Here is a 288,358-nt window from a genome sequence, read left to right as displayed (position 1 = left end):
CCATTCGTGGTGTGGCAAGATGAGAGCGGCAACCGTAGTACGGATCCAGTTATAAACCAAGAATCTGAACACAATTCCGATATCATCGGGGGCTCAGCCACCGAAACAACACCATCAGCCCACCTAATAATGGAAGTAGTTGCCCCATGGAACGAACCCTTCTTGGCCTACCTTAATAGGCGAGAGCTCCCTGAGGACCAGAATGAGGCTCGATGCATCGTTCGGCGCTTGAAAGCCTACAAGGTTCATGAAGGAGAGCTCTACTAGAAGAGTGCTACCGGAATACTCCAAAGATGTATCTCCGAAGAAGAAGGACGACAGCTCCTGGCCAAAATCCATGCTGGTCTTGGCGGTCACCACGCTGCAGCCCGGGCTCTTGTAAGCAAGGCCTTCCATACCAGTTTCTTCTGGCCGACGGCCTGAGCAGATGCACATGACCTTGTCCAACATTGTGTGGGATGCCAACTTGTCGCCAATCAAAGCCATATGTGGCATACGGCCTTACAGACAATCCCCATTACTTGGCCTTTTGCGGTCTAGGGTCTTGATATGGTCGGACCCCTCAAAGGGGGAAGCCATAAGAGACAAATATCTGCTGGTCATGGTAGAGAAATTCACTAAGAGGATAGAGGTTAAGCCAAATGGCCGAAGCCGGACTAGTGATAGACTTTATATCCGGCGTCGTACACCATTATGGTGTCCCACACGGCATCATCACCGATAACGGCTCCAATTTTACAATCGACGAAGTGAAAAAATGGTGTGCTAACTTGGGCATCAAGCTCGATTATGCCTCTGTCTATCACCCCCAAACAAATGGTCAAGTCGAATGAGCTAATGGTCTTATCATGAGCGGCATTAAGCCTAGACTAGTACAATCTTTAAGAGAGACAGACAAACACTGGGTTGAGGAGCTCGACTCTGTACTGTAAGTGCATCTAGTGCCACCCCTAGTTGGTTTTGGAGTATTGACGACAAACCTGGTTGAGGGACTAATGTGTTTGTGAGAATTACAGGATAACACAGGTAGAAGTCCCTCATTGATTCGGTTTTCCTACCAGAGATGACCCCTAAAAATGTATGAAGACATTGAAGTCAAAGGTGGTATGTGAAGACATTCACACTGAAGACTATGACAAGAGAAGACATCGTGTGAAGACTATGGAGTGCAAAGACTTAGTTGTTTCGTCGTTCTTTTTCTTCTTTCTTGAGTCATAGGAACCACCGTACTGTTAAGTGGGGTCCAAGTGAACCAGTCAGAATGACTGAAGTGATGCTTAACCAAAATCCTATGTCTTCAAGCGAAGACAATGAGAGCTAATCTTATCCAGAGCTGGGTAAGCCAGCTTTGCTTGTAGCTCGAGTAAAGTTGCCGTGTGTGTTTCAAATCTGACTGTTGGAACACATGCCAGTTCCTTAGTGACCCAGGGTCATTTCGGACAAATCAGGTCGGGTTGCCTAGTGGCTATAAATAGCCCCCCCCTACAACCATAAACGGTTGGCTGCTCAGAGTTAGTGTACGGCTTTTGTCGTTTGAGAGCAACCCACCTCGAAGCCTTTGAGGGAGAATTCCTTGCGAGGACAAAGCCCTAAACACCCAGAGCCAAAGAGTGTTAGGCATCACTGAAGTCTTCCTGTCTGTGTGATCTGAAGACTTATTACACTTGAGGACTGTGAATCCTTCAGCCGGTTAGGCGTCGCGTTCTGGGCATCCAAGAGTCATTGTGGATTGCCGGTGAACGAAGTCTGTGAAGGTTTGGAAGTCTACCTTGAAGACTTACCAGAGTGATTGGGTGAGCACTGGGTGTCCTTAGCTCAAGGGGAATAAGGTGAATACGTGGTCTTCTGAGTTAAATCTCAGCCTCCCTAACCAGACGTGCAGTTGTCACAGCAACTGGAACTGGTCCAACAAATCATTGTCTTCAACAAGTCACTAGTTTCATCCTTCCCATCCCTTTACTTACTGTTGGTCCTGGTGAAGTCATTGTATGATTGCATTATCTTTTGTCTTCACTTAGTGATTGCTTGTTCTGATTGGCTTCACACTATCTTCCTACCTGATCTATACTGCCTAGTTGCTATTAGTCATTGTGCTTTCACTTCATTGAATACATGACTATGGCTTGCTTAGTGTAGTCTACCTTCCGCTGCATGGTAATAGGTTTATTTCTATCATTTGTCTTTGAAACTTCCATGTTTTGAAGACTTACATAAAAATCGCCTATTCACCCCCCTCTAGTCGATCACTAGCACTTTCAATTGGTATCAGAGCAAGGTACTCCCTTGTTCTATGTGATTCGGTTTAACCACCTGGAGTTTTAGCTATGTCGACTGCAGGGATAATCAAAGTCTCCCATGCGTGCCCAGTCTTCGATGGAACTGAATATCCCTACTGGAAGAATAAGATGCGCATGCATCTTGAAGCCATTGATGTCGACCTATGGTATGTCATCAAGAATGGCGTTCCCAAGGCTGTTGAAGGTGTCACCGCTTCTGATGTCAAGAAGTTCGTTCAACTGGACTCCACTGCCAAGAACATCATCTGTGGTCATCTGACCAAAGGACAGTATGGCCGTGTGAGTGCTTTGGAAACATCTAAGCTAGTCTGGGACTGTCTCTCCAAGGTCAACGAAGGCGTCTCAACCCAGAGAGATCAGAGAATCAGTGTCCTTCGCAACCTCTTCAACCGCTTCAAGAGAAATGACAATGAGAATGTCCAGCTCACGTTTGATCGACTCAATGACATCACAAATGAGCTTCAAGCCCTCGGCGCTACTGAGATCACCAAGCATGAAGTCGTCAAGACCCTCTTGAGATCACTTGACAGCTTGTTTGACACCCTAGCCCTGATGATTCAAGAACGTCCTGACTTCAAGACACTCGATCCGTCTGACATACTTGAGAGGCTCAACACACATGAGTTTCGTCTTTCTGAGAAAAGAGACATCTACGGTCCCAACTATGGGCGAACTCGTGCCTTGAAGGCAAAAGCTGTCTCCTCATGTAAAGAAGAATCCGACATCAGTTCTGATGATCCTGAAGACATTGGAAAGGAGCTTGTTATGCTTGTGAAGAAGTTCCAAAAATTCACCAAGAAGAAAGGCTTCAGAAAGTCTTCATGATCAAGCTCAAGGAATGATGAAGCTTCTGCTCATGAATACAAGAAGAGAACATGCCACAAGTGCAAGAAACGTGACCACTACATCTCTGAGTGTCCGCAGTGGGACAATGAGAACAAGAAGAAAAAGAAGAGAAAGGAGTATGATTCTAACGACAAGAAGAAGAAGAAATACTCAAATTCTTCTTCCAAGTCTTCCTCAAAGTTTTCATCACACAAGAAGAGCTCATTTGGCAAGGCTCGTGCGTCTATTGGCAAGGAAATGCATTCAGAGGAGGAGTCCGCTTCTGAGGAGGCGGAGGTGGAGTCTGAGGAGGAGTCCGATTCTGGGGTTGCGAGTCTGGCTACAGCACGTTGCCAAGTCCATCTTCAACACTGAAGACAATGACTTCATCACCAACACCGATGCAAATGACAAGGACTACTCCGCTCCCACCTACTTCTTCATGGCACGCGGTGCCAAGGTAAACACATGCACTACTCACTATCAAACATCCAGTGAAGATGACTCTAATTGTGGTTCCAAAACCAGCTACAAAACACTTGCTAAAATTGCAACTAAACAACAGAAAGCTATGGAACATATTCAAAAATATTATACAAAAGTGATGACCTGTTAGATGCTGAAATGACTCGATCTCAGTCCTTAAATGAAGACATAAAAAAATCTTCATGTTAAGTATGAGGAACTTGAAAGTCATCATGAAACGCTCTCAACAACTCATGAAAAGCTTTCCTATGATTATCTTCAAAGGAAGCATGATCTTGAGAAATTGAGAGCGGCTCATGAAGATCTTCAAAAGGAAAACGAGTCACTTCGCGCCAAACAGATCAGTATCGCTCAGGAAGGATTTGAACCACCATTTCTTAAATGCATTGAGTGTGACAACGCTACTTCTGTTCCTGGATGTTCTGCTGCTGCTACTATTGCAATATCTTCGACTATTGATGTGGTAACTAACCCCTCTGCTGAGGATACCACTGAAATTGCTGATGAAAATGCTAGGTTGAAGACATTGCTTGAAACAGGGATGTACAAAAGTCTCAAAGGGCATCAGACACTATGTGATGTCCTCAAAAGGCAGATCCTGAACCGAAACCCTAGAAAAGAGGGTCTTGGGTTCGAAAGGAAAATGAATGCTGATGGCTCTTACTGGAAACCTGAGCAGTACCCCAAAACCACATGGGTTTCTGCAAAGGAACACTCAGTGGATCCATCCACCCTGTCAGGCTTCAATTGTGCTAATCCCATTGTTCTTGATGAATCCTTTGATGCAAACTATAAACTGTTTAAGAATCAAAATGGTGAAGTGTTTGCCAGGTATATTGGTATTAACTGCAGGAATGGGCCACCTATGAAGAAGGTCTGGGTGCCGAAAAGGTTGCTGGAGAATCTTCCTGTGAATGTCATCATGACACCACAAGTGAAGAACACAAACCCCAGACCACATGCTTCATATGGTCCAAAGGCTTCATACAGGCAAAGGACTCACCCGACTCGCACTAATGCAAATGTTTTGCAGGGAAGCCATACTCAGGTCTATGAATATGAGCGTGTTTCATCAAACCACCATGTTCATAAGACCAAGAACTACTCTGCTTATTCTTATGAGTACTATTGTCCACCTGCAAGACTTTTTGCTAGGGCTCCAAAGCCAAAATTCTCAGATGCTGCACTTAGACTCATTGCTTCGAAGCCACCCTTGAATATGTGGGTGGCTAAGAAAGCTTATCTCTTTTGCAGGGAAAGGTCTCCAGCCGACAATCAAATTCGTCTGAAGCTATTGCTAGGGACCTTAAACATCTTGTAGGGTGCAAGATCAAATGCCCAAATGGTCTTATTATGTATTTTGTTCCTGAGTCGCTTGCTACTTGCCCTATTAGTCCTAACCTTGATCTAAGCTTTCATAATGCACTTGCTTGTCAAATGTTTATGCTTCACAATTCTCTTCGTGAAGCCTATCCCCCTAACTGCACTGTAGGGTACGACACCAGCTGCTTCAGAGTGGAATATTGATAGTGGGTGTACTAATCACATGACTGGCAAGCGAAGTCTTCTCATGGACTCAACCTTACGTCCATCTGACAAAATTCACATCACATTTGCTGACACTGGTAAAAGCAAGGTATTGGGTCTAGGTAGAGTTGCAATCTCAAGGGATCAACACATGGATAAAGTCATGCTTGTTGAATCCCTTGGTTTCAACTTAATGTCTGTCTCAATGCTTTGTGATTTGAACATGATTGTGATGTTTGGAAAATATCGTTGCCTTGTTCTAATGGAATCTGACAAGTCTCTAGTCTTTGAATGGTATCAGAAAGATGATTTGTATGTGGTAGATTTCTCAGCAGGACCCCAACTTGCCGTAAGTCTTCTAGCAAAAGCTTCTGAATGCTGGCTCTGGCATCGGAGGCTAGGGCATGCTGGCATCAGGAACCTGCACACCCTTGCAAAGAAGAAGCATGGCATAGGCATCGAGGGCGTCAAGTTCAAGAAGGATCACTTATGTGGTGCCTGTGTAGCAGGAAAGATGATGAGGGCCAAGCATCCCTCGAAGACAATCATGACAACGACTCAACCCTTCGAACTGCTCCACATGGACCTTTTCGGTCCCACTCATTACTCAACTCTTACTACTACTTCTTGTGGCTTTGTCATTGTTGATGATTATTCAAGATACACTTGGGTGCATATAATCCTCTACAATACTGAAGTGCAGGATGTCTTTAGACGCTTCGCCAATCGAGCCATGAACAACTATGGCGTCAAGATCAAGCACATCAGAAGTGACAATGGCACTGAATTCAAGAACACTGGCCTAGATACTTATCTTGATACTTTGGGCATCACACATGAATTCTCAGCTCCGTACACGCCATAGCAGAATGGCGTCGTGGAACGCAAGAACAGAACACTTATTGAGATGGCCCGGACGATGCTTGATGAATACAAGACTCCAAGAAAGTTCTGGCCTGAAGCCATTGATACTGCATGCCATATCATCAACCGTGTTTATCTTCACAAGCTTCTGAACAAGACATCCTATGAGCTCAAGAAGCCAAATGTCAGTTACTTCAGAGTATTTGGCGCCAGGTGCTGTATCAAGGATCCACATCACACTTCAAAATTTGCACCGAAAGCACATGAAGGTTTTATGCTTGGATGTGGAAAGGATTCGTACTCCTACAGAGTCTTCAACCTCTTTCACTATAAAGTGGTTGAAACTTTGGATGTGCGGTTCGATGAGACCAACGGCTCGCAAAGAGAGCACCTGCCAAATGTGCTAGATGAAGTTCCATCCAGTGAATCAATCAAACTTATGGGAACTGGAGAAATGATACCATCTGAAGCTCAGCCTGAAGAGGAACTTATCATCTCTACACCTGATTAACCTGAAGACAATGCTCAACCTGAAGACAATCCTTCTAATGATGACAATGATCAGCAAGAGCAAAATCTTCGTCCTGTCCATCCTCATGTTGCAAATGAAGTACAAATTGAAAGGATAATTGATAGCATCAATGCACCAGGTCCACTCACTCGTTCAAGGGCAACACAACTAGCTAACTTCTGTGGGCAGTTCGCATTCGTCTCAATATCTGAACCCAAGAAAGTTGATGAAGCCTTCATGGAACCTGAATGGATTCAAGCCATGCAAGAAGAGCTTCAGTAGTTTGAGCTAAATAACGTTTGGGAACTAGTTAAGCGTCTTGATCCTCGTAAGCACAATATAATAGGCACTAAATGGATATTTCGCAACAAGCAAGATGAGCATGGTCAAGTTGTCAGAAACAAAGCTCGTCTCGTTGCTCAAGGATACACTCAAGTTGAAGGGATTGACTTCGATGAAACATTTGCTCATGTGGCTAGGATTGAAGCCATACGCATACTGCTGGCCTATGCAAATCATCATAACATTCTTCTGTATCAAATGGATGTCAAGAGCGCTTTTCTCAATGGCAAGATTGAAGAAGAAGTGTATGTTGCACAACCGCCTGGCTTTGAAGATCCAAAACATCCTGACATGGTGTACAAGCTCAACAAGGCACTGTATGGCCTCAAACAAGCCCCTCAGGCTTGGTATGACACACTCAAGGACTTCCTGAAGAGCAAAGGCTTCAAACCTGGTTCTCTTGATCCCACTCTCTTCACGAAGACATATGATGGTGAACTGTTTGTGTGCCAAATATATGTGGATGACATTATCTTCGGCTGCACTAATTAGAAATGCAGTGAAGAGTTTGGATATATGATGCAAGAGCAATATCAGATGTCCATGATGGGTGAGCTGAAGTTCTTCCTTGGTCTTCAAATACGTCAGCAACGCAACGACATCTTTATGTCCCAAGAGAAATACCTCAAAGATTGCCTGAAGAAATTTGGAATGCAAGACTACAAAGGCTACACGACGCCAATGCCAACCAAACACCATCTGGGTCCCGACGACAATGGTAAAGAGTTCGATCAAAAGGTATACCACTCCATGATTGGTTCCTTCTTTATTTATGTGCATCTAGGCCAGATATCATGCTTAGTGTTTGCATGTGTGCCCGGTTCCAAGCGGCACCAAAGGAATCGCATCACTTAGCTGTGAAGCGAATTCTCAGATATTTGGCTCACACCCCAACACTAAGATTATGGTATCCAAAGGGCTCAGAGTTTGATCTAGTTGGATTCTCGGATGTTGATTATGCTGGTGACACGGTGGATTGCAAGTCTACATCAGGCACATGTCATTTTCTGGGACAATCACTGGTATGTTGGTCATCAAAGAAGCAGAACTGTGTATCTCTCTCCACTGCTGAATCTGAATACATTGCTGCTGGATCTTGCTGTGCTCAGATTCTCTAGATGAAGCAAACACTCAAAGACTATGGCATTCATCTGAAACAAGTGCCACTCTACTGCAACAATGAAAGCACCATCAAGATTGCCAACAACCCAGTTCAGCACTCGAAGACAAAGCACATTGAAACTCATCATCACTTTCTCAGAGATCATGTTATGAAGGAATATATTGATATCATACACGTCAACACTGAAGAGCAATTGGCAGATATCTTCACCAAGCCCTTGGATGAGAAGAGGTTCTGCAAGTTACGGTGTGAGCTAAATATCTTGGAATCCTCAAATGTCCTATGATCAGGCACACATCCTAACACTTAAGCATGTTGATGACTTAGATGTGCAACACACGAAGTAAAGTATATCTTCAATCAATGAAGACTTACATTCTGAGTGTGAATATATTAACGTGGAATTTGACTTCGGAGCGCCACGATAATTGTGCGTCGTGTCTGGGTCTAATATTTCCTATACGGTGGGTAACGCCACCACCAATTTTTTTCCCTTTGAAGTGTTTTTCTCATGGCATTACATTTGCAAAGTTTCGCATTTTGTTTGTCTTCAATGTTAAAATGTCCTCATAATTATCTTCAACTACTGATTTGGTTTCCATCCTCTACAACATTCACTTATAGCTATGGCTTACTGAATCTTTTGAACTAAGTGAATGTGATCGGACCCTAACCCCTCTATGCTTCTTTCCTAAGTCTATCTATCCAGATCATATGCATTCTATTGACACTGTCAAAATGTCTTCTCTGCATCCTGGTCAGCAGAAGACACAGAGACGAACATTAATCCATTTTCAATGCTAAATCCTTTCACCTGAAACCCGGAGAAGTGGGAACGACCACCCGATAATCCAGGCGTGCATGGGAACGTGGAACAACCTCCGATGTGTTGCATGATAGCCACATGTCCTTTATATGTGCATCGCCAGGGGCATCTGTGTAATAACACTGTGCCGTCCCTATCCCTATATATACACGCCTCACCACAGTCATTATCTTTTCTTCCACTCTCGCACAAACCCTAGCGCCACTGCTAGCCCTCGACGACGCCGACGACGAAGCGCTTCGCTGCCGCGACCTCACCGACGCCGTCTTCATGCCTACCGCGGACATCATCTTATCTGCCGTCGCTGTAGGTGTCCTCCCTCGCCAAGTTAGGGCATGGAAGATTCGAACTGCTCGGCATCCTGTTCCACTCCGTCTAGCAGTTCTTCGTGTGGTAAATAAAACCTCCTTTTTACAGCCCCTTTGATCCTATAGATTCATCATTTTCTACCACAAGCAGTTTCTATTCACACAAGTTGAATCTATTTCATACTGCATCTCATAATCTGCCAAGTATGTTCACTTATGCTTCACAAAGTAGTTAGATTCCTCACTTGTACTTATTCGTGGATTCGTACAAATCTGGAACCAACCCTCTATCTATGAGTGTATGTCTTCGCACTATGAGATCAATGTCTTCTAAACTGATTTATCTTCAAAATCTTCTGAGAATGCATATGACCTATTCCCCTTCCCCCGCACCTTAATGCTATCGCAGGTACATGTTCGTGGGAGAATCCTTGGTTGTCATAGTCTGCATTCATTTGTACAATTCTTACAACATCATATAAATTCTCCTGAAGCCAGTTCTTGTCTGACCACTAGACGGAAGACTTTGACAGCTTTGAAGCCTTTCAGTTTAAACTTCATGGCACCAGAGAAATCTACAAGGAAGGGTGGCAGACAGTGTCGTGGCAATACCTCAAGAGATTTGCCTCCTGACCTCTATGAGCTGTACAAGACGGATCCAGAGGAGGACTACAATCAGCGAAAAACTCGAATCCAAAGGATTCGAAGATATTGGGCAGAACAGTGGTTCAAGTACAGGTTCGTGACCCAGGAGTATGCTGAGAAGAATGCCATCAAACGACCATGTGGAGACATTCTATACAGAAACCTTCAACACAGGTCCAGAGATGAAGCCATTGAACAAGGCTTCTATCCGTGCATGGTCCGTGGACCACAGCCTGCAGATGCAGACCCATCTTCATTATTGTGGTGCCGCGATGATAATCTGTTCAAGCGCAACTTCCAATTTGCCAAGAATTCTGCCAAAGAAAACAAGAAGTCACGGGGATTAGACTTCAATCCAGCCCCCTCTGCTCCTCATGCCGATGGCACACGCGAAGCTGAACCCAATCTTGTTGGGCCCTTCTACAACCTAGAAGGTCTCATCACTCATATCATGGTTCAAGGGACAGCCGTGGATGAGCCTGCAGACGACGCTGACATTGACGAAGCACCTGCACCACCGAAGCCAAAGAAGCTGAAGAAACCTCAAGCTTCGAAGCCTTCCCCAGCACCAAAGGCCTCACGAGCGAAGCCTCTGGCCACTGCACCTCCTGAACTCAGTGTGCAGTCTGAAGATTTGTCACGCATCTCCAAGCCCTCCAAAGTGAAGATGCCCTTGCAACCCACTAGCCAAGCACTGACCGCCACTGCTATTCTGCGCAATGACGCCATTGATCTGTCCAGCGACGACAATCTTGGGGATGATGCTCTTGAGCAGCTGATCAAGAGCAAGCAAGAGGCAAAAATCTTCAATGACCTTCCTCTCTTTGATGTTGAAATCATCAACACATTCATTGATGAGTGGTTTGACAGCCCAAATGTCAGCTTTGATGATCTTCAGCTTCCGATTGGCCTAAGAGTCGCCTTTCATGGAGCCATTGCTGCTGAGCTGGTTCTAGCTCAGAAGATTGTTGAACTGAAGCATAAGATCGATTATGAAAAGGCTCAGTTCAAGAAGCACATGGCCAAGCTCAACATTGAAGACATTCAGAACTTCCAGACTATGATGCATGAGCTTAAGGAAGCTTTCCGAACCAAACGCGAAGAAGCCAAGGTTTCTCGTGAGCGCATGAAGGATCTTGCTACTAAATGTGTCCAAGGATATAATGAGGCTGAAAAGCGCAAGGCTTTGGGGCGACCAGGAATCGACCCCCGAATGGCGGCCAAGAATAAGAAGAAGCCAGCTGTGGCAGAACCTGATGCACCAAGGCAGGAAGTACATCCAATTGTCTTCCCAGCTAGTATGACAGGCTCGAAGCCTAAGGTCCCCACAGTGGTTTCTGAACTGAAGAAAACACAGGCTGCTGAAGCTGAAGCCAGAAAATGCAAAACCAAGGGCACTACTGATGATGCTCCTCCAACCAAGAAACGTAAAACCAAGAAGAGAGATCGGGCTACTCCCACAGAGCCACTTGAGGCCGAGCCAATCTCAGTGGCTCGTCCTGCATCTGAAAATCAAGAACGCCAAGTGGTAATTCATGAGCCTGCTTCTCCAGAGGCTCCTGAAGCTGAAGACAATCCAGCTGTTGACCCCACCGCAGCTGAAGACATTGGTCCTCACGACAATGTTGAAGATGATGAAGTCCTTCCTCAGATCGAGCACCAATTGGTATCATCGCTTGTGCTCACGCACAACGAACTCATCAGCATTGGTCGTCCTCTAACGCCAACTGCTCAGGATGCATCGTGGGCTGATCACCCACAACGACAAGACACTCCATGCTCTGCCCAACCGCAAGCTACCCCACCAATGCAAGAAGACGATGACTTTGAGGCCCAGCACACTCCATCTCCACAAGCGTCGCCAACATTACGCAGGCTTCGCTAAGGACCAAGGCCCGAAGTCACTCCCACCATGCACGTGTCTGAGTCCGAAGCCAAAATGGCTGAAGATATTCCGGCTGCATCAGCCGATGAAGAAGAAGCACCAAGAGTTAAAAGAGTTGCTACACCCCCGTCCCACCAAGATGTTGTTCTCGAGGAGAACGTGTCTGACCCTCCAGCTCCTGAAGTGGAGGTTAACAACCCTGAGGCGGCCACCAACATCACCGCTAAAGCCAATGACATCGTCATGGCTGAAGCTAATACGGTGCCTGAAGCTACTGCAGTGCTAGAAGTCCAAGCATCTGAAGCCACTGCAGCACCCGAAGTTAATGCTGAAGCACCTGAGGTACAAGCACCTGAAACCAATGTGGCCCCTGAAGCCCATGAAGACAATGCCAATGCTCCTGTTCCCCCTCCAAGACCTCATAAAATTGAGCTGGCATTTGATCGGGGCCAGCCTGTTATGGTCCGCTGGCCCGTTCTGGTTCCTCCACCTATCGCGGGTCCACAATTTGAGTATCATGTCGAGCACAGACCTCAAGTTCAAGAGCCCAAGCCAAGACTTCCACGATTCCCAGGCACTGCCACTTCTCCTGGGGTCTTCAATGTGAATGGCTTCGTGGCACATAACACCTTCTTCAACATCTCCAAGAACCCTTATACCAGACCTCATATTTCATCAGATCGGTTCTGGAGCTATCAGCAGCACAACTACTATTCATGCGTCCTATACAATCAAGAGCGCATATTTCCACATATGCGCCTAGACTCTAAAGCTATAGCTAGCCTGCCCTGCCTTGAAGAAGCGTTAGATTGCTTCAGAGATGCTGGTTTGTTGCAGTTTGTCACAAATAAGGAGCACTGGAATGAAGAGATTCTGCTACAGTTCTATGCAACTCTCCACATTCGAGGCTACAACAGGGATCCAAAGACTTGGGTCCTTGAGTGGATGACAAGCAATGTCCATCATGAAGCTAAAGCTCTTGATATCATTGAGCTCACAGGCCTTCCCACTCCTGGTGAATACTATGAACCAGGTTGTCAACAACACCAAAATGCCTTGGACAACATATTTCAGAAGCCAGAACCCAACATGAGTCAAATGCTGAGCATGATGAAGCCTTTGCCTCACGACACTGAATACCCATCCGAGTTCTTTGTTGAAGACCTAGAGTACCTGCCTCGCACCATTTACCATATCATGAGGAAGACTCTATGGCCTGTCAAAGGACATTCATCTGCAGCAAAGCTTGAACGAGAAATGAAGACTTTGGTTTTCTATATCTTCAATGGCATCAGCTTCAATGCTCAAGACTTCTTCATCAGGCAGTTGGCTGCATCTGGCTCCGACATTTTTGGGTTGAAATTCTATGCTCTATGGGTCATGCGTCTTATCAAGCGTCACTCCGCCTTCAACTATCAGCCGTCTGCGCACAATCATCTCATATTCTTGCCAGAGGTTGATCTGTCAGTTGAAGCTATTTACCCACAGCCTGCAAAGGATCCCCTTTATCTTCACAATGTTGATCACCAAAGCTTCACCCAGCCTATTGAAGGAGTTCCAGCAGTTTCTCGTGTTTATCCTCTTGCTGGTAACACACGTGCCCCTCGCGCTCAGGCTGATGCCACTGGTAGCACCATTGCGCAAAGGCCTCGAAGGCGATCTCGCTTCCTAAATGACCGAGAGCTTCTCGTCATGCTGCATCAGAAATAGGACAAACCTCACGACTGGCTTAAGCGTCAGATGCAAACCCTCTTGGTGGATGTCAACCGCATTCGCAATCTTGCCACCGAGAATGCCTTTGTCACTCATGAAACGTGTCGGAGGTCATGGAAGAGTTTGACCCTACTCAGTGCTGAAGCTGATCTGCAAGACGATGGCTTCACCGAACGGTTCAAGTTTGACTCAACTCCTCCCAGAAATGCTCACTTGCGTCGGACTCCCTCACTTGAAGACTCTGACTACTCGTCCTCAGCTGCGACCGTAAATGCCAGAGTCATCGACGACCAAGATGATGCAACTTCACCTTCTCCAACTTCAGCGCGTGTCGACACTACACCGAGTTCCTATGCACCACCGGATCTCAAGGACGACCCTGCTGCCTCGCCTGCACCTCATGGGAACGAGTAGGCGCTCTATGTCTTCAAACCTGTTTGGTCCTCACTGACAAAAGGGGGAGAAGCATATGAGTTGATAGTCTTCAAGCGGGTCAATATGGGTGGTTGCTTTACTTTTTGCTACTTTTGCCAAGTGCTTACAACTCTCGTTTTCGATACATTTGGTTCTTTGAGTTGTAACACTTAAACTCGATGGTCGTCTGCTACTTATTTGCTATTCTGTGATGCGATGATAAATTCCGCATGTGCGATGATAAATTCCGCACTTAGATCATTTTGCAGACGTCCATTTTCCATTATGCATGTCATTATCTTCCTTACATCATATCATGCATGATGAATTGTCATCATAGGTTGAAGAGGATCTCCACAAGTACAACCTGCCATGTGCATTTGCATTCCAAAAGCAAATTACTTATATGCACATCTTCAGGGGGAGCCCTTGCAACTTATGAAGACAATACCCTATCCTTTACAATTTCACATATTTTATTCCCCGTTGAAAACTTCAACCAGTTTGTCATCAATCACCAAAAAGGGGGAGATTGTAAGTGCATCTAGTGCCACCCCTAGTTGGTTTTGGAGTATTGACGACAAACCTGGTTGAGGGACTAATGTGTTTGTGAGAATTGCAGGATAACACAGGTAGAAGTCCCTCATTGATTCGGTTTTCCTACCAGAGATGACCCCTAAAAATGTATGAAGACATTGAAGTCAAAGGTGGTATGTGAAGACATTCACATTGAAGACTATGACAAGAGAAGACATCACGTGAAGACTATGGAGCGCGAAGACTTAGTTGTTTCGTCGTTCTTTTTCTTCTTTGTTGAGTCATAGGAACCACCGTACTGTTAAGTGGGGTCCAAGAGAACCAGTCAGAATGACTGAAGTGATGCTTAACCAAAATCCTATGTCTTCGAGCGAAGACAATGAGAGCAAATCTTATCCAGAGCTGGATAAGTCAGCTTTGCTTGTAGCCCAAGTAAAGTTGCCGTGTGTGTTTGAAATCTGACCGTTGGAACACGTGTCAGTTCCTTAGTGACCCAGGGTCATTTCGGACAAATCAGGTCGGGTTGCCTAGTGGCTATAAATAGCCCACCCCCTACAACCATAAACGGTTGGCTACTCAGAGTTAGTGTACGGCTTTTGTCGTTTGAGAGCAACCCACCTCGAAGCCTTTGAGAGAGAATTCCTTGCGAGGATAAAGCCCTAAACACCCAGAGCCAAAGAGTGTTAGGAATCACTTAAGTCTTCCTGTCTGTGTGATCTGAAGACTTATTACACTTGAGGACTGTGAATCCTCCAGCCGGTTAGGCGTCGCGTTCTGAGCATCCAAGAGTCATTGTGGATCGCCGGTGAACGAAGTCTGTGAAGGTTTGGAAGTCTACCTTGAAGACTTACCAGAGTGATTGGGCGAGGACTGGGTGTCCTTAGCTCAAGGGGAATAAGGTGAAGACGCGGTCTTCTGAGTTGAATCTCAGCCTCCCTAACCAGACATACAGTTGTCACAACAACTGGAACTGGTCCAACAAATCATTGTCTTCAACGAGTTACTGGTTTCATCCTTCCCATTAATTTACTTACTGTTGGCCCTGGTGAAGTCATTGTATGATTGCATTATCTTTTGTCTTCACTGAGTGACTGCTTGTTCTGATTGGCTTCACACTATCTTCCTACCTGATCTATACTGCCTAGTTGCTATTAGTCATTGTGCTTTCACTTCATTGGATACATGACTATGGCTTGCCTAGTGTAGTCTACCTTCCGCTGCATGGTAATAGGTTTATTTCTATCGTTTGTCTTCGAAACTTCCATGTTTTTAAGACTTTCACCAAAATCGCCTATTCACCCCCCCTCTAGTCGATCACTAGCACTTTCACGTACTCTGGGGGCTGCGGACCACGCCCAACCGCACTACCAGTTACACACCATTTTTCATGGTGTACGACACGGAAGCTATCTTGCCCTGCGACATTATTCATGATTCACCTCGAGTGCGCATGTACGAAGAGAGAGAAGCTAAGTTAGATTGGCAGGACATTCTAGATGCCTTGGAGGAGGAGCCCGATGTTGCAAAAGCCCATTCCGCATTCTATCAACAACAAGCTCGCAAATACCAAAGCAGAGGGGTGCGGGCCAAGACCTACAATGTTGGTGAACTTGTTCTACGCTTGCCAGAAAAGAAAAAGGACAAACTTAAGCCCAAGTGGGAAGGTCCCTTCATTATAGATGTTCTCACTGGAGGTGTGTACCGTCTGCATGACGCATCGGATAATCGCTTAGAGCCGAACCCGTGGAATACCGCCAGACTCCAAAGATTCTACGCCTAGAGTCAGACTTGTTGTTCGTTTTCTTTTTCTGCTCTTTTCATTTTCTGTCTCTTTACATGTTTTTCTTTAGCTTTATAGCTCTTGTGCGGCTAGACCGCACACTTATGAGGTACATATCCTTAAATGTATACGCCCATAACACATGGGGGCTTCTTTTACAGAAGCTTACTATCATTTTCTGAGCATCAAGCTCGCCACATATATGTCCTTTTCTCATATGTACCTCTTCTTCGCCATGATATGCACCTTTATGACTTAAGTTTTTGCCAAGCTAGGTTGCCTGGCTCCTATGCTTATGCCCTACATTGCCATTAGTTCGGCTAGGGCATAAAGGGAGAACCTCTGCGATTGTTACAGTCGGGTCATCCGGACTTGTACCTCAGACTGGGTGAAGCTGAAAGCTAGCGTTCTTAAGGGAATAATCGGTCGACGGACTAAATATGTTTTACCCCCCTTGCACTATGAATCCCCAGATATTATGTATACTGCGATTTTTCGAATCACAGTTCGGGCATGCATACTAACGCATGTTCAACCAAGGAAAGGAGCCCTTAATCTCTCTGGAAGATGTTTCTTACCATCAATAAGTAATATAACATAGCTAGCCGAATACAACTTGTCTGTTCAAGCAACTATGACCCATACACCTGGTTTCCACGCATGCCCCAGTATTTATTGCCGGTCCGGTATTCGGAAACACTCTACACCTTCCGGTCCGGAGGTCGAAGCGAAAATGTCTGCTATGACAATCGTTTTACAATTCAGCTAGGGAAAAAATTGTCAATTGAAGTACATAGTCACTTGGACTCAAAAACTTCTTCCTCTATATCGTCTAATAGACTGTCTAGCTTATAGTCCTATTGTGAAAACTTTGCGGATATCTTTACTTGGTCATATACCAAGCTCACCAGAATCTCTTGTCCATCTGACCCCCGAGGTCTGACCCGGGCCATATGATTCAGATCGAGTCTGGTATTACCGTGTTTTCACCATGGCCTAGGCCTCTCATGCGCCTTCCCGGCAAGCAGATATCTTCCATAATCTAAAGCGGCATCAAGCTCCCTTGAACAACTTCACAAGCTCCTCCATACTTCCTAGAGGGGATGCGGATGGCCATAAAGCCTTGGCAACGCTCCGCATCGCTTTCCGAGCTTGCTCATACACTTCGGATGGCTCTTGTAACAGATCGCCTTGGAAGCCGGATGCCTCTTCTTCGGGCCGCCCAGTCAAAATACCTACAGGAATAAACTTATCAGAAGCTGCCTCAGCGAACTGTACGACAATAAGTTGAAAGGCATACTGAATATGCCGCCTCGCAGCTTTTTGTTCTCCTTTATAGCGTCCGCTAGTTGGGCCCGCACATCCTTCAGCTCTTCGCCGAGCTGGGTATTGGCATCCTGCAGCTCGTTCTTTTCATCCCTGATCCGTGTCAGTACACGTTGACCAGCGGCCTCTTGCCTTTCAGCATGTTCCTTCTCCGCTTGTGCGGCCTTTAGCTTCTCTTCCAGCTGAGCCAACGAGCCTGCCATCGTACAATGCAGCAATGTTTCTTCATATAAACACGACTGGCACATGATTACGTTTTATGGATAGAAGGGAACCTTACAATTCGGTGCCTCCTTGGACTTCCCCAGTTCGACGGTAATAGCAGTTAGCTGGGTCCGGCACTGTTCCAGCTCCTGAGATAGCATGTTGTTCTTCTCTGTGAGTGCCTGATTATACAATGATCCTTAAGTCAGTTGTTTCAACTGCTTCAAATCTCGGGGGCTACTAGTATATAGTTACCAAATCTATACAATGCATACTTACCTGTATATCTTTCAAATACTGGTTAGTGGCTCTAGCAAGCCCATCCCGAGCAGCTCGGATGTATGCATCAGCCGAGCTGAAGGCATTGAACGCATCTTTAGTAAAGCTGGGGTCGTGAAGAGCGGCCCTCCATCACCGATGATTCATGGTGCTCTCTACTTCAGAGTTCGTGATGGACACATCATCTGAATCCTCTAAAGGAGGACAATCCGGTATCACTCCCGTATCAGCCCTCTCCTCAGAGGCAGGGTCTGGAACCTAATCGACAGAGGCATGACCGGCAGGATCCCCGGACATAGTCTGGCGAACACTCACCTTGATAAAACACAGCGGACAATGTCACAGTTTGATGTGAATGCCAGGGGGCATATTCGAATCCATACCTATTTGATGAAGGCTCGGCCGTGTTGTCATCTGCCTTCCTCTTCGAAGACCTACCCGGTGCAGGCGCCGCTCTCTTATGAGATGCCTCTGATGCAGCCTGGCGCGCCGAGCGCCTCCCCTTTGGAGCATGAGACAGTGCGGTGGGTGAGGCATAACGAGGAAGCTCTTTTTGAGGATATGCTCCCTGGGCACTTACGTGGGAAGATGGCAGGAGACTGGGGTAATCGACTACAATGGCCACTTCTGAGCCATCATAGCTCGCCTGATAGAAGACCCCCTCCTTAAGCTCTACAAATATATCCGTATCCTCCTCAAATCCGGGATCCAGGTCCTGAATATGATTCTCTGGCTATGGAGCGGGGATATAGATCCCCGTGGTAGCCTTCCGCCGTTCCTGTTAAAGATGGTCGGTTTGAGTCCAACTAGTTGTGGCTTAAGATAAGGATTGAATAAGATTCTGGATTGAAAGCTTACCTAGCTAGGGGGTTGTACATGGAGAATCCGTCCCGACACTTAAGGTAAGTGAATCTTCTTTCTCCCCTTTATAAGGATCCTCCAGCATGGCGGCTAAGGCGGCAAACTCATCCGGACCCTTACGCCCGTAGCGAGATGTATCATCCTCCATGTTGTAGTTCCACATGTGGAGTCCTCTGGATTGGAGTGGCTGGATGCCTCGCGTTATGGAAATTGCCATGACCTCGATCATGGATAGTCTGGATTTGGCGAGTATTTTTATCTTGTCCATTAGCATCTTGACTTCCGCGCTATCTTCCTCCCTGAGGCTCCGAGGGTGCCAGCTATGGCGTTTCTTTAGTGGAGCGCTGGAAAATTCGGGAAGGCCCCTTCGGACTGGGTCGGGGAGGGCGACGTCTTCAATATAAAACCACTCTGAGGGCCACTCCTCGGACGCCTTCTTCGGCATGCCGGACAGGTATCCGGTTCCGGTTATGCGCCATATCTCGGCGCCGCCCACCTCGAATATGGATCCCTTTTGGAAGCGAGGGACGAGGCAGAATAGTTTTCTCCATAACTCAAAGTGGGCCTCGCAGCCTAGGAACAGCTCGCAAAGAGCGACGAAGCCCGCGATGTGCAGAATGGAGCCCGACGTAAGATTGTGCACTTGGAGGCCAATACTCCACGAGACCTTGGAGGAAAGGATGGATTGGAAATCCAACGCCCCTCATGAGAAAGGAAACGAAGCACACACGCTCCCCTTCCGAAGGATTCAAGAAACTTTCCGCCAGGGCTTCGCCCGTAAAAGAAGTTAATCCCGCCCGCACCGGGACTAGATCCGCAGGGGGAAGGTAGCCATTCGCCTGGAGCTTGGTCAGCTGGGCGTGAGATATTGAGCATCTCTCCCAATCGCCTTTTTCGGAGCCATGAGGGCGGGAGGAAGAACTGGGAGCGCTAGCCTTGTTTGAGTGGTCTCTCCTAGCGAGCTCTAAGGATTTTCCGCCTGGTCTGGAATGGCATCTGAGATCCAATCCCTTTAAATAGACGCCTTTTTATGGCCAGGGTGTTATGTGCAAAAAATACTCTGACCTTTTGTGTTCGTTCGACATGTGGAAGCAGAAGAGACGGAGGCACGGGAGCCAAAGGGTATGCCATTAAATGAAAAGCCGAACATAACAATCATATATGCTAGACGATTAGGGTTTAGTCTGTAGAGGCAATCATAATCATATAGGCTAGACGATTAGGGTTTAGCCATTACGATCTCGTGGTAGATCAACTCTTGTAACCCCTGTACTCATCAAAGTCAATCAAGCAGGACATAGGGTATTACCTCCATCAAGAGGGCCCGAACCTGGGTAAAACATCGTGTCCCTTGTCTCTTGTTACCATCAATCCTTAGACGCACAGTTCGGGATCCCCTACCCAAGATCTGCCGGTTTTGACACCGACACTTGGTCTTTGGGAGGTGGTGTAGAGAGAACTCCAAGGACGAATGCATCAGTGGATGATGTAGGAGCTGGTGGAGCAGGTGCTGGAGGTGGTACTGAAGCTGTCGCTGGTGCAGATGAAGTAGCTCTTGTGTCTGATACTAGCACTGCAGCTGACCTCTGACTCCTTGGCACATGCTGAAAAGCATCCATAGTTGTCTTTCCTCTCATCTCCTCAGCTTCCTCCTGGAGCTGCTCGACTGCAGTCTGTATCTCAGTCACCTTGAGGTCAAGATCATAGAACTTGGTCTCTACGATCCTCTCCAAGCTCTCCTGATTCTGAGTCAGGGTGGCCAAGCCCTTCTCAATCCTCAATGTAGCTTGAATTAGATAACCCAATTGATATTGTTTGCTCTTCAGGAACACGTGAGATGTTTCCTCAACAGTTGGCATCCTAGCTGCCTTTTCTGCCTTTGCCTTAGCTCTCTTCTCTTGTGCTTGTGCTGATGAAGGTTCATTTTCATTCATTATGACTTCATTATCTTCAAAATCTAGGTACAAGGGTAAATTCTCCTTGTCCAACAAGTAAGTACCCGTGCCCATCTTTGAGTTGATGAGCACCTGAATGTGTTGAGCATACCCACAAGATCTCTTCTGGTCAACAACTATCCTCTTGACTATCTCAACAATCATACTCATGACCTTGCATTTTTGTGGTACATCAAAGATTTGTAGCAAGTTGATGGAATGTCCCCTTATCATCTTGTGATCTCCAGATTTGGGTAACAGAGTATGCCTTAAAGATGGTGTTGATAGTAGGCAGACCAGACAACATAGTGCACAGATTCAAGCTTGTGTGTCTCCAACGCTTTATCGGGGATCTCCTTGTACATATCTGCCATTGAGTTTTTGTGCTTTTTCTTCTTGGCATACACATCCAAATCGTCCTCATGTTCCTCTGGGGCATTGATCAACTTAGCCCATTCATCAACAGTTGATTGGTACCCTGTACCTTCAGACATCTACACCGTCCTCCCATCTGGATAGAAATGAGCAGTGGAGTAAAATTGCATGATTAGCTCATCATTCCATTTTGTGAGCTTCTGTTCAACAAACTTGTCAACTCCACAAGCTTTGAAGCTTTCATGTACACCTGGGAAGTGATGTTCATTCTCATCAATAAATTCCCAATCGACCCATCTCATATCACTGACAATTGGCTTCTTGTCAAGAAGAATGGTCTCATAGAATCCTTGTTGTTCTTTGGTGTGGAACCTATAGTCCGCTGCAGTTCTCCTTCTTATAGCATATGGACCAGACTGCCTCCAAAGTCTCAATCCTGCATCCTTTCTGATGTTCATTGATACGTCTCCGTCGTATCTACTTTTCCAAACACTCTTGCCCTTTTTTTGGACTCTAACTTGCATGATATGAACGGAACTAACCCGGACTGACGCTGTTTTCATCAGAATTACCATGGTGTTATTTATGTGCAGAAACAAAAGTTATTGGAATGACCTGAAACTTCACGGAACAACTTTTCGGAAATAATAAAAAATCCTTGCGAAAGATGAAGGCCAGGGGGCCCACCACCTGTCCACGAGGGTGGGGGGCGCGCCTGCCCCCCTAGGGCGTGCCCCCTACCTCGTGGGCCCCCTGGAGCTCCTCCGACCTCAACTCCAACTCTATATATTTGGTTTCGGGGAGAAAAAAATCAGAGAGAAGGATTCATCACGTTTTACGATATGAAGCCGCCGCCAAGCCCTAAAACCTCTCGGGAGGGCTGATCTGGAGTCTGTTCGGGGCTCCGGAGAGGGGAATCCGTCGCCATCGTCATCATCAACCATCCTCCATCACCAATTTCATGATGCTCACCCCCGTGCGTGAGTAATTCCATCATAGGCTTGATGAACGGTGATGGGTTGGATGAGATCTATCATGTAATCGAGTAAGTTTTGTTAGGGTTTGATCCCTAGTATCCACTATGTTCTGAGATTGATGTTGCTATGACTTTGCTATGCTTAATGCTTGTCACTAGGGCCTGCGTGCCATGATTTCAAATCTGAACCTATTATGTTTTCATCAATATATGAGAGTTCTTGATCATATCTTGCAAGTCTATAGTCACCTATTATGTGTTATGATCCGTTAACCCCGAAGTGACAAGAATCGGGATACTTACCGGTGATGACCGTAGTTTGAGGAGTTCATTTATTGAGTATGTGTTAATGCTTTGGTCCGGTACTCTATTAAAAGGAGGCCTTAATATCCCTTAGTTTCCATTAGGACCCCACTGCCACGGGAGGGTAGGACAAAAGATGTCATGCAAGTTCTTTTCCATAAGCACGTATGACTATATTCAGAATACATGCCTACATTACATTGATGAACTGAAGCTAGTTCTGTGTCACCCTAGGTTATGATTGTTACATGATGAACTGCATCCGGCATAATTCTCCATCACTGACCCATTGCCTACGAGCTTTCCATATATTGTTCTTTGCTTATTTACTTTTCCGTTGCTATTGCTATCATCACTACAAAATACCAAAAACATTACTTTTGCTACCATTACCACTACTATCATATTACTTTGCTACTAAATACTTTGCTGCAGATATTAAGTTTCCAGGTGTGGTTGAATTGACAACTCAGCTGCTAATACTTGAGAATATTCTTTGGCTCCCCTTGTGTCGAATCAATAAATTTGGGTTGAATACTCTACCCTCGAAAATTGTTGCGATCCCCTATACTTATGGGTTATCAAGACTATTTTCTGGCGCCGTTGCCGGGGAGCATAGCTCTTTTCTTTTAGTCACTTGGGATTTATATTTGCTTATCATTATGAGGGGAGGTAAGGAACTGCCATCTAGCTTTGCACTTGATTCACCTTCTGTTTATAGTAAGCTTGCAACACCTAAACCTGCTTCTGCTATTCGTTCTGATATGTTGCATGTTATTGATGATGCCACTTCTGCTATACATGATACTTATGATGAAACTACTTCTATGCTTGATACTACTGTGCCACTTGGTGAATTTCTTGATGAACAACTTGCTAGGGTTAGAGAGAATGAAAATATTGAATCTGATAATATTGATGAAAGTGATGATGAAGACTCACCTGTTATTCCTGAGGGTTATGTTTTTGACAAAGAAGCTTCTTTAGCTATTTTAGCTTGCAAAGATAGATAGAGCTCAAGAGGTTATTAGCTAAATGGAAGCAACAAACTCTTAATGCTAGAATGAAACCTGACCCTGCTTTTGCTACTTCACCTATATTTGTTACTGATAAGGATTATGAATTCTCTGTTGATCCTGATATAATTACTTTGGTTGAATCTGATCCTTTTCATGGCTATGAATCTGAAACCGTTGTGGCACATCTTACTAAATTAAATGATATAGCCACCCTGTTCACTACTGATGAGAGAACTCATTACTTTTATATCCTTAAAATATTTCCGTTCTCACTAAAGGGTGATGCTAAGATATGGTTTAATTCTCTTGATCCTGGTTGTGTGCATAGTCCCCAGGATATGATTTATTACTTCTCTGCTAAATATTTCCCTGCTCATAAGAAACAAGCTGATTTAAGGGATATTTATAATTTTGTGAAATTTGAAGAAGAGAGTCTCCCACAAGCTTGGGGGAGGCTTCTCAAGTTACTTAATGCTTTGCCTGATCATCATCTTAAGAAAAATGAAATACTTGATATCTTTTATAATGGACTAACCGATGCCTCCAGAGATTACCTGGATAGTTGTGCTGGTTCTGTTTTCAGGGAAAGAACGCCGGATGAAGATGAAATTCTATTGAATAATATGTTGACAAATGAAAATAATTGGACAACTCCTGAGCCTATTCCTAAACCAACTCCGAAGAAGAGGGGTATTCTATTTCTCAGTCCTGAAGATATGCAAGAGGCAAAGAAATCTATGAAAGAAAAAGGTATTAAAGCTGAAGATGTTAAGAATTTACCTCCTATTGAAGAAATACACGGTCTTAATTTACCGCCTGTTGAAGAAACATATGATCTTAATCCTTCACCTATTAAAGAAGTACATGGTCTTGATAACCCGACATAGGTAGTAAAGGTAAATTCTCTCTATAGATATGATAAAGCTGATATCGCATTTACTAAGTTTGCTAGCCCATGCTTAGATGAGTTTGATAAATTTATGGTTAAGCAAGAAGACTTCAATGCTTATTTTGGTAGACAATTGAAATACAATTCAAATATGATTGAACACTTGGGTGATTATATGGCTAATGTCAAAGGTGAACTTAAACTTATTAGTAAACATGCTTCTATGGTTACCACTCAAGTAGAACAAGTACTTAAGGCTCAAAATGATTTGCTCAATGAATTGAATAGTAAGAATAATGATAATGCTATTAGAGTTATGACTAGAGGTGGTAGAATGACTCAGGAACCTTTGTATCCTAAAGGCCAACCTAAGAGAATTGAGCAAGATTCTCAGAGAAATAATGTGGATGCACCTAGTCCTTCTAATAGGAAAAAAATGATAGGACTTTGCATGCTTATAGTGATCCTATGGTTGAAACACCTGAGAATCCAAATGACATCTCTATTTCTGATGCTGAAACACAATCTGGTAATGAACCTGAAACTAGTGATAATGTTAATGATAATGTTCATGATGATGCTCAACCTAGTAATGATAATGATATAGAAATTGAACCTGCTGTTGATCTTGATAACCCATAATCAAAGAATCAACATTATGATAAGAAAGACTTTGTTGCTAGGAAACACGGTAAAGAAATAGAACCATGGGTTCAGAAACCTATGCCTTTTCCTCCCAAACCATCCAAGAAAAAGGATGATGAGGATTTTGAGCGCTTTACTGAAATGATTAGACCTATCTTTTTGCGTATGCGATTAACTGATATGCTCAAAATGAATCCTTATGCTAAGTATATGAAAGATATTGTTACAAATAAAAGAAATATACCGGAAGCTGAAATTTCCACCATGCTTGCTAATTATACTTTTAAGGGTGGAATACCAAAGGAACTTGGAGATCCAGGAGTACCCACTATACCATGCTCCATTAAAAGAAACTATGTTAAAACTGCTTTATGTGATCTTGGAGCCGGTGTTAGTGTTATGCCTCTCTCTTTATATCGTAGACTTGATTTGAATAAGTTGACACCTACTGAAATATCTTTGCAAACGGCTGATAAATCAATTGCTATACCTGTCGATATTTGTGAGGATGCGCCTGTTGTAGTTGCAAACGTTACTATTTTAACGGACTTTGTTATTCTTGATATTCCCGAGGACGATAGTATGTCTATTATTCTTGGAAGACCTTTTTGAATACCGTAGGGGCTGTTATTGATTGCACTAAAGGCAATGTCACTTTTCATGTTAATGGTAATGAGCATACGGTACACTTTCTGAGGAAACAACCTCAAGTTCATAGTATCAACTCTATTGGAAAAATCCGTCGATTATATTTGGAGGTTTTGAATTTCCTCTTCCTACTGTCAATAAGAAATATGATATTCTTATTATTGGGGATGTGCATATCCCCATTGAGGTAACATAGTGTTATTCGAAATTTCTTCGGTTCCATGTTATTCGGAATGAGTTCGTTAACAAGACTTGATCAACCTTGTTAGTGGATTCCTTTTGATGATCATGAGATGGATGAAACTAGAAGGCACAACCTTCTGTACCCTCCTTTTATTTTCTGTTATTTATATTAAATAAATAAAAATAGTATTTTTTGTCTGTTATCTGATTTATCCATGCAATATAAAAATACCCCAAAAATAAAAGTTCTCCAAATGCCCTGAAATTTAAATATGATTTTTTCTGGAATATTTGAGAATATTTGGCACTGAGAACACAACAAGAGGAGCTGGCACCTGGCCACGAGGGTCAGGGGCACGCCCTACCCCCTGGGCACGCCCCCTGCCTCGTGGGCCTACGGTGGCCCTCCTCCACTTATCTCTTGCACCCACACACTCCTTCTTCCTCCCACAAACACGAATATCCAGCTCAAACCTGAGTCCAAGCTCATTTTGCTACCATTTTCGATCTCCTTGCTCAAAGCACCTCTCACAAAACTGCTTGGGGAGATTGTTCCTTGGTATGTGACTCCTCCATTAGTCCAATTAGTTTTTGTTCTAGTGCTTTATTCATTGCAAATTTTTGCTGCTTAGGTGACCCTGTTCTTGAGCTTGCATGTCAAATTTATATGGTCAAAAGTAGTTTTGATGCATGATATAGGCTCTAGGCACTTGTAGGAGTAGTTGCTATCAAAATTATTGAGCTTTCTTTACTTTTATTTTGAAGTTACTAAAAACTTCAGAATTTTTCAGAAAACAATGAAGAGATGTTTGAGGGGTTCATCGAGCCGAAGCTCGAAGGAAAAGGCACAGAAGCCCAAGTATAATCTGCCTCGCACCGCGGAGTTTGGGCCGTGTGAATGGCCTTCCGATGATTTCTTGAGAGCAGCCGGGATTTATGAAGATTTTTATGAATTGGTTGAGAACGTAGGCCTCACCGCCTTCCTCCACGACCAACGCGACCAGTATCTCTTACTCACAAATATCTTTGTGCAAAACTTTCATTTCCATTCTAGGAGCTCACCACCTACGATGGAGTTTTATTTATATGATGAGCATAAGGAGATCTCACTTTATGATTTTTGTCGGGTTTGTTTGGTCCCTTTCGAGGGCACGACAGAGGAACCACACCGTAGCGATGTGGATGAGTTTATTGATACCATCACTGTAGGGGAAACGAGGAAGGTTTCCCATGCACGAATCACTAGCATACATTTTCTTGTTTTACGCTACTTTGCAATATTTGCTAGTCGTTGCTTAATTGGTCGCGGAAACTGTGGAAACCTTAGTGTTCCTGATATTATTATTTTGTTCCATGGTTTATTCAGTGATAACTCTGTTAGTATGGGCGGTATTATTGCTAAACGGTTAAGTCTGAATCGTACAAAGGGCCCCATCTTTGGAGGCATCTATGCTTCACGCCTAGCTGCACATTTTAACATACCAATTAGGCATTATGAGAAGGAAGAAAAATTGCTGCCTCGTGTTTATTCAGATTATAAGAGTATGGTAGCACACGATTTTATTGTTAAGAATAGGGAAGGGGGGCTTAAATACAAATCGTTCTTTGATAAACATCATCCTGAGACTATTACCCTGCCTGCTCCTTCCTTATTTGATTTATCTGCAGGCCAGTACCTTGTTCCGTTAGAGGTTATTCATGCCTATCGGAACCCTACACCAGCCACAGAGCCAGAGCCGGAACCACAAGTTGATCCTCCACGACAGTCTAATTACCATTGGGATCCGGAAATGATTGCCAACCAGTGGCAGTCAGAGTCTTCTTCTTTGCAGTACGACCCCAACTATTACTATGGATATCCGCCAGGCCAATCGTGGCCATAGACCAACTTAGGCCAAAATCCTAAGCTTGGGGGAGTACGTATTTCTCACCGACATTACATTCATGTTCACACACTTATTGCTAGATGTCGGTGCTCATACGTTTTCATTGTATCGTCCATGCTAGTTTATTTTCCTTTTTATGCTTTCTTCTTGTGTGTTTGATAAACCTTAAGAAAAACCAAAAAAAATAGTTGTAGCTTTTAATCAGTTTACTTTCCATGCCTGTAGTAGTAATTAAAAAGAAAACCCAAAAAGATTTCATGTTCTTCTTTTACTTGTTGGGAGCTTTCCCGTGTAAATAGTTTCATTTATTTTCTTTTCTTTGGGGGTCGATAGGAGAAGACCATAATTAAATTGTTGAAGTAGCTCTTATATGCATTATTGTTGATCTGACAAAAGAGCCCATATTGCCTTGTCTTCTCCTATTTATTGAATGCTTGCAGATTCCATCTTAGTCCAATGCACGTGCACTATTATTATTATTATTATTATTCACATCGTTCGGTCGTGCAAGTGAAAGGCAATTATGACGATATATGATGGACTGACTGAGATGAGAAAAGCTGGTATGAACTCGACCTCTTTTGTTTTTGTAAATATGATTAGTTCATCATTCCTGATTCAGCCTATTATGAATAAACATGTTTGCAATGACAACTAGAGATCATAGTTTCTTATGCCATGCTTGATTATCTAGGAGCTTATAATGGTTTACCTTGCGTGCCAACATGCTATTAAAATGGTTGTGATGTGGTATGATAGGGTGGTATCCTCCTCTAAATGATTTAAGTGACTTGACTTGACGCATGTTCACGCATGTAGTTGAAACAAAATCAACATAGCCTTCACGATATTTATGTTCATGGTGGATTGTATCCTACCCATGCTTGCATTCGGTGTTGATTATCTTTAATGCATGTTCATGACTGTTGTCGCTCTCTAGCTGGTCGCTTCCCAGTATTTTTCTAGCCTTCACCTGTACTAAGCAGGAATACTGCTTGTGCATCCAACTCCATAAACCCCAAAGTTATTCCATATGAGTCCACCATACCTACCTATATACGGTATCTACCTGCCGTTCCAAGTAATTTTGTATGTGCCAAACTCTAAACCTTCAAATAAATATCCTGTTTTGTATGCTCGAATAGCTCATGTATCAACTAGGGTTGTCCGTATCTTCCATGTTAGGTGGGTTATTCTCAAGAGGAGTGGACTCCGCTCCTCACTCACAAGAAAGTGGCTGGTCACCGGGATGCCCAGTCGCATGCTTTATGCAAATCAAATCAAAATAATTACAAACAAAACTCCCCCTGGGACTCTTGTTAGTTGGAGGCACTGTTGTTTCGAGCAAGCCATGGATTGATGCTTGTTGGTGGAGGGGGAGTATAAACTTTACCATTCTGTTTGGGAACCACCTATAATGTGTGTAGCATGGAAGATATTGCCATCTCTTGGTTGTTATGTTGACAATGAAAGTATACCGCTCAAAATATTATTCATCTCTATTTCAAAACCAAGCTCTGGCACCTATACAAATCCCTGCTTCCCTCTGCGAAGGGCCTATCTATTTACTTTCATGTTGAGTCATCATCTTCTTATTAAAAAGCACCAGTTGGAGAGCACCGCTGTCATTTGCATTCATTACTGTTAGTTTACATTGAGTATGACTTTGATGGATCTCTTTTACCATGAATTACAATGTCTAGTCAGTCCTTGATCTTTAAAGGTGCTCTGCATTTATGTTTTGCGGTCTCAGAAAGGGCTAGCGAGATACCATCTTGTTATATCATATTATGATTGTTTTGAGAAAGTGTTGTCATCCGAGATTTATTATTATTGCTCGCTAGTTGATTATGCCATTGATATGAGTAAACTTGAGACCTAAGCGTTATTGTGAATGTGTTTAGTCATAATCTTTGCTGAAAACTTGAATGCTGGCTTTACATATTTACAACAACAAGAGCAAACAGAGTTTGTAAAAGTTTTTCTTTATCAATTTCAGTTTATCAACTGAATTGCTTGAGGACAAGCAAGGGTTTAAGCTTGGGGGAGTTGATACGTCTCCGTCGTATCTACTTTTCCAAACACTTTTGCCCTTGTTTTGGACTCTAACTTGCATGATTTGAATGGAACTAACCTGGACTGACGCTGTTTTCAGCAGAATTACCATGGTGTTATTTATGTGCAGAAACAAAAGTTCTCGGAACAAATTTTCGGAAATAATAAAAAATCCTTGCAAAAGATGAAGGCCAGGGGCCCACCACCTGTCCACGAGCGTGGGGGGCGCGCCTGCCCCCATAGGGCGCCCCCTACCTCATGGGCCCCCTGGAGCTCCTCCGACCTCAACTCCAACTCTATATATTTGGGTTCAGGGAGAAAAAAAATCAGAGAGAAGGATTCATCGCGTTTTACGATACGGAGCCGCCGCCAAGCCCTAAAACCTCTCGGGAGGGCTGATATGGAGTCCGTTCGGGGCTCCGGAGAGGGGAACCCGTCACCATCGTCATCATCAACCATCCTCCATCACCAATTTCATGATGCTTATCGCCGTGCATGAGTAATTCCATCGTAGGCTTGCTGGACGGTGATGGGTTGGATGAGATCTATCATGTAATCAAGTTAGTTTTGTTAGGGTTTGATCCCTAGTATCCGCTATGTTTTGAGATTGATGTTGCTATGACTCTGCTATGCTTAATGCTGGTCACTAGGGCCTGAGTGCCATGATTTCAGATCTGAACCTATTATGTGTTCATCAATATATGAGAGTTCTTTATCCTATCTTGCAAGTCTATAGTCACCTATTATGTGTTATGTTCCATTAACCCCGTAGTGACAATAATCGGGATACTTACCGGTGATGACCGTAGTTTGAGGAGTTCATGTATTCACTATGTGTTAATGCTTTGGTCCGGTACTCTATTAAAAGGAGGCCTTAATATCCCTTAGTTTCCATTAGGACCCCGCTGCCACAGGAGGGTAGGACAAAAGATGTCATGCAAGTTCTTTTCCATAAGCACGTATGACTATATTCGGAATACATGCCTACATTATATTGATGGAGCTAGTTCTGTGTCACCCTAGGTTATGATTGTTACATGATGAACCGCATCCGGCATAATTCTCCATCTCCGATCCATTGCCTACGAGCTTTCCATATATTGTTCTTCGCTTATTTACTTTTCCATTGCTATTGCTATCATCACTACAAAATACCAAAAACATTACTTTTTCTACCATTACCACTACTATCAAATTACTTTGCTACTAAATACTTTGCTACAGATATTAAGTTTCGAGGTGTGGTTGAATTGACAACTTAGCTGCTAATACTTGAGAATTTTCTTTGGCTCCCCTTGTGTCGAATCAATAAATTTGGCTTGAATACTCTACCCTCGAAAATTGTTGCAATCCCCTATACTTGTGGGTTATCATTCATGTCCTCAGCCACTAGATGAGCGTCATTGTGATCTGGAATCTTGGGTTTCAGTTTTCTCAGCACTTGGGCTTCATCTTCTTCTTCTTCAGCTTCAGGCACTGGGGCCTTGTTCATCTCTTCAGCACAAATGTTTTTGGTGCTTCTCTTGGGCTTAGAAGGCTTCTGAGCTTGAGCTGTTGCTTTGGGAGCAGTTTTGGGCTTTGATGTTGCAGCCCCTGACTAGATTGCATCTCCCATGAGCTTCTGAGACTTGGGAGTTGGAGCATCATCCTCTTCCTCATCATCTTCTTCTAGCTCTCTCATTATGGAGGATCTACCAAGCACTCTGGCAGTGGTCTTCTTGACCCTCTCCTTCCTCTTCTTTCCATCTCCAGCAGCCTCTGCAGTTGGCTTAGAGATCTCAACAGATGAGGCCCTGGCCTTAGACATTGGAACTCTTTTTGTAGGTGCCTTCTTATGCAACCTTGGCTTTGTAGTTGCAGCAGTACCATACTCTTTCTTCAGCACCTTCTTCTTGGAGCTGACTTCCTCTTCAGTGGCCACATAGTCCTCATCTTTAGAATCTGAGGTTTTCTTCTTCCTTGACCTGGTGGCTGCCTTTGGCAAATTACTGGGAGTGCTCCTGCTACCATCATCTGAGGTACTTGAAGGACTAGTGCCCTCACTCAATTGCACTGGCTCTTCAGATTCGTTTTGGCTATCAGTTTGGTCAGACATCTTGGCAATCACACTAACAACAAACCTTGTGAATAGATGTAGATGAGGTAGAATGGATGAGCATCACAAAGTGTAGTGTTTTTGCAAAATAAATGAGTCAAAAACTTAGTTTTAGTTCTCCACAGAAAGCATTTTGGAGCTACCAATTTGTTAAACTCGGTGATACCGAAGCAACTTTTGGAACCTAAACTAGTGAACTCAGTCAGACCGAGTCATAGTTCGATGGCACCAAGATTGCTAGGGTTTCACAGAGCGTCCAACTCAGTCGCACTGATTTTCAATTTTCGGTCAGACCGAAAACGCATGTGCAATGGCCTAAGCCAAATCGGTGAGATCGATTTCTACAACTCGGTCGGTCCGAGATGAGTTCGGCGGAGACCTAACCCTAAATTTTCCAATCGAATCTAGCCTAAAGGATGTTTTCCCTTGATAGATTGTTTTCATACGTGGAAAAGATCATGTCGAAGCAATGTGCTACGAATCGGAGTAAGGACAGAGCACAAAGTATCGAACCCATACCCTAGTTCAGCGGGAGTTTGCTACGGCGACAACGGCGGAGCAGAATTCTGTTGACGACGGTGGAAACCAGTGGCGGGAGGTCGCTGGCAGTGACGAGATGATCCGGAGACCCGAGGCGTCAGAGCAGGACACGCGCGGGGTGAAGGGTTTTGGAGGAATTTCCAAAATTCAACCCATCGGTATATATATCCTGACCCTGTCGGTGTGACCAAGTGGAACAACTCGGTGGCACCGAGATGCAGAATCGCAAGAAGTTACTGCAACTCCGTGTGACCAAAAAGTTCAAATCGGTTGCAGCAGGATGGAAAACCTAGATCAACTTGGTGAACTCGGTGTGACCGAAGTGGATGACTCGGTCATACCGAAATGCACAAAGAGGTTTTGGAAATTTAAGCCTTCGACGAAACAGAAACTCTGAGTGCTCCTCACACAGAGTGGTTCGAATCTGACTTGATCAAACTTTGTGATGTAGCATGAATAGAGTTTGAGACGAGAAAAGCATAGATATCTAGAGGAGGTTCTTAGGCACTCTCGTCCATCCATTTGGCAAAAGGGAAAAAGCCAAACAATCAAAGCAACAAATGGATGTCCTCGAATGAGTAAAATATGCAATCAACATGCTCCCTCAATAAATTGGCAAATGAAATATGTGGCAAAGCATGCACAAATATTCTAGCATCTATCAAGCAATTGGCGATGACTAGGTCATCTATATATGAGTATATTGACTTAGGAGTCAAATGAGAACATATGATCGTAGGTCATTGCTACCTCTTGAGCTTGCGTTGGTTTTCCCTTGAAGAGGAAAGGGTGATGCAGCACAGTAGCATAAGTATTTCCCTCAATTTTTGAGAACCAAGGTATCAATCCAGTAGGAGACTACACGCAAGTCCCTCATACCTGCACAAACAAACAAGAACCTCACAACCAATGCGATAAAGGGGTTGTCAATCCCTTCATGGTCACTTACGAAAGTGAGATCTGATAAAGATAATAAGATAAATATTTTTGGTATTTTTGTTGTATAGATTGGAAAATAAAGATTGCAAAATAAACGGTGACATAAATAGCTTGTTGACACGAGAATAATATAATGGAGAATAGACCCGGGGGCCATAGGTTTCACTAGTGGCTTCTCTCAAGATAGCAAATTCCACGGTGGGTGAACAAATTACTGTCGAGCAATTGATAGAAAAGCGCATAGTTATGAGAATATCTAGGCATGATCATGTATATAGGCATCTCGTCCGCGACAAGTAGACGAAACGATTATGCATCTACTACTACTCCTCCACACATCGACCGCTATCCAGCATGCATCTGAAGTATTAAGTTCATAAGAACAGAGTAACGCATTAGGCAAGATGACATGATGTAGAGGGATAAACTCAAGCAATATGATATAAACCCCATCTTTTTATCCTTGATGGCAACAATACAATATGTGCCTTGCTGCTCCTGCTGTCACTAGGAAAGGACACCGCAAGATTGAACCCAAAGCTAAGCGCTTCTCCCATTGCAAGAAAGATCAATCTAGTAGGCCAAACCAAACTGATAATTCGAAGAGACTTGCAAAGATATTTAAATCATGCATACAAGATTTCAGAGAAGAATCAAATATTGTTCATAGATAATCTTGATCATAAACCCACAATTCATCGGATCTTGACAAACACACCACAAAGAGAATCGAGGAGAACTTTGTATTGAGATCCAAAGAGAGAGAAGAAGCCATCTAGCTAATAACTATGGACCTGAAGGTCTGTGGTAAACTACTCACACATCATCAGAGAGGCTATGGTGTGATGTAGAAGCCCTCCGTGATCGACTCCCCTCCGGCAGAGCGTCGAAAAAGGCCCCAAGATGGGATCTCACGGGTACAGAAGGTTGCGGCGGTGGAAATAGGGTTTCATGGTGCTCCTGGATGTTTTCAGGGTATATGGGTGTATATAGGAGGAAGAAGTACGTCGGTGGAGCTGCGAGGGGCCCACAAGGGTGGGGGGCGCGCCTCCCTACCTCGTGGCCTCCTCGCTTTTTTCTTGACGTCAACTGCAAGTCTCCTGGATCATGTTTGTTCCAAAAATAACTCTCCCGAAGGTTTCATTCCGTTTGGATTCCGTTTGATATTCCTTTTCTGCGAAACACTGAAATCGGCAAAAAAACAGCAATTTGCACTGGGCCTTTGGTTAGTAGGTTAGTCCCAAAAATAATATAAAAAGGTATATTAAAGCCCATTAAACATCCAAGCATCCCCAAGCTTAATTCTTGCTCGTCCCCGAGTAGGTAAATGATAAAAACAGAATTTTTGATGTGGAATGCTACCTAGCATAATTCTCAATGTAATTTTCTTTATTGTGGCATGAACGTTCAGATCCGAAATATTCAAGACAAAATTTTAATATTGAGATAAAAATAATAATACTTCAAGCATACTAGCAAAGCAATCATGTCTTCTCAAAATAACATGGCCAAAGAGAGTTATCCCTACAAAATCATATAGTCTGGCTATGCTCCATCTTCACCACACAAAATATTTAAATCATGCACAACCCTGATGACAAGCCAAGCAATTGTTTCATACTTTTGATGTTATCAAACTTTTTCAATCTTCACGCAATACATGAGCGTGAGCCATGGACATAGCACTATAGGTGGAATAGAATGTTGGTTGTGGAGAAGACAAAAAGGAGAAGATAGTCTCACATCAACTAGGCGTATCAACGGGCTATGGAGATGCCCATCAATAGATATCAATGTAAGTGATTCGGGATCGCCATGCAACATATGCACTAGAGCTATAAGTGTATGAAAGCTCAACAAAAGAACTAAGTGGGTGTGCATCCAACTTGCTTGCTCACGAAGACCTAGGGCATTTTGAGGAAGCCAATCATTGGAATATACAAGCCAAGTTCTATAATGTAAAATTCCCACAAGTATATGAAAGTGACAACATAGTAGACTCTCTATCATGAAGATCATGGTGCTACTTTTAAGCACAAGTGTGGTAAAAGGATAGTAGCATTGTCCCTTCTCTCTTTTTCTCTCATTTTTCTTTCTTTTTTGGGCCTTCTCTTTTTTATGGCCTTTTTTTCGTCTGGAGTCTCATCCCGACTTGTGGGGGAATCATAGTCTCCATCATCCTTTCCTCACATGGGACAATGCTCTAATAATGATGATCATCACACTTTTATTTACTTACAACTCGATACTTAGAACAAAATATGACTCTATGTGAATGCCTCTGGGGGTGTACCAGGATGTGCAATGACTCATGAGTGACATGTATGAAAGAATTATAAAGGTGGCTTTGCCACAAATATGATGTCAACTACATGATCATGCAAAGCAATATGACAATGATGAAGCGTGTTGTAGCAAATGGAACGGTGGTAAGTTGCATGGCAATATATCTCGGAATGGCTATGGAAATGCCATAATAGGTAGGTATGGTGGCTGTTTTGAGGAAGGTATATGGTGGGTGTATGGTACCGGCAAAAGTTGCGCGGTACTAGAGAGTCTAGCAATGGTGGAAGGGTTAGAGTGCGTATAATCCATGGACTCAACATTAGTCATAAAGAACTCACATACTTATTGCAAAAATCTATTAGTTATCGAAACAAAGTACTACACGCATGCTCCTAGGGGGATAGATTGGTAGGAAAAGACCATCGCTCGCCCCCGACCGCCACTCATAAGGAAGACAATCAATAAATAAATCATGCTCCGACTCTTCACATAACGGTTCACCATACGTGCATGCTATGGGAATCACAAACTTTAGAACGAGTATTTCTCAAATTCAGAACTAGCCAACTAGCATGACTCTAATATCACCATCTTCATATCTCAAAACAATCATCAAGTACCAAACTTCTCATAGTATTCAATGCACTTTTTATATAGTTTTTATTATACCCATCTTGGATGCCTATTATATTATGACTAATTTCATAGCCAAAGCAAATTACCATGCTGTTCTGAAGGACTCTCAAAATGATATAAGTGAAGCATGAGAGATCAATAATTTCTATAAAATAAAACCACCACTGTGCTCTTAAAGATATAAGTGAAGCACTAGATCAAAATTATCTAGCTCAAAAGATATAAGTGAAGCACATAGAGTATTCTAATTAATTCCGATTCAGGTGTGATCTCTCCAAAAGGTGTGTACAGCAAGGATGATTGTGGTAAACTATAAAGCAAATACTCAAATCATACAAGACGCTCCAAGCAAAACACATATCATGTGGCGAATAAAAATATAGCCTCAAGTGAAGTTACCGATAGAGGAAGACGAAAGAGGGGGTGTCTTCCGGGGCATCCCCAAGATTAGGCTTTTGGTTGTCCTTGAATTTTACCTTGGGGTGCCTTGGTAATCCACGAGCTTAGGATCTTGCCACTCTTTATTCCAAAATCCATCAAATCTTTACCCAAAATTTGAAAACTTCACAACACAAAACTCAACAGAAAATCTCATGTGCTCCGTTAGTATAAGAAAATAAACCACCACTTCAAGGTACTGCAATGAACTCATTCTTTATTTATATTGGTGTTAAAACTACTGTATTCCAACTTCTCTATGGTTCATACCCCCCGATACTAGCCATAGATTCATCAAAATAAGCAAACAACATACGAAAAACAGAATCTGTCAAAAACAGAACAGTCTGTAGTAATCTGTAGTTTTAGAATACTTATGTAAACTCAAAAATTCTTAAATAAATTGTTGGACGTGAGGAATTTGTCTATTAATCATCTGCAAAAAGAATCAACCTAATCGCACTCTTCAGTAAAAAATGGCAGCAAGTCTCGTGAGCGCTAAAGTTTCTGTTTTTTACAGCAAGATCACATAAACTTCCCCCAAGTCTTCCCAAAGGTTCTACTTGGCACAAACACTAATTAAAAGCATAAAACCACATCTAAACATAAGCTAGATGAATTATTCATTACTAAACAGAACCAAAAAGCAAGAAACAAAAATAAAATTGGGTTGCCTCCCAACAAGCGCTATCATTTAACGCCCCTAGCTAGGCATTGATAATTTCAATGATGCTCACATGAAAGACAAGAATTGAAGCACAAAGAAATCATCATGAAACACGTGACAAACACATCTAAGTCTAACATACTTCCTATGCATATGCATCTTATAGGCAAACAAATTATCATAGCAAGCAAAAACTAGCATATGCAAGGAAGCGGAAAGAAACAATAGCAATCTCAACATAACGAGAGGTAATTTAGTAACTTGAAAATTTCTACAATCATATTTTCCTCTCTCATAATAATTACATGTGGGATCATAAGCAAATTCAACAAAATAGCTATCACATAAAATATTTTCAACACGGTCCACATGCATGCAAAGTTGACACTCTTCCAAAATAGTGGGATTAACATTAACTAAAGTCATGACCTCTCCAAACCCACTTTTACCAAAAATTTCATAAGATTGCACTTTCTCCAAATATGTGGGATCTGAAAGTTGACACTCTTCCAAACCCACTTTCAATAATATTGCAAACACTATTATGAATCTCATATTCATCATGGGGTTTAAATAAATTTTTAAGATCATAAGAAGAATCACCCCAATCATGATCATTGCAACAAATAGTAGCCATAGCAAAACTAGCATCCCCAAGCTTGAGGTTTTGCATATCATCAACACAATTGTCATTAAGATAATTTCTGATAACATCATTGCTATCATGCTTTTCATCGAAGGAACTATCAAGTATGGGTGCAATAGCAATGATCTCATGTTTAACATAAGGAACTATAGCAAACCCATCTTCATAAATATTGGCATCATGGCCACAAGAATAGCATGGATCATGTTCATCAAGGGATATTTCAATCAAATCGTCAGAATCATAATTATCTATAGATTCATGCATATCATTATTTTCTTCCAAAGCAGCGGTCATTCTTTCAAGAAATTCTTTGACATAGACATTATGAGCATAGTTTTCATGGCAATATTTAAGTATGTCAAAATTTTCAGATTCGTAGAGAGTAATATCATACTTTTCAATCAAAGAAGCAACTTCATAAGCACACTTAAAAGCAACAAATTCTTCAATTTGTTCGATGTCATAGTAACCATAAACACCCTTTCCATAAGAAGATAAGATTTCATTATCATTAAACTCGCATAGGTAGGGGAGGTGTTTTTAGGGTTCTTAGAGCAACAAGTAAAATCATAAATTTCACAAAGATTCCAAGCATAATACAGCAATCTGTTTATTTGATCCCATAAGAGTCTCCCTTTTTCAGACAAACGGTGACGCACAAAATGAGCATGCTCATCTAAAGATTTCCCATCAACTAGGCTAGTTGGGGTTCCAGCACGAGCGCATAAGGATTGAAGATGATCCAAGTAGAACACTTTAAGTGGATCCATATCAATAGATTTTTAGCAAGCAAAGATGCAAGCAAATGGAAGGTACATGGAAACACAAACAAAGATACATATGGGAAGAAGGCGAAGAAAAGGCAAAGGTTTTTGAAAATCATTTTAGAAGTGGGGGAGAGTAAAATGAGAGGCAAATGGCAAATAATGTAATGCGAGGGATAAGAGTTTGTGATGGGTACTTGGTATGTCTTGACTTGTGCGTAGATCTCCTCGGCAATGGCGCCAGAAATCGCATGTTGGTGGGAGATCGACTCTTGACTTGACTTGGTGAAACCTCCCCGGCAACGGCGCCAGAAATCCTTCTTGCTACCTCTTGAGCTTGCGTTGGTTTTCCCTTGAAGAGGAAAGGGTGATGCAGCACAGTAGTGTACTCCCTCCGGTCCTTTTTACTTTGCATATAAGAATTGTTTGAAGTCAAACTTTTTAAAGTTTGACCATATTTACATGAAAAAAAATTAACATCTCCATTTGTAAATTTATACAATATGAAAACTAAAGTCATGACGCATCTAATGTTGTTGATTTCGCATTATGAATGCTAGTATATTTTTCTATAAACTTGGTCAAAGTTTACGAGGTTTGACTTCAGACAAATCTTATATGCGAACTAAAAAGGACCGAAGGGAGTAAGTATTTCCCTCAGTTTTTGAGAACCAAGGTATCAATCAAGTAGGAGACTACACACAAGTCCCTCGTACCTGCACAAACAAACAAGAACCTCGCAACCAATGCGATAAAGGGGTTGTCAATCCATTCACGGTCACTTACGAAAGTGAGATCTGATAAAAATAATAAGATCAATATTTTTGGTATTTTTGTTGTATAGATTGGAAAATAAAGATTGCAAAATAAACGGTGACAGAAATAGCTTGTTGACGGGAGAATAATATAATGGAGAATAGACACGGGGGCCATAGGTTTCACTAGTGGCTTCTCTCAAGATAGAAAATTCTACAGTGGGTGAACAAATTACTGTCGAGCAATTGATAGAAAAGCGCATAGTTATGAGAATATCTAGGCATGATCATGTATATAGGCATCACATCTGCAACAAGTAGACCGAAACGATTCTGCATCTACTACTATTACTCCACACATCGACTGCTATCCAGCATGCATCTAGAGTATTAAATTCATAAGAACAGAGTAACGCATTAGGCAAGATGACATGATGTAGAGGGATAAACTCAAGCAATATGATATAAACCCCATCTTTTTATCCTCGATGGCAACAATACAATACGTGCCTTGCTGCCCCTGCTGTCACTGGGAAAGGACACCATAAGATTGAACCCAAAGCTAAGCACTTCTCCCATTGCAAGAAAGATCAATCTAGTAGGCCAAACCAAACTGATAATTCAAAGAGACTTGCAAAGATATTGAAATCATGCATAAAAGATTTCAGAGAAGAATCAAATATTGTTCATAGATAACCTTGATCATAAACTCACATTTCATCGGATCTCGACAAAGACACCGCAAAAAGAATTACATCGAATAGATCTCCAAGAGAATCGAGGAGAACTTTGTATTGAGATCCAAAGAGAGATAAGAAGCCATCTAGCTAATAACTATGGACCCGAAGGTCTATGGTAAACTACTCACACATCATCGGAGAGGCTATGGTGTTGATGTAGAAGCCCTCCGTGACCGATTCCCCCTCCGACAAAGCGCCAGAAAAGGCCCCAAGATGGGATCTCACAGGTACAGAAGGTTGCGGCGGTGGAAATAGGGTTTCGTGGTGCTCCTGGATGTTTTTAGGGTATATGGGTATATATAGGAGGAGGAAGTATGTCGATGGAGCTGCGTGGGGCCCACAAGGGTGGGGGGCACGCCTACCCTCCTGGTCGCGCCTCCCTGCCTCGTGGCCTCCTCACTTCTTTCTTGATGTCAACTCCAAGTCTCCTGGATCACGTTTGTTCCAAAAATAACTCTCCCGAAGGTTTAATTCTATTTGGATTCCGTTTGATATTCGTTTTCTGCGAAACACTGAAATAGGCAAATAAATAGCAATTTGCACTGGGCCTTTGGTTAGTAGGTTAGTCCCAAAAATGATATAAAAAGGTATATTAAAGCCCATTAAACATCCAAAATAGATAATATAATATCATGGAACAATCAAAAATTATAGATATATTGGAGATGTATCAGTCATACTCATCGTTTAAGCACAAGTGGGGTTACCACTTTTACATAAAGCATTGTTGTGTTCACACCATTAGAGTTGCTTTAGCTCAATTGATTAGAGTAAAGCTCCCCTTAGATGTGATATCCCCCCTAAGAGGGATGAACTAACCTTGGTTTTGTTGATTATGACTTCATGTAGATGTTGAAGATGTGGATGCTCAATGTTGATGTAGATCATTTGGAGCAATCCATTGGAGTGAGTTGCACTTTCAATACCTACACGGGTTAGTCCCACAAGGAACAAACAAGGATATCCATGCACTTAAAGTGATGTACACACAAGATGATGTCCATGAAAGCATTAGGTTACCTTGTCCCTTGTCTTACTAACAAGAGGGTTTGTGACTCCTTGAACTAGTGCAAGATGTGGAAGTTGTTTGCACTTGTTCTTGTCAAAGTGATATGAGTGAAGTGTGTTGGCGAGTCACCCTCAAGAACTTTCTAGTTCTTCTCCTTAGGGATCCACATCATCTTGATGGAAATCCTTGGAGTTGTAGTCGTACTTGATGTAGTAGAACTTGATGTAGTCTTGGGAACCCACCTGACCAAGGCCTTAGGAGCTTCTTCAAATGCATCAATCTCCTCTTGGAGATTGTCCTTGCCTTTTTGCTTGTGGTCTTGTGGTGGAAGATCATCTTGAGATCATGTCCCTTGGAAATAAGTAGGACCATACTTCTCTTGTTGAGGAACAAACTTCGTCTTGGGGTATCGATCTTCTTCCCACTCAACTCCATCGGCATTGAACCTTCGTTTAAAACCAATACCTTGATTCTTTAGGTGCCTTCCTTGCTTGCGTACAATTTCCTCAAATTGCTTACTTCCGACAAGACTCTTGTAGACACCTTTCTATATAATTCCCTTCAATAGGCTATTTTCTTGCTCAAGTGTAACTTGGCTAAGAGAACCAGTAGTGGAATCAAGAGAACTACTAGAAGCAACAATATTGGATTTAACATGATTGTTGTTACTACTAGAAGAAGAATATTTCTTACTCTTGTTGCTAGATTTAACTTGTGACATGTAAGTAGACAGTAGTAAATGCTTGGCAATGTAAGAAGAACTTTTCTTGCGAAGATCATCATTGATTGCCTTTAAGAACCCATGCTCTTGGTCAAGGTTGAGCTTTTCAAAGCGTAACTTCTCACGGGTATTTAAAAGTTCTCGAAAATCATCCAAGGTAGTTTCACGAGATAACTTAAGAGTGTTTAGTTCTTTAGTTAGACGCTCAATCTCCTTCTTATCATCGTCATTCGTTTTATCTTGATTAGCATGATTAATAGCAAGTTCATCATAGTTTTCATCACTAGAGTTGTCAACAAGTAAATCATCATCACCTAGCAAATCATCTTCATCACTATTCAAATCAACATACTAGGGGTGTGATACCTTTGGTCCTTTAGCCATGAAGCATCTTCCAATTCCTTCATTCAGTGAGTCAAATATGTCGTAGGAGTTGGTTGACACAAGTGGTAGACCGGCAAGACCTTCATCTTAAGTATATTCGGAGTCGGAGTGATACCTTCTCTCGGAGTGATTATTGGAGTCGGAGCTGGATACCCATTCACCAACATGAGCTTGATGTCTTCGTTTTGTGTAGCTCCTTGATGATTTTTCCTTCCTTTCCGAATCCTTGCTTCTCCGTGATGTTCTTCGTTCATAACGGTCATCTCTACTCCTTCTCTCTCTAGGCGGCGATTCTTCTCTTCTACTTCTCCTTTTGGGTGCATCTTATCTTCTTTTGTAGCGAGCCATACACTCATTGGAGTAGTGTCCGGGTCTTCCACAATTGTAGCAATTACGTTCACGACTCGAAGATCTTTTGTCATTGTAGGACCTTGACTTGGAACTCCTTTCCTTGCTTCTACTCTTCTAGAACTTGTTGGAGTTGTTCACCATTAGGCTCAATTCTTCATTGAAGGCTTGTTTCTCACTTGATGATGTAGGAGCATCACATGAGGCTTTGTAAGCACCACTTGACTTGTTGTGAAGCTCTTCCTTATCCTTGAGTGACATCTCATGAGTAACAATTCTTCCAATGACTTCTGTTGGCATGAGATCTTTGTAGTTGGGCATCATTTGGATCAATGTGCACATAGTATCATATTTTCCATCCAAGGCTCTTAGGATCTTCTTGATGATGAATCTATCGGTCATCTCTTCACTTCCTAAGCCGACAATCTCATTTGTGATGAGAGCGAGCCTAGAGTACATTTCAGCGACACCTTCACAATCCTTCATTTTGAACTTGTCAAGCTGACTTTGAAGCACATCCAATTTGGATTCCTTAACGGAGTTGGTACCCTCGTGCATATCAATCAAAGTATCCCAAATTTCCTTTGCATTCTCAAGGCGGCTGATTTTGTTGAATTCTTTGAGGCACAATCTTTTGAAGAGAATATCACAAGCTTGAGCATTGTATTGCAACATCTTCAACTCTTCCGCAGTAGCTTCACGGTTTGGTTCTCTCCCATCAAAGAATTCACCTTGCAAGCCAATACACACAATAGCCCAAACATCGGGGTTATGTCCAAGAATATGCATTTTCATCTTATGCTTCCAACTAGCAAAATTAGTACCATCAAAGTAAGGACCTCTACGGTGGTAATTTCCCTCGCTAGACGCCATACTCTACTAGGTTGTGAAACGAAGGCTATGATCACCAAAATCTATGAAAATCAAGGCAAATGGAGACCAAAGCTCTGATACCACTTGTAGGATCGAAAGTATGTCTAGAGGGGGGGGGTGATTAGACTACTTGACCAAATAAAAATCTAGCCTTTTCCCAAATTTAAGTCTTGATAGATTTTAACAACTTAGCACAAGTCAAGCAATCAACCTACACATGCAAGTCTAAGAGTATAGCAGCGGAATGTAAAACATTTCACATGAAGGTAAATGTAGGAGTTTGGAGGGAGCAAACTCAATGTAGACACAAAGATTTTTGGCGTGGTTCCTATAGGTGGTGCTATCATACGTCCACGTTGATGGAGACTTCAACCCACGAAGGGTAACGGTTGCGCGAGTCCACGGAGGGCTCTAACCATGAAGGGTCCACGAAGAAGCAACCTTGTCTATCCCACCATGTCCATCACCCATGAAGGACTTGCCTCACTAGGGTATATCTTCACGAAGTAGGCGATCTCCTTGCCCGTACAAACTCCTTGGTTCAACTCCACAATCTTGAGGGAGGCTCCCAAGTGACACCTAACCAATCTACGAGACACCACTCTCCAAAAGGCAATAGACGGTGTGTTGATGATGAACTCCTTGCTCTTGTGCTTCAAATGATAGTATCCCCAACACTCAACACTCTCTCATAGATTTGGATTTGGTGGAAAGATGATTTGAGTGGAAAGAAACTTGGGGAAGGCTAGAGGTCAAGATTCCAAAGGTTGGAATGGAATATCTTGGTCTCAACACATGAGTAGGTGGTTCTCTCTCAGAAAATGAATGCTGAAGTGTAGGCACGTTCTAATGGCTCTCCTCCATGATGAAGGAAGGGTGGAGGGGTATATATAGCCTCCACACGAAATCTAACCATTACACATAATTTACAAAACTTGGTGGGACCGAATCAGAAAACTCAGTGGGAACGATTGAGTTCAAAATGTGAATGTTAGGCTTTTTGGTGGGACCGACATGTCAACTCGGTGGGACCGATTTCATTATGGTTAGGGCATAACATAATCTCGGTGAGACCGATTACACAAACTCAATGGGACCAATTTTGGTAATAAGCTAACCAGAGAGTTGGTCAGGCAAACTCGATGGGACCGAATCGCTCATGTCGGTGAGACCAAAACGTTACAAAAGGGAAACAGAGAGTTTGCATTGCAAACTCAGTGGGACCGATCTCTCATCTCGGTTGGATCGAAATGTTACAAAGGGAAACAGAGAGTTTTCAATCCCATCTCGGTGAGACCGAGATCCCTATCGGCGAGACCGAAGTGACTAGGGTTTGTGGCAGTGGCTATGTCAAGTGAACTCGATGGCGCCGGATAGAACTTTTCGGTGGGGCCGAGTTTGACTTTTTGGTTTGGGACATATGTGGACATGAGAAAGTGATTGAGGGTTTTTGGAGCATATCACTAAGCATTTTGAGCAAGCAAGCCATTAAGCAACACCTCATCCCCTTTTAATAGTATTGGCTTTTCTTATGGACTCAATGTGATCTTGGATCACTAAAAGTAAAATGTAGAGTCTTGATGTTGAGCCAATTTGTGTACTTAGCATTTTGAGGGCTCCACATTCCTAATCCATGCCATGCCAATCATTGAACTTTCTGAAATGATCATCTTGAAATAGTATTAGTTCAATGAGCTATATGTTGTTAGTAATTACCAAAACCACCCAGGGATGGTTGCACTTTTAGTGTCCCAAAGGTGCCTAGAAAGCCTTTAGAAAGTTCTGGAAGGTTCTATAACACTCAAGCGGGATGTCCTCTTGGCTTTCCCGATGAGGCGACATCCACATGGGCCAAGTCGACCAAGTGGTGGGACCACACCCCAAGTTGTTGGGGAAGAAAGTGCCTTCTGAGCAAGCACCTTAGGGGCTTATTTGGGGCGGGGGCGGGGTGGGCTAGGGGTTGCCTCCCTTCCCTGTTGTTGGAAATATTCCCTAGAACAGAATTAAGTATTTATATTTCATGCTATAACTGCTATGATCCTGGAATATGCGATTTAGTGGAACTCATATGCACGTGTGAAATGATAAACAGATAAAATAAAGGTTCCTAGTCTCACCTCTAAGACTAGCTCAAGTGTTGTTGGTGATCACGTTTTCCGGATGTTACGATATCGTTAAGTGTAACAGTAGTCCTAAAACAACATTGAGTTTATGACGTTCGAAGAACGATCATATTGAATTGACCCAAACTTGTTTGTTATGAATTGAGATAATAACGTGTGTAGTAAATTGTAATATCACAAAGTGTTGACGTGTGATTTTTCTCCTTATACCATGATAGTATCGTAGTCACTTCTTACCATACGGTGAGCTTTGGGGTTGTTCAAATGTTACCTGTAACACGGTGATCACAATAACAACTTGCAAGTTTATGGGAAAGTTTGACAATAGACTAGAGAGCCCGAGAGTCGGATTTGCTCCTCCGATGATGGAGAGATATTCTTAGGGCCCTCTTGGTGTGACTACATCCATCATCATCTGGCAGACACAGGTTACTACATCACAGGGATGCCGGAACACGACAACGATGAGAAAGAACAAAACCAGTAATGGGGATTTCGGTATAGTGAGCATGTGATGACTTGGGAGGACACATATGCATCCTTGGTTTTGTAAAGTATCATGAAGCAAAGGGAACATCACATGATGACCAAAGGTTCACTTTAATATTATTGTGTGCTCATAGGGATTGATATGGACGTCCACAGTTCCGTTGTCGGTCATTGAACGAAGGGGTTCCGTTCATGTCTATGAGTTACTGAACCTACGGGGTCACAAGCTTAAGGTAATCACGATCTCCTGAGTGTTAGTGGGATAGGAGTGATGGTAATATATTTTTGGAATTGTTTCATTAATATTCAGAATAGGTCCAAGGGGATCCGGAAGCGTTTCAAGGTTACTAGAAGGGTTTTGGAGTTTATCGGGCAATACCGGGTATTCCCAATAATTAATATATAGGTGGAAAGTGTTTCTAGTGATGTTAAATTATATATAAAAGGGTCTATTAATAATTAGAAGGCTATCATATTAATTTAAATACCAACAAGCCTTAAATAGCCAAGAGGTGGAAGGCAACTTGGGCCACAAGGGCCCAAGTGGGGAGGCGCCTCCCTTCCCTTAAGGAAGAAGGCCAAATTGGGGTAGAGGAGGAGTTTGACTACTCCCCCTTGGCTAGAGCACAAAGCAGGACCGAGGGAGTCCTAGATTAGGGGGTGTCCGGATAGTCGGACTATACCTTCGGCCGGACTCCTGGACTATGAAGATACAAGATTGAAGACTTCGTCCCGTGTCCGGAAGGGACTTTCCTTGGCGTGGAAGGCAAGCTTGGCGATATGGATATGTAGATCTCCTACCATTTTAACCAACTCTGTGTAACCCTAGCCCTCTCCGGTGTCTATATAAACCAAAGGGTTTTAGTCCATAGGACGAACAACAATCATACCATAGGCTAGCTTCTAGGGTGCCTCTCTGATCTCGTGGTAGATCTACTCTTGTACTACCCATATCATCAATATTAATCAAGCAGGACGTAGGGTTTTACCTCCATCAAGAGGGCCCGAACCTGGGTAAAACATCGTGTCCCCTGCCTCCTGTTACCATCCGGCCTAGACGCACAGTTCGGGACCCCCTACCCGAGATCCGCCAGTTTTGACACTGACATTGGTGCTTTCATTGAGAGTTCCTCTGTGTCGTCACTTTTAGGCCCGATGGCTTCTCCGATCATCAACAGCGATGCGATCCAGGGTGAGACTTTTCTCCCCGGACAGATCTTCGTATTCGGCGGCTTTGCACTGAGGGCCAATTCGCTTGGTCATCTGGAGCAGATCGAAAGCTACGCCCCTGGCCACCAGGTCAGATTTGGAAGTTTGAACTACATGGCCGACATTCGCGGAGACTTGATCTTCGACGGATTCGAGCCACAGTCGAGCGCGCCGCACTGTCACGATAGGCATGATCTAGCTCTGCCGCCGAATAGTGCCCTGGAGGCCGCACCTGTGTCCGCTCCGACCCCTAGCTCGGAGCCGATCACACCAATCGAGGATGGGTGGTTAGACACCACCTCGGGGGCTGCAATCTCTATGGCGATCGAGCCGAACACCAGCCCTATTCTCTGCGAAGCCCGTGACTCCAAGGAGCCGGACTCCTCTCCATACTCCGAGCCCTCCGCGCCCTGACCAATCGAACCCGATTGGGCGCCGATCATGGAGTTCACTGCCTCGAACATCTTTCAGCACTCGCCCTTCGGCGATATTCTGAATTCACTAAAGTCTGTCTCTTTATCAGGAGAGCCCTGGCCGGACTATGGTCAGCAAGGTTGGGATGCGGATGATGAAGAAATTCAAAGCCCACCCACCACCCACTTCGTGGCCACTGTCGATGATTTAACCGACATGCTCGACTTCGACTCCGAAGACATCGACGGTATGGATGCCGATGTAGGAGACGATCAAGAACCAGCACCTATAGGGCACTGGAAAGCCACCTCGTCGTATGATATATACATGGTGGACACCCCAAAAGAAGGCAATGGCGATGGAACAGCGGAGGATGACCCCTCCAAGAAGCAGCCTAAGCGCCGGCGTCAGCGGCGCCGCTCTAAATCCCGCCAAAACAAAAACGGTGATTCCGGCACGGGAGATAATAACACCCCGGACAGTGCCGACGACAACCACCTCCAGCAAGACTCAGCACAGGAGGATAGAAAAGCCAGCCCTCATGAGAGAGCGGCAGACAGAGAGGTCGAGGACGATAATTATATGCCTCCCTCCGAAGACGAGGCAAGCCTCGACGACGACGAATTTGTCATGCCGGAGGATCCCGTCGAACAAGAGAGTTTCAAACGCAGGCTTATGGCCACGGCGAGCAGCCTCAAGAAAAAACAGCAACATCTTAGAGCTGATCAAGATTTGCTAGCCAACAGATGGACTGAAGTCCTTGGGGCCGAAGAGTATAAACTCGAACGCCCCTCCAAGAGCTACCCAAAGCGCAGGTTGCTACCCCAATTAGAGGAGGAAGCACCTAAACCTACATCACCAGCGCATGATGCGGCCGACCGTCCACCCCGTGGCCGCGACAGAGAGGCCTCTCGGCCCTCCACTCAAGCCGCACCCCGGCACCGCTAAAAAAATACCAAGGCACGGGAAAATGCGCTAGACCTGCAAGATATATTGGAGTACAAGGCAAGGCAAACAAGATCGATCTACGGATCACGTGGGCACTCCAGGGCACGAGACGGTACTCGTCACACCGGATACAGTAAATTCGGCCGGGCCGAACATAGTAGACAAAGCTCGTTTGAGCTGCGTCGTGATATAGCCCAATACAGAGGCGCCGCACACCCACTATGCTTCATAGCTGAAGTAATGGATCATCAAATCCCCGAGGGTTTCAAACCCGTGAACATCGAATCATACGATGGCACAACAGATCCTGCGGTATGGATCGAGGACTATCTCCTTCATATCCACATGGCCCGCGATGATGACCTACACACCATCAAATACCTCCCACTCAAGCTTAAAGGACCAGCTCGGCATTGTCTTAACAACTTGCCAGCAGAATCAATTGGTTGTTGGGAGGACCTGGAAGCTGCATTCCTCGACAATTTCCAGGGCACTTATGTGTGACCACCAGACGCCGATGACCTAAGACACATAATTTAGCAGCCAGAGGAATTGGCCAGACAATTCTGGACACGGTTCCTAACCAAGAAAAATCATATCGTCGACTGTTCGGCCGCAGAGGCCCTAGCAGCCCTCAAGCATAACATCTGCGACGAGTGGCTTGCACGGCACCTAGGACAGGAAAAGCCGAAATCTATGGCAGCCCTCACGACACTTATGACCCACTTTTGCGCAGGAGAAGACAGTTGGCTAGCTCGCAGCAATAACATGACCAAGAGTCCTGGTAATTCGGATACCAAGGACAGCAGTGGCAGGTCGTGTTGCAACAAGCAAAAGCGCCTCATTAACGGCGACAATGCTGAGGATACGACAGTTAATGCCGGATTCAGAAGCTCTAAACCCGGTCAGCGGAAAAAGCCATCCAAAAGAAATACTCCGGGCCCGTCCAGTTTGGACCGAATACTCGACCGCTCATGCCAGATACATGGCACCCCCGAAAAACCAGTCAATCACACCAACAGGGATTGTTGGGTGTTCAAGCAGGCAGGCAAGTTAAATGCCGAAAGCAGAGACAAGGGGCTGCATAGCGATGACGAAGAGGAGCCCCGGCCGCCGAACAACAGTGGACAGAAAGGTTTTCCCCCACAAGTGCGGACGGTGAACATGATATACGCAACCCACGTCCCCAAGAGGGAGCGGAAGCGTGTGCTAAGGGACGTATACGTGATGGAGCCAGTCGCCCCAAAGTTCAACCCATGGTCTTCCTGCCCGATCACTTTTGATCGAAGGGACCACCCCACTAGCATTCGTCATGGCGGATTCGCCGCATTGGTTCTAGACCCAATTATTGACGGATTTCACCTCACTAGAGTCCTTATGGACGGCGGCAGCAGCCTGAACCTGCTTTACCAGGATACAGTGCGGAAAATGGGCATCGATCCCTCGAGGATTAAACCCACTAGAACGACCTTTAAAGGCGTCATACCAGGTGTAGAGGCCAACTGTACAGGCTCAGTTACACTTGAAGTGGTCTTCGGATCTCCGGATAATTTCCGAAGCGAGGAGTTAATCTTCGACATAGTCCCGTTCCGCAGTGGATATCACACACTGCTCGGGCGAAACGCATTTGCTAAGTTCAATGCGGTGCCGCACTACGCATACCTCAAGCTCAAGATGCCAGGCCCTCGAGGAGTCATCACGGTCAATGGAAGCACCGAACGCTCTCTCCGAACGGAGGAGCATACGGCGGCTATCGCAGTGGAAGTACAAAGCAGCCTCTCAAGGCAAGTCTCTAGTCCGGCCATTAAACGTCTGGACACCATCAAGCGCGCCCGGAGTAACCTATAACAAGACCGCCTGGCACGTTCCGAGCAAGCGTAGAAATGCAGCCCCAACCCCAGCCCTCGCGAACTTGTGAAACCAGTGTTGCGCGCACATAACTACGCTCTGGATATACCATGGGCACAGGGGGAGGGGCACCATCACGGCACGCCCGAAATGCGGCTTAAACTGCACTAGGGGCTGCCGATTTCTTAATTTTCTCTTATTTTCAGGACTCCATTCTTCGGAAGGCTTGTCCGGCAGTATAATTGCCGCACAAACGATACAACCAGGGAAGCAGAAAGCTACGCCGCGCTATGGAACTCTAAGGTGGTCTCTATAATGAGTAGTATACCTGTTTCACATGCCATTCCGCAGCTCGCCCCTGGAAAGGACATGTTAAATAGTCCCATCTTTTGCTTATTGCACTATTTGTATCGTTCTGCTTTGATTGCAGCTTTTTTAAATAAACAATGCATAGCTTCTGCCTATTATTGCATTACCTTTTTTGACGACTATATGTTCATTAATGACATGTTGCACCCGTACGCTTTGGTACGACTAGTACGCCAGGGGCTTAAGTACCCCACAACACGGTGTGAGAAGTCCGAACACTTTCACAAGTGCGGCACCCCGAACTTATAGCATTATATGCATCGGCTCCGAATCATGTCTCGGGTCAATAGTTGTGTTTGCCCGGCTCCTATGTTTTGCTACCTTATGTTCCGTTATATCGGCTAAGGTAGCACTAGGAGAACTACTGCGATTGTGCCCCCGTTGAGCTGGGCTAAGCACCTCAGTAGAGAAAGCTAAAACTGACCGTCATGTTGAGGCGAGAGCTGGTCGCTGTTCGAGAGGTTTTCGAGTCCCTAAAGACTTATGCCGCTTAGAGCGAGGAGTCGGCTTTGTCCGACCTAGGCGTGGATAGCGCCCCGAACTCGGTCTTCCGAACACTAGGGGCTTTGCCGAAATTTAAAATTATAGAATTCTATGGCTAAGTGAGAGTGTTCAAGCATTATAGTCCGATTGCCTTGTTCGTTGTGTTGAGCGCCTCCCTCGAAGGACCCAAGAATGGGAAAAAGAGCGCTCATGTTTATCCCGAACACCCCAGCACTCGTGCCATGGGGGCAGAAGCCGACGACTCGCCATCTCTCAAATTTGATAAACGGCCGCACATAAGGTAATATTTTAAATTCAAAAGGCATTGCTTAGCGCACATGAACAAGTTTTCAGCGCACAGGACAAAACGAGCGAGTTTACTGAAAAACTACATCCATAGAACATTCATCCGCCACAAGACGGGCACCCTTCAGAACGCCCTCATAATACATCTCGGGCTTGCGATGCTCCTTGCCCGGCGGTGGCCCGTCCTTCACAAGCTTCTCAGCATCCAGCTTGCCTCGGTGCACCTTCGCACGGGCAAGCGCCCTACGGGCACCCTCGATGCATACGGAGCGCTTGATGACTTCGAGCCTTGGATAGGCCTCCACCAGCCGCCTCACCAGCCCGAAGTAGGTCCCAGGCATGGCCTCTCCAGGCCACAGCCGGACTATGAGGCTCTTCATGGCCTGTTCGGCCACCTTATTGAGCTCGACCAGCTATTTCAGCTGGTCGCTTAAGGGCACCGGGTGTTTGGCCTCAGCATACGGAGACCAGAACACCTTCTCCGTCGAGCTTCCCTCCTCGGCTCAGTAGAAGGCGGCGACATCCAATACGCTACGGGGCAAGTCTGCGAATGCTCCTGGAGAGCTCCAGATTTGGGTAAGTGACAAGTAATTCACTTTTACGTGCTTGCTTTGCATAAGGAATGCCTTACCCGCCGCTATCTTTTTTATTGCCTCAACCTCCTGGAGGGCCTTCTGGGCTTCGGCCTTGGCAGACTTGGCATCTTCAATAGCCGCCGCGAGCTCAAACTCTCGCGTCTTCGAGTCAAGCTCCAAACTCTCATGTTTTTTCATAAGAGCCTGGAGCTCTTGCCACACCTCGCCAACCTGCGTCTCATGCTTCTCCCGCTTGGTGTGCTCCGTGGACGCCCTCTTCTCAGCCTTGGACAGTGCTTGCTTAAGGGTCACCACCTCAGTTTTGGCCCGTACAATAGCCGCGTTAATCCTGTCACTTTTTGCAATTGCACCTTTCACATATTTCAATAAGGTATTTCTTACCTTCCTTCTCCTCGAGCTGCTGCTTGGCCAGGCTGAGCTCTTGCTCGGACCGCTCGAGGTTCTGCTTCAGCGTTCCCACCTCCGTTGTCAGTGCGGCGGATGCTAGCAGCGAAGCCTGCGTACGCATATCGACTTACTTTTGTTAGACTCCTGTGAATGTTATTAGATCCTCTATTCGGCTTTTCCTTCCAAACGCCGAACAGAGTATTAGGGGCTACCGTCTATGCGGTAATATTTTTACATATTCTTTACTTACCTCAAAGCCTGTTAGAAGGCTGGCACAGGCTTCAGTCAGTCCGCTCTTGGCGGACTAAACCTTCTGGATCACCGCACTCATAATAGTGCGGTGCTCCTTGTTGATGGAGGCGCCGTTAAGCACCTCCAGCAAATTGTCCGGTGCCTCCGGTTGGACAGAGGTCACCGGCTCGGTAGGCTTGCTCCTCTTGGAAGGAGGCTGCCTACTGGAGTCCGGAACCATTGGAGGTTCTGGTGCGGTGTCCGCCTCAAAGCCGGACTTAGAGCCCTTGGGGGTTTTATCCCCTTTGCGCCTGGAGTCTGGGAGGTCGCCTTGCGGCGCCTCCAGGACCACCTCCTCCTGGCTTGGAACCTGTTGGGACAGCACCTCGGCGTCGTCCGTAGGGTGTGGGGAGGTAGCCGTTGGAAGCGAATTCACATCCGACAAATCCAGGGAACGACTTGATGACATGTCGAGCCGGTCTTTGGGTGGACTGCATAAACATGTTCGGCATAAGGAAAAGCTGTGCAATGGAGGAATACTATGAATCACTCTGGTGTCCGGACACTTACGATCTTGCCAGGGGCTTGGCCCTGTGCGGCCACTCCTCTTCGCCATCGTCGGCGTTGGTGGAGCCGTCCGGAGGAAGGGTTTTCCCCTTCTTGGACCCTTCGGCCTCCCCAGTTGGGGCGGCCTTCCTTTTCTTCTCTCCCCCCGCTGGAGGGGGAGATGTCTCTTCTTCCTCCTCCTCGTCTTCACGGGAGGAGTGCGCCTTGGAATCGTCGGATGATGAATCCGACACCTCCTGGATCCGGGCGCTCTTTCGAGTCCCCGTGGACTTCTTCTTGGCCTTCTTCTCCGACACCACATAGCGTGCCGGAACCAGCAGCTTCGCTAGGCGAGCGTCCGCTGGGCCTTCGGGCAATGGAGCCGGACAGTTGATCTGTCCGGACGTCTTCTGCCAATCCTGTCAAAGGTAAGGGAGCTTAGGTCCTGCATGGAGTCAAACTATGAAAAACTAATACCCTGTAAAAGGTGAAAACAGCTTACCGCACTAGTGACACTGCGCACTGAATTCGCGATCCTCGGTAGCAGATGCGGGGGCCTCGGCGCCCTTGAAAAGCACCTTCCAGGCATCTTCGTACGTCGTGTCGAAGAGCCTGCTCAGAGTTCGGTGCTGCGCCGGGTTGAACTCCCACAGGTTGAAAGCCCGTTGTTGACACGGGAGTCTCCGGCGGATGAGCATAACCTGGACTACATTGACAAGTTTGAGCTTCTTGTCCACCAGGGTTTGGACACGTGTTTGGAATCCGGTCAGCTCTCCTTTTTTACCCCACGACAGGCCCGTCTCTTTCCAGGAGGTGAGCCACGTAGGGGGTCCAGATCGGAACTCAGGGGCTGCGAACTATTCAGGGTCGCATGGCTCGGTGATGTAAAACCACCCCGATTGCCACCCGTTTAGGGTCTCCACGAAGGAGCCCTCGAGCCATAGGACATTAGGCATCTTGCCCACCATGGCGCCTTCGCACTCCGCCTGGGTGCCGCGCACCACCTTCGGCTTGACATTGAAAGTCTTGAGCCATAGGCCAAAATGGGGGCGGATGCGGAGGAAGGCCTCGCACACGACGATAAACACCGATATGTTGAGGACAAAGTTCGGGGCCAGATCGTGGAAATCCAGGCCATAGTAGAACATGAGCCCCCAGACAAATGGGTGGAGAGGGAAGCCCAGTCCGCGGAGGAAATGGGGGAGGAACACCACCCTCTCATGGGGCCTAGGGGTGGGGATGAGCAGCCCCTCTTCGGGAAGCCGGTGCGCAATGTCGTTAGACAAGTATCCGGCCTTCCTTAGTCTTTTGATGTGTCCCTCCGTGACGGAGGAGACCATCCACTTGCCTCCCGCTCCGGACATGGCCGGAGAAGGTTGAGGTGGGGTGTGCGGAGTTGGGCGCTGGAGCTCGAGTGCGCGGAAATGGATAAGCAAAGGAGGAAGAAGGCATGGATAAAAAGGTGGATCCTTATCCCCTTATATGGGTGGACGCGACTATGCGCCCCCACCAGCCTGGTAAAACTCGCTTATCTCCCAAGCGCCGTAGTCAATGGCGCGGTTGGGTTACCCACACCCGTATTAATGAGAATCCCGGTCTAAGGGGACACAATCTCTGCTTTAACAAGACATGCCAAGGAAACCGCCTCGCTAAACGCGCTGAGGTGGGACAGTAAAACGATTCGAATAAAGACTTGGCCGTAGTGTGATGTCACGCTACGAAATACGTCAACAGACTAGATTTGTGTAAATATTATTCTCTCTATGGCAATATGTGGAAACTTGTTTTGCAGAGCCGGACACTACCTTTGTGTTCAAAATCTTCTATGAAGTACTTGGAGGAGGAACCCGCCTTGCAATGCCGAAGACAATCTATGCGCCGGACTTGTCGTCATTGAAGCCAGGTTCAGGGGCTACTGAGGGAGTCCTGGATTAGGGGGTGTCTGGATAGCCGGACTATACCTTCGGTCGGACTCCTGGACTATGAAGATACAAGATTGAAGACTTCGTCCCGTGTCCGGAAGGGACTTTCCTTGGCGTGGAAGGCAAGCTTGGCGATACGGATATGTAGATCTCCTACCATTGTAACCGACTGTGTGTAACCCTAGACCTCTCCGGTGTCTATATAAACTGGAGGGTTTTAGTCCATAGGACGAACAACAATCATACCATAGGCTAGCTTCTAGGGTTTAGCCTCTCTGATCTCGTGGTAGATCTACTCTTGTACTACCCATATCATCAATATTAATCAAGCAGGACGTAGGGTTTTACCTCCATCAAGAGGGCCCGAACCTGGGTAAAACATCATGTCCCCTGCCTCCTGTTACCATCCGGCCTAGACGCACAGTTCGGGACCCCCTACCCGAGATCCGCTGGTTTTGACACTGACTCCTCCCCCCTTGGTGGCAGCCCTCCCTCTCCCCTCCAACCTATATATACTTGAGGATTTGTGCTCTTTTGAATATAAAAGTTTTGGAGCCTCCTCTAGTTCGGAGTGGTGCGTGGTTTCAAGTTGATGATGAAGTCAATAGCTTGAACAGGAGGTATCCCTGGGAGTTCTTCTGGAAAGATATATCGGAAGTCGTGAAGGAATGAAATGTTTTCAATCCCCTCAAGAGGTGCTGCGTTCAATGCATTCAAGGCATGTAGCTGTGCCTCGGCATTTTGAACAAGATGAGCATGGTATCTTACTATCAAGTTCGATGGATATAGGAGATGAATGATTTTGATGGCTCAAACGATGGAAGTAGTATGTGATTTCAACCATTCCATTCCCAGAATGAGGTCAACATTGGAAGACTCCAAAATAATGGAGAAACATGGAATTCTAACCCTTCAATTTCAACGGTGATGCCGCGACCAATCATAGTAGTTTGACATTGGCCCGCAGGTGTGCGTACCACTACTGGAGTGTTCATGTGCTCGCATCTAATGTTGTGTGCGTATGCAAAATTTTCTAACATGAATGAATGCGATGCTACTGAATCAAATAAAATATATGCTGGTACTGAATTAACAAGAAGAGTACCCATCACAAGAGCAGACTGGTCTTGAGCTACATTCTGATCAATGTTCTTGGCCTGACTACGACCATAAGGCCTGGCAATGTTATTGCGGGGTTGGTTGTTGCCACGGACATTATTATGGCCAGCTGAAGTCAAAGCCAGCTAGTTCTGATTCTAATAACACTCTCTGGCATGGTGACCTGGACGGCCACACTTGAAGCACATATCGTCATTGGGGTTGGAAGCATGAGCTCGGGGTTGCGCAACTCGAAGAGGTTGCCTTGGTGGTGGACGGGGAAAACGTGGTGCAACATAGGACTATCTTGGTGCAGGTGCAGTTGGGCGGTACATGTTCTGGAGAGTCCAAATCCGACGCTTCTACGAGGACGGTCCAGAAGATGAGCCAGCATCACGGTTGCGCCTGATAGATCCCTGCTGTTCCTGCAGACCAGTCTCGACCTGGATGGCCTTGTTCACCAAGGTGGCGAAGTCGGCAAATTCATGCACAAGGAGCGTGAGCTTGATGCCAGCTTGAAGTCCGTCACGGAACTTTTCTTGCCTACGGGCATTAGTAGCAATGTCTTCTTTAGCATAGCGGGACAAGTCCAGAAATTCCTGCTGATAAGAATCTACAGTCTTGTTGCACTGGGTGAGGTTGCGGAACTCTCGCTTCTTCCTATCCATGATTCCCCAAGGAATGAAGCAGCCACAAAAGGCGGCTTCGAAATCCGGCCAAGTGATGACTGTTCTAGCAGGTTGAGTACACCTGTGGCTGTCCCACCATTGAGCAGCGGGGCCCTTGAGAAAGAAGGATGCAAAGGTGACATAGATGGCAAAGGCAACGTCAGCAGACTCCATTTCATATGTAATGTCGCGGAGCCAGTCATCAGCATCAAGGGGCTGAGTTGAGCTGCGGTAGATGGTAGGGTTGAGGTGCATGAAATCTTGCAGAGTCAATGGAGCTGGCTGCTGATTCATAATGGGGAGCGGGAACTGAGCCATGACTCCTTCCATGAACTAGCGATTCAGCTCAAACTGCTGTATCATTCCTGCCATGTATTTGGGCAGTGGTGGAGCGTGGGCACCATGGCCACGACCAGTGGGTCTAACCATCCTGCTTAAACGCAACATGGGTAGTTTAGCATTGAGAAATTGTAGAGACAAGAATCATTCATGATGTAACATGTACAAAGAAAGAACTATGATGGATACAACATAGTAGTCAAACACGACATACACATCCATACATAAGTTTGGTTACAAACCAAAAGTACAAGTTCAGAAAGGGAAATAGTCTAGACCAACTAGGCGGCACGCAGGCATGCAGAGGAGGGATACAATAATGAGACATAGCGATATGCTACATCAACGTCGGGGAAAACCTTTGAAGTCAGGCAACTCTCGGTGAAGAAAAGCCAGACGGTGTTCGATAGGAGGATGTTGTGCTCCGTGGTGGCTCTGGTGCAACAATTGGTCCCGAACTAGAAGAAGGGGTCCACGCATGGGGGCATCACCCCCAACATCAGGCCACACAAAACCTAGTGGCATCTCTGTCCTGCGCAGGTAAAGGATGTACTCTGGCTGAATCCTCGCGCTGACTGATGGAAGCATCTGTGTCAGAGTATCGTAGTGACGCTCACGAGTGGCGTACAACTCAACAGCAAGAGATCAAACAGTGTGATCTAGGGCCTCCATGTACTGAACCATAACTTGAGGGTTGTATCGATGACTCACATAGGCGGTACAGACGGCAGTGTAGTATCCAGTCTCATCCCCAGCTGGGGCGTACGAGATGTATCTGAACCCAGTCTCCTCCAAGCGAGGATGCTCTCTATGAAGCTGGGTGATAGAAACATAGGCAACATCGTGGACTACCATCTCAATAGTCACTCCAAAACCTCGGAAAATGTGCAACTCATGGGTGGAGCGATCCTGCCGATCATAGATCAGCACGGTACTGCTCCTGGTTGAACTCGCGGTAGTCCTCGTACATAGTGTACTGGGGGTACCAGTGATATCCTAGCATGGTCAAGAGGTCGACCAGAATAGCCGGGATCCCAAACGCATCAACAACCCTGGTCTGGCGGACGATCTGCGTTGCGGGACACATCTAAAACCAAAGAAGTTCAAGGATGTCAAATGATAGTGTGTGTATAATTATTAACTTTCAAAGGAATAGTTGTAGATAATAGAGCTCTCCGGGGGGATGTGATCACGAGAACCTAATGTTAGAGCTAGCAAACTAATTTAACCCAAGTAAAGAGAGATCAAAGTTCTAGAGTAAAGATCGAGGAATAAAAGATCGTAATACCACCCAATTGAGATGTGGGCCCATAAGCCACACAGCAATGTTAGTAAAAGTTTTCCAAAGATTAGACTCAACTTGGGCCAAGGAGTTGGAAAGGGGGGTTCCTACAGGCAGTCGGCTCTGATACCAACTTGTGACGCCCCCGATTCAATCGTACACTAATCATACACGCAAATGTGTATGATCAAGATCAGGGACTCACGGGAAGATATCACAACTCAACTCTAGACACAAATTAAAGTCATACAAGCTTCATATTAGAAGGAAGGAGCCTCGAGGGCTTGAATACATAAGCTCTAATACAAATGAGTCAGCGGAACCAATAGTATCTGAGTCCAGACATAAAGTAAACAAGTCTGCCTTAAGAAGGCTAACACAAACGATAGCAATGGTCGAGAAGGCAAGGCCTCCTGCCTGGGAGACTCCTAACTACTCCTAGTCGTCGGCGGACTCTACGTAGTAGTAGGCACCTTCGGGGTGCTAGTAGTCGTCGGTGGTGGCATCTAGCTCCTGGGATCCGTCATCTAATCGCAACAATTAGGTATAGGGGAAAAGAAGTAGCAAAGCAACCGTGAGTACTCATCCAAAGTACTCGCAAGACTTACATCAGATCTATACTAAATATGCATCAGTATCAAAGGAATGGGTCTATATCTTTGGACTGAACTATAGAAATGCCAGAAGAGAAGGGATAGCCTAGCCTATCGAAGACTAGCATCTTGAAGCATCTTGCAGCATTAGAAGAGTGTAGATTAGCATATTATAAAGTAATAGTATGTTGTAATAACGCCTAGAGATCCTTTCTTGACTCCCTGTGAGAAAGGAATTCCAGAGCCATCATATCCATTTCATGCCTCAGCATCTAGTTCTAGTTGTATCGATCGGGATACAACTCCGAGCGTCTGTTAACGTGGACACGACTATTCGAATAGATTAACTTCCCTGTAGGGGTGCACAAACTTACCCAACACGCTCGATTAACTCTAGCCCGACACACCAACAGATCATACCTGGCCTCAGCTGATCGACACACCGTAGCCCTACCTAGGCTCAACAGAGAGGCCAACATGCTGGTCTACACCCTAAGCGCGCAGAGCTCTTGGGCCCATCGCCGGTTGCACTCCTGTGTGTTGCATTTACGGCCGGGATCAGTCCTTGCTACCTCCTTATACAAGGTTGGTGCTTACGCGGACCACCCGGGCGCGTGCTGCTCAATCGCTGATGTCCGAAGAGCTTTCAGAGAAACATACGACACAGAGTGCACATACTTATTCCCGCTTGGTGGTCAGTGCGAAAAGGCCAGAGGTCTACTCGGATCACATATCCAAACTGTTAGTGTCTTGGGAGCGTGCGTTAACGATCAATGATCCATGATATGTGGACTCGTCGCCCCGTCTCATGGACTTACGACAAGGGCTAAGAATGCCGGCCTTGCCGAGTTATCTCGCGGGTACCCTCTAGGTCAACCCGACATCACATCACTCACAGGTACCCCTCAGGGCTGACCCAATGTCATCATGGTTCTGTGGTAAAGTCAAAGTAACCGTGTGTTCATAACACCAAAGGTAATACGAGGAATCACCCTCGATGGGTCCCACTTGATGTAACCTTCAAGGTGAACTAAGAAGGAATCACCCTCGATGGTTCACACTTGATGGGTTGCACGACAGAGTCGTTATCGGATAGCGGTGAAGGAGAACCACCCTCCGTATACCACGATCGGTCAACTACACTATAGATATCTCATCAGAAGTGCTATACGAGGTATCACCCTCGGCACTCGATAGTAAACCTGTAGTGTCGTACAACTAAGGAGGTGTGATGTGCTGTGTCGGGTCTTGGACATCGATCACATTGATCAAGTCATCGAACATACAGCAGTGGCAATAGGGATAAGGTGAGGGGTCATTGGTGGATCACTAACCAATCTATAGTAAGCATATAGGATAAGCAGACAAGGTAACAATAGCAGGTTGCAAAATCAGGCTATGCGTCAGAATAGGTAAAAATGAACAATAGAGGATTTCTCCTCCATTCCATTTTTCTTCTATTCCATTTTCACATGTCATTTCTCTCCTTTTTGGCCCATTTCCTGTGGAAACACATCAAAGAGAGGATTTGTGGAATCCTTTGCATTCATTAGTCATTATTACCATATCGAAGCGAATATCTCTTTTTAACTGAAATATCTCAGTTTAAACAAAGGTGAAATGAGTGTAAAAATATGACTCATCAGACACTGCAAGATTGAACCCATTCGAAAGAACCTCTCCTGCTGAAGATAAACCAGTCTAGTTGGCGAAACCAAAAAGATAGATCAGAGAGAAATACAAACCTATAACAATCATGCATAATAAATTTCAGAAAATACTCAATTACTTTCAATGAATAATAAAATCATAAACCCATAATTCATCGGATCCCAACAAACACACTGCAAAAGAAGATTACATCAGATTGAACTCCATGGAGATCATGGAGAACTTTGTACGGAGATCAAAGAGAGAGAAAAGGCCATCTGCTAATAGCTATGGACCCGTAGGTCTATGGTGAACTACTCAAGCATCATCAAAAGGGAAGCAAGGTTGTTGTAGAAGCCCTGCGTGATAGATCCCTGCTCTGGCAGAGTACCGAAAAAGGCCTCTAGATGGGATCTCGAAAGAATAGAAGCTTGCGGCGGCGGAAAAATTGTTTCGGGTGGCTCCTTGTGGGGGTTTCCCAATATTCAAGAATTTATAGAAGTGGGATTAGGTCAGACGGAGCCATGTGGGGCCTACAAGGTAACAGGGTGCGCCCTGCTGCCTTGTTGTCTCCTCATTTGTCGTCTGGACTCCTCTCTAAGCTTCTAGGGTCTCTTTTGTCCAAAAATCGTAAAAAGTTTTGTAGCGTTTGGACTGCGTTTGGTACATATTTCCTGGAAAACTAAAAACAAGCAGAAAACAACAACTGGCACTATGCACTAAGTTAATAGGTTAGTCCCCCAAAATGATATAAAATTGTATAAAAAGTATTCAAGATTGATAATATAATAGCATGAAACAATCAAAAATTATAGATACGTTGGAGACGTATCAATATTCCCAAACTTAATTCTTGCTCGTCCTCGAGTAGAACTACTGCAGGATGCTGCTAACGTGACACTAGGATCAGAGACCCTTCGAGAAACTGTGTGCGATGCCATAATCGCAAACGGTGCTGTATGAAAACCGTCAAAAAAGATGAAAATGTTTGCGTTGGAGGATGCATCAAACACGGTTCAGATTTTAGTTGCATGTGCGATCCAGGGCATACGGTTCAGTCGAATGAACTGTTTGCAATGAGGCGGAACAAAAGAAACGAGCAGCCTGATGAAGGCGTGTGTGATATAGAGCATACGGTTCACTCGGATGAACTGTTTGTGATTAGGCAACACAAAAGAAACAGGCAGCCAGATGAAGATGTGTGCGATATAAAGCATACGGTTCACTCGGATGAACTGTTTGTGATTAGGCAACACAAAAGAAACGGTCAGCTAGATCAACGTGTGTGTGATTGAGGGCATACACTTCAGAAGGATTAACTGTTTGCGATTAGGCAACAAAACAGAAACGGGTAAGCCAGATCAAAGTGTCTGCCATTGATGGCATCCACTTCACATGGATGAATTGTTTGCGATTAGCCACAACAAATTGAAACAGTTAAATAGATCAACGTATGTGCGCTAGATGGGCACACCCATTCTAATTAAAAGACGTGTGCTGACATTGCCTATTGAGGTGCACCCTATGGTGCAAACGCCACGTACGCGGCCGAGAAGGCGTACGTGCCCACGTTACACCTTTCGGAAATAGTGCCGCACATATAACCGTCAGTAAATTTTGAGCATGCGTCCCGTCACATTCCAAATTGCAAAACTTTTTCACACCGATCAAAACCTAAACAGTTTCCTGATACGTCCCCGTCGTATCTATAATTTTTGATTGTTCCATGCCAATATTCTACAACTTTCATATACTTTTGGCAACTTTTTATACTATTTTTGGGACTAACATATTGATCCAGTGCCCAGTGCCAGTTCCTGTTTGTTGCATGTTTTTTGTTTCGCAGAATATCCATGTCAAATGGAGTCCAAATGGGATAAAAACCGACGGAGATTTTTTTGGAATATATATGATTTTTGGGAAGAAAAATCCACGCGAGACGATGCCCGAGGGGGACATGAGGCAGGGAGGCGCACCCTGGGCCCTCGTGGCCACCCCGTAAGGCGGTTGATGCCCTTCTTTCGCCGCAAGAAAGATAATATCCGGATAGAGATCGTGTTAAAATTTCAGCCCAATCGGAGTTACGTATCTCCGGGAATATAAAAAACGGTGAAAGGGCAGAATCAGAGAATGCGGAAACAGAGAGAGACAAAGAGACAGATCCAATCTCGGAGGGGCTCTCGCCCTTCCCATGCCATGGAGGCCATGGACCAGAGGGGAAACCCTTGTCCCATCTAGGGAGGAGGTCAAGGAAGAAGAAGAAGGGGGGGGGGGCTCTCTCCCCCTCGCTTCCGGTGGCGCCGGAGTGCCACCAGGGGCCATCATCATCACCGCAATATTCACCAACAACTTCACCGCCATCATCACCAACTCTTCCCCCCCTCTATGCAGTGGTGTAACTTCTCTTTTACCCGCTGTAATCTCTACTTAAACATGGTGATCAATGCTATATATTATTTCCCAATGATGTATGGCTATCCTATGATGTTTGAGTAGATCTGTTTTGTCCTATGAGCTATTTGATGATCAAGATTGGTTTGAGTTGCATGTTTTATTATTAGTGATGTCCTATGGTGCTGCAATATGTTTATGATTCGCTTATAGTGGGTTGCGTGAGTGACTGAAACACAAACCCGAGTAAGGGGGTTGTTGCGTATGGGATAAAGAGGACTTGATGCTTTAATGCTATGGTTGGGTTTTACCTTAATGATCTTTAGTAGTTGCGGATGCTTGCTAGAGTTCCAATCATAAGTGCATATGATCCAAGTAGAGAAAGTATGTTATCTTATGCCTTTCCCTCATATAGAATTGCAATAATGATTACCGGTCTAGTTATCGATTGCCTAGGGACAAATAACTTTCTCGTAACAAAACACTCTTTACTAAAACTAATTTAGTTGTGTCTTTACCTAAACAGCCCCAACTTTTTATTTACATGCTCTTTATTATCTTGCAAACCTATCCAAAAACACCTACAAAATACTTCTAGTTTCATACTTGTTCTAGGTAAAGCGAACATCAAGCGTGCGTAGAGTTTTATTGGTGGTCGATAGAACTTGAGGGAATATTTGTTCTGCCTTTAGCTCCTCATTGGGTTCTACACTCTTACTTATCGAAAACTATTGCGATCCCCTATACTTGTGGGTTATCATTTCCCACTTAGGAGCGTATTACTATGTGGTTATAAATACTACTACTCCAAGATGACCCCACATTCCTCCTCAACTCCTGATCCACAAAAAGTCGAAAAACAAACAAGTCATTCATCATCGTTCCCTTGCATCTGCCATGGCCAGCGTGAGTTCTGGGTCGAGAGATTTTCACTAGGGAGAGGCAAGCCTAGAAGCGGGAGTACAGGAGATGTCCCGCCTCGCCGCGATAGCAACCAACATGTTTCGCCGCACGGCCGTAGCAGCAGAGAGGTCCCGCCGCACCGCCGAAGCAGCACGGAGGACCTGCCGCACCGTCGATGCAGCAGACTGGTCCGGTCGCGCCGTGGAAGCAGAAGAGATGTCCTGCCGTGCCGCGAATGCAGCAGAGATGTCCTCCCTTGCCGCGACGGCCTGGGAAAATGCCTTGCGGGCAGGCAAGGACTCTTACAGGTGCATGTGTGCCCTCGTCCATAGGCAGATGGATCAGATCTCTAGGTGGGCGAGGTTGTAGGATGACCTGCAAGCCTCGTTGGAATAGTCTACCGACGTCATCTGGCAACTAAATGAGAGCAATGCGAAGCTCCGGGCCGAGCGTGACTTGCTGAGGGCGAAGATCGTCGGAAGTGCGGAGCAGCAGGAGCAGACCACTGTCTTGTTGAAGAGGACCGGCGTCATTATTGAGAAACTAATGGACGAGAATAACAAGCTACGCATCGAGCGCAGAAGGCTGGTGGAGGAATCCGTGGATGCTCTCAAGCAGCATCTTGAGGACAAGATAGAGCTCGTCGCCGGTCGCCGCGAAGACTAGTTCCCGCGGCCTACAGCAACGCATCAAGAAAGTAGACATCAGTGAGCCAGATCGTTGTCTTCCTTCTTCTTTTGCACTTGTGTATTTCGGGCATTGCCGCATGTGGCTTTTTTAATTATGTTTCTAAATATGTAAGACAATTATTATCCACTGTCATCGTCCTTATGTTCATCATGCTTGCTATAAGTCGCAGTCGATGCTATATAGGTCCGTCAGATCTTACATCAAGATCCGTGCAAAACTTTCTTTTCAAATTTTCATTTTTCTCTCTTAAATCTTAGTCCAGTGACACATATAGCCACGCCGTAGAACAAGTGCTCGGGCGCCATTAATGGAGACGTTGGGAGGGAGGTGCGCGATGGGTAGCGGTCAAAGGGCTCTCCTCCCAATGAGCACGCGCAGGGGTCTGATTGCACGTCTCCCGTAATCAAATAGCTACCCCGCACGACACCTCCTAGCCAATAAAAAAGGGGACACGTGGCCGCACGTAATTTGTAAGTCGAACGCCCATGGTTTCAATAATACTTGTGTTTTCGATTCGTAACATGACAGCACTTGTTCCAAAATGACTTTGTTGATTGTTAATGTGTGGGCCTTCGCAAATCGGATAGAAAAATTACCACAACATGTTGGTGCCATGTCATGAGACCATGCCAAGTTTCATGATTTTCAGGCGTGTTTTGGAATTACAGGAATTAAAAAACCAAGTTTCTCAATCTTTCCGGCCAAGCCATGACGCCCAGATGTTTAAATTTCACTCCCATCTCTTGCATGGGACCTATAAATTCACCCAAGGACACACATGTGATTTTTCAAATAACTTTGGTGCACTGGAGCATGTGCTTGTAGTTCAAATTTGAATTATGCACATTAAATTCCAAGAAACTCAAATAACGTATAAAAAGGCCAAACGAACCGGGAATAATTCCAAAATTTAGCACGGTACTTCTATTTGGTCTAATCTGGCTGTGTAAAAAAAATAAGGTAGGAGAAGGCAGTGTACGTATGTCGCTTCGCACATGAAGGTGACATGTTCCCTCTCGGAACCACGAGCCTTCTTGAGGGAAGCTCCGGTTTGCAAGAAGCTTACACTAAAGTTTGGCCCAATTCGGCCAAAAATATTACCGCAGCATGTTGGTGCCATGTTGATACGTCTCTGTCGTATCTACTTTTCCAAACACTTTTGCCCTTATTTTGGACTCTAACTTGAATGATTTGAATGGAACTAACCAGGACTGACGCTGTTTTCAAGAGAATTGCCATGGTGTTATTTTTGGGCAGAAATAAAAGTTCTCGGAATGACCTAAAAATCAATGGAGATTATTTTTGGAATATATAAAAAATACTGGAAGAAATATCCACGTCAGGGGGCCCACATCCTGTCCACGAGGGTGGGGGCACGCCCCACCCCCTGGGCGTTCCCCCTGCCTCATGGGCCCCCTGATGCTCCACTGACATCCACCTTGACTCCATATATTCACTTTCAGGGAGAAAAAAAATCAGAGAGAAGGATTCATCGCATTTTACGATATGGAGCCGCCGCCAAGCCCTAAACTCTCTCGGGAGGGCTGATCTGGAGTCCGTCTGGGGCTCCGGAGAGGGGAATCCTTCGCCATCGTCATCATCAACCTTCCTCCATCACCAATTTCATGATGCTCACCACCGTGCGTGAGTAATTCCATCATAGGCTTGCTGGACGGTGATGAGTTGGATGAGATTTATCATGTAATCGAGTTAATTTTGTTAGGGCTTGATCCCTAGTATCCACTATGTTTTGAGATTGATGTTGCTTTGACTTTGCTATGCTTAATGCTTGTCAGTAGGGCCCGAGTGCCATGATTTCAGATCTGAACCTATTATGTTTTCATCAATAATATGGGAGTTCTTGATCCTATCTTGCAAGTCTATAGTCACCTATTATGTGCTATGATCCGTTAACCCTGAAGTGACAATAATCGGGATACTTACCGGTGATGACCGTAGTTTGAGGAGTTCATGTATTCACTATGTTTTAATGCTTTGGTCCGGTACTCTATTAAAAGGAGGCCTTAATATCCCTTAGTTTCCAATAGGACCCCGCTGCCACGGGAGGGTAGGATAATAGATGTCATGCAAGTTCTTTTCCATAAGCATGTATGACTATATTCGGAATACATGCCTACATTACATTGATGAACTGGAGCTAGTTCTGTGTCACCCTATGTTATGACTGTTAGATGATCGATCGCATCCGGCATAATTCTCCATCACCGCTCCAATGCCTACGAGCTTTTCCTATATTGTTCTTCGCTTATTTACTTTTCCGTTGCTACTGTTACAATCACTACAAAACCAAAAAGTATTACTTTTGCTACCGTTACCTTTTGCCACCGTTACCACTACTATCATATTACTTTGCTACTAAATACCTTGCTGCAAATATTAAGTTTCCGGGTGTGGTTGAATTGACAACTCAGCTGCTAATACTTGAGAATATTCTTTGGCTCCCCTTGTGTCGAATCAATAAATTTGGGTTGAATACTCTACCCTCGAAAACTGTTGCGATCCCCTATACTTGTGGGTTATCAAGAACATTTTCTGGCGCCATTGCCGGGGAGCATAGCTCTATTCTTTGAGTCACTTGGGATTTATATCTGCTTATCATTATGAAGAACTTGAAAGATCAAAGAACCAAGATTTTTCCCTCAACTACGAAGGGGGGGGGGGTAAGGAACTGCCATCTAGCTCTGCACTTGATTCACCTTCTGTTTTGATTAAGCTTGCGACACCTAAACCTGCTTCTGCTATTAATTCTGATATGTTGCATGTTATTGATGATGCCACTTCTGCTATGCATGATACTTATGATGAAACTACTTCTATGCTTGATACTACTGTGCCACTTGGTGAATTTCTTGATGAAGAACTTGCTAGGGCTAGAGAGAATGAAATTATTGAAACTGATAATATTGATGAAACTGATGATGAAGATTCCCCCTAGATATGAATTGCCTGTTGTGCCTGAGGGTCATGTTATGTATGAAGAAACTGCTAGAGACTTTCTTGCCTGCAATGATAGAAGTGATCTTAAGAAACTATTAGCTAAGCTTAAAGAAAAGTCTTTGAATGCTAGAATGAAATATGATCCTGCTTATGCTACTTCACCTATCTTTATTACTGATAAGGATTATGATTTCTCTGTCGATCCTGAGTTAATTACTTTGGTTGAATCTGATCCTTTCTATGGCTATGGATCTGAAACTGTTGTGGCACATCTTACTAAATTAAATGATATAGCTACCCTATTCACTAATGATGAGAAAACTCGCTACTATTATATCCTTAAATTATTTCCATTCTCATTAAAGGGTGATGCTAAAACATGGTTTAATTCTCTTGATCCTGGTTGTGTGCGTAGTCCCCAGGATATGATTTATTACTTCTCTGCTAAATATTTCCCCGCTCATAAGAAACAAGCTGCTTTAAGGGAAATATATACTTTTGTTCAAATTGAAGAAGAGAGTCTCCCACAAGCTTGGGGGACGCTTCTCCAATTACTTAATGCTTTGCCTGATCATCCTCTCAAGAAAATTGAAATACTTGATATCTTTTATAATGGACTATCCGATGCTTCCAGAGATTACCTGGATAGTTGTGCTGGTTGTGTTTTCAGGGAAAGAACAATTGATCAAGCTAAATTGTTATTGAATAATATGTTGACTAATGAAAATAATTGGACACTTCCTGAACCAACTCCTAAGCTGAAGAAAAGGGGTTTTCTATTTCTCAGTCCTAAAGATATGCAAGAGGCAAATAAATCTATGAAAGAAAAAGGTATAAAAGCTGAAGATGTTAAGAATTTACCTCTGGTTGAAGAAATACACGGTCTTAATTCATCACCTGTTGAAGAAACACATGGTCTCGATAACCCGACACAGGTAGTAAGGGTAAATTCTCTCTATAGATATGATAAAGCTGAAATCCCTCCTGCTAAGTTTGCTAGCCAATGTTTGGATGAATTTTATAACTTTTTGGTTAAGAAAGAAGATTTGAATGCTTATTTTGGTAGACAACTGAAAGATAATACTTATATGATTGAACACTTGAGTGATTATATGGCTAGTGTTAAAGGTGAACTTAAACTTATTAGTAAACATGCTTCCATGGTTACCACTCAAGTAGAACAAGTACTTAAAGTTTATAATGATTTGCTCAAGGAATTGAATAGTAAAAATAATGACTTTGCTGTTAGAGTTGCAACTAGAGGAGGCAAAGTGACTCAGGAACCTTTGTATCCTAAGGGCCACCCTAAGAGAATTGAGCAGGATTCTCGGAGAAATAACGTTGATGCACCTAGTCCTTCTAAGAGGAAGAAAAAGAAAAATGATAGGACTTTGCCTGCTTCTAGTGAACCTGTTGTAGACACACCCGAGAATCCTAATGATATTTCTATTTCTGATGCTGGAACACAATCTGGTAATGAACATGAACCTAGTGATAATGTTAATGGTGATGTTCATGTTGATGCTCAACCTAGCAATGATAATGATGTAGAGATTGAACCTGCTGTTGATCTTGATAACCCACAATCAAAGAATCAACGTTACGATAAGAGAGACTTTGTTGCTAGGAAGCACGGTAAAGAAAGAGAACCATGGGTTCAGAAACCCATGCCTTTTCCTCCTAAACCATCCAAGAAAAAGGATGATGAGGATTTTGAGCACTTTGCTGAAATGATTAGACCTATCTTTTTGCTTATGCGTTTGACTGACATGCTTAAAATGAATCCTTATGCTAAGTATATGAAGGATATCGTTACTAATAAAAGAAAGATATCGGAAGCTAAAATTTCCACCATGCTTGCTAATTATACTTTTAAGGGTGGAATACCAAAGAAACTTGGAGATTCAGGAGTACCAACTATACCATGCTCCATTAAAAGAAACTATGTTAAAACTGCTTTATGTGATCTTGGAGCCGGTGTTAGTGTTATGCCTCTCTCTTTATATCATAGACTTGATTTGAATAAGTTGACACCTACTGAAATATCTTTGCAAATGGCCGACAAATCAACTGCTATACTTGTCGGTATTTGTGCGGATGTGCCTGTTGTGGGTGCAAACATTACTATTTTAACGGACTTTGTTATTCTTGATATTCCCGAGGACGATGGTATGTCTATTATTCTTGGAAGACCCTTTTTGAATAGTGTAGGGGCTGTTATTGATTGCACCAAAGGCAATATCACTTTTCATGTAAATGGTAATGAGCATACGGTAGACTTTCTGAGGAAACAACCTCAAGTCCAGAGTATCAATTCTATTGCAAAAATTTCAACAATTACTATTGGAGGTTTTGAATCTCCTCTTCCTACTGTCAAGAAGAAATACGATATTCTTATTGTTGGGGATGTGCATATTCCCGTTGAGGTAACATAGTGTTATTCGAAATTTCTCCGGTTCCATGTTATTCGAAATGAGTTTGTTAACAAGACTTGATCAACCTTGTCGGTGTCAAAACCGGAGGATCTCGGGTAGTGGGTCCCGAACTGTACATCTAGGCCGGATGGTAACAGGAGGCAGGGAACACGATGTTTTACCCAGGTTCGGGCCCTCTTGATGGAGGTAAAACCCTACGTCCTGCTTGATTAATATTGATGATATGGGTAGTACAAGAGTAGATCTACCATGAGATCAGAGAGGCTAAACCATAGAAGCTAGCCTATGGTATGATTGTTCTGTATGTTTTTCGACTAGCCTAGCCTCGGTTTATATAATGCACCAGAGGCCTAGGATAACAAGAGTCCTAGCCGAATACGCTGGTGGGGAGAAGTCCTTGTCTTGATCGCCAAGTCTTTGTGGAATCTTCCTTGTATGCGGCAATTGTCTGAACTGGCCCATGAGTATACGGCCATGGGGGCATCGGCCCAATCTAATAGATCGGGAGACGACGTGGTGAGTACCCCCTAGTCCAGGACACCGTCAGTAGCCCCCTGAACCGGTCTTCAAGTTGGGGACGCTCCTCGATTCTTCCGAACTGTTCTTCATCTTCGGTCGTCGGTCTTGAAAACTGGTTCAACAAATCTTCTCATCTTTGATCTTGAGGATCGCCGAAATGCATTCAACGAATTTATACGCCGGGTATCCGAGGAGCCCCTTTAAGTTTCCGGCCTTTATCAATGCCTTATTATTTTTATGCCACACCTCGGGTTTGAAGTTGTTCCCGGGAGGCACTGTCCTCTTGCGTCCGAGCTCTAACGCCGGACTGTATTCGAGGTATCTTTTGCAGCCGAGCACCAATGTCGGACCGCTTCCCAGCTCTAACGCCGAAATGTATCCGAGCTCCAATGTCGGACTATGTATCCGAGCTCCAACGCCGGACTATATCCGAGGTGTCATATCACCTTGGTTCAAAAAAGTTTGAAGGAGTTTAGCCGAGCTTAACGCCGGAAATGCCCTCTACGGAGCCAACCACTAGCGCCCGAGCTTTATGCTGGACTGCTTCCGAGGTGGTGCACCACCCCGAATGTGGGCCGATTTTTGTGAATATTTTTTGTTGGTGCAATTTATTCTCTGCCGAGATATATAGCCAGTAGCCCTCAAGGTGTGTATCGGTCTAAAACCCGAGATGCACCTGAAGGATGACGTAAGACCGCTAATCCTAGTAGCCGCTGAGACTCAGGTTGATTTGCAAAATCGGCCTGAGGATCAAGTCCAAGCTCGACAGAATACTTCGGGACACTAAAAGCGGCATGCTCAGTCCTCGAGACTCAGGTTGGGTGCGGCCGACCAACCTGAGGATCAAAATCTCCTCGGAAACTATATTGCACATAAATTTTCTGCATTGGACAAGCAATGCAGTAGCCCCCGAGACACTGGTCGGGTGGCAACACCAGATCAGGGGATCGATGTGCCCCTTTAATATTCGTAAATAATAAGCCCGAAGCCCAGTAGCCCCCGAGCCTTAATGCGGGCACGGGTGGCCGAATTAAGGATCAATATCCATAGTAAAATCACAAATTATGTGTAATGACTCTATGTATCCAAGTGTTTTACGTCATTAATGCTCAGATCCGCATTGTACAAAACTTTGTTAACCAACCATCGGCTTCCACCTCCTCGGCCAGTAGCCGAGGAGTGTTTGTCCTACTTTATAAAACCTTTATGAGGGCAAAGATTTACAACAAACAAGGCAATCTGGCCATACGGTTTTATAAACAAAGGTACGCAGAGAGTTATATTACTGTTTAACAGAAGAAATGTCTTCCAAAGAAAATAGTCCCGCTATCGGTTCCTTTCTTTGAGTTGTCATGCTAAGCATGATCATTAAACCTTAGCTCTAATGTAAGAGCAAAATATCAAGGATTTAGTTTGGGAGGCCAGTTAATAGCCCCCGGTAGTGTTTGGCGACAGTCAGGGTCAAGCCGTAAACACTTCGGCCAATGTTATGAACGGCCCGTCATTTAACATAGTCATCGGATCGCTGACCAGTTTACGCTTATTGTGACAGTCAGTTTTCGGCTTTCTTCACTGAGGTGCTTAACCATGTGAGCTGGAAGCACAATCGCAGTGGTTCTCCCTTTGCACGCCTAGCCGAACAAAACGGAACGTATGAAGCAAGTGCAGGAGCCGGGCAACCCAACTATTGACCGAAGACACAATTCGAAACCGATGCATATATAGCAATATCTGAGAATGTTTTTGCCGAATCCCTAAAGGTGTCCGGCGTTGCACTGCGAGACTAATGCTGGAAAAGCACAAATAGTTTAAAAGTGCCAAAAAGCTTGGAAAACCAAGAAACGTCAGTAAAAACATGACGTCCGAACAAGATCAAGTGTTCGGTGCCAATCTGAAAATTGGTCTTAGAAAAAAGAAGTGCTTCTGTCGTGCTTTAACATGATACATCCTATCTCAAGACTTCGAGCAGTTCAGCCTACGACTTCAACCTCCTATCCCGAGGGTGGAGTACTTCTCATTAGGCCAGTTTAGCAAACTAAACTCTAGCGGCTTTGAGAGAGAAATTAGGCTCCCCGGCTAGTGACCGCACACTCGCGTCGAAAAAAGGAGTGATAAATAATAATAATAAAACTTTGCAACGACTAAGAAGAAGAACACTTATTATAAAACGGCTCAAATAAACTTAAGAGCCCCCAAGTGACTTGAGTAAAAGAATGATTCCATGTACCGAAGTACTTATATCATATCTATGTTCAACCGAACTTTAAACGCGTCTTAACCGACCGTCGGCTTCTCCCTCTTCGGTCAAGGACCGAAAAGTGTTATGTACTCCATCTGTCGAGAATATCGACAGTGTTTCCAATAACCAGGCAATCAGGCCATAAGGCTGTAAGAGACAAAGCGCGCTCAGGGAACTTATGCTATATTACTGCAAAGTGTAAGAAGCATCTTCGAAGAAAATAGTACCCCCACCGATACCTTTCTTCGGCGCTCATTGTTATTATGAGACTTGTGCAATAGATTTTTTGTACTCATGAGTTCCGTTGTGTGCCGACCATCATTGAAAACAATAAGAGCGCTAGTTTTCGGCTTCACCCAGTCTGAGGTCCGTCTCGGGTGACCCGATCGTGACAATCGCAGAGGTGCTCCCTTTACTCCCTAGCCGAACAATCGGGAACGTAGGGGTAAACACAGGAGCGAGGCAACCCAGCTTGCAAATCGCTTAAGTCAATATGGTGCATATTGTGGCGTAATACATGAACAAGGAACGAAGCCGTACAAGTATAATCATATGCAAGAGGAAAAGCTTCATAAAGGAAGCCCCCAAGTAAACGGGGTATTTGAATTTATGCGTCACAAACAAAGTTTGGACAAGGAAATTTTTTTACAAGCAACTTTTTTCCAAAAAAGTATAATTCTTGGTCGGACCGAACACAAGTTAGAAATTAAAGCTTTGAGCATGCAAGCGACTTAGCTGGTTAATGTGTTCGGTATTGATGACGCGGTCCGAGCTTGATGCGGGGCAAGGTTCCATCCCCCAAGCCGGTCCCGAGGGGGCGAAGCGGAGAGCTCGACACGCCGAAGTGGTGACATAGCACGGTTAATGCAGACCGGCAGAGTGACGCCGAAGTCCCCGGATCATTTTCCTGTGCACAAAAAATAGTGCAAACCGGAGATACTAGTAATAATGATAATTAAAAAAATGTTGCATAATAAATAATTTATGCAAAGTGAGGAATAGAAGAAATATGGCCTGGCACCGAAGTCAATGTCGATGCAGGGCGTCGGCATGATGTAGTAAAGGCGTGGCAAAGCCTGAATTCACAGGTCGGTCCGAGCTCCAGATGCGGCGTTCGCCGGACTATGTACGGAAACTGATCGAACCACCCCGCGACCCTCGTTAATGCGGTCACCATTTGATAGACCTGTGTACATATCATGGACAAACCGGAGTAATAATTCCTTAGGAAAAATGAACCCAAACAAGCAAAAAATACTGGGATTAATAGCTCCTAGTTTATTTGTTGTAGCAATCCGAAGGAAGATGATTCCCAAAATTGGGACTCGCTCCGCACACCCATTGCCTGATGGGCGATAAAACGACGGCATGGCAATGCTGGTAAAGGTAGACTCGCCGAGGCAAAGCCCTCAGCCCAGCTAACGTGACGGAGCTGGTCGGCTAGTGACGTCGAAGTGTCCGGAGTAGGTTGATGAAGAGATGGCGAAGCCCCCGGTCCAGCCGAGATGTCGAAGTAGGTCGGCGGGATGGACACCAGCTGGAAGAAGCAATAGTGCGGCCCTGTCGATGCAGGTCGTGACGTGGTCGATGCCGGCTTGATGAAGCGACTGTGCGGCGATGCCGGTATGCCCGCTCCGTGTAATCCGTGGGGCGGCGATGTTGATGATGATTTATCCTTCGCGATGCCGGACTCTTGTTCGGCTTGCCGAGATGATGATCCGAAGAAGTTGAGCTCGGCTAAAGTGACGACGTGTCTAGCGCAGGTCGGCAGCCATGGAGTAATATTGCCGGACTGGTTTGACACCAGTATGATGTTGAAGATCATGTTCAAAAGATCTTAAAGTTAGTGGGGTGTGTTTGGGAACAAAACACAATACCCCATACAAAACTTCCTTCAAAAGGGATGTCCGAAATCCCGTTCATGAAAAAGATGAACTCGGGTCGGATTCGTTTTCGCGCAGAAAATAGATCCGAAGAGTGATGCACTAATCGGAAGGTTCCCGGAGTTTGGACGGTCGGATCGGGCTGAAATTTTGAGAGGTGGTAGATATAGGAATTTCGCAGCCGATCAACGGTTGGATCTTCCAAAGGAGGTCCGAGCTAGAAGCTGGACACCACGCCCTAAACTCATCCAAATTCCCATCCAGATTTGACAGGGCTCCGGTATATCGTGTATTGCCAGAGATTCCTTCAACGGAACTCGGCGAAATTTTCCAGGGTTGTTATAGACTCAATTCCGCACAATTCCATCAAAGCGATCGTCAAAGCGATACTCGAGGAGGTCGTGGCGGCACATACGAATTCGCTTTCCAAAAAAGAAAGCACGGTCGCTTGAGGGCAATGTTGACGTTGAGCCCCCAAGCTCCATAGATGATTCCTCCGTGATCTTGATAAAGATCGGAGCTGATGTTTGATGAAGGCCCTTGTCCGAACATGGTGATCCGAACACATGGCGCAATTCTTGGTCGAACCAAGGTGACCAGTCGAACTGGTGACGAAGACGCCGAAGTCGCAGTTGATCTGCAGGCGAGACATCGATCCTTTTGTCGATCACACAGCGGAACTCTCAATGAAAGCACCAATGTTGGTGTCAAAACCGGCGGATCTCGGGTAGTGGGTCCCGAACTGTGCGTCTAGGCCGGATGGTAACAGGAGGCAGGGAACACGATGTTTTACCCAGGTTCGGGCCCTCTTGATGGAGGTAAAACCCTACGTCCTGCTTGATTAATATTGATGATATGGGTAGTACAAGAGTAGATCTACCACGAGATCGGAGAGGCTAAACCCTAGAAGCTAGCCTATGGTATGATTGTTCTGTATGTTTTTCGACTAGCCTGGCCTCGGTTTATATAATGCACCAGAGGCCTAGGATAACAAGAGTCCTAGCCAAATACGCCGGTGGGGAGAAGTCCTTGCCTTGATCGCCAAGTCTTTGTGGAATCTTCCTTGTATGCGGCAGCTGTCCGAACTGGCCCATGAGTATACGGCCATGGGGGCCTCGGCCCAATCTAATAGATCGGGAGACGACATGGTGAGTACCCCCTAGTCCAGGACACCGTCAAACCTTGTTAGTGGATTCCTTTTGATGAGCATGAGATGGATGAAGTTAGAAAACACAACTCTCTGTACCCTCTTTTTACTTTCTGTTATTTATATTAAATAAAGCAAAATAGTATTTTTTTTGTCGGTTTTCTGAATTATCCATGCAATAAAAAATACTCCGAAAATAAAAGTTCTCCAAATGCCCTGAAAATTAAATATGATTTTTCTAGAATATTTGAGAATATCTAGCACTGAGAACACAACAGGGGGAGCAGCCACGTGCTCACGAGGGTGGAGGGCATGCCCCTGCCTCGTGGACCCCACGTGGGTCCCCTGCACTTATCCTTGCACCCACACAGTTCGTCTTGCTCCAAAAAAAATCACTAGCCAGCTCAAACCCGAGTTCTTGCTCATCTTGCTGCCATTTTCGATCTCCTAGCTCAAAGCTCCATTCACAAAACTGCTTTGGGGGATTGTTCTTTGGTATGTGACTCCTCTAATGGTCCAATTAGTTTTTCTTCTAGTGCTTTATTTATTGCAAATTTTTGCTGCTTAGGTGACCCTGTTCTTGAGCTTGCATGTCAAATTTATGTGGTCAAAAGTAGTTTTAATGCATGATATAGTCTCTTGGCACTTGTGGGAGTAGTTGCTATCAATTTTGTTGAGTTTGGTTCACTTTTATTTTGAAGTTACTAAAAATTTCAGAAATTTTTCAGAGGAAGAAATATGTTTCGGAAAATGTACCAAGGTGGTTCTCCAAGGAAGCAAGCACCCAGACCCGCAATACGCGATGCAGATGATGAACCACCGAGGGACGCTCAAGTGCGGCCTTGTCAATGGCCGTCAGAGGATTTCATGGTTCGAGCAGGAATCAAGGAGGAATTTGAAGCATATGTGCGTAATGCCGTTCTTGAGAGCTTCAAGGAAGACAAGTGCCGGGAATACCTCTATTTAACTGATTCATTTGTGAGAAGGTTTAAATTTTCATCCTCACGCAATTCACAGACTGTCCTGTTTGATCTTTATGACAAATCTTATACCATGGATTTAGAGGATTTTAATACTACCTGCAAACTCCCACAATGGGGTAGTGCTAGTGAACCTAGAAAATATGAGCTTAGAAATTTTCTTGCTAGTATTACAGTGGGGGAATCTAGAGATATAACACAAGCCACTATAGGGAGCATTCATTTTCCTGCTATACATTATTTTGCTCTTTTCATAGGAAGGTGCATAAACAGTAAAGATGAAGCATGTCACATGTGTGTACCTGATCTTAGCGTTCTCAGGAGCGCAGTTTTAGGAGATAAACAATACAACTTGGGGGCTATTGTTGCACGTAGGTTGCATAATAATCGTATTCATGGAGATTTCTTTGGTGGAATTTATGCAACTCGAATAGCTAACTTTCTTGAGATACCCATACGTGGAGATGATATTGAGTTGCCTCCTTCTTATATAGATTATGATGCTATGGTTCGTCATTAGTTGGTTGAGAGGAACGATCAGTTCCTCCAGTACTGACTAATCTTTGACAGACGATGCACCTATCACATCGCTCTCCCTGCTCCTAATTTCTTTGACTTTCAGGCAAAGGGGAGATATTTTATAACCAGGGAGGAGGCGACCGAGTACGAAAGAAGGGCGGAGACAGCTCGCGTCCAAGCTGCAGCTCATCATGCAATTGCCACTCCTTCCCAGTACGACCCCAACTATAACTTTGGATATCCGCCAGGCCAGCCGTGGCCATAGACCAACTTAGGCCAAAAGCCTAAGCTTGGGGGAGTATGTACTTCTTACCGACATTACATTCCTGTTCACACACTCATGCTAGTTGTCGGTGCTCATACTTTTTCATTGTAATATCCATGCTAGTTTATTTCCCTTTTTATGCTTTCTTCTTGTGTTTTGATAAACCTTAAGAAAAACAAAAAAAATTAGTTGTAGCCTTTAGCTAGTTTACTTTCCATGCCTGTAGTAGTAGTAATTAAAAGAAAACCCAAAAAGATTTCTCATTCTTCTTTTGCTGTTGGGAGCTTTCCCGTGTAAATAGTTTTATTTCTTTTCTTGTTCTTTAGGGGTCGATAGGAGAAGACCATAATGAAAATGTTGAGTGGCTCTTATATGCATTATTGTTGATCTAACAAAGAGCCCATATTACCTTCTCTTCTCTCTTGAATTGAATGCCTGCAGATTCCAGCTTAGTCCAATGCATGTGCACTATTATTATTATCCACACTATTCGGTCATGCAAGTGAAAGGCAATAATGATGATTATATGATGAACTTATTGAGATGAGAAAAGCTGGTATGAACTCGACCTCTCTTGTTTTTGTAAATATGATTAGTTCATCATTCCTGATTTAGCCTATTATGAAAGAAACATATTTGCAATGACAATTAGAGATTGTAGTTGCTTATGCCATGCTTAATTAGCTAGGTGTTTATAATGGTTTACCTTGCGTGCCAACATGCTATTAAAATGGTTGTGATGTGGTATGATAGGGTGGTATCCTCCTTGGAATGATTCGATTAGCTTGACTTGGCACATGTTCACGCATGTAGTTAAAACAAAATCAACATAGCCTCTACGATATTTATGTTCATGGTGCATTATATCCTACTCATGCTTGCATTCGGTGTTGATTAATTTTAATGCATGTTCATGACTGTGGTCGCTCTCTAGCTGGTCGCTTCCCAGTCTTTTTCTAGCCTTCACTTGTACTAAGCGGGAATACTACTTGTGCATCCAATTCCATAAACCCGAAGTTGTTCCATATGAGTCCACCATACCTACCTATATACGGTATCTACTTGCCGTTCCAAGTAAATTTGCATGTGCCAAACTCCAAACCTTCAAATAATCATTCTGTTTTGTATGCTCGAATAGCTCATGTATCAATTAGGGCTGTCTGTATCTTCCATGCTAAGCGGGTTATTCTCAAGAGCAGTGGACTCTGCTCCCCACTCATGAGAAAATGGCTGGTAACTAGGATGCCCAGTCCCATGCTTTATGCAAATCAAATCAAAATAACTGCAAACAGAACTCCCCCGGGACTCTTGTTAGTTGGAGGCACTCGTTGTTTCGAGCAAGCCATGGATTGATGCTTGTTGGTGGAGGCGGAGTATAAACTTTACCATTCTGTTTGGGAGCCGCCTATAATGTGTGTAGCATGGAAAATATTGAGATCTCTCGGTTGTTAGGTTGACAATGAATGTATACCGCTCAAAATATTATTCATATCTATTTCAAAATTGAGCTCTAGCACCTCTACAAATCCCCGCTTCCCTCTGCGAAGGGCCTATCTTTTTACTTTTATGTTGAGTCATCAACCTCTTATTAAAAAGCACTGTGTCTGGATCTGTTTTACCATGAATTACAATGTCTAGTCAGTCCTTGATCTTTAAAGGTGCTCTGCATTTATGTTTTGCGGTCTCAGAAAGGGCTAGCGAGATACCATCTTGTCATATCATATGATGATTATTTTGAGAAAGTGTTGTCATCCGAGATTTATTATTATTGCTCGCTAGTTGATTATGCCCTTAATATGAGTAAACGTGAGACCTAAGTGTTATTGTGAATATGGTTAGTTCATAATCTTTACTGAAAACTTGAATGTTGGCTTTACATATTTACAACAACAAGAGCAAACAGAGTTTGTAAAAGTTTTTCTTTATCACTTTCAGTTTATCAACTGAATTACTTGAGGACAAGCAAAGGTTTAAGCTTGGGGAGTTGATACGTCTCCGTCGTATCTACTTTTCCAAACACTTTTGCCCTTGTTTTGGACTCTAACTTGATTGATTTGAATGGAACTAACCCGGACCGACGCTGTTTTCAGGAGAATTGCCATGGTGGTATTTTTGTGCAGAAATAAAAGTTCTCCGAATGACCTGAAAATCAACGGAGATCATTTTTGGAATATAGAAAAAATACTGGAAGAAAGATCCACGTCACGGGGCCCACACCCTGTCCACAAGGGTGGGGGCGCGCCCCACCCCCTGGGCGCACCCCCTGCCTTGTGGGCCCCCCTGATGCTCCACCGACGTCCACCTTGACTCCATATATTCACTTTAGGGGAGAAAAAAAATCAGAGAGAAGGATTCATCATGTTTTACGATACCGAGCCGCCGCCAAACCCTAAACTCTCTCGGGAGGGCTGATACGTAGTAGTAGGCACCTTCGGGGTGCTAGTAGTCGTCGGTGGTGGCATCCAGCTCCTGGGATCCGTCATCTAATCGCAACAATTAGGTATAGGGGAAAAGAAGTAGCAAAGCAACCATGAGTACTCATCCAAAGTACTCGCAAGACTTACATCAGACCTATACTAAATATGCATCGGTATCAAAGGAATGGGGCTATATCTTTGGACTGAACTGCAGAAATGCCAGAAGAGAAGGGATAGCCTAGCCTATCGAAGACTAGCATCTTGAAGCATCTTGCAGCATTAGAAGAGTGTAGATTAGCATATTATAAAGTAATAGTATGTTGTAATAACGCCTAGAGATCCTTTCTTGACTCCCTGTGAGAAAGGAATTCCAGAGCCATCATATCCATTTCATGCCTCAGCATCTAGTTCTAGTTGTATCGATCAGGATACAACTCCGAGCGTCCGTTAACATGGACACGACTATTCGAATAGATTAACTTCCCTGCAGGGGTGCACAAACTTACCCAACACACTCGATTAACTCTAGCCCGACACACCAACAGATCATACCTGGCCTCGGCTGATGGACACACCGTAGCCCTACCTAGGCTCAACAGAGAGGCCAACATGCCGGTCTACACCCTAAGCGCGCAGAGCTCTTGGGCCCATCGCCGGTTGCACTCCTGTGTGTTGCATTTACGGCCAGGATCAGTCCTTGCTACCTCCTTATACAAGGCTGGTGCTTACGCGGACCACCCGGGCGCGTGCTGCTCAATCGCTGATGTCCGAAGAGCTTTCAGAGAAACATACGACACAGAGTGCACATACTTATTCCCGCTTGGTGGTCAGTGCGAAAAGGCCAGAGGTCTACTCGGATCACATATCCAAACTGTTAGTGTCTTGGGAGCGTGCATTAACGATCAATGATCCATGATATGTGGCCTCGTCGCCCCGTCTCACGGACTTACAACAAGGGCTAAGAATGCCCGGCCTTGCCGAGTTATCTCGCGGGTACCCTCTAGGTCAACCCGACATCACATCACTCACAGGTACCCCTCAGGGCTGACCCAATGTCATCATGGTTCTGTGGTAAAGTCAAAGTAACCGTGTGTTCATAACACCAAAGGTAATACGAGGAATCACCCTCGATGGGTCCCACTTGATGTAACCTTCAAGGTGAACTAAGAAGGAATCACCCTCGATGGTTCACACTTGATGGGTTGCACGACAGAGTCGTTATCGGATAGCGGTGAAGGAGAACCACCCTCCGTATACCACGATCGGTCAACTACACTATAGATATCTCATCAGAAGTGCTATACGAGGTATCACCCTCGGCACTCGATAGTAAACCTGTAGTGTCGTACAACTAAGGAGGTGTGATGTGCTGTGTCGGGTCTTGGACATCGATCACATTGATCAAGTCATCGAACATACAGCAGTGGCAATAGGGATAAGGTGAGGGGTCATTGGTGGATCACTAACCAATCTATAGTAAGCATATAGGATAAGCAGACAAGGTAACAATAGCAGGTTGCAAAATCAGGCTATGCGTCAGAATAGGTAAAAATGAACAATAGAGGATTTCTCCTCCATTCCATTTTTCTTCTATTCCATTTTCACATGTAATTTCTCTCCTTTTTAGCCCATTTCCTGTGGAAACACATCAAAGAGAGGATTTGTGGAATCCTTTGCATTCATTAGTCATTATTACCATATCGAAGCGAATATCTCTTTTTAACTGAAATATCTCAGTTTAAACAAAGGTGAAATGAGTGTAAAAATATGACTCATCAGACACTGCAAGATTGAACCCATTCGAAAGAACCTCTCCTGCTGAAGATAAACCAGTCTAGTTGGCGAAACCAAACAGATAGATCAGAGAGAAATACAAACCTATAACAATCACGCATAATAAATTTCAGAAAATACTCAATTACTTTCAATGAATAATAAAATCATAAACCCATAATTCATCGGATCCCAACAAACACACTGCAAAAGAAGATTACATCAGATTGAACTCCATGGAGATCATGGAGAACTTTGTACGGAGATCAAAGAGAGAGAAAAGGCCATCTGCTAATATCTATGGACCCGTAGGTCTATGGTGAACTACTCAAACATCATCAAAAGGGAAGCAAGGTTGTTGTAGAAGCCCTGCGTGATAGATCCCTGCTCTGGCAGAGTACCGAAAAAGGCCTCTAGATGGGATCTCGAAAGAATAGAAGCTTGCGGCGGCGGAAAAATTGTTTCGGGTGGCTCCTTGTGGGGGTTTCCCAATATTCAAGAATTTATAGAAGTGGGATTAGGTCAGACGGAGCCATGTGGGGCCTACAAGGTAATAGGGTGCGCCCTGCTGCCTTGTCGTCTCCTCATTTGTCGTCTGGACTCCTCTCTAAGCTTCTAGGGTCTCTTTTGTCCAAAAAATCGTAAAAAGTTTTGTAGCGTTTGGACTGCGTTTCGTACATATTTCCTGGAAAACTAAAAACAAGCAGAAAACAACAACTGGCACTATGCACTAAGTTAATAGGTTAGTCCCCCAAAATGATATAAAATTGTATAAAAAGTATTCAAGATTGATAATATAATAGCATGAAACAATCAAAAATTATAGATACGTTGGAGACGTATCAATATTCCCAAGCTTAATTCTTGCTCGTCCTCGAGTAGCACTACTGTAGGATGCTGCTAACGTGACACTACGATCAGAGACCCTTCAAGAAACTGTGTGCGATGCCATAATCGCAAACGGTGCTGTATGAAAACCGTCAAAAAAGATGAAAATGTTTGCGTTGGAGGATGCATCAAACACGGTTCAGATTTTAGTTGCATGTGCGATCCAGGGCATACGGTTCAGTCCAATGAACTGTTTGCAATGAGGCGGAACAAAAGAAAGGGGCAGCCTGAGGAAGGCGTGTGTGATATAGAGCATACGGTTCACTCGGATGAACTGTTTGTGATTAGGCAACACAAAAGAAACAGGCAGCCAGATGAAGATGTGTGCGATATACAGCATACGGTTCACTTGGATGAACTGTTTGTGATTAGGCAACACAAAAGAAACGGTCAGCTAGATCAATGTGTGTGTGATTGAGGGCATACACTTCAGAAGGATTAACTATTTGCGATTAGGCAACAGAACAGAAACGGGTAAGCCAGATCAAAGTGTCTGCCATTGATGGCATCCACTTCACATGGATGAATTGTTTGCGATTAGCCACAACAAATTGAAACAGTTAGATAGATCAACGTATGTGCGCTAGATGGGCACACCCATTCTAATTAAAAGACGTGTGCTGACATTGCCTATCGCGGTGCACCCTATGGTGCAAACGCCACGTACGCGGCCGAGAAGGCGTACGTGCCCACGTTACACCTTTCGGGAATAGTGCCGCACTTATAACCGTCAGTAAATTTTGAGCATGCATGTTTTATTATTAGTGATGTATGGCTATCCTATGATGTTTGAGTAGATCTGTTTTGTCCTATGAGCTATTTGATGATCAAGATTGGTTTGAGTTGCATGTTTTATTATTAGTGATGTCCTATGGTGCTGCAATACGTTTATGATTCGCTTATAGTGGGTTGCGTGAGTGACTGAAACACAAACCCGAGTAAGGGGGTTGTTGCGTATGGGATAAAGAGGACTTGATGCTTTAATGCTATGGTTGGGTTTTACCTTAATGATCTTTAGTAGTTGCGGATGCTTGCTAGAGTTCCAATCATAAGTGCATATGATCCAAGTAGAGAAAGTATGTTATCTTATGCCTCTCCCTCATATAAAATTGCAATAATGATTACCGGTCTAGTTATCGATTGCCTAGGGACAAATAACTTTCTCGTAACAAAACAGTCTTTACTAAAACTAATTTAGTTGTGTCTTTACCTAAACAGCCCCAACTTTTTATTTACATGCTCTTTATTATCTTGCAAACCTATCCAAAAACACCTACAAAATACTTCTAGTTTCATACTTGTTCTAGGTAAAGCGAACGTCAAGCGTGCGTAGAGTTTTATTGGTGGTCGATAGAACTTGAGGGAATATTTGTTCTGCCTTTAGCTCCTCATTGGGTTCTCCACTCTTACTTATCGAAAACTATTGCGATCCCCTATACTTGTGGGTTATCATTTCCCACTTAGGAGTGTATTACTATGTGGTTATAAATACTACTACTCCAAGATGACCGCACATTCCTCCTCAACTCCTGATCCACAAAAAGTCAAAAAACAAACAAGTCATTCATCATCGTTCCCTTGCATCCGCCATGGCCAGCGTGAGTTCTGGGTCGAGAGATTTCCACTAGGGAGAGGCAAGCCTAGAAGCGGGAGGACAAGAGATGTCCCGCCTCGCCGCGATAGCAACCAACATGTTTCGCCGCACGGCCGTAGCAGCAGAGAGGTCCCGCCGCACCGCCGAAGCAGCACGGAGGACCCGCCGCACCGTCGATGCAGCAGACTGGTCCGGTCGCGCCGTGGAAGCAGAAGAGATGTCCTGCCGTGCCGCGAATGCAGCAGAGATGTCCTCCCTTGCCGCGACGGCCTGGGAAAATGCCTTGCGGGCAGGCAAGGACTCTTACAGGTGCATGTGTGCCCTCGTCCATAGGTAGATGGATCAGATCTCTAGGTGGGCGAGGTTGTAGGATGACCTGCAAGCCTCGTTTGAATAGTCTACCGACGTCATCTGGCAACTAAATGAGAGCAATGCGAAGCTCCGGGCCGAGCGTGACTTGCTGAGGGCGAAGATCGTCGGAAGTGCGGAGCAGCAGGAGCAGACCACTGTCTTGTTGAAGAGGACCGGCGTCATCATTGAGAAACTAATGGACGAGAATAACAAGCTACGCATCGAGCGCAGAAGGCTGGTGGAGGAATCCGTGGATGCTCTCAAGCAGCATCTTGAGGACAAGATAGAGCTCGTCGCCGGTCGCTGCGAAGACTAGTTCCCGCGGCCTGCAGCAACGCATCAAGAAAGTAGACATCAGTGAGCCAGATCGTTGTCTTCCTTCTTCTTTTGCACTTGTGTATTTCGGGCATTGCCGCATGTGGCTTTTTTAATTATGTTTCTAAATATGTAAGACAATTATTATCCACTGTCATCGTCCTTATGTTCATCATGCTTGCTATAAGTCGCAGTCGATGCTATATAGGTCCGTCAGATCTTACATCAAGATCCGTGCAAAACTTTCTTTTCAAATTTTCATTTTTCTCTCTTAAATATTAGTCCAGTGACACATATAGCCACGCCGTAGAACAGGTGCTCGGGTGCCATTAATGGAGATGTTGGGAGGGAGGTGCGCAACGGGTAGCGGTCAAAGGGCTCTCCTCCCAATGAGCACGCGCAGGGGTCTGATTGCACGTCTCCCGTACTCAAATAGCTACCTCGCACGACACCTCCTAGCTAATAAAAAAGGGGACACGTGGCCGCACGTAATTTGTAAGTCGAACGCCCATGGTTTCAATAATACTTGTGTTTTCGATTCGTAACATGACAGCACTTGTTCCAAAATGACTTTGTTGATTGTTAATGTGTGGGCCTTCGCAAATCGGATAGAAAAATTACCACAGCATGTTGGTGCCATGTCATGAGACCATGCCAAGTTTCATGATTTTCAGGCGTGTTTTGGAATTACAGGAATTAAAAAACCAAGTTTCTCAATCTTTCCGGCCGAGCCATGACGCCCAGATGTTTAAATTTCACTCCCATCTCTTGCATGGGACCTAGAAATTCACCCAAGGACACACATGTGATTTTTCAAATAACTTTGGTGCACTGGAGCATGTGCTTGTAGTTCAAATTTGAATTATGCACATTAAATTCCAAGAAACTCAATAACGTATAAAAAGGCCAAATGAACCGGGAATAATTCCAAAATTTAGCACGGTACTTCTATTTGGTCTAATCTGGCTATGTAAAAAAAATAAGGTAGGAGAAGGCAGTGTACGTATGTTGCTTCGCACACAAAGGTGACATGTTCCCTCTCGGAACCACGAGCCTTCTTGAGGGAAGCTCCGGTTTGCAAGAAGCTTACACCAAAGTTTGGCCCAATTCGGCCAAAAATATTACCGCAGCATGTTGGTGCCATGTTGATACGTCTCCGTCGTATCTACTTTTCCAAACACTTTTGCCCTTATTTTGGACTCTAACTTGAATGATTTGAATGGAACTAACCAGGACTGACGCTGTTTTCAGGAGAATTGCCATGGTGTTATTTTTGGGCAGAAATAAAAGTTCTCGGAATGACCTAAAAATCAATGGAGATTATTTTTGGAATATATAAAAAATACTGGAAGAAATATCCACGTCAGGGGGGCCACATCCTGTCCACGAGGGTGGGGGCACGCCCCACCCCCTGGGCGTTCCCCCTGCCTCATGGGCCCCCTGATGCTCCACTGACATCCACCTTGACTCCATATATTCACTTTCAGGGAGAAAAAAATCAGAGAGAAGGATTCATCGCGTTTTACGATATGGAGCCGCCGCCAAGCCCTAAACTCTCTCGGGAGGGCTGATCTGGAGTCCGTCTGGGGCTCCGGAGAGGGGAATCCTTCGCCATCGTCATCATCAACCTTCCTCCATCACCAATTTCATGATGCTCACCACCGTGCGTGAGTAATTCCATCATAGGCTTGCTGGACGGTGATGAGTTGGATGAGATTTATCATGTAATCGAGTTAATTTTGTTAGGGCTTGATCCCTAGTATCCACTATGTTTTGAGATTGATGTTGCTTTGACTTTGCTATGCTTAATGCTTGTCAGTAGGGCCCGAGTGCCATGATTTCAGATCTGAACCTATTATGTTTTCATCAATAATATGGGAGTTCTTGATCCTATCTTGCAAGTCTATAGTCACCTATTATGTGCTATGATCCGTTAACCCTGAAGTGACAATAATCGGGATACTTACCGGTGATGACCGTAGTTTGAGGAGTTCATGTATTCACTATGTTTTAATGCTTTGGTCCGGTACTCTATTAAAAGGAGGCCTTAATATCCCTTAGTTTCCAATAGGACCCCGCTGCCACGGGAGGGTAGGATAAAAGATGTCATGCAAGTTCTTTTCCATAAGCACGTATGACTATATTCGGAATACATGCCTACATTACATTGATGAACTGGAGCTAGTTCTGTGTCACCCTATGTTATGACTGTTAGATGATCGATCGCATCCGGCATAATTCTCCATCACCGATCCAATGCCTACGAGCTTTTCCTATATTGTTCTTCGCTTATTTACTTTTCCGTTGCTACTGTTACAATCACTACAAAACCAAAAAGTATTACTTTTGCTACCGTTACCTTTTGCCACCGTTACCACTACTATCATATTACTTTGCTACTAAATACCTTGCTGCAAATATTAAGTTTCCAGGTGTGGTTGAATTGACAACTCAGCTGCTAATACTTGAGAATATTCTTTGGCTCCCCTTGTGTCGAATCAATAAATTTGGGTTGAATACTCTACCCTCGAAAACTGTTGCGATCCCCTATACTTGTGGATTATCACATGTCATGACACCATGCCAAGTTTCATGATTTTCAGGCGTGTTTTGGAATTATAGGAATTAAAAAAAAACAAGTTTCTCAATCGTTCCGGTCGAGCCACGACGCCTAGATGCTTGAATTTCACTCCCATCTCTTGCATGGGACCTTGACACAATATGGCACAACTATCATCAACCAGGTGAGGTAATACGAGCAACATTGACACAATGAATGAATGGGCAACCAGAGCAGCACTACAATTCAATAATGTGCATTATACGAAATAGTACACTCATGCAACTCAGTATGCAAAACTACCAGGCAGTTTTCCTTACAAAAATCAACATTGTCGCCTTTAATTATACATTTTGCTACAACTGAATTTAGATCAGATAAAGGTTGGATTCACGTCGATTAACAAAATATATGCTGATGTAAAAATATAGTGATATACAATAGGTACTTACATCAGCATTGGAGCACAGAGAATTCCCGCAAGATACTTTCGTTGAATACGATCCCAGTGCAGAAAGTCTTCTATCCTTTAAGCTTATTTTCTAAAAGAGAGATGGGTAAGAAACATGTAGAAAATATGATCAGAATGCTGTAAAATTTCATGATGCGAGGATACGCACACACTTCTTAGAATGGAGTTGACATATTTTTGCTAGACTGGAGCGGACTATTTCTTTGGCCACTGGAATCTGCTTATTATCAGTAGGAGTTGAGTTTCTTTGTGCTGGAGCGGTATCTATGAACACTGGAGTTGGTTTACTATCTCCTGGCGTTTGGATCTTTTGCAAAGACCTTGTTTGTAACCCTTCAGATTCTAACATAGTCGTCTTCCCCTTGCATGCCTTATATAGGAGAATGGTGCTTCAATTATAAAACATGCTACAACAGAGAGATGGAATAGGTACTGAAGAATAGAAAGGCATGACATATTGACATGTATTCCCTCCATCCAGAAATAAATGGATGGGTCTAGGCGTATTTCAGTTCTAGGCACATCCATTTTTATCCATTTCCGTGACATTTAATCCGGACGAAGGGAGTATGATGTAAGAGCTAGGGATACGACAGGACAACAGAGTAAAAAAACACTAGTTGAATGTAAAACTGTATAACAGAATACATATAGTAAAACACTAAGGCAACGTATGCGCGTATGATTGGGAAACTAAGATGGCATTGCAACAACCCGCTAGAATAGCACTTCAATGTAAAAAAACATGGTATGGTAGACAAATGAAGTCCATACTGATGAATAACGATGCATAAGATAATCAGAAGCATGATGTCCAAACTAAGCAGATGGCATTGTGATAGAGTAGAATGACAATACTTGAATTTGAAAACATGTTATCCTGAATGTAATAGGTACTGAAAAACAGGAAGGCATGACATATTTACATGCATGATCAACAGGCTAAGAACATGGCATTGCAACAGAGTAGATGCACTCAAGGACATTATATGCATGGTGTACCCATATCACGGGCCAAGTTAGAGCAAGGACCTTGTGGGGTGAATAGGATTCATCATCTTTCTGCAAGTCTTTTGAAGAACTGCCTTTACATGTTCCATCATATTGAGTATCATTGACGTCAAGTTTGTTGGCCGTTACATTGCTCTGTGAGGTTCTTGTGGATATATGAGTGTGTGCAATTATATCTGACATGCATGGAAGACAACTAGTAGTTAGATTTATGTAATCAGTGCCTATAGGAGACGACTTAAATAGTAGGACTGGGATTAACTAGCAGCAACAAGTCTCAAAAATGAAAGGGAGAACACAGATGAAAGCTACAGAATATGTATCGTTTGTACTCGAGATTAACTAGATGGCACACAAAAGTGTTAAAGAATAACATAGTTAATACTAGAAGTGGTATAATACTATAATCACCAGCCTGTGGGATATCATTGGCTGATGGACGATAACTATGGAGCATCGTTACCTAAAGAACAAGTCTCTTAGTTGAACTATGGAACAACGTTAACTCCTGAACAAGACCCGTAAGAGACCAGCAGGAATATACAGTGAAATGTGATAATCTATTTTCCATGCTTAGATGAATAAAAAAGCTATAAATGTTGCACACAAGTAAGATGAGGGTACAACCTATCTAGCCGCCATCCATAGGAGTGAGCATCATGTGCTGACTTATTGATGGCCCTGCAGTTGTTGTGGCTGTCCATGTTGGGCACGCGCATTAGATGCAGGGAACTATTGAGTGGGGACTATAGCTCCTTTCTAGTGTATGCTTCCCTTGTTGGAGCAGCTGCGGTGAGAAGGAAGATAGTGTTGCTGAAGATGCAGAAAACACATAATGTTAAGAACGACACATATCTCTGATCCAAAGAAATACCCTAAGAGATCAATAGTAAGGTACGAGAGTGGTCACACATCTGTTAATTGAAGACTAAATTGGGGTCACATGATTTTATTGTATTTTGGTATTGTCCGATCTGTGCCGGATGGCTTGATGGCCGTCTTGTGCCTCCCGGCTGACACTGTTCAGAATCTTCCTTGAAGAGCCAGCGACCACCGGCAGAGCAGCCTGCCTCCGCCATCCCTGGCATGAGAGCTCCGACCAAAACCCCGCTCCCCGCTCCATTGCACTGCCGTGGTTGTGCCGTCCCCGACCAATCCACAAAGACTCACTGTCATCCAGATCTAGTGCTGTCAGTACCTCCAATCCATGCAATTCTAAGATAGCCATCTAAGCGCTGCTTCCTCGGCGAACTTGCGCCCCCGCACGCTTATGTTAGACACCATCCAACCGGCATCCTAGGAGCTCCACCGCCTCGAGGGGTGCTGCTTCCCATTGGGAATCGATTGGCCTAGAATAAAAATTCAGACAACTAATGCCTAAATAAAGTGATTTGAGATGAGTGTACAACCTATCTTGCGGGCCGGTGAAGTAGGCAGCTCCAGCTGTCGAGTCGGTGAGGCTAGCGCACTACAAAAAAACACACTTCCGTGATTATACGTGTTTGTCACAGTAGATCACATTTTCTATCATGCATGTACATCCATGACGATTTTATGACAGAATCAAGATAGTCATACCTGTGCTATCATAGAAGTGTTCCATGACATTACCATAATTATCATCATGGAAGTGTCCACTTCCATGGCGATAAATTGCGCGTCATAGAATTGCTTTCGTCAAGGGTAACCGACACGTGGCATCCATCGTAATGGGTCGCCGTTAAGCTATCGGGTTCCGGTTTGGCTCAGACAACCCGTTAACAGCCCGGACAATTGGGGATTTTCCACGTGTAAAATTCTCATTCGTTGGAGGGTCCATGTTTTAGCTCAGCGTTGGGACAGATGTCATCCACTCATCGTACGGGAGGGACCTATGATACGTCAGCACGTGGCAAGGCCCAATAGTTGCCCATTCCAGTGAAAAAGGTCGGCCCAGTAAAAATTAGCAGGCCGACCCATTTAAGGTCTACTTGTGTCAGGTCCATTTAAGCCCACGACCCATACGAGATGTGCCAATTCGGCCCGTCAATGGCCTGTTAATGATTTGACACCATTGCAGCCTATTGTCAGTTTGAGCCCGTTAACAGCCCGCTATATATTTGGGCTCAATATCGGCCGGAAGTGGTTTCGGCCTGTTAACGGCCCATTCTAGGGGAATTGGGAGGGGGAACCATGCCTTACAGACGCATTGGTCTGAAATGTCAGGGGGCGGGGGGGGGGGGGGGGGGGTTACAGTTCTATCCCTGCCTTTAGGCCTCTAGGCTTGGGTCAGTGTACTGAGGGTCGAGGATAGTAGAGTAACTTTGCTTCTCCCAAATAGTGGGCGCGAGCGATTTTGGGCGAGGAGGGCGTGTTTTGAAATAGTGGGCGCGAGCTATTTCGGATGAGGAGGGTGTGTTTGGAAATAGTCGGCGCGAGCGATTTTGGGTGAGGAGGGCGTGTTTTGAAATAGTCGGCGCAACCGATTTCGAGCGAGGAGAGGGTGTTTTGCCGCCCATGGTTTACAAATTATTTGACACATGTCATTTCGGCTGAGGAGAAGGCGCGCTTGGATGAAGTTACGAACCTACCCTTGATGTACAACGGGCCAATTGCGTGTCCCACATAGGCCGGTAAGTTCACGTCTCCCATTTATTTGCTTGGGCGAATTCCACCGAGTAGAGGGTGTTTAGAGGTTTGTTCAAATTTTGGGAGAACGAGCATCCACGTCTACCTTACCAAGTCGAGTCGAATCAAATTTTGAAATATTAGCTTGCCACTTCTTTTTTAGATGGAGAGATGATGCTCGGGACTAATGTTTTTTTACATGCTCGTTGCTAACGATTTAGTATATGACAAATAGTTGACACAGTGAAAAACGGGAATCAAACCCAAAATAAAATATCTCGATTCAATGAAATAGCTCGTTCACCAGGTGAAAATAGTGAACTAAATCCAAAATTGAACACCTCAATTGAGTAGCATGTTGTACAATATTATAGTACTCTGTGATGAAAGTGCAACTAATCCCCCTGTGGTTTTGGTAATTCATAACAACATATAGCTCATTGAACTAATATCCATTCAAGTTGATTATTTCAGAAAGTTCATTGATTGGCAAGGCATGGACTAGAGATGTGGACCCCTCAAAATGCTAAGGACAAATATTAGCTCAAGACTCTTCATTTCTATTTTAGTGATCCAAGATCACATTGAGTCCATAGGAAAAGCCAATACTATTAAAAGGGGATGAGGTGTTGCTTAATGGTCTACTTGCTCAAAATGCTTAGTGATATGCTCCAAAGCCCTCAACTACTTTATGAAATCCAAATATGTCCTAAACCTAAAGTCAAACTCGGCCCCACCGATTTGATCCATCCGGCGCCACCGAGTTCCTTTGACATAGCCATAGCCAGAAACCCTAATCAGTTCGGTCTCGCCGATAAGGATTTCAGTCTCACCGAGATGGGATTGCAAACTCTTTGTTTCCCTTCATAACGTTTCGGTCTAACTAAAATAAGCGATCGGTCCCACTGAGTTCACAATGCAAACTCTCTGTTTCCCTCTCGTAACATTGTGGTATCACTGAGAGGAGCGATCGGTCCCACCGAGTTTGCCTGACCAACTCTCTGTTTGCTTATTGCTGAAATCGGTCTCACCGGGTTCATGCAATCGGTCACACCGAGTTGATGTTTTTCCCCTTACCCTAGCACATCGGTCCCACCGAGTTGATCATGTCGGTGCCACCGAGAATCCTAACATTCACATTTTGAGCTAAATCGGTCTCACTGAGTTCACCTATTCAGTCTGACCGAGTTAGCTCAAATGTGTGTAATGGTTAGATTTTGTGTGGAGGCTATATATACCCCACCACCCCTTCTCTATTCAACAGAGAGCCATCAGAACGTGCCTACACTTCCACTACTCATTTTATAAAAGAGAACCACCTACTCATGTGTTGAGACCAAGACATTCCAATCCAACCATAAGAATCTTGATCTCTAGCCTTCCCCAAGTTTTGTTCCACTCAAATCATCTTTCCAGCATAGCCAAATCTGTGAGAGAGAGTTGAGTGTTGGGAGACTATCATTTGAAGCACAAGACCAAGGAGTTCAAGATCAACACACCATCTATTACCTTTTGGAGAGTGGTGTCTCCTATATTGGTTAGGTGTCACTTGGTAGCCCCCGTCAAGATTGTGGAGTTGAACCAAGAAGTTTGTAAGGGCAAGGAGATCGCCTACTTCGTGAATATCTGCCCAAGTGAGGCAAGTCCTTCATGGGCGATGGCCATGCTGGGATACACAAGGTTGCTTCTTCGTGGACCCTTCGTGGGTGGAGCCCTCCGTGTACTCGTGCAACCGTTACCCTTCATGGGTTGAAGTCTCCACCAACATGGATGTACGATAGCACCACCTATCGGAACCACGCCAAAAATCTCCGTGTCTACATTGCGTTTGCCATTCCAAACCCCTCCGTTTTACCTTCATATGCAATGTTTTACATTCCGCTGCTATACTCTTAGAATTGCATGTGTAGGTTAATTGCTTGACTTGTGCTAAGTTGCTAAAATCTGCCAAGTCTTAAAATTGAGGAAAAGGCTAGATTTTTATTTGGTCAAGTAGTCTAATCGCCACCTCTAGACCTAGTTTCGATCCTACAAGGGGTATCAGATATTTAGTCTCCATTTTCCTTGATTTCCATAGCATTGGTGATCGTAGCCTTGGTTTCACAACCTAGGAGAGTATGGCATCTAGCGTGGGAAATTACCACCATAGAGGTCCCTACTTTGATGGTACTAATTTTGCTAGTTGGAAGCATAAGATGAAAATGCATATTCTTAGACATAACCCCACTGTTTGGGCTATTGTGTGCATTGGTTTGCAAGGTGAATTCTTCGAATATGGAAGAGAGCCGAATCGTGAAGCGACCGCGAAATAATTGAAGATGTTATGATTCAATGCTCAAGCTTGCGATATCCTGTTCAATGGATTGTGCCCCAAAGAATTCAACAAAATCAACCACCTTGGGATTGCAAAAGAAATTTGGGATACTTTGATTGATATGCTCGAAGGTACCGAGTCCGTCAAGGAATCCAAATTGTATGTGCTTCAAAGTCAACTTGACAAGTTCGAAATGAAGGATGGTGAAGGTGTCGCTGAAATGTACTCTAGGCTTGCTCTCATCACAGATGAGATTGCCGGCTTAGGAAGTGAAGAGATGACTGACAGATTCATCATCAAGAAGATCCTAAGAGCCTTGGATGGAAAATATGATATCGTATGCACCTTGATCCAAATGATGCCCAATTACAAAGATCTCAAGCCAACGGAAGTCATTGGTAGAATTTTTTCTCATGAGATGTCACTCAAGGATAAAGAAGAGCTTCACAACAAGTCTAGTGGTGCTTACAAAGCTTCATGTGATGCTCCTACAACATCAAGTGAGAAACAAGTCTTCAATGAAGAATTGATCCTAATGGTGAAGAACTTCAACAAGTTCTACAAGAGTAGAAGCAAAGAAAGAAGTTCCAAGTCAAGGTCCTACAATGAAAAAAGATCTTCTAGTCGTGATCACAATTGCTACAATTGTGGAAGACCTAGACACTACTCTAGTGAGTGTATGGCTCCCTACAAGAGAAGAGAAGACTCACCTAAAAGGAGAAGCAAAAGAGACGAATCATCACCAAGAGAGAGAAGGAGTAGAGATGATCGTTATGAACGAAGACCCTCTTGCAGAAACAAGGATTCGGAAAGGAATGACTAGTCATCAAAGAGCTACACAAGACGAAGACATCAAGCTCATGTTGGTGAATGGGTATCCGGCTTCGACTCTGACAACTACTCCGAGAGAAGCTATCACTCCAACTTCGAATATACTCAAGATGAAGGTGTTGCCGGTCTTGCACTTTTGTCATCCAACTCCTATGACATATTTGATTCACCAAATGAAGGGATTGGAAGATGCTTCATGACTAAAGGCCCCAAGGTATCACACCCCGAGTATGTTGATTTCAATAGTGATGAACATGATTTGCTAGGTGATTATGATTTACTTGTTGACAACTCTAGTGATGAAAACTACGATGAAATTGATGTTAATCATGCTTATCAAGATAAAACGAATGACGATGATAAGAAGGAGATTGAGCGTCTAACTAAAGAACTAAACACTCTTAAGTTAGCTCATGAAACTACTTAGAGTATCATCGAGAGCTTTTAAAGACTCATGAGAAGCTACGCTTTGAAAAGCTCAATCTAGAGTAAGAGCATGGGTTCTTGAAGGCAATCAATGACGCTCTTCGTAAGAAAAGTTCTTCTTACATTGCCAAGCGTTTACTCTTGTCTACTTACATGCCACTAGTAAAATCTAGCAATAAGAGCAAGAAAGATTCGTCTTCTATTAGTAACAATAATCATGTTGAATCCAATATTGTTGCGTCTAGTAGTTCTCTTGATTCCAGTAATGATTCTCTTAGTCAAGTTACACTTGAGAAAGAAAATAGCTTATTGAAGGGAATCATAGAGAAAGGTGTTTACAAGAGCCTTGCCGGAAGTAAGCAATTTGAGGAAATTGTACGCAAGCAAGGAAGGCACCGGAAGAATCAAGGTGTTGGTTTCGAACGCAAGTTCAATGTCAATGGAGTTGAGTGGGAAGAAGATCAATACCCCAAGATGAAGTTGGTTCCTGAACAAAAGAAGTATGATCCCACTTCTTTCGAGGGGACACAAGCTCAAGATGATCTACCACCACAAGACCACAAGCTAAAAGGCAAGGACAAGGTTCAATAGGAGATTGATGCATTTGAAGAAGCTCCTAAGGCCTTGGTCAAGTGGGTTCCCAAGACTACATCAAGTTCTACTTCACCAAGAATGACTACAACTCCAAGGATTCCCATCAATATGTTGTGGATCCCGAAGAAAAAGAACTAGAGAGTTCTTGAGGCTGACTCCGCTAACATACTTCACTCATATTCATTTTGGCAAGGACAAGTGCAATCAACTTCCACATCTTGCACTAGTTCAAGGATTCACAAACCCTCTTGTTGGTAAGACAAGGGACAAGGTAACCTAATGCTACCATGGACAACATCATGTGTGAATTTCACTCTATGTCTATGGATATCCTTGTGTGTTCCTTGTGGGACTAACCCATGTAGGTATTGAAAGTGCAACTCACTCCAATGGATTGCTCCAAATGATCTACATCAACATTGAGCATCTACATCTTCAACACCTACATGAAGTCATCACCAACAAAACCCAAGGTTAGTTCATCCCTCTTAGGGGGGATATCACATCTAGGGGGATCTTTGTTCTAAGAATTGAGCTACAACAACTCTAATGGTGTGAACACAACAATGCTTTACGTAAAAGTGATAGCCTCAATTGTGCTTAAATGATGACTAACCTACGATCAAATGTTCTCATTTGACTCCTCAATCAATATACTCATATATAGATGACCTAGTCATCGCCAATTGCTTGATAGATGCTAGAGTGTTTGTGCATGCTTTGCCACATATTTCATTTGCTATATTATTGTGTGAGCATGTTGGTTGCATATTTTTGTCATTCGATGACATCCATTTGTTGCTTTGTTTGTCTAGTTTTTCTTTTACCAAATGGATGGACAAGAATGCCCAAGTACTCCCTCTAGCTATCTATGCTTTTCTCGTCTCAATCTCTATTCATGCTACATCACAAAGTTTGATCAAGTCGAATAAGGACCCTCCGGGTGAGGAGCACTCGGAGCCACCGATCCGTCAAGGGCTTAACTTCCAAAACCTCACAATGATATCTCGGTCTGACCGATTCATTCCCTTCGGTCTCACCGAATTCATTGGGTTGATCTAGGTTTTCACCTCGGTGCAACCCAATAGAACAGTTCGGTCTCACCGAGTTGCAGCAACCGCTTGCGATTCTGCATCTCGGTGCCACCGAGTCGTTCCACTCGGTCACACCGATAGTGACTGGGTATATATACCCGCGGGTTGAAATTTGGAAATTTCTCCAAACACTTCGTCCGTGCCTCCCAGCTCTGCCGCCCCCTTAGTCTCCGGATCATCGCCGTTGTCGCTCGTGACCTCCTACCACTGGTCTCTGCCGCCATCAATGGGATTCTCATCCGCCGTTGTCACCGTAGCGGGTTCATCACCAAGTTAGGGTATGAACTCGACCCCTTATGCAATCTTTTACTCTGATTCTTGCACTAAGGACAATGGCATGAATCTTGCCACGTCTGAGATCCTTCTATCCAACCAAAAGATCCTCTAGATTAGTTTTGATCCAAAAACTTAGGGTTAGGTTTCCGTCGAACTCATCTCGGATCGACCAATATGAAGAATTCTGTCTCACCGATTTCCCAGGCCATTGCACATGTACTACTCGGTCTGACAGAAGTGTACAAATCGGTGTGACCGAGTTTACTTTCTTAGTGAAACCCTAGAATCTCGGAGTCGCCGAACTATATCCCGGTCTGACCGATTTCACATGTTTAGACTCTAAAGTTGCTTCAGTGTCACCGATTTTGTCATATCAGTAGCTTCGAAATGCTTTCTATATAAATCTAGAATTAAGTTTTTGAGTCATTCCTTTTGCCAAAACAACTGTACTTTGTGATGCTCATCTACTCTATCTCTACACATCTGTTCACAAGGTCAGTTTCAGCCATGTCAAACCAGAGTGACAGCCAGAACATGTCAGAGGAGCACCAGAATCTCAGTGAGGGCACTAGTCCCTCAAACAACACTTCTGATGATGGTAGGAGAAGCACCCCAAGCAACCTGCCTAAGGCTGCAACTAGCCATAGGAGGAAAGGAACTTAGAATCAGAAGATGAAGATTTTTTGGTTGCTGAGGAGGTCACTTCCAAGGAGAAGGTGATCAAGAAAGAGCAAGTTGTTGCTGCTGGCAATAAGCCAGAGATGCATAAGAAGGGCCCTACCAAGAGAGTGCCTATGTCCAAAGCCATGGCCTCAACTCTTGAAACTTTGAAGTCCACAGAAGATGAGGCTGTTAGAGGCAAGAAGAGAAAGGAAAGGGTCAAGAATACCATGGCCAGAGTTATTGTAAAGCCTTCCATGATGGAAGAATCTAATGAGGAAGAGGATGAAGAGGATGCTTCACCAACTCCCAAAACTCAGAAGTTGATGGGAGATGCTATCAAGTCTGGGGCTGCACCATCTAAACCCAAGACTGCTCCCAAGACACAAGCTCTAGCTCCAAAGCCAACAACACCTAAGAGATCAACAAGGAATATCTCAGCTGCAGAGAATAACAAGGCCCCAGTGCCTGAGGTTCAAGAAGAGGAAGAGCCGCAAGTGCTCAGGAAGCTCAAGCCTAAGATACCTAATCATGATGACAACCATCCCATTGCTGAAAACATGAAATTGATGAAAGATGCAGGTCTTGGACTATGGAGGAAGACATACCCATATGCAACAAGGAGAAGGACTATTGTGAATTACAGGTTTCACATCAAGGAGCTGCATGACTTCTGTGAGACAGTCATTTTGGATAAGAAGCCTATAGTGAGTGATATGAGATGGGTCGACTGGACTTTCATTGATGACAATGAAGACTACTTTCCTGTAGTTCATGAGAGCTTCAGAATGAATGGAGTGGACACATTTGTGGGTCAGAAATTGACCAAATGGAACGATGAGATGGTAATGCAGTTCAATTCCATTGCACATTTTTACCCAGATGGAAAGATAGTCTGGATGACTGAGGGTACGAGGTACCAATCCTCCATTGCTGAGTGGACCGAGCTGATCAATGCTCCTGTAGAAGCTGAAGAAGACACAGATGTCTATGCAAAGCCCAGGAAAGGCCAAAAGTCCATGACACATATGTACAAGGAGATACGAGATGATGCCTTGGAGACTCACAAATTTGGCTCCATTTACTATCTATTGTCAGGGTTGCCAACCATCAACACTATATTGAGGCATACTTTGTTGCCCAAGTATGGAGATGATAGGATGATCAGAGGGCACTCAATCAACTTGCTACACATGTTTGATGTGCCAGAGAAATTCAAGGTGATGACCTTGATTGTAGAAACAATTAAGAGGACTACAACCGATCAGAAGAGGTCTTGTGGATATGCCCCACACATTTAGATGCTCATCAACTCCAAGATGGGCACATGCACATATCTGCTAGACAGAGAGCACCTTCCCCTGAGGCCAGACTTTGAGCACAATACAGTTGTCATGGATGCCTCACATCCTACATCTGTAGAGGCTTAGGAGAAGAGGGAGAAGGCAAAGCCAACAAAGATTTCCAAGATTCCAGATGCCTCAGCTGCAAATCTCAAGACCAAGCAGGATGAGCTCAGCTATCTACTTGAGGCCACAGTGAGAATTGAGAAAGGACTAACCACCCTGACTCAAAATCAAGAAAGTCTTGAGAGTATCATTGAAACAAAATTTTATGATCTAGACTTGAAGGTCACAGAGATTTAGGCTGCAGTTGAGAAACTTCAAGAAGAAGCAGAGGTCAGTAGAGGAAGAACTACCACAGAGGCATATCAGAGAGTGCCTAGAGCACAAAGGTCTGCATCTGTGCCAGCCAGTGACACAAGAGCTACAACATCAGCACCTGCAGCCATAGCCTCAGTTGCCCCTCAAGTTGCAACTCCTCCAGTTCCTCGGACATCATTAGAAGATTTTGCAGATGTTGTCCTCTCCATGCCATCTTCGCACCCCGGAGCTCCCGGAGATCGTTCTTAGAGTGCCGCATAGCACTATGAATTTTCAAGCTTTTTGGTAACTTGTTGCCAAAGGGGGAGAAAGTGTATAGATCATAGGCTTCGAGAGAGAGAGAGTGTTTTCCTTTTATTTGCCTCTCTTGCTACTTGTTATTTGCTTGTGTGTTTACTACAATATTTGTGCTTGTGTGTGATATACTCTTATGATCATGTGTTTGATCATAATATGCTTTAATGTGTGCTTGAATGATGATATCTTATTACTTGTGTATGGTCAATCGTATTTGCCTTGGTGATGAGTGCATGGTATTTATATTCTATCATTTTGAGTGCTCCACCAAGATGTATGTGACATGAAAGAGTAACACATGATCCTAATCGATTGTGCGTTTGCATTCAAAATAAAATTTTAAATAATGCACAAATTTAGGGGGAGCTCTTGCTTATCACATACTTCTCAAAGCGACGATATATCTCATTCATATTATCATTTGTCAGCTTTGATCTATATGTTGTCATCAATTACCAAAAAGGGAGATTGAAAGTGCAACTAATCCCCATGTGGTTTTGGTAATTCATAACAACATATAGCTCATTGAACTAATATCCATTCAAGTTGATTATTTCATAAAGTTCAATGATTGGCATGGCATGGACTAGAGATGTGGACCCCTCAAAATGCTAAGGACAAATATTGGCAAAAGCTCAAGACTCTTCATTTCTATTTTAGTGATCCAAGATCACATTGAGTCCATAGGAAAAGCCAATACTATTAAAAGGGTATGAGGTGTTACTTAATGGTCTACTTGCTCAAAATGCTTAGTGATATGCTCCAAAGCCGTCAACTACTTCCTCAAATCCAAATATGTCCTAAACCTAAAGTCAAACTCGGCCCCACCGATTTGATCCATTTGGCGCCATCGAGTTCCTTTGACATAGCCATAGCCAGAAACCCTAATCAGTTCGATCTCGCCAATAGGGATTTCGGTCTCACCGAGATGGGATTGCAAGCTCTTTGTTTCCCTTCGTAACGTTTCGGTCTAACCGAAATGAGCGATCGGTCCCACCGAGTTTGCAATGCAAACTTTCTGTTTCCCTTTCGTAATGTTTCGGTATCACCGAAAGGAGCGATTGGTCCCACCGAGTTTGCCTAACTAACTCTCTGTTTGCTTATTGCTAAAATCGGTCTCACCGGGTTCATGCAATCGGTCACACCGAGTTCATGTTTTTCCCTAACCCTAGCGCATCGGTCCCACCGAGTTGATCATGTCGGTTCCACCGAGAATCCTAACGTTCACATTTTGAACTAAATCGATCTCACCGAGTTCACCTATTCGGTCTGACCGAGTTGGCTCAAATGTGTCTAATGGTTAGATTTTGTGTGGAGGCTATATATACCCCTACACCCCCTTCTCTATTCAACAGAGAGCCATCAGAACATGCCTAGACTTACACTACTAATTTTCTAAGAGAGAACCACCTACTCATGTGTTGAGACCAAGACATTCCAATCCAACCACAAGAATCTTGATCTCTAGCCTTCCCCAAGTTGCTTTCCACTCAAATCATCTTTCCACCATAGCCAAATCTGTGAGAGAGAGAGAGAGAGTTGAGTGTTAGGGAGACTATCATTTGAAGCACGAGAGCAAGGAGTTCATCATCAATACCCCATCTATTACCTTTTGGAGAGTGGTGTCTCCTAGATTGTTTAGGTGTCCCTTGGGAGCCTCCATCAAGATTGTGGAGTTGAACTAAGAAGCTTGTAAGGGCAAGGAGATCGCCTACTTCATGAAGATCTACCCAAGTGAGGCAAGTCCTTCGTGGGCGATGTCCATGGTGGGATAGACAAGGTTGCTTTTTCGTGGACCCTTCGTGGGTGGAGCCCTCCGTGGACTCGCGCAACCATTACCCTTCGTGGGTTGAAGTCTCCATCAACGTGGATGTACGATAGCACCACCTATCGAAACCACGCCAAAAATCTCCGTGTCTACATTGCGTTTGCCATTCCAAATCCCTCCCTTTTACCTTCATGTGTAATGAGTTTATATTCTGCTACTATACTCTTATGATTGCATGTGTAGGTTGATTGCTTGACTTGTGCCAAGTTGCTAAAATCTACCTAGACTTAAAATTGTGGAAAAGGCTAGATTTTTATTTGGTCGAGTAGTCTAATCACCCCCCTCTAGACCTACTTTCTATCCTACACATGAACATGTTGAAAGTCAAATTAATGAACTTGTTTGATACACATATCTCCAGTCATGTGTGGATTGCAGACAACATGTTCTCCAATTTAAATATTTGAATGCAAGTGATATCGAAACATGGTTTATATCAGTTTTTGATGCATAAAACGTGACCTCCCCCTCTCCCGGACTCCTTCTCTCTCTCTCTCCCCGACAATCTTCAATTCTATCACATGCATCCAAACACAAACCTTGTTGGTCCCTCTCTCTCTCTCTTTGTGTGTGTGTGGGGTGGGGGGGTGGGGTGGGGGGTCTTTCTAGTTCGCATGCACACTCAATGTATAGTTCTCTGTCGCACACTATGTATGATTCTCTAGTCCAAGCTAAATATCTTGGGTGCACTCATCGTACACACACAAATTCCCTGGCCCGTTGCCCGTAACTCTCTCATGCACCACTTTGCCATCTCGGAGCTCTTCCCTCTCTCTCTCAAACTCTCCATCTCCTTGGGTCACACATACACATGCATATCTCACTCGCACTTGTTAGACCCATCTAAAACTCTATCTCTCTCCCGCGTTCTCTCTCCATCTCACACGCACACACGCAAAATCTCATGCCTAGCCAAGTATCATGGTCTCTTAGTCAATTGTAGGCACACGCAGTCCCCCCTATATGTATATGACTAGCTAATTCTTAGTCTCCATCACAAACATGTGCATGGTCTATCTCAATTTCTTTCGGGGCATCTTTCTATCGCACATGCACCTCATCCCTCGATCTCCCACCCATATAGTCCCCTCACGATCTCGAGGGGATCTCTCTATCACAAACACACCCTCTCTCCCTCCCCATGCGTCCATCTTCTCCATGCGTCCCACTCGACCTTTGTTCCTCGTTGGCCAGACCTCTATTGGACATGTGCTATAGGGGTGTCTCTCTCCGTTGCAAACAATCACACACTAGCTATCTTTGTGTATCTCCTCACCTTGCTTTTCTATCTCGGAGATGCATGTGTGATATGTTTGTATAAGAAACAAACACACACTATCTCTAATTTATCGTTTGTTGTACATTTTCCTTTCACACACATACTCATTTTGCACACTCACTCATTCTCATGCACACGCACTTGATCTCTCTCGACTTAGGCATTCTCTTTGGTCCGTAGCATATAGATTTATTGAAAAGTCAAACATCACAAAGTTTGACCATGTACGTGGAGAAAAACATTTACATCTAGAACGACAAACATATATCATTAGATTCATGAGATGTAGTTTTGTATGATGTATCTTTGGTAATGTAGATATAAATAATATTTGCATAAACCTGGTCAAAATTTCCAAAGTTCGACTTCTAAAAAATTTATATGCACTGCATTATCGAGCGGATGGAATATCTCTGTCCCCCTCTCAGCTATCTGACGCACCACTCAGCTGTATCGGGGCTCCTCTATCTCTCTCAAACTTTATATCTCCCTGGTTCACACATACACGTATCTCGCTCGTGCTACATAGACCCATCTAACACTCTCTGCCCTTGTTCTCTCTCTATGTGACACGCACCCCCCTAAGTACCATAATCCCTCACTTCATCATAGGCGCACGCACTGCCCCCTAAGTATGTCTATCTCTCACTAGCCACCAGGAACACACGTATTATCTCCTTCCATCCATACATCGATCTCGATATCTCTCAGGGTATCTTCTATCGCGCACACACCTTGTCACTCGATCTCCCACCCATGTAGTCCCATCACGATCTTCGGGGGATCTCTCTATCACAAACATACACTCTCTCCTCCCCATGTCTGCATTTTGTCCATATGTCTCTCTCGGCCTCTCTTGGCCACATGCTAGGGTTCTTTCTCTCTCAGTTGCTGTTGGTGTCAAAACCGGCGGATCTCGGGTAGGGGGTCCCGAACTATGCGTCTAGGCGGATGGTAACAGGAGGCAGGGGACACAATGTTTTACCCAGGTTCGGGCCCTCTTGATGGAGGTAAAACCCTACGTCCTGCTTGATTAATATTGATGATATGGGTAGTACAAGAGTAGATCTACCACGAGATCAGAGAGGCTAAACCCTAGAAGCTAGCCTATGGTATGATTGTGTGTTGTCCTATGGACTAAAACCCTCTGGTTTATATAGACACTGGAAAGGGCTAGGGTTACACAAGGTCGGTTACAAAGGAGGAGATATACATATCCGTATTGCCTATCTTGCCTTCCACGCCAAGTAGAGTCCCAACCGGACACGAGACGAAGTCTTCAATCTTGTATCTTCATAGTCTAACACTCTGGCCGAAAGACATAGTCCGGCTGTCCGGAGACCCCCTAATCCAGGACTACCTCAGTTGCAAACAACCAAACACTATCTCCTCACCTTGCTTCCGCTGTCGAAGATGCATGTGTGATATGTTTGCATAAGACACACACGCTTTTTCTCTAATTTTATCAGGTGTTGTCCATGTCTCTTTCACACACGCACACACACTTTTTTGGTCACTCTTTATATTTCACGCTCTCTCTCTCTCTCTTTCTAGTTAGGTACTCTCTTATGTGCATAAGCATATGGATGTTTTGAAAAGTCAAACCTCAGAAAAGTTTGACCAGGTATATGTGGAGAAAAACATTTACATCTAGAATGATCATTAGATTCATCACAACATGTACTTACTTCATCCTATCATTTATCTTTGGTATTGTAGATATAAGTAATTTATTTATAAACCAGGCTTTCAATGACGATGAGTCTAGCGCGCAGTATTGTCTTCGGCATTGCAAGGCGGGTTCCTCCTCCGAATACACCACGGAAGAATTTGAATACAAGGATAATGTCCGACCCTGCAAAATAAGTTCCACATAGCACCGCAGAGAGAATAATATTTCTGCAAATCTAATTTGCTGACTTGTTTTGGCAACACTACCTTATGCCATGGCCCGGTGATTATTCGAACCGTTTCCTTTAACTAGCCCCGCACATAATGCGAGGCAGTTTTTTGACACGTCTTGTCAAAGCAGAGATCATGTCCCCTTATCACGGGATTCTCATCAATACGGGCGTGGGTAACCCAACCGTGCCATCGATTACGACGCTTGGGGGATAAGTGAGTTTTACCAGGCTAGTGGGGGTGCATAGTTTCGGCCGCCCATATAAAGGGACAAGGATTCACCTTTTCATCCATGCCTTCTTCCTCCTTTGCTCATCCACTTTCACACACTCAAGCTCCGGTGCCCAAGTCTGCATTTCCCACCTCGACCTTCTCCAATCATGTCCGGAGCGGGAGGCAGGTGGATGGTCTCCTCCGTCACAGAGGGACACATCAAGAAGCTGAGGAGAGCCGGATACCTGCCCGACGACATCGCACACTGGTTCCCAGATGAGGGGCAGCTCATCCCCACCCCCAGGCCCCATGAGAGGGTAGTGTTCCTTACCCACTTCCTTTGTGGACTGGGATTCCCTCTCCACCCATTCGTCCGGGGGCTCATGTTCTACTACGGCCTGGATTTCGACGATCTAGCCCCGAACTTCATCCTCAACATCTCAGTGTTTATCGTCGTGTGCGAGGCCTTCCTTCGCATCAAGCCCCATTTCGGCTTATGGCTGAAGACCTTCAACGTCAAGCCGAAGGTAGTGAGCAGCCGCCAGGCGGAGTGCGGAGGCGCCATGGTGGGCAAGATGCCCAACGTCACATGGCTCGAGGTCTCCTTTGTGGAGACCATAAAGGGGTGGCAATCAGGGTGGTTCTACATCACCGAGCCGCGTGACCCTAAATGGGCAGCGGCCCCCGAGTTCCGATCTGGCTTCCCCACGCGGCTCACCTCCTAGCAAGAGAAGGGCCTGTCCTAGGGTAGTTCAGGAGAGCTGACCGGACTCCAAACATGTATTCAAAACATGGTGAACAAGAAGCTCAAACTCGTCAACGTAGTCCAGGTCATGCTCATCCGCCGGATCCTCTCGTGCCAACAACGGGCTTTCACTTGTGGGAGTCCGACCCGGCCCAGCACCGAACTCTGAACAGGCTCTTCGACACAACTCACAAAGAAGCCTGGAAGGTGCTATTCAAGAGTGCCGAGGTTCCCCCTCCCACTATCGAGGACCGCGGATTCTGCGCGAAGCACCAAGCCAGCGCGGTAAGCTGTTTTACCTCTCACAGGATACTTGTTTTTCATAGTTTGACTCTATGCGGGATCTAAGCTCCCGTACCTTTGACAGGACTGGCCGGAGACGGCCGGACAGATCGACTGTCTGGCTCCTTTGCCCGAAGGCCCAGCTGACGCTCTTCTGGCGAAGATGCTGACTCCGGCTCCTTACATGGTGCCGGAGAAGACCAAGAAGGCCAAGGGAACCCGAAAGAGTTCTCGATGCCAGGCGTCATCGGACTCACCGTCCGATGACTCTGCGGCACACTCCTCCCCCGAAGACAAGGAGGAAGAAGAAGATGCTCCCCCTCCAGGTGGGGGAGACAAGAAAAGGAAGGCCACCCCAACTGGGGGGGGGGGGCGAAGGGTCCAAGAAGGGAAGGACTCTCCTTCTGGACTCTCCTTCCGGACTGTTCCACTGCCGCCGCCGAAGGCGAAGACGAGTGGTTGCCCAGGGCCAAGCCGCTGGGGAGGTCGTAAGTATTCGGATACTAGAGTAACTCATAGCATTCATTTGCCGTACTGCTTTCCCTAACACCGAATATGATTATGCAGGCCGCCATGAGCCCGTATCGATGTATCGTCGGACGGCTCCATGGGCTCGTCAGATATGGATAGCGATCCACTTCCGACCGCCACCTCCCCTTGCCCTGTGGACGACGCCGAGGTATTGTCTCAAGAGGCACCGGGTCGAGGGGAGACATTCCCGGAGGCACCTCAATGCGACCTTCCGGACTCCGGGGGTAGAGGGGACAAGGCCCCTAAGGGCTCCGAGTTCGGCCCTCAGCCGAACACCGCGCCGGAACCTCCAGTGGTTCCGGACTCGGGCAGGCGGCCTTCTTCCAAGAGGGGCGAGACACCTGTGCCGGTGACCTCTGTCCATCCAGAGGCGCCGGACAATCTGCTGGGAGCGCTTCGCGGCGCTTCCATCGACAAGGAGCACCGTACTATTATGAGTGTGGTGGTCCAGAAGGTTCAGTCCGCCAAGAGCGGATTGACTGAAGCCTGTGCCAGCCTTCTAACAGGCTTTGAGGTAAGTGTTTAAAATATAGGAAAAATATTACCGCATAGACAGTAGCCCCTGATGCTCTATTCGGTGCTCACAAAGAAAAGTCGAACAGAGGATTAAACAATATCACAGGAGTCTAATATAAGTATGTCAATATGCATATGCAGGCTTCGCTGCTGGCATCTGCCGCACTGACTGCGGAGGTCGTCGCACAGAAGCAGGACCTTAAAGGGTCCGAGGACGAGCTCGGCCTTGCCAAGAGGCAGCTCGAGGAGAACAAAGATAAGTAATACCTAGTTTATGGATATGTATAAAAAGAATGCGATTACAAAATGACAGGATCATCATGAATTTGCCAGGGGCCACGACCGAAGTGGCGACCCTAAGGCAAGCGCTGTCTGAGGCCGAAGATAAAGTGGCCAAGGAGCGCACCGAGCGGGAAAGGCATGAGGATCGGGTGGGCGAGGTGCAGCAAGAGCTCCAGGCTCTTGTGACGAAGCGCGAGGCGTTGGAGCTTGACTCGAAGACACGAGAGTCTGAGCTTGCCGCGGCCCTCGAGAGTGCAAAAAGTGCCAAGGCCGAAGCCCAAAAGGCCCTCCAGGAGATTGACGCGATGAAGAAAATAGCGGCGAGTAAGGCATTCTATATGCAAAGCAAGCATGTGAAAGTAAATTACCTATTACTTACCCGAATCCGGAGCTCTCCAGGAGAATTCGTAGATTTGCCCCGCGGCGTGTCGGATGCCGCACAGTTTTACCAGGCCGAGGAGGGAAGCTCAACGGAGAAGCTGTTCTGGTCTCAGTATACTGGGACCGAACACCTGGTGCCTATGAGCGACCAGCTGAAGCAGCTGGTCGAGCTACACAAAGCGGCCGAACAGGCCATGAAGGGCTTTATAGTCCGGCTGTGGCCTGGCGACGCCCTTCCAAATAGCTACTTTGGCCTGGTGAGGCGGCTTGTGGACGCCTGCCCACGGCTAGAAGCCGTCAAGTGGTCTGTCTGCATCGAAGGTGCACGCCGGGCTTTCGCCCGCGTGAAGGTGCAATGGGCCAAGCTAGACGCCGTGAAGCTGATCAAGGAAGGACCGCCATAGGGCAAGGAGCTTCGCACCCCCGAAATTTATTATGAGGGTGTCCTGAAGGGTGCCCGTCTTGTAGCGGACGAATGTTCAAAGGATGTAATATTTGAGTAAACTTGCTCGTGTGATCCTGTATGATGAAAACTTGTTTCATATGCGCTATGCAACGCTTGTTTGAATTTAAAATATTACCTTCTGTTTGGCTGTTTATCCAATCTGAGAGATGGCTAGTCCTCGGCTTCTGCCCCCATGCCGCGAGTGCTGGGGTGTTCGGGATAAACCTGAGCACTCTTGTTCCCATTTTTGGGTCCTTCGAGGGAGGTGCTCAGCACGGCGAACAAGGCAACCGGACTAATAATGCTTTATCACTCTCACTTAGCCATAGAATTCTATAATTTTAAATTTCAGCGAAGCCACTGGTATTCGGAAGGCCGAATTCAAGGTGCGATACACGCCTTTAAGCCGGACAGGACCGATTCCTCGCTCTAAGAGGCATAAGTCTTTAGGGACTCGAAACCTCGCCGAACAGCGACCAGTCTCTCGCCTTATCATGACAGTCAGTTTTAGCTTTCTCTACTGAGGTGCTTAGCCCAGCAGAACCGGGGCACAATCGCAGTAGTTCTCCTAGCGCTACCTTAGCCGATAGAGCGGAACGTAAGGTACCAAAACATAGGAGCCGGGCAAACCCAACATTTGACCAAAGACATGATTCGAAGCTGATGCATATAATACTATAAGTTCAGGGTGCCGCACTTGTGAAAGTGTTCGGACTTCTCACACCATATTGTGGGGTACTTAATCCCCTGGTGTATTGGTCGTACCAAAGTGTACGGTTGCAAGGCATTATTAATGAACACATATATATAACAAGAATGCAATAATAGTCGTAATGTTATGCATTGTTTATTCAAAAGGGTGCGTTAAAGCAGAATGATACAGATAGTGCGATAAGCAAAAGGTAGGACTATGTCCCTTCCAAGGGCAAGTCAAGGAATAGTATTAAAGGAAATATTTCACTCATTATCGTAATCCACCTGGGAATTCCGTGGTGTGACGTAGCTTTCTGCCTCCTTGGTTGTTGCATCATGCGTTCGGCAATCATGCTGCCGGACAGGGTTTCTAGATATTAAAGTCCTGAAAAGAGAAAAATAACGAAGCGGGAAGCCCCTAGTGTGGTTTAAGCCGCGTCTTGGGGCGTGCCGTAGTTGTGCCCCCCTCCCCACCTGTGCCCATGGTATTTTTAATGCGTAATTATGTACACGTGGCATGAATTTCGCTGTTTGGCTGGGACTGGGGTGGGGGCCGCATTGCTATGCGAGCTCAGATCATGCCAGGCGGTCTAGTTGCCGATTACTCCGAGCGCGCTTGAAGGTGTCCCGGTCTTGAAACGCCGAACTGGTGGATTACCTTGAGAGGCTGCTTTGCGCTTCTGCTGCGAGGGGTGCAGTGTGCTCCTCCGTTCGGAGAGAGCGCTCTGTGTTTCCATTAACTGTAATAACCCCACGAGGTCCTGGCATGTTGAGCTTGAGGTATGCATAATGCGGTACCGCATTGAATCTCGCAAATGCGGTTTTCCCGAGCAGTGCATGATAACCACTGCGGAACGGGACTATATCAAAGATTAATTCTTCGCTTCGGAAGTTATCTGGGGATCCGAAGACCACTTCCAGTGTAATTGAGCCTGTGCAATGGGCCTCTACACCTGGAATGACGCCTTTAAAGGTCGTTTTTGTGGGTTTGATCCTTGAGGGGTCTATACCCATTTTGCGCACTGTGTCCTGATAAAGCAGGTTCAGGCTGCTGCCGCCATCCATAAGGACTCGAGTGAGGTGAAATCTGTCAATGATTGGGTCTAGGACCAGCGCGGCGAATCCGCCATGACGGATACTAGTGGGGTGGTCCCTGCGATCGAAGGTGATCAGGCAGGAGGACCATGGGTTGAACTTTGGGGCGACTGGCTCCAACGCATATACGTCCCTGAGCACACGCTTCCGCTCCCTCTTGGGGATGTGGATTGCGTATATCATGTTCACCATCCGCACTTGTGGGGGGAATCTCTTCTATCCTCCGGTGTTCGGCTACCGGGGCTCTTCCTCGTCATCGCTATGTGGCCCCTTATCTTTGTCTTTGGCAATTAACTTGCCGGCCTGCTTGAACACCCAACAATCCCAGTTGGTGTGGTTGGCTAGCTTGTCGGGGGTGCTGTGTGTTTGACATGAGCAATCGAGTATACGGTCCAAACTGGACGGGCCCGGAGTGCTTCTTTTGAATGGCTTTTTCCGCTCACCGGGTTTAGAGCCTTTGAATCCGGCATTGACTGCCGTATCTTCAGTATTATCGCTGTTAATGCGGCGCTTATGTTTGTTGCGACGTGACCTGCTATTGCCGTCCTTGGTATCCGAAGTACCATGGTTCTTTGACATATTGTTACTGCGAGCCAGCCAGCTGTCTTCTCCCGCACAAAAGCGGGTCATGAGTGTCATGAGGGCTGCCACAGATTTCGGCTTTTCCTGACCAAGGTGCCGGGCTAACCACTCGTCGTGGATGTTGTGTTTGAAAGCAGCTAGCGCCTCTGCATCCGGACAGTCGACGATTTGATTTCTCTTTGTTAGGAACCGTGTCCAGAATTGCCTGGCCGATTCTTCCGGCTGCTGAATTATGTGGCTCAAGTCATCAGCGTCTGGTGGTCGCACATAAGTGCCCTGAAAGTTGGCGAGGAATGCGGCTTCCAGATCTTCCCAACAGCTAATGGACTCTGCTGGCAAGCTGTTAAGCCAATGCCGCACTGGTCCTTTGAGCTTTAGTGGGAGGTATTTGATGGCGTGTAAGTCATCGCCGCGGGCCATTTGGATGTGGAGGAGGAAATCCTCGATCCATACCGCAGGATCTGTTGTGTTGTCGTATGATTCAATATTTACGGGTTTGAAACCCTCTGGGATTTGATGATCCATTACTTCGTCTATGAATCATAGAGGGTGTGCGGCGCCTCTGTATTGGGCTATATCGCGACGCAACTCGAATGGGTCTTGCCCGCTGTGTTCGGCCCGGCCGGATTGACTTTTACTGTATCCAGCGTGACATTTATCGTCTCGCATAGTGGCGCGCCCTCGTGATCCGTAGAAAGATCTTGCATGTTTTGCTTTGTCCTCCAATACGTCTCACAAGTCTCGCGTATTTCCCCATGCCTTTTTATTTGAATGGCGTCGGGGTGCAGGCTGAGTTTTTGGCTGGAATGCCTCTCTATCACGGCCATGAGGTGGCGGATCAGCCGCGTCGTACGCTTCTTCCTCCAGTCGGGGTAGCAACCTGCATTTTGGGTAACTCTTGGAGGTTCGTTCGAGTTTATATTCCTCGACCGCCAGGACTTCGGTCCATCTGTCAGTTAGCAGATCTTGATCAGCTTGAAGCTACTGCTACTTTTTCTTAAGGCTATTTGCCGTGGCTATAAGCCGGCTCTTGAAGCGCTCTTGTTCAACGGGATCCTCTGGCACGACGAATTCGTCATCGCCGAGGCTTTGCCTCGTCTTCAGAGGGGGGTATGTAATTATCATCCTCCACCTCTCCATCTGCCGCTTTCTCAGGAGGGCTGGATCCTCCATCCTCCTGCTCTAAATCTTGCTAGAGGGGATTGTTGTTGTCATCGGCACTATCCGGAGTGTTATTATCTCCTGTGCCGGTATCACCACTTTTGCTTTGGCGGGACTTAGAGCGGCGCGGCTGACGTCAGCGCTTGGGTTGCTTCTTGGAGGGGTCATCCTCCGCTGTCTCGTCGCCATTGCCTTCTTTGGGTGTGTCCACCATGTATATATCATATGATGAGGTGGCTGTCCAGCGCCCTGTGGGCAGTGGTTCATCTTCGTCTCCCGCATCGTCGTCCATACCGTCGATGTCTTCGGAGTCAAAGTCGAGCATGTCGGTTAAGTCATCGACAGTGGCTACTAAGTGGGTGGTGGGCGGGCCGCGAATTTCTTCGTCGTCCGCATCCCAATCCTGCCGGACATAGTTCGGCCAGGATCCTCCTGACAAGGAGAGAGACCTTAACGAGTTCAGTATGTTGCCAAAGGGCGAGTGCTGAAAAATATCCGCGGAGGTAAACTCCATGATCGGAGCCCAATCGGATTCGCTAGGAACGGGCACCGGCGGTTCGGAGTCCGTGGCCGGAGAGAGATCCGGCAGTTTGTCAACACGGCTCTCGTGCAGAGTAAGGTCGATGTTCGGCTCGATCGCCGATGAGGGTAAGGCCTCCGTGGCGGGGTCCATCCACCCGTCCATGGACGGCGCAACTGGCTCCGAATTGAGGGTCGGAGCGGCTTCCAGTGCGATCTCCTCAACACTGTCTGATGGTAGAGCCAAATCGTACTCATCATGACCGCGTGACGCACAAGGTAGAGGCTCGAATCCGTCGAAGATCAAGTCTCCGCGGACATCGGTCGTGTAGTTTAAGCTTCCAAACCTGACCTGATGTCCAGGGGCGTAGCTTTCAATCTGCTCTAGATGGCCAAGGGAATTGTCCCATAGTGCAAAGCCACCGAATACAAAAATCTGTCCGGGGAAAAAAGTCTCACCCTAGACTACATCACCATCGATGATCATAGGATCCATCAAGCCTAACGGCGACGACACAGAGGAACTCTCAATGAAAGCACCAATGTCGGTGTCAAAACCGGTGGAACTCGGGTAGGGGGTCCCGAACTATGCGTCTAGGCGGATGGTAACCGGAGGGAGGGGACACGAAGTTTTACCCAGGTTCGGGCCCTCTTGATGGAGGTAAAACCCTACGTCCTGCTTGATTAATATTGATGATATGGGTCGTACAAGAGTAGATCTACCACGAGATCAGAGAGGCTAAAACCTAGAAGCTAGCCCATGGTATGATTGTGTGTTGTCCTATGGACTAAAACCCTCCGGTTTATATAGACACCAGAAAGGGCTAGGGTTACACAAGGTCGGTTACAAAGGAGGAGATATACATATCTGTATTGCCTAGCTTGCCTTCCACGCCAAGTAGAGTCCCAACCGGACACGAGACGAAGTCTTCAATCTTGTATCTTAATAGTCTAACAGCCCGGCCGAAAGACATAGTCCGGCTGTCCGGAGACCCCCTAATCCAGGACTACCTCAGTTGCAAACAACCAAACACTATCTCCTCACCTCGCTTCCGCTGTCGAAGATGCATGTGTGATATGTTGGCATAAGACACACACGCTTTTTCTCTAATTTTATCAGGTGTTGTCCATGTCTCTTTCACACACGCACACACACTTTTTTGGTCACTCATTATATTTCATGCTCTCTCTCTCTCTCTAGTTAGGTACTCTCTTATGTGCATAAGCATATGGATGTTTTGAAAAGTCAAACCTCAGAAAAGTTTGACCAGGTATATGTGGAGAAAAACATTTACATCTAGAATGATCATTAGATTCATCACAACATGTACTTACTTCATCCTATCATTTATCTTTGGTATTGTAGATATAAGTAATTTCTTTATAAACTTGGTCAAAGTTTCAAAAGTTTGACTATAAAAGAATGTAGGCACTACATTATCGAACGGAGGGAGTAGCTCTTTCTCTCTCTACTATCTCTCACGGGCCTCCCCTCTCACTCGAACTCTCTATACTGAGGGATTATACGGTCATTGTGTCAGCGTATAGCTCCATATGTTGTTTAGTTGACCGGTCAACCAGTCCACATGCTGCCTTGTCAGCTCGTGTTCTCTATCTTCGTGTGGTGGCCCATGTGGCAGTGGGTGAAAATAAGTAAACTAGTGGCCCATCTAACATGCGGTGAAGTAAAGAAAGTTCAAACCAGTTGGGGTAGCACCCCGCACGCTAGTAAATTGAGGGCACACTTCTTCCGCGTGAAGGACGCACTCGCGCACACTTCACCACTGCGCGGCGGCATGCACAGAAGGACACACTCGCGCACACCCAACATACAATACACACCAGCACACATGTACACCGACGTCGCCACCGGCTGAGATGGACGGCGAGGCAACCAACAAGCGGAGGCGGCTCGAGCCAAAACCGCATCCGGCAAGCCTGGACTTCATCAACGGCCTCCCGGATGACATGCTGCTCGTCATCATCGGCCTCCTCCCCACCAAATCTGCTGTGCGGACCACCCTGCTCTCCCGGAGGTGGCGCCCCCTCTGGCGCCGCGTCCCCCTCAACCTCACCGTCGGCAGCTGCCTCTGCGACGGGGATTGCGAACGCATGGCCGCAGTCTCCAAGATCCTTTCATCGCACCCTGGGCCAGCAAGACGCCTTGACATCTGCATGTTCAGTACCAACTACAAGGTCCACGCCAAGTTAGATGAGTGGTTCTTATCCCTAGATCAGCTCGAGGAGCTCAGTTTTGAAGTTGGACGATGTCGTTCTCTGCCGCCGTCCGCACTCCGCCTCACACCAACGCTGCACCGCACCGGCTTCAGCTCCTACTATTTTCAGCAGATTAATGTCGTGCCTGCACTTCTTCTCCCTCAACTCGAGCGGCTCAACCTCTTTGACGTTGGAATCTCGAAGAAGGCTATGGAGCACCTGCTCCGCAGTAGTATTGTGCTCGAGTACCTTCGTCTTAAGCAAATCCACGGGTTCATTAGCCTCCACATTGCCTCGACATATATTCGATGGATTTGTGTGCCTTGCTGGCCCCACAACAAGACACCAATTGGGAAGAGATCACTCCAGTTGTTCCACATTATGGTCACTAAGAATGCGCCTTTCCTTGAGAGATTGCTTGTATCTGATCTAGAAGGTCCAACAAAATCCTGGTCATTGACACACCGAAATTGACAGCGTTGGTGTACTCGTCTGTCAAATTCTCCGAACTCTTTATTGGATTTGTAGTCGTTCAGGTACAACACTAATCTTCTTCTCCGTGTTCTTAAAGTTCACACTTGTTGATTTCTTCTTGATATATTTACGACTGTCATGCAGAAAATGATCCCCACAAGCTTGACCCAGTCTATGCGCACAGTGAAGATCTTGGCAATAAAATCTATCGGACCCAATCTGGATCAAGCTGTTGGATTCCTTACATGCTTTCCATGCACGGAGAAGCTTCTCATCGAGGTGAAACTTATTTCCTATTAGTAAACGGTAATCACAACGTAGCTCATTTTTCATAATTTTCCCAAATTACAATGACAAGTTTAGTGTTCAAAACTGCATCTACGCACTGCACCGAAAGAAATGTTTTTATTATTTTTTCTCACCTGATCACCCGCATCATTTTGTTGTTGTACTACTAGTAGCCTAGGCTAGTGATAGTGGCAAGTAACATAGACTAGTAACTCTATGGTTACCCTAAGAGCAAGTACTACCTCCGTCCTGGTTTACTCTTCCTATTTTGTAGTATCAAAATTTGACCATAGATTTAACTGACAAATTGTTAATGCATGTCACTGAAAATTATATCGTTGGATTCGTATTTTAACATAATTTCAAATGGTATAATTTTTGGTGACATGCATTGGCATTTTCTTAGGTAAATCTATGGTCAAAATTTTACACTAAATACGAGGTAGTACAAAAGTGGGCTATAACGACCCTCCACTATGTAGGCCATCCCACGTGCCAAATTCACTTGTGATGCATTTGGCATCGATGCCCCTCCATTGCTCACCTGGTGCCCCAATCTGGATGACCTACTTTGCTCCAGTGCCAAATTAACTCACGCAATGAAAAAACACTTGTGTGGGAGAGGGAGAGGACTAAGGCAATAAAAACAGATGTTTGGGAGAGTGAGAGGCTAGTGTAGTTGGTTTGGTTGATTTGTTTATACATATGGGTCTGTGAGCACAGCGATGCCAACTCTCTCACGTCGCTAGAGCGGTGCCAAAATCTTTTGATTTGACATTGATGCGTATTATGTGGCATACTTTTGAGAAGTATGGCATCGGCCACATAGTGGAAGGCAACAAATTCCCAAGCTCTTCTCGTGCTCCTAGGTAAATGAGAGGAAAGAGAAAGAGAGAGAGAGAGAGTGAAAAAATATCACTAGCCTTAGAGCCAACCCTATCGTATGAGCGAATGATATTGGTACCTCTTGATGACATGGCAATCTTATACAACCAGCTGCTCTAATATGTTCTCTTCTTTTGCAGATAAAAAGACCAGAAAGGGAAAAATGTGTTGCACTATAACAATCTCATCGAATGCCTTGATCTCCATCTTACAGAAATTGATTTGATCGACTACCGAGGTAGCACATCTGAGATTAAATTGGCCAGGTTATTTGTTCTGGAGGCAAGTGTGCTCAAGGTAATGAGGTTTGGCGTTCCCTGGCGCAACACTGAATGGCGTGCTGATCACCGCAAGCGTCTAAGCCTGAATGACAAAGTGTCCGTAGAAGCTGAATTTGTTTTTGGAACATCAAGTCGCCAGAGACTCAAAAATATATTTGCCCATTAGTGACTTGTCAGGGCGGTGGATTTTAGTTTGTATGATAATGTTGCATCCACCTGAAGTAACAAAAGTTCTTACATAAACTTCCTAGTAATTCCCTCTTCGTAGGTGCAACGTTACTCCTAACATTTGTAATATTAGTTTGAAACTTGTAATATTGTCGTGTCCTATTCCTACGTTTTCAAAATCCTACAAATCAAAGATGTCCTGAGTTGGTGATGATGGTGTGCCTGCCATCTTTCTCCAATATCCGTTGGATCTAGATCTGACACATACAAAGCAAACTACTACAGTTTTGCAAAAAGATGCCCGCACTTGATCCCTATTTACAAACAACTCCTTGTCTCTCACAATCGGCCTTATCTCCTCCCCACCACATCTAGAAGGCCATGGAAACATCTGGCACGATGGCCGCTGCCAGCGCCGCCCACCCCCAATCTTGGTATTATGTGCAATGCACAGGCATCTTACTCGTACTCTGTATAAGAAAAAAGTAGAGATACTCATAGCAATGCATAGGAGATTATGCCGAACACAGCTAGTTGTAAGCAGGCTAGCTCTACATCCATGATGATAGTGACTACAGACGATGAGGATGGCTTTGGTATGCCAAACCCGGCGCCTACACTCAGGTGTCATCTCTGGCGCAGGGTCTTGTCACTTCACTGTGAGGAGCATCACGTAATAATTTGACCAACGGGTGCTACTTGTTGGAAATATGCCCTAGAGGCAATAATAGAATGGTTATTATTGTATTTCCTTATTCATGATAATTGTCTATTGTTCATGCTAGAATTGTATTAACCGGAAACCGTAATACATGTGTGAATACATAGACCACAACATGTCCCTAGTAAGCCTCTAGTTGACTAGCTCATTTGTCAATAGACGGTCATGGTTTCCTGACCATGGACATTGGATGTCATTGATAACGGGATCACATCATCAGGAGAATGATGTGATGGACAAGACCCAATCCTAAGCATAGCACAAGATCGTGTAGTTCGTTTGCTAAAGCTTTTCTAATGTCAACTATCATTTCCTTAGACCATGAGATTGTGCAACTCCCGGATACCGTAGGAATGCTTTGGGTGTACCAAACGTCACAACATAACTGGGTGGCTATAAAGGTGCACTGCGGGTATCTCCGAAAGTGTCTGTTGGGTTGGCACGAATCGAGTCTGGGATTTGTCACTACGTGTAAACGGAGAGGTATCTCTGGGCCCACTCGGTAGGACATCATCATAATGTGCACAATGTGACCAAGGAGTTGATCACAGGATGATGTGTTACGGAACGAGTAAAGAGACTTGCCAGTAACGAGATTGAACGAGGTATCGGGATACCGACGATCGAATCTCGGGCAAGTATCATACCGATAGACAAAGGGAATTGTATACGAGATTGATTGAATCCTTGACATCGTGGTTCATCCGATGAGATCATCATGGAGCATGTGGGAGCCAACATGGGTATCCATATCCCGCTGTTGGTTATTGACCGGAGAGTTTTCTCGGCCATGTCTGCATGACTCCCAAGCCCGTAGGGTCTACACACTTAAGGTTCGGTGACGCTAGGGTTATAGGGAAAGTATGTACGCGGTTACCAAATGTTGTTCGGAGTCCTGGATGAGATCTCGGACGTCACAAAGAGTTTCGGAATGGTCCGGAGGTAAAGATTTATATATGGGAAGTCCCGTTTTGGTCACCGGAAAAGTTTCGGGTGCTATCGGTAACGTACAGGGACCACCGGGAGGGTCCCGAGGGTCCACCAGGTGGGGCCACCAGCCCCGGAAGGCTGTGTTGGCCAAGTGTGGGAGGGGACCAGCCCCAGGTGGGCTGGTGCGCCCCCCACCAAGGACCAAGGCGCATGGAGAGTGGGAAGGGGGCAAACCCTAGGTCCAGATGGGCCTTAAGGCCCACCCTAGGGCGCCCCCCTCTCCTCTCCCCTTTGGCCGCCACCCTAGATGGCATCTAGGGCTGCCGCCCCCCTAGGGAGGGAACCCTAGAAGGGGGCGCAGCCCCTCCCCTCCCGCTATATATACTTGCGGTATTGGGGGCTTCCCAACACATGATTTGATCTCCCTCTTGGCGCAGCCCTACCTCTCTCCCTCCTCGTCTCTCGTAGTGCTTGGCGAAGCCCTGCTGGAGTCCCGCGCTCCTCCACCATCACCACGCCGTCGTGCTGCTGCTGGACGGAGTCTTCCCCAACCTCTCTCTCTCCTTGCTGGATCAAGGCGTGGGAGACGTCACCGGGTTGTACGTGTGTTGAACGCGGAGGTGTCGTTCGTTCGGCGCTAGGATCATCGGTGATTTGGATCACGACGAGTATGACTCCATCAACCCCGTTCTCTTGAATGCTTCCTCTTAGCAATCTACAAGGGTATGTAGATGCACTCCTCTCTCTCGTTGCTAGTCTCTCCATAGATTGATCTTGGTGACACGTAGGAAATTTTTGAATTTCTGCTACGATCCCCAACAGTGGCATCATGACCTAGGTCTATGCGTAGATTCTATGCATGAGTAAAACACAAAGTAGTTGTGGGCAATGGTTTTTCAATTTGCTTGCCGTTACTAGTCTTATCTTGATTCAGCGGCATTGTGGGATGAAGCGGCCCGTACCGACCTTACACGTACACTTACGTGAGACAGGTTCCACCGATTGACATGCACTTGATGCATAAGGTGGCTGGCGGGTGTCTGTCTCTCCCACTTTAGTCGGATCGGATTCGACGAAAAGGGTCCTTATGAAGGATAAATAGCAATTGGCATATCACTGTTGTGGTTTTGCGTAGGTAAGAAACGTTCTTGCTAGAAACCCATAGCAGCCACATAAAACATGCAACAACAATTAGAGGACGTCTAACTTTTTTTTGCAGGGTATGCTATGTGATGTGATATGGCCAAAAGGATGTGATGAATGATATATGTGATGTATGAGATTGATCATGTTCTTGTAATAGGAATCACGACTTGCATGTCGATGAGTATGACAACCGGCAGGAGCCATAGGAGTTGTCTTAATTTATTTATGACATGCGTGTCAATGAAAACGCCATGTAATTACTTTACTTTATTGCTAACCGTTAGCCATAGTAGTAGAAGTAATAGTTGGCGAGGCAACTTCATGAAGACACGATGATGGAGATCATGATGATGGATATCATGGTGTCATGCCGGTGACGATGGTGTTCATGCCGCGCCTCGAAGATGGAGATCAAAGGTGCAAGATGATATTGGCCATATCATGTCACTTTATGATTTGCATGTGATGTTTGTCATGTTTACATCTTATTTTCTTAGAACGACGGTAGCATAAATAAGATGATCCCTCGCAATAATTTCAAGAAAGTGGTCCCCCTAACTGTGCACCGTTGCTAAGGTCCATTGTTCCAAAGCACCACGTGATGATCGGGTGTGATAGGTTCTAACGTTTGCATACACCGGGTGTAAGCCAGATTTACACACGCAATACACTTAGGTTAACTTGACGAGCCTAGCATGTACAGACATGGCCTCGAAACACGGATGACCGAAAGGTCGAACATGAGTCGTATAGTGGATACGATCAACATGAAGATGTTCACCGATGATGACTAGTCCGTCTCACGTGATGATCAGACACGGCCTAGTTGACTCGGATCATGTATCACTTAGATGACTAGAGGGATGTCTATCTAAGTGGGAGTTCATTGAATAATTTGATTAGATGAACTTAATTATCATGAACATAGTCAAAAGGTCTTTGCAAATTATGTCGTAGCTCACGCTTTGGTTCTACTGTTTTAGATATGTTCCTAGAGAAAATTTAGTTGAGAGTTGACAATAGCAATTATGCAGACCGGGTCCGTGAACTGAGGATTGTCCTCATTGCTGCACAAAAGGGCTATGTCCTTAATGCACCGCTCAGTGCGTTGAACCTTGAGCGTCGTTTGTAGATGTTGGGAAACATCTGACATACACGTTTTGATGACGATGTGATAGTTCAGTGCGTAATGCTAACGGTTTAGAATTGTGGCACCAAAGATGTTTTTGAAACGTCGCAGAACATATGAGATGTTCCAAAGACTGAAATTGGAATTTCAGACTAGTGCCCACGTCAAGAGGTATGAGACCTCTGACAAGTTTCTTAAGCCTGCAAACTAAGGGAGAAAAACTCAATCGTTGAACATGTGCTCAGATTGTCTGAGTACTGCAATCGCTTGAATCGAGTGGGAGTTAATCTTCCAGATGAGAAAGTGATGGTTCTCCATAGTGACTGCCACCAAGCTATTGGAGCTTCGTGATGAACTATAACATATCAGGGATAGACATGATGGTCCTTGAGCAACTCACGATGTTTGACACCGCGAAAGTAGAAATCAAGTAGGAGCATCAATTGTTGATGGTTAAAACACTAGTTTCAAGAAGGGCAAGGGAAAGAAGGGATCCTTCATGAGACGGCAAATCTGTTGCTGCTCTAGTGAAGAAACCCAAGGTTGAACCAAACCCGAGACTAAGTGCTTCTATAATGAGGGGAACGGTCACTGAAGTAGAACTACCCTAGATACTTGGTAGATGAGAAGGCTGGCAAGGTCGACAGAAGTATTTTGGATATACGCCATATTATTGTGTACTTTACTAGTACTTAGCACCAGGGTAATAAATACCGGTTCGGTTGCTAAGCGTTAGTAACTCGAAATAAAAGGCTGCGGAGACTAGCTAAAGGTGAGATGACGATATGTGTTGGAAGTGTTACCAAGGTTGATGTGATCAAACATCGCACGCTCCCTCTACCATCGAGATTGGTGTTAAACCGAAATAATTGTTATTTGGTGTTTGCATTGAGAATAGACATGATTGGATTATGTTTATCGCCACACGGTTATTCATTTAAGGAGAATAATGGTTACTCTGTTTATTTGAATAATACCTTCAATGGTATTGCACCTAAAATGAATGGTTTATTGAATCTCGATCGTAGTGATACACATGTTCATGCCAAAAGATATAAGATAGTAATGATAGTACCACGTACTTGTGGCACTGCCATTTGAGTCATGTTGGTATAAAATGCATGAAGAAGCTCCATGTTGATGGATCTTTGGTCTCACTCGTTTTGAACAGATTGAGACATGCGGACCGTGTCTATTGGTAGATATGCATGAAGAAACTCCATGTAGATGGATCATTTGGACTCACTTGATTTTGAATCACTTGAGACATGAAAATCATACCACATGGGCAAGATGACTGAAAGGCCTCGTTTTCAGTAAGATGGAACAAGAAAGCAACTTGTTGGAAGTAATACATTTTGATGTGTGCAGTCCAATGGGTGCTGAGGCATGCAGTGGATATCGTTATGTTCTTACTTCATAGATGATTCGAGTAGATGCTGAGTATATTTACTTGATGAAACGCAAGTCGGAATTATTGAAAGGTTCAAGTAATTTCAGAGTGAAGTTGAAGATCGTCGTAACAAGAGGATAAAATGTCTATGATATGATCATAGAGATGAATATCTGAGTTACGAGTTTGGCACACAATTAAGACATTATGGAAATTGTTTCACAACTAATACCGCCTAGACCACCATAGTGTGATGGTGTGTCCGAACATCACAACTGCACCCTATTGGGTATGGTGCATACCATGATGTCTCTTATCGAATTACCACTATCATTTATGTGTTAGGCATTAGAGACAACCGCACTCACTTTAAATAGGCCACCACACAATTCCGTTGAGACGACACCGTATGAACTATGGTTTAGAGAAACCTAAGCTGTCATTTCTTAAAAGTTTGGGGCTGCGATGCTTATGTGAAAAGGTTTCAGGCTGATAAGCTCGAACCCAAAGCGGATAAATGCATCCTCATAGAATACCCAAAAGTAGTTGGGTATACCTCCTATTCCAGATCCGGAAGCAAAAGTGATTGTTTCTAGAGACAGTTCCTTTCTCAAGGAAAAGTTTCTCTTGAAAGAATTGAGTGGGAGGATGGTGGAGACTTGATGAGGTTATTGAACAGTCACTTCAACTAGTGTGTAGCAGGGTACAGGAAGTTGTTCCTATGGCACCTACACCAATTGAAGTGGAAGCTTATGATAATGATCATGAAACTTCGGATCAAGTCACTACCAAACCTCATAGGTCGACAAGGATGCATACTACTTCAGAGTGGTAAGTAATCCTGTCTTGGAAGTCATGTTGCTAGACAACAATGAACCTACGAGCTATGGAGAAGCGATGGTGGGCCCGGATTCCAACAATGGCTCAAGGCCATAAAATCTAAGAGAGGATCCATGTATAAAATAAAGTATAGACTTTGAAAGAAATACTTGATGGTCGTAAGGCTGTTAGGTGCAGATGGATTTTAAAAGGAAGACAGACAATGATGGTAAGTGTCACCACTAAGAAAGCTCGACTTGTCATTAAGATGTTTCCCGACAAGTTCAAGGAGTTGACTACGATGAGACTTTCTCACTCGTAGCGATGCTAAGAGTCTGTTGGAATTATGTTAGCAGTTACTGCATTATTTATGAAATCTTGCACATAGGATGTAAAAACATTGTTTCCTCGACATTTTTCTTGAGGAAAGGTTGTATGTGATACAACCAGAAGGTTTTGTCAATCCTGAAAGATGGTGACAAGTATGCAAAGCTCCAGCAATCCTTCTAAGGACTGGAGTAAGCATCTCGGAGTTGGAATGTATGCTTTGATGAGATGATCAAAGATTTTGGGTTTATACAAAGTTTATGAGAAACTTGTATTTCCAAAGAAGTGAGTGGGAGCACTATAGAATTTTTGATGAGTATATGTAGTTAACATATTGTTGATCATAAATGATGTAGAATTTCTGGAAAGCATGAAGGGTTATTTGAAATGGAAAACCTGGATTAAGTTACTTGAACATTGAGCATCAAGATCTATAAGGATAGATCAAAACGCTTAATAGTACTTTCAAATAAATACATACTGTGACAAGATTTTGAAGGAGTTCAAAATAGATCAGCAAAAAAGGGGTTCTTGGCTATGTTACAAGGTGTGAGTATTGAGTAAGACTCAAGACCTGACCATGGCAGAAAAGAGAGAAAGGACGAAGGTCATCCCCTATGCTTAAGACGTAGGCTCGACAGTATGCTATGTTGTGTACCGCACCTGAAGTGTGCCAAGCCATGAATCAGTCAAGGGGTACAAGTGTGATCTAGAAATGGATCACAGGACAACAGTCAAGGTTATCCTTCGTAACTAATGGACTAAGGAATTTGCTCGATTATGGAGGTGGTAAAAGAGTTCGTCGTAAAGGGCTACGTCGATACAAACTTTGACACTAATCCGGATGACTCTGAGTAGTAAACCGGATTCGTATAGTAGAACAGTTGTTTGGAATAGCTCCAAGTAGCGCGTGGTAGCTGCATCTACAAGATGACATAGAGATTTGTAAAGCACACATGGATTTGAAAGGTTCAGACTCATTGACTAATAAACCTCTCTCACAAGCAAGATATGAACAAACCCCATGGGTGTTGGATTCATTGCATTCACATAGTGATGTGAACTAGATTATTGACTCTAGTGCAAGTGGGAGACTGTTGGAAATATGCCCTAGAGGCAATAATAAAATGGTTATTATTGTATTTCCTTGTTCATGATAATTGTCTATTGTTCATTCTATAATTGTATTAACCGGAAACCGTAATACATGTGTGAATACATAGACCACAACATGTCCCTAGTAAGCCTCTAGTTGACTAGCTCGTTGATCAATAGATGGTCATGGTTTCTTGACCATGGACATCTGAAAGTGCAACTATCCCTAGGTGGTTTTGGTAATTCATAACAACATATAGCTCATTGAGCTAATGCTATTCCAAGATAATTATTTCAGGAAAGCTCAATGATTGGCATGGCATGGATGTGAAAGTGGAACCCTCAAAATGCTAAGGACAAAGGATTGGCTCAAGCTCAAAAGCTCAAGACTCTTCATTTTACATTTTAGTGATCCAAGATCACATTGAGTCTTTAGGAAAAGCCAATACTATCAAGGAGGGATGAGGTGTTGCTTAATGAGCCTCTTGCTTCATGTGCTTAGTGATATGCTCCAAAACCCTCAACTACTTTCCCATATCCACATATGACCTAAAACCTAAGCCAAACTCGGTCATACCGATTCTTTCTATCCGGCGCCACCGAGTTTCACTTGTCATAAGCCACTGCCAAACCCTAGCAATTCGGTTCTACCGATAAGGATCTCGGTCTCACCGAGATGGGATTGCAAACTCTCTATTTCCCTTTCGTAACTTTTCGGTCTCACCGAAAGAGCGGATCGGTCCCACCGAGATTGCAATGTAAATTCAGTGTTTCCCTTTTGTAACTTTTCGGTCTCACCGAAAGAGCAAATCGGTCCCACCGAGTTTGCCGGACCAACTCTCTGGTTAGCTAATTACCAAACTCGGTCCCACCGAGTTTGTGTAATCGGTCTCACCGAGATTACATTATGCCCAAACCCTAACCATATCGGTCCTACCGAGTTGCATGTCAGTCCCACCGAAAATCTCTAACGGTCACTAGGTTTACCTTTTCGGTCCGACCGAGTTTGTTGATTCGGTCCCACCGAGATTGGAAAACTGTGTGTAACGGTTGGATTTTGTGTGGAGGCTATATATACCCCTCCACCTCCTCTTCATTCGTGGAGAGAGCCATCAGAACACATACACAATTCCAACTCATATGTTTTGAGAGAGAACCACCTACTCATGTGTTGAGATCAAGACATTCCATTCCTACCATATGAATCTTGATCTCTAGCCTTCCCAAGTTGCTTTCCACTCAAATCTTCTTTCCACAAAATCCAAATCCTATGAGAGAGAGTTGAGTGTTGGGGAGACTATCATTTGAAGCACAAGAGCAAGGAGTTCATTACCTACATACCATTTGTTACTTCTTGGAGAGTGGTGTCTCCTAGATTGGCTAGGTGTCACTTGGGAGCCTCCGACAAGATTGTGGAGTTGAACCAAGGAGTTTGTAAGGGCAAGGAGATTGCCTACTTCGTGAAGATCTACCGCTAGTGAGGCAAGTCCTTCGTGGGCGATGGCCATGGTGGGATACACAAGGTTGCTACTTCGTGGACCCTTTGTGGGTGGTTGCTTCTTCGTGGACCCTTCGTGGGTGGAGCCCTTTGTGGACTCGCGCAACCGTTACCCTTTGTGGGTGGAGCCCTTCGTGGACTCGCGCAACCGTTACCCTTTGTGGGTTGAAGTCTCCATCAACGTGGATGTAGGATAGCACCACCTATCCGAACCACGGGAAAAACATCCGTGTCTCCAATTGAGTTTGAATTCTCCAAACCCTTCCCTTTACATTCTTGCAAGTTGCATGCTTTACTTTCCGCTGCCAATATACTCTTTGCATGCTTGCTTGAATTGTGTGATGATTGCTTGACTTGTGCTACAATAGCTAAAATCTGCCAAGAACTAAAATTGGGAAAAGGTTAAGTTTTTATTTGGTCAAGTAGTCTAATCACCCCCCCTCTAGACATACTTTCGATCCTACAACATTGGATGTCATTGATAACGGGATCACATCATTAGGAGAATGATGTGATGGACAAGACGTAATCCTAAGCATAGCACAAGATCGTGTAGTTCGTTTGCTAAATCTTTTCTAGTGTCAAGTATCATTTCCTTAGACCATGAGATTCTGCAACTCCCAGATACCGTAGGAATGCTTTGGGTGTACCAAACATCACAACGTAACTGGGTGGCTATAAAGGTGCACTGCGGGTATCTCCGAAAGTGTCTGTTGGGTTGGCATGAATCGAGACTGGGATTTGTCACTCCGTGTAAATGGAGAGGTATCTCTGGGCCCACTCGGTAGGACATCATCATAATGTGCACAATGTGACCAAGGAGTTGATCACGGGATGATGTGTTACGGAACGAGTAAAGAGACTTGCCAGTAACGATATTGAACGAGGTATCGGGATACCGACGATCGAATCTCGGGCAAGTATCGTACCGATAGACAAAGGGAATTGTATACGGGATTGATTGAATCCTTGACATTGTGGTTCATCCGATGAGATCATCGTGGAGCATGTGGGAGCCAACATGGATATCCAGATCCCTCTATTGGTTATTGATCGGAGAATTGTCTCGGCCATGTCTGCATGACTCCCGAGCCCGTAGGGTCTACACACTTCAGGTTCGATGATGCTAGGGTTATAGGGAAAGTATGTACGTGGTTACCGAATGTTGTTCGGAGTCTCGGATGAGATCCCAGACGTCATGAGGAGTTCCGGAATGGTTTGGAGGTAAAGATTTATATATGGGAAGTCCCGTTTTGGTCACCGGAAAAGTTTCGGGTGTTATCGGTAACGTACCGGGACCACCGGGAGGGTCCCGAGGGTCCACCTGGTGGGGCCACCAGCCCCAGAAGGCTGCGTGGGCCAAGTGTGGGAGGGGACCCGCCCGAGGTGGGCTGGTGCGCCCCCCCACCAAGGCCCAAGGTGCATGGAGAGTGGGAAGGGGGCAAACCCTAGGTCCAGATGGGCCTTAAGGCCCACCCTAGGGCGCCCCCTCTCCTCTCCCCTTTGGCCGCCACCCTAGATGGCATCTAGGGCTGCCGCCCCCCTAGGGAGGGAACCCTAGAAGGGGGCACAGCCACTCCCCTCCCCCTATATATACTTGAGGTATTGGGGGCTGCCCAACACATGATTTGATCTCCCTCTTGGCGCAGCCCTACCTCTCTCCGTCCTCGTCTCTCGTAGTGCTTCGCGAAGCGCTGCTGGAGTCCCGCGCTCCTCCACCATCACCACGCTGTCGTGCTCCTGCTGGACGGAGTCTTTCCCAACCTCTCCCTCTCTCCTTGCTGGATCAAGGTGCGGGAGACGTCACCGAGCTGTACGTGTGTTGAACGCGGAGGTGCCGTCCGTTCGACGCTAGGATCATCGGTGATTTGGAACACGACGAGTACGACTCCATCAACCCCGTTCTCTTGAACGCTTCCGCTTAGCGATCTACAAGGGTATGTAGATGCACTCCTCTCTCTCTTGTTGCTAGTCTCTCCATAGATTGATCTTGGTGACACGTAGGAAAATTTTGAATTTCTGCTATGATCCCCAACACTACTACATTGGTAGTACTACTACTAGTACTAGGACCATAGTCTGGATTTAGTAGTACTACCATGTCTGTCTGGATTTAGTATTTGACTGGCAATATCTAGTAATGCATGTCACAAAAATATACTACTCCCTCGGTAAATAAATACATGGACTATTCTTTTATTCATTTTTTAACGTAGTTCCTGATGATATTATACACTCTCCCTTCCGGTAGATGGCTCAAATCTGAAGTCTCATCAATTAGACTACTATTATACTCACCGAGCACTCAGCTTGGTAAGCTACCAACAAAAATTGCAATCAAAGACTACTATTGTACCCCCCTCCGTACTGGTGCATTAGTCACGTTACAAAAACCAAATAATCCTAAAACTTTTAGGCGCGGTGCATTAACTACCCACCTCGTTCCCTATTTTTGCCACTAAAAAAGAAATCACCCAATAGGACGACGTGGGGTGCGTATGCATTCAATGACTTGAGACTACTTAGGACAACATTTTTGGTTACATGCATTAACATTTTATTAGTTAAATCAAAGGTCAAAACTTGGCGTAAAATGCAAAGGGGACCAATAAACCAGTAAACATCAAAGTTCTCTCGTTTTGCCCCCAACTAGAGGTCCGGTGAGACGACTATACTACACTAGCACGGAGGGGGACACAACTTCATTGACTTACTGCACCTGCCTTTGGGTGTATGACAGGTAGGCCCAATAGGTGGCTGGCCCACCTGTCATACAACCAAAGGCAGGTGCAGTTAAGGCACGGGAGCTCAGTCCCATGGAGGGAGCGCCGAGGAGTAGATGGCCAACACACACGTGAATGCAACGCAGTCTGCACTTCTCATATAAAGGCTCCCCGCTAGTCCAATCTACGAAATCTTACGCACCTACGCACCCTAACCAAGGGCAAGAGTGATCACTCCAATCACAAGTTCAATTGACTAGAAGCTAGACCCATGGATGCGATGAGTGCGAGCATCAGCCGGCTGTGCCAGATGGTCCACGACACCGACTTGCGGCCCAACACCGAGGAACATCTCCAGGTCGTGCTTTAAGTCGCCAGGGCGAGAGGCCACTTGGACGACAGCTTCGTCTCCATGTTCGACGAGGTCCTCGTCGGCATCCTCGGCAAGTTCACCATCGTCAAGAAGCTCGCAGACGACCTTGACGTACGCCTCCAGCCCACGCACCCAGGCTTTGCGATGCCCGCCACCCTCAACGGCCTCTATGGTGACAACCTCTTTGACGCATTGGTGGCCCTACGATTGCATGCCGTCGCGCTGGAGAATATCCACCTCGAGGTCGCGCTCGCCGCGCAGCGCCTGGTGCGACAAGACACCATCGACATAATCACCCACGTGTATGCGCAAATCGTCCACAAGGACTACTACGTTTAAGAGGAGGACGAAAGCATGCTGGCCTTCTTGGAACGCAGGGCAACCTTGGACGACATTGTTCAGAAGCACGTTGAGCTCGCCGCCAACGCCGCTACTTCTCACACGTCGGTTGGTGACCCAGCGCACTAGGGCGTGAGGATGTCGTTGATGGTTCCGTATGTATCTTTATCTTTCCGTCAAATACTTGTAGTAGTATATGGTACTACTAGTAATTATCTTACCTTTCGCATCAACTTCATAATTTTTGTACGTACTCCATGCATGAACTGCGCCAGAACCAAACTTTTCATTACTCTAGGGAAAATCATTATTTCTATCTATCGGTCGCGCCATGGAGCAGAACCAAATTTTACAAGTTACAAGTTCAAAAGGAAAAGCCTGTCGTGTTCGTGTAGCACCCCTACACGGTTGGTCTGGCACGCCGCTCAAGGGGGAATGTGTGTTGTGTTGAATTTTTCACTTACAAGTGCGACCGCAGTTGAGCAAACCGACTATCGGCAAACCCCCACCCCCCCACCGCGTGAAGTCTGAGAAAACAGGAGGGAGAAGAGATGGCTGTAGCACAGACTCCAAGAAAATTGGTGTCAGATGGGACTCGTGTGGGTGGCGTGTACCGTACTGCTAGACGTGAATGCTAGTTATGTCCCATGCCACCCCACTATATCGAGGTGCTGGTTACGTAGAGCAAACACATTATCTCCCCAGGAGTACGGCACACCACTAGTACTACTCACAGTGTCGCGAAATTTCCTGGAGTCCGTGCTCAGCCCTCCTCTCTCTCTCTCTCTCTCTCTCTCTCTCTCTCTCTCTCTCTCTCTTCTCAGTCAGCCAGCAGATGCACGAAACCCATCGTCTGTTTGCTCACATGCGGTCCCACAAGAGGACCCATTGAACCTGCACATCTTTCACGTCGACGTGCTGGTGATGAAAAACAAATCCAATAAAGATCTTCAGTGCCCACTTTTGGAGTTACTCAAGAGTAAGATTCTACTTACAGTTTAACCCAAGATGCACATCACGCGGCTTCAACTAGCACTCCATTTTCTTGCATGACATGACCTGGATGCTAGATGTCCAACGTGTCAGCAAAAGGAGGAAGAACTCGACCAAATCTTCTCCACATTTATACTGGAGGAGTAGGAAACACGACAAGCCCTGTGCCTACATCATACTACGTACAAACCCACCTCACGCAGTCACGCTATTGCCATATTTCTCGGCCTCCGTGCGACATCTAGCTCTAGTCGATCTAATTAGAACTATATGATGTGGCAACTTCATATAACCGGATGCTGGCTATACTACTACGGTACTCACACTCCAAGAAGTGAGTGGAAAACCATTCATAAATTAAGTTTATGAAATGCATATGCAAATGTACCTGTCGGCGTTCTGGGAACGGGGGTCCCCAGACTTTACTGCCTGCGGCCCATGGCGTGGCTCTGCAAGCGGTCCCGTACGACCCATCTTCATCAACAAGCATTCAAGACCCTCGCGAGGGGCCAAGCCTCGCGAGGTGGACAACACAAGACCTCCTCGGGAGCGGCCTCACCTGGCTGGCTCACGAGGGGCAGAGAGATCAAGGCAAGGCAAACCTCGCGAGGTTCCAATGACGTGAGCCATGACGATCGAGACTAGGCGGGCGCCAGCGCGCACAGCGTCCTTGTTTCCTATTTGGTGCTAAGGAGGCAAGCGCAGGTGAAGAGTATCGAGGCGTCAAGCAAAGGTTTCCATATCGGTGCAACAAGACCAAGACTAGCAGCACGGCAGGATCAACAATCATACCATAGAGGAAACAATCATACCATAGGCTAGCTTTTAGGGTTTAGCCTCTATGATCTCGTGGTAGATCAACTGTTGTAATACTCATATCATCAAGATCAATCAAGCAGGACGTAGGGTATTACCTCCATCAAGAGGGCCCGAACCTGGGTAAACATCGTGTCCCCCGCCTCCTGTTACCATCCGCCTTAGACGCACAGTTCTGGACCATCTACCCGAGATCCGCCGGTTTTGACACCGACACCAGCTGCTCCAGCTCGGCGTCGTGACCCTTGACGGCGTCCTCCCGGGCCTTCATCCTCTCTTCCTCCGCCTTACGGCCACGGGCATCTTCGGCACACTCTTCACGCAGGATCTTCAGCTCAGCCTCCAGCACCCAGCAGCGACCTTGGGCGGCCTCTGCTCCTTCAGCGCCACCTCGTGAGCAACTGCTGCCTGAGCTGCGGCTCGCTTCTCCCCATCAAAGGTCGCCGCGACGTGGCTAAGGCCGCCCGAACAGACACGTCAGAATGAAGCTAACCAGAGACCAGCTCCAAGCGCCCAGCCGCTAGGAGAGGTTCGGCGCTCTGGAGATCTTCTCATAACTGGGCCATCTCAGAAATGGCCCGCGCTCCAGGACGTCAGGAGAAGCAGAGGAACCTGGGGCCGGCAACACGGTAGAAGGAGGAGGAAGAGGCGTCGTCATCACCATGGCCCGAGAGGCTGGAAGCTCCTGAGCCTCTTGGACCTCAGCACCCGAACCAGACTCTGGCACCTCCCGAGTCAGTGGGGCCTCGGGGGCTGACTTCTCCCGAGGATGCTCCACCCAGCCTCGCGAGGATGATCGGGCTAGAGAAGCACGAGAACCATCCCCACCTTTGTTCATGGAGAGGGGCGCAACCACAGGAGGCGACCTGGGCTCAAGCAGCACCACCTCGCCCTCCCTTCTCCTCTTCACCACAGGCGTCGGACTAGTTACACAACAAGGAAGAAGAGTCAGAAACAAGCATCAGCATCAAGAACAAGGCAGGACGAGAATACTTACTGATCCACCATGGCGTAGTCCCTCCGCTTCGAGAGCTTGAAGCTGGAGAGCTTCGCGACCCGAGGCACGGGCGTGCCAGCTTCGGAAGCAGAAGCAGGAGCAGCAGCTGGGTAGGAAGCTGCTCCAGGTGGCACCAGAGCAGAAGCAGCATCCTGGGAGATCAGCGTCGATCGGTCCCTCGTCGGGAATACGGGCGGCTCTCCCTTCTCCTGGCGGGCGTCAGCCTCGTCATCGTAAGGAAGGGTGCGGAGGATGTCAGCTTTGCTCAAGGAGAGGTCTCCCCCGTCCCTTCGGGGGTCACCTCCGAGTCTTCCTCCTCCTCGTCTTCCTCCCAGCGGGACTCACCAGAAGACAACTCCACCAGCGTGGGCGCCGCAGGGACCCCGGTGGGCGCCGGCGGCACCAGCCCGCACCCGTCAAAGGTCGGCCTAGGGGCCACGACTTGCGCCTCATCCTTGCGGCGGAACAAGGGAGTGAAGACACTCGGCGGGTGAGGGAGTCCTGGATTAGGGGGTCCTCGGACAGCTGGACTATATACTTTGGCCGAACTGTTGGACTATGAAGATACAAGATTGAAGGCTTTGTCCCGTATCCGGGTGGGACTCTCCTTTGCGTAGAAGGCATGCTTGGTGATTCGGATATGTAGATCTCCTTCTCTGTAACCGACTCTATGTAACCCTATCCCCCTCCGATGTCTATATAAACCAGAGGGTTTAGTCCGTAGGACGACAACAATCATAATCATAGGCTAGCTTCTAGGGTTTAGCCTCTACGATCTTGTGGTAGATCAACTCTTGTAATACTCATATCATCAAGATCAATCAAGCAGGAAGTAGGATATTACCTCCATAGAGAGGGCCCGAACCTGGGTAAACACTATGTCCCCCGCCTCCTGTTACCATCAGCCTTGGACGCATAGTTCGGGACCCCCTACCTGAGATCCGCCGGTCTTCACACCGACATTGGTGCTTTCACTGAGAGTTCCACTGTGTCGTCACGAAAAGGCTTGATGGCTTGTCTTGTTGTCAACGACAACATTACCTCTGGGGGAGCCCTGGCTGTAGGCCAAACTCTCCGACTAGGCGGCTTCGTCATGACCGCCCGTTCGGTCGTCGCGTCGATGATGACTTCTCGGGTCATCAAAAACAGCCTCCACGTCGGCTCGGGATTCACTGAGCAGACGGATCCAATGGAGCTCTCTTCCTTGAACAAGCTCTTGGATTGCATCGCCGCCTTGGGAGTCGCTATGGACTATGATCGGATCAGGCTTAATCCCGACCAAAGAGAGATTAACTCTCCGCCGGTCACCCATCAGATAGCGGTGGTGGAGGAGCAATGCAGCGATTCTTCCTCTATTTTGAGGACAAACTATGTCCGGATTCACGATCTCTCCGAGCCAGATACCCGTCTATGAGAGGACATGGCCCAAGCTTCGAACCTAGAATTAGACAGCGGGCCAGAACTATTGGGCAACGTCTCGGAGCCCGAACTGCCAAGCTCGGAAACTCCTCTGCCCCTGGGTTTCAGATCGGGTCAGGGTTTGGACCTAAATCTACCCACCCACCCTCACATAAGTGATCTTTCCCACAGTAGACAAGAGCCCCAAGAGATGGTACATCACTATTGGGCCAGATTCCTCCTTATAATGAGCAAGGTCAAGGACTATCGCGAGGAAGACACAATTTCATTCTTTTGCAAAAATTGCATGGACAAGGGAATACTCAACGCCATAAGTCGCCGTGACATAGCACACTTCGCTGACTTGGCGGCCATAGTACAGAAGTATTGTGCGATGGAAAGCACTTGGAAAACCCAAACAAAATTTTGGGATCCTTCGGCTCTCACTAAACCCTCTGTCCGAACTAAAAGGGTGTACTCTCGTAAGTCACCCGATCCAATTTAAAAGAAACCAAAGCCCACTACAGGGCGTGGAACCGTATTGGAGGGATGGCTCAATGGGCCATGCAAAATTCATAGTACATCGGATACCATGCCAACACATAGCCTTAGAGCATGTTGGATACTCCGGCAGGTTGCCAAGAGCGGCGAGGATCTCCTCATCAACAATACCACAGAGCACCATCCCGTGGAAAATACCAATACAGTACTTACAGTCTTCGAGACTTTCGCCTTAAATAATAGGCGTAAATGAGCACTCCGCAGCCTCGCCGAAGTCGTCCATGTTGCAACAATAAATCCATGGAACGATACAACTATAACCTTAAATGCCAGTGATGAACCTCAATTTCGAACAGCCCAAGCACCAGCCGCTTTGGTCCTTAGTCCAATTGTGGACGGCCTCCGGCTTACTAAAGTGCTCATGGACGGTGGCAGCGGATTAAGCCTCATCTACGAGGAGACTCTTAGCAAAATGGAAATAGACAAGAGCCGCATTGAGCAAAGCAGCACGACCTTCATAGGAATCATCCCTAGCCGGGAGGCACGATGTGCGGGAAAAATCACACTAGATGTGGTATTCGGCACGCCGGAGAATTATAGGTCCGAAGAAATCACATTCTAAGTGGCCCCGTTTAGTAGCGGATACCATGCCCTTTTAGGGCGGGAGGCATTCACGATCTTCCAAGATATACCCCATTACGGGTACATGAAGCTCAATATGCCCGGGCTCAATGGAATCATCACTCTAGCTAGTGATCCGGACATAGCACTCTGTGCCAAAAATAAAACCGCCGCACTGGCCCTCGAGGTGTTATCCGAAGCCCTGGCGGCCGAAGAACTAACTGCACTGCACTCCATAGTGGACAGGGACGACGTGATACTCGTCAAAGGACCCAAGTCCACCTCTTTTAAACCAGTGGACAAAATAGTCAAATTCCAGGTCCACCCAACGGACCCTACAAAAACAGCATCCATCGGGGCACAGCTGAACCCCACAATAGACCTCAAGCAAATCTAGAAATTAACCGGATGCATGGCTGCCTTAAGCCACTTTATCTCCTGATTGGGAGAAAAGGCATTACCTCTTTATCGCCTTCTTCGTCGCACCGAACACTTCGAGTGGACGGATGCGGCCCCGGCCGGATTGGAAGAAATAAAAACCCTCTTCGCCAGCAACGCAATCTTGGCCGCGCCAAATATCAGCGAACCAATGTTGTTATATATAGCGGCAACACACTAGATTGTAAGCGCAGTGCTCTTCGTCGAACAAGAGACGTACGGACATAAGTTCCCGCTTCAAAAGCCGGTATAATACATATCCACTGTCCTAACTCCGTGCAAATCACGGTTCCCACATTATCAAAAGATAGCATACGTGGTCTTCATGGCATCCCGGAAACTATGACACTACTTTCAAGAGTGTTCAATTACGGTGGCCTCTGAAGTACCACTCAACGACATAATAAATAACCGCGATGCCACGGGCCGGATTGCTAACTGGGCTATTGAGTTCCTCCCGTTCGACATAACATACAAACCACGGCGAGCCATTAAGTTGCAGTACCTGCTAATTTCATCGCCGAATGGACAGAAGCTGAACTCCCTAAAGAGTACGGCGCGTACTCCAATTGGATCATGCACTTCGATGGCTCTAAGATGTTGGCTGGTCTGGGGGCAGGCGTCGTCCTAACATCCCCCACTGGAGATACAATCCAATACGTACTCCAAATATTATACACGGACTCCAACAATGCAGCAGAATATGAGGCCCTATTGCATGGTCTCCGGATGGCAGTCTCCATGGGCATTCAACGCCTAGAGGTGCGTGGGCATTCGAACCTCGCAATATCTCAAATTAATGGAGACTTTGATGCCAAGGACCCAAAAATGGCGGCTTACCGCAATGTCATCCTCAAAATGTCAGCTCGGTTCGAGGGGCTCGAATTCCACCATGTGGTCGGAGAAAACAATCAAGCGGCGGATATCCTCGCCCGCATCGGCGCTAAGCGCGACCCTGTCCCACCTAATATCTTCTTGGAAAGGTTGTTTAAGCCATCCAAGGTGTGGGAAGGGGAGACCGGCAACAACAGTCCGGATCCGGCCACAACACCAGATCCCGAACACTTTGACGTAATCGGAGGCTCCGCCACCGAAATAACACCTTCGGCCAATGTGATTATGGCTGTCATCGCCCCGTGGACAGAACCCTTCTTGGCTTACCTAAATAGGCAAGAACTCCCGGAGGACCCAAATGAGGAACGTTGCATTATGCGGCGGTCTAAAGCCTACAAGGTCCACGAGGGAGAGCTTTATAAGAAAAGTGCTACCGGAGTACTTCAAAGGTGCATCTCCGAAGAGGAAGGACGACAACTTTTGGCAGAAATTCATGCTGGACTTGGCGGCCATCACGCCGCAGCTCGGGCCCTTGTAAGCAAGGCCTTCCGTACAGGTTAATACTGGCCGACAGCGCGAGCAGACGCACAAGACCTCGTCCAACATTGCGTCGGTTGCCAGCTTTTTGCAAACCAAATCCATATGCCACCTATCGCTCTCCAAACAATCCCCATTACTTGGCCCTTTGCGGTCTGGGGGCTTGATATGGTCGGACCCCTTAAAAAAGGAAGCCATAAGAAAAAGTACCTATTGGTCATGGTGGATAAATTCACCAAATGGATAGAAGTCAAACCAGTTAAAACGGCCGAGTCCGGACCAGTGATAGACTTCATATCCGGGGTTGTACACCGTTATGGTGTCCCCCACAACATCATCACCGATAATGGCTCGAACTTCACAGCTGACGAGGTAAAAACTTGGTGCGGCAACATGGGCATTAAGCTTGATTATGCCTCCGTCTATCACCCCAAACAAACGGTCAAGTCGAATGAGCAAATGGTCTTATTATGAGCGACATTAAACCCAGATTAGTGCGATCCATGAAGGAATCAGATACGCACTGGGTTGAGCAGCTTGACTTCATACTATGGGGGCTACAGACCACCCCGAATCCCACTACCGGATACGCACCGTTTTTTATGGTGTACAACACAGAGGCGGTACTGCCCTGCGACATCGTTCATGACTTACCTCGAGTGCGCATGTACGAAGAGAAAGAAGCCGAGCTTGATCGGCAGGACATTTTAGACGCCCTGGAGTAGGAGCGTGACGTTGCAAAAGCCCACTCCGCATTCTATCAGCAACATGCTCGATGGTATCAAAGCAGAGAAGTACGAGCCAAAACTTATAATGTTGGCGAACTCGTTCTATGCCTACCAGAGAAGAAAAAGGACAAGCTCAAGCGCAAATGGGAAGGTCCCTTCATCATTGAAAAAGTTCTAACCGGCGGAGCGTACCGTCTGTGTGATGCATCGGACAATCGACTCGAGCCAAACCCATGGAACGCTGCCAGACTCCGAAGGTTCTACGCCTAGTGCAGGAATCTGTGTTCGTCTCCTTACCTCCGCCCTTTTTTTATATATATCCTCTATCTGTCTTTCTTTCTTTCTTTCTTCCCTTTTTCTTCACGTCCTTAAAAGGTTAAAATGTGTCTTGACTACACAATCTTGATGCGCCATGCGTGCTCATTATACCTGGGGGCTTCTTATACAGAAGCTTAATATAATTATGTTCCGGGCTCTATGCCCCCTGCACATGTGTTACTTTTCCACATGTACCTTTTCTTCGCCATTATATGCATCGATATGACTTAAGTTTTGGCCAAGCTGGGTTGCCTGGCTCTTGTGTTTATGCCCTACATTCCCGTTAATTCGGCTAGGGAATAAGGGGAGCACCTCTGCGATTGTTACTGCCGGGTCAGCCGGATGTGTACCTCAGACTGGGTGAAGCCAAAAGCTAGCGTTCTTAAGGGAATATTCGGTCGGTGAACAAAAGATGACTTTTACTGATTGCAATACATGCCCCCAGATGTTTATATCCTGCGTCTCTTTTCATAGTTCGGACATGCACATTAAAGCATGCGTACCCAGGGAAAGGAACCCTTAACGGAACTATTCTCCCTGGAAGGTGTTTCTTACTATCCATGTAATATAACATAGCTAGTTGGGTACTTGTCTGTTCAAGCACTTGTGACCCCTACGTCTGGTTTCCACGCATACCCCGGTTTTTACATAACTGAGCGGGTATTCGGATACACTCCAGACTGTCGGGTCCGGAGGTCGAAGCGAAAAGGTCCACCATGACAAATGATTTACAATCCGGCTAGGGAGAAAATATGTTACTTGAACTACACGGTCACTTAGACTGACTAAATTCTTCTTCTATACCATCCAACAGGCTGTCTAGCCTACAATCCTGTTGGGAATACTTTGCGGCTAATTTTACCTGGTCATATACTAGACTAACGGGGATCTCTTTCCCATCAGACCCAATAGGTACGACCTCGGCCATGTGGTTCGGGTCAGCCTTGCTATATCGCGTCTTCACCATGGCCCAGGCTTCCCTTGCACCTTGTCGACAGGCAGATATCTTCCATAATCGGAAGCGCCGCCGCGCTCCCTTGAGCATCTCTACGAGCTCCCCCATGCCTCCTGGCAGGGAGGCAGATGGCCACAAGGCCTGGGCAATACCCTGCATCACCTGCCGAACTTGTTCGTGCAGTTGTGGGAGCTCTGGCAGAAGATCGCCTGCAGATCCGGGCATCTCGTCTTCGGGACGACCCGTCAGCATACCTATAGATATAACTTTGTTAGCCGGTTTCTTTGCCGAACTCTATAAAAGTTTTTTCAAGCACTTACTAAAAATGCCGCGTCGAAGCCACTTATTCTCCTTTACGGAGTCAGCTAGCTGGGCCCGAACATCTTTCAGTTTAACGCCCAAACGGGTATTGGCATCATGGAGATCGTTTTTCTCCTGCCTAACCCCATAAGCACGCGCTCGCCAGCCTCTAGCTGTCGTTGAGCATGTTGCTCATTCCCCCGCACGATCTTCCGATTCACTCTAGGATCATCTGCAGAATCTATTGTTAGATTTGCAAGCATGCCGAATACTAACTGGTACATGTCATTTCATTCTTTTCGATCAGGACAAGTATTACTAGATGGGGCCTTCTTGGACTCCTCCATTACGGTAACTGCGGCCCGTAGCTGGGATTTGCACTCCTCCAGCTCTTGAGACAACTGGGTATTCTTCTCCATAAGAACCTACGCATATAATGATCCTTAAATCAGTTATGCCAACTGTTTCAAGTCTCAGGCGCTACTGATATACATAATTATCAGATTTTCTTACCTGTATATCCTTTACATACTGGTCCGTGGCTCTGGCAAGGCCATTTTGAGCAGCTCGGATGTACGCGTCTCCTGAGTTGAAGGCATCAAACGCCTCTTCGGAGAAACCAGGGTCGCGGAGTATGGCCTGACGATGCTCGTGATTCATGGCACTCTCCACTTCGGAATTTGTAGCGAACAGCCTATCCGCATCCTCCGTAGGAGGAATATCCGGTGTTGTCCCCACATTAGCATCTCTCCCCTAAGTCTGGCTCTGGAGTCCGGCTGGTGGAGGCATGGCCGGCAGGTTCTCCGGACACGGTCCGGCAAGCGTTTTTTCTGCCAGGAACCATGGACGTTATTATATTTTAAAGACGACAACCACGTAGCAGGGTTTTTCTTCATACCTCTGCGATGGCGTCTCAGTCCTGACCGCCTTCCTTTTAAGCCTACCCGGCTTTGGTGCCCCTTGTTGATGAGTCACCGGGGTTCGGCATGGCGCCCCGAGGGCCTTCCTTGTAAGACGCAATACGTGTGTGGTGGGTGAGGTGCAAAAAAGGGATCCTTCTCGGAAGTTGGGACTCCGGTTTTACTTACATGCGATGCAGGGAGCAGGCTAGGATAATCGGCTATGATGGCCACCAAGGCACCATTGCAACTTAATTGACAGAACATCATGTCGACGAGCTCCACAAATATGTCTGGATCTTCTTTGAGTCCGGGGTCGAGGGCCTGGTCAGGGTTCTCTGGCTGTACAGACGGGCTGTGGACCTCCCTCATAGCTTTTCGTAGTTCCTGCTATGAAATAGCAAGGTAAATATTTATGATGAAGAATGCGGGAATGTCTGGAATAAAAGGTAGCAGCTCACCCAGTTTGGGGGTTGTACATGGAGAATCCATCCCGTGGCTTAATGCGGATGAACTCCCCTTCCTCTCCTTTGTACAAATCGGACAGTATTACGCCCGCGGAGGAACGGATGGATTGGAAATCCGAGTCCCCTCAATAAGTAAGGGACAAGGCATACCCTCTCCCCCCTGGATGGGTTGGGAAAGCTCTTCGCTTGCTCCCCGCCATTATAAGTGGCTAGTCCGGCTCGGACGGGGACCATATACGCAGGAGGGAGAAACCCCTGGGTCTATAACTCTACTAATTGGCTGTGGGGGACGGAACACTTCTCCCAATTGCCTAGCTTAGTGCTACGAGAGCGAGAGGAGGAGCTGCGATGGCCGGCCATGATGGGATGGACTTTTCCGGGCGCGCTCCGATGGATACTCATTGTGGGAGGATGGTGTGATTTGGATGTGAGGATCCCCGACTCTTTAAATAGACGATTTACTTACATTGTTAGGGTGGCAAATGTAAAAGTGCCCTACTTCTCGCATTCGCTCAACACGTGGAAGATAGCCATTATTAAAGCATAGAAGCCGAGGAGTGCAACGTTCATGGGAAGTCGGACACTACTCGTTACAGCAGGTACTCAGGATTTGGAGAAGAACCTGCCTGGCAATGCCGAAGACAATCTGTGCGCTGGACTCATTGTCATTGAAGCCAGATTAAGGGGCTACTGAGGGACTCCTAGATTATGGGGTCCTCGGACAGCCGAACTATATACTTTGGCCGGATTGTTGGCCTATGAAGATACAAGATTGAAGGCTTCGCCCCGTGTCCGGGTGGGACTCTCCTTTGCGTAGAAGGCAAGCTTGGCGATTCAGATATGTAGATCTCATTCTGTGTAACCGACTCTGTGTAACCCTAGCCTCCTCCGGTGTCTATATAAACCGGAGGGTTTAGTCCGTAGGACGACAACAATCATAAGCATAGGCTAGCTTCTAGGGTTTAGCCTCTACGATCTCATGTTAGATCAACTCTTGTAATACTCATATCATCAAGATCAATCAAGCAGGAAGTAGGGTATTACCTCCATCGAGAGGGACCGAACCTAGGTAAACATTGTGTCCCCCGCCTCCTGTTACCATCAGCCTTGGACACAGAGTTCGGGACCCCCTACCTGAGATCTGCCGGTTTTGACATCGACAGCGGGTACTCCTGGTCGTCCCCGCCACAGCCAGCTCACCGTCGGACAAGGCTTCCGGGCTCAGGCGAACCTTGTCCTCGTCGCCCCCAAGCTCCCACAAGGGGCGCGTACGGGCCTGAAGCGGGGCTACGCGCAGCACTGGGAATTCCCTCGGGAGCATGACCCCTGTCACCTTTGCCGCCTTTGCATTGCCCGGCTTCAGGTCGGCGTTCATCTGCTCTAGCACCAACGTCACCCGCTCACCAGTGAGCTTCGCGCAAGACCACCCCTTGTCGGAGTAGGGCATCTTCGTTGGCAGCATCAAGCGTGGGTGGACGCACTTGGCGTCCATCATGGCTCACTTGCTCCTGAAGCCGTCGGCCTTCTTCCTAGTCTTTGAGATTGAGTTGGCCTTGCCGGCCGTGATGAAATTGGCACACCTGGAGGTATGACCCTCGTTGATGCAGAGGAAGAAGAAGTGGCGCAGCAGAGCCACAGACGACATCACGCCGAGGTACGCCTCGCAGTAGTAGGTGAAGATCGTCAAGAGAAGGATATAGTTGGGATGAAGATGCAGTGCCTGCAGCCTGTAGTGGCCAAGGACCTCGTAGAAGAAGTCAAAGAAGGGGGGAGCCAGCCCTGCGATGATGCTGCTGGTGAAGAGGGGGAAGAAGGTGCTTCCCTCGGGCTCCGACACATTGGAGCCGGCCCGGAGCTTAGTATTCCCCCTTTTGTTGCTTTCCCTCACCGTCAGCAAGCGCGTGGCGGCGAGGTTCTTCTCCGAGATGTTAGGCGTGTCGATAGCTGGCTCGTACCAAGCCGGCAATGAGGCAGGCTTGACCCTCCGGGGCGCCATTGGTCGCTAATGCGGAAGGGGATGGGAGTAGATCTGGAGATGTCAGAAGCAGGGAGCAAGAAAGGGGATCTGGAGCAAGGCGAAAGGACACAATGAAGGCAAGCGCTGTCTACGCCAACCTTTTGATAGTCCGGCAGTTGCCGAGGCAACATGGGGAAGCGGAGACGCCCATGACCAATCAACCGCCATGCGTCAACCAAGGCGGTAGGCTATTGGGGTCGGCGGTGCTCCGCACTTGCCCTTTGGCTTCGCCTCGGAGCCAAGCCCGAGCGCGCCTTGGGCTCGGAGGCTACTGTTGGCGTTCTAGGAATGGGGGTCCCCAGACTGGCCTGCCTGCGGCCCATGGCGTGGCTCTACAAGCGGGCCCGTACGGCCCATCTTCACCAACAAGCATTCCAGACCCTCGCGAGGGGCCAAGCCTCATGAGGTGGACGACATAAGACCTCCTCGGGAGCGGCCTCACCAGGCTGGCTTGCGAGGGGCAGAGAGATCAAGGCAAGGCAAACCTCGCGAGGTTCCAATGACGTGAGCCATGATGATTGAGACCAGGCAGGCGCCAGGCGGGCGCCAGCACGCACAGTGTCGTTGTTTCCTCGTTGGTGCTAAGGAAGCAAGCACATGCGAAGAGTACTGAGGCGTCAAGCAAAGGTATCCATATCGGTGCAATGAGACCAAGACCAGCAGGATGGCAAGACGGAGGTCACCATGGAGCCCAAGGCGGCGTCACCACCAGAGCCTTTGGCAGGCGAAGACTACTTTTGTCAGGATAACTTGTACTAGCTGTCCCCTTTCAAATTGGCAGTTGTTGGCTCCCTTCCCGCTCAATATTTGGGGAGAGGACCAGGGCCTCTATGGATTAGCCACCACAGTAGGAGGGGCCAAACGGAAGAACCAACTGAAACCGGGGCGAACAAACAGAGCCTCAGCCATCTCATCTTGGACTAGATCCAACCCATCCTCGCACCCACCAAGCACAAGAACACCACACCTCAGGAGGCTGTTCTTCCCCTTGTACTGTTCATCCTCAACCCAAGAGGCAATCCACCACACCACACTGGTGTAGGGTATTACACCACAACGGTGGCCCGAACCAATATAAATCTTGTGTCCCTTGTGTTGCGAGTTCGTCGAGCTTGCCTTTGAGATCATGGCGAGGTTGAGGGCGTGAGTTGGTAGGGGGAGATCTTCGCGCGCACCCCAGTGTTCGAGCCTTAAGGGTTTTGCCGGAACCCGAGATCCGACAGTACCATTCATTACATACAACAACTTATCAACACACAACGACAACGAGGATACATATTGGATTATAGATTAGTTCCAACAAAACATTCTAGTAAATACTAAAGTTTTCATCACATAACAAATAACAAGCAATGAAATGAACTTCAGCTCAGCCAATCCTCGTCGTTGGAAACTCTTGCTTTAAACCATAGGTAAATCTCTAGGAAGGGCCAGTTATTGTCAATCTCGAGACCAATGTAGGACTGATCATCCAGGCTGAAGCGGCCTATATCATGACGCATATTGTGATAGCCACGATAGGGAACCATAGCAATGTCTGAGGTATAGAGACAGTTGCTTCTCATAAATGGTAGTAACATTGTGTCAACAGCAGCTGGATCGCCTTTCACCATCATTGGATAGTTTTGTCCAAGGAAGAGCGAGTTTCCTCCAAGACTATCAATACTGAACCAAGGAGAAGGTGTTGGCGCTATCACACTAGTATCCATCCTAAATACCCTACAATGGATGTTGGAATAGGTCCGAAGAGTGCGACCATGCGAGACAACACCTGCTTCCTTAGTAACATCAGTAGTGCCCTGTATACAGACAAGAAGGGGTGATCCATCGAAATAAGTTGCCAGGCGCCACTGAGTATATAGGTCGTGCTCGTCCTTATGCTCGTGATCATCACCATCATCATCTCCCCCTTGGTCATAAATTTTTTCAAGTATAGGTGGTGGAATGTTCACAGGACCTTGGAAACACAAGAAGGTTAATGAGTGAAGGGAAACTAGCTAACCCACATGCATGTGGACGAAACAATTATATTTACGGTGGAAGACAAACGTACCGAAAGCATTATGATTCCATGAAAAAACAGTGCCACGAGTGGTGGCAGCAAACACAAGACCCTCATATTGAATTGCATCATAGTACACATCCATGTATAGAAACTGATTTTTGAGCAATTTCCATCGAGTCAAAGTATGAAGGACGGCAACAAGCTTGTCGAAGATAGCGACAACACAAGCATTCCTATAACCCCAAGAGCGGTCATGAACTCGACAAATTGCTATCTTCTGTAGACAACAGTCACCATGATTGTAGTTGAACGTACATAGAATACTGGTGTGCTCAACCTCTGGGCAGTCTGAGATTTTTGAAAGTGGAACCCGGGGACGAGTGTACACATTCACAAGTTCCCACTCGCAGTTGTACCCAATATAAACAACCCAATCTCCATTTGCGCCTACCTAGGCCTTATCCTCAAGCGATGGCATCTTAACATCACACATAGCATTATCAAGCGGCATCAACTTGCACAAGGCGAGGCTTCTGTCGTCCGCGCGCCAATGATCAGGGTCACGACGAAGAAGATAGGGGAGATCAAACCACTCCTGGACCCTAGGGTTCTTTGTAATGATGTTATTAGTTGAGTCGAGAATGGTCTTGACCAAACCTGCCATGCTAGCCGAGGTGATTATGTCGCACTGATCAATGAGTTCCTCCACCACGTCATCTTTAAGATTGGGGCAAGAATAACGGGTTGTTTCTGGCATGTTCCCTCTATGGAGAAGACGATCGAACAATGGTAGAAAGAAGGGTGAAGGCATATGGAGGATGGAGGAAGAGCGTGCGACAACAGTTCCAAATCAAGAGGGAAAGGCGAAGAGGCGGTGGACGGTTGCCACGGTACACGAAGAGGTGCTCGACCTACATAGACGTTTGTTTGGAAATTGTACAAATAGACTCGTCGTCGTCCCACTAACATGTTGGAACGGGACAACATGTCAACTAAACATGGTGTGTAATTTCCCGTGCAAAATGCGATCTGGCCGCATTGGCCTGAGGTGCCGCATTACTTCTCGACTTCATTTTTTAATGGCGTGTCAATCAGTTCTGAAGCACGACTAACTAGTACTGTATGTAGAGAAAATATAAACTACTCTACCACTACTCCACCTCTAGTAGTAGTATCAAAAAAGATATATAGGCTGGAGCTTCAGCGCTTGCTTGCTAAGGGATGCCCACTTGCTTCTCACGCTATCACCCTCTCTCCAGATCTAAAAAGACGGTCTCTCTCTCCCTCCTCACCGGTGGTCACAGAGCCGTCGGGGAAGAAAAGTACATGCAGCATTGACGCACTCGTCATGAGCGAGCAAGGTCACACACTGACGACAAGGCCGTCCTCTCAGACCTAGCGCCCGCGCGGGATGGCCTCCGCCCCCAAGCTCGCTGCCGTAGTGTGTGCAGAGGATGATGACCACAAGCAAAGCCACTTCCCTCCGATCCTCAGGTATGCTACCTCTTTTCGAACCATACCCTTGTTCTATTGCCCCATCTGCCATGTCGCTGCATGTGGATCTTTTTCCACTCCACCATCTTCCCAATTTGCTATCCTCTGCTCTATTGGTCACGCAGACGAAAACCTTAATTTGCACTATTAAAGGAAACCCTACTTCATGTAGACTAATCCATGCCTAGGTTGAATAAGGAAAGGAAGGGAGAAAGTACTGTCCAAGAGACTAGGCATCGAACCCACATCTAGGTTGAAAAGGGGAAAATCAGTAGCTAAGGAACGAGTCTCGTGTCTCTTGGTTGAAAAAGGGTAGAAAGGCATGACAACGCAATAGAGAATGACCAGGTCGACCAGTTTGTTGTCCTCACATAGGAAAAAGGTGGCTAAAGAGAAAAATGGGATATAATCCACATATGCTGCCCTGATATTTTTTACTCTGGAAAATCATACATCCCTCACCACTCTATGCGTCCGTGGAGGTACATCGTACTGGTGCACCCATAATCCGAATGGGACTCCCATGCTCTTATTGCCACTTTTTTGCTGTTACTATAACGCCAACGGTAAAGTCAAGCAATGCTACTGCTAAAGTGATGCCACATTTAACTAATGCCGCACTCGGTCTAATGCCACAAATAAATTTAAGCAATGCCATTTAATGTCACTAGATTATTTCAGGGTTAGCTCTTGATTGTGGATGTATTAAAGATTTTTTAGCTAAGGCATTCTAGTGCTGTTGCACAGCCAGTATACCAACGATGAAACTTGTTACTACCTTCATATTTTTGCATTGTTAATGCCTATAGATTACATACCTCACTTTCATGAGATAAGCCATTTTTTTGTACAGTGTCACCAAAATGCCAAGGCGCTGATTGATACGTCTCCGTCATATCTACTTTTCCAAACACTTTTGCCCTTGTTTTGGTCTCTAACTTGCATGATTTGAATGGAACTAACCCGGACTGACGATGTTTTCAGCAGAATTGCCATGGTGTTATTTTTGTGCAGAAATAAAAGTTCTCGGAATGACCTGAAAATCAATGGAGGTTATTTTTGGAATATATAAAAAATACTAGAAGAATCCACGTCAAGGGGGGCACCCCCTGTCCACGAGGGTGGGGGCGCGCCTACCCCCTGGGCGCGCCCCCCTGTCTCATGGGCCCGCTGACGCTCCACCGACCTCAATTCCAACTCCATATATTCATGTTCGGGGAGAAAAAAATCAGAGAGAAGGATTCATCACGTTTGACGATACGGAGCCGCCGCCAAGCCCTGAACTCTCTTGGGAGGGTTGATTTGGAGTCCGTTCGGGGCTCCGGAGAGGGGAATCTGTCGCCATCGTCATTATCAACCTTCTCCATCATCAATTTCATGATGCTCAACGCCGTGCATGAGTAATTCCATCATATGCTTGCTGGACGGTGATGGGTTGGATGAGATTTATCATGTAATCGAGTTAGTTTTGTTAGGGTTTGATCCCTAGTATCCACTATGTTCTGAGATTGATATTGCTGTGACTTTGCTATGCTTAATGCTTGTCACTAGGGCCCGAGTGCCATGATTTCAGATCTGAACCTATTATGTTTTCATGAATATATGTGAGTTCTTGATCCTATCTTGCAAGTCTATAGTCACCTCTTATGTGTTATGATCCATTAACCCCGAAGTGACAATAATCGGGACACTTTGAGGGAGTCCTGGATTAGGGGGTCCTCGGACAGCCGGACTGTTGGACTATGAAGCACAAGATTGAAGACTTCGTCCCATGCCCGGGTGGGACTCTCCTTTGCGTGGAAGGCAAGCTTGGCAATTCGGATATGTAGATCTCCTCCCTTGTAACCGACTCTGTGTAACCCTAGCCCCCTTCGGTGTCTATATAAACCAGTGGTTTTAGTCCATAGGACAAGAACAATCATAATCATAGGCTAGCTTCTAGGGTTTAGCCTCTATGATCTCGTGGTAGATCAACTCTTGTAATACTCATATCATCAAGATCAATCAAGCAAGAAGTAGGGTATTACCTCCATTGAGAGGGCCCGAACCTAGGTAAACATTGTGTCCACCGCCTCCTGTTACCATCCGCCTTAGACGCATAGTTCGGGACCCCCTACCTGAGATCCGCCGGTTTTGACACCGACATTGGTGCTTTCATTGAGAGTTCCACTGTGTCGTCACCATAAGGCTCGATGGCTCCTTCGATCATCGGCAACGATGCGATCCAGGGTGAGGTTTTTCTCCCCGGACAGATCTTTGTATTCGGCGGCTTCGCACTGCGGGCCAACTCGCTTGGCCATCTGGAGCAGATCGGGAGCTATGCCCCTGGCCACCAGGTCAGGTTTGGAAACTTAAACTATACTGCAGACATCCGCGGAGACTTGACCTTTGATGGATTTGAGCCCGTGTCAGGTGCGCTGCACAGTCACGACGAGCATGACTAAGCTCTGCTGCCAGACAGTGTTCGGGAGATCACAACTGTGGCAACCCCGTCCCTCGATCCAGAGCAGATCACGCCATCCGAGGACGGGTGGATGAACCCCACCACGGAGGCCGCACACTCAGCGGTGATAGAGCCGAATACTGACTTCACCTCCTACGGTACCTGTATTGCCGGATCCTTGGATTCGTCCCCGGCCACGGGCTCCGAACCACCTGCGTCCGTGCCTATCGAATCTGATTGGGCGCCAATCATGGAGTCTTCCTCCGTGGATATATTTCATCACTCGCCCTTGGGCGATGTGCTAAATTCATTAAGATCTCTCTCCTTGTCAGGAGGCCCTTGGTCGAACTATGACTGGCTGGAGTGGGAAGCGGACGACGAAGAAATTCGATCCCCACCCACCACCCACTTAATATCCACTGTTGACGGCTTAACCGACATGCTTGATTTCGACTCCAAAGACATCGACGGTATGGACGACGATGCAGGAGAGGAACAGGAACCACCCCCCACAGGGCGCTGGACAACCACTTCATCACACGATATATACATGGTGGATACACCCAAAGAAAACAATGACGAGGAACGGAAGGATGCAGCAAAGGGTAATCCCCTCGAGAAGCAACCAAAGCAACGACGCAGGCGCCCCTCCAAATCCCGCCTCGGCAAAAACAGTGATAACAGCGCAAGAAAGAATAATACCCCGGTCGACTCCAAAGCAAACGACGACCACATGGACCTAGTGACAGAGCAGGATGAACCAGCGAACGGCGAACATAGTACGGAGCCACTGTCCCATCATGGTGACGCCGAGGGTAAAGCTCATCAACCTATCTCCGGAGAGGAGAACAATCCGGACGACGATGCACACATCATCCCGGAAAGGCACTTGGCACAAGAGGACCTCCACAGAAGGCTTATTGCCACCACGAGGAGTCTGAAGAAGCAGAAGCAAAGGCTTAAGGCCGCACAAAATACACTCAACAGTAGATGGAACAAAGTGCTCAACACTGAAGAAAAGTACGGTGGCAACCACAACACAAAGAGCTATCCAAAGCGCAAGCCGCTGCCTAAATTCGATGGCAAGGCTTTAGAGCCTATACAGCCGAAAAATAAAACGGCCGATCAACCGGATCGACCACCCCGTGGCCGCGATAGGGCGGCTAACAATGTTACACATAAGTCAGCACACGATTTACGTGAGGACTTGCACCAAAAAGCTGGTATGACCAGGTCCATCTACGGATCTAGGAAGCGCGCTCCGGCACAGAATCAAAACCGAACACTACAACCGTCAGAATGCCATGACACATCCAAATACAGGGGTGTCGCACACCCCCTATGCTTCACCGATGAGGTTCTGGATCACGAATTTCTAGAAGGATTCAAACCCGTGAACATAGAGGCATACGACAGAACGACAGACCCTGGGGTCTGGATTGAGGACTTTATCCTTCCACATGGCTCGCGGAGATGATCTCCACGCCATCAAATACTTGCCCCTCAGGTTGAAAGGACCAGCTCGGCACTGGCTGAAGAGCCTCCCCGAAAACTCAATTGGAAGTTGGGAAGAGCTTGAACATGCTTTTAGGGCTAATTTTCAAGGGACCTATGTCCGACCTCCGGATGCAGACAATTTAAGTCATATAATTCAACAGCCCGGAGAGTCAGCCCGAAAGCTTTGGAACAGATTCCTCACTAAGAAGAATCAAATTGTCGACTGCCCGGACACGGAAGCCTTAGCGGCTTTCAAACACAGTGTCCGGGACGAATGGCTCGCCAGACACCTCGGTCAGGAAAAACCGAGGACAATGGCAGCCCTAACAAGCCTTATGACCCACTTTTGCGTGGGCGAAGACAACTGGCTAGCCCGTAGCGGCACTAGCAACCCGGGCACATCCGAAGTTAGGGATGGCAACGGGAAACCGCAATGCAATAAAATCAAGCGCCGAAACAACGAAGACAGCCCAGACAACACGACGGTAAACACCGGATTCAGGAGCTCTCGACCCAGTCAACGGAAAAATCTATTTAAAGGCAGCAGAGATGGACCGTCCAGCCTAAACAAGATTCTAGATAGATTATGTAAGATTCATGGCATCTCCGACAAACCCACAAATCACACCAACAGAGAATGCTGGGTCTTCAAGTAGGCCGGCAAGCTAAACACCGAACACAAGGGGAGGGAGACACCAAGCGAAGACAAGGATGAGCCTCGCCAGCCGAACACTGGGGGACAGAAAAAATTCCCACCAGAGGTCAAAATAGTGAACATGATTTACGCAACTCACATACCAAAGAGGAGGCGCCAGCGCGCACCCGGAGACGTATACGCCATGGAGCACGTCACCCCCAAGTTCAACCCTTGGTCGGTCTGCCCGATCACTTTTGATCGAGGGATCACCCGACTAGTATCCGACACGAATGATGGGCTGCCTTGGTGCTAGACCCAATAATTGATGGATACCACCTCACTCGAGTCCTTATGGATGGTGGCAGTAGTCTTAATCTGATATATCAGTACACCATCCGCAAAATGGGGATATACCTGACAAGAATAAGCCAAAGCAATACTACCTTTAAAGGAGTAATACCAGGCCCAGAGGCCCGCTGTATGGGCTCTCTAGTACTAGAGGTTGTATTCCGTTCTCCCGACAACTTCCGAAGTGAAAAGTTGACCTTCGACATCACTCCATTCCAAAGCGGCTATCAAGCACTACTCGAAAGAACGACCTTCGCCCGTTTTAATACAATACCACATTACGCTTATCTTAAGCTTAAGATGCCCGGTCCACGTGGCATCATCATAGTTAGCGGAAATACAGAGCGTTTCATATGTGCGAAAGAATGTGTGGCGGCTTTAGCAGCCGAACACTAAACGGCCTCTCCAAACCAGAATAAATGATCGGTCAACAAGACCGCAGACACGGCTAGACGAGTTCGGCGCACCACTAGCTGTAACAGCTCAGATAAACCTAAGACTGGGTCGATGGATATACCCCTATAGGTGGTGCTAGGGGCTTCCCGCATGTAAAAAGGACTACGGTTCGGCTTGACCTTATTTAGATTGAATTTTATTGGTTTATTAAGAATAACCAATTTTTTGCACGAAAACTTTCACCTGGGCTTTTCTCTCTTACACATGATCATCGTGCTACACCCTTCTAGGCACAACGGAGACACATGCGCAGACGTGCAGCAGGGCCCTGTTCAAAGGTTTCTTTTTAGATTAAGACCCTGTGTAAAACTTTTTTACTGTCTCTTGTTGCTTCACACCCTCCGGATACTCAACATAACCAAGAGGGATGCTGTCGTTATTGGCATTTCGTCATGTCAGACTAATGCACGTACCTGGAAATTCAGATCTCATTATCGAGGGCGTTACTCAGCCCAGTATATGTTGTAATGTCCGAATAGCTTAGGGAGTGTTCGGAGTCGTGAGTTTGGCCTTATATGCATCAGCTCCGAATCATGTCTTTGGTCAATAGTTGGGTTTGCCCGGCTCCCTGGTTTTGCTACCTTATGTTCCGCTCTATCGGCTAAGGTGGCACCGGGAGAACTACTACGATTGTGCCCTGGTTCATCCGGATGAGCACCTCAGTAGAGAAAGCCGAAAACTGACTGTCATGATAAAGCGCGAGACTGGTCAACCACTCGATGACTCAGCGAAATCTTCACGATTCCTCTGCATTAACGAAGGGCCGGTTTCCTGGTCATGTATGTACGTGCACCGTGTTCGGATGAGCGCGGAAGTACCAGGGGCTATATCATAGCCCCACTGTCAAACTCCTATGGCTAAGTGAAAGTGTTAAAGCTATATAGTCCTATTGCCTTGTTCGCCACGTTGTCACCTCCTTAAAGGACTAAGATGTTGGGTCAAGTGTGAATACGCGCTTTTTCGAACACCCCCGCATTATGTGCGTGGGGGCTGAAGCCGACGACTGAAAACTTTCAGGTTATATACATACATAAACGGCCGCACAGGAGGCATCATAATACTTCCAGGCAAAAGTATAAACATAGCCTTTATAATCCAAATAAGCATTTTTTTACAATTGGGATACATGTCACTCGAACATGATACTCTTCAAGCACTGAGCCTCTATTAAATGAGCGCCTTCTAGGACTTCTTCAAAATAGTGCTCGGCTGAGACCTGGCCTACGGCCGGACCCCGGGTTGCAATAGCGGTGGCATCCATCTCTGCCCAGTATGTCTAACACGGGCAAGAGCCATCCGCGCACCCTTTATGCACGCCGACCTCTTTACAGCGTCGATATGCGGCACAACACCAAGGAGTCGTTGCACTAAACTGAAATAAATATTCGGCCTTGGTCCTTCCGGCCAAAGATGACCACGACAGACCTCATGGCAAGCTCGGACAACCTATGGAGCTCAGCCCACTCGGTCATTTGCTCATTTAACAGCAGCGGATGCATTGGAGCACTGAACTGCGACCAGAACAACTTTTCCACTTTGTGATCTTTTTGATCTTTGAAAAATGCAGTTGCATCAGCAACACTCATTGCCAAGTCCGAATACGCATCTGCAACACTCCATAATTGATCCAGAGGGGCATACTTCGGATCCCCGAACTTCGTCCACAACGAAAAGGGCTTCCCAGCCGTGATATCTCCGGCTTAACGGAGCTCCTCCTTCGCCGCTCTGATTTAAGAACGGGTTTCCTTGGATGCTTCCACAGCTTTCTTCATGTCAGCCGCTCTCGCTTGGCTTTCCTTTTTCAAGAAGCTCATATCGGCCGGTGGCATCTTTCAGCTCAACAGCCATCTTGGCCATTTTATCTTCGCTCTTGCGATGAGCAACCTGTTCGGCTCTTAAGTCTTCGGCCGCCTTTAGGGCGCCCGCATCACTCCTCCCGACTTGTTCCTTGGCTCGGGCAAGTTCCGCCCGAAGGGTCTCCACGGCGGCAGCTCCATCTGCAGTCACAACATATTGTAGATACTAGCATCATGCTCCTCTCAATATTTGTTGACCACCTGAAAATACATACCATGTGCCTCATCAAGCCGCTTGTTCACAAGCGCAATGTCATCATCTGTCGCGTCAAGTTGCCGGCTCAGTCCGACAAACTCAGCAGTTTGGCCAGCCACTGGACCGTCAGCCGCCTGCACATGAAAGCAGCGCGATCATTACCTGGGACTACGATCCTCTGTTTCCGCCTCTGGACAGCAACCAGAGTCTCAGAGGCTACTATATGTATAGAGCACACCTAGCGTGTGCGGTACCGTCAAAAAATTATATATTACTTTGCGTACCTCAAAGCCTCTTAGGAGGCTCGTAAAAGCTTCATGCAACCCACTTTTGGCGAATGAGATCCTCTCAACCACCGTACCCATTAAAGTACGATGCTCCTCTGAGATAGCCGCTTGCTCCAAATGACCCATCAGTACGTCTGGTTGTGCACCGGACAATCCCAGACTCTTTCTGTTGCTCTCCTTAGGAGTTGAATACTCCGGACTTCGGGTGGCCGAAGGGTTACCTTCTAGCCTTGGTGGATCAGGAGAAATCCTCAGTGATGACACCTCAGGGTCGGCCGCCTCAGGAGGTTGGGAGACAGGGGGAGGCGTTTCGCTCTCCATCATCTTCGGAAGAAGATGCCCCGAAGACGAACTCTGTCGAGAAGGGCTACGACCCGGACTGCAAGACATATGTCTCGGTTATTGTCCTTGGAGATAAAGCAGGATATATTTACCAAAAGTAGTCTGGTTCACTTACAGCTCAGTGGAGGGCTGACCCCCTTGCGGGCACTATGCGGTAAGGACGCCCTCCAGGGCAGGGCCCCCTGGCGAAGGTTTCTTCCCTCATTTCCAAGTCTTCAGAGGCGGTCCTTTTCCTTCCTTGGGGAGAGGGGATTCTAGATTCTTCTCCCCAATTACCTCCTTCGCGGAGACACTAATTCCCCCGGTTTGGATGAGTAATGCGTGAGGCCCGCTTTCGGCTTCTTTATTCCTCCCTTTATCTTCCCCTGATGGCACTTGATAAGATGCGTGCTTAAGCATGCTGGCTAGTATAGGATCCGGCGAGCCTTCAGGAAGGGGGGCCGAACACCTGATCATCTCTGCCTTTCTTATCTAGTCCTGGACAAGAGCAATTTTTTCAGAATGATGTTGTGATAAATAAAAAGACAGCATGTTCGGCCGTAGAATTACTTACGGTTGCAGTTGAGACCCACATCCTCGGTGGTGTCCGAACACTTTATTCGTGATCCGAAGAACAATCTGTACATCTCTTTGAGCGTCACGCCAAAGAACTGCTGAAGTTCGCGGTCCTTCCGGGTTGAACTCCCAGATACGGAGAGATCGACGTTGGCATGGCAGGTCCCGACGAACTAGCATGACTTGCATTACCTTGACAAGGCTGACATCTCTCTTGAGGAGATCTCGGATGCGACTCTGCAATGTCGGCACGTCATTAACTGGCCCCCAGTCTAGCCCCTTGTTGACCCATGACGCCAGTTGTGGCGGGGGGGGGGGGGCGGAAGGCGGGGGCAGCTGGCCACTGGTACTTCGGGGAGCTGTGATGTAAAACAACTCCTGCTGCCATAAGTTGGACACCTCCGGGAAGGAACCCTTTGGCCATGGAGCATCGGCGCCTTTGCTTATTATGGCACCTCCGCATTCTGCATGTTGACCATCGATCATCTTCGGCTTCACATTGAATGTCTTGAGCCATAATACAAAGTGTGGGGTGATACAGAGGAAGGCCTCACACACGACGATAAATGACGAGATGTGAAGGATGGAACCTAGAGCTAGATCGTGGAAGTCGAGCCCGTAATAGAACGTAAGCCCTCTAAGAAAGGGATCAAGACTAAAGCCTATGTTAACAACTAGCTACGAATCTCAAGGGGATTGCCATGGAGGGAAGGGGATCAAGAGGGGAATTGCTTCAGTATTTGAATTGGAGTAGCTAGTTATAGGTTCCTCCTCTTACAAGCTGACGGCAGAGCCGTTCAACCAATGGCCGAATGACACGGTAGCTAGGGCACGTCGATATATAGTTCACTTGACCCACTCGTCGGATGCATATCGTTGGGTCGGCTGTCTCAGTCGCTTGTCGAGCTGAACCACCTCCTGGGCTTCATTGGTTGGGTTGTCTCCTGTAGTAGCCCGTGGTTTAGCCTTAACATTCCCCTTCCCTTGAAATGCCGCTTGTCCCCAAGCGGCCGCTCGAGGAAAACGCTACTTCAACGCCTCCAGATCCTCCCAAGTTGCTAATGACTCCGGTTGATCAGACCACTGAATAAGACCTTGAGGAACTGTTTGCTCGCGAGCTTGACGGAAACACCACTGAAGCACTCTGATAGGGATAGCGAGTTGTGAATCAACAAGAGGAAGATCAGATTGTACCTGACAATGAGGCCCCAATGCTTTCTTCAATTGAGACACATGCAAAAATGGATGAATTTTGCTATGAGCAGGAAGTTGCAGGCGATAAGCAGAAGGACCAATGCGCTCCAGTATCTTGAAGGGGCCATAGAACTTGAAAAGAAGTTTATGATGTGCACGGGGAGCAACAGAAGACTGCACATATGGCGGTAGTTTCATAAACACAGAGTCACCAACTTGAAATACCCTGTCAGATCGCTTCTTGTCTGCCTGATTTTCATACGGACACGCACACATTCCAAATGCTGCTGCAACAGCCTGAGCATTAGTGCGCGATCTTGGAGCCATGTGGACAGTTCTGGCACTGAGCAAGAGTCTGCATCTGATATGCCAAACTGACGAGGAGAATGCCCATACAGAGTCTCAAATAGAGATTTACCTTGCAGAGAGGAATGCATACTGGTGTTATACCAATACTCCGCGAGTGACAGCCACTGCGCCCACTTAGCCGGGCATGCATGCGTGAAACATCAAAGAAAGGCTTCCAAGCACTAATTCACGTGCTTTGACTGTTCGTCAGTCTGGGGATGATGGGAAGAACTCATCTTGAGCTTAGTGCATGTCAGAGCAATAATTTCTCGCCAAAAACGACTGGTAAAGATACGATCACAATCTGTAACAATTGATTCAGGCATCTCGTGAAGCTTGTATATGTTGTCCATGAACGCTGCAGTCAGCGTGGATATAGTAAAGGGATGTTGAAGACCAATAAAATGTGCATACTTGGACAGCTTGTCCATAACCACTAGAATGCAATTAAAGCGACCTGATTTTGGAAGGCCTTCAACAAAATCCATAGTAAGTAGTTGCCAATACTAAGAAGGAACTGGCAAAGGAGCAAGAAGTCCAGGGTATTTAGCACGATCCAGTTTAGCACGTTGACAGATCAAGCATTCTTGCACCGTCTTATGCACTTGATTACTCATGCCTTTGCAATAGAATAATTTCTTGAGCTTCTGCAAGGTGACTGGCACACCTGAATGTCCTCCCAGGGGACTAGCATGGAAAGCCTCAATAATTTTCACTGTCATGGGCAAGCCATTAGGCAACCACAATCGCTGCTTGTACCTGATCAGTCCATTTTGTAGAGAAAAAACATCTTCAGAGTCAGAGTGAACAGCCAATCTTGTAAGCAATTCTTGCACTTCTTGATCATGTTGGTAGGTGTCACACACATCCTGCAACCAAGCTAGGTGTTGACAAGTGATCGCTAATAATTCAGACTCAGGATGTGGTCTACTAGATAAGGCATCTGCAACTCGATTTTCAGACCCTTTTTTGTACTTTATCTTGAACTGCAAACCTAGCAACTTAGTGAACACTTTCTGCTGCCAGGGAGTATGCAAGCGTTGGTCTTCCAGATGGGCCAAACTGAAGTGATCAGTAAAAATAAAAAACTCAAAATGTTGTAGGTATGTGCGCCACTGTTCAACAGCCAATAAAATTGCCATGTATTCCTTCTCATAAGTGGACAATCCACGATTCTTTGGTCCCAGCCCCTTACTGACAAATGCTATTGGATGTCCCTTCTGTAACAACACTGCACCTACCCTAGTGTCACTAGCATCAGTTTCAACAATAAACTGAACCTTGAAATCGGGCAAAGCAAGTACAGGTGCTGATGTTAGAGCTTTTTTTAACACTTCAAAAGCAGCATGTGTTGTTGTAGACCATACAAAGGGCACATTCTTGCGCAAGAGATGAGTCAAGGGCTGACTGATAACACCATAATTGCGCACAAATTTCCTGTAGTACTCAGAAAGTCCAAGGAACCCTCGAAGCTCCTTAATAGATTGGGGCACTGGCCACTCAAGGACCGCTTGCACCTTAGCTGGGTCTGTTGACACTCCGTTCCCACTGACCACAAAGCCCAGATATGATATGCTACGTTGGGCGAATGCACATTTTGACTCTTTAACTCTCCACTGATGTTGCCTTAGTAGTTGCAAAACTTGCTTGAGGTGTTGCACATGTTCCTCTAAGGTAGCACTGAACACAAGTATATCATCAAATAATACGACTGCACAGACACGGTCCACAGGCGCTAGAGTAACATTCATCTCTCCTTGGAATGTAGATGGCCCTCCCGTCAGCCCAAATGATACCACATTAAACTCATAGTGACCATTAAGTGTATGAAAGGTCGTCTTGTATTCTTCCATGGGAGACAAACGGATCTGATGATACCCAGCACGAAGGTCCAATTTGGAAAACCATGAGGCGCCTGATAATTCATCGAGCAATTCATCTATCACGGGCAAAGGATATTTAGTCTTCAATGTCAACATGTTCAGTTGTCTGTAATCAACACAAAGTCGCCATGTGCCGTCCTTTTTTCTTAACCAAAATGATTGGGGAGGCAAATCGACTAGTGCTAGGCAAAATTACACTAGAGGCTAGCATTTCTTTCACTTGTTGTTCTATTTCTGTCTTTTGATTAGGGGAATACCTGTATGGTCTAATGTTAATAGGACGAGCTCCCTCCGCCAGCGGTATTTTGTGATCACAAGAGCGGCGAGGAGGAAGGCCAGCAGGCTCCTCAAAGATATCTACAAACGAAGTAATAACTTGCTGAATTTCCTCCGGTACATCCTCAAGTACTGTCACTTTAGTCTCTTGTGTTTCTTGAATAAGCTGTAACTCCACTACGGTGAATTCAAACTCAAATGGAAGATCTCCTTGCAGAACAACCTTACTTCCCTTGTAATCAAAGGATAACAACTTCTGTAACCAATTGACACTCATAGTCCCTTGAGCTGAGAGCCAATCCATACCAATAATACCATCATAATGTTGTAGAGGCAAGATTTTAAAATCAGTAACAAATTGATGCCCCCCTACTGACCAGCCACATTTAGGAATCCAAGCAGAACACACTAGCTGCCCCCCTCCTGCAATTCGGACCCTCTGCATTTTGCTCAACTTTTGCTGCCTGCTAACTGACTTGCCAATATGTCACTAAGGAATGAATGAGAGCTGCCAGAATCCAGTAAGAAGATCACTTCCTGTCCTGCAACTTGACAAGTGAGTCGAATAGCGTTGTCAGCTGGGTCAGCTGTTTGTGTTTCTGCAGATAAGACCATCAGATCAACTTCACTATCATCCGAGTCTACAGAATCAGTAGCACAAAATTCCAACAATTCTTGCACCACATGTAGTTGTACTGTATTATTGCACTTGTGGTCTCTGCCCCACCACTCACCACATATATAACACAACCCTTTTGCTCTCCTGTAAGCCTTGAGAGTAGCCAACTTGTCCTCTGAAACTGAGGTCATTTTCTGTGTGTCAGAGGTCCTTACTTCACTAAGCGCCTTATATTCAGTTGGTTGTTTATACTGTTGCGAAGGAGTGGAGTAGCTCGTTCGCTTGTTGGAATGTGGATACTCCGGTTCACTATCCCCAACCTCTTCCTGTACTGCAGCGATTGAATAAGCTGCATCCAAATCAGCTGGGCGTTGCACTGCTACCACCATCCCGACAGTGGGCTTTTGGCCATCGACAAAACGTGTGGTATAATGCAGCATATCAGGCTCAGGCTCATATGCTGTCAGCTGATCCATCAACTCTGAAAACTGATTAATGTACTCTTCCACAGACCCTGTCTGATGCAGTCTATACATTTTGCGCACAAGTATTTGATGTTGATTTCGCCCAAAGCGAGCAAGGACAGCGGCACAAAACTCATTCCACAATGAACAAATAAACTTCTGTTGAACTGATGAGAGCCAACGTGCTGCTGGGCCTTCAAACTTCATAGCTGCTACTACAATCCAGAGGTTAGGATCTGTATCGAACATATCAAAGTAATCCACACATCTCGCCTGCCATAACTTGGGATTCTTTCCATCAAACCTCGGAAAATCCACTGATGGTGGTCGTCCATGCCCTGAATTTCCTGACGAAGACAACGCGCCATTCCGCCTCTCGTGGTGTGACAGACTGGAGAAGGAAGAGGTCAGTCTGGGCAAATCAGCCATACCTCAAGCCGGTGGTGGAATATATGGCCCAGACAAGGCTGCACCCTTCGCCGCCATGGACGAACGGAACGCCTGCATGTTCCCTTCTGTCGCGCCCTTGGGAGAGCGCTCGCCCCCTTCTGCTTCACTGGGACGAGTCGTTGAACCCTTGGCGATGCGCAGTTCCTGGATTTGCCTGAGGAGGTCCACTTTGGTGCCATCGGTGTACGCTTGCATGTCGTTGACGGCTGTTTCCATCGCCGCCTCGATGGCCTTGTCGACGGCCGCCCCGACCGAGCGCGACACTGCTGCCTCAACTGCGCTGCCCACCGCTGCCACAATCATCGCCTCAAGCTCCTTCTGGTGGCGAAGATGGGTCGCCTCGCTTGCTTACGTGACCGTCTCGTAGTTCGCCTTGCCCTCCGAAGTGAGATTGTCCATGAGTTCCTGACGCCGGCGCGCCGCCGCCACCGCCAGCCTAGTCTCGTCCGGATGCTCCATCGTGGGTGGGGAAAATGTTGGCTCTGAGTACCAATTGTTAACAACTAGCTAAAAATCTCAAGGGGATTGCCATGGAGGAAAGGGGATCAAGAGGGGAATTGCTTCAGTATGCGAATTGGAGTAGCTAGTTACAAGTTCCTCCTCTTACAAGCTGACGGCAGAGCCATTCAACCAATGGCCGAATGACACGGTAGCTAGGACACATGGATATATAGTTCACTTGACCCACTCATCGGATGCATATTGCTAGGCCGGCTGTCTTAGTCGCTTGTCGAGCCGAACCAGCTCCTGGGCTTCGTTGGTTGGGCTGTCTCCTTTAGTAGCCCGTGGTTTAGCCTTAACAGCCTAGCCCTCGGAGGAAGTGGGAAACAAATACGACACTCCCGTTGGGTTCGGGAGTGGGGATGACCTACCCTTGAGCAGGCGGCCTGTGCGAGATTTTGGCGGTTAGATACCTGGCTTCCCTTAGCTTTTTGATGTCTTTTTCTGTGACAGAGGAAGCCATCCACCGGCCTTGAAGGTCCGAAGCGCTTAGCCTGAGCCTTGGGTGTTGGAACTCGGGGTGGGGGAAGGGAAGGATTGAGCGCGAGAAGAAAAGGGCAGGCCTTGGCCCCTTTATAAAGAGGGCGAATATCAAGCATCCTCCGCATGGCCGTTTGGAACTTGCCTAAAATCAAGGAGTCATATTAACTAGCACGATTGGGTTACCCGCACCCATATTGATGAGACTCCCGTGATAAGGGGAACTTGATCTTTGCTTCGACAAGACATACTAATAAAACCGCCTCGCAACACGTGCAGTGGCAGGCAGGGAAAAATGGTTCGTAATGACCGCGCCACGGCAGGACGTCACGTTATGAAAAGTTGTCAGCAGATTAGATTTGTGGAACAATATACTCTCTATGGTGGTATGTGGAATTTATTTTGCAGAGCCGGACACGATCCTTGTGTTCAAAATCTTCTATGGAGTATTCGGAGAAGGAACCCGCCTTGCAATGCCAAAGACAATATGCAGGCCGGACTCATCGTCATTGAAGCCTGGTTCAGGGGCTACTGAGGGAGTCCTAGATTAGGGGGTCCTCAGACAGCCGGACTATATACTTTGGCCGGACTATTGGACTATGAAGATACAAGATTGAAGACTTCGTCCCGTGTTTGGGTGGGACTCTCCTTTCCATGGAAGGCAAGCTTGGCAATTCGGATATGTAGATCTCCTCCCATGTAACCGATTCTGTGTAACCCTAGCCCCCCCCCCCCCCCGCGGTGTCTATATAAACCGGAGAGTTTAGTCCGTAGGACAACAACAATCATAATCATAGGCTAGCTTCTAGGGTTTAGCCTCTATGATCTCGTGGTAGATCAACACTTGTAATACTCATATCATCAAGATCAATCAAGCAGGAAGTAGGATATTACCTCCATCGAGAGGGCCCGAACCTGGGTAAACATTGTGTCCCCCGCCTCCTATTACCATCCGCCTTAGACGCAGAGTTCGGCACCCCCTATCCAAGATCCGCCGGTTTTGACACCGACACACTTACCGGTGATGACCATAGTTTGAGGAGTTCATGTATTCACTATGTGTTAATGCTTTGGTCTGGTACTCTATTAAAAGGAGGCCTTAATATCCCTTAGTTTCCAACAGGACCCCGCTGCCACGTGAGGGTAGGAAAAAAGATGTCATGCACATATGACTATATTCGGAATACATGCCTACATTACATTGATGAACTGGAGCTAGTTCTGTGTCACCCTATGTTATAACTGTTGCATGATCGATCGCATCCAACATAATTTTTATAATGGACTAACAACTTGCTTTAAGGGAAATATATAATTTTGTGCAAATTGAAGAAGAGAGTCTCCCACAAGCATGGGTGAGGCTTCTCCGATTACTTAATGCTTTGCCTGATCATCCACTGAAGAAAAATGAAATACTTGATATCTTTTATAATGGACTAACCAATGCTTCCAAAGATTACCTGGATAGCTGTGTTTGTTGTGTTTTCAGGGAAAGAACTGTTGATCAAGCTGAATTGCTATTTAACAATATGTTGACTAATGAAAATAATTGGACACTTCCTGAACCAACTCCTAAGCCAACTCCAAAGAAAAGGGGTATTCTATTTCTCAGTCCTTAGGATATGCATGAGGCAAAGAAATCTATGAAAGAAAAAGGTATTAAACCCGAGGATGTTAAGAATTTACGCCTGTTGAAGAAATACATGGCCTTAATTTACCACCTATTGAAGAAATACATGATCTTGATAACCCTCCACAGATGGTAAAGGTAAATTCTCTCTATAGATATGATAAAGCTGAAATCCCGCCTATTAAGTTTGCTAGCCAATGCTTAGCTGAGTTTGATAATTTTATTGTTAAACAAGCAAACTTCAATGCTTATGTTGGTAGACAATTGAAACATAATGCCTATATGATTGAACACTTGGGTGATTATATGTCTAATGTTAAACGTGAACTTAAACTTATTATTAAACATGCTTCTATGGTTACCACTCAAGTAGAACAAGTACTTAAAGCTCAGAATGATTTACTCAATGAATTGAATACTAAGAATAATGACTTTGTTGTTAGAGTTGCAACTAGAGGAGGTAAAGTGACTCAGGAACCTTTGTATCCTAAGGGCCACCCTAAGAGAATTGAGCAGGATTCTCAGAGAAATAATGTTGATGAACCTAGTCCTTCTAAGAGGAAGAAAAAGAAAAATGATAGGACTTTGCATGCTTCTAGTGAACATGTTGTAGACACACATGAGAATCCTAATGATATTTCTATTTCTGATGCTGAAACACAATCTGGTAATGAACATGAACCTAGTGATAATGTTAATGATGATGTTCATGTTGATGCTCAACCTAGCAATAATAATGATGTAGAAATTGAACCTGTTGTTGATCTTGATAACCCACAATCAAAGAATCAACATTATGATAAGAGAAACTTTGTTGCCAGGAAGCACGGTAAAGAAAGAGAACCATGGGTTCAGAAACCCATGCCTTTTCCTCCTAAACCATCCAAGAAAAAGGATGATGAGGATTTTGAGCGCTTTGCTGAAATGATTAGACCTATCTTTTTGTGTATGTGTTTGGCCGACATGCTTAAAATGAATCCTTATGCTAAGTATATGAAGGATATTGTTAGAAATAAGAGAAAGATACCGGAAGCTCAAATTTCCACCATGCTTGCTAATTATACTTTTAAGGGTGGAATACCAAAGAAACTTGGAGATCCAGGAGTACCAACTATACCATGCTCCATTAAAAGAAACTATGTTAAAACTGCTTTATGTGATCTTGGAGTCGGTGTTAGTGTTATGCCTCTCTCTTTATATCATAGACTTGATTTGAATAAGTTGACACCTACTGAAATATCTTTGCAAATGGCTGATGAATCAACTGCTATACCTGTCGGTATTTGTGAGGATGTGCCTGTTGTGGTTGCAAACGTTACTATTTTAACGGACATTGTTATTCTTGATATTCCCGAGGGCGATAGTTTGTATATTATTATTGGAAGACCCTTTTTGAATACTGCAGGGGTTGTTATTGATTGCACCAAAGGCAATGTCACTTTTCATGTTAATGGTAATGAGCATACGGTACACTTTCCAAGGAAACAACCTCAAGTCCACGGTATCAATTCTATTGGAAAAAAATTCAACAATCACTATTGGAGGTTTTGAATTTCCTCTTCCTACTGTCAAGAAGAAATATGATATTCTTATTGTTGGGGATGTGCATATTCTCATTGAGGTAACATAGTGTTATTCGAAATTTCACCGGTTTCATGCAATTCGGAATGAGTTTGTTAACAAGACTTGATCAACCTTGTTAGTGGATTCCTTTTGATGAGCATGAGATGGATGAAGTTAGAAAGCACAATCTTCTGTACCCTCTTTTTACTTTCTTATATTTATATTAAATAAAGCAAAATAGTAATTTTTGTCTGTTTTCTGAATTATCCATGCAATAATAATACCCCGAAAATAAAAGTTCTCCAAATGCCCTGAAAATTAAATATGATTTTTTCTAGAATATTTGAGAATATCTGGCACTGAGAACACACCAGGGGGAGAAAGCACCTAGCCACGAGGGTCCAGGGCACGCCCCCTACCTCGTGGGCCCATGGTGGCTCCTCTCCACTTATTCCAGCCACCACACACTCCTTCTTCCTCCCAAAAAAATCACCAACCAGTTCAAGCACGAGGTCTAGCTCATCTTGCTGCCATTTTCGATCTCCTAGCTCAAAGCTCCATTCACAAAACTGCTTTGGGCGATTGTTCTTTGGTATGTGACTCCTCCAATGGTCCAATTAGTTTTTGTTTTAACGCTTTATTCATTGCAAATTTTTGCTGCTTAGGTGACCCTGTTCTTGAGCTTGCATGTCAAATTTATATGGTCAAAAGTAGTTTTAATGCATGATATTTCCTCTAGGCACTTGTAGGAGTAGTTGCTATCAATATTGTTGAGGTAGGTTCAATTGTTTTTGAGTTACTAAAAATTTCAAAAAAAATTCAGAGGAAGAAATATGTTTAGGAAAATGTACCAAGGTGGTTCATCAAGGAAGCAAGGACACAGACCTGCAATACGCGATGCAGACGATGAACCACCGAGGGATGCTCTAGTGCGGTCTTGTGAATGGCCGTCAGAGGACTTCATGGTTTGGGTAGGAATTAAGGAGGAATTTGAAGCATATGTGCGTAACGCCGATCTTGAGAGCTTCGTGGCAGATAAGTGTCGTCAGTACTACTACCTCACTGATTCATTTGTGAGAAGGTTTAAATTTTCATCATCACGCAATTCTCAAACTATCCTGTTTGATCTTTATGATAAATCTTATACCATGGACTTAGAAGATTTTAATACTGCTTGTAAACTCCCACAGTGGGGCAATGTTAGTGAACCTCGTAAATCTGAATATAAGGATTTTCTTGCTAGTATCACCATGGGGGAATCTAGGGAAATCACACAAGCTACCATAGGGAGCATTCATTTTCTTGCTATACATTATTTTGCTCTCTTTATAGGATGCATTAAATGGTAAGGATGAGGCATGTCATATGTGTGTTCCTGATCTTAGTGTTCTCAAGAGTGCTATATTAGGAGATAGACAATATAACTTGGGGGCCATTATTGCACGTAGGTTGCATAATAATAGTATTGATGGAGATTTCTTTGGTGGAATTTATGCAACCTGTTTAGCTGATTTTCTGGAGATACCCATACGTGGAGATGATATTGAGTTGCCTCCTGCTTATTTAGATTATAATGTCATGGTTCGTCATCAGTTTGTTGAGAGGAACAATCAGTCCCTCCAGTACCGACTAATCTTTGACAGACGACACACCTATCACGTTGCTCTCCCTGCTCCCGCTTTCTTTGACTTTCAGGCAAAGGGGAGATATGTTATAACCAGGGAGGAGGCGAACGAGTATAAGAGGAGGACGAAGACAGCTCGCCTCCAAGCGGCAGCTCATGAGGCAATAGTTGTTGCATCACAGTACGACCCCAACTACAACTTTGGATACCCGCCAGGCCAGCCATGGCAGCAGGCCAACTTAGGCCAAAAGCCTAAGCTTGGGGGAGTACGTACTTCTCACCGACATTACATTCCTATTCACACACATGCTAGTTGTCGGTGCTCATGCTTTTTCATTGTAATATCCATGCTAGTTTATTCCCCTTTTTTACCTTTCTTCTTGTGTGTTTGAAAGACCTTAAGAAAAACAAAAAAATTAGTTGTAGCTTTCAGCTAGTTTACTTTCCATGCCTATAGTAGTAGTAATTAAAAGAAAACCCAAAAAGATTTCTCGTTCTTCTTTTGCTTGTTGGGAGCTTTCTCGTGCAAATAGTTTTATTTCTTTTCTTTCCTTTGGGGGTCGACAGGAGAAGACCATGATGAAAATGTTGAGTGGCTCTCATATGCATTATTGTTGATCTAACAAAGATCCCATATTACTTTATCTTCTCTCTTGAATTGAATGCTTGCAGATTCCAACTTAGTCCAATGCACGTGCACTATTATTATTTTTCACACTATTTGGTCGTGCAAGTGAAAGGCAATAATGATGATTATATGATGAACTTATTGAGGTGAGAAAAGCTGGTATGAACTCGACCTCTATTGTTTTTGTAAATGTGATTAGTTCATCATTCCTGATTCAGCCTATTATGATAGAAACATATTTGCAATGACAATTAGAGATTGTAGTTGCTTATCCCATGGTTAATTAGCTCGGAGTTTATAAAGGTTTACCTTGTGTGCCAACATGCTATTAAAATGGTATCCTCCTTTGAACGATTCGAGTGGCTTGACATGGCAGATGTTCACGCATGTAGTTGAAACAAAATCAACATAGCCTCTACGATATTTATGTTGATGGTGCATTATATCCTACTCATACTTGCATTCGGTGTTGACTAATTTTAATGCATGTTCGTGACTGTTGTCGCTCTCTAGCTGGTCGCTTCCCAGTCTTTTTCTAGCCTTCACTTGTACTAAGCAGGAATACTGCTAGTGCATCCAATTCCATAAACCCCAAATTTATTCCATATGAGTCCACCATACCTGCCTATATATGGTATCTACCTGCTGTTCCAAGTAAATTTGTATGTGCCAAACTCTAAACCTTCAAATAAACATTCTGTTTTGTATGCTCGAATAGCTCATGTATCAACTAGGGCTGTCTGTATCTTCCATGCTAGGCAGGTTATTCTCAAGAGGAGTGGACTCCGCTCCTCACTCACGAGAAAATGGCTGGTCATCGGGATGCCTAGTCCCATGCTTTATGCAAATCAAATCAAAATAACTGCAAACAAAACTCCCCCGAGACTCTTGTTAGCTGGAGGCACTCGTTTTTCGAGCAAGCCATGGATTGATGCTTGTTGGTGGAGGGGGAGTATAAACTTTACCTTTCTGTTTGGGAACCGTCTATAATGTGTGTAGCATGGAAGATATCGAGATCTCTCGGTTGTTATGTTGACAATGAACGCATATCGCTCAAAATATTATTCATATCTATTTCAAAACCAAGCTTTAGCACCTCTACAAATCCCTGCTTCCCTCCGCGAAGGGCCTATCTATTTACTTTTATGTTGAGTCATCATCCTCTTATTAAAAAGCACCAGTTGGAGAGCACCGCTGTCATTTGCATCCATTACTGTTAGTTTACATTGAGTATGACTTGACTGGATCTCTTTTACCATGAATTACAATGTCTAGTCAGACCTTGATCTTTAAAGGTGCTCTGCATTTATGTTTTGCGGTCTCAGAAAGGGCTAGTGAGATACCATATTGTCATATCATATCATGATTGTTTTGAGAAAGTGTTGTCATCCAAGATTTGTTATTATTGCTCGCTAGCTGATTATGCTATTGATATGAGTAAACATGAGACCTAAATGTTATTGTGAATGTGGTTAGTTCATAATCTTTGCTGAAAACTTGAATGTTGGCTTTACATATTTACAACAACAAGAGCAAACAGAGTTTGTAAAACTTTTTCTTTATCACTTTCAATTTATCAACTGAATTCCTTGAGGACAAGCAAAGGTTTAAGCTTGGGGGAGTTGATACGTCTCCGTCATATCTACGTTTCCAAACACTTTTGCCCTTGTTTTGGACTATAACTTGCATGATTTGAATGGAACTAACATGGACTGACGCTATTTTGAGCAGAACTGCCATTGTGTTATTTTTGTGCAGAAATAAAAGTTCTCGGAATGACCTAAAAATCAACGGAGATTATTTTTGGAATATATAAAAAATACTAGAAGAAGAATCCACATAAGGGGGCCCACACCCTGTCCACGAGGGTGGGGAGGCGCGCCTACCCCCCTGGGCACGCCCCCTGCCTCGTGGGCCCCCTGACGCTCCACCGACCTCAACTCCAGCTCCATATATTCGTGTTTGGGAGAAAAAATATCAGAGAGAATTATTCATCACGTTTTACAATATGAAGCCGCCGCCAAGCCCTAAACTCTCTCGGGAGGGCTGATCTGGAGTCTGTTCGGGGCTCCGGAGAGGGGAATCCGTCGCCATCGTCATCATCAACCTTCCTCCATCACCAATTTCATGATGCTCACCGCCGTGCATGAGTAATTCCATCGTAGGCTTGCTGGATGGTGATGGGTTGGATGATATTTATCATGTAATCGAGTTAGTTTTGTTAGGGTTTGATCCCTAGTATCCAATGTGTTTTGAGATTGATGTTTCTATGACTTTGCTATGCTTAATGCTTGTCACTAGGGCCCGAGTGCCATGATTATAGATCTGAACCTATTATGTTTTCATGAATATATGTGAGTTCTTGATCCTATCTTGCAAGTCTATAGTCACCTATTATGTGTTATGATCCGTTAACCCCAACGTGAAAATAATCGGGACACTTACCGGTGATGACCGTAGTTTGAGGAGTTCATGTATTCACTATGTGTTAATGTTTTGGTCTGGTACTCTGTTAAAAGTAGGCCTTAATATCCCTGAGTTTCCAATAGGACCCCGCTGCCACGGGAGGGTAGGACAAAAGATTTCATGCAAGTTCTTTTCCATAAGCACGTATGACTATATTCGGAATACATGCCTACATTACATTGATGAACTAGAGCTAGTTCTGTGTCACCAGATGTTATAACTTTTGCATGATCGATCGCATCCGACATAATTCTCCATCACCGATCCAATGCCTACGAGCTTTTCCATATATTGTTCTTCGCTTATTTACTTTTCTGCTGCTACTGTTACAATCACTACAAAACCCAAAAATATTACTTTTGCTACCGTTACTTTTTTCCACCATTACCACTACCATCATGCTACTAAATACCTTGCTGCAGATATTCAGTTTCCAGGTGTGGTTGAATTGACAACTCAGCTGCAAATACTTGAGAATACTCTTTGGCTCCCCTTGTGTGGAATCAATAAATTTGGGTTGAATACTCTACCCTCAAAAACTGTTGCGATCCCCTATACTTGTGGGTTATCACTTATGTAATTTTATTTTGGTTAAACTGCACAAAAAATTATGAACACAAGAGGAAAGGTCAAGAGTGGGCACCTCCTCCTTCGGCTGTTCTCTTGATCCTTCGATCAAGTTTTTATGTTTTATCGATTATCAATATTGGGATAGCAATTTTGAGGTCCCCTCGAGTTTGACATGATATTTACCTTGAAGGTAGATGGTTTGGAATATTTTTATACTGTCATTAGTTAATAATGCTAGTTACCTTCAAACTTCTGTATTTGGTTTAATGCTCTTGCACAGCTAGTATACCAATGCTGAAACTTGTTACCTTTACATTTTGTAATGTTAATGCTTATAGAGATCTTCCAGTGCTAGCTTATGGAAATCTGTTCAGTAAAACCATTGTACCGTACCCCGTAATAAAAAATTACTCTACTGTTGCACTAGCCACTAGATTAGTGTATATTTGTATTATACGAATGGTGTTGCATTAACCTATGGACATATATAAAGTGTGGCAAGCTTTCCCAGATATGTGCTCGAGAAAACCACTACCTATTTTCTAAATACTAGACGTTTGGGTACTTTAAATTGAATTATGAAAACATCTTATACTAAGGAACAGAGGGTGTAGAGTTCACTCAAATTATCCCAGTAAAGCTTGTCACACCTTTGTTAAAATTAATGTTCATTATGTTATCAAAGGAGGTCTGTATGTTTGTCTCTAATGCCTATCGATTACATACCCGACATCATGATGTAATGTTAAGTCATTTCTTTTTTTTACAGTGTCACTGAATTGTCAAGGCGGCGATGGCATTTTATTTTAGTTGAACTGCACAAAATATGCTTAAAAGAAGAGGAAATGTGAGGAATGGTCCAGTTTTTAAGAAAATACTATGTATGTCTTCCTGACATCATCCACTATTGCCTTATTTATTCCTTCAAATAGGTGGTTAGAAATAGTCTTGCTACCTTTTCCCATTAAGAAATAGGAATGCTTATACTTGTGAGTAGTGCCACTTTTATAGTAATCACACTTTCAATATCTATGCAATCAGGGATGCTTGATTTTAGTGGAACCGCACAAAAAGTCCAAATGGTTCAACATTAGGAGCATGTTTTATTCCAAACCTTTATATCCAATTGGTGGCACTATGAGCTGTTCATTACGAAGGTACATGGTTTGCTACTATCTTGCTACTCTTTTTTACTGTCATTAGATACTAATATTAGTGGTTTGCATGTGAATTTATTGGCAAGGTGGACCTACTTTGGAGGTGCAGGACATGATTCAATGATTGGATGCTCAATTTCGGTTGTATCAATTTCACCTCTTCCATCAATGCGAACATGGATATCCTTAGTCTGATGACGAATAGGCGCTATATTCCTGCTCTATACCAGCAAATCAATTCAGTACGAAATACTCCAGGGAAAAACAGGACAATATCAAATTGTCCAGTGCAAAACATGACAGATGCTAAGCGGAAGAGACGTGTTTAAACCGAAAATACAAGGTGGGGTATATGTTTACTAGCTGCTTGATATTTGTGCAGACAAATGTCTACCTGTTTCTATTTGGCAAACAAACAAAGTGACCGCAATTTTGGTGGAACTGCATAAGAGAATAGTATAGTCACTGCATGCAGTGCCATTTGAAAATAGACACAGAAAGATTGGATAGTCACTTCATGCACTGCACAAAAGTAGTATCTGTACTATTTATTGGCCAATACTAGGTGCTTCATTTCTTTGGTCTGATTATACAATGGGCATCATTTTGCCTAAGTTAAAGTTTGTATTCGGAAAATAGTATCACCGTGTGATCGAGAGAAGACCAAATCATATTGCAGTGGATGCTCCTCCATCATGTGTGGTTCATTCTCATAGATCCAGCTATTGGTGAAACCACTTACGTTTGCAAGAGGAATTGTAGACTTCACAGACAAATTTTTGTCTTTCACTCTATACTGAATGTTGGCCAAGAGAAGCATACATGTTAGTAGGAAGAACATATGTTTTTTGTAGATATTTGCTTTTGGAGCTACATATTTGTATATGATCTGTGAATCATTGAGATGCATTAACATGTTGATATTATGTATTAGAATTGTACTAATTGGTTGTGAATTTGGGCTACTAATGTGAACATATTACAATGCCAGACCTGTGAGTCTTGTGTGGACAATTTGAACGGATCGGCTCTTATGCACAACATGATCTTTGTTTCTGTGTTCTCAGTGTTTACAAGTTACTAACAGTTCCTTATTTTTGTTCGGTTAGTGTTTACAAGTTACTGGCCGATCACTAGCTAGCCTACTAATGCGCTACTGGTAGTTTTAATTGCGACACAAGATCCAAAGTAGCAGTTTTTTGAATAGAAATGCCTACCTCTGAAGAAACTGACACGTTGTTCTGAAGAAAATGCCATGCGAATCTGAAGAAACTGCCAGCAAAAACATTCGCTAATGCCTTATCTCCCAGCGAACGTTCATTCACTATTGTGAACCTACACATACACTATCTGACCGACTTGATCCTACGCGAATAACTAGCGGATCACGCACGTACCTCATCTTGATGAATCGAGCGCACCCGTTTGACCATCATGCCGACGTGTGACCCAGCACAGATGTGACACACCAATGACGGGACGGGACGACACAGTCATAATTTTAGTTTTTCTAGTTTTCCACGGCAAGCTGGCGCGTGATACCTCTCCAACGTATCTATAATTTTTGATTTTTCCATGCTGTTATATTATCATTCTTGGATGTTTTATAATCATTTTATATCATTTTTTGGTACTAATCTATTAACATAGTGCCAATTGCTAGTTGCTGTTTTTTTGCATGTTTTTTACATCGCATGAAATCAATACCAAACGGAGTCCAAACGCAGCGAAACTTTTTGTGGATTTTTTTGGACCAGAAGACATCTAGTGGGCCGAAGAAGCGCCTGGGGGTGCTCCGAGGGGAGCACAACCCACCAGGGCGTCCTGGAGGCCTAGGCATGCCCTGGTGGGTTGTGCCGACATCGGGTGCTTCCCGAACCGACTCTTTGCTCTATAAATACCCCAATATTCCAGAAACCCTAGGGGAGTCGACGAAAATCAATTCCGACCGCCGCAGAGTCCAGAACCACTAGATCCAATCTAGACACCATCATAGAGGGGTTCATCATGCCCATTGGTGCCTCAACGATGATGCGTTCATAGTTCTTTGTAGACCTACATGTCCGTTGTTAGTAGCTAGATGGCTTCCTCTCTCTCTCTCTCTTTTGATTCTCAATACAATGGTCTCTTGGAGATCCATATGATGTAACTCTTTTTGCGGTGTGTTTGTTGGGATCCGATGAACTTTGAGTTTATGACCAGATCTATCTCTTTTTATCCATGAAAGTTATTTGAGTCTTCTTTGATCTCTTATATGCATGATTGCTTATACCCTCATACTTCTTCTCCAATATTTGGGTTTTGTTTGGCCATCTTGACCTATTTATCTTGCCATGGGAAGAGGTGCTTTGTGATGGGTTCGATCTTACGGTGCTTGATCCCGGTGATAGAAGGGGAACCAACACGCATGCATCATTTCCATTAAGGATAACAAGATGGGGTCTATTTCTACATAAATAGATCTTGTCTACATCAAGCCATCCTTCTTATTGCATTACTCCATTTCTCCATGTACTTAATACACTAGATGCATGCTGGATAGCGATCGATGTGTGGAGTAATAGTAGTAGATGTAGGCAGGAGTCAGTCTACTACTCTTGAATGTGATGCCTATATACTTATCATTGCCTAGATATCGTCATGATTATTTGAAGTTCTATCAATTGCCTAACAGTAATTTGTTTACCCACCGTTTGCTATTCTTCTCGAGAGAAGCCACTAGTGAAATCTACGGCCCCCGGGTCTCTTCTTTAATATAGTTTCCTTTGCTTTTATTTTCAGATCTATTAAACCAAAAATACAAAAATACCTTGCTGCACTTTATTTTATTTCGCGTTCGATCTATCATTTATTACAACTCTCTCACCTCCGTTTGGCAATTTCTGGCGCCGTTACCCGAAAGGGATTGACAACCCTTTAACACATCGGGTTGCGAGTATTTGTTATTTGTGTGCAAGTGTTGTTTACGTAGTGTTGCTTGGTTCTCCTATTGGTTCGATAACCTTGTTCTCATCACTGAGGGAAATACCTACCGTTGCTGTGCTGCATCATCCCTTCCTCTTTGGGCACATACTGACATAGTTCTAGCAGACATCAAAAGGAATTTCTGGCGCCGTTGCTGGGGAGGATCATCAACATCTACCAGGTTCTGAATCACAAATCTCATCTCCTCACAGTTTACATTATTTGCCATTTGCCTCTCGTTTTCCTCTACCCCACTTCACAAAAAATTGCCATTTTATTCGCCCTCTTTTTTGTTCGCCATTTTCTCGTCAGGTCTATCCTTTGCTTGGAATCATGAGTGATTTCAGTATGGCAGCAACAGTTGATCGCCTAACTCCTAAGATTGGACCTACGTGTAATCTGGATGCTAAAACTTTTATCTTGGGCACGGGAATGTTATGGGAAAGGAATGTATCCAAGAATTTTTCAATTGTGTGGGAAATCTAAGTCTTGATGATGCTCCTATACTTAGAACTACTAGATCTTATGTGAATGCTATTTTAGCATTAGTTCTGAAACTTGAAAGTAAATTTATTTATACTCATCCTACTTTGCAAAGATTGTTTTTTGAGCTTCCCATTATAAAGAATCCTAAGGCTAAAAAGTTGGCCACTCTTGTTCTTATGAATGAGTTTGACTACATCATACGGGAAGCTAGGGAAATCTTTGATTTTTATGGTATGAATCATGAAAAGCCCGTGATAGATGAAATTCTTTACAATAGTGATTATGCGTTAAGACATTTGATAGGTGATAATCAAATCTTTGATGAGAATCTTAAAAATGAAGTCCCCATTTTGGACATAATCCAACAAGTTTTCAATAATGGCAATCAACATTACTCTTGGATTGTTGTAGGAAATCAAAAGGGTTATAATGTTAAGCAACTAAATAGTGCCAAGGTTTTATGTTGTTTTTATAAATACCCATGATGAAAACACCTCTAAGGAAACTAAGAAGAAGGATGAAAAAACTTAGATCCTTTGCTTTATGCCTAGCTAAGGGCATAAAATGATAGTGCTTGTTGGGTGGAACCCAATGAATACAATTTATTTTTGCCTTTTTCTTTCTGTTCTTGAGTATTTGCACAATTATGCTACTGTTATGATTGTGTTTTTTGTGTTTTAATTAGTGTTTGTGCCAAGTAAAGCCTTTAGGATCTTCTTGGGTGATAGTTGTTTGATCTTGCTGAAAAACAGAAACTTTCGCGCTCACAAAAACAATTACCATTTTTAACAGAAGCCTGATAAAATACCAATTCTTTTTGCAGAAGATTTATATAAAAATTTCTCAGGTCATCCAAATTTGCAGGACTTTTGGAGTTTCAGAATTATTCGAAATATCCAGATTGCTACAGACTGTTCTGTTTTTCACAGATTCTGTTTTCTTTGTTGCGTGCTTGTTTTGATGATTCTATGGTTTTCTTTGAAGAGATTTTGCCACAGAAAAGTTGGAATACAGTAGATATAATGAAAGAATAAAATATGAATGGCTTGCAATAGTACTTATAGTAGTGTTTTGCTTTCTTATACTAACGGATCTCACGGAGGTTTTGTTGAGTTTTGTGTGATTGAAGTTTTCAAGTTTTGGGTGATGTTATGATGGATGAAGGAATAAGGAGTAAGAAGAGCCTAAGCTTGGGGATGCCCATGGTGTCCCAAGCTATTATCCAAATAGAGCAAGCAACTAAGTTTTGGGATGCCCATGGTATCCCAAGCTATTATCCAAAGAGAGCAAGCAACTAAGTTTGGGGATGCCCCGAGTGGCATCCCCTCTTTCTTCAAACAACCATCGGTATTTTAATCGAAGCTATATTTTTATTCGTCAGATACTATGAGTTTTTCTTTGAGTGTCTTGTATGATATGAGTCTTTGCTTGTTTTGCTTTTTGTTTTAAGTCTTGATTCCTTGCTGGACACACCTATTTGAGAGAGCCAAAATTATGCCATGACTTGTTAGAATTGCTCTCTATGCTTCACTTAAATTTTTATGAGCTATGGAATTGATCTAGTGCTTCACTTATATCTTTTTGAGCATGGTGTGCTTTAGTATTTTTGAAGAAATGATGTCTTGCTTCACTTAGATTTATTTGAGAGTTAGTAAATTTTTCGAGAAATTTTCTCTTGCTTCACTTAAATTAATTTGAGAGAAAGAAAAATTATGCTCATGATCTTCACTTATATTTGTTTGAGCTTATCAAAAGCAACACATGAAAATTAGTTCCAAAGTGATAGATATCCAAGAAGGATATAATAAAAACTTTCATGAAGATCATTGGACAAAATAAACTTGATTCTATGTAATAGTTTTTAGATATGATGATGTGATATGTGAGTCATGTTGATGAGTAATTATGCTTTAGTAAGAATATGGGTGTTAAGGTTTATGATTCCGTATGCAAGCACGAAAGTCAATAGTCATGCAATGAAATTACATCCTGCTTGCGGTGCATTATTCGGTGTTAATTATGCTCAATGCTCACTTATGAGATTATTCGTTTATTGGTTGGTCTCTTCTCAATCTTTTGCTAGCCTTCATCTTGCACTAAGTATGATCACTACTTGTGCATCCAAAATCCTTTAAACCAATTTTGCCACATGAGTCCACTATACCTACCTATATGTGGTATTCTTTTGCCGTTCTAAGCAAATTTGTATGTGCCGTCTCTAATTTTAAAAATAAATTTCTCTTTTGTGTGCTCGTACCACTCACGAGGCGGTGAGGGGTGGCCAATATTTTCCATGCTAGATGTGTTATTCTCACGATAAGTATTTATTCACTTGTCATTACATGAGAGTAAGGCAAAGGTATTAGGGATGCCCAGTCCCGAAATGAAAAATGAATTTACTTTATGTTGTCAAATAATAAATTCCTTGGGAAGTGTTGGTATGGAGGGCACCCGTGGATACGATTAGCCATGGAAAGTGAAAGTATGGTGGAAAAAGGAATAAACTTTATTTTCTATTTGGGAACCACATATGATATATCTAGTATGGAAAGTGTTGGGAGCTCTAAGTCGTTTTCATTGGTGGGAAAAGTATGCCTCTCAAAATGTTTTTATCTCTCAATTTTTACTTTGAGCTCTGGCACCTCTAAAATTCCTACTTCCCATTGCGAAGGGCATTCCTTTTACTTTATGCAATTTTTATTTTTATTTGAGTCTCCATCTTTTCTTATAAAGCACCAACTAGGGGGCACTATAATCGTACTTGAGCATTGGGTGTAGCTAATATGCGGGTGTGTTTCATGAATAGATCAATGATTGAGCATGATGCGCTAGAGATAACTTACTTTAGCGTTGATATTTTGAAAGACATGGTTGCTTGTTGATATGCTTGAGTATTTAAATTATCATGTCAAAACTAGACTATTGCTTTGAACCATATAAAAGTCAAAATGTCCATGCTATAAAGAAAAGAATATGAGATGACATGTTAGGCAGCATTCCACATCAAAAAAATTATTTTTATCATTTACCTACTCGAGGATGAGCGGGAATTAAGCTTGGGGATGTTGATACGTCTCCAATGTATCTATAATTTTTGATTGTTCCATGTTGTTATATTATCATTCTTGGATGTTTTATAATCATTTTGTAGTCATTTTATACCATTTTTGGTACTAACCTATTGACATAGTGCCAAGTGCCAGTTGTTGTTTTCTGCATGTTTTTTACATCGCATGAAATCAATACCAAATGGAGTCCAAATGCAGCAAAAAATTTTGTGGATTTTTTGGACTAGAAGACATCCAGTGGGCCGGAGAAGCGCCTGGGGGGGTGCTCCGAGGGGAGCACAACCCACCAAGACGCGCCTGGAGGCCCAGGAACGCCCTGGTGGGTTGTGCCCACCTCGGGTGCCTCCCGAACCGACTCTTTGCTCTATAAATACACCAATATTCCAAAAACACTAGGGGAGTCGACGAAAATAAATTCTAGCCGCCGCAGAGTCCAGAACCACCAGATCCAATCTAGACACCTTCACGGAGGGGTTCATCATGCCCATTGGTGCCTCTCCAATGATGTGTGAGTTGTTCTTTGTAGACATACGGGTCCGTAGTTAGTAGCTACATGGCTTCCTCTCTCTTTTGATTCTCAATGCAATGGTCTCTTGGAGATCCGTATGATGTATATCTTTTTGCGGTGTGTTTGTTGGGATCCGATGAACTTTGAGTTTATAATAGGATCTATCTCTTTTTATCCATGAAAGTTATTTGAGTCTTCTTTGATCTATTATAAATATGATTGCTTATAGCATCGTATTTCTTCTCTAATATTTGGGTTTTGTTTGGCCATCTAGATCTATTTATCTTGCAATGGGAAGAGGTGCTATGTGATGGGTTCGATCTTACGGTGCTTGATCCCAGTGACAGAAGGGGAACCGACACATATGTATCGTTGCCATTAATGATAACAAGATGGGGCATATTTCCACATAAATAGATCTTATCTACATCATGTCATTGTTCTTATTGCATTACTCCATTTCTCCATGAACTTAATACACTAGATGCATGCTGGATAGCGGTCGATGTGTGGAGTAATAGTAGTAGATGCAGGCAGGAGTCGGTCTACTAACCTTGGACGTGATGCCTATATAATGATCATTGCCTGGATATTGTCATGATTATTTGAAGTTCTATCAATTGCCCAACAGTAATTTATTTACCTACCGTCTGCTATTTTTCGCGAGAGAAGCCACTAGTGAAATCTACGGCCCCCGGGTCTCTTCTTTAATATATTTGCCTTTGCGATCTATTTTCCTTTGCTTTTATTTTCACATCTATTAATCCGAAAATACAAAAATACCTTGTTGCACTTTATTTTATTTGGCGTTCGATCTATCAATTATTACAACTCTCTCATTTCCGTTTGCCAACTTTTGGAGCCGTTACCCGAAATGGAATGACAACCCCTTTAACACGTCAGGTTGCGAGTATTTGTTATTTGTGTGTAGGTGTTGTTTACATAGTGTTGCTTGGTTCTCCTACTGGTTCGATAACCTTGGTATCATAACTGAGGGAAATAACTACCGCTGTTGTGCTGCATCATCCTTTCCTCTATGGGAAAATACCGACATAGCTGTAGCAGACATCAGCGCACTCAGCCATGCCTGCTTATGCATTGAATTTCGATGACCGCCATGTTTCCCACGACACACTGGTTCACCTACCTTCCACCTATAATTACTAGTCCCCAACATTCTCCGGTGGCACCATCACCCAACTCGCTCTATCCTCATAAGCCCCCACCGGCCCGACGTCGCTCGCCACATGTCCTTGCTCTCGCGACATCCGTGATGCCCCCGCCCATCCGCAATAGGCGACATCGGAGGCGGTCACTACCGGAACTACTTTTAGGTTTTTCACCAGAAGGCATAGGGAGGGAGGAGGCATTCTATCGGTCTTTAGATGGCAATGCGGAGCATGAGGACTTCTTGGAGCGCGACTGCCTCGCAAAGGAGCGGCCTATCGCCGATTTGCGCCGCTAGCGGGGCATGGAGCTGCAGCGCACTGACGCCCTGAGTCGCGAGCAGAGCACCCGCAATTAGGCTGATTACATGGAGGCCGGCGCCTGGCAAATAGCCCTGGAGGCTGTCGGGCACGCACGCGTTCGCAATGCCGAATTTTACTACCAGCTCGTCAAGTGGGTTTCCCGCTTAGAAGCTGAAGTTGCGGTGGACCACGTTGGCATGTAAAGGGCCAACGCTCGTGAGAAATGTGCCCTAATGCATCTGAGGCAAGGTGGAGGACATCGGTGTCGGCGTTTAGCGTGTATCACAGATGGCGGCCGGCATCGTCTAGTTAGGTAAGAGTAAGTTAGTACTTGTACACTACTAGAGTATTCGTGGGAATAGATAGTTAATTTGGCTATGATGGTTGTCAATGTGGAAGTTCAGTACTCTATATCTGGATCAGACATGTTACTTTGCTCTGACTGTTGAACTTTCCGTTTGAACGTATGCAATGGGCTATTATTATTTTTGAATGGGTTGTATTTGTCCGCCATGGGTTTAGAGGCTAACTTGTGGACCTACCAGGTTGACGCGTACACAATCAGGAGATGATTGTACGTGGAGAGGATGACAGCAGGGACCCACCAAGGTCATGGCAGTACGCAAGCAAATGCCTCCTTATTTCAAGCCAAAAAATGGTTCCTCCTAATGGATTTCTGACATCTGGGTCCCATGCCATTGTCAACGTAGTCAATAAACGAGAGAATTCCACAACGAGTGGCTGACACCAGGGACCCAGCAGCTCGCCCATTTATTTTTGCTTTTGAGATGGAAGCAGGGTGTCAACTGGGCTGTGTGGGGCACTCTGGCCTGTCTAGACAGCCTTTTCTTTTATGTTTACCACAAGACCAGCCTAGTAGTTTTTTTTGTGAAAATGGCTAGCCAATTTTTTTGTGCTTTATCAAGTAGGTCGCTTTGTCAGCCCTATTTGGATGCAAATCTTTCAAGACGAGGAGAGCTTCATTCGGCTGGCCTAGAAAATGGGCTATCAGTAATGAGAAATGGGTTGTACATTTTTAAAACACATCAAGCCGGCAATTAGTTTCAATTTTTTTCCATTTTGAGATTTTAAATTCCATTGATTTTTATGCGGGGACAATTTGTTGGATTTTATATTGATATAAATTTATTTTTAAAATTAGTTTGAATGTGACTTGAAATTTCGGGATTAAAAATAGTTCAAACCGCACCGAAATATGCAAAGTTTCCTATAATTTTTTAACCATGGCTACAATATGTGCTGTAATGGTATCAAAAAGAATATGGACTCCAAAAAACCTTAAGAATTAGCAAATGGGCTGCAAATTATTAGAAATAATGGTAGATGGGATGTATGTTGTTTTCCACAGATTTGAGGCTGACTTGTGCGCCTACTATAGGTTGATGCGTACGCTTTCCCAAAGAAAAGGTTGACGCACATGCAATGTTGTGTCAACTTAGTCAACCCATGAGAGCAGTGACTGTTGGATGCCCATCCAACGACCATCATGCTTCTTAAATCTCTGCTCTTCCTGCTCTAGCCGCTCTAACAAGCGCCAGTGGGACTGCCTGCTCCCTCCTCCCATGGCTGGTTGTGCTGCCGCGTAGGCCTCACCGCCCCACCCTACTCCCATCGCTGGCCTGGCCATCCCCCTACTCACCCACACCTGCTGTTATTCTCCAGCGACAGAAGACGAACCAGTAAACCCTCGTACTCCCCTCCACGTAGGAAACAACTGTCGAGTCTTCCCTGGCTCTGTATCGTTCCCTTCCTAGGCCTTGTCGTCATCCATCATCCTGGTGCTCTCGGCGCGGTGTGGTCAACGTGGTCAACGAACGACATCCATCGGAAGAGGACTGTACGTGGAGAGGCTGACAGCTGGTTCCATGGTCGCACCCAAGGAAATGCCTCCATATTATGCGCAAAATAATGATTCCTCCACCTGACAGTTGGGACCCACCAGAAGGGCCTCTGTATTTCGCGAAAAAATGTTCCTCCCGCTGACAGCTCGGACCAACCAGCTATATCTTCGCACGCAAGGAAGTGCCTCCTTATTACGCACAAAAAAATGAATACTCCCCATGTTAGCTGGAACCCACCATAGTGGGAGGTTGACTTGTAGGCCTACCAAGTTGACGCGGACGGAGGGCTTTGTCAACTTAGCCAATATGAACGATTCTAGATCCAGTGACCGTACGATGTCCATCCAATGGCTGTAGTGCTTCTTCAACCTCTAGTCTTCTTGCTCAAGCCGCCCAAACCAGTGCCGGTCGTGCCGCCTACTCCTCTCGTGGCCGGCTGTGTTACCGCGGAGGCCTCACCGCCCCCTACTACTCCCACCGCTGCCCAGGCCATCCCTCTACTCACCCACACCCCCTGTTATTATGCGGCGACGATAGCCTCACACCGCAACCGAACCAGTGTACCCTCGTACTCCTCTCCACGTGGGTATCAACTGCCGCATCTTCCCCGGCTCTGCGTTATCCCCTTCCTAGGCCTCGCCATCATCCACCACCTTGGTGCTCTCGTCGCGGCGTGGTCAATGTGGTCAAGGAACGACTTTCATCAGAAGAGTACTGTACATGGAGAGGCTGGCAACTGGGTCCACCGCCACAGCAAGGAAGTGTCTCTTTATTAAGCGCAAAATAATGATTCGTCCCCTTGACAGCAGCGACCCACCGGACGGGCCACCATATTTCATGAAAAAAGTTTCCCCCTGACTGCTGGGACCCACCAGCTACATCTTCGCAAGCAAGGAAGTTCCTCCTTATCCTCCCTGACAGTCGGGACCCACCTTTTTCTGGCGCCGTTGCCGGGGAGCATAGCTATATTTGTTGAGTCACTTGGGATTATTATCATATTATCACTATGAAGAATTTGAAGGATGCTAAGACCAAGATATTTCCCTCAAAGACGAGGGGAGGTAAGGAACTGCCATCTAGTTCTGCTTTAGATTCACCTTCTGTTAGAAGTAAACTTGCAACACCACCACATGCTATTAATTTTGATATGTCGCAAGTTATTGATGATGCTACGTGTACTATGGATAATGCTTATGATGATGCTAGTACCTTGCTTAATGATGATGTGCCACTTGGTGACTTTCTTGATAAACAAATTGCTAGAGTAATACATGATGTTGAAACTGATGATGAGCTTGAAACACCTGCTAGAACTAGCCCTCCTAGATATGAATTGCCTAAGGTACCGGAAGGTTATGTTATGAGTGAGGAGACAACTAGAGATATTCTTACTTGAGGAGATAGAGATGATCTAGAGAAATTATTATGCAAGTATAAAGAAAAATCTCTGAATGCTAGAATGAAATGTGATCCTAAGTTTGCTACTTCACCTATCTTTATTGATGATAAGGATTATGAATTCTTTGTCGACCCAGAGTTAATTACTTTGGTTGAATCTGATCCTTTCCGTGGTTATGAAACTGAAATTGTTGTGGCACATCTTACTAAGTTGAATGACATAGCCACCCTTTTTACTCATGATGAGAAAACTCGCTATTACTTTATTCTCAAATTATTTCCTTTCTCATTAAAGGGTGATGCTAAAGCTTGGTACAATACTCTTGCTCCTAGTTGTGTGCGTAGTCCTTAGGATATGATTTATTACTTCTCTGAAAAATATTTTCCTGCTCATAAGAAACAAGCTGCCTTACAGGAAATATTTAACTTTGTTCAAATTAAAGAAGAGAGTCTCCCACAAGCTTGGGGAGGCTTTGCCAATTACTTAATGCTTTGCCTGATCATCCTCTTAAGAAAAATGAAATACTTTATATCTTCTATAATGGACTAACCGATGCTTCTAGGAATTTCCTAGATAGTTGTGCTGGTTGTGTTTTCAGGGAACGAACTATTGGACAAGCTAAAGAATTATTGAATAACATATTGAAAAATTATGATGATTGGACTCTTCCTGAACCACTGGCTAAACCCACTCCGAAGAAGAGGGGTATATTATATCTTAGTCCTAAGATATGCAAGAGGCAAAGAAATCTACGAAGGAAAAAGGTATTAAAGCTGAGGATGTTAAAAATTTACCTCCTATTGAAGAAATACATGGGCTTAATACGCCACCGCTGCCTAAGGTGGTAGAGGTAAATTCTCTAATGAAGTTCAATGATAATGACAATCCTCACAATATGCATCCTAGCCAATGCCTTTATGAGTTTGCAAATTATATTAGAAAACAAGATCACTTCAATGCAAATGTTATGAAACAATTGAAATACAATTATGATATGATTGCTCGCTTGAGTGACTTGTAATTTAGAATATCAAATGACGTTAGAGGTGTTGGAAAGCATGCTTCTATGGTTCAAACTCAGTTAGAACAAGTTGCTAAACCTCAAAGAGAATTGCTTGATGAAATGAATAATAATATGCATGACTTTGCTATTAGAGTTGCAACTAGAGGAGGTAAAATGACTCAGAAACCACTTTATCCTGCGGGACACCCAAAAAGAACTGAAGAAGTTTCATAAAGAGCTAACGCTATTGCATCTAGTTCTTCTAGAAAGAAAAAGAAAAATGAAAATGATAGGACTTTGCATGCTCCTAGTGAACCTAAAATAGAGAAACCTCCTGATAATGATAATGAAATGTCTATCTCTGATGTTGAAACTCAGTCTGGTAACAAACACTCACCTAGTGATAATTAAAAAGATAATGTTGATGTTCATGAAGACTCTCAACCAAATAATAAAGAACCAGACAATGATGTTGACACAGAACCACCTATTGATCTTGATAACCCACAATCTAAGAATAATAGGTATGACGAAAGAGACTTCATTGCTAGAAAACACGGTAAAGAAAGAGAACCGTGGGTTCAAAAACCAATGCCTTTTCCACCTAAGTCTACTAAAAAGAATGATGATGAAGAATTTGAACAGTTTGCTAAAATGCTGAGGCCGATCTTTTTGCGTACTCGCTTGACTGATATCTTGAAAATGCCTCCTTACGCAAAGTATATGAAAGACATCATCACTAATAAAAGAAAAATACTAGAAGCTGAAATCTCCACTATGCTTGCTAATTATACTTTTAAAGATGGAGTACCAAAAAAACTTGGAGATCCAGAACACCAATTATACCTTGCTCAATCAAAAAGAATTATGTGAAAACTGCTTTGTGTGATTTAGGAGCCGGTGTTAGTGTTATGCCTTTCTCTCTATATAAAAGACTTGATTTGAATAAACTCACACCTACTGAAATATATTTGCAAATGGCTAACAAATCAACTACCATACCTATGGTATCTGTGAGGATGTGCCCGTTGTTGTTGCTAATGTTACTATTTTGACTGACTTTGTTATACTTGAGATGCCCGAGGATGACAACATGTCGATTATCCTTGGTAGACCCTTGAATACTATAGGGGCTGTTATTGATTGCAATAAAAGCAAGGTCACTTTTCATATCAATGGTAATGAACATATGGTGCACTTTCCGAAGAAACAATTCCAAGTGAATGGAATTAATGTTTTTGAAAAATCTCTGACAATCACTATTGGAAGTTTTCAAATAACTATACCTACTGTTAAAAAGAAATATGAAATGCTTATTGTTGGGGACATTCATATCCCCATTGAGGTAACTTAGTGATTTACAAAAGTTCTTCGGGTTTCATGCTAATCGAAAGGGGTTGTTAATAAGACCTGATCAACCTTATTAATGGATCATTTTTGAGCGGTATGAAGTTGATGAATTTAGTAAGCACTACCATCTGTCCCTACCTTTTGTTTTCTGTTTTTATTAGTTAAATAAAATAAAATGCCATGTTTTGTCTGTTATCTGAATTTCCCATGCAATAAAAAATGATCCAAAAATAAAAATTCTTAGAATGCCCTGAAATTTTAATACGATTTTTTCTGAATATTTCTGTTTTTTGGTGCAAATAACATCAGAGGGAGGTGCAGCAGGTGGGCACAACCCACCTGGGTGTGCCACGACCCCAAGGCGTGCCCTGGTGTGTTGTGGTCCCCCTCACTTATCTCTTTACACAACATCATCACCTACCTCCAGAAAAAATTCCCCATAGCTCTCTCTCTCTCTCTCTCTCTCTCGTGGTCTTGCTCTCAAGCCCGCCGATTTCGATCTCTTTGCTCGAAGCTCCGTTTCTGAAACTGTTTCAGGGGATTGTTGCCTGGTATGTGACTCCACCATTTGTCCAATTTGTTTTTGTTTTAGTGGTTTATTTTTTGAATAATTAGCTACTCTTGGTGCTGCTGTAGATGAGCTTACATGTTGGATTCTTAGAGTTCTAAGTAGTTGGAATGCTTGCTATGGCCTCTGTGTATCCCTATGAGTAGTTGCTATCAATTTTATAAAGTTTTGTTGATAAATTTTTGTCACTCAATTTTTTTCAGAAAATTTTACGTGAACATGATGAACCTTTTTGGAAGGAGTTCTTTGAGGAGGCGATCCTTGGGGGCATCTTCTACTGACAAAGCTCCGCTCGCCGGTCATATGTTGAACCAAGTGAAAGTTCCACATGAGATGCCCCCACCAAAACATGCTTATGGCCTTGCGACGAGTGTATGATGCGTGTGGGAATTAAGGAGGAATTTGACCAATATGTTCACAGTGCCGATCTCGGTCCTTACATTATAGATAAGTGCGAACAACGCCACATTCTTACTGAATCGTTTGTCAAAGGATTTAAATTCCATCCCCATGAGTGAAGGGTGTCGTTTATGCTTTATGATAATACATTTACCATCTCACTAGAAAATTTTGCTTACCATTGCAAACTTCCATTCTAGGGTTAGCTTGACGAACCACCAAGGGCTGAATACCAATCTTTCTTGACTAGCCTTTGCTACGGAGAGATGAGGCGAGTGACACAAGGCAGAATAAAGAGCATTCATTTTCCCACAATTCAGTACTTTGCATTATTTAATGGAAAATGTATAGTCTGCAAGCAAGACTATAATACACTTTGTGCTCTAGACTTGAGCCTCACACACACCGCTCTCACCGGTTAAAGGAATTATAACCTTGGAGCAATTGTTGCACACAGACTTCAGCATAACTCTAACAGTGGCTAGTTCTATGGTGGAATTTATGCCACACATTTAGCACGAGGACCGGGTGTTGCGCCTTTGCCCTTTGACCCTATCCTACCCACGCAGTATTTGGACTTCCACAACTTAAAAGATCATAAGATCCTTAAAAGAAAAATTGATAACTTCACTTACAATCTATTGTTTGACCAAAAATCTGTTGTGCACACATATTTGCCTGTGCCTGCTCTTTTTGACTATCACAACAAAGGAAGCTATTTTGTTCTTGAGAGCAAGGCTCGAGCTCACAACTCAATAGTGGAGGCAGCACGGCAGGCCGAGGCATCCGCACCGAGAGCCTCCGTGAGCTACCACGCCAACTACTACCATCCAGGCTACTGATCGATTACCAAGTTAGGCCAAAAGCCTAAGCTTGCGGGAGTGTGTGATCTCACTGACATTTTATTCATGTTCACTTATTCCATTTCTTGATGTTCACACTTTTTCATTGTGTCATCCATGTTTAGATTTTATTTTTTTCTTTCTTCTTGTGTGTTTGAAAAACCTGAGAAAAACAAAAAAATAGTTGTAGTTAGAATACTTTCTATGCATGCTTAGCTGTGATATTAAAAAGAAAACCCAAAAAGACTTCCTTGTTCTTCTTTTTGCTTGTTGGGAGCTTTCCCGTGTAAATAGTTTTTCTCGTTTTTGCTTTTTCCTTTTATTTTCTTGTTCAATAAAACCGAAAACTCCAAAAATATTTCAGTGTGTTTCTCTGAATTTCTTTTCCTTTTATTCGAGTTGTACCAAGGAGAAGACCACGATGAAAATGTTGAGTGGATCTCATATGAAAAACTGTTGAACTAATAGAGAGCCCATTTTACCTTGTCTTCTACTGTTGAATAAAATGTTTTGTAGATTCCAGCTTAGTCCATGGCACTCTTGCACTATTATTATTTTCATATCGTTCGATCGTTCAAGTGAAAGGCAATAATGACGATATTCGATGAACTGGCCATGGCAGAGAGAAACTGGTATCACTACAAAAAAATACACTTCCATGATGATACGTGTTTGTCACATTAGGTCACGTTTTCTGTCATGCATGTACATCCATGACGATTTTATGACAGAATCAAGATAGTCATACCTGTGCTGTCGTAGAAGTGTTCCACGACATTACCAAAATTATCATCATGGAAGTGTCAACTTCCATGACGATAAATCGCATGTCATAGAAGTGCTTTCGTCAAGGGTGACCGACATGTGGCATCCACCATAGCGGCTCGCCGTTAAGCTATCGGGTCCGGTTTTGGATCCGATAACCCGTTAACTGCCCGAACCAATGGTGATTTTTCACGTGTAAAATTCTCATTGGCCACAGGAAACACGTGTCTACTCCTCGGTGGGCCAGATGTCGCCCGTCCATTGGAGGAGACATGCCTATGATACGTCGACACGTGGCAGGGCCCAACAGAGGCCCATATAGGTTAATTGAGCTGGCCCAACTAAAGGCGCACAAGATTTTGCGGACCATAATGGGTCGGCCCAACTAAAGGCCCATAAGATTTTGCGGACCATAATGGGCCAGCCCAGCTAAAGGCCCACAAGATTTTGTGGACCATAATGGGCCGGCCCGGTGAAAGGCCCACAAGATTTTGCCGACCATAATGGGCCGGCCTAGCTGAAGCCCACAAGATTTTGAGGACACTAGTGGGCCGACCCATTCACAGGCTGCCATGTTTTGGGCCAAATGCCGGCCCATATTTGATCCGGTCCATTAACATCCTACCACGTTCCGGGCCTAATAGAGGCACATATGAGATCCGGCCTGTTAAAAGCCTACCACGTTCTGGGCCAAATTACGGCCCAGATAAGATCCGACCCTTTAAGAGGCTTTGGGCCAAATTATGGCCCATATCAGATTCGGCCCGTCAACTGGACACTATACTTTTGGGCCCACTTGCTAAAGGCCCATTTAGTAATTAGGCCTGATATTAGTTTCGGCCTGTTAAAGGCCCGTTTAACATTTCAGCCCTATATTAATTTCGGCCTGTTAAAAGCCCGTCATATAGTTGGGCCTAACTACAACCCGGTTTGCATCCGGCCTGCTCACAGTTGATAATCTGATTGGGCCAAATAAGGACCGAGACAATTTTGGCCTGTTAACGGCCCGTGATGTGATTGGCACAATCATGGGCCAGGGTCTATTTCGGCCTACTGCCGGCTCGTGAGCTGTTCGGCATGTTTCAGGCCCAACCTACTTTTCAGCCTCCTAAAAGCCCATTGAGTTTTCTTGCGAAAATAGGGCCGGCGGTTTACTCAGCCTATTAAAAGCCCGAATCTACTTGTGGGCCAGTTTACATTTAGGCCTGTTAACGGACCAAGATGACTAGGCCCATGATGCGGATCATACATAGTGATTTGCATGACGACCCGATTATGTATCGTAATTTTACAGTTTGGCCGGTTTACCGCGAAGACGGGATATATATACAGTAAAATAACAGCAGCATCATGAATAAGAAAAAACCTAGACTATACAATAAAGAAATTATGGCATATTACATTCACTGGGCATCAAAGTTGGCCACTATGATAATAAAGCACAAGTAGACAGCAGATTACATACACTAGACATCAAAGATCGCCACCGGTGCAAATAAAAACGCCGTCAAAATAATATACAAAACCATCGGCACTTCAATAGAGTTCAAGAAAGGTTAGCCCTGCTCGGGAGCTACAGCGCAAGCAGCTGAGCAAGCTGATGAGACTGCGCTTGTTTGACACTTATATCCTTCTCACTCTGAAAGATAAACAAGCAGACAGATGACAGGTTTTGCACATATAAGTATGAGTGCTGACAATTCATCACATTTCTTACTGATGAATAAAGTGACATAGTTTAAAATAGCATTAACACAATTTGGTATTGTTCAGGTCAAGACATGGCAGGAAATGACATTGTGAAGGAGTTGGTAGCTTCACGACACCACTGGATTATAGATCAAGAGCTCATAAGTATCAATGGTTAGTGTGCTGTCAATTTATCCCATTTCAGATTGGCAAATAAAGATACGGTTTAAATAATAGTAGAGTGATATGTCATTGTTCATAGCGAAGACATTGCAGAATATGACATTGTGTTGTATGGGTAGGTTCACGACACCACTAGATTACAGATCAAGAGCAAAAGCATACATGCTGTGCAAAAGAAGATCACTTGCTCTGTACGTGGTATGAAGAAGGAACTTGGTTGTACAAATGAATACTTAAATTGAGAAGGACAAACTTTTGTTTATGAACTACATAATAAACTTTAAACATGCAATTTGATGCACACACCAAAAATAAAGAGCTGTTGCAGTCATGCCTAACCAAATATACACAACAAAGTTTGAAGGCTTGAGAAGGACAAACTTACATTATTGGTGACGACATGCTCTATAAAGCCCTTGTCCATGCTGATGGGGAGGGGCATTCAAGAAGTTTCCCACATAATCTTCTTCATAAGCATTGCCTTTATTCTACATTTTTAAGAGTAAATATAGATGTGATAATATAAGAAAAAATGGAGAATATTTAAGATAAGATGAAGAGTGAGGCTACATAACCAAGTAGCTATAAATGTAAGTACAATGATACATGCAAAAGGTACAAGCAATAGAAATGCAGAGCTAAATGATACGTCTCCAACGTATCTACAATTTTTGATTGTTCCATGCTATTATATTATCTGTTTTGGATGTTAATGGGCTTTATTTTACACTTTTATATTATTTTTGGGACTAACCTATTAACCCAAGGCCCAGTGCAAATTGTTGTTTTTTTGCCTATTTCAGTGTTTTGCAGAAAAGGAATATCAAACGGAATCCAAACGGAATGAAACCTTCGGGAGAGTTATTTTGGAACAATCGTGATCCAGAGGACTTGGAGTGGACGTCAAGCAATCAACGAGGAGTCCACGAGGCAGGGGGGCGCGCCTACCGCCCTGGGCGCACCCTCGCTCCTTGTGGGCCCCTCGTGGCTTAACCGACCTACTTCTTCCTCCTATATATATACTCATATACCCTGAAAACATCCAGGAGCACCATGAAACCCTATTTCCACCACCGCAACCTTCTGTACCCAAGAGATCCCATCTTGGGGCCTTTTCTGGAGCTCCGCCGGAGGGGGCATCAATCACAGAGGGCCTCTACATCAACTCCATGGCCCCTTCGATGATGTGTGAGTAGTTTACTTCAGACCTTCAGGTCCATAGCTATTAGCTAGATGGCTTCTTCTCTCTCTTTGGATCTCAATACAAAGTTCTCCTCGATCTTCTTGGAGATATATTCGATGTAACTCTTTTTGCGGTGTGTTTGTCGAGATCCGATGAATTGTGGGTTTATGATCAAGTCTATCTATGAACAATATTTGTTTCTTCTCCGAAATCTTTTATGCATGATTTGTTATCTTTGCAAGTCTCTTCGAATTATCAGTTTGGTTTGGCCTACTAGATTGATCTTTCTTGCAATGGGAGAAGTGCTTAGTTTTGGGTACAATCTTGCAGTGCTTGATCCCAGTGTCAGAAAGGGAAACGACACGTATTGTATTGTTGCCATCAAGGATAAAAAGATGGGATTTATATCATATGGCTTGAGTTTATCCCTCTACATCATGTCATCTTACCTAATGTGTTACTCTGTTCTTATGAATTTAATACTCTAGATGCATGCTGGATAGCGATCAATGTGTGGAGTAATAGTAGTAGATGCAGGCAGGAGTCGGTCTACTTGTCACGGACGTGATGCCTATATACATGACATGTCTAGATATTCTCATAATTATTTTCTTTTCTATCAATTGCTCAACAGTAATTTGTTCACCCACCGTAATACTTATGCTATCTTGAGAGAAGCCACTAGTGAAACCTATGGCCCCAGGGTCTATTCTCCATTATATTAATCTTCTGTCAACAAGCTATTTCTATTACCTTTTATTTTGCAATCTTTACTTTTAATCTTTATCATAAAAATACCAAAAATATTATCTTATCATCTCTATCAGATCTCACTCTCGTAAGTAACCGTGAAGGGAATTACAACCCCTTTATCGCGTTGGTTGCTAGGTTCTTGTTTGTTTGTGTAGGTACGAGGGACTTGCATGTGGCCTCCTACTGGATTGATACCTTGGTTCTCAAAAACTAAGGGAAATACTTACGCTACTTTTTTGCATCACCCTTTCCTCTTCAAGGGAAAACCAAAGCAGTGCTCAAGAGGTAGCACTAAACTTCTTCAGTACCATCGGTGTTATCCAACCTTATGGTAAGAGTAAATATATATCTGATGTGTAGAAAATGGAGGGCAAAGGAAAATAAGCTGCAGAGTGATGGTACATGTACAACTAGCTGTCAATATAAGTACACTGATAAAGGACAACATGTACTTACAAGAACAATGCAGAGCTAAAATAATTCATTGGCATTGGATATATTCTACACTAATGTAACCATTCATACAGATCAGATAATTTGGAGCGAACAATTGATAAGAAAGTTGTCACATAATGAACCAGGTATGTATGCAAGTACAGTGATACAGGACAATAGGTACTAACAAGAGCAAAGCAACGGGCATCATATTTGCAATATTCTGTCGTCCTTTTCAAACCGGAATTCTTCTTCGAGCAGATTTCCTGCAAAAAATATACACAAGGCACATGCGGAAAAGTAGAAGTTCAAATTGTCATGTGATATCATAGGCAGCACCTCATCTTGGGAATGATACCAATGCATAAAAAGGTTATTCCATTCAATGTCTTCTAAATTTAGCATAGGAGACTTCATCGAAAATTCATATATAGACTTGCCATCAAAGTGTGATTTCCTCAGGTAACATCGATACTGCTGCAATGCTTCCTTGAAAAGCGCAAGCAAGCTTTGCTCGTCATGACTATACAGATTGACCCTCACCTACTTACAACAATGTAATGTAAATCATTGATGTGTTCAATCAGTAGAAAACAGAAAAATAATCACCATGAATAATAGCACTTACATGTAAGTGGGACATGAAGATGTGAAAATGGTGTTGTCTTCACTATAATCTTCCCATGATGGGAATATATGCATGTAGTCCCTAACAACATTGAAAGCATTGTCTTTTAAACTAGGAATAACTAGAATGGGGTTCCAATCTGCAGGAATTGGCCGTCTCTACAGTTGGGATAGGTCTTCGACCGGTGGACTTGCTGTACTTTTTGCTAGAGTGGGACTTTTATGTGGTACGGCTGGTGCTATGGCAACTGAAATCGGCATACCTTTTGCTGGAGTGCAGGTCATGTGTAGTGGGGCTAGTGGTGTGGCTAGTGAAGTATGGGTACAGTCTGATGGAGTCGTTCCTAAGTTTTGTGTCACTCGTTGTAGAGCCAATATAAGTGGGTGTTGTCTGATTTCTCCGGCACCACCACATTTTTCAAGGACTTTGGTGGTGCTCCTTCAAGTTTGGCAATCACCCTCTTCCTTTCTGATGTCTGATGCACAAGAACAACATTTGAGTGAAAATCATGGTATGATGATAGATGGAATATGTATTGATAATGGATGGGCATGGCATCTTGACATATATGATGAGTAAACTAAGAAAATGGTGGTGCTACAAAGTAGAAGAAATGCAAGACAACTTATGCAAGATACGCGCAATCAATAAAACCTTGCCAAAGTAGAACATACACCTTGATGGGTGATAACCCACAAGTATAGGGGAACGCAACAGTTTTCGAGGGTATAGTATTCAACCCAAATTTATTGATTCGACACAAGGGGAGCCAAAGAATATTCTCAAGTATTAGCAGCTGAGTTGTCAATTAAACCACACCTGGAAACTTAATATCTGCAGCAAAGTATTTAGTAGCAAAGTAATATGATAGTAGTGGTAACGATAGAAAAAGTAATGTTTTTGGTATTTTGTAGTGAGGATAGCAATAGCAACGGAAAAGTAAATAAGCGAAGAACAATATATGGAAAGCTCGTAGGCAATGGATCGGTGATTGGGAATTATGCCGGATGCGGTTCATCATGTAACAGTCATAACCTAGGGTGACACAGAACTAGCTCCAATTTATCAATGTAATGTAGGCATGTATTCCAAATATAGTCATACGTGCTTATGGAAAAGAACTTGCATGACATCTTTTGTCCTACCCTCCTGTGGCAGCGGGGTCCTAGCAGAAAGTAAGGGATATTAAGGCCTCCTTTTAATAGAGTACCGGACCAAAGCATTAACACATAGTGAATACATGAACTACTCAAACTACGGTCAACACCGGAAGTGGTCCTGATTATTGTCACTTCGGGTTGCCGGATCATAACACATAGTAGGTGACTATAGACTTGCAATATAGGATGAAGAACTCTCATATATTCATGAAAACATAATAGGTTCAGATCTGAAAGCATGGCACTCTGGCCCTAGTGACAAGCATTAAGCATAGCAAAGTCATAGCAACATCAATCTCAGAACATAGTGGATACTAGGGATCAAACCCTAACAAAACTAACTCGATTACATGATAGATCTCATCCAACCCATCACCGTCCAGCAAGCCTACGATGGAATTACTCACGCACGGTGGTGAGCATAATGAAATTGGTGATGGAGGATGGTTGATGATGACGATGGCGACGGATTCCCCTCTCCGGATCCCCGAACGGACTCCAGATCAGCCCTCCCAAGAGAGTTTAGGGCTTGGCGGCAGCTCCGTATCGTAAAACGCGATGAATCTTTCTCTCTGATTTTTCTCTCTCTGAACACGAATATATAGAGTTGGAGGTCAGGTCGGAGGAGCTCCAGTGGGCCCACGAGGTAGGGGGGCGCGCCCAGTGGGGCAGGCGCGCCCCCACCCTCATGGCTAGGGTGTGGGGCCCCCTGGTCTTGATCTTTTGCCAGTACTTTTTATTATTTCCAAAAATAATCTCTGTGAAGTTTTAGGTCATTCCGAGAACTTTTGTTTCTGCACATAAATAACACCATGCCAATTCTGCTGAAAACAGCGTCAGTCCGGGTTAGTTCCATTCAAATCATGCAAGTTAGAGTCCAAAACAAGGGCAAAAGTGTTTGGAAAAGTAGATATGACAGAGACGTATCAACTCCCCCAAGCATAAACCTTTGCTTGTCCTTAAGCAATTCAGTTGACAAACTGAAAGTGATAAATAAAAACTTTTACAAACTCTGTTTGCTCTTATTGTTGTAAATATGTAAAGCCAACATTCAAGTTTTCAGCAAAGAGTATAGACTAAACATATTCACAATAGCGCTTAGGTCTCATGTTTACTCATATCAATGGCATAATAAACTAGCGAGCAATAATAATAAATCTCGGATGACAACACTTTCTCGAAACAATTATAATATGATATAACAAGATGGTATCTCGCTAGCCCTTTCTGAGACCACAAAACATAAATGCAGAGCACCTTTAAAGATCAAGGACTGACTAGACATTGTAATTCATGGTAAAAGAGATCCAGTCAAGTCATACTCAATGTCAACTAACAATAATGAATGCAAATGACAGTAGTGCTCTCCAACTGGTGCTTTTTAATAAGAGGATGATGACTCAACATGAAAGTAAATAGATAGGCCCTTTGCAGAGGGAAGCAGGGATTTGTAGAGGTTCCAGAGCTCAGTTGAAATAGAGATGAATAATATTTTGAGCGATATACTTTCATTGACAACATAACAACCAAGAGATGGCGATATCTTCCATGCTACACACATTATAGGCGGTTCCCAAATAGAATGGTAAAGTTTATACTCCCCCTCCACCAACAAGCATCAATCCATGGCTTGCTCGAAACAACGAGTGCCTCCAACTAACAAGAGTCCCAGGGGGAGTTTTGTTTGCAATTATTTTGATTTGATTTGCATAAAGCATGGGACTGGGCATCCCGGTGACCACACACTTTCTCGTGAGTAAGGAGCGGAGTCGACTCCTCTTGAGAATAAACCGCCAAACATGGAAGATACGGACAGCCCTAGTTGATACATGAGCTATTCGAGCATACAAAATAGGATATTTATTTGAAGGTTTAGAGTTTGGCACATACAAATTTACTTGGAACGACAGGTAGATACCGTATATAGGTAGGTATGGTGGACTCATATGGAATAAGTTTGGGGTTTATGGGATTGGATGCACAAGCAGTATTCCCACTTAGTACAGGTGAAGGCTAGAAGAAGATTGGGAAGCGAGCAACTAGAGAGCGACAGCAGTCATGAACATGCATTAAAGTTAATCAACACCGAATGCAAGCATGAGTAGGATATAATGCACCATGAACATAAATATCGTAGAGGCTATGTTGATTTTGTTTCAACTACATGCGTGAACATGTGCCAAGTCAAGCCACTCGAATCGTTCAAAAGAGGATACCACTCTATCATACCACATCAAAACCATTTTAATAGCATGTTGGCACGCAAGGTAAACCATTATAAGCTCCTAGCTAATTAAGCATGGCATAAGCAACTATAATCTCCAATTGTCATTGCAAACATGTTTATTCATAATAGGCTGAATTAGGAACGATGAACTAATCATATTTACAAAAATAAGAGAGGTCGAGTTCATACCAGCTTCTCCCATCTCAATCAGTCCATCATATAGCATCATAATTGCATTTCACTTGCATGACCGAATAATGTGAATAAATATAACAGTGCACGTGCATTGGACTAAGCTGGAATCTGCAAGCATTCAATAAACAGGAGAAGATAAGGCAATATGGACTCTTTTGTCAGATCAACAATAATGCATATAAGAGCCAGTTTAACAATTTAATCATGGTCTTCTCCTATCGACCCCCAAAGAAAAGAAAATAAATAGAACCATTTACACGGGAAAGCTCCCAACAAGCAAAAAGAAGAACATGAAATCATTTTGGGTTTTCTTTTTAATTACTATTACAAGCATGGAAATTAAAACTAGCTAAAAGCTACAACTATTTTTTTTGTTTTTCTTAATGTTTATTAAACACACAAGAAGAAAACATAAAAAGAGAAAATAAACTAGCATGGATATTACAATGAAAAAGTATGAGCACCGACATCTAGCAATGAGTGTGTCGGATGTGGGGTTCCGGCAAACCCTTAAGGTTCGAACACTGGGGTGCGCGCGAAGTCTTTCCCTCCCACCAATCTACACCCTAGCTCACGAAGATCTTGCGGACGAACTCGATGAACTCGCAACATAGAAAGACACGAGGTTTATACTGGTTCGGGCCACCGTTGTGGTGTAATACCCTACTCCAGTGTGGTGGTGGTGGATTCCCTCTAGGCCTAATGATGAACAGTACAAAGGAAGAACAGCCTCCTGAGGTTGAGGTGTTCTTGAGCTCGGTGAGCTTGTGTGTGTGAGGATGTTCTGAATGATCCGTCCCTTTCTAAGGTGGTGGTTAGTCCTATTTATATTGGCCCTGTTCCTCTTCCCAAATATCGAGCGGGAAGGGAGCCAACAATGGCGGGCCAATTTGAAGCGGGACAGCTAGTACAAGCTATCCTGACAAAAGTGGTCTTCGCCTGCGAAAAGCTCCATGGTGACGCCGTCTTGGGCTCCACGATGACCTCTATCTTGTCGTCCTCCTGGTCTTGGTCTCGTTGCACCAATATAGCAACCTTTGCCTGATGCCTCGGTACTCTTCGCCTGCGCTGGCCTCCTTTGCACCAAAGAGGAAACAAGGACGTTGCATGCCCTGGCACCCGCCTGGTGTCGTGCGTCATGGCTCACGTCATGAGGGCCTCGTGAGGATTGCCCCGCCTTGATATCTCCGCTCCTCGTGAGCCTGCCAAGCTAGGCTACTCCCAAGGAGGTCTTGCGTCGTCCACCTAGCAGGGTTGGACCCTCGCGAGGGTCTTGGATGCTTTGTTGGTGAAGATGGGCCGTACGGCCTGTAGGCTCTGCCACGCCGCGGGCCGCAGGCAGGCAACTCTGGGGACCCCCGTTCCCAGGATGCCAACAATAGCCCCGTGCCCAAGGTGCGCTCAGGCTTGGCTTCGTGGCGTAGCCAAGGGCCAAGTTCGGAGCACCGCAGGCCCCAAAAGCCTGTGGCCTCGATTGACGCATGGTGGATGATTGGACGTGGGCGTCTCCACTTCCCCACGCTGCCCTTGAATCCGCCTGGCTATGCGGCCCCGCCTCTTACACAGTTATTCTTCTTCCGCCATGCACGGCTCTTCCAATCTCCCTGCTGCCTCGACGCCCTGCTCCACCTTCTCAGTCCAACCTATGCTTCGCCCGCTTCACCGCCATGGTGCCGAAGCAAGCCGAAAAGGGGAAGAAACCCTTGTCCTTTCCAACTGCGCCTCCATCCTTTGAGTCGGCGCTCGGCCGGCCTCGGGTGCTCAACGACGAGGCCATGGACAAGGTGCGCCCCATGCTTGCCTCCAGTTTCAACGAGTGGGGAGAGACGACGGCTTGGCCCGCGTCTCGCCCCAGCATGGCTCAGGCAGTTACCGAGGTTCCGATCTTCATTGATGCCCTCTGGGATGGCCTGATTCCTCCCTTCTCCGCCTTCTTCAACATGGTGCTCGAGCACTATCAGATCTACATGCTCCATCTCGATCCTCAGGCTGTGACCCTTCTCGCCGTCTTCACCTTCGTATTCGAGGCCATGGTGGGCATCGCCCCCTCCGTGGCACTCCTCCGCCACTTCTTCGCATTGCACCTCACCGGTCCCCGGCAGAGCTCAGGGTGTGTGGGCTTCCAGGCCGTGGCTGCGACAGCAGGCATGGGGATCGACTTCGAGCTCCCTTCATCCATGAGCGAGTTCCGTACGTGATGGGTGTTTGTTGATGCTGGCGTGCTCAACCCTCTGCTCCAAGCTCCGGTGGGGCCTACTATTCCAAACTCCGGCAGGGGTCATCAGAAACTCACGAGCCCCTGCCTTGCCCCTTTCTGGGCCAGGCTGAGGTGGTTGAAGGACCTTGGCATGACTGCTCCCATGGTGGTGAGGGAGTTCGTCAGGCGTCGAGTTGCTCCACTCCAGCGCCATTCTCGCCCGATGTGGGACTTGCTCAGCAGACGGGACAACATGAGGTTTCAGGTGGAGGTGCTTCCTCTCGCTACGCAACAGACAGTGCTCATGGTCCTGTCAGGTGTCCCTTTGCCAGACGAGATGCCCAGGAACAGCTGCATGTTGTACCGCTGCGAGAACAAAGCCACATTTGCCGCGAACATGCCTTCCTTTGATGAGTGGGGGCGGCGCCCAGTCGGCTTGGTGGGGCCTCGCGAGAACCCCGTCATCGTGGTCCCCTTCTTCGCCGCCGGTGTCGGGCTCGCCCCAAGTAACGGTGTGGGGGAGCAAGCTGCGACGGAGGCCGGCGGCTCAGGTGCTGAGGAGCACATGCCGGGTGGTGATCCTAAGGCGTCGTCCTCGGGGGCCTGCGACCCCCCTCCCGAGGCATCGGTTGCCAAGGAAACGTGGCTTGCGGCTCCCGGGGCTAGGGATCCAGGATCCTCGGGAGGTCGCAGTGGGGAGGAGCCGGGCTGTTCGCCTCAGCCGGGCTCCCCTGAGGCCATCCCTCTTGAGTCTTCTCTGGCTCCGCCGCGCACCGGCCGTCACATCCAGCGCTTTGGTCGCCTTTGTGTGGACTTCGAGGAGCTCCGCAAGAGGAAGGGATCCCCCGGCGGTAGCAAGATCTTTGGGCCGTTGAAGCGACGGAAGTACATCGCTATTGACGCCAGTATCTCATCGTCTTCTTATCCTGACGCCTGTCCTCTAGGGCACCTTCTGCTGAAGTTGCTCCGTCTCCCGAGAAGTTGCCTCCTCCTTCATCAACTCCTCTGTTGGCATTGAGCGTTATTGTCTTGCTTGCCGCCCCTAGAGCAGGGTCGGTCGAAGGAGCGTCTCCGCCTTCGGGACGTGCCAAGTCCATGGTTTGGCCACCCCTCGCCCACGGTCTGGTGTGGAGCTCGGCCGGCGTGCCCAAGGCTCCTCCTCTGCTCATGAGCAGTCGCTGGCTGAGCTCGGTCTTCGGTTCCTCTTCAAGCAGCGAGCCTCATTCAGCTTGGGCTCCTCGCGAGGATGGACTGACGTCAGACACGGTGCCAGCCCCCAGCCCCCAACCGGGAGGTGGTGCGCCACTTGATGCTCCACCTGCAGCCCCCGAGGTGGAGGACGAGGCGGGTCGATCATTCAAGCTCGAGCGCGGGCGCAGTGTGGTCCGCCACGAGCTCTTCCAGGAGGCGATGTGCGTGATGAGCCGCCTTGGCGAAGAGCTTGCGAGTGTCGACTTATGTCGTGAGGCTGAAGGTCTTCGGTTGGTGGAGGAGCGGCGCAAGCTGCGAGTGGCCATCAACCTCGGTCGCTATCAGCACGACCTCGAGAACAAGAAGGCCGAGGCGTCCCTCAAGATTGCCAATGAGGCCCGCTCACGAGCTTTGCAAGAAGCTCATGAGGCCGATCGTTGTCGCGAGGCTGCGGAGGAGCGCGTGTGATGGCTTTAGGCCTGGAGCACGTCCCTTGAGCAGCAGGTGGAGGCGTGCGAGGCCGCTCTTGCATCGCTGAGGGGGACACCTACGGAGGAAGAGGAGGTCTAGCAGCGCGAGGAGGCGCTGGCTCTGGAAGCCGTGGAGCGCAACCTCGAGCTCGAGCGACTGGAGACGAGGGAGCGTCAAGTCGCTCAAGCAGAAGATGCTGTCTGGGCCCGCGAGGCCAGAGTTGAGGAGGAGATGAATCGCCGGGTGGCCGAGGTTCACACAGATCTGGAGGGCAGGTACGACTTGAAGCTGAAGCTCGCCGGTCTGGAGGGTGTGGGCAGGGCTGCCGCCCTCAGGCCCAGGTTGGACGAGGCCGAGAGGCGCGCGGAGGCCACAGCCGTCGCCCTGGTTACGGCACAGGCGGACTTGGCCTCCGCTCACGCCGAGCTGCTTTCCCTCCGGAAATGAGTTGACGACGCCGAGGCCGTCGCACGACAAAACAGGGAGGAAGTGCTCCAACGCCGAACGCTGGAGCGCGAGCATGCTCCTATGCTTCAAGACTTTCGGAACAGGGCCAACACCACCCTGGGTTATGTCTGCGACGAGAACGCCCCGGCCCCTCATTCGAACGACTACGCCAGTCACCTGATCTTCTTCACCGAGGTGGTGACACGCCTGGAGGCTCAATCTGCCAGAGCCCGGCAGCTTGTGGAAGAGAGGGGTCGTGGCCTGCTTCAGCGTGCCTTCTCCCATGTCTTCAAAAGTCTTCGTAATGCTGACCCCAACTTCGACTTCGACACCGCCATTGCCCCCGTACCCACGGCCGTCCGGGGTGACCTGGCGCGTTGGGTAGAGGACTATGTCGACACGTTGGTCAGGGCCTTCACCTGGGAGGATGACGCGGTGGTGGTCATCGCGGATGAAGGTGACGTGGTCGATGACGGTGATGGGGGCGTCGCCGACGGCGGCGGCGATTCCGACGAAGATGATGACGACGCGAGTGACGCGTCCACGGGTGATGTAGCGAGTGATATCTCTGGCTGATCCCATGTTCGCCTGTTGTTTCATCCTGCACGCAAAACTCGGGCGTGGCCCTTGGAAGACTTGTAAGAGCATTTTGAGAGGGGGAGCCCCTCGTGTAAGCAAATTGCATTTTTTTACTTTCCCATGTGATGTGGGTATATGTCCTTGTGAGCTCATGAAGCCGGGGGTGAGTTTCCCGACGCGGTTTACCTTAGTCAGCGCCAGCTTAGGGCTAGGTCGCGAGGCGAGGAGTTCTTGAGAATCCTGCAGAGCTTACCGCCCCGTTTGAGGGGGCCTCGTAAGAGGTGAGCACCAGGCGTAGTGCTAGCGCGTGCTTGATGAGCATGTGCTTTGCGCGGTCCGGCTCGTGAGGAGCTTTGCGAGGAAAATGCGATGGAAAAGAGTCCCAAACCAAACGAGATCCAAAAGGCAAGAAACGGCTCGAACGAGAAAAGGCACCCCCCACGCGCATCGATAAAAATTCAACTTCAACTTAAGTCCAGATCCAGAAAGCAAAGCCACAGAAAGAGAGATCCAAAGCAAAAGGCCGCGTCCGGCACCTAGTCTAGTATTCGGGTCTTCAAGTCTTCTCACCAGCGCAGAGCTAAGTGCTGCCACTAGGCGTGGGAGGGAGCCCCAGGGCCTGAGGCCGGCGCTCCTGAGACTCCGGGGCGTGTACAACCCCAACTCATTATTACGTGACAGTGTCACGGGCGGCGAGCTTCATAGGCACCGAGCCTTCTTCATAGGTACTGGCCTTGCTTCATATCACCAGTCAAGGGCCCCGCCATGCGCCACCCTTGACCTCCTTTGAGCTGATCGGTCACCAGGACGACACAAAGGAGGGAAAGGGGACGCCAGCGGTTCCCTCGGCGACCACGGGTCCTCTGCCGGGTGAAGGGTTGTCGAAGCCACCCCGGCAGAGGGCCTACGTCTGGGTGTCCCCTGGTTTCGCGTGCCTTGGGGAGGGGCCTTGCTCCTGGCTTCCTCCTGGCGGCCTCCAGCGTGTCTCCCTTGTCGGAACGGGTGCCGCCGTGCCAGGGTTGTCAATCGATGCTGCAACCTGATTCATCTGCAGCCCATGGTTAGGATAAGCATGTTCCTGAGAGATTAGCGGTACGCTGTAGTTGCCGTTGTTGGCGCAATCGTTGTGGTTCTCCATTGGTTCTTGGAAGGCTTCGACTCCTAGCGCCCCCTCTCCCCAATCTTCTCCAATGAACGAGCCTGGGTCGTCCTCTGGTGCGTACCCTTGGTCCATCATGCGGGGCACGTAGGCTTCCGAGGCCGTCACCCCGAACACCTCGCCATTGTGCCCGATGCTCCATGTTGCTTGGCCCATGGTGGCGCCCTGGGGATGACAGCACGGCATCCGGCTGGGACCGTGGGGAGCGACGCTTGCACCCATGCCCACCGCGTGCGGCATGGGGGAGTCGGAGCCCCCTACACCGCTGGCCGTGCTGATGTCGATGAAGCCCCCGAGCGTAGTTGATGGCGGGCGGATGTGGTGAGGTTTGCTGCACACCCCTGCAGTGGCCTGGGGAGGAAGTCGATAGCAGAAGGGTGGTGCTCCTGACGCCGCTGCATCCAACAGCTCAGCAACACGCTCCAGCAGTGTGTCCCGACCGCTTTCCATCAGTCTGCACTGCAGCAGCTCCCTTGCCACGGTGAGCGCTGCCCGCATGTTCACTTGCTCCCGCCGTGAGTGCGGCGTCGTTGCTACGGCATGGCTCGCCGCTCTTGTGGTGGCCCGTACCTACCGTGGGGTGAGGGTGGATGACGCCTGGCCGTGCTGCCCGCGCCCGGCGGAGTTTGGCGGCGCCCGTGCCGCCTGGAGTGCGGGGTCAAGACCTTCATGGGCAGGTGGTGCTGCCTGGGCTGGCCAAGCTACCCAGCGGTTGGAGCCGGCCCTTGAGTCGCCGGACATCGTGGCTGAGGAGCGTCGATGAGCTGGCCGGTGGAGGAGGAGCTCCGGCGCACCCCTACCTGGCGCGCCAAACGTCGGATGTGGGGTTCCGGCAAACCCTTAAGGTTCGAACACTTGGGTGCACGCGAAGTCTTTCCCTCCCACCGATCTACGCCCTAGCTCGCTAAGATATCACGGACGAACTCGACGAACTTGCAACACAGAAAGACACGAGGTTTATACTGGTTCGGGCCACCGTTGTGGTGTAATACCCTACTCCAGTGTGGTGGTGGTGGATTGCCTCTAGGGCTAATGATGAACATTACAAATGAAGAACAACCTCCTGAGGTTGAGGTGTTCTTGAGCTCGGCGAGCTTGTGTGTGTGAGGATGGTCTGAATGATCCGTCCCTTGCTAAGGTGTTGGCTAGTCCTATTTATATGGCCCTGGTCCTCTTCCCAAATATCGAGCGGGAAGGGAGCCAACAGTGGCGGGCCAATTTGAAGGGGGGCAGCTAGTACAAGCTATCCTGACAAAAGTGCTCTTCGCCTGCGAAAAGCTCCATGGTGACGCCGTCTTGGGCTCCACGATGACCTCCTTCTTGCCGTCCTCCTAGTCTTGATCTCGTTGCACCAATATAGAAACCTTTGCCTGATGCCTCGGTACTCTTCGCCTGCGCTGGCCTCCTTTGCAGCAAAGAGGAAACAAGGACGCTGCACGCCCTGGCGCCTGCCTGGTGTCGTGCGTCATGGCTCACATCATGAGGGCCTCGTGAGGTTTGCCCCGCCTTGATATCTCTGCTCCTCGTGAGCCTGCCTAGCTAGGCTACTCCCGAGGAGGTCTTGCATCGTCCGCCTCGCGAGGCTTGGACCCTCGCGAGGGTCTTGGATGCTTTGTTGGTGAAGATGGGCCGGACGGCCTGCAGGCTCAGCCACGCCGCGAGCCGTAGGCAGGAAAGTCTGGGGACCCCCATTCCCAGGACGCCGATAGAGTGTGCGAAAATGAATGTAATGTCGGTGAGAAATACGTACTCCCCAAGCTTAGGCTTTTGGCCTAAGTTGGTCTAATGCCACGGATGGCCTGGCGGATATCCAAAGTTGTAGTTGGGGTCGTACTGAGTTGCAGCAGTCATTGCATCGTGGGCTGTAGCTTGGAGGCGAGCTATCTCATCCCTCCTCTTATACTCTTCCGCCTCCTCTCTGGTTATAAAATATGTCCCCTTTGCCTGAAAATCAAAGAAAGTAGAAAGTAGGGAGAGCGACATGATAGGTGCGTCGTCTGTCAAAGATTAGTCGGTACTGGAGGAACTGATCGTTCCTCTCAACAAACTGATGACGAACCATAGCCTCATAATCCAAATAAGCAGGAGGCAACTCAATATCATCCTCACGTATGGTTATACCAAGAAAATTAGCTACGCGGGTTGCATAAATTCCACCAAAGAAATCTCCATTAAATCTATTAGGATGCAACCTATGTGCAATAATGGCTCCCAAATTATAAGATTTATCTCCTAACACAGGACTCCTAAGAATACTGAGATCAGGGACACACATATGACATGCTTCATCTTTACCATTAAGGCATCTACCTATGAAGAGAGCAAAATAATGTAGAGCAGGAAAATGAAAGCTTCCTATGGTAGCTTGTGCTATATCTCTAGACTCTCCCACATTATACTAGCAAGAAAATCTCTAAATTCAGATTTGCGAGGTTGACTAGCACTACCCCACTGTGGAAGTTTGCAAGCTATGGTAAAATCCTCTAAGTCCATAGTATAAGAATTTTCATAAAGATCAAACATGACAGTTTGAGAATTGCGTGAAGATGAAAATTCAAACCTCCTCACAAAGGAACTAGTGAGATAGTGGTACTGACGGCACTTTTCTTCCTTGAAGCTCACAAGATCAGCATTATGCAAATATGCGTTAAATTCTTCCTTAATTCCTGCTCGATCCATGAAGTCCTCTGAAGGCCATTCACAAGGCCGCACTGGAGCGTCCCTTGGTGGCTCTTCATCACCATCACACATTGCAAGCATGGGTCCTTGTTTCCTTGAAGAACCACCTTGGTACATTTTCCTAAACATATTTCTTCCTCTGAAAAATTTCTGAAATTTTTAGTAACTTCAAATAAAAGTGAACCAAACTCAACAAAATTGATAGCAACTACTCCTACAAGTGCCTAGAGCCTATATCATGCATCAAAACTACTTGGAACCACATAAATTTGACATGCAAGCTCAAGAACAGGGTCACCTAAGCAGCAAAAATTTGCAATGAATAAAGCACTAGAACAAAAACTAATTGGGCCATTGGAGGAGTCACATACCAAGGAACAATCCCCAAAGAAGTTTTGTGAGAGGTGCTTTGAGCAAGGAGATCGAAAATCGCAGCAAAATGAGCTAGAACTCGTGCTTGAGATGGATAATGGTGTTTATGGGAGGAAGAAGGAGTGTGTGGGTGCATGAATAAGTGGAGGAGGGCCACCGTGGGCCCACAAGGTAGGGGCGCGCGCCCAGGGGGTAGGGCGCGCCCTCCACCCTCGTGGCCAGGTGGATGCCCCCCTGCTGTGTTCTCAGTGCCAAATATTCTCAAATATTCCAAAAAATCATATTTAAATTTCAAGGCATTTGGGGAACTTTTATTTTTGGGGTATTTGTATATTGCACGGATAATCAGAAAATAGACAGAAATTACTATTTTTGCTTTATTTAATATAAATAACAGAAAGTAGAAAGAGGGTACAAAGAGTTGTGTTTTCTAGATTCATCCATCTCATGATCATCAAAAGGAATCCATTAACAAGGATGATCAAGTCTTGTTAACAAACTCATTCCGAATAACATGGAACCGGAGAATTTTTGAATAACACTAGGTTACCTCAACGGGGATATGCACATCCCCAACAATAAGAATATCATATTTCTTCTTGACAGTAGGAAGAGGAAATTCAAAACCTCCAAAAATAATTGATGGAATTTTTTCAATAGAATTGATACTGTGGACTTGAGGTTGTTTCCTCGGAAAGTGTACTGTATGCTCATTACCATTAACATGAAAAGTGACATTACCTTTGGTGCAATCAATAACACCCCCTGCAGTATTCAAAAAGGGTCTTCCAAGAATAATAGACATACTATCGTCCTCGGGAATATCAAGAATAAAAAAGTCCATTAAAATAGTAACGTTAGCAACCACAACAGGCACATCCTCACAAATACCGACAGGTATAGCAGTTGATTTATCAGCCATTTGCAAAGATATTTCAGTAGGTGTCAACTTATTCAAATCAAGTCTACGATATAAAGAGAGAGGCATAACACTAACACCGGCTCCAAGATCACATAAAGCAGTCTTAACATAGTTTCTTTTAATGGAGCATGGTATAGTGGGTACTCTTGGATCTCCAAGTTTCTTTGGTACTCCACCTTTAAAAGTATAATTAGCAAGCATGGTGGAAATTTCAGCTTCCGGTATCTTTCTTTTATTAGCATGGTGGAAATATCTTTCATATACTTAGCATAAGGATTCATTTTGAGCATATCAGTTAATCGCATACGCAAAAAGATAGGTATAATCATTTCAGCAAAGCGTTCAAAATCCTCATCATCCTTTTTCTTGGATGGTTTGGGAGGAAAAGGCATGGGTTTTTGAACCCAAGGCTCTCTTTCCTTACTGTGTTTCCTAGCAACAAAGTATTTCTTATCATAATGTTGATTCTTTGATGGTGGGTTATCAAGATCAACAACAGGTTCAATTTCTATATCATTATCATTACTAGGTTGAGCATCAGGATGAACATTATCATTTACATTATCACTAGTTTCATGTTCATTACCAGATTGTGTTTCAGCATTAGAAATAGAAATATCATTTGGATTCTCAGGTGTTTCAGCAATAGGTTCACTAGAAGCATGCAAAGTCCTATCATTTTTCTTTTTCTTCCTTTTAGAAGGACTAGGTGCGTCTATATTATTTCTCTGAGAATCTTGATCAATTCTCTTAGGGTGGCCTTCAGGATACAAAGGTTCATGAGTCATTTTACCAGTTCTAGTAGCCACTCTAACAGCATAGTCCTTATTCTTACTATTCAATTCATTGAGCAAGTCATTTTGAGCTTTAAGTACTTGTTCTACTTGAGTGGTAACCATAGAAGCATGTTTACTAATAAGTTTAAGTTCACCTTTGACATTAGCCATATAATCACCCAAGTGTTCAAGCATATCAGCACTGTGTTTTAATTCTCTACCAAAATAAGCATTGAAGTCTTCTTGCTTAACCATAAATTTATCAAACTCATCTAAGCATGGGCTAGCAAACTTAGTAAATGGGATTTCAGCTTTATCATATCTATAGAGAGAATTTACCTTTACTACCTGTGTCGGGTTATCAAGACCATGTGTTTCTTCAATAGGTGATGGATTAAAACCATATATTTCTTCAATAGGAGGTAAATTAAAATCATGTATTTCTCCAATAGGAGGTAAATTCTTAACATCTTCAGCTTTAAAACCCTTTTCTTTCATGGATTTCTTTGCCTCTTGCATATCTTCAGGACTGAGAAATAGAACACCCCTTTTCCTCAGAGTTGGTTTAGGAATAGGCTCAGGAGTTGGCTCAGGAAGTGTCCAATTATTTTCATTTGTCAACATATTATTTGCTACGTCTCGAGCTGCGTTGGTTTTCCCCGAAGAGGAGGGGGTGATGCAGCACAGTAGCGTAAGTATTTCCCTCAGTTTTTGAGAACCAAGGTATCAATCCAGTAGGAGGTCACGCGCAAGTCCCTCGTACCTACACAAAACGGTAGCAACTCGCAACCAACGCTTAGGGGTTTTCAATCCCTTCACGGTCACTTACGAGAGTGAGATCTGATAGAGATAATATTTTTGGTATAAAGATGAAAAGTGAAAAGTAAAAGCAAAACAAGTAAAATAAAGTAATGGAGATTGATATGATGAGAATAGACCCGGGGGCCATAGGTTTCACTAGTGGCTTCTCTCAAGAGCATAGATATTCTACGGTGGGTGAACAAATTACTGTTGAGCAATTGATAGAATTGAGCATAGTTATGAGGTTATCTAGGTATGATCATGTATATAGGCATCACGTCCGTGACAATTAGACCGACTCCTGCCTGCATCTACTACTATTACTCCACTCATCGACCGCTATCCAGCATGCATCTAGAGTATTAAGTTAAAAATAGAGTAACGCCTTAAGCAAGATGACATGATGTAGAGGAATAAATTCATGCAATATGATAAATACCCCATCTTGTTATACTCGATGGCAACAATACAATACGTGCCTTGCAACTCTTTCTGTCACTGAGTAAGGACACCGCAAGATTGAACCCAAAGCTAAGCACTTCTCCCATTGCAAGAACTACCAATCTAGTTGGCCAAACCAAACGGATAATTCAAAGAGACTTGCAAAGATAATTCAATCATACATAAAAGAATTCAGATAAGATTCAAATATTATTCATAGATAAGTTGGATCATAAACCCACAATTCATCGGTCTCAACAAACACACCACAAAAACAAGATTACATCGAATAGATCTCCACGAGAGAGGGGGAGAACATTGTGTTGAGATCCAAAAAGAGAGAAGAAGCCATCTAGCTACTAGCTATGGACCCGAAGGTCTGAAGTAAACTACTCACACTTCATCGGAAGGGCTATGGTGTTGATGTAGAAGCCCTCCGTGATGGATGCCCTCTCCAACGGAGCTCCGGAACAGGCCCCAAGATGGGATCTCGTGGATACAAGAAGTTGCGGTGGTGGAATTAGGTTTTTGGCTCCCCCTTTGGTCCAATGGGGGTACGTACGTATATATAGGAGGAAGGAGCACGTCGGTGGAGCTCCGAGGGGCCCACGATGCAGGGGGCGCGCCCAGGGGGGGCGCCCTCCACCCTCGTGACCTCCCCGAAAACTTCTTGGAGTAGGGTCCAAGTCTCCTGGATCATGTTCGGTGAGAAGATCACGTTCCCGAAGGTTTCATTCCATTTGGACTCCGTTTGATATTCTGTTTCCTCGAAATACTGAAATAGGCAAAAAAACAGCAATTCTGGGATGGGCCTCCGGTTAATAGGTTAGTCCCAAAAATAATATAAAAGTGGAAAATAAAGCCCAATATAGTCCAAAACAGTAGATAAAGTAGCATGAAGCAATCAAAAATTATAGATACATTGGAGACATATCATTATTCAATAGAATTTCAGCTTCATCTGATGTTCTTTCCCTGAAAACAAAACCAACACAACTATCCAGGTAATCTCTGGAAGCATCGGTTAGTCCATTATAAAAGATATCAAGTATTTCATTTTTCTTAAGAGGGTGATCAGGAAAGCATTAAGTAATTGGAGAAGCCTCCCCCAAGCTTGTGGGAGACTCTCTTCTTCAATTTGCACAAAATTATATATATCCCTTAAGGCAGCTTGTTTCTTATGAGCAGGGAAATATTTAGCAAAGAAGTAATAAATCATATCCTAGGGACTACGCACACAACCAGGATAAAGAGAATTAAACCATATCTTAGCATCACCCTTTAATGAGAACATGAATATTTTAAGGATATAAAAGTAGCGAGTTCTCTCATCATTAGTGAACGGGGTGGCTATATCATTTAATTTAGTAAGATGTGCCACAACAGTTTCTGATTCATAGCCATAAAAAGGATCAGATTCAAACAAATTAATTATATCAGGATCAATAGAGAATTCATAATCCTTATCTGAAAAAAATTAGGTGAAGTAGCATAAGCAGGATCATATTTCATTCTAGCTTTCAGAGTTTTTTATTTAAGCTTAGCTAATAATTTCTTAAGATCACTTCTATCATTGCAAGCAAGGAAATCTCTTTTAGTTTCTTCATCCATAACATAGTCCTCATGCACAACAGGTAATTCATATTTATTAGGAGAGCCTTCATAATCACTTTCATCAGTATTATCAGTTTCAATAATTTCATTCTCTCTAGCCCTAGCAAGTTGTTCATCAAGAAATTCACCAAGTGGCACAGTTGTATCAAGCATAGAAGTAGTTTCATCATAAGTATTATGCATAGCAGAAGTGGCATCATCAATAATATGTGACATATCAGAATCAATAGCAGAAGCAGGTTTACGTGTCGCAAGCTTACTCAATACAGAAGGTGAATCAAGTGCAGAGCTAGATGGCAGTTCCTTACCTCCCTCGTAGTTGAGGGATAAATCTTGGTTTTTGGATCTCTCAAGTTCTTCATAATGATAAGCAGATATAAATACCAAGTGACTCAAAGAAAAGATCTATGCTACCCGGGAATGGTGCTAGAAAATAGTCTTGATAACCCATAAGTATAGGGGATCGCAACAGTTTTCGAGGGTAGAGTATTCAACCCAAATTTATTGATTCGACACAAGGGGAGCAAAAGAATATTCTCAAGTATTAGCAGCTGAGTTGTTAGTTCAACCACACCTGGAAACTTAATATCTGCAGCAAAGTATTTAGTAGCAAAGTAATATGATAGTAGTGGTAACGATAGCAAAAGTAATGTTTTTGGTATTTTGTAGTGAGGATAGCAATAGCAACGGAAAAGTAAATAAGCGAAGAACAATATATGGAAAGCTCGTAGGCAATGGATCGGTGATAGAGAATTATGCCGGATGCGGTTCATTATGTAACAGTCATAACCTAGGGTGACACAGAACTAGCTCCAATTTATCAATGTAATGTAGGCATGTATTCCGAATATATTCATACGTGCTTATGGAAAAGAACTTGCATGACATCTTTTGTCCTACCCTCCCGTGGCAGCGGGGTCCTAGCGGAAACTAAGGGATATTAAGGCCTCCTTTTAATAGTGTACCGGACCAAAGCATTAACACATAGTGAATACATGAACTCCTCAAACTATGGTCATCACCGGAAGTGGTCCCGATTATTGTCACTTCGGGGTTGCCGGATCATAACACATAGTAGGTGACTATAGACTTGCAAGATAGGATCAAGAACTCTCATATATTCATGAAAACATAATAGGTTCAGATCTGAAATCATGGCACTCGGGCCCTAGTGACAAGCATTAAGCATAGCAAAGTCATAGAAACATCAATCTCACAACATAGTGGATACTAGGGATCAAACCCTAACAAAACTAACTCGATTACATGATAGATCTCATCCAACCCATCACCGTCCAGCAAGCCTACGATGGAATTACTCATGCACGGCGGTGAGCATCATGAAATTGGTGATGGAGGATGGTTAATGATGACGATGGTGACGGATTCCCCTCTCTGGAGCCCCGAACGGACTCCAGATCAGCCCTCTCGAGAGAGTTTAGGGCTTGGCGGCAGCTCCGTATCGTAAAACGCGATGAATCTTTCGCTCTGATTTTTTCTCTCCGACCACGAATATATAGAGTTGGAGTTGAGGTCGGAGGTGCTCCAGGGGGCCCACGAGGTAGGGGGCGCGCCCAGGGGGGCAGGCGCGCCCCCACCCTCATGGCTAGGGTGTGGGCCCCCTGGTCTTGTTCTTTTGCCAGTATTTTTTATTATTTCCAAAAATAATATCCGTGAAGTTTTAGGTCATTCCGAGAACTTTTGTTTCTGCACATAAATAACACCATGGCAAGTCTGCTAAAAACAGCATCAGTCCGGGTTAGTTCCATTCAAATCATGCAAGTTAGAGTCCAAAACAAGGGCAAAAGTGTTTGGAAAAGTAGATACAATAGAGACGTATCGATGGGTGAACAGGACATGCCATCTGCCTTTGACTCCTCGAGGTCAGAATAGTCATTAGGATCATATTCTGAATAAGAATCTACATGTGGGGAGCGTATGAGTTTCATTGCATCCAGAATGGCACTCAATACCTTGGTGCCAATTTTGTAAGTCGTTGTAGTGTTCCACAATATTCTTATGATGCGCGGATCCTGATATTCACCATGATTATGTATAATATCTGAGAAGCATGAAAACATAAATAGTAGTGAGATCATCTTTGTAATGCAGAGGATATTTTAATATAGGGGCACCCCAGTAATCCCTTATGTGCTATCACTGGATTCTGATGAGAGAGCCCATGTGTCACTACTGCAGGATGCTGCATATGCGACACTACGATCAGAGACCCTTCGATTAAACTGTGTGGGATGCAATAATTGAAAATGGTGGTGTAAAAAACCCGTCAAAAAAGGCGCAAAACATTTGTGATGACGGATGCATCAAACACGGTTCTGATTTTAGTTGCATGTGCGATTTAGGGCATACAGATCAGTTCAATTAACCGTTTTCGATGAGTAGGCACAAAAGAAACGGGCAGCCAGATGAAGGTGTGTTCGACGTACATCATACGGTTCACTCGGATGAACTGTTTGTGATTAGGCAACACAGAAGAAACGGTCAGCCAGATCAGGGTGTGTGCGATGTACAGCATACAGTTCACTCGGATGAACTGTTTGTGATTAGGCAACACAAAAGGAACGGTCAGCCAGATCAAGGTGTGTGCGATGTACGACATGCGGTTCACCCAAATGAACTATTTGTGTTGAGACAAGAGAATATAAATGGTTCAATATAACAAATATCATAAATATTGCAAGGTTCAAATTCGAAGATTACAACGCACAAATTCAAATATTGTAAGCTGCGTCATTTATGAAAAGGGATCAGCCACTGACAAGTCATGTATGGGTTTGACACAATGATTTCCAATTGCTTTGCCATATGTTCTTCCCATATGAACTTTGCCATTTTTGGAGGCACTTCCATTCAATAGTACCAGCCGGCTCTGCTGATCATACCATTGATCTTTCCTAATTAAATGCGTGTTCAACCTCAGTACACTCGGCACCTTTGCTCTGGCAAGAAAGAACCTGGCGAGTGTAATCTCCGGTGGGGTCCCTCGGTAGTAGTTCAAAGTAATAATTGAGAGATGCAGATCCAGGCATTCGATGTCATTGTCCTTATAAACATCATCCACCGGGCCTAATATGCACTGCGAAAGAACATAATGTGTTAGTGCCTACATGCAGTTTTGAACACTGCTACATGCCCACGTGGTTTACAGGATTGGTAAAATGCACCAAAGAGCCATCTTCGATCTAGCATGATTAACATGGGCATTTGATTACAATCTAGAAACATGTAGCCTTCTTCACAAGAGGTTGGATTGAATGAAAAATTCCCTAAGAAAACTAGAACATATGAATCCAAAGGAGAAATTCTTATGGACGATTGTAACCATATGAATGAAGCAACCAATATGGGGTGGGGGTGTATGTCCTAAAATCCTCCAAAATTCCTTCAGAAATAGTAGTACATTGTCATTGTGAACATGGGAAAAGGTGCAAAAAAATTGAACTCCCTTATGGTTAACATTTAACAGGAAAGGAACATCACCTCGATATACAACTTCTTCAGGCACGGAAAGCATCTCATGCAACTGAAAACTTGGTCCAGGATGGGGACGACAGATTCTAGTGCCAAGACCTTCACTATGCCCAGAGTCTGGGTGAAGCATTGCTGGATGGCAGACGAACATACATCTTCAAAACTAGTTATAACGTTGATATCAAGAAGGAGAGGTATATAAGGCGACTATTGTACCTGAAAGTTGTAGTATTTGACAGACGAGTAACCCACCACTTTCAATTTCGGCGCAGAAATGACATTGATTCTTGTTGGACCTTGTTGATCAACTACAAGTAATCTCTCAAGTGAAGGTGTGTCCTGGATGACCATATTGTGGTCCACCTTTTGTGATCTCTCGTTGCAGCACCAGCAACACACATAAATATTGCAGAGAGTGCTGGAGGTGACGTGCAAGGTACTCGACCAATTCATCGCCTGAAGACGAAGGAACTCGAGTGCAGTTTAGCCCCGGAGCAGGCACTCCATGTCATCCTGTGGGATTCAGACGGCGATGAGCTCGAGGTGCTTTAGTCGTGGTAGAAAAAGAGCGGGCGCATCATTAAGGGGGGTGGCAGTTCATGAACTTGGCAAGGCGCAGCGTGGGCGCGAAGCGGAGCGTGGACGTTGGCAGCAAGCTCATATGCCCATCATTATAACTTAGCTTCTCGAGTTGATCTATGGCGCAGAATCGGAACCACTTGTCAAGATTGGCTCGCTCCTTGCCATTGGAACAGAACTTGCTCGCGATAAGGCCTTTGATTGGGCCATGGTGACTGCCGAGGATCTAGGGGAACGCATCCAAGCTTTGGTGATAGCCATGGAAGAGCTTGTGGGCGTGGAGGAGGTCAACAGGGGTGCAGAGCCATAGGGTGCGCCACCGCCGGGAAATGGTGGCTGTCCTCGCCCGATTTCTGATTGGGAGGAGGGATATGATGACTATCAACATATCATCAGGGAGGTTGTTGATGAAGTCTAGGCCTGCTGGAGTCGCTTGCGGTTCTTTCTTGACCCACCTCCGCTTGTTGGCAGCCTCGTTCTCCACCACGTCGGCGGGGACGGGAACCTCTGTCTCCATATTCACGCCATGCTTCGGTGCTTCAGTAACCCCGGCATCTCCACTCCCTTCGATGGGGCGCTTCGGCGGCATCCTCGTACACTAACGGCTTTGAGAACTCAGAGCGGCATCTAGGATGCAGGCGGAGAGAGAGGAATTGTGTGTGTGGCGAGGATGGGGGGTGCAGCCGCTCGGCGACACCATTAATATAGACCAGTGGGAGCGAGGCGGGCGATGGTCCAAGTCTGTCTCGCTTCCCAGTGAGAACGACTGCTTAATCTCTAGTATGAATGAAATATAAGCTTAATTACTGAATGTTAGTTGCAAAAAATAGATGGTGATATTGATTTTTAGTTGCATATTTTGACAAATCGCAGTGTCTCCTGGCTTAGCACCGAAGTCCGGCTTTAATTTGCATACCATAATCTGAACCGTTTGCGTTGAAGAGATGCACATATCCTACGTTGCACAGCTTGTACGCTTCCCGGTGAGCCTACACACCGGACTGCGGTCGCACGCCTCCCATTCAGTCAAGCAGCTGTCCACACGGCACCTCCTATATCCATTAAAAACCAAGACACGTGGCGTCATGTGTATGGTTAACCGAACGCACACGGTTTGAATTATACAAACGTTTGAGATATTAAAGTGGCAGCTATTTTTTTCAAATTGCCTTTGTTGGCTGTCATTATTCGAGTCCTCCTTCTCTCAAAATGGACACGAAAAATACCACAGCATGTCGGGTGCCCTTCCATGATAGCATGCCAAGTTTCATGAATTTCAGACGAGTTTTGGATTTACTAGAATTTAAAAACCAGGCATCTCAATGTTTTGCCGGCAATCAACAGTTCCCTGGTGTTTGAAATTTATTCCCATTTCTTGTATGGGACCTAAGCATGCACCCAAGTACACAAATTTGATTTTTCAACCAATTTATATGCACTGGAGCATGCTCATGTAGTTCAAATTTGAATTATGCACATAAAATCATTGAAAACTCAGTTAATGCAAAAAAATGTCCAAACGAACCCTAGAAAATCACAAAAATTCACACAACACTCCTGTTGTTCTATGTTGACACGAGAAAAAAACTTGAAAGCTGTAGGAGGCAATGGATATCGTTTCGTCCCCAAAGGTGGGACGTTCCCTACCGAAAACCATCATGCTTGTTGTGAGAAGCTCCGGTTTGTGAGAAGCATATTCCCAAACCTGCCCCAAATGGGACAAAATTTGTACCACGGCATGTTGACGCCGCTCCATGATAGCATGCCATGTTTCATGAATTTCAAACGCGTTTTGGATTTACTAGAATTTAAAAACCAGGCATCTCACTGTTTTGCCAACAATCAACAGTGCCATGGTGTTTGAAATTCATTCCCATTTCTTGCATCGGACCTAAGCATGCACCCAAGGACAAAGATTTGATTTTTCAACAAATTTATATGCACTGGAGCATGCGCATGTAGTTCAAATTTGAATTATGCACATAAATGCATTGAAAACTCAGTTAATGCAAAAAATGTCCAACCGAACCCCACAAAATCACAAAAAATCACACAACACCCCTGTTGTTCTATGTTGACACGAGAAAAAACATGAAAGCAATAAGAGGCAATGGATATCGTTTCGTCCCCGAAGGTGGGACGTTCCCTACCAAAAACCATCATGCTTGTTGTGAGAAGCTCCAGTTTGTGAGAGGCATATACCCAAACCTGCCCCAAATGGGACAAAATTTGTACCACGACATGTTGATGTCGCTCCATGATAGCATGCCAAGTTTCATGAATTTCAGACGAGTTTTGGATTTAATAGAATTTAAAAACCAGGCATCTCACTATTTTTCCGGCAATCAACGGTGCTATGGTGTTTGAAATTCATTCCCATTTCTTGCATGGGGCCTAAGAATGCACCCAAGGATAAAGATTTGATTTTTCAACGAATTTATATGCACTGGAGCATGCACATGTAGTTCAAATTTGAATTATGCACACAAATGCATTGAAAACTCAGTTAATGCAAAAAAATTCCAAACGAACCCCGAAAAATCACAAAAATTCACACAACACTCCTATTGTTCTATGTTGACACGAGAAAAAAACTTTAAAGCAATAAGAGGATATGGATATCATTTTGTCCCCAAAGGTGGGACGTTCCCTATCGAAAACCATCATGCTTGTTGTGAGAAGCTCCGGTTTGTGAGAAGCATATACCCAAACCTACCCCAAATGGGACAAAGTTTGTACCACGGCATGTTGATGCCGCTCCATGAAAGCATGCCAAGTTTCATGAATTTTAGACGAGTTTTGGATTTACTAGAATTTAAAAACCAGGCATCTCATTATTTGGCCGGCAATCAACGGTGCCATGGTGTTTGAAATTAATTCCCATTTCTTGCATGGGACCTAAGCATGCACCTAAGGACAAATATTGGTATTTTCAAGGAATTTATATGCACTGGAGCATGTGCATGTAGTTCAAATTTGAATTATGCACATAAATGCATTGAAAACTCAGTTAATGCAAAAATTGTCCAAATGAACCCCGAATAATCACAAAAATTCACACAACACTCCTGTTGTTCTGTGTTGACACGAGAAAAAAACTTGAAAGCAATAAGAGGCAATGGATATCGTTTCGTCCCCAAAGGTGGGACGTTCCCTATCGAAATCCATCATGCTTGTTGTGAGAAGCTCCGGTTTGTGAGAAGCATATACCCAAACCTGACCCAAATGGGACAAAATTTGTTCCATGGCATGTTGATGCCGCTCCATGATAGCATGCCAAGCTTCATGAATTTCAGACGAGTTTTGGATTTACTAGAATTTAAAAACCAAGCATCTCACTGTTTTGCCGGCAATCAACGGTGCCATGGTTTTTGAAATTCATTCCCATTTCTTGCGTGGGACCTAAGCATGCAGCCAAGGACAAATATTTGATTTTTCAACGAATTTATATGCACTGGAGCATGCGCATGTAGGTCAAATTTGAATTATGCACATAAATGCATTGAAAACTCGGTTAATGCAAAAAATGTCCAAACGAACCCCGAAAAATCACAAAAATTCACACAACACTCCTGTTGTTATATGTTGACACGAGAAAAAGCATGAAAGCAATAAGAGGCAATGGATATCATTTCTTCCCCAAAGGTGGGACGTTCCCTACCAAAAACCATCATGCTTGTTGTGAGAACCTCCCGTTTGTGAGAAGCATATACCCAAACCTGCCCCAAATGGGACAAAATTTGTACCACGACATGTTGATGCCGCTCCATGATAGCATGCCAAGTTTCATGAATTTTAGACGAGTTTTGGATTTACTAGAATTTAAAAACCAGGCATCTCACTGTTTTGCCGGCAATCAACGGTGCTATGGTGTTTAAAATTCATTCCCATTTCTTGCATGGGGCCTAAGCATGCACCCAAGGACGAAGATTTGATTTTTCAACGAATTTATATGCATTGGAGCATGCACATGTAGTTCAAATTTGAATTATGCACATAAATGCAATGAAAACTCAGTTAATGCAAAAAAATGTCCAAACGAACCCCGAAAAATCACAAAAATTCACACAACACTCCTGTTGTTTTGTGTTGACACGAGAAAAAACTTGAAAGCAATAAGAAGCAATGGATATCGTTTCGTCCCCAAAGGTGGGACGTTCCCTATCGAAAACCATCATGCTTGTTGTGAGAAGCTCCGGTTTGTGAGAAGCATATACCCAAACCTGACCCAAATGGGACAAAATTTGTACCATGGCATGTTGATGCCGCTCCATGATAGCATGCCAAGCTTCATGAATTTCAGACGAGTTTTGGATTTACTAGAATTTGAAAACCCAGCATCTCACTGTTTTGCCGGCAATCAACGGTGCCATGGTTTTTGAAATTCATTCCCATTTCTTGCATGGGACCTAAGTGAAGCAAATATGCCCTAGAGGCAATAATAAAGTTATTATTTATTTCCTTATATCATGATAAGTGTTTATTATTCATGCTAGAATTGTATTAACCGGAAACATAATACATGTGTGAATACATAGACAAACAAAGTGTCACTAGTATGCCTCTACTTGACTAGCTCGTTGATCAAAGACGGTTATGTTTCCTAACCATAGACATGAGTTGTCATTTGATTAACGGGATCACATCATTAGGAGAATGATGTGATTGACTTGACCCATTCCGTTAGCATAGCACTTGATCGTTTAGTTTGTTGCTATTGCTTTCTTCATGACTTATACATGTTCCTATGACTATGAGATTATGCAACTCCCGTTTACCAGAGGAACACTTTGTGTGCTACCAAACGTCACAACGTAACTGGGTTATTATAAAGGTGCTCTACAGGTGTCTCCGAAGGTACTTGTTGGGTTGGCGTATTTCGAGATTAGGATTTGTCACTCCAATTGTCGGAGAGGTATCTCTAGGCCCACTCGGTAATGCACATCACTATAAGCCTTGCAAGCATTGCAACTAATGAGTTAGTTGCGGGATGATGTGTTATGGAACGAGTAAAGAGACTTGCCGGTAACGAGATTGAACTAGGTATTGAGATACCGACGATCGAATCTCGGGCAAGTAACATACCGATGACAAAGGGAACAATGTATGTTGTTATGCGGTTTGACCGATAAACATCTTCGTAGAATATGTGGGAGCCAATATGAGCATCCAGGTTGCTTTATTGGTTATTGACCGGAGATGTGTCTCGGTCATGTCTACATAGTTCTTGAACCCGTAGGGTCCGCATGCTTAAAGTTCGGTGACGATCGTAATAAGAGTTTTTGTATTTTGATGTACCGAAGGTTGTTAGGAGTCTCGGATGAGATCGGGGACATGACAAGGAGTCTCGTAATGGTCGAGACGTAAAGATTGATATATTGGATGACTATGTTTGGATATCGGAAGGGTTCCGAGTGGTTTAGGCATTTTTCCGGAGTACCGGGAGGTTACCGAACCCCCCCGGGAGAAGTTATGGGCCTTATGGGCCATAAGAAGGAAGCACACCAGCCCACAAGGGGCTGGTGCGCCCCCTTTGGGCAGGAGGCCGAATTGGAGAAGGTTTTGGGGGGTGCGGCCCCCCCTTTCCTTCTCTCCTACTCCTCCTTCCCTTCCTCTCCTACTCCAACTAGGGAAGGGACGAATCCTACTCCCGGTGGGAGTAGGACTCCTCCAGGGCGCGCCATAGGGGCCGGCCCTCTCTCCCTCCTCCACTCCTTTATATACGGGGGTGGGGGCACCCCATAAACACCCAAGTTGATCTTCGTGATCGTTCCTTAGCCGTGTGCGGTGCCCCCTTCCACCATATTCCACCTCGGTCATATCGTAGCGGTGCTTAGGCGAAGCCCTGCGTTGGTAGAACATCATCACCGTCATCACGCCGTTGTGCTGAAGAAACTCTCCCTCAACACTTTTCTGGATCGGAGCTCGAGGGACGTCACCGAGTTGAACGTGTGCAGAACTCAGAGGTGCCATACGTTCGGTACTTGGATCGGTCGGATCGGGAAGACGTATGACTACTTCCTCTATGTTGTGTCAATGCTTCGGTTGCCGGTCTACGAGGGTACATAGAAAACACTCTCCTCTCTCGTTGCTATGCATCACCATAATCTTGCGTGTGTGTAGGAAATTTTTGAAATTACTACGTTCCCCAAACAGTGGTATCAGAGCCTAGGTTTTATGCGTTGATGTAATATGCACGAGTAGAACACAAGTGAGTTGTGGGCGATATAAGTCATACTGCTTACCAGCATGTCACACTTTGGTTCGGCAATATTGTTGGATGAAGCGGCCCGGACTGACATTACACGTACGCTTACGCGAGACTGGTTTTACCGCCGTGCTATGCACACAGGTGACTAGCGGGTGTAGTTTCTCCAACTTTAGTTGAACCGAGTGTGGCTACGCCCGGTCCTTGAGAAGGTTAAAACAACACTAACTTGACAAACTATAGTTGTGGTTTTGATGTGTAGGTAAGAACGGTTCTTGCTCAGCCCGTAGCAGCCATGTAAAACTTGCAACAACAAAGTAGAGGACGTCTAACTTGTTTTTGCAGGGCATGTTGTGATGTGATATGGTCAAGACGTGATGAGATATAAGTTGTTGTATAAGATGATCATGTTTTGTTGAAGTTATCGGCAACTGGCAGAAGCCTTATGGTTGTCTCTTTATTGCATAAGATGCAAGCGCCAAATAATTGCTTTACTTTATCGCTATGCGATAGCAATAGTTGCAAGAGCAGTAGTTGGCGAGACGACCATGTGACGACACATTGATATAGATCAAGATGATGGAGATCATGGTGTCATGCCGATGATGATGGAAATCATGACGATACTTTGGAGATGGAGATCAAAGGCACAAGATGATGATGGCCATATCATGTCACATATTTTGATTGCATGTGATGTTTATCTCTTATACATCTTATTTTGCTTAGTTCGACGATAGCTTTATAAGATGATCTCTCACTAATTATCAAGGTACAAGTGTTCTCCCTGAGTATGCACGGTTGTGAAAGTTCTTCGTGCTGAGACACCACATGATGATCGGGTGTGATAGGCTCTACATTCAAATACAACGGGTGCAAAATAGTTGCACACGCGGAATACTCAGGTTAAACTTGACGAGCCTAGCATATAACAGATATGGCCTCGGAACACGGAGACCGAAAGGTCGAGCGTGAATCATATAGTAGATATGATCAACATAGTGATGTTCACCATTGAAACTACTCCATCTCACGTGATGATCGGACATGGTTTAGTTGATATGGATCACGTGATCACTTAGAAGATTAGAGGGATGTCTGTCTAAGTGGGAGTTCTTAAGTAATATGATTAATTGAACTTTAATTTATCATGAACTTAGTCCTGATAGTATTAGCATATCTATGTTGTAGATCAATAGCTCGCGATGTTGCTCCCAGTTTATTGTGTTCCTAGAGAAAAATTATGTTGAAAAATGTTAGTAGCAATGATGCGGATTGGATTCGTAATCTGAGGATTATCCTCATTGCTGCACAGAAGAATTATGTCTTTGATGCACCGCTAGGTGACAGACCTATTGCAGGAGTAGAGGCAGACGTTATGAACGTTTGGCTAGCTCAATATGATGACTACTTGATAGTTTAGTGCACCATGCTTAACGGCTTAGAATCGGGACTTCAAAGATGTTTTGAATGTCATGGACCATATGAGATGTTCCAGGAGTTGAAGTTAATATTTCAAGCAAATACCCGAGTTGAGAGATATGAAGTCTCCAAAAAAGTTCTATAGCTAAAAGATGGAGGAGAATAGCTCAAGCAGTGAGCATGTACTCAGATTGTCTGGGTATTACAGTCGCTTGAATCAGGTGGGAGTTAATCTTCCAGATAAGATAGTGATTGATAGAATTCTCTAATCACCATCACCAAGTTAGTAGAACTTCGTGATGAACTATGATATGCAAGGGATAACGGAAACGATTCCCAAGCTCTTCGTAATGATGAAATCAACGAAGGTAGAAATCAAGAAAAATATCAAATGTTGATGGTAGACAAGACCACTAGTTTTAAGAAAAGGGCAAAGAGAAGAAGGGGAACTTCAAGAAGAACGGCAAGCAAGTTGCTGCAAAAGTGAAGAAGCCCAAGTCTGGTCCTAAGCCTGAGACTAAGTGCTTCTACTGCAAAGGGACTGGTCATTGGAAGCGGAACTGCCCCAAGTATTTGGCGGATAAGAAGGATGGCAAAGTGAACAAAGGTATATTTGATATACAGATTATTGATGTGTATTTTACTAGTGTTCGTAGCAACCCCTCGGTATTTGATACTGGTTCAGTTGCTAAGAATAGTAACTCGAAACGGGAGTTGCAGAATGAACAGAGACTAGTTAAGGGTGAAGTGACGATGTGTGTTGGAAGTGGTTCCAAGATTGATATGATCATCATCGCACACTCCCTATACTTTCGGGATTAGTGTTGAACCTAAATAAGTGTTATTTGGTGTTTGCGTTGAGCATGAATATGATTTGATCATGTTTACTGCAATTCGGTTATTCATTTAGGTAAGAGAATAAATTGTTGTTCTGTTTACATGAATAAAACCTTATATGGTTATACACCCAATGAAAATGGTTCGTTGGATCTCGATCGTAGTGATACACATATTCATAATATTGAAACCAAAAGATGCAAAGTTAATAATGATAGTGCAACTTATTTGTGGCACTGACGTTTAGGTCATATTGGTGTAAAGCGCATGAAGAAAATCCATGCTGATGGGATTTTGGAATCACTTGATTATGAATCAGTTGATGGTTGCGAACCATGCCTCATGGGCAAGATGACTAAGACTCCGTTCTCTGGAACAATGGAGCGAGCAACAAATTTGTTGGAAATCATACATACTGATGTATGTGGTCCGATAAATATTGAGGCTCGCGGCAGGTATCATTATTTCCTGATCTTCACAGATGATTTGAGCAGATATGAGTATATCTACTTGACGAAACACCAGTCTAAAACATTTGAGAAGTTTAAAGAATTTTAGAGTGAAGTGGAGAATCATCGTAACAAAAATAAAAGTTTCTATGATATGATCGCAGAAGTAAAATATTTGAGTTACGAGTTTGGCCTTCAGTTAAAAACAATGTGAAATAGTTTCACTACTCACGCCACCTGGAACACCACAATGTAATGGTGTGTCCAAACGTCACAACCGTACTTTATTAGATATGGTGCGATCTATGATGTCTCTTACCGATCTACCACTATCGTTTTGGGATTATACATTAGAGACAGCTGCATTCACGTTAAATAGGGAACCATCTAAATCCGTTGAGACGACACCGTATGAACTATGGTTTGGCAAGAAACCTAAGCTGTCGTTTCTTAAAGTTTGAGGTTGCAATGCTTATGTGAAAAAGTTTCAACCTGATAAGCTCAAACCCAAATCGGAGAAGTGCGTCTTCATAGGATACCCAAAAGAAAATGTTGGGTACACCATAACCAGGATATATAAATCGGGAAAGTGGAACTGGTTGGAAATTACGGTGATGTATTGCCGCTACTAATTGAAAGCCTATCGATCACGTACATGCCAGCTCTATCAGCTGTTGACTGCAGATGTCCCTGCTCCCCTTCCTGACAAGGAACATACTGTACGTACTAAATACAGAATAAAAAAAGAGTAACATGTTAAAGAACAGAAGAGGAAGCATATTCTTAAGGTTCCGCTTCATTGCATATAGTGTTGGTTGCCCACTCATGATGAATCACAGCACCCAAATAAATGCAATTCCATGTTGTCTCTCTATATGTGGCCACATGCATTTGGAAAATCAAGTGGGAGCATTACCTGACCAATTAAATGTGTGTCTATTAACTAATATCAGTATCATATCACAATTCGTATTTGAAGAAGTAAGCTTTGGACTTATGATTGGTGTGTTGTTTAGCTTCAAGAGTGGACTGTTGCTAGTGCGACACAAAGCAGCTACGCAGATCATAGTGTAGATATAACGGGAAAAGCGTAAGCATCACAAGTAAAATCAGCAAAGTGGAACTTGCTGGAATATATGTGCTAGTATTGCCGGTACGGCTAGAAAGGCTTCGGATACCAGCTCTCTTCAACTGAAGGTGCGGTACTGTTAATATCCGTGTAACTCTCAAAGGCGACAGAGCTCCCCGCATTTCCTTGCTAATCTTATAGGATTCAAGTGGGCAAGCCACTACAATTCCCATTCCTATGTTTACAAAATCCTACAAATCAAAGAGGCCCGAAGATTTCAAAGTGTCCATCACACCCGACCGTATAGACCTCTACACCGCAAATGTCCCTGCTCATCTTCACTACAAGGAACATACTGAACTACTATCATACTCCCCCTGTTCCAAAATATAAGTCTTTGTAGAGATTTCCACTATGGATCACATACAGATGTATACAGATACATCTTAGAGTGTAGATTCACTCATTTTGCTCCATATGTAGTCCATGGTGGAATCTATACAAAGACTTGTATTTAGGAACAAAGAGAGTACTTATAAAAGAAGAATGGTAGAGGAACATGCTAAAGAAGAGCAAGTAGATTTTGGATAATAAAATGTTCATTACGCAGTGCCTACACATGATGAACCAGAGCACATTGAGAATGCATCTCCCTGCTGTCTCTTTATATGTGGTGCACGTGCTTTTCAAAAGTAAAGTAGGAACATTAGCTGACTAGTTAAACGTTATCTGTTTTAGTAATATCAGCATCATATCACATTCATATTTGAGCAACAAGTTTGGAGTTATGAGTGGCACGTTGTTTAGCTTGATGGATTCAAGAGCAGTGCTAAGCAGGTACGATGATGGTACTGAATATAAAGTCATGTCTGCATGCAAGTCGCGTGACTTTTGTCATTTGGGTCAGTCGACCATTTCAGGCGGTTGGATGAAGATCCTACGTCTCCTAACCCTTCTTCTTCCTCGTCTCTGATTCTTCCCATACGGAACACCGCACGGGCCGCCAGCCGAACCACCGGCCCCCACCCGCGTCAAGTTTTCTTCGTTCAGCGAGGCCCCACCACCGCCCCCACAACCACCATCCCCACCCGAGACCCTTCCTTCGCACCGGCGAACTCCGGCGAGGTCTCAAAAATCGACTGGCCCAATTTTGAAATTTAGTCTACTGTTAGTGTGGAATATAAAAGGGGAAAACCATAAGCATTGCGAGTATAGTGTTGAGCGAGCCATGACGGATCTGAAGGTGCAAACCGGACAAAGGCAACTTCGCAACCAATGTTTGCTTTCAACTAACTAGTAAGTGATGGACAAGAAATCAGAGTAAAGTAGTGGCGATCTATTTTCTTGCTATGGAAAATAAGTTGAGTAGATACGAAAGAGTACCACCTCTGGTGCGGTGTCGTGTATGCATCTGCTGAGAATTTGACAATGCTACGGTAGCGATGTCTGTCGGTGGCGTGGAAGCAGATCTAGGAGGTTTGACGGTGGCGGCGGGGTGTGGTGGACGAGACAGTCGTGGGAGTAGCGCTGGCAAGGTGGACGACGGTGGGGATGAAGTGAGAGGACGGGATGCAAGGATCCCGATCCAAAGCCATGGATGAGAGAGGTCGATCTCTTGTAATGGCCGACGGCATCGGGGTATCAGCTCCGGCATGGTGGAGGAGGACGACGGTGGATGGGGTGGCGGACGGAGGAGGCTGGGGTGGAGAGGGTGTTTTTGCGCCCACGGAGGACTAATGGGGAAATGGAGGGAGAGAGGAAGGGGGAACCATGTCTTCAGGGCGCGCTTGTCTCAAATGCGAGGAATTTTACAAACTTAGTCCCCGTTTAAAATTTCCTACATCACAACAATAATAGTCGGTTGGGGATAGGATGGTAATCTCGCATCATCGAATATTTGCCTTCGAGAGTTTGTTTTTGGCGCCCACCATGTATGAATTGGGGAGGGAGTCGATTTCGGCCAAGGAGACACTGTGTTTTGGCGCCCACCGTGTATGAATCCGGGTGAGAGGCGGTTATGTCATGTTTGAGTGAAATTACAAACCTACCCCTATCAAAACCTATATAAATCGAGCCGATAGGCTTTGCGTGGAAGGGATAGGCAGTAATTTTCATCTCGCAGATTTTGGTTTCGGGCGGTTACTGCGTCTTTCCCCGCTTCGTTCAAATTTTTGCAGAGCAAGAGTGCATGTTTACTGTGCCAACTCAATTCGAATCCAGTTTGTATTCTATTTTTGTTCGGGTAGGATCCATTTTCGATTGGAATAAAATTCTATATACATCATTTTTTATATATACTTTCAAAAGCACAACAAATAATTCTGCTCCTTTGTATGTATAATATGATTTACAAATACAATGATCTCAAAATCATAAGGTTGAATTCAAAAAAAATTAAACCAAATTATGTTCTACTAAAATGTATGGATCAGTAATATCTATGTATTAAATAACATAGATGCGCGTGAATTCATATGAGTATGCATGTTTGATAGATCAATTTTGGTTCGAGTATGAATTACATGTATCATCATCTCGAATTCAAATATTTGAATCCCTTTTATGTTGACTCCTTTCACGCCCATCTCTCTCGCATGCATGCTCCTTCATGTAGCTATCACTCTCTTTTCTCCAGGTCACCTGCACGCTCACTTCATGTTTCTCCTATTTTCGCAAACATGGTCTCTCAACGTCTCCCTTGAGAAGTGTCACACTCCCCCTATCATTATACATTATAAGGTTTTCATTATCTCTCACGTCTCTACCGTCTCTGGTATCACTAGGTACCTAAGCTTTCTTTTTGACTGCCACACACACAGTCTCACTTGCCTTTCACTTTGTCTTTCTCTCTATGGGGTTCTCTCACACACCCTATATGTCTCTAGATATGACTCATACCACTAAAGTTACTCTCTCCTGCAGACACAACATTTGTTGCGGTCTCCTTTCTGTCTCCATCCTAGTTATAGAACCGACATTATTCATTTGTTTACCGATCAGACAAACTCACCCCCCCTCTCTCTCTCACACACACAACTCCTGCGTCCACTCCCCTTCCCAACTACCGTCTCTCTCTCACACACACAAAACTCTCGCTTTGGCACCCCCGACTCGTATTTTTCTCACAAACATTTGTCGACTAGCCTCTAGATAGGTTTATACACCCACACACTCGTGCTTCCACTATCGCATACATGTCTCTCTCGCGCTCCTTGTATCTATGTAGATTTTTTTCCCTTCTTGAGACACGCCCTCTCGACCGTGCACACACACACTATCGCCTCATTTTAAGCTGATACCTCTCGCACACACACTCTTTGTGTCTTTGTCACACATGCACTCCGTCCTCCTCCTCTCTCCCTCTCTCTCACACACACATGGGCTTTTGCAACAACTAGCAAGATGCCCATGCGTTGCACGGAACATCAAGATGCATTCGTATGAGTAGTTTATCTTGTGGGAGAAAAGGATGAACGAGGGAAGGCCTTATTTGCAAATGTGGAGAGGGGTGTGGGTATCTTTTGGCAAAATTGCCATAGTTTCCTTCCTATCCGTCAGATATAAATCAGACAACCTATATTGCAGGATGGCAGGCACACCATCATCACCAACTCTATTTTTTATCTCTACTCTTATAAAAAGCATAGTCGTTGATGATGGTGTGCCTGCCATCCTGCAACATAGGCCGTTCAATCTATATCTAACGGATAGGAAGGAAACTATGGCAATTTACCCGGACTCCTCTCCACATTTGCAGATAAGGCCTTCCCTCGTTCATCCTTTTCTCCCACAAGATCTTGATGTTCCGTGCAACGCACGGGCATCTTGCTAGTAAGAGTAGAAGTTAGACATATACCACTTCTCGAATCTTGAAACCAACAATATTCCTCCCTTATCTCATCAGAACCGCCAAAGGAATTGGTGAATATGTATTAATCAACTTTGATCGTGTGGCAACGCATCGTTCCACAATGTAGTTCCCATAGATTTTTTTAAGAAGTCAAACTCTGCAAACTTTGACCATGTTTGCAGGGAAAAATATTTATATCTACAATAGCAAAAATATATAATGCGAAACTACATCATATGATGAATCTAGTGATATATGTTTCGCACTCTAGATGTAAATATTTTTCTCCACAAACTTGGTCAAAGTTTGTGAGGTTTGACTTCAAAAAATCTATAGGCACTACATTAGGGAATGGAGGGAGTAGTTATTACCACTTTATAATTCTATGGACACCAGACAAACGGTGCAGTACATATATGAAGAGAAGAGGCGCACACACGCAGTCGGTCTCTTGTTGTCTCGCACACATGAGAGTTACGTAAAGGCACCATTAACAAATAAACCCTAAAACCCTATGTGCAATATTGCTGCATGCGCGGGTACCGGCTACGTGGTGGAGCGCACCTTTATAGGAATAGTCAGCTCGCGTGAAAATTTGATCCGTAGGAGTTGATGGTCGGGGCCACAGGTGAACGACCTGGAGGCGGTGGCTCGCCAGTTGCCACAGACCGAGTAGCCATGTTTAAAATATCATTTTTAGCGGGGTAAGAGTTCTGATATTCAATGTCGCATTATAAGTACTAAGTAGTTTTTAGAATGATTGGTATGGAGCAAAAATGGAATTCATAACTACTACCTCCTTGGCGGATGGTTGTATGGGTTTATGTTGCGAGATGTTGAACCTGGTAGTTCTAGGGAAAATACTATGGTTTAGATGTTGGTTTTCAGTAGTGAAAATCAGAAGGGGGAAACACTTCTTTGATAAAAAAAACTACTACCTCCGTTCCAGTTTACTAGTCCCCATCGTAGTTTGGGTCAAAGTTTGTCCACGAATTTTACTTGTAAAATGTGAATGGAACAGGAAATTTTGTTATACCCAAACAAAAAAGGAATGGATGGAGTGATTTCTATGACACGGACGCGACCCCTCTAGCGCATGCATTGAACTGTCGTGTCGGCCAAGAGGGCCCCACTTGTTGTACGCCCGGCTGAACACGCCTCCTCGCCGCATGCAACCGGCTTCAGACTGCCCTGCCTGCCTCCATTGAATCCGCACGTGTGCCGGCAACACGTCCTTCCGTGAGCTGGCCGGCATTTTAGAACACAAAAAATGACCAAAATGTAATTAATTATGCATGGTCTTGACTTGTTGTGCTCACAGTGGTAGTAGGAACTAGAGGTTTTTCTTTAATTATAACTCTCCTCACATTTTTTCGGCTTTGGAGTGAATCATGGTTGTGGACATTATCTATGAATGTGCAGATATCTATGAACATGAGTTCGATGTGGAAGTTGAACTTGGAATGTCGGGCTTGCTGACTGGATAAAAAAATTAATTGTTTGGAAAGTAATTGATGTTATTGTTTCGTCTGTACCATGACTGGAAGTTGAACTTGGAATGCGTGTGAACTATACCATGTCCAATGCTTCATCTGTTATTGTTTGGAAAGTAATTGCTGTTATTACATGACCCGAAAAAAATTATTTTGTGCCACATCGGTACATGCATGGACATCACAACAGGCATGCTGACTGGATAAATATTTTAACCTAGCTATTATGAAGGAAATTTTGTATTGACAACAGTTTTAGATAGCAGGAGACGCCTAGCCTGATCTGCCTCTGCTAGCTTATTTCTGGCTTCTTCCATCTTTTCTTTGGCTTGGGTGAAGAGAGCATCTGATTGCTCTTTTCGCTTCTTCAGGAACTCATCTACATTCTCAAGGGCAGTTACATGCTTTCTTTCAGCCTTTACTAGAGCCACGAGGACACGAATAGATGACGACTCCACCTGGCTTGTGTGTAATCCAGCATCATCTGGGAATTTGCACCTTGTTTCTAATCCATCAGCATTAGGGAACTGGCACCTTGTGTGTAATACAGCCTAATTTTGGAAACATGATCTCGAGGTTGACCATACTTACCTCCTCGTAGGAACTGCGTCCTGACATGAAGTTACTTCTTTTTTGATCAATACTCAGAGCAACCCAGACCCATTTAGTAGAAGCCAGATAAACAGGACTCGCAGAAGTGAATTCAAAAGGAAAAATTTAAAAATAGACTACAAGATGAGAACACCCACTTCCTACCTCAAGCTAAAAACGAAAGCATTAGGATGATTAAGACTCTTCTTATTACACATCGAAGAACACGAGGCTAAGAGAAACAGAAACTACAACATATACACATCAAAGAACACGAGGCTAAGAGAAACAGAAACTACAACATATACACATCGAAGAACACGAGGCTAAATGAAAGTAATTGAAAGGGTGTTACTTACCAAAGCTCGTTTTACAGGTTCAGTGCAGCTCCTTTTTAACTTGCCACGCTCCTTGAAGATGTCGCCAATATCCCATGTTTGGTCTTCATTGCTCCTCTGCATGTTCGCACTCGTGGTTTTAAAATCTCAACATGGCAAGAAAAATATACTACTAATAATACTCACGCATCCTGTGGGCAACATTAAAGCACTCGTCTGCCATGTTAGAGCATCTCCAACAAAAGTGCAACACACAGTGCTTTAAAAAAGCGTTTACAGTGCTGAGATCGAGAAGTAGAGATAGAGAGTAGAGACTAGAGAGGAGATGATAGTTCTCAGCATAGATATAGCATAGATAGATAAAAAAAATAGATAATTCAACTACTCCTCATCGTCCGACTCCTCCTCGGTGATGTCCTCCTCCGACGTCTCAATGTAGGCATGAAGATATTGATCGTCGTCGGATTCCCAGGGCGACACTGCTCCTAGCCTCATGTTGAATTGAGCGTCCGCTTTTCGCGTACGCTTGTCCTTGCGATAGGCAGCTCGCTCCGCCCTCCTTTGCGCGTAGAACTCACGCTCGTTGATGATGTCCTGCAGGAAGCGTTGGTGCCATAGCGCTATGGCTTCCTCGTCCATCTCGGCGATGCCGAGACGGTGCTCCCGCCTCCGGTTGTCGCGATGATCCTCGTCGGTGATAAGCCGTGGCAGAGGCGCGAGCTCCTGTGCCCGCTCCCGCATCGGCATGTTGGGGAAGTTCAATGTTCTATGAGGCCACCGGAGGCGCCACATCGCTGCACCATATGCACGGGCGTCCTCGTTGGCAGTGTCGAAATTGCCGAGGCGAGGCGCATCCCGCGGAACCGGATCTCGGCGGAGAAGCCGACGGAGGGGCGCGCGTGGACGCCACGGTATCCCCATGTTTCCCGGTGGCGCGGCAGCGGAGAGGCGAGAAATAGCGGGGAGAGAGCGGTAGCAAGGCACCGATCAGGGAGAGAGCGGTGGCAAAACACAGAGCGGTGGTAGGGCGTTGGATTTTATAAAGTGCGCCGGACGCCGCGCGCCAAAACTAGTGCGCGCCCGGCCGATTCCCCCCCCCCCCCCCCGCGCGATCCTTTCTCGACGTCCCTGCTATCTCTACTCTCTTCTCTATTGTTATAATTATTTTATATTTAATATTTATCTCTACATCTGTACTTCTTTACTCTCTACTCTTTTTTCTTCTAAAAAATAGAGTTGGTGATGATGGTGTGCCTGCCATCCTGCAATATAGGCCGTTCGATTTATATCCGACGGATAGGAAGGGAACTATGGCAATTTTGTAGAAAGATACCCACACCCCTCTCCAGATTTGCAAATAAGGCCTTCCCTCGTTCATCCGTTTCTCCCGCAAGATAAACTACTCATACAAATGCATATTGATGCGTGCAACGCATGGGCATCTTGCTAGTTCTAAAAAAAATTCATCATTTGCCACACTAATGGTTGCAGATGAAGAACCTACCCAAGCACAACGTGATACAGGAGCGACGCACAATTACAAGATGATATTCTATTGGACAATTGAGGCTATAACCAATTACTTTTACGGGAACAATAGCAACCAGGAAATTTGAAGGGCGGGTATGAACAAAATTGGAACTGCACATGCACTGCTAAGTGATTCAATACACACATTACCAATCGAGGAGGATAACGATGGTTACGGCGGCCTTTGTGCATCATGGTCAGCAATGGGAGTCAGTTCATTTTCCATGACGGTGGTGCTTCTGCACTTGGTGTCAGCTTCCTAGAAGCAGATCCGATATCATGGAAGACGGTGCCGGGGAAGAGGCTCCGTGTACGACGACAACGATGGACCTGCTCCAGTGCAGCATACGAGCTCGTCGATGATGCAGATGCGTTGCGGTGGACGAGTGCACCGATGTAGAAGGGAAGGAGTACGAAGGTTGCGGTGTCGTGGAGAAGCCTATTTTGCGATGGGCACAGAAAATGGGGAGTATTCAGGTGTACTACTCTAGGTGCCGAGGTGGGGTTGGCTGGGTAGGGTGAACCTAAAGTTACGAAAACAGCCCCCTACCAAGCATCATCCGTAGGCCTGTTCCGAAGGCTATGATGGTAACTTCGCACTGCTCGAATCAGGGACACGGGAGATTTTCCCGCTGACCTCAAAATTTTGTGACACTGAACTCCCCGTGTCCCATGTAGGTGATTGGGCTAAGCAACTAGCGAGTAGTGCTAGTAACTACTAGTACTCCCTCCATTTTTATTAACTTTGCATATTAGGTTTGACTGAAGTCAAACTTCCTAAAGTTTAACCAAGTTTATAGAAAAATATAAATATTTACCATAACAAATATGTATGATGTGAAAGTACATTCAATAATGAATCTAATGGTATTTATTTGTTATTGTATTGTATATGTTAATATTTTTTGTTATAAACTTTCTGAGAGTTTACAAAACCTGACTTTCACCAATGCTAATACGTGGACTTAAATAAAAACGGAGGGAGTACACATTTGTTTTCTTAGTTTGTACTGAATTAATCATTTGTTGTAATTGTGAAATAAATATATTAGGCTACTGACTTCAAATGTAATGGTATATACAATTCAATAGTTGCAATCATTGTTGAATTGCAAGATGAATACAGGGTCTATAGTACTTCACAATATGCTCAAACTCACATAATCCCAGTAAAATGATAATCTAAATGCATTTCATAGTTATTACTTTGTAGGATACAACAAAACAAACCATAACTCTACATCATCCATTATAAAAGCAACATTTTGAACACATCCCAATGTGGGAATGAAACGTGTAGAGAGCCCATAATCCATGGAAATTGCGCCTAGACTAGCTCCCAAAGGGCCAAAAACGCAGCCATGGCAGCCAAAACATATGTCGTGGCAAAAAAAACCTGCCACGGCAACGTTCCAAAACAGTGTACCCCTCCTTCACAAACTGAAGGGCACGGTTCCCATGGGGGGCTAAATGCAAAGATGGAGCAGATAGGGCGGGAAAGATTGTATGTATGTGGACGAGAGAGTAGGAGACAAACCTAACGAGACAGGGAGAGAGATAGAGAGAGAAAGAGAGAGGAACAAGTTAGGTCTATGAGAAAGATGGAGACATGTAATATACGTGAGATGCGTGTGCATCGGGATTCTGTACACATGGAAGGAGAAGAGATAACAGCTTTGATGAGAGAGCTGGAAAACATGGACGAGAGGGGAAGGATCTCGTGGGTTGAGGGATTGATCATTTTGTGCGGGGGAGAGAGGGATTGGTAATTTTGTGCGGGAGAGAGGGGGGAGAGTTAGTCAGCCGTCGTCACATCATCCTACTTCCAACTGGCCTTGCATTCTCTAGTGTAGTGTGGTTGCCGTCTTCGATCTCCTCGATGCCCTCTTTGAAGATTGGGGTGTTGTGCATGCTGGGGTGCAAAGAAGCACAAGCGAGAGTGGTCGCCATACACTACAAAAAAAGACACATCCGTTACATTTTGGGTCGAACGGAAAAAAATTTGTCATACTTATGACACTTCTATGATGATAATTGTGACAAAACCCGGTATCATCATAGATGTGGTGGGGTCCTACTTCTATGACAAAAAATCATGATAGAAAATGGGCTTTTCGTCCTTGGCGGGCTGGAGACGCAGCTGCATGACATTCTTTGGGCCGTCCATGACGGAAAAACCGTGGTAGAAGCGGGGGCGAGGAAAATATCAAGGAGTTCCCAGTTACGGTGGCTGGTCGGGGTCGAGCGATGCGCGTTTCTCTCATATGTACACACATGTGTGTGAGGCGTTGGGCTCTAACTGAACCCGAGTGAGGCGTTGGGCTCTAACTGAACCCAAACGATTGCACTGTAGGCTATGCGTTACTGAACCCAAGCGATCGATTGATCCCTTGCTGTTAACTAAACCCGAGTGATTCCTTCGCTACTGCTGCTAACTGAAGCCGATCGAACACTGATGCCTCCTTCCCTGGATTAACAGTGAGCGTTGTTGAGGGGGTTTGGATGGACAGTTCCCGGTGGGGGTTGGATGAACAGGACCCCGTGGTAGTAGAGGCCGTTGCCGCTGGATGAATAGTACCCCGATCGATCGAGTCGGTGGATGAACAGGACCCCATGGAGGGCTGGATGAACAGGACCCCGTGGAGGGCTGGTTAAACAGTAGCCCGTGGAGGGCTGGTTGAACAGTAGCCGGTGGAGGGTTGGATGAACGGTAGCCCATGGCGGGGTGGTTGAACAGGACCCCGTGGAGAGGGCAGGTTGAACAGTAGCTGGTGGAGGCTGGATGAATAGGAGCCCGTGGATGAACAGTCGCAGCTGGAGGCTAGAGGAGGTTGACGGTGGATGAACAGTATCCCGTGGAGGCTGGAGGAGGTCGACGGTGGAGATGAACAGTATCCCGTGGAGTCCCGTTTTGCGGTACGCCACACCCCTCCCAATGAACGGGACCCCCGTTTCGACCGTAGTGCTCCAGCACAAGTCTGTTTCCTCCATTTTGCGGTATGCCACACCCCTCCCGATCAACAGGACCCCGTTTCGACCGTAGGAGGTCCATTTCATTCGTTTTGCGGTATGCCAGACCCCTCCCGATGAACATGATCCCGTTTCCACCGTGGCCGGTCGAACACAAGGCCGTTTCCTCCGTTCTGCAGTACGCCAGGCCTCGTTTCCATCGCCTATTCTGTCCAAGCCGGTTGGCTCCCGATGAACATCACGCGTTATGTTGCCTCCTGATGAACACGACGCATTTCATTGCCTCCCCATGAACACGACGATGACGCAGTTTCTCCGTTCTGACCCAGCCACATCCATGTACACGAGCCCTGGCCGTACGTATGCGGGAGCAGGCATTCGAGACCCCGCCTGTATGTATGTACGTACGTGGCCGTATTTACATTCTTGCCTGCTGGCCACTGTACGTACGCGTACATGCTACGTGCGCGCCGCTACTACCACACATGCGCACCTCTACTACCACACGTACGCCCCTTTACATCGACTAGTATGTACGTACACGTTCGCGACCAGAATGACAACGCTGCGTACACTTCGACTGGGTGGGTCCCGACTATCAGGCACTTCCTTGCGTGCGAAGATGTAGCTGGTGGGTCCCAGCAGTCAGGGGGAGAAAACATTATTTTTATGGGTAAAAAGGATGCAGTTGCATGCATGCGTCCATGGGCATGGTGCGTCCCCACTGTCAGCCTCTCACGTACAGTCATCTTCCGATGACTCTCGGTTGACCATGTTGACCACACCGTGTCGAGCGAACCAAGGATGGTGGACGATGGCGAGGCCCCACACTGGAATGACCTGGAGATGGGGAAGACGCGGCAGTGGAGACACAGATGGAGAGGAGTGGGAAACTGGACTGGTTCGGGTGCGCGGCAGCACTGCCACGGTGCCGCCCACGGGAGACAGGAGCAAGAACAGAGGTTGAAGAAGGAGCACGGCTGTTGGATTAACATCCAACGGTCCAGCTACTAGAATCATTTGTTGATTAAGTTGACAAAGCCCTGCGTACACGTCCGCTTAGTAGGCCCATAAATTAGCCACCAAATTCGACGGGTCCCAGCTGTCAACGGGAGGAATATTTTTTTCTCATAACAAGGAGGCACTTCCTTCCGGGCGAAGATATAGCCAGTGGGTCCCAGCTGTCAAGGGGAGGAAACATTTTTCCAGCTTAATAAGGAGGAACTTTCCTTGCATGCGACCATGGACCTCGTGGGTTCCAGCCGTCAGGCTCTCCACGTACAGTCCTCTTCTGGTGACTCTTGTTTGTTGACCACGCTGCACCGAGCGCAGCGAGGCGGTTGACGACGGCGAGGCCCCGGACGAGAACGACCAGGAGTTGGGAAGATGCGGCAGTGGAGTCACAAATTGAGATGAGGAGAAGGGTTATAACTGGTTCTGGTGCGGCGTGGGGCTGCAGTCAATGGAGAATAACAAGAGGTGTGGAGCGGTGGAGGGATAGCCTAGCCGGCGGTGGGTTAGCACTTCACAGCGATGCGTGCTATGTAGAGCCGCTAGCCGCCGGAGGCCGGACCAGGCGGTCCCGGCGACGCTGGAGGAAGAAGACGATAGATTGAAGGTGCATGCAGGCTGTTGGATATAAATCCAATGGCTGTGGATGTCATAATCATTTGTTGACCAAGTTGACAACGCCCTGCGTAGGCTTCGACCTATTGGCCCACATGTCAGCCTGCAAAAATGCGGCATATATTTAACCCATGTTTTGTACATTTGTTGGACTGCATGAACAAATAATTTCACATGAATGCGGCCCATTTATATTTTCTAAGAAATCCCATCCCATTTGCACTTTCTTGAAATATAGGAATTAGCTTTGCTCGTTCTATATATAATGTTAGGTTAGAAGGAGCAATTAATATCAAAAAATAAACCGAAGCAACACATTATATATATATATAATTAAAAAATTAGCGAGTTATTGCTCAAAATAAAAATGAGCGTGTTATTATTACATTAGTCCTTAAAATCTTCACAAGCTTTTGTACGCAATCACCAGGATTTTCCTTGCCTGTGAGTCAAAAACAACCAGGATTTTCCTTCCCAACTTCTGTTAAATATTTAATTTTATAAGTTAATAACACGTGGTATGTTTTTATAATGTATATATAAGTCTCTATAAAATATACGAAAATAACAATAATAAAATATATATAATGTGGTTAGAAGGGAAAACATAAATCGGAGACAGCATTATTATTCTTATATATAGATAAATAGAACAGAGATCTGCATTTTATTAAGAAAAATACATTGGGCTGCCGATCTTTAAAAAAATCCCATGGGCCGGTATGGACCTCAAAAAATAAGTTGAAACCACTGTCTCCGTATGTCGTGGGCTATGCATGTTAAAAAACAAAACCTAGGCCTAGCTGATACTTGTTCGCCCTTTGGAAAAAAATGATACCAGCTAGATCCCCGGGCAAACTGGATTAAAGAGGGGGGCGGCGGCGTGACTGAAGAAGCACACCAGGAGCGACTTTTTTTCTTCGGTGGATGGCTCTCGATGGCGTTTTTTAACTTGCCTTTGCACCATACAACTTGTATTTTTAGCCTCCCAGTCTGTGGTGGACCAGCTGCCCATTTGCTGGGCGGGCCAACCTACAGAAACCAACACTCGAGTTTTCATCAAGCCCCAAAAACAACACGATAGTATGTTTGTTTTGAGGCCGAAAACATTACGACAGGGGTTGAGTGGGGGAGGGGCAGATAGAGCAAAGAGATTAAAAAGAGTTGATGCGCCGTTGCTACCCTAACAAAGCAGGTGCAATTCTTCTCGGGAAGAAGGTGTGCCGTTGACACCCACACGTCGCAAATCCCACAGTAGGCATACTAACAAGTTCACACATAAGTACAACAGAAAAGGTAAACATTCGTATCAAACTCAGGTTCATAGGACACGTTCATATTCATAGGCAACTTTCACAATCAACAACTCAAAAGATTCATATATACACAAGTTCAGCACGTCTATGCATCCAGATGATTGATAGATCACACAACAATATTCATAGATAATTCATAAAAAGATTCAGATATACACATGTTCAGTATGTTTATGCATCCAAATGATTGAGATCACAGCCAATATCATCCATGGACGAACTTTAATTACCTAGGGTACAAACTGATAAATGTTGTTCTGTCGGAGGTACTTCTTGCTAAAATTAATGCTTGTATGAGTAAACTTTCGAGTACATAAGAGGCAGGATAGACAATCTGAACTTTGCTTGTAGGTTTATCCTCAAATAGTGGCCTCGTGCCGAGGGAGGTTTGAGCAACTTGGCCACTACTTTCATCCAACTAGTTTACTGGCTCATCTTAGTCCTATAGCTCGCCAAAATTCTACATTGCAGACAAGAAAGGAGGCGGTTGAGAAAATGAACCACCCAATTTTTTTTGTAGTTCAACTGAAATGGAGCATCCCTGGCATGCAGACTGATTAAGTGCCAGGTCAATATACGCGTTAACCAACTTGTCTGGAATCTTTAGACTCCATGCCATACAGTTTGCTACCATATGTGACGATAACCTAAAGGCACAAGTTGGGACCAAAGACTGGACTGTGTTTTTCTATGCTATGCGCCAAGCAATATTTTTGGCGTTCACTCTCCTAATACTTGGAGTTTGACAACTGGTTGACGCCGGTTGATACTCGAATGAATATAGGCACTTCTTCTTGTCAACACCGATGCTTGTCTGAATGAACTTTGGAGTACATGGCAGCAACATAAGTACCTGTCCATCTGATCTTTTTGTGCAGTTCTACTAAAATCACCCAATGTAATGATTTGCCTGCGAGTTCAGGCTCCAAGTTACTCCTTTATGAAATTGGCAAATAGTAGAACAATACCAAATTACCAATACATATGACAAGCACAATAATCAAGATAAAGACTAGTACACACCTGTGTGAGGTAGCATATCAATTACTATTTCCTTTTACTGGAAGCCGAGATAAGCCAAGCGACTCACAGCAAAGGAAGGAAGCAAGCCCAGATTAGTGACTGACAGGAGAGGAAGGAAGCTGTCGAGGCAATGAAGCACCCAAAGTTTTTGTGCAGTTCCATCAAAATTGAGCATCCCTGTTGGCACATATATTGAGAGAATGAGATTACTGTAATAGTTGCACTAGTTGATGAAACATACACTAACAAATAGAAGCACCCTCATTATCTTAATGGGTAAAGTTATCAACATAGTAGTCTTGCTTAAAGAGAGGTATTAGTTTATTTAATCAATGCCAACTAGCTCAACACTCAAAGCTTTGCCATGTATCATAGGTTGCAAAACTTTAACGTGCAAAGATAAAGGAGTTTCTCATGACAGTAGCATGATAAAAATAGAGATGATAGCAGACTAATATGGATGAAGGCCTTAGGCCGGTACCAACCTGAGCACAAAAGCTTTTTCATGTAGTCCCAGAAGAGATGATAAAGAACTCACTGGAATCACTCAATAGTATATATTTTTGTGCACTTCAAATGTATGGTTGAAATCACTCTTGTTTACCAGTGCTGAGATTATATCGAAAGATTATCAAGAACTTCCAGCAAAGTTAAAGCACTGGATGGGATACAGTTCATTGTATTGTCTTGCGTAGTTCCACTAAAATGTATGATTGGCACAACATGATCCCTGTTTGCACAAGTAGGAACAAGGTGAAACCTTCGTTAGCTTAGTGAGAAAGGATAGAAAGACATTAGCATATTACTGTAATAGTAGCATCAAATTCATCATGGACAATACGCAGAAGTGGAAGGGCTCCCTGGAGGATCGTCTCACATGTAAGGTAGACGTTGCCGGAGCCCTTGAATGGCCTAGACTGAGGCCTTGGCTTTAGCAATATCGCCTTGGCTTTAGCAATATCACCTTGGCACTGCTTACTCTTCTTCCTCTTCATGCTCTGTTTCTCTTTCTCCTCACCAGTTGGAGAAACCAAGTACATGATTGGCCTTCTATTTCAAAATTGGTTTTGTCAGTGAGGGAGTAAAAGTGTACTATTGTAAACAATAACATTATTTTCTCATGGCAGTCGCAAAATAGAGATGAACACATGCATTAAATATAATTCTTACCTAAAGGACGGTTATGGTGCTAATATGGATGATGAGGATTGGAACACAGATATCCCTTTGTGCAATTCCATCGAAATGAACCAACTGTTCCATTCGGACATTCCAGTTAAACAGCACAAAAGTCACTTCTTTTAAGAAGTGTTTTGTGCAGTGCACCAAAAGGTCACAACAGCAACCTGGTTAAATGGATATCCCTGTTTGCACAAAAAGCTACAATGGAAATAGTCAGAGTCTCAAACAATTACAGGCAATACATTTGGCTAAACTTGTCATGTCTTATAATAGTGGCATGACTTCATTTTACCAGGGGCATTAGATTAAGAACAGCTAAATATTTGGTATAAGGGCATGGGACAGTGGGTGCACCAGCAGTCCAGCACCATGTACCTAAACAGGGGTATAAAGTGGTGATTCAGAGTTTGTTGCCCCGAGAAACAAACATCCAAGAAACATATCTGGGTTGGTCCCATTTTTGTTCACTCTAGCCACCTACTCCTATATGTGAATAGCAAATCTAGTCCTGGTCATACCATTGTGTACAGCGTTACCCCGATATTTCCCTTTTCGACCAAGAGACCAGTTGGATGACCAGTCTGTACTACTTTCACCCCCATTCCTTCCTGTTTTTACCAAGTCCGATGTACATACTAAATTCCCCCACCCCCACTTTATTTATTGTTTGAACCAAGTACAAGATTCGACTCCATGAAGTAGCTTTACCTCTAACAATAGAAGAAAAAAATAGGTGACGTTGGACCATCCGATTGAGAGGGGTTGAGAGGCAGAAAATGATGCAAACGTAGTGACGTAGTGAGCTAGGGAAGTAGAGCTAAGGCGGTTTCGAAGGAAGATATACCTGATGGTCGTCGGGATGTGGATAGGTGGGCGGCGTTAGGCCGGATCTGCCCACTCTAGGGCAATGACGGAGGGATCGGAGGACCTCCCGCGTCGGCGCTCGGCCAGAGATAACGATGCGGCCGGCAGTGGGTCTCCTCCCTTGCTCTCGACGACGGCCTAAACGCTGCCCCTCCTCCCCTTCACCGACGGAGGGGGATACGTCCAGATCTATAACCAGTGCTGAGCATAGAAAGATAGTGTTTTTTGAAGGGAGAAAGACAGTGTTACCACCGCTATCTTGTTTAGATCTAGAGAGGATGAGAGTGTGAATAGAGCAACCCTAGCAAGCAAGCACGGAGGCTCCGGCCTATATATAGATAGTGGGGTAGTTTTCCTTTTTCAATTCATCAAAACAACCGTTCAAAATTGTGTATGTGCCAGGTCGCCGGTTTTTAGTTGTTGATTGTTTTTTGAGATAGCTACCAGTTATTCCAAGTGGTGTTACGGTGTGCCAGGTCGCACTTTGTATCGTTCAAGTCCGGTACAAGACCCTCCATTAAATGAACAACCCCCCCTCATAAAAATTGTGAACAAGCCCACGACTAAAATTATCGGAAACGTGGGCTGCCCCAACATGCATTATCATTTATATTTTCCACTCCCTCCGTTCCTAAATATAAGTCTTTTTAGACATTTAAAATGGACTACAACATACGGATGTATGTAGACATATTTTAAAGTATGGATTCGTTCATTTTGCTCTGTATGTAGTCACTTATTAGAATCTCTAAAAAGACTTATATTTGGGAACAGATGAAGTATGTTGGAGTATCCTCAAAACAAAATGTGAGCATACAATATTTATTGGCCCCCTTTGTAATTGGTGCTAAATTTTGACCAAAGATTTAACTGACAAAATGTTAGTGCATGTTAACAAAAATTATATCATTTGATTCATATTTGAACATAGTTTTCAATTATGTAATTTTTTGTGACATGCATGAACATTTGGTTAATTAAATTTATAGTCAAAATTTGGCAAGGTGCATTAAATCAACACATGCAAGTATCAAAAGGAGAGTCACGGCATGCATGCATGCGTTGTAATTAATGCATCGGTAATGCAAAATATTAAAATATATCGAGTGCAGTGCTTTGATGTGTCGCGGCAACTCGTACAAGACCAAGAAGTTTGATTACTACAACGCCCTCTCACCTTAACCGCATCTGCCTTTGGCTGCATGACAGTGGGTCACCCACCAGTTGGGCCCACCTATCATGGACGCAAAGGCAGGAGCAGTAAGTCAATGAAGCTGCGTCCCTCCCTCAACCATGAGCGTGGTGTCTAGCAGGGCTAGGAGAAGCTTTCGTTTGCTACACGCTCTCCCTCCCGCAAGCGATGGACATGCAATAGTTCAATCGGTGTCAGATGGCCAGAAGCATACTATAGTAGTCCTCCACTGCAGTAGTACTCCATCATTGTTCGACTTCTCGAAGAGGCGAAGAGCCAAGAGCAGCCCAGATGCTCGTGTGGCAGTTTCATGTGTAGAGTAGTCTAGGATAGCGTGTACCGTACTTGTAAGCTTAAAATCATTGGGGTCAGCTCCATGCTTTTTTTTTATTAAAATAATCTTTTGGCCCTACCAGTCATCCTGGTGATTCTAGTTTGCACGCTCATTTGGTCAAGACAGGAATATATATTTTAATTTATGGTGGGGTAAATGTTAGAGGTTGCAGCAAATGGAGTATTGTACGCTGCGGGTCTTTCAGGCAAGTTTAGAGGCAACCATGTGGGGCCAGTGCTATGATGTGTCATGTCAACTCGTACAACGAGGAGAAGCTTGATTTTACTACTACACACCTTCTTCCTTGCCCATGCGCGCGGTGGCTATCCCTCCCGCACGCGGTGGACGGACAAGAAGCAGTGGATTCGATACTGTAGAAGTAGTAGTAACATCATTGTTCGTCTTCTCGAAGAGGCGAAGAGCCAAGCGCAACCCGAACATGGCAGTTGCGAACGCTTGCGTGGCAGTCTTTGTGTAGGGGTGGGGCGTGGTGCAGAGCTTGGAGCACGCATATAGCCAGGCTCTTGCATGAGACAAAATTGCTATTTGAGCCCACTATTGGAGTACTAGTACTTGCTAGTATAGCCCTGTAAACCGGAAAGGAGTATTTGCCTCTAGAGATTTTAACAAGTGACTAGACTACACGGCGTACAGTACTGGCTCAAATCTCAAATCTCATCAACCAAGGCATTTTGTGATTGGAGGAATGTATCTCGTACCTTTAGCAGCAGTGGTAAAGTGGCCTCGAAGTTGGACTGGACGAAGCAACCATCATTTCACTAGAACGCTCGTTGAAGCCCTTTCTCCCCTTTCTTGAAGAAAACCTCACTCCAGGCTACTCACTTCTGCCATTTTTCTTTTGTACCGACGAAGGAAAGGTGGGCGAATCAGAGATGCTGCTATATTTTCATTCCAAGAATCTTCTTTTTGCGAAGCACTGACCGATTCTCACAGCCTATTCTTTTCCCGTTTTCATTGAGATTGTGGTTTCCTTTTGATTGCTTTTTGTTTGTCAGTTCATTGATGGATCCTGGAGCACTAGGCAAAGAGTTGCCAGTGGATAACCCACTAGAGACAGCGATCTCCAGGAAGCGAGCACCGACCAACGAGTTGACCATGTTGGCGGGCCAACCCATGGATACGAAGAACTCCAAGAAACAAGCACTGGCCAAAGAGTTGACGATGTTGGCGGATGAACTCCTCAAGGAAAGTTGGAAGAACAGCAAGGGCCCCATCGTGCCTACCCCAGAAACTCTAATGGCCACCTATGCGAGGCTCAAGGCCGAGTTTGAGGAGATAGTCGCCGTTCAGAAGTAGTATTCCCCTGGCAAGGTGATGGCCCCCATCGAGGACGAGGAGATGGCCTGTGGAGGGATGGGATCCCCCGGTGAGCTGCATAAGGTAAAAAATAATGGCTTACCATAGTTGTGGTTTTTGATTATTTGCAACGTGCTTGCTAATATGTTAGGGTTGTGTAGGTGCCGGTGGACGTCCTTGATGATTCTGATGTCATGGCCCGTCCTGTGAAAAATGCCCCAGAGATCATTTTCTATGTCGCGGTCCGTCCTGTTGACATTGCCCGGGAGATCGATTCCGATGTCGCTGTCCATCCTATGGACAGCGCACCAGAGATCGATTCCGATGTCGCGGTCAGTCCTGTGGACATCACCCTAGAGATCGATTCCCATGCCGATGTCTGTGTTGTGGTCATTGCCTGAGAGATCAATGACAAGAAATAGTTGGTCGCGCTAATCCTTCAGGGTAGTTTGCATTGCCCTGTGTTTAATTACCAGAATGATGTGTGTTATCAAACCATCTTAGGGCTAGTGCACTGTCTTGTGTGGGCGGTACTTGCTACTTTTGTTTGATAGTGAATCATGTGAACCCTCTCCGAGTTATGGAAACAGATGTATCCTCACCACCTTTTGATGTAATATATCGCATGCTTAGATGTAAGTTTGAACTGTTTATCATATCAACAGGGCTTGTTTGATGATTCTTGGTGTTAGTAGGCTAGCTAATGTGCCAGCTATAGTACTTGCAAAACACTCACAGAAGAGAAACGTTGGGGCTGATGAGCTCGTGGTACGCTTATACTTATCTGTCGTCGATCGGCCAAGAGCCCAAGCTCCTAAAATTGTAAGCTTAGCGATCGATCAGACAATAGTCGACAGGGATACATTCATGGCTCATTTGGTTCATAGGGTAGGAAAATCGTAGAAAAAGTACAGAGACGTACAACACAAAATCATAGCAGTATAGAGACGTACTCCCTCCGTTCCAAAATAGATGACTCAACTTTGTACTACTAACTTTGAAATGGAGGGAGTACAAATCCTAGGCGGGCTAGTTTGGCCTAGTGGGTTTCAGTGATATGACGTGGTACAATGCCGTCTAGTCTTCATGTGTGGTAGAAGTATTGCGGGTATAGTAAGTTTTCTTGAAGAAGCGGAATTCAACAAAGTCATGATGGTTCCTTCGTCTAACCAACTTACAGCAGGAAAGGTTGGGCCTGCCCTATGACCAGGGTGGACCAGGATAATTTTGTGCATGGCAGGTGGACCAGGATGGTCGACGTCCCACATGTCGGCGAATGGAAAGTATTCTTTTTTGATATAGAGGACGAGCAACGAGTATTCATTGTTTATTTTTTATGAAAGCTATTGTCTCCACTGTTACGATGGAGAAGTGTGAAACACGGCAGCCCAGTGAACTTGGCATGTGCACCACTCCCTCCTTCCTCATGTAATACTACCATAGTGTTGACTATAAGGTTGGCTATAAAGGTTACAACTTTTTCTCACTTTCTCTCTATATATTTCCTCTCAAATGTTTTTTACCTTTCTTTTTTAGACACAATTGTTTTTTATGCCTCTTTTTTTAGAATTAGTTTTTTTATACCTAGGAGCACGTGTAGAGACGGGCTCTTGCAGAGCCCACTCCTTGACTTTGTCAATGGCTCTCTCTCCTCCACATAAGTGGGCTTATAGGCCAGTATTTTACTCGTACTACGTACTTGCTATGAATGCGGGAAGCTGGCGTCTGAGGGGGAGGGCTTGGAAGCGGTCCAGAATCCCGCATGGCCCACCTCACATTATCACCATATATTTCTTGGAGTCCGTGCGCGGCGGGCGGGCGATCTCTTCTGCCTCCCCCTTCTCTCTCTTCTCAGCCGACACACGCCAAGCGATTAGATTTCGGCTATCGACAGTTTATTCAATTGCAGTCCCACATGTCAGTAAAATTGCAAGACAACACGTGTCCCTTCTGGTGAGCAGCGTGCGAGCCAGACTGTCGGGGGTGCAATGCATACGAGTCGTAAGTGTGCTGCCTTTTCTTTTGAACTTGCAAAGCGAAACATTTTCATGTGATCGATCAATAGAAATCCATAACACAATGACGAGGGCGGTGCTTTCCCGCGCGTTAGGCGGGCTAGTTTGAGTGATATGACGTGCTATAGTGCCATCCACTTGCTCCATTTTTATGTAAGCAAGAGTTTACACTCTTACGTGAGAGGAGTGCGAAACACGGCGGATCTGATTTTGATCGAGGGATAACTGTTCCCTGCCAAATAATGGAGCACTGTTAATCTCCAGCGCTGTCCCACAAATTTACACCGGCATCTTTCCGAGGATACTGATGGATGCCATCCAATGCTGCTTGCATACATTTCGACAACTATATGAACTAATCGGACGAAATTCGTGCAAACAAAGCAAATTTCAAATTAACCGGATGAAATTCATTACATTTCAAAAACTTTTCCTACAAACTGGACGAAATTCATTACATATTGCGCACAAAACATACTAAAACCTACTGTAAACCTAATTTAAACGATCGTCGGCGCCCGACAACCATGTCCGGCCATGAACCCGAGAAAGCCGGCCATTGCCTTTGCCTCCTCCTCATCCGCCTCGATAACCTTCTCCTTCGGAGCACAAGGTTCTGAAGATTTCTGCCTCCACGTAGCCGTCAAGCGGCTAATTGGCCGCCGATGTTTATCCCACCAAGCTTGGCGTCGGCTGAGTGGATGAGCATTGGCCTTCCTGGGACTAGAGCGGCGGCGACCTACCGTGTACTACTCTTCCTCGCTGCCGGCTGACCCCGCGCACGCGCGCTGGTTTTGTGGTAGTGGCGGCGGAGGGCGGGCGGGGGGGGGGGGGAGCCGGCGATCTCCTTCGTCTGTTCCTGTGACAGTACGTCCAAGAGAGCTTTGGAGCGTACCCGGAGTGGAGCCGCCGATGTCCTTCGTCTGCTCCTGCGACAGTACGTCCAAGAGAGCTTTGGAGCGCTAGGAGGCCATGGTTGGAGTGGTGCTGACAGAAGGAAGGGACCAGAGGAGAATGAGTGTGGGTCTTTGGCTATGGCTGGGAGCCAGGGCTCAAGTCAATATAGCGGGCGAATGGCAATGAGCCACGGCAGACGGATGGATGGCTGGCGCCGGAGTAGGTTCATCGGGCGTGAATGCGGACGTTGCTTCAGTGACTTAACTATAGGTGCGTTGAGTCATTGACATGTGGGCCCAACGGGCATCTGGCCCGCATGTTAGTGGCACACCAACTGCACCTGCAGTTAAGTCCGGTGAATGCGGCATTGACGTTCTGGAGAGACGGTGACCGTTTCAGGCGGGAAGCGCGCGCTAGCGATGGAAGGGGTTTCGGTAGGCCAGGGAGGTCAGACGCTGGCGTGGTGGTAAAATGTGAACCCATGGATGATGAGCCTTTGAAGTGTATGTGGCACATATTGACAGCCAGGCGTCCATGCAACCGGTCTTGTCGCCAGCTAGCCTTCGACGACCACCATTAGACACCACACAACCTTGCATAACTTACGAATAATGGACGAATTGATCAGACACACACTCGTGTGCAGTGGCACTATGATCGGTCGTTCACGATAGTACATACTCCATACCACAGTACCTTCTCTAGCTAGGCTGTTTTATATATTGTCGTTGTGATGGACGATATACATGAGCAAGGTGCCGAGACCCGAGTAGGACCGTTGGTGTTGAGCCCAGTGAATACATGCTCGGCGTCCGCGGAGGCCTCCATCAAACGTCTAAACAGTAATGTCAGGCACCGCCGGGGTGCGTAGGTGACGGGCTCGCTATTTGCATTGCGCCATGAGAAGGACTTTGATTGAGAGGGTGATGTGCATGCATTAGCATGGTTTGACAGCATGAGCGCGAGTGTCTGCACGCGTACATGCTACTTGCCTCTATGGACGGTGTGCGCTAATGTGTGCATCACGTATAATAAATGATCAAAGTGAGCTATCAACATAAGTTTGATGACGGCCAATGCATTTTACTCGGTAATAAATGACCAGGATTGAAGGGGAATCCAAATTTCCTTCGTCTTCTATCCTTGAGCTCTTCACAAATCAATGAACTATACGGTTGTCCGTCCACTCCACCCTAGAGCTCTCACCAAGCGTCGTTCATGCCACCACACCGCACACTAACCGGTAAGGAAGCGATGGGATCCCGCCGCGTCGAGTTCCTCTCCGCCCACGACTGCACACAAAATGGTAGGGAAGCGATGGCATCCTGCCATGCCGAGATCATCGTCGTTCGCGACCTCACACCTACGTGGGCGGAATTTGAAGCTGCCAAGGCCGAAGGGCGGTAGAGCAAGAGGCGGCCAAAGCCGCACCGGGGGAGTGGAGAAGTCAGAAAGCACTCAAGAAAAGAGAGGCCGACCGCCACAAGAAAGAAGAGGACGCACGCGCTGCTGCGGAGAGGTCGGCGGAGATCGAAGCACGGTGGGGTGTCGCCGACAAAGCCTGGAAGGAGAACGATGGCGTCTGGCCAGCATGTGAGAAGTAGTAGTACTAGTAGTTAGTGTGTGTGTCTGTGTCTGAGTACGAGCATGTACCAGTACGACTATTTACTACTGTAGTTTTTAGAGCAAATTCCTATCCTATGCATCAAATGGCATCTCTTTCTCTATAGGAATTGAGATGCATGTCATCACACTTCCTATGTTTTTCATATTCCTATAAAATTCCTATCCTATGAATGAAAGGAGGCCTCTACTGGAGTAAGTACTGTAGCTAGCAGTACTACTGGTACAGTAGTTTTCTTCAAGAAGCAGAATTCAACGAAGTCATGATGGTTCCTTCGTCCGAGCAACTTCACTGTGGGAAAGGTTGGGCCTGTGATTTGATGGCTCATTATTACTGCGGTGTGACGACCGGTGTGACTCTCCCTTGGAGTTCTGCGTGCTTGGCAAGTGGACCAGGATGGTCGACGTCCCACATGTTGGCGAACGGAAGTATTCTTTCCGATATCAAGGAGCAAGGAAACCGCATGGTATAGTATCACTGTTGATTTATATTATTTTTTCCGATGAATGCTAGCGTTTCAACTCCTACGACGAAGGAGTGCCAAAAACGACACGTGCTGGATGTCCCACACGTCATTGAAAGGAGTGGGACATGAACAACGTGGTAGAGCGTCTCCACTTCTTCCACTTCTGGGTTGGAGACCACACGTACTAGTACTAGTGGTATGAACGATACAAAGTGCGACCCGGAGAGAAAGACACATCTAGTTGGAAGGTCTCGGGGCATACACGTATACAAATATAAAACCTAATATGTGCCTCCAATTAATATAGTAGTAGTAGAGTACTTAGGCACGTACTCCATAACATCACCGTGCATTGCATGTACAACATTTAGTGGTACGTAGTAAGAGACAAATGCCTATATGCCACGCATGTTCATACTATTTGTGCCTTTCTACTTCACTTACTACGCTACATTACTCAGGTTCGTACGTCCACTCCTGGGTACATGTCCGTCTCATAGTTCCAGTCCCACGTGTTCTTCATAGATGGAACTATCCATATCATCGCAGTTAGTGTGGCTCCCCACGATGGAGACTCATCCAAACTATAGCCAGCCTCAACGCGGAGCAGTCGCATGCACCGGGAAGCGGCGCTCTCTCGGCCGTCGCGCTGCTTCAAAGCCGGCGTCAGTGAGAGGTCGCCTCCACTCTGGCCGGACATTAATGTGGCACTAATGCTCCAGGGTGACGCTGACCGTTTCATGCAGGAAGCGTGCGCTGGTAAGGGAGTATTGGTTTTGAACCGTTTCAGGTGTAGTACTCGTAGTTTGCAAATACTTAATTATTGCACTCAGTTTCCTAAGAAATTGTGGTAAAAACGATACTCCATAGCCCAGTTCCCTTCTCCTTCCTCTTCCACCGCCCGCGCACGTCCGCGGGAAGCAACCGGACAACCCTTATATAGGAGTGCTAGCACAAAAAGATGCATGCATGACAACTAAAATTTCTAGATTAAAGCGCCATGTAGTTACCTTCGGCCGGGCCATGGCTACCGGGCGACGGCGACCAGAGAAAAGGCGGTGAGAGGGGAATGAATGCAGCTACTGTTTGGGTTCGCCGTCCGGCTTAAATAAATGCGCACCATCACGTGTACCCGCGGGTGCACAAACTGTAACATACGTGTTTTCTTAAGTGGGCGTCACGTAACTGGTGTGTGTGTGAGATCCTGAGAGACAGAGTGTGTGTGTGCTACTCTACTCTTCAGACATGTACTCAACCTTCTGCATCAGGATATAAGTATAATGGTATTACACTTTAGCTAGTGATTTACGTGGCCATGTTAATGTGGTTGTGTAAAAAAAATGTCACTTCCTTCTCGTGATTTGCGTTATATAATTACAAGCAACATGCTCATGCATTGCATGAAACATCAATATGCATTTTTTTTACAGAACACCAGTTGTGATTGACCCATGCAGGAGTAATCCCATGTGTAAAAACTAATGATATCTCAAGAATTTCATCAGAAACCTGGTATCTCGAGAATTTCATCGAAAAAATGAAAGATGAGAGATAAGGTGAGGAGGAGTTGAGCGTGGTGGTGACTGGTGGTCGGACTGGGCGGAGGCATGGGGATGGACGGCACCGGCAGGCAGCAGCGGCCACAGTGCTAGATTGTTCCAGAGACTTCCTTTTTTACTTGCTCAGCAATGAGGTTGTGGGAGACAAGGATGTGGAGATATGTGCGGGTATCTTTTGTAAAATTATCATAGTTTGCTTTCTATCCGTCAGATATAGATCGAACGGTCTATATTGCAAGATGGCAGGCACACCATCATCACCAACTCGGTTTTTATAAGAGTAGAGATGATAAGTTTGCTAACTACTAAAGTAAAGTGGAATTTTTCCATGTTATACAAGTAAATTAAGGTGATTGTTTATCATATGGGTAGGGTTGGACGAAGGGTGGTAGGAACAAATGCTTCACCTAGAGCATGTGTGTGTGAGATGGAGTCTTAGTGTGTGCGTGTGTGTCTGGGGGTGGGTGGGTGTGTGTGTGTGTGTGTGTGTGTGATGGAGTCTTAGTGTGTGTGGGGGGGTGGTGCGTGTGTGTGGGTGTGTGTGTGTGTGTGTGACACGGGGTCCTCGATGGTGGATGCAATTTAAGTGTGCGTGGATTCATCATAGAGATGTGATGTGTATGGCAGAGGCCACCAACGACGGGGTGCGAGAGAGAAAAGGCCCGTAGAAAGGGAAGAGAAGGTGTGTGCGTGTGAGAGGAGTCGACATCGAGAGAACATGTTTGTTCGAGAGACACCGAGCAAGACTACTATATATCAATGGTGCACGTAGGCGGGAATTAAACGAAGGGATGGTCTTGTTAGTTTCAGGGATATAGGGGAAGAGTTAGAGGGGGTAGCTAGAAGGAGATTGTTAAGTGTGAGTGTGTGTTTTACCCATCCGGACGGAAGTTATGTGCACACAAGAAGAGAATGATTCTATGTGGCTTTAGTGTTGAGGGTAATTAACTACGTATGGAGACATAGAGACCATGAACATGCATGTGCGAGAGGTATACATGTATACATGGATCTGTGTGTGTGCGCGCGCGCATGATCGAGATAAAAGAAAGAAGACATAAGTCATAAGATCAACGACGTGGGAGATACGGATCGGTATGACAATATGCATGCATGTGAGAGTGCATGGAAGAAGGCCCGACAATTGAGCATGTGTTTTTGTCTTTAAGAGATAGTGGTGTGGGCTGGAGCATGCATCTATGGCGAGTAGAGGGAGTGAGACACAATGATTGTGCAAAAGAGATCAACCTATAAATGCATGTATGTTGAGACATATATAGTGTGGGTGATAGGAAGCAAGAGTGCGTGCGAGAAAGAAATGTTGATGGAGAAACTACAGATAGATACAGAGATGGAAATGCTATCTAGAGGGACATCGGCTAGTTTGAGTGTTGGAGATGACCGTCGGGTGGTTCAGAGGGTGAAGTTATGTGGATGTGAGAGAAAGATAAAAAGAGGGCATTTGACTGCATGTAGAGAGAAACATACATTGTGTGCGTGATAGGAAGCAAGAATGAGGGCAAGAAAGAAGGTTGATGGAGAAACAGATAAATAGAAAGATAAAGATGCTAGCTAGTGTGCGTTAGAGACAGGAGTCGAGTGGATCAGAAGGCTGAGTTATGTGTGTGGGTGTGAGAGAGATGGAGAAAGGGTGTAGGTGACTCACATACAAACAAATATCGGAGAGAAATGAGATCCCGAGAGACGGAGTTTTGTAGCTGCGAGAGAGAAAGATATTTCACAACAAGAGTGATAGCTAGAGAGACATATGAGGGAACACAAGATATCTCTAGGGAGAGAAAGTGTGTGTGAGCGACATACAAGGGAATGGTGGAGAGATATGAGACCCTGGGAGACAGAGTTTGTGTTTGTGTGTGAGAAAGAGATATTTAAGAGGAAGAGTCGTAGCTTCCCATACCTAAGGAGCGAAAGACATCTCTGTGTGAGAGGGTGTGTGCGAGTGGCACACAGGGGAATAGTAGAGATAATTGAGACCCCCGGAGACGAAGTTTGTGTTTGTGTGAGAGAAAGAGATTTCACATGGAGAATCATAGTTAGAGACACATAGCACGGAGCAAGATATACTTAGAGAGAGATAGAGTGATGGAGGTCGAGGGAGAGAGTATCGCCAGTGTGTTACGAAGATAAAAGATCATTGTCGATATACAGGTAGCACGAGAGATACCCGAGAGACGATGAACGCGTATAGGTCTAGAGAGATACTCCTATATAAGCATGAGAGATACTCGAGAGACGATGAACGCGTATATGAGACGAATATCTGGATTAAAGGGGATTCATGTTTGAGAAGTAAAAAATAAAAACCCGCATGAAACACACATTAATTGGAGATAGTTAGCGAGGAATGTATACATTGGATTTCAACATAAAGTAGTTTCAAATATTTGAAAATGCAAATTAAGATGGATACAACCTTATGAATCTGAGATCATGCCATTTGTAAACCATATTTGTGTATAAAGGGTGTTGTGCTTTTTAAAGTATATATATATATATATATAAAATGATGTATATAGAATTTTAGTCCAATCGAAAATGGATCCTGCCCGAAGAAAAATAGAATACAAACTGGATCCGAATTGAGTTGGCACGGTAAACGTGTACTCTTGCTTTGCAAAAAATTTAACGAATCGGGGAAAGTCGCAGTAACCGCCCGAAACCAAAATCTGCGAGATGGAAATTACTGCCTATCCCTACCACACAAAGCTTATCGGCTCGATTTCCATAGGTTTCGATAGGGGTAGGTTTGTAATTTCACTCAAATGTGGCATAACCACCTCTCACCCGGATTCGTACATGGTGGGCGCCAAAACACAGTGTCTCCTCGACCGAAATCGACTCACTCCCCGATTCATACATGGTGGGCGCCAAAAACAAACTCTCGTCGGCAAATATTCGGTGTATGCGAGATTACCGTCCTATCCCCAACCGACTAATATTGCTGTGATGTAGGAAATTTTAAACGGGGGGTAAGTTTGTAAATTTCCTCGCATTTGAGACAAGCGCGACCTGAAGACATGGTTCCCCCCTTGCTCTCTCCCTCCATTTCCCCATTCGTACTCCGTGGGCGCCAAAACACCCTCTCCACCCCAACCTCCTACGTCCGCCACCCCATCCACCGTCGTCCTCCTCCACCATGCTAGAGCTGATACCCCGATGCCGTCGGCCATTACAAGAGATCGACCTCTCTCATCCACAGCTTTGGACCGAGATCCTTGCATCATGTGCTCTCGCTTCATCCCCGTCGTCGTCCACCGCGCCCCGCCGCCACCATCTACCCTGCTAGATCTGCTCCCATGCCGCCGACAGCCATCGCTACCGCAACACCGTCAAATTCTCAGCAGATGCATACACGGCGCCACACCACAGGCGGTACTCTTCCTATCTGCTCAACTTATTTATCGCAGCAAGAAAATAGATCACCACTGCTTTACTCTGATTTCTTGTCCGTCACTTACTTGTTAGTTGAAAGAAAACATTGGTTACGAAGTTGCCTTTGTCCAGTTTGCACCTTCAGATCTGTCGTGGCACGCTCAACACTATACTTGCAATGCTTATGGTTTTCCCCTTTTATATTCCACTCTAGTTAAATGGCAGTGGACTAAATTTCAAAATTGGGTCAGTCGATTTTTGAGAGCTCGTCGGAGTTCGCCGGTGCGAAGGAAGGGGCTCGGGTGGGGATGATGGTTGTGGGGGGCAGTGGTGGGACCTTGCCGAAGGAAGAAATCTCGATGCGGGTGCGGGCTGGGATGGGGGTGGGGGTGGTGGAGGAACACATGCGATGGGGGCCGGTGGTTCGGCCGGTGGCCCATGCGGTGTTCTGTATGGGAAGCACAGTATGTTCCTTCTCAGGAAGGGGAGCAGGGACATCTACAGTCCACACCTCTATTGGGCCGGTTCTGCTAAAAGATTTCGCACTTGGAGTTGGTCTGCCATAATACCCCGGAAATGGTGGGAGTCGCGCGATCTTTGATAGACTAAACTGATAGTAACAGCTGTGCGCCTTTAGATGAATAGAGCTGGCATGTAGGTGAATGATAGGCTGCATATTAGTAGCGGCAAAACCCTATGTTTTCCAGCCAGTTCCGCTTTCCCGATTTACTTATGGTGGTTATGGTGTACCCCTATTATCTACACTACGATCTGCCTACTGGCTCTGCGCTCTCGTTATCATGGTTTGGCAATAAACTTTCTATATGGTATATTATGAAACTATCATCTGCCAACTATCCTTACATCTGGGGCCCCCAACAGGGAGGCTATTTTTTGTGTAGTTGTGACAGATTATATTAATCTACTCACCATATTACAACACACATGGGCTCTCTCATCAGAATCCAGTGATAGCACACAAGGGTTTACAGGGAGCCTCTATTATATTACAATATCCTGTGCATTACAAAGAAAATATTGTTACTATTTGTGTTTTCATGCTTTACAGATATTGTACATAATCACAATGAATATAAGAATGCACACATCAGAAGAATATTGTGGAACAGTTCAATGGGTAACAAACTTGGCATCAAGGGATTGAGGTCCATTGTGGATGCAATGAAACCCACATGCTCCCAACCTATAGATTCGTATTCAGAATATGATCCTAATGACTATTCTGAGCTCAAGGAGTCAAAGGCAGATGGCCTATCCTGTTCACCCAATAATGTGCATGTTCTAATTTGGCAAGGTTTTATTGGTTGCACATATCTTGCATAAGGTGTCTTGCATTTCGTTTGCTTCGTTGCACCGCCATCTACTTAGTTTACTCATGATATATGTGAAGATGCCATGCCCATCCATTATGAACACCTATTCCATTTGTCGTCATACCATGTTTTTTCATTCAAATGATGTTCTTATGTGTCGGTGTCAAAACCGGCGGATCTCGGGTAGGGGGGCCTGAACTGTGCGTCTAAGGCGGATGGTAACAGGAGGCAGGGGACACGATGTTTTACCCAGGTTCGGGCCCTCTCGATGGAGGTAATACCCTATGTCCTGCTTGATTGTTCTTGATGATATGAGTATTACAAGAGTAGATCTACCACGAGATCAGAGAGGCTAAACCCTAGAAGCAAGCCTATGGTATGATTATCTGGTGTCCTACGAACTAAAACCCTCCGGTTTATATAGACACCGGAGGAGGCTAGGGTTACACAAGGTCGGTTACAAAGGAGGAGATATCCATATCCGTATTTCCTAGCTTGCCTTCCACGCCAAGTAGAATCCCATCCGGACAGGGGACGAAGTCTTCAATCTTGTATCTTCATAGTCCAATAGTCTGGCCAAAGGATATAGTCCGGCTGTCCAGAGACCCCCTAATCTAGGACTCCCTCAGTAGCCCCTGAACCAGGCTTCAATGATGATGAGTCCGGCCCGCAGTATTGTCTTCGGCATTGCAAGGCGGGTTCCCCCTCCGAATACTCCACAGAAGAGTTTGAATAAAAGGATTGTGTCCGACCCTGCAAAATAAGTTCCACATACCACCTTAGAGAGAATAATATTTCCACAAATCTAATCTGCTGACGCGGTTTGGCAGCATGACATCACGCCATGGCCCGGTAATCATTAGAACCCTTTTTCTTTAACCAGCCCCGCACATAATGTGAGGCGGTTTCTTGACATGTCTTGTCAAAGCAGAGATCGTGTTCCCCTTGTCACGGGATTCTCATCAATACGAACGTGGGTAACCCAACCATGCATGTTGGTATGACTCCTAGATCTTAGGTAAGTCTTGAACGGCCACGAGGAGGATGCCTGATATTCATCCCCTTTATAAAGGGACAAGGCTTTTTATTTTTCCCTCCTGTGCTCAATCGAATCCTTCTCCCGCCTCGAGTTCTAACACCCAAAGCTCAAGTCAGGTGCCTCAGACCTTCAATCATGTCCGGACCCAACATTCAAGGCCGGTGGGTGCCTTCCTCCGTCACGGAGGAGGACATCAAGAAGTTGAGGGAGGCCAGATATCTGACCGCCTAAATTTCGCATAGGCTGCCCGCCCGAGGGCAGGCCGTCCCTACTCCCGAACCCAACGAGAGCATTGTGTTCGTATCCCAATTCCTCCGAGGACTAGGCCTCGCTCTGGATCCCTTTGTTAGGGGTCTTATGTACTATTACGGGCTGGATTTTCATGATCTGGCCCCGGATTCCCTTCTTCACATCTCATCATTCATTGTCGTATGTGAGGCCTTCCTCCGCATTGCCCCTCACTTCGGTCTATGGCTCAAGACCTTCGATGTGAAGCCAAAGATGGTTGAGGGGCAGTACGCAACATGCGGAGGTGCTTTAATAAGCAAAATTGCTGACGCTCCATGTCCAAAGGGTTCCTTTCCAGAGGTGTCCGGATTGTGGCAGCGGGAGTGGTTCTACATCACAGCTCCCCGAAGTGCCAAATGGGTAGCTACCCCCGTCTATCGCTCGGCCCCCCCACCACAACTGATGTAATGGATCAGCAGGGGGCTGAGCTGGGGTCTAGCCAAGGACGTGCCAATACTGCAGAGCTGTATCCGAGATCTCTTTGAGGGAGATTTCAGTCTGGTTATGGTAATGCAAGTTATGCTGGTTCGTCAAGTCCAGCCTTGCAAACGCCGGCCCCCTCTGAGGAAGGACCGCGCACTATTCAGCATTTCCTCGGCATGACGAACGAGGAGATTTACAAATTGTTCTTTGGACCCCAAATAGAGTGTCCGGACACCACCGAGGACGTGGGCCTGAGATGTAACCGCCCCGCTGCCCAAGTAAGTAATCCCCAGGCCGAACACATTATCCTTTTGTTTATCATGACATCATTCTGACGAATCGCTCTTTGACGAGGACTGGATAGCAAAGACGAAGATGATCTGGTGTTCGGCCCCCCTTCCTGAAGGCTTGGATAATCTGGTGCTGGAAAAGATGCTCGATCCAGCACCTCGTCTAGTGCCCTCAAAGGAATATGAAGGGGGGATAAAGAGGGCGAAAGCAGGCCTCCATTGCTACCTATTCCAATTGAAGGAATGAGCGCCTCCGCGAGGGAGGATAACCAAGGGGAAGAATCTGACATTCTCCCTTCCCGGGGAAGGAAGAGGACTACCTCTGAAGACCCGGAAACTAAGGTTTCCAAACGGGAGAAGAAATCTCCGCCAGAGGGTCCTGCCTCGGAGGGTATTCTTGCCGCACAATATCCGTGTGGGGATCAGCCCTCTACCAAGCTGTAAGTAGTCAAAAAGTACTTAATAGTGAAGATATCATATCTTACTTCTGAAGACAATAATCGATGCTTATAAATTGTAGTCCGGATCGTAGCCCTTCTCTACAGAGTTCATCTTCGAGGGATCTTCTTCCGGAGATGATGGAGAGCGAAACGCCTCCCCCGGACTCCCCAACTCAAGAAGCGGGCGACCTTAAAGTGTCGTCACGAAGGGTATCTCCGGATCCACCATTGCTGGAAGATAACCCATTGGCTGCCCAGCGTCCCCAATATCCGGCTCCCGAGGAGAGCGACAGCAAGGGTCCGTACAGTGTGCGGTCGGACGTGCTGAAGGATCTTCTGGGGCAAGCTGTCGTCTCGGAAGCACATCGTACGCTAATGGGTACGGTAATTGAAAGGATTTCATCCGCCGAAAGCGGTTTGCATGAAGCTTTTATGAGTCTGCTGAAAGTCTTCGAGGTATGTGAAATAATGTATGCCTTTAACGGTACCGCATACGTTAGGTATGCCCATGCAGATAGTAGCCCCTGAGATTCTGGTTGTCGTCAAGAACGGCGGCAAACAGAGGATCATTGTCCCAGGTAATAACCAGACCGCCTTTATGTGCAGGTGGCTGAAGCTCGGGTGGCTAGCCGGACTGATGGGTTTGCCGAACTAAAGCGGCAGCTAGATGTGGCAGATGCCGATATCGTGCTTGTCAACAAGCGGCTTGACGAGGCGCAGGGTGAGTGATTTTTCTGTGGATCGTCACATAGTAAGAGGAGCATGACACCAGCATCTTTAATATGTTGTGACTGCAGATGGAGCTGCCACCGTGGAGACCCTTCGGGCGGAGCTTGCCCGAGCCAAGGAGCAAGCGAGGAGTAGCAATGCATCCGCTTTAAAGGCGGTCGAAGAGTTAAGGGCCGAACAGGCCGTGCATTGCGAGAGCAAGGAGAAAATAGCGAGGATGGCTGTAGAATTAAAAGATGCTGCTGACCGTTACCGGCTTCTTGAAGAAGAAGACCGGGCAAAAGCGACGGACCTGGAGAAGGCCCGGGTGGCTGCCAAGGAAGCCCGCTCCAAAATTAGAGCGATGAAGGAGGAGCTGAATCAAGCTGCAGATATCGTGTCTGGGAAGCACTTCTTGTTGCGGACTAAGTTCGGAGATCCGAAGTATGCTCCTCTGGACCGGCTATGGAGTTCTGCGGACGAGTACTTGTATTTGGCTGCAAGTGTTGCTGATGTAGCCGAGTACTTCAAGGATCAGAAAGGTTCTGAAGTGGAGAAGCTGTTCTGGTCACAGTTTCACGCTCCAGTCCGTCCGCTGCTGCTGAATGAGCGATTGACCGGTTGGGCCGAGCTCCATAGGTTGTCCGGACTTGCCATGAGGTCCGTTGTGGATCACTTGTGGCCGGGAGGGCCAAGGCCGAGTAGCTACTTTAGCTTAGTGCAACAATTCCTTGAAGTCGTGCCACGCATCGATGATGTAAAGAGATTAGCATGCATAGAAGGTGCGCGGATGGCCCTAGCCCGTGTCAAAACATACTGGGCGGATATGGAGGCCACCACTATTGCGGCGCAGGGTTCGGCCATAGGCCGAGTGGCTGCCGAATACGATGCGCGAACATACATGACCGGGAAACGACCCTTCTTTAATGCGGAGGAATCCCGAAGATTCCGATTAGTCATCGAGTGGTTGACCAGTCTCTCTCTATATCCTGACAGTCAGTTTTCGGCTTTCTCTACCAAGGTGCTCATCCGGATGAACCAGGGCACAATCGCAGTAGTTCTCCCAGTGCTACCTTAGACGATATAACGGAATGTAAGGTACCAAAACGTGGGAGCCGGGCAAACCCAACATTTGACCAAAGACATGATTCGGAGCTGATGCATATAGGGCCAAACTCGCGACGCCGAACACTCCCTAAGGTGTTTGGTCTTTATAACAGATACCGGGCTAAACAATGCCCTTTATAAGAAACCCCATGTGTCCAGGTACGTGCAAAATCCTGGCGTGGCCACATGCCAATAACGCCGGCATCCTTCTCGGTTGTATGGAGTATCCGGAGGATGTGAGCAACAAGAGACAGTAAAAAGGTTTATGCAGGGCCTTAATCTAAAAAGAAACCTTCAGGCGGGTCCCTGGTGCACGTCTGTGCCTGTGTCTCCGTTGTGGCGTGTCCTGGACGGGTGTAGCACGATTGCAACCTACAAAAGGAAAGAATTTAGGTGCCAAAAAGAAGAATAAGTTATCAGAATTCCAGAGAAGCCTAGTTGAGCCGGGCTGGCCCTGATTATACGCGGGAAGCCACTGGTATCATTTTATGAGGGTTCGAAAACCAATCTCATGCATGTATGATGGAACGCCGGACTCATCTAACCGTGTCCGTGGTCTTGACGACCTGCCATTTTTCTTGTTGGTGAGGCCGCCTAGTGTGCGGCTGTTAGAGCCGCCGCGTCCTCTTACGTATGTGAAGGACGGTTGGTATTTCCGCTAACTGTAATGACGCCTCGTGGACCGGGCATCTTGAGCTTGAGAAAAGCATAATGCGGTATTGCATTAAAACGAGCGAAAGCCGCCCTTCCAAGTAGTGCTTGAAAATCACTTCGGAATGGAGCGATGTGGAAAGTTAATGTTTCACTTCGGAAGTTATCAGGAGAACCGAATACCACCTCTAGTAGTAGAGAGCCCATACAGTGGGCCTCTTGGCCTGGTATTACTCCCTTGAAGGTAGTATTACTGTGGCTTATTTGTGTCGGGTCTATCCCCATTTGTCGGACTATGTCTTGATATATCAGATTGAGATCACTGCCGCCATCCATGAGGGCCCTTGTGAAATGGTACCCATTTATTATTGGGTCTAACACCAAGGACATCAGTCCTTCGCGCCGGATATGTGTATCGTGATCCCTACGATCAAAAGTGAGCGGGCAGGCCAGCCAGGGGTTGGACCGAGGGGTGACGGGCTCTATGGCGCGTGTGTACCGGAGTGCGTGATTGCTTCTCCTCCTTGTCACATCGATCACGTTTACCGCTTTAACCTCCGGTGGGAACTTTTTCTGTCCTCTGGCGCTTAGCTGGCGAGGTTCATCCTCGTCTTCGCTTGGTGTCTCTTCCCCTTTGTGTTCGGCATTTAGCTTACCGGCCTGCTTGAAGACCCAACATTCTCTATGGGTGTGTGAAACGTCCATTTTGCATCTTGCTTTTATATCGATATTTATCGCATTATGGACTATTATTTCACTTTATGTCACAATACTTATGGCTATTCTCTCTTATTTTACAAGGTTTACACAAGGAGGGAGAATGCCGGCAACTGGAATTCTGGTCTGGAAAAGGAGCAAATATTAGAGACCTATTATGCGCAACTCCAAAAGTCCTGAAACTCCACGGAACGTCTTAAAAGAAATAAAGAAAATTCCACGCCAAAGATGAAGGCCAAGGGGCCCACACCCTTCTCACGAGGGTGGGGGGCGCCCCCCCTAGGGCGTGCCCCCAACCTCGTGGGCCCCCTGGTGGCTCTCCGATGCCCATCTTCTCCTATATGAGGTCTTTCGATGAGAAAAAAAGAAGGAACTTTTCGGGATGAGACTCCGCCGCCACGAGGCGGAACCTTGGCGGATCCAATCTAGAGCTCTGGCAGAGCTGTTCTGCCTGGGAAACATCCCTCCCGGAGGGGGAAATCATCACCATCGTCATCACCAACGCTCCTCTCATCGGGAGAGGGAAATCTCCATCAACATCTTCACCAGCACCATCTCATCTCCAAACCCTAGTTCCTCTCTTGTATCCAATTCTTGTCTCAAAGTCCGGGATTGGTGCTAGTAGGTTGCTAGTAGTGTTGATTACTCCTTATAGTTGATGCTAGTTGGTTTAATTGGTGGAAGAAAATATGTTCAGATCCTATATGCATATTATTACCCCTGTGATTATGAACATGAATATGCTTTGTGAGTAATTACGTTCGTTCCTAAGGACAAGGGAGAAGTCTTGCTATGAGTAGTCATCTGAATTTGGTATTCGTTTGATATTTTGATAAGATGTATGTTGTCTAGCCTCTAGTGGTGTTATGTGAACGTCGACTACATAACACTTCACCATTATTTGGGCCTAGAGGAAGACATTGGGAAGTAATAAGTAGATGATGGGTTGCTAGAGTGAAAGAAGCTTAAACCCTAGTTTATGTGTTGCTTCGTAAGGGGCTGATTTGGATCCACATGTTTCATGCTATGGTTAGCTTTACCTTAATACTTTTGTTGTAGTTGCGGATGCTTGCAATAGAGGTTAATCATAAGTGGGATGCTTGTTCAAGTAAGAACATCACCCAAGCACTGATCCACCCACATATCAAATTATCAAAGTATCGAACGTGAATCATGTGAACATGATGAAAACTAGCTTGACGATATTCCCATGTGTCCTCAGGAGCGCTTTTCCTATTATAAGAGTTTGTTCCGGCTTGTCCTTTGCTAAAAAAGGATTGGGCCACCTTGTTGCACTGTATTTACTTTTGTTACTTGTTGCTCGTTACAATTTATCCTATCACAAAACTATCTGTTACCACTTATTTTAGTACTTGCAGAGAATACCTTGCTGAAAACCGCTTATCATTTCCTTCTACTCCTCGTTGGGTTCGACACTCTTACTTATCGAAAGGACTACGATAGATCCCCTATACTTGTGGGTCATCAAGACTCTTTTCTGGCGCCGTTGCCAGGGAGTGTAGCGCCTTTGGTAGGTGGAATTTGGTAAGGAAAAATTTATATAGTGTGCTGAAATTTACTATCACTTGGTACTATGGAAAGTAATTCTCTGAGGGGCTTGTTCGGGGTATCTTCACCCCATCCAGTAGAGCAAAGAGTTGCTCCTCAACCTACTGAATCTATTGAAAATGAAATTCCTTATGAGTATCCTTCAGGTATGATAGAAAAACTGCTAGCTAATCCTTTTACAGGAGATGGAACAAAGCATCCTGATGAGCACTTAATATATGTGGATGAAGTTTGTGGATTATTTAAGCTTGCAGGTATACCCGATGATGTTGCTAATAAGAAGGTCTTCCCTTTATCTTTGAAGGGATATGCATTGATATGGTATAGGCTATGTGATGATATGAGATCGTGGGACTATAAAAGATTGAAGCTAGCATTTCATCAAAAGTATTACCCTATGCATATTGTTCATCGTGATCGCAATTATATATTTAATTTCTGGCCTCGCGAAGGAGAAAGCATCGCTCAAGCTTGGGGGAGGCTTAAATCAATGTTATATTCATGCCCCAATCATGAGCTCTCAAGAGAAATAATTATGCAAAGTTTTTATGCTCGGCTTTCTGAAAACAATCGCACCATGCTCGATACTTCTTGCGATGGCTCTTTTATGATGAAGACTATTGAATTCAGATGGAATTTATTGGATAGAATTAAACGCAACTCTGAAGATTGGGACCTCGACGAAGGTAAGGAGTCAAGTATGACACCTAAGTTTGATTGTGTTAAATCTTTTATGGACACCGATATTTTCCGTAAGTTTAGCACTAAATATGGACTTGACTCAGAGATAGTAGCCTCTTTCTGTGAATCTTTTGCTACTTATGCTGATCTCCCTAAGGAGAAGTGGTTTAAGTATCATCCTCCCATAGAAGTAAAAGTAGCTACACCTATTAAAGTTGAAGAAAATACCGTCACTTGTAATGATCCTATTGTTCCTACTTCTTATATTGAGAAACCACCTTTCCCTGTTAGAATAAAGGATCATGCTAAAGCTTCAACTGTTGTTCGTAAAAGCAATATTAGAACTTATACACCTCCTGAGCAAGTTAAAGTAAAACCTAATATTGCTATTGTTAAAGATCTCTTGTCTGATAATATTGATGGGCATGTTATTCAGTTCGAAGGTGAAACTGCTAGAATTGTTAAACCTTGTGATAAGGATAAACATAGACATGTGGTAGGCGTGCCTGTTATTTCTGTTAAAATAGGAGATCATTGTTACCATGGCTTATCTGATATGGGTGCTAGTGCTAGTGTTATACCTCATGACTTATAAAAGAAATTAAGAATGAAATTGCACTTGTTGAGTTAGAAGATATTGATGTTAATATTAAACTTGCTAATAGAGATACTATTGCACCAATTGGAATTGTTAGAGATGTTGAAGTCTTGTGTGGGAAAACTAAATATCCTGCTAATTTTCTTGTTCTTACTTCTCCGCAAGATAGCTTTTGTCCAATTATATTTGGTAGACCCTTCTTAAATACTGTCAATGCTACCATAGACTGCACTAAGAATATTGTTACTGTTGGTTTGGATGATATGGTTCATGAGTTTAATTTCTCTAAATTTAGTAAACAACATTGTGAGCAAGAATTACCTAGTAAGGATGAAATTATTGGTCTTGCTTCTATTGCCGTACCTCATAGTGATCCTTTAGAACACTATTTGCTAGACCATGAAAATGATATGTTCATGAAAGAAAGAAGGGAAATAGATGAACTATTCTTTAAACAGGAACCTATTCTGCATCACAATTTGCCTATTGAAAATTTAGGGGATCCTCCTCCACCTAAGGGTGATCCCGTGTTTGAGCTTAAACCTTTGCCTGATAATCTTAAATATGCTTATCTTGATGAAAAGAAGATATATCCTGTTATTATTAGTGCTAACCTTTCAGAGCATGAAGAAGAAAGATTATTGAAAACTCTGAAGAAGCATCGTGCTGCTATTGGATGTACTCTTGATGATCTTAAGGGAATTAGTCCCGCTCTATGTCAACATAAAATAAATTTGGAAGCAGATGCCAGACCAGTTCGTGATCCTCAACGACGTGTGAATCATAAAATGAAAGAAGTTGTAAGAAAAGAAATACTAAAGCTTCTGGAGGCAGGTATAATCTATCCCATTGCTGATAGTGAGTGGGTAAGTCTTGTCCATTGTGTCCCTAAGAATGGAGGTATTAGTGTTGTTCCTAATGATAAAGATGAACTGATTCCACAAAGAATTATCACAGGTTATAGGATCGTAATTGATTTCTGCATATTAAATAAAGCTACTAAGAAAGATCATTACCCCTTACCTTTTATTGATCAAATGGTAGAAATATTATGCAAACATACACACTATTGCTTTCTAGATGGTTATTCTGGTTTCTCTCAAATACCTGTGTCGGATAGAGATCAATCAAAGACTACTTTTACATGCTCTTTTGGTACTTTTGCTTATAGACGTATGCCTTTTGGTTTATGTAATGCACCCGCTACCTTTCAAAGATGCATGATGGCTATATTCTCTGGCTTTTGTGAAAAGATTTGTGAGGTTTTCATGGACGACTTTTCCGTCTATGGTTCCCCTTTTGATGGTTGCTTGAGCAATCTTGATCGAGTTTTGCAGAGATGTGAAGAAACAAATCTTGTCTTTAATTGGGAAAAGTGCCAATTTATGGTTAATGAAGGTATTGTCTTGGGGCACAAAGTTTCTGAAAGAGGTATTGAAGTTGATAAAGCCAAGGTTGATGCTATTGAAAAGATGCCACGTCCCAAGGACATCAAAGGTATAAGAAGTTTCCTTGGTCATGCCGGATTTTACAGGAGGTTCATTAAGGACTTCTCAAAAATTTCTCAGCCTCTGACTAATTTATTGCAAAAAGATATACCATTTGTCTTTGATGATGATTGTGTAGAAGCATTTGAAATACTTAAGAAAGCATTAGTCTCTGCACCTGTTGTTCAGCCACCTGATTGGAATTTACCCTTTGAAATTATGTGTGATGCTAGTGATTATGCTGTAGGTGCTGTTCTAGGGCAAAGAGTTGATAAGAAATTAAATGTTATTCATTATGCTAGTAAGACTCTAGACAATGCTCAAAGAAATTATGCTACTACTGAAAAGAGCTTTTAGCAGTTATATTTGCTTGTGATAAGTTCAGATCTTATATAGTTGATTCTAAAGTAACTATTTAAACAGATCATGTTGCTATTAAATATCTTATGGAAAAGAAAGATGCTAAACCTAGACTTATTAGATGGGTCCTCTTGCTTCAAGAATTTGATTTGCATATTGTTGATAGAAAGGGAACTAAGAACCCCGTTGCAGACAACCTATCTAGGTTAGAAAATATTCTTGATGACCCACTACCTATTAATGATAACTTTCCTGATGAACAATTAAATGTTATGAGTACTTCTCGTAGTACTCCATGGTATGCTGATTATGCTAATTATATTGTTGCTAAGTTTATACCACCTAGCTTCACATACCAGCAAAAGAAAAAGTTTTTCTATGATTTATGACATTACTTTTGGGATGACCCACATCTTTATAAGGAAGGAGTAGATGGTGTTATTAGACGTTGTGTACCTGAGCATGAACAGGAACAGATCCTACGCAAGTGTCACTCTGAGTCTTATGGAGGACACCACGCTGGAGATAGAACTGCACATAAGGTATTGCAATCTGGTTTTTATTGGCCTACTCTCTTCAAGGATGCTCGTAAGTTTGTCTTGTCTTGTGATGAATGTCAAAGAATTGGTAATATTAGTAGACGTCAAGAAATGCCTATGAATTATTCACTTGTTATTGAACCGTTTGATGTTTGGGGCTTTGATTATATGGAACCTTTTCCTGCCTCTAATGGATCCACACATATTCTAGTTGCTGTTGATTACGTTACTAAGTGGGTAGAGGCTATTCCAACTAGTAGTGCTGATCATAACACTTCTATTAAAATGCTTAAAGAAGTTATTTTCCCGAGGTTTGGAGTCCCTAGATATTTAATGACTGATGGTGGTTCACACTTTATTCATGGTGCTTTCCGTAAAATTCTTGCTAAATATGATGTTAATCATATAATTGCATCTCCTTATCACCCACAGTCTAGTGGTCAAGTAGAGTTGAGCAATAGAGAGCTCAAGTTAATTTTGCGAAAGACTGTTAATAGGTCTAGAAAGAATTGGTCTAAGAAACTTGATGATGCATTATGGGCTTATAGAACTGCATACAAAAATCCTATGGGTATGTCTCCGTATAAAATGGTTTATGGAAAAGCATGTCACTTACCTCTCGAACTAGAACATAAGGCATATTGGGCTATTAAAGAGCTCAACTATGATTTTAAACTTGCCGGTGAAAAGAGGTTATTTGATATTAGCTCACTTGATGAATGGAGAACCCAAGCTTATGAAAATGCCAAGTTGTTTAAAGAAAAAGTAAAAAGATGGCATGACAAAACGATACAAAAGCGTGAGTTTAATGTAGGTGATTATGTATTGCTATACAACTCTAGTTTAAGATTTTTTGCGGGAAAACTTCTCTCTAAATGGGAAGGTCCCTATGTTATCGAAGAGGTCTATCGTTTTGGTGCCATAAAAATCAACAACTTCGAGGGCACAAATCCGAAGGTGGTAAACGGTCAAAGAATCAAACATTATATCTCAGGTAATCCCATAAATGTTGAAACCAATATTATTGAAACCGTAACCCCGGAGGAATACATAAGGGACACTTTCCAGAACATTTCAGACTCCGCAAAGGAATAGGTATGTGGTACGGTAAGTAAACTGACTCCAAAACAATTTTAAGGCAATATTTCTCCGTTTTGGAATATTTAGGAAAACAGAAAAATAAGTAGCAGTCCGGGAAGGACACGAGGGTGGTGGGCGCGCCCTACTCCCCTGGGTGCGCCCCCCTACCTCGTGAGCACCTCGTGTGCCTTCCGGACTCTGTTTTCTTGCACGTTACGTATTTTGGTCGGTAAATTTATTATATATTCTCCCAAAGTTTTTGACTCCTGTATCACGCAAAAATCTCCTGGCTTTGTTTCGAGCTGTCCTGTTGCAGATTAAATCAACAGGTCTTCCGAGGATTCGGAAGGAGAAAGCTATGTGGATGATTACTTAGCAAATCCAAAGGTCTATGGAGACGTGGAACATGATGGATGGACCAGGAGGAAGAAGAGGACTATGAACCCAAAGGGAAGGAGGAGACAAGCTTAGATGAAGATGAAACACCATTACCTCAACCTGGGGACATGCACGTGGAGTTCAAAAAGTCAAGTCTCCCTGATAGGGTAAAGAAACCCAAGTTTGAGTTTATCCCTTTTCGTCTCTTGCAGGAAAATAAGCAGGACCTATGCAAAAAGATATTAACCCTGGAGTGGGAAATTTATGATCTGAGGGATCAAAATGTCGTCCTCAAGCGCAAATTAAGGGAGAAGACTAAGCCATCAACTAAGCCAACATCACCCCCACCTTCTTCACGAACCAAGGAGACATAATCACATGGGTATGGGCACTCCCCTTGGCAACTGCCAAGCTTGGGGGAGGTGCCCCGGTATCATATCAGAATCACAACTCTTATCTTTACCGTTTTTCTTAGTTCGATCCTATTAGTAGTATCTTGATCTAGTAGAATAAAGTTTATGGCATGATCTAGTTCTGAGTTTTGCTTTATGATCTCTCTATATAATCAAGTCCGTGAGCTATATAATAAAGGTTAGTGTTGAGTCAAGGGCTTGATTATTTTGCCATGATCTTGGGTGAATAAAAGAATAGATAAAAGAATAAAAAGAAACAAAAAGTTCATATTGATCTTATTGAGAGTAATGACTTCACTTAGAAAGAGTATGATGATTAAAAGTTGTTGGGAGTTGGCAGACATAGCTTTGGTCATTGTTGCAATTAATTGGAAGTAAGAAGGAAAGAGAGGTTTTCACATCTAGATATATTATCATTGACATCTTTCATGATTGGGAGCACTCATTAAAATATGACATGCTAAAGAGTTTATGTTGGACAAGGAAGAAAACGTAATGAGTTATGTATTTCTTATATCTGAGATAAAGTATGTTTTCATGGATCCTCTAACTTGTTGAGCTTGCCTTTCCCCCTCATGCTAGCCAAATTCTCAGCACCAAGTAGAAATACTACGTGTGCTTCCAAATACCCTTAAACCAATTTTGCCATGAGAGTCCACCATATCTACCTATGGAATGAGTAAGATCCTTCAAGTAAGTTGTCATCGGTGCAAAGCAATAAAAATTGCTCTAAATATGTATGATTGATTGGTGTGGGAGAAATAAGCTTTATATGATCTTGTGATGTGGAAGTAATAAAAGCGACGGATTGCATAATAAAGGTTCATATCACAAGGGGTAATATAAAGTGACGTTCTTTCGCATCGAGATTTTATATATCCAACCATAAAAGCGCATGGCAACATCTGCTTCCCTCTGCGAAGGGCCTATCCTTTATTATTATCTTCTACCTTATGCAAGAGTCATGCTGATCTTCACCTTTTCTTTTTCATTTTATCCTTTGGCAAGCTCAGCATGTTGGAAAGAACATGATATATATATATATATATATATATATATCTAATTGGATGTAGGGGAGCATGAACCATTAGTGTTGACATTACCCTTGAGGTAAAAGGTTGTGGGGCAAAACTATAAGCCCCTATCTTTCTCTGTGTCCAATTAAAACTCCGTAACCACAAGTATCGCATGAGTGTTAGCAATTATGGAAGACTAAATGATAGTTGAGTATGTGGACTTGCTTTTTAGCTCTGACATAGTCTCTTTCCGATGTTATGATAAATTGCAATTGCTTTGATGACTGAGATTATAGTTTGTCGGAGCCCAATAAGGTTTATGATTTATACTCTTGCATTGTGAATAGATCATCACTTGAACATAAGTAATCATATGACAAAATCTATATATGTTGATGTTATAAGAATAATCATGATGCCTTCATGTCTGTATTTTATTTTTTATCGACGCCTCTACCTCTAAACATGAGGACATATTTATTGTTATCGGCTTTTTGCTTGAGGACAAGCGAGGTCTAAGCTTGGGGGAGTTGATACGTCCATTTTGCATCATGCTTTTATATCGATATTTATCGCATTATGGACTGTTATTTCACTTTATGTCACAATACTTATGGCTATTCTCTCTTATTTTACAAGGTTTACACAAGGAGGGAGAATGCCGGCAGCTGGAATTCTGGTCTGGAAAAGGAGCAAATATTAGAGACCTATTCTACGCAACTCCAAAAGTCCTAAAACTCCATGGAACGTCTTAAAAGAAATAAAGAAAAATCCACGCCAAAGATAAAGGCCAGGGGGCCCACACCCTTCTCACGAGGGTGGGGGGCGCCCCCCCCCCCCCAGGGCGTGCCCCCAACCTCGTGGGCCCCCTGGTGGCTCTCCGATGCCCATCTTCTCCTATATGAGGTCTTTCGATTGGAAAAAAAGAAGAAGGAACTTTTCGGGACGAGACTCCGCCGCCACGAGGCGGAACCTTGGCGGATCCAATCTAGAGCTCCGGCAGAGCTGTTCTGCCAGGGAAACTTCCCTCTCGGAGGGGGAAATCATCACCATCATGATCACCAACGCTCCTCTCATCGGGAGAGGGCAATCTCCATCAACATCTTCACCAGCACCATCTCATCTCCAAACCCTAGTTCATCTCTTGTATCCAATTCTTGTCTCAAAGTCCGGGATTGGTGCTAGTAGGTTGCTAGTAGTGTTGATTACTCCTTGTAGTTGATGCTAGTTGGTTTAATTGGTGGAAGATCATATGTTCAGATCCTATATGCATATTATTACCCCTCTGATTATGAACATGAATATGCTTTGTGAGTAATTACGTTCGTTCCTGAGGACAAGGGAGAAGTCTTGCTATGAGTAGTCATGTGAATTTGGTATTCGTTTGATATTTTGATAAGATGTATGTTGTCTAGCCTCTAGTGGTGTTACGTGAACGTCAACTACATAACACTTCACCATTATTTGGGCCTAGAGGAAGACATTGGGAAGTAATAAGTAGATGATGGGTTGCTAGAGTGACAGAAGCTTAAAACCTAGTTTATGCGTTGCTTCATAAGGGGCTGATTTGGATCCACATGTTCCATGCTATGGTTAGGTTTACCTTAATACTTTTGTTGTAGTTGCGGATGCTTGCAATAGAGGTTAATCATAAGTGGGATGCTTGTTCAAGTAAGCACAGCACCCAAGCACCAGTCCACCCACATATCAAATTATCAAAGTATCGAATGCGAATCATATGAACGTGATGAAAACTACCTTGACGATATTCCCATGTGTCCTCGGGAGCGCTTTTCCTATTATAAGAGTTTGTTCCGGCTTGTCCTTTGCTACAAAAGCATTGGGCCACCTTGCTGCACTTTATTTACTTTTGTTACTTGTTGCTCGTTACAATTTATCCTATCACAAAACTATCTGTTACCACTTATTTCAGTACTTGCAGAGAATACCTTGCTGAAAACCGCTTATCATTTCCTTCTACTCCTCGTTGGGTTCGACACTCTTACTTATCGGAAGTACTACGATAGATCCCCTATACTTGTGGGTCATCAGTATGATTTGCAGGTTTGTCTGGGGTGCTGTGAATCTGACAGAGTTTGTCAAGAATTTTGTTTAGGCCAGATTGTCCTTCTCTGCTGCCTTTGAAAGGCTTTTTCCGCTGACTTGGTTGGGAGCCCCTGAATCCGGCGTTTACCACCGTATTATCTGGGTTACCTTCTTTATTTCGACGCTTGTTTTTGTTGCATCATGATTTACCATTGCCATCCCTGACTTCGGATGTGCTTGGGTCGCTGGTGCTGCTTCGGGCCAACCAGCTGTCCTCGCCCGCACAAAAGCGGGTCATGAGGCTTGTTAGGGCTGCCATTGTTCTTGGTTTTTCTTGACTGAGGTGTCTGGCGATCCATTCATCTCGGACGCTGTGTTTAAAAGCTGCTAAGGCTTCGGCGTCCGGACAGTCGACTATTTGGTTCTTCTTGGTGAGGAACCTGTTCCAAAGCTTTCGAACAGACTCTCCGGATTGTTGGATTATATGACTTAAATCGTCTGCGTCCTGAGGTCGGACATAAGTCCCTTGGAAATTGGCTCTGAAAGCATCCTCAAGCTCCTCCCAACTTCCAATTGCGTTTTCGGGGAGGCTTTTCAGCCAGTGCCTAGCTGGCCCTTTAAGTTTGAGGGGCAAGTATTTAATGGCATGGAGATCGTCTCCACGAGCCTTGTGAATATGGAGGATGAAGTCCTCTATCCAGACTCCAGGGTCTGTGGTTCCGTCATATGCCTCTATGTTTACTGGTTTGAATCCTTCTGGGAATTTGTAATCCAGCACCTCATCATTGAAACATAGTGGGTGTGCAGCACCCCTGTATTGGGATGCGCCATAGTGTTCAGATGGTTGTTGTATTCGGTGTTGGTTGTGTACCGTAGCGCGCTTCCTAGATCCATAGATAGATCTGGTCGCGCCGGATTTTTGATGCAAGTTCTCATGTAGAACGTGTGTTGACTTATGCGTGTCTTTGTTAGCCGCTCTATCGCGTTCATAGGGCGGTGGATCCGGTTGGTTGGCCGTATCACTTATCGGATGTATGGGCTCTAAGGCCTCGTCGTCGAATTCCGGTAATAGCTTGCGCTTTGGATAGCTATTTGGGTGGTAGCTTCTACCATACTTTGTTACTTTGTTCCACTTGCTGTTGAGCATATCTTGTGCGACCTTGAGCCTTTGCTTCTGTTTCTTTAGGCTTCTCGCTGTGGCAGTAAGCCTCCTATGGAGGTTCTCTTGCTCCAAGTGTGTTTACGGGATGATGGGTGCATCATCGTCCGGACTGTTTTCTCCCCTAGATGGGGATTGATGATGCTTATCTTTGGCGTCATCGTGTTCGGACGTCGGATCCGTACTATGTTTGCTGTTTTCATCTTGATCGTTTTCTGCCACCGGGGTGGTGCAGTTGTCATCTTTTCTGGAGTCGCGTGGACTATTGTTATCACTGTTTTTGCTATGGCGGGACTTAGGGCGGCGCCGCTGATGTCGGCGCTTGGGTTGCTTCTTGGAGGGGTCATCCTCCACTTTCTCGTCGCCATTGGCTTCCTTGGGGGTGTCCACCATGTACACGTCATGTGATGAAGTAGCGGTCCAGTGCCCTGTGGGCGGCGGTTCCGGTTCGTCTCCGGCTTTGTCGTCCATACCGTCGAATTCCTTGGAGCCGAAGTCGAGCATGTCGGTTAAGTCGTTGACAGTGGCTACTAAGTGGGTGGTGGGTGGGGGGCGAATTTCTTCGTCGTCCGCATCCCATTCTAGCCGGACATAGTTCAGCCAAGGTTCTCCTGACAGGGAGAGAGACCTTAATGAATTTAGCACATCTCCAAAAGGTGAGTGCTGAAAGATATCCGCGGAGGTGTACTCCATGATCGGCGCCCAGTCGGACTCGACGGGCATGGATACGAGCGGCTCGGAGTCCGTGACCGAAGATGAATCCAGTGATTCGGCAACACGGCTCTCGTCAGGGGTGAAGTCAGTATCCGGCTCTATCGCTGCTGAGAGTGTGGCCTCCATGGCGGGGTCCATCCATCCACTCTCGGATGGCGCGACTTGCTCCAGATTAATGGACGGAGTAGCTGCGGATGCGATCTCCCGAATACTGTCCAATGGCAGAGTTACGTCATGCTCGTCAAGACTGTTCGGCGTGTCCGACACGGGCTCGAATCCGTCGAAGATCAAGTCTCCGCGGATGTCGTCCGTGTAGTTTAAGTTTCCAAATCTGACCTGATGGCCAGGGGCATAGCTCTCAATCTGCTCTAGATGGCCAAGCGAGTTGAGTGCAAAGTCGCCGAATATGAAGATCTGTCCGGGGAGGAAAGCCTCACCCTGGACCGCATCGCTAGTGATGATTGAAGGAGCCATCGAGCCTTATGGCGATGACACAGAGGAACTCTCAATGAAAGCACCAATGTCAGTGTCAAAATCGGCGGATCTCAGGTAGGGGGTCCCGAACTGTGCATCTAACGAGGATGATAACAGGAGGCAGGGGACACGATGTTTTGCCCAGGTTCGGGCTCTCTCGATGGAGGTAATACCCTATGTCCTGCTTGATTGTTCTTGATGATATGAGTATTACAAGAGTAGATCTACCACGAGATCAGAGAGGCTAAACCCTAGAAGCTAGCCTATTGTCGGCATTCTGGGAACGTGGGTCCCCAGACTTGCCTGCCTGCGGCCTGCGGCGTGGCTCAAAGGGGGCCCAGCACGGCCCGTCTTCGTCAACACAGACCCAAGACCCTCGCCGGGCGGACGACACGGAGCTTCCTCAGGCACGGCCTCATCAGGCTGGCTCGCGAGGAGGCGGAGAGATCAAGGCGGGGTACCTCACGAGGTGCCGGTGACGCAAGCCATGACAACCAAGGGCGCCAGGTGGGCGCCAGCCCGCGCAGTGCCCTCCTTTCCTCTTTGGTGCAAAGGGAGCAAGCGCAGGCGAAAGCATCAAGCAAAGGCACCCGTTTCGGTGCAACGAGACCAAGACCAGTCCAACGGCAGGGAGGAAGTCATTGTGGAGCCCAAGCCAGCGTCACCACTAGAGTCTTTGGCAGGCGAGGACCAACTTTAGTCAGCATAAGTGTACCAGATGTTCCCCTTCAAAATGGCCAATTGTTGGCGCCCTTCCCGCTCAATATTTGGGGAAGAGGCCTAGGGCCTTTGCCTATAAATAGGACTAGCCACCCACAGGGTAGGAGTGTCGAGAATCGGCCAACCCAGAAACTAGCTAGGATCGCAATCAAGAAGAGAGAGAGAGAAGGGTGACTGAACTCCCCCTAGCAGTTCGTCGCCCCAGCCAAGAACAGACCCTCGTGAGGCTGTTCTTCCTTGTATAGCTCATCATCATCAGCCCAAGAGGCAATCCACCACACCACACACTGGAGTAGGGTATTACACCACAACGATGGCCCGAACCAGTATAAACCTTGTGTCTCTTGCGTTGTTCTTTCCATAGCTTAGATCTTAGCGAGGCGGAGGGGTGCAGGTAGGTAGAAGGCGAAATCTCCACGCGCACCCCGGTGTTCGAACCTCAAGGGTCTGCCGGAACCCGAAATCCAGCATTTGGCGCGCCAGGTAGGGGTGCGCCGGAATTCGTCTTCCACCACCCCGTTCTCCTCCGACCATCGCGTTCATGTTTGACGCTCGTCGGGCCCACGCCAAGCGTCGGGCCGCTCTCGCTTCCCGCGTCGCCCAGACGGCTCCTGTCGGCGGGCGTCCTCGCCGTTCCCCGTCACCTGCCGTCAACGCCACCAACGGCCCGGCGGGGGACGAGCGGCAAGCGTCGTCTCAGCATCCGTCCGTGCGGCAAGACGACCGCACCGCTACTCCCTCGCTCACCCCAGCTGGTTCTTCGTCCCGCGCGCTCCGTGCACCCATGGAGGCTCGAGCTGCGCTCATCGCGGAAAACGAGCTCCTGCGCTACCGTCCCGTCGATGACGTCTACGAAGAATGGCCTGACCGCGTCGCCGAGCTCGTCCGCGCCGCAGTGGGCTCTCCTGCACCGTCCGTTCCGCTGCACCGCACCCCGCCCCGCGCGGGCGACGAAGCTCCGGTGGCGCCACGGCCGCCTCCTCCTCAAGAAGGCACCATGGCTCCAAGGCGCGTGGCCCCTGGGCGGAACCCGCTCCGTCAGGTGCCAGCACGGCAAGAGCAGAGCTGCCAAGAAGTCCATCGCCCGCAAGAAGCTGCGCGGGCGCTCCCTGCTCCAGCACGTCGCGACCATGCTCCTGCTCCCGCGCGTCAAGACCCCGTGCTGCTCCCAGCTGCAGCGCGTGGGGACATGCAAGACCAAGCTCTCCGTCACCCAAGGCCTCCCGTGGCCACAGCAGGCTGCCGCGCCTTCACTACTGAGCTACGCAGCGTCGCGTGGCCCGGCAAGTTCAAGCCAGACCTGCCTCCTCGTTACGATGGCACGGCCGACCCTGTGGAGTTCCTCCAGCTCTATGAGCTGGGCATCGAAGCTGCCAACGGAGACGAGAAGGTCATGGCGAACTGGTTTCCCATGGCACTCAAGGACGGGGCCCGCACCTGGCTCGTCAACCTGGCTCCAGGCACGATCTCCTCCTGGGATGAGATGTGCACCCGCTTCATCGCGAACTTCCAAGGTACTCGCGACCGGCCACCCGCCGTGAGCGACATGCGCCGCATCAAGCAACAACCCGGAGAGACCCTGTAGAAGTACATCCAGCGCTTCAACAACGCATCCCTCAAGATTCCCAAGGTGACCGAGGAGGCCATCATCTCAGCCTTCTCCGACGGCGTGCGCGATGTCAAGATGAAGGAGGAGCTGGCGATGCATGAAGACCTGTGCACTTGCTTGGAGTTGTTCAACTTGGCAACCAAGTGCGCCAGGGCTGAGGAAGGGCGTCTCTCCCTCCTCGAGCTGCCTGCCGCAAACCCAGAAGAGAAGAAGCCCAAGGCCAAGGATGTGAAGCACAAGGGGGCTGTCGTGCTCGTGGCAGAACCAGACACCAAGCGGGGCAGAGATCAGCCCGAACCTCCCAAGGGCAGTCGATACTGTGTGTACCACGACCTCCACACCCACAACACCAACGAGTGTCAAGAGCTCCGTGCCGTGCGAGAAGGAAGGATCGGCCGTCGCCCCGACCGAGGTGACCGGGGCTACGGTCAAGGAGGAGTAAGGAACGCAGGACGCTGGGAAGACCGCTGCCCGCGCCAGGGGTGGCGCGATCGACCTCGCGAGGATCGCTGGCAAGACCCGCCTCGCGAGGGAGACTGGAGGGATCAGCCTCGCGAGGATCGCCCGCAAGGCAACGCAGGCCTCCCTCCGCTGCCACTACAGTCAAGGAGAAACGAGGACCGCCATCAGGACGAGGGGGCTGGGGGCTTCCAGGAGCTGCGCGCGATCGCCTGCATCCTGGGCGGGGCTCAAGACCCAGCCTCTCAACGCATCTTCAAGCAGTTCGCCCGCAAAGTGAATGCAGTCCTCCCCAAGCTGGAAGCCACGCGCCCTCTCAGGTGGTCGGCGTGCGCCATCACGTTCAGCTCAGCAGATCAGCTCAAGTGTGCGGCCACAGCCGGAGTCCTCCCTATGCTTTGTTCCCCAATCATCAGCAACATGGTGGTCACCAGGACCCTCATCGATGGCGGGGCAGGGCTCAACGTCCTATCCGTGGAAACATTCAACAATCTCCAAGTGCCCTACAACCAGCTTCAGCCAACCAAGCCTTTCTCCGGAGTCACCGATGGCTCCACGGTCCCGATTGGGCAGGTCCACCTCCCTGTAACCTTCGGGGCACGCGACAACTACCGCACCGAGCTCATCGACTTCGATGTCTCCCACATTCGCCTGCCGTACAACGCCATCCTTGGGTACCCAGCGCTGGCCAAGTTCATGGCCGTGACTCACCACGGCTACAATGTCCTCAAGATGCCAAGAAGTGGCGGAGTCATCACAGTGCCCTGTGAAGAGAAGGACGCGGTGTGTTCCCTAGAACGAGCCTTTCAGGCCGCATCACTGGAAGACCCAGATCGCGGAAGCAGGAGGCTTCCCGAGACCGCCCCCAAGAAGAAGAAGACGTCGTCCAGCCCGGCCCCTCAGGAGGCAGGCCCCTCGGGGCCTGCGCCTGCCCAGGAGGAACCTCCTTCCATCGCATAGGAAAGCGCACCCGGCGCCCTCCTCAGGCAGGGCTCAGGGGCTCTCCCCTGGAGGGCCACCGACCTGGCTAAGGTCATGAGGGAGGCGCTTGGGCACCACATGGAGGCGTGTTTCGAAGCATGTTTCCCTCAAGAAGGAGTAAGGCAAGGAGGGCCAGACCCTCAGGAGTTCGTCAGCAAGACCATTCAGGAGCTACAGGAGTCAAGAGTCATGAGAGGTGGCCGCCGCCTACCAGCCGCCTACCAGCTATGGCTCCCCATCCAGGCGAGGATGGTGGGCTGCACGTCTGCATCGACATACCAGGGCTCAATCGAGTCACCTCTCTAGAGCACCTCTGGCCCTCGCGAGTGGGGCGCTGCGAAGGTCCACCCCACAGCTACGTTTGCATGCCTTACGGCTTGCCGAACGCGGCTGCCACGTACCAGCGCCTCATGAGGGGCATCATGGAGGCTCAAGAGGCCAGGCATTCCGCAGCCCTGGCGGAGATGGAGCTGGTCCGCGAGGAGCCACCAGCGCCTCCGGAGCCTCCCGAGGCCCCTGGGCCTGGGGGCTCGTGAGGATCGGCTTCCGCAGCCCACCGAGTCAGCTACACCAACACTCCTTCGTCCTCAACATCATCAGGTGACATCTTTCAAGTTTCATTTCCAGCTGGGAGCGCCCCCCCAGGGCTGCATTATTCCCAGGCTGCATGGGTCCGTCCCTGCGGCATGTATCCCTTTTATTTCATGTTGTTAGCTTACCTTGTTGGGGGCGCCCCATGAGCTGCATCATCCCCAAGTCGCTCGGGCCTGACCCAGTGATGTCCGCCTTCCCAGCATCTATTTGAATGAATCCACTCCTTCGTGGCTAATGTGTTTGACCTAGTTGCCCGCTCAACTGACGCCAACTGATGGAGCTGCTCCCAAACGGCACGACGCTTGTGCACGGGTCCGTCCCTGCAACGCCGACAAACCTGAATGGCTGAGCTCTGGCCGCGGCAGCCCCGCATGGCACCACCTTGTCAAGCCTTCAGTGCCTCATCGCCCCTCAGAAGGAACCAACGGCCGACTGTCAATTGTCATGGCAACCCCTCGTTCTTTCTATGATTGGTCTACAGGATCTCCTAAAGGAGCTGCGTCAGGCGAGGCCCTTGCGATGTCTCCTTCACTCTCATCCGTGCGAACCGCTTGCACGTTAAAGGGGGGTGCCTAAGCATCGCGACTCAGGGCTCCTACTGGCTCTCCAGCCCTCACCCTCAGGCCTTGTCCACGGCATCGCGACCTGGCATACCAGCGACGGCTGAGACTCGCTCGAGGGCCGGGGCCCGAGGACGTAGAGCAGAAAGGGGAGCAAAGGCGAGAGGGGAGGGACACGCGAGGACCTCGCCAAGCAAACTCACGCTTGCCGATGCACGGACCTGGCAACACACCAGAGAGCGGCCCCTGATTCTCGAGATAAGTCACCACCCGGAAGCACCAGCTACCGTGGCACCATCCCCGCACCTAATGCAATCCCGTGTTAGCGGCGCCGCTCTCCTTTCTCACCGAACGACGGCTACTTGAGCGCCAAAGGGGACCTCCTGAGCATCGCGACTCAGGGGCTCTTACCGGACCCCGGGTCGCTCACCTCCTGGCCTTGACCACGGCATCGCGACCTGGCATACCCGCAACGGCAGAAGACGCCTTGGGACTGGGACCTGTCGGCGCAGAGCACCAAGCCCTCGTGAGGTTCAAAAGGGAGAACTGAGCCAAGACGGAATGAGCAACTCGCACAGTTCTACGACAAGGGTTATATTAACAAAACCGGATCACATGCACCTTACAAGCCCCCACGGGATGCGTCTTTGATTCCTCGTAGGGAACAGATCCTAAAAGGACGATAACTACACGCGCCCCTGCAAAAGACGCCATCATCAAGAGTGGGCCGTCGAGCACCGGCGCCAACCCCATCCAGATCAGAGTCGGCGACGGCCTGACGAGCCCACCCCGCTCCAGGAGCGGCGCTAGCTCAGGGGCTCGTAGCTGTCGTCGCTCGTCTCCGGAGTCGCGAAGAGCTTGCGGGAGTCGCTGGAACCTCTGACGCCTCTGCCGCCTGAGGAGCCGCCAAGGGAGCGGTCGGCGGGCCCAGTCCTTGCCGTAGCAGGGTCCCGACCACCTCTCCCGGGGCAGCACTCCAGCCGGCGCCCGTTCGCGTCGAAGACCTTGAAGGACATCACCGAAGCACCATCGTACTCCAAGTGGATCACGAAGGCGCCTCTTGTCCTGCAGACCCGGGCGATTTCGCTCCAGCCTCGAGTCATGAAGACCTCGCCCGGGGCAACGACCACGACCTTTGCCTCAGTCGCGAAGGCGCTGCAGCCGGCGTGCTGCAGCCAAAGCTCCAGGAGCTCTCCATGCGGGATGATGGAGGCGAAGAAGGGAGGAAGGCAAATCTAGGACTGAGGAGGCATGGCGGCGTGGAGCACGAACTCTCGAGAGGAGCCCTCAGTGTGGACCCCAGGGGGGATGACCCACACCTTCATGACCCGTCGGCGCCGACGGCGGCGCCGCCCGTGGCGATCGGCATTGACTCCTTCAGATCCCTCGATGTGGGCGTACAAGGGAAGCGGGAACCCCAGCGGTGGCCGCTCGCACCAGGGCCTCGACACCACCTGATGGGCCCCCTCGTCCCGGCCGCGGAGGGCGAGCTGTTTCTTCGGCGGGAGCGGGTCTGGTGACTCTCGGGGAGCCTTGCCCTTCTCTGCCGTCAAGAACGGGCGGATCGGAGCCATCGCAGCAAGACGGAGCAAGGATCGGGAAGAAGGAAAAGCAAGAGGGAATGGACTGGAAGGGCGCGCGCCGTTCCGTACTTATGGCCGGCGAAGGCCAACCGCCGACCTCCACGATCGCAGGTAATCATGACCCGCTTTGCATGCAGGGACTTGTCCAATCCGTGCAGTTGCCGAGGCGCCATGGGGAAGTGGAGACGCCCACGTCCAGTCAACCGCCACGTGGTGCCCAAGGCCGCAGCCTGTTAGGGCCCGCGGCGCTTTGCTCTTGCCCTTTCACCTCCATGCACGGCCAAGTCCGAGCGCGCCTCGGGCCCGGGGGCTACTGTCGGCGTTCTGCGAACGGGGGTCCCCAGACTTGCTTGCCTGCGGCCTGCGGCGTGGCTCAAAGGGGGCCAACATGGCCCGTCTTCGTCAACACAAACCCAAGACCCTCGCGAGGGGCCAAGCCTCGCGGGGCAGATGACACGGAGCTTCCTCAGGCACAACCTCATCAGGCTGGCTCGCGAGAAGGCGGAGAGATCAAGGCGGGGTACCTCACGAGGTGCCCGTGACGCAAGCCATGACGACCAAGGGCGCCAGGCGGGCGCCAGCCCGCGTAGTGTCCTCCTTTCCTCTTTGGTGCAAAGGGAGCAAGCGTAGGCGAGAGCATCAAGCAAAGGCACCCGTTTCGGTGCAACGAGACCAAGACCAGTCCAACGGCAGGGAGGAAGTCATTGTGGAGCCCAAGCCAGCGTCACCACTAGAGTCTTTGGCAGGTGAGGACCAACTTTAGTCAGGATAAGTGTACCAGATGTTCCCCTTCAAAATGGACAATTGTTGGCGCCCTTCCCGCTCAATATTTGGGGAAGAGGCCCAGGGCCTTTGCCTATAAATAGGACTAGCCACCCACAGGGTAGGAGTATCGAGAATCGGCCAACCTAGAAACTAGCTAGGATCGCAATCGAGAAGAGAGAGAGAGAGAGAAGGGTGACTGAACTCCCCCTAGCAGTTCGTCGCCCCATCCAAGAACAGACCCTCGCGAGGCTATTCTTCCTTGTATAGCTCATCATCATCAGCCCAAGAGGCAATCCACCACACCACACACTGGAGTAGGGTATTACACCACAACGGTGGACCGAACCAGTATAAACCCTGTGTCTCTTGTGCTGTTCTTTCCATAGCTTAGATCTTAGCGAGGCGGAGGGGTGCAGGTAGGTAGAAGGCGAAATCTCCACGCGCACCCCAGTGTTCGAACCTCGAGGGTCTGCCGGAACCCGAAATCCGACACCTATGGTATGATTGTCTGTCGTCCTACGGACTAAAACCCTCCGGTTTATATAGACACCGGAGGAGGCTAGGGTTACACAAGGTCGGTTACAAAGGAGGAGATATCCATATCCGTATTTCCTAGCTTGCCTTCCACGCCAAGTAGAGTCCCATCCGGACACGGGACGAAGTCTTCAATCTTGTATCTTCATAGTCCAACAGCCCGGCCAAAGGATATAGTCCGGCTGTCCGGAGACCCCCTAATCCAGGACTCCCTCATTATGTTTCAGACATCCAAAAGGAAGAGGGTGATTGCAGAACCTGAAGGAGTACAAGCAAAGTCCTTGAAAAAGGTGGTGCTACCCGATAAATCACATAGCACCTGACGTATATTGGTGATAGAACCAACGCCACAAAACCTAGGATATCGCCACTATGCTGGTCGCTGCTTTGCTCTTGTGAGTACATATTGTCCTATCGCTGTCCTTACATTCATACCTGGTGGATTATGTGACATCATTGTGCATTATAGCGTGCTTATCCACTGTTCGCTCAGAATTATCATATCTATATTGATGCTTAAATTAATGTAGAATAAACCCAATGCCTATGAAGAAATTTAGTTCTACATTGTTGTTGTAAGTATCTGTTGTACTTATATTTGTCAGCTAGTTCTTCATGTACACTTTGTAGTTTATTTTCCCTTGCCCTCCATTTTTCTACACATCAGATCTACATTTACTCTTGCCAAAAAATTGAATAAAACCAATGTTACTGAAGAAGTTTAGCTCCGCATTGCTCTTGTCAGTGCCTTCTGCCTGTATGCAATATTTACATTTGTACTCTGCATCTTAAGTTAAATAATCACCATTTGTTCCTATATTTTCACATCTATATTTACTCTTAACAAAATGTAGAATAAAGGCAATACTCTTGAAGAAGAGTGTGAGGTAAACTTCTTGAATTGCCCCCCATCAATATGGACAAGGCCTTTATAGAGCCTGTCTTCACTGCTAATGTAAGTTTATTCTTGAAAGGGCAACTATCCCTAGGTGGTTTTGGTAATTCATAACAACATATAGCTCATTGAGCTAATGCTATTCCAAGATGACTATTTCAGGAAAGCTCAATGATTGGCATGGCATGGATGTGAAAGTGGAACCCTCAAAATGCTAAGGACAAAGGATTGGCTCAAGCTCAAAAGCTCAAGACTCTTCATTTTATATTTTAGTGATCCAAGATCTCATTGAGTCTTTAGGAAAAGCCAATACTATCAAGGAGGGATGAGGTGTTTCTTACTGAGCCTCTTGCTTCATGTGCTTAGTGATATGCTCCAAAACCCTCAACTACTTTCCCATATCCACATATGACCTAAACCCTAAGCCAAACTCGGTCCTACCGATTCTTTCTATCCGGCGCCACCGAGTTTCACTTGTCATAAGCCACTGCCAAACCCTGGCAATTTGGTTCTACCGATAGGGATCTCGGTCTCACCGAGATGGGATTGCAAACTCTCTGTTTCCCTTTCGTAACTTTTTGGTCTCACCGAAAGAGCGAATCGGTCCCACCGAGATTGCAATGTAAACTCTTTGTTTCCCTTTTGTAACTTTTCGGTCTCACCGAAAGAGCAAATCGGTCCCACCGAGTTTGCCTGACCAACTCTCTGGTTAGCTTATTACCAAACTCGGTCTCACCGAGTTTGTGTAATCGGTCTCACCGAGATTACGTTATGCCCAAACCCTAACCATATCGGTCCTACCGAGTTGCATGTCAGTCCCACCAAAAATCTCTAACGGTCACTAGGTTTACCTTTTCGGTCCGACCGAGTTTGTTGATTCCGTCCCACCGAGATTGGAAAACTGTGTGTAACGATTGGATTTTGTGTGGAGACTATATATACCCCTCCACCTCCTCTTCATTCATGGAGAGAGCCATCAGAACACATACACAATTCCAACTCATATGTTCTGAGAGAGAACCACCTACTCATGTGTTGAGACCAAGATATTCCATTCCTACCATATGAATCTTGATCTCTAGCCTTCCCCAAGTTGCTTTCCACTCAAATCTTCTTTCCACAAAATCCAAATCCTATGAGAGAGAGTTGAGTGTTGGGGAGACTATCATTTGAAGCACAAGAGCAAGGAGTTCATCATCAACACACCATTTGTTACTTCTTGGAGAGTGGTGTCTCCTAGATTGGCTAGGTGTCACTTGGGAGCCTCCGATAAGATTGTGGAGTTGAACCAAGGAGTTTGTAAGGGCAAGGAGATCGCCTACTTCGTGAAGATCTACCGCTAGTGAGGCAAGTCCTTCGTGGGCGATGGCCATGGTGGGATAGACAAGGTTGCTACTTTGTGGACCCTTCATGGGTGGAGCCCTCCGTGGACTCGCGCGACCGTTACCCTTCGTGGGTTGAAGTCTCCATCAACCTGGATGTAGGATAGCACCACCTATCCGAACCACGGGAAAAACATCCGTGTCTCCAATTGCATTTGAATTCTCCAAACCCTTCCCTTTACATTCTTGCAAGTTGCATGCTTTACTTTCCACTGCCAATATACTCTTTGCATGCTTGCTTGAATTGTGTGATGATTTCTTGACTTGTCCTACAATAGCTAAAATCTGCCAAGAACTAAAACTGGGAAAAGGTTAAGTTGTTATTTGGTCAAGTAGTCTAATCACCCCCCTCTAGACATACTTTCGATCCTTCAAGTGGTATCAGAGCTTTGGTCTCCATTTGCTTTGATCTCCATAGCTTTTGGTGGTCATAGCCTTGGTTTCACAACCTAGGAGAGTATGGCATCTAGCGAGGGAAATTATCACCGTAGAGGTCCTTACTTTGATGGTACTAATTTTGCTAGTTGGAAGCATAAAATGAAAATGCATATTCTTGGACATAACCCCGCCGTTTGGGCTATTGTGTGTGTTGGTTTGCAAGGTGACTTCTTTGATGGGAAAGAACCAAACAGTGAAGCTACCGCGGATGAGTTGAAGATGTTGCAATACAATGCTCAAGCTTGTGATATTCTCTTCAACGGATTGTGCCCCGAAGGATTCAACAAAATCAGCTGTCTTGAGAATGCAAAGGAAATTTGGGACACTTTGATTGATATGCACGAAGGTACCGACTCCGTCAAGGAATCCAAGTTGGATGTGCTTCAAAGTCAACTTGACAAGTTCAAAATGAAGGATGGTGAAGGTGTCGCTGAAATGTACTCTAGGCTTGCTCTCATCACAAATGAGATTGCCGGCTTAGGAAGTGAAGAGATGACCGATAGATTCATCATCAAGAAGATTCTAAGAGCCTTGGATGGAAAATATGATACCGTGTGCACATTGATCCAAATGATGCCCAATTACAAAGATCTCAAGCCAACGGAGGTGATTGGAAGAATTGTTGCTCATGAGATGTCACTTAAGGATAAAGAGGAACTTCACAACAAATCAAGTGGTGCCTACAAAGCCTCATGTGAAGCCCCTACATCATCAAGTGAGAAACAAAACTTCAATGAAGAATTGAGCTTAATGGTGAAGAACTTCAACAAGTTCTACAAGAGTAGAAGCAAAGATAGAAGCTTCAAGTCAAGGTCCTACAATGACAAAAGATCTTCTAGTCGAGAGCAAAACTGCTACAGTTGTGGAAGACCCGGACACTATTCCAATGAGTGTACGGCTCCCTACAAGAGAAGAGAAGATTCTCCAAAAAGAAGAAGCAAAGAATCACCACCAAGAGAGAGAAGGAGTAGAGATGATCGTTATGAACGAAGATACTCACGGAGAAGCAAGGATTCGGAAAGGAAGGAAAAATCATCAAGGAGCTACACAAAACGAAGACATCAAGCTCATGTTGGTGAATGGGTATCCGGCTCCGACTCCGACAGCCACTCCGAGAGAACTTATCACTCCGACTCCGAAGATACTCAAGATGAAGGTGTTGCCGGTCTAGCACTTGTGTCAACCAACTCCTACGACATATTTGACTCACCAAATGAAGGACTTGGAAGATGCTTCATGGCCAAAGGTCCTAAGGTAACACACCCCGAGTATTTTGATTTCAATAGTGATGAAGATGACTTGTTAGGTGATGATTTGCTTGTTGACAACTCTAGTGATGAATACTATGATGAAACGTCAATTAATCATGCTAATCAAGATAAAACGAATGACAATGATAAGGAGAAGATTGAGGCTCTAACTAAAGAACTAAACAGTCTTAAGTTAGCTCATGAAACTATCTTCGAAGATCATCGAGAACTTTTAAGAGCTCATGAGAAATTACGCTTTGAAAAGCTCAATCTTGAGCAAGAGCATGAGTTCTTAAAAGCAATCAATGATGATCTCCGCAAGAAAAGTTCTTCTTACATTGCCAAGCGTTTACTCTTATCCACTTACATGCCTCAAGTCAAGTCTAGTAACAAGAACACGAAAGATTCTTCCTCTAGCAGTAACAATGATCATGCTAAATCCAATATTGTTGCTTCTAGTAGTTCTCTTGATTCCACTAATGATTCTCTTAGCCAAGTTACACTTGAGCAAGAAAATAGCTTATTGAAGGGAATTATAGAGAAAGGAGTGTACAAAAGCCTTGCCGGGAGTAAGCAATTCGAGGAAATTGTGCGCAAGCATGGAATGCACCGGAAGAATCAAGGTGTTGGTTTTGAACGACAGTTCAATGCCAATGGAGTTGAGTGGGAAGAAGATCAATAACCCAAGACAAAGTTTGTTCCTCAACAAGAGAAGTATGATACTTCTTTCAAGGGGACACAAGCTCAAGATGATCTTCCACCACAAGACTACAAGCAAAAAGGCAAGGACAAGCTTCAATAGGAAATTGATGCATTTGAAGAAGCTCCTAAGACCTTAGTCAAGTGGATTCCCAAGACTACTTCAAGTTCCACTTCATCAAGTACGACTACAACTCCAAGGATTCCCATCAAGATGGTGTGCATCCAAAAGAAGAAGAACTAGAGAGTTCTTGAGGGTGACTCCGCCAACATACTTCACTCTTATCATTTTGGCAAGAACAAGTGCAATCAACTTCCACATCTTGCACTAGTTCAAGGAGTCACAAACCCTCTTGTTGGTAATACAAGGGACAAGGTAACCTAAAAGTTTTCATGGACATCATCTTGTGTGTGCATCACTCTATGTCTATGGATATCCTTGTTTGTTCCTTGTGGGACTAACCCATGTAGGTATTGAAAGTGCAATTCACTCAAATGGATAGCTCCAAGTGATCTACATCAACATTAAGCATCCACATCTTCAACATCTACATGAAGTCATCATCGACAAAACCCGAGGTTAGTTCATCCCTCTAAGGGGGGATATCACATCTAGGGGGAGCTTTACTCTAAGACTTGAGCTAAAGAAACTCTAAAGATGTGAACACAACAATGCTTTATGTAAAAGTGGTAACCCCACTTGAGCTTAAACGATGAGTATGACCTATGATCAAGTCTTCTCACTTGACTCCTAAGTCAATATACTCATATATAGATGACATTGTCATCGCAAATTGCTTGATAGATGCTAGAATTGGTTGTGCATGCCTTGTCACATATTTCATTTGCCATCTTATTGTGTGAGCATGCTGGTTGCATATTTTACTCATTCGAGGACATCCACTTGTTGTTTTGATTGTTTGGTTTTATTTCCTTTTGCCAAGTGGATGGACAAGAATGCCTAAGAACCTCCTCTAGCTATCTATGCTTTTCTCGTCTCAAACTCTATTCATGCTACATCACAAAATTTGATCAAGTCAGATTCGAACCACTATGTGTGAGGAGCGCTCGGAGTCCCCGATTCGTCATAGAATTAAACTTCCAAAACCTCTTTATGATTCTCGGTCTGACTGATACCCTCCTTTCGGTCCTACCGAGATCATTAAGTTGATCTAGGTTTTCGATCTCGGTGCAACCGATTTGAACCATTCGGTCACACCGAGTTGGAACAACTGTATACAGTTTTGCATCTCGGTGCCACCGAGTTGTTCCACTCTGTCACACCGACAGGGTCGGGCTATATATAGTCACGGGCAAAAATTTGGAAATTTCTCCGAACCCCTTCGCCCGTGCGATAGCCTGCTCTGCCAACTTAGTCTCCGGATCGTCTCCTCGCCGCCAGCCGCCTCCAGTCGCTGGTCTCCATCGCCGTCAACGGAAATTCAACCCCGCCGTTGCCGCCATAGCGAGTCTCCGCCGAACTAGGGTATGGACTCGATCTTTGTGCTATTCCCCAATCCGATTCTTAGCACATTGTGATCATCATGATTCTTGCCACGTTTGTTAAACTTCTATCCAGTCAATGAACTCGTAGATTAGGTTTAATTCGAAAATTTTAGGGTTAGGTTTCCGCCGAAACCATCTCGGACCCACCGAGTTGAAAAACTCGGTCCCACCGATTTGGCTTATGCCATTGCACAAGTGAGACTCGGTCTGACCGAGAATTACTTATCGGTGTGACCGATTTTGGAACTCTGTGAAACCCTAGCAGTCTCGGTGCCACCGAACTGTGACTCGGTCGGACCGAGTTCACTAGTTTAGGTGCCAAAACTGCTTCGGTATCACCGAGTTTAGAAATCGGTAGATCCGAGATGCTTTCAGTGGGAAACTAAAACTAAGTTTTTGAATTATTATTTTGCAAAAATCTCTGCATTTTGTGATGCTTATCCACTCTATCTCATCTATAACCTATTCACAGGGTCAGCAGTCAGAGTTTGCATCATGTCAGACCAAAGTGATAGCCAGAACTTGTCAGAGCAGCAAGTGCAGATGAGTGAGGGCACTAGTCCCTCAAGTTCCTCAGATGATGGCAGCAGGAGCACCCCTAGTAATATGCCTAAAGCTGCCACAAGACAGAGAAAGAAGAGAACCTCAGACTCAGAAGATGAGGATTATGTGGCAGAAGAGGAAGCAACTTCCAAGAGAGTTGAGCCAGCACAGGGCATAAAACCAGGGATGAAGATCAAAAGGCCAGCAGGCAGGCAGCCTATGTCAAAGGCCAGAGCTTCAACTGAGAAGCCCACTCCCATTGAGCCAGTTGCTGCTGAAGGCAAGAAGAGGAAAGAAAGGGTGAAGAAAACTGTAGCCAGAGTGCTTGGCAAGGCTTCCATCATGGAAGATGAGGAGGAAGAAGAAGAGGTAGCTGCACCAGCACCTAAGGCATCCAAGCTGATGGGTGATGCCATAAGAACAGGGGCAGCTGCTTCCAAGGCCAAGCCAGCTCCAACGCCAAAGCCAAAGAGGAACACAAGAAGCATCCCAGCTACTGAGAAGAACAAGGCCCCAGTGCCCGAAGCTGCAGAAGAAGAAGAAGAGAATGTTCTTAGAAAGCTCAAGCCCAAGATCCCAGACCACAACGATGCTCATCCTGTGGCTGAGGATATGAAACTCAGGAGAGATTCAGGGCTCCGGAAGTGGAGAGAAGCAGACCCGTATGCTTCAAAGAGAAGGACTGCAGTTGACTACAGGTTTCACACCAAGGAGCAGCAAGACTTTTATGAGACAGTGCTGCTAGACAAGAAGCCAATTGTTTGTGATATGAGATGGGTTGATTGGCAATACATCAAGGACAACGAAGAGTACTACCCTGGAGTGCAGGACAGCTTCAAGGCATGTGGAGTAGAGGACTTTGTTGGGCAGAAGCTCACAAAGTGGAACGAGGAACTCATCATGCAGTTCTTCTCCACAGCCCATTTCTATCTAGATGGCAGGATTGTATGGATGTCAGAGGGTATGAGGTACCAGTCTACAGTTGCTGAATGGGCTCAGCTGATTAATGCCCCAGAAGAGCATGACGATGACTTGGACATTTATGCCAAGAAGAAGATGGACCACAACTCAATGTCAAACATGTACAAGGAGATTCCAAATGAAGCACTTGATATGTTCAAGTTTGGCTCAGTACACTATCTTCTATCAGGGCTGCCAACCATCAACTGGATTCTTAGGCACACCCTATTACCCAAGTCTGGAGATCACAAGATGATCAGGGGCCACGCGATCAACTTGCTTCATATCTTTGACGTGCCACAGAAATTCAAAGTCATGAGCCTTATGATTGAAACAATCAAGAGGACATCAGCAGACCAGAAGAGGAGCTGTGGATATGCCCCACAGATTCAAGAGCTCATCAACTCTAAGATGGGCACGGGGATATACTTATTGGACAAGGAACACCTGCCCATCCGTCTAGACTTTGAAGATAATCAAGTGGTCATGACTGAGAATGAGCCATCATCTGCCCAAGCACAAGCCAAGAAGGAGAAGGCGAGGAAAGAGAAAGCTGCCAAGATGCCTACTCAAGAGGAGGCATCTGAATATTTCCTAAAAACCAAACAAGAGCAGCTTGGTTACTTGATTGCATCCACCCTGCGGATTGAGCAAGGACTAGCCACCCTAACTCAGAACCAGGCAAGCTTAGAGAGGATCATGGAACAAAAGTTCTATGACTTGGATGTCAAAGTGACAGAGATTTAGACTGTAGTGGAGCAGCTCCAGGATGACATGCAGGAGAGGAGAGGCAAGACTACAACTGATGCCTTTGCC

Source organism: Triticum aestivum, chromosome 4A (assembly GCF_018294505.1).
Source record: "Triticum aestivum cultivar Chinese Spring chromosome 4A, IWGSC CS RefSeq v2.1, whole genome shotgun sequence".
NCBI lineage: Eukaryota > Viridiplantae > Streptophyta > Magnoliopsida > Poales > Poaceae > Triticum > Triticum aestivum.
This window is presented reverse-complemented; position numbering follows the sequence as displayed.